This window comes from Bombyx mori, chromosome 22 (genome assembly GCF_030269925.1).
Source record: "Bombyx mori chromosome 22, ASM3026992v2".
In the NCBI taxonomy this organism is placed as follows: domain Eukaryota; kingdom Metazoa; phylum Arthropoda; class Insecta; order Lepidoptera; family Bombycidae; genus Bombyx; species Bombyx mori.
This window is the reverse complement of record NC_085128.1, coordinates 13,753,185-13,996,977: the sequence shown is the minus strand read 5'-3', so window position 1 is coordinate 13,996,977 and position 243,793 is coordinate 13,753,185. Positions and strand designations below refer to the sequence as shown.

General features: G+C 36.5%; 17 protein-coding genes and 1 long non-coding RNA gene across 34 annotated transcripts; 8 read left to right on the top strand and 10 right to left on the bottom strand.

Moving 5' to 3' along the window:
• The first annotated feature begins 315 nt into the window (after nt 1-315).
• LOC110386854 (uncharacterized) lies at nt 316-15,647 on the top strand. The gene is made up of 9 exons (XM_038019070.2): nt 316-449; nt 9,448-9,539; nt 10,520-10,584; nt 11,388-11,500; nt 13,046-13,125; nt 13,840-13,919; nt 14,652-14,814; nt 15,023-15,129; nt 15,501-15,647. Exons 1-9 carry the CDS (start codon nt 435-437, stop codon nt 15,581-15,583), a joined length of 798 nt encoding a protein of 265 aa, XP_037874998.1. The 5' UTR covers nt 316-434; the 3' UTR covers nt 15,584-15,647.
• Nucleotides 15,648-19,506: 3,859 nt separating this feature from the next.
• On the bottom strand, nt 19,507-28,422 carry LOC101739117 (uncharacterized). The gene is made up of 3 exons (XM_004924725.5): nt 27,751-28,422; nt 26,235-26,911; nt 19,507-22,271 (listed from the first exon to the last, which is right to left on the bottom strand). The coding sequence occupies exons 2-3, from the start codon at nt 26,423-26,425 to the stop codon at nt 21,809-21,811; spliced, it is 654 nt and encodes a 217-aa protein (XP_004924782.2). The 5' UTR covers nt 26,426-26,911; nt 27,751-28,422; the 3' UTR covers nt 19,507-21,808.
• Nucleotides 28,423-29,184: 762 nt separating this feature from the next.
• CPR148 (cuticular protein RR-3 motif 148) lies at nt 29,185-50,426 on the bottom strand. Its single transcript, NM_001172820.1, has 7 exons — nt 50,325-50,426; nt 34,055-34,195; nt 33,642-33,749; nt 32,817-32,972; nt 31,877-32,040; nt 30,265-30,616; nt 29,185-29,920 (listed from the first exon to the last, which is right to left on the bottom strand). The coding sequence occupies exons 1-7, from the start codon at nt 50,352-50,354 to the stop codon at nt 29,780-29,782; spliced, it is 1,092 nt and encodes a 363-aa protein (NP_001166291.1). The 5' UTR covers nt 50,355-50,426; the 3' UTR covers nt 29,185-29,779.
• On the top strand, nt 47,773-66,810 carry LOC101735867 (uncharacterized). The gene is made up of 5 exons (XM_004924704.4): nt 47,773-47,970; nt 61,031-61,157; nt 62,833-62,969; nt 64,145-64,302; nt 66,028-66,810. The coding sequence occupies exons 2-5, from the start codon at nt 61,041-61,043 to the stop codon at nt 66,183-66,185; spliced, it is 570 nt and encodes a 189-aa protein (XP_004924761.1). The 5' UTR covers nt 47,773-47,970; nt 61,031-61,040; the 3' UTR covers nt 66,186-66,810.
• On the bottom strand, nt 66,599-71,570 carry LOC101735996 (protein Spindly). Its single transcript, XM_004924705.4, has 5 exons — nt 70,262-71,570; nt 70,051-70,142; nt 69,230-69,344; nt 68,231-68,363; nt 66,599-67,205 (listed from the first exon to the last, which is right to left on the bottom strand). The coding sequence occupies exons 1-5, from the start codon at nt 70,950-70,952 to the stop codon at nt 66,947-66,949; spliced, it is 1,290 nt and encodes a 429-aa protein (XP_004924762.1). The 5' UTR covers nt 70,953-71,570; the 3' UTR covers nt 66,599-66,946.
• A 2,675-nt stretch (nt 71,571-74,245) lies between these two features.
• LOC101739257 (exocyst complex component 4) lies at nt 74,246-89,573 on the top strand. Of its 2 annotated transcripts, XM_062675029.1 has the most exons (18): nt 74,246-74,452; nt 74,654-74,815; nt 74,979-75,148; nt 75,507-75,660; nt 75,839-75,962; nt 76,282-76,439; nt 76,900-77,114; nt 77,637-77,733; nt 78,718-78,883; nt 79,271-79,406; nt 80,871-81,032; nt 82,078-82,169; nt 82,269-82,372; nt 83,859-83,990; nt 85,002-85,148; nt 85,730-85,891; nt 87,131-87,322; nt 88,278-89,573. In XM_062675029.1, the coding sequence occupies exons 1-18, from the start codon at nt 74,396-74,398 to the stop codon at nt 88,440-88,442; spliced, it is 2,595 nt and encodes an 864-aa protein (XP_062531013.1). In that variant the 5' UTR covers nt 74,246-74,395; the 3' UTR covers nt 88,443-89,573. The 2 variants fall into 2 exon arrangements, with proteins under 2 accessions (XP_062531013.1, XP_037874882.1); XM_038018954.2 differs by having other exon boundaries at nt 82,078-82,372.
• Nucleotides 89,574-90,940: 1,367 nt separating this feature from the next.
• Nucleotides 90,941-93,757, top strand: LOC101736131 (E3 SUMO-protein ligase NSE2). Its single transcript, XM_004924706.5, has 5 exons — nt 90,941-91,865; nt 92,194-92,353; nt 92,990-93,045; nt 93,327-93,447; nt 93,607-93,757. The coding sequence occupies exons 1-5, from the start codon at nt 91,674-91,676 to the stop codon at nt 93,711-93,713; spliced, it is 636 nt and encodes a 211-aa protein (XP_004924763.1). The 5' UTR covers nt 90,941-91,673; the 3' UTR covers nt 93,714-93,757.
• Nucleotides 93,758-93,804: 47 nt separating this feature from the next.
• LOC101736263 (GTPase-GDP dissociation stimulator vimar) lies at nt 93,805-100,827 on the bottom strand. The gene is made up of 7 exons (XM_012689163.4): nt 100,600-100,827; nt 99,784-100,530; nt 99,228-99,395; nt 98,463-98,645; nt 97,645-97,911; nt 96,939-97,102; nt 93,805-96,440 (listed from the first exon to the last, which is right to left on the bottom strand). Exons 1-7 carry the CDS (start codon nt 100,604-100,606, stop codon nt 96,012-96,014), a joined length of 1,965 nt encoding a protein of 654 aa, XP_012544617.2. The 5' UTR covers nt 100,607-100,827; the 3' UTR covers nt 93,805-96,011.
• Nucleotides 100,828-101,649: 822 nt separating this feature from the next.
• Nucleotides 101,650-105,219, top strand: LOC101736397 (uncharacterized). The gene is made up of 3 exons (XM_004924708.4): nt 101,650-102,076; nt 103,227-103,428; nt 104,956-105,219. Exons 1-3 carry the CDS (start codon nt 101,961-101,963, stop codon nt 105,115-105,117), a joined length of 480 nt encoding a protein of 159 aa, XP_004924765.1. The 5' UTR covers nt 101,650-101,960; the 3' UTR covers nt 105,118-105,219.
• A 7,658-nt stretch (nt 105,220-112,877) lies between these two features.
• Nucleotides 112,878-156,669, top strand: LOC101742498 (uncharacterized protein ZK1073.1). 12 transcript variants are annotated; one of them, XM_062675027.1, is made up of 9 exons: nt 115,082-115,572; nt 116,311-116,395; nt 147,856-147,906; nt 150,419-150,482; nt 151,942-152,059; nt 152,221-152,503; nt 153,304-153,425; nt 153,860-154,022; nt 155,088-156,669. In XM_062675027.1, exons 1-9 carry the CDS (start codon nt 115,559-115,561, stop codon nt 155,274-155,276), a joined length of 1,089 nt encoding a protein of 362 aa, XP_062531011.1. In that variant the 5' UTR covers nt 115,082-115,558; the 3' UTR covers nt 155,277-156,669. The 12 variants fall into 12 exon arrangements, with proteins under 12 accessions (XP_037874897.1, XP_062531011.1, XP_037874896.1 ...); XM_038018968.2 differs by having other exon boundaries at nt 152,221-152,542; XM_038018967.2 differs by having other exon boundaries at nt 116,311-116,446.
• Nucleotides 134,300-137,051, bottom strand: LOC105841419 (craniofacial development protein 2). The gene is made up of 2 exons (XM_038018961.2): nt 135,441-137,051; nt 134,300-134,686 (listed from the first exon to the last, which is right to left on the bottom strand). The coding sequence occupies exons 1-2, from the start codon at nt 136,819-136,821 to the stop codon at nt 134,682-134,684; spliced, it is 1,386 nt and encodes a 461-aa protein (XP_037874889.1). The 5' UTR covers nt 136,822-137,051; the 3' UTR covers nt 134,300-134,681.
• A 1,890-nt stretch (nt 156,670-158,559) lies between the features above and the next one.
• Tua3 (alpha-tubulin) lies at nt 158,560-166,507 on the bottom strand. Of its 2 annotated transcripts, none has more exons than XM_021348632.2 (9): nt 166,350-166,507; nt 165,851-166,079; nt 165,085-165,257; nt 163,975-164,103; nt 162,953-163,123; nt 162,199-162,339; nt 161,705-161,920; nt 160,973-161,136; nt 158,560-159,364 (listed from the first exon to the last, which is right to left on the bottom strand). In XM_021348632.2, the coding sequence occupies exons 1-9, from the start codon at nt 166,350-166,352 to the stop codon at nt 159,232-159,234; spliced, it is 1,359 nt and encodes a 452-aa protein (XP_021204307.1). In that variant the 5' UTR covers nt 166,353-166,507; the 3' UTR covers nt 158,560-159,231.
• Nucleotides 166,508-183,269: 16,762 nt separating this feature from the next.
• Nucleotides 183,270-187,215, bottom strand: LOC101744123 (basic helix-loop-helix neural transcription factor TAP). Its single transcript, XM_004927113.4, has 2 exons — nt 186,837-187,215; nt 183,270-184,733 (listed from the first exon to the last, which is right to left on the bottom strand). Exon 2 carries the CDS (start codon nt 184,719-184,721, stop codon nt 183,465-183,467), a length of 1,257 nt encoding a protein of 418 aa, XP_004927170.1. The 5' UTR covers nt 184,722-184,733; nt 186,837-187,215; the 3' UTR covers nt 183,270-183,464.
• Nucleotides 187,216-190,029: 2,814 nt separating this feature from the next.
• LOC119630267 (uncharacterized) lies at nt 190,030-192,380 on the bottom strand. Its single transcript, XM_038019073.2, has 2 exons — nt 192,246-192,380; nt 190,030-192,075 (listed from the first exon to the last, which is right to left on the bottom strand). The coding sequence occupies exon 2, from the start codon at nt 192,061-192,063 to the stop codon at nt 190,231-190,233; it is 1,833 nt and encodes a 610-aa protein (XP_037875001.1). The 5' UTR covers nt 192,064-192,075; nt 192,246-192,380; the 3' UTR covers nt 190,030-190,230.
• An 11,230-nt stretch (nt 192,381-203,610) lies between these two features.
• On the top strand, nt 203,611-210,895 carry LOC101742685 (carboxylic ester hydrolase). Its single transcript, XM_004927104.5, has 5 exons — nt 203,611-204,242; nt 205,560-205,628; nt 205,727-205,858; nt 206,514-207,817; nt 210,653-210,895. The coding sequence occupies exons 1-5, from the start codon at nt 204,240-204,242 to the stop codon at nt 210,828-210,830; spliced, it is 1,686 nt and encodes a 561-aa protein (XP_004927161.1). The 5' UTR covers nt 203,611-204,239; the 3' UTR covers nt 210,831-210,895.
• A 1,374-nt stretch (nt 210,896-212,269) lies between these two features.
• Nucleotides 212,270-212,654, bottom strand: LOC134201004 (uncharacterized). Its single transcript, XR_009976148.1, has 2 exons — nt 212,535-212,654; nt 212,270-212,449 (listed from the first exon to the last, which is right to left on the bottom strand). It is a non-coding gene; the product is annotated as an uncharacterized LOC134201004 (long non-coding RNA).
• On the top strand, nt 212,643-219,785 carry LOC101742832 (juvenile hormone esterase). 4 transcript variants are annotated; one of them, XR_002430662.3, is made up of 6 exons: nt 212,643-213,038; nt 213,418-213,486; nt 214,411-214,542; nt 216,144-217,441; nt 218,851-218,976; nt 219,411-219,587. XR_002430662.3 is itself a non-coding variant. In XM_004927105.5 (5 exons), the coding sequence occupies exons 1-5, from the start codon at nt 212,949-212,951 to the stop codon at nt 219,592-219,594; spliced, it is 1,773 nt and encodes a 590-aa protein (XP_004927162.1). In that variant the 5' UTR covers nt 212,643-212,948; the 3' UTR covers nt 219,595-219,785. The 4 variants fall into 4 exon arrangements, 2 of the variants coding, with proteins under 2 accessions (XP_004927162.1, XP_004927163.1); XM_004927105.5 differs by lacking the exon at nt 218,851-218,976 and having other exon boundaries at nt 219,411-219,785; XR_009976147.1 differs by lacking the exon at nt 213,418-213,486 and having other exon boundaries at nt 216,144-218,165; nt 218,826-219,785.
• A 411-nt stretch (nt 219,786-220,196) lies between these two features.
• CYP341B1 (cytochrome P450 4C1-like) lies at nt 220,197-229,455 on the bottom strand (the record flags this gene model as incomplete). The annotated part of the gene is given in 10 exon segments (NM_001279508.1): nt 220,197-220,472; nt 221,828-222,007; nt 222,491-222,642; nt 223,635-223,836; nt 223,925-223,985; nt 224,837-225,033; nt 225,980-226,165; nt 227,627-227,737; nt 228,204-228,293; nt 229,253-229,455. Coding segments are annotated over 10 exon segments (1,530 nt in total). The 3' UTR covers nt 220,197-220,281.
• Between the last annotated feature and the right edge of the window lie 14,338 nt (nt 229,456-243,793).

Genomic DNA, 243,793 nt, shown 5'->3' with positions numbered 1-243,793 from the left:
CTCCAAACTGTACGAACGAATTAAAACAAATGCAATACAAGAATTACATACATTAGCGATTTAAATAGCAATAGATAATTATCACAAAATATAGACGTCAATACAAAGAATTTGTGTTTAACGTACCCACGCGGGGAATTTTAAGGAAAGACGACCATTACAACAGTGTTTCCCATCTACAGGTTTTATTGTCAACGATATATTTTATTTCTTATTGATTAATCCATTTGATGTCCCCAAATGCGTAATATCCATGGTTTTGATTTAATTTTCTAGATATTTTCCATGCGAAATTACCCTTAAAGCCTAACTCTCGATAAATGAACGATGCGATGCGATGATATAAGAGCGAGCGCGTGTCGGCGCATCCATTACCTTGTCGTAGTAGCGAGCGCGCGACGTTTACAGCGTCACTCGTGTGTGTGCAAACAAATATGGCGCGAATTTTCGTAAGTTCTCTTTATAAATTTGTTTTTGTAGCACATCCAATTTCGAATTTACGTATTGACTATTAAATGAAATTTAATTGGGGTATTGAGGACGAATTTACTTACTGACTATTAAATTAAATTTAATTGGTAATTTAATTAAGGACGAATCCCGTTTTTATTTTTCTGTCAATGTGTCAAAAATGATTTTTCATAAACGAAAAGTTAATAAGTTTCTCTATTCACAGACTCAAAGAAAATATTTTCGAAGTTACGATGACTGTAAAGTGCACTAATGTCATTGGATTTGACTTACTCCAGCCATTTTACTAGATATTGTTCAAAATTTCTTAATATTAATATTTATAAAGATTTATTTTAAATTATTGTTCTAGAATTATTCTTAAGTTGAACCAACAAGAAAAACAATAAATAATGATGAATTTGTTTAAAGGCGATTTTTCGAATAAAAGTCTCATTCTTATTCTTCTACTATTGTGTAGCTAAATTCACATGGGTAAATTCTATTACTAAAATGATTACTAAGGATATCATTTTTGGAAGATTACTTTTAGTATTATTTGTCTCGAGAGATAAGAAGTCTACCCTTCACATTTTTCATATCTTCAAACAACTTATAGTCTCAATTGATCTTGTTTTAGCTGCTGGCTAGGTGGACTCCTTTAAGTAGTACTCCACGATTTTTCTCTTATTCATTTTGTTATAACAGTAATATTTTCATAAACAAGCCAGCGGATTAAATAAACCTGTTATGTACCTATCAGTAAAATCAAAACCGTAAATTAATTCCTAAACAATAGTTGCAAACTCTTAGTAGACCTTCTTAGGGTTCACGCTGGGTTTCGTATCGTCAGTACCATATTTATTTCACTATTTCAGGGCTCCCAATAAATATTACACAATGTTTGTAACTCATTTGTGGAAACTACAACTAGAATATTAGAAGAAAAAAAAAAGAATCATTGTTAACGCTTGAGTTCAATGACTAAAATCAAACTCAACATTACTAAGGAAAACTTTATTGTAGGAACAAGGGCGTGTGTCATATTGATTGTCATAGATGCAGTCCGAATAAAGTGACATTAAAACATGCAATCCGGAAATATGCTGGTAGATTTCGCAAGATGTTACCGCAAGTGCCACTTGAGTCGGTGCCCATATAATTACTGGAAACTACAATTTAAGAAGCATTCAGTTTTGTAACGAGTGCACCTGCTCGCATGCGTGTGACACAATTTGTCGTAATAATGTCACAACGTATGGGAGGTTCCGGACAATTTATGGTTATGTTTGGTAAAGCAAAAGTCCAAGTGATAGAACATGTGAAGGCGATATTCTAAGCCTCTGATATAGGAGCTTCTTTTTGACTGAATTCATAAAGAGGAATAGTTTCACTAAGTTTTTTTTTATGTGTGTTACCACAGAACTTTTTTCTAGATGAACCAATTTTGATAATTCTTCTTTATTTGAAAAGATGGATGACACTTTTCTATTGACTTTTGCAGAATCTAATTGACTTCGACTACCTAATCTTATTTTATATGGTTGGAGTAGGTTTTCTTATATTTTATTTGTTTTTAGCAAGTAATAATTTTTATTATTAAAATCTCTTGTCTAGTTACTTTTCTTCTCTTTAACCTATAAATCTAGTACAAGATTGTACTCCGTATCAAAAACGTAGAGGGCTTGCTTTCAAGAGTTCCGGTTTCAAGGGTGGTACAAATACAAAACATTACAATTGAGACTTTGATCTATTGATAGGTTTTTCGGGACCTCAGTAATGCACGCCAATAAAAAGACCCAAAGCTTACATCGATTTTAATAAACTTTTTTTTTAAATACAATATATTGTATTTTTCTGACTTCTCCACGAAAACATTTAAGTTGAGGACAAACGTTATGACTCACAAAACATCAAACAAGATATTTGTCCGTTCACTGGACATTAACAAAACTACTCATAAAAATGTTTGTAACTTCAACAGATTTCACGAAATAGATAGGAGAATCTGTTGAAACAGGTCTTGTATTCCGAATTGTTCTGATGGTATCCTTTTGCTTGAGGAAACTAAATATAAAGCAACTGATTTACATGCAGAGATACGTAAGCGTTTTAACAGCCTTGAAATTGAGTTAGGCCTTACCTAAATCATAAAACAATAAAACAGTGTTTTTTTTTTATTGCTTAGACAAGTGGACGTGCTCACAGCCCACCTGGTGTTAAGTGGTTACTAGAGCCCATAGACATCTACAACGTAAATGCGCCACCCATATTGAGATATAAGTTCTAAGGTCTCAATTATAGTTACAACGGCTGCCCCACCCTTCAAAGCGAAACGCATTACTGCTTCACGGCAGAAATAGGCAGGGTGGTGGCACCTACCCGTGCGGACTCACAAGAGGTCCTACCACCAGTAATTAAGCAAATTATAATTTTGCGGGTTTCATTTTTATTACACGATGTTATTCCTTCACCGTGGAAGTAAATCGTGAACATTTGTTAAGTACGTATTTCATTAGAAAAATTGGTACCCGCCTGCGGGATTCGAACACCGGTGCATCGCTCAACACGAATGTGTGTCTTATCTGTTAGGCCACGATGACTTAAATACGATAAAGGGTATCAATGTCCGACGAATATTATTTTCTTTATTTTAATTTTATATATTTGCAGTTTTGGTGGTCACGGAGCACTCTCAATCGTGCAGACCCAATAATAATAATAATAATAAATTATTTAAATTATGTCGTAGACTCGCGAAAGCTGAAAAAAATACTATCATTATCATCAATCACTTCAGTGACTTTAATGATACGATGATTGTTCTCGATTGACTACCACGGTGAAGGAATAACATCGTGTAATAAAAATCAAACCCGCAAAATTATAATTTGCGTGATTACTGGTGGTAGGACCTCTTGTGAGTCCGCACGGGTAGGTACCACCGCCCCATCTATTTCTGCCGTGAAGCAGTAATGCGTTTCGGCTTGAAGGGTGGGGCAGCCGTTGTAACTATACTGAGACCTTAGAACATATATCTCAAGGTGGGTGGTGCATTTACGTTGTAAATGTCTATGGGCTCCAGTAACCACTTAATATCAGGTGGGCTGTGAGTTCGTCCAGCCATCCAAGCAAAAAAAAAACACTAGTACGCGCCCCCGTCATATCTTTCTTACCTACTGCATTGTTAAATTTGATCCGAAATTAGGGAAATGGATACATTTCGTTACTGGTAGAAAAATATTCATAGTATTTACTTTGGGTAAGACAGAACAGTAAACAACTGTAGAATATATGAGTCGACTATTATCAAAGTCGGCAATGTGACTTTTGGACAATTATTGGTAAATCAGAAAAACGAATTATTGACTTTGTATTCCATTGGCACACACACAACTCTTCTGATCGACATCTTAGATAAATAACAGGTTAAGTATTAACCTTTATTTAATGCAGGTTTTGAACCGTATTCTTTGAAGGAGACGATTATATTCAAATCAATCTGTATTGACATATCAATAAAAAATTTTGTCCAAATGCACAGATTGCCACCTTTGATAATAGACGACTCATATTTTCCTTTACTACAATCTTAAACGACATCTACGACAAAATAATTAGTGACGTCACTGAAAGAAAGCTTCATCTGCTACGAGGTCAACGTTCACTCTATCGGGCTTTGGGACCTTCGGGAACGAAAGGGACAAGAGTAATAACTTATGGGAATTATGATAATTTACACGTATATTTAATAGTTTTTGGGGCAGCCCACTGAGTTTCTCGCCGGATCTTCGGTGGTAAATTCCGCTAAACAGAGAAATAGTTTCTTCGCGTAAATACAAGTCCGCGGTTTCAGTTATAGCTTGAAGTACGTTTTTTTTTTTTAATTCGGGCACACACCTATCCAATTAAAGTTACGTATGAGACAATTGCAAGCGTCATATTATTCCTACGGCCACACATGTAGGTGAAGGTTCAAACGACAGCGACATACTAATAAGCAGGCACCTTCCTTCCGTCAAACGCAATCAAATTGCCATGGGATTTGTGTTAAATTGAGCGAGGCTGAGTATATACGAGTTACGAAATCATCTTTATGTGTAGGAAATAAAAGATAGTTTGAACATATTCCTATCTACTAGAGGTCCCGCAGTAGTCGAAATTCGATTATAATTAATTGGAATTTTTAAGTTTGTACACTATTATGATTGTATTTTATACTTCTATAATCACAAATTTCGCCAAGACTACACTATAAAAATATTAACAAAGACAAACAATATTTAATCTATTCTCAATTTGACCACAGACGTCAAGAACAAAAGTTTGACAATAAATAGTATGCATGCGTGTGTGCGTCAAATACATGGTCTGTAGTGTGAGTAATGTTTTTTTTATTGATTTAATGTATCTTTTATGCCTTATTTAAAAAAAATATTAGCATTGTGCACTTCTTCTCTATATTCTATATAAGTGTGGAAAATTTCATACTCCTCCGTCCGCGCAATTTTCGTAAAAAGGGATACAAAGTTTTTGCTTCACGTATTAATATATAGATACTTCTATACTAATATATAAATCTACAGCGGTTTTTACGGATGTTCCGTTATAACTACTGAACCATGCATCCGATTGAATTGAAACTTAGTATCCATGTAGAAAATACGTGTACTTAATTGATAGGCTAATATTTATATGAGTGTTGGACTCCCTGCACCAGTTGCGGGGGCGTTAATGATGAGAATATTTGTGGGGGTGAGAAATAATAATGCCAATTTTAAATGCGCAGCGAAGCGGACGGGTACAGCTAGTAGATTATAAACTTACTCGGGTGATGCATAAAGTGTGAGATCCTGTGACACACATCGATATTAAAAAATATGTTTTCTTGTCATAATTAGAAAGTTCAATGTCGAATGATAATTTTTTGTTTCGTGTTTTAACGATTGTTTCATTAATTTGATATCTTTTGAGATAATGCACTGAGAAAAGAACAATTATTATCATTGTGGCGACGCTATGCATCTATATAGTCAGGAAATACTCAAATGGGGAATTTTTAAAACTGACTAAAGAACTGCCTGCGAGATTTAAACGCTGATAATATAGAGTCGCTTGGTGTGTAGATTCTTCTAGTGTATCACTCACAAAACTCACCTTTTTTGGGCTTTTTGTTTTCTCGTTTTGTTTTCAACACAAGTTTCAATTCATTGAATATAAATCAGTAATACGTTAATATAAAAACGTTTGTCATTGTATTATGTATTTTAAAACATGATTATGTAAGGCATATTTTAATAAAACCAAACTAATTATACGATTCGAATCGAGACGATTAACTATATAACGTCGTGCATTATCTAAAATCTCAAATGTTACACGAATAGGAATTATTACGAGCTAATTTCGCATTCAGAACTAAACGTTGCAAGTTAGCGACCATTAGAACTATGAACGTAGGAATCTTCTACGAAAAATAGAGTTTATTCAACTTTAACAGTATTTTTATATTGGGGATCAACGCACTTACTTCTGTGACTCTGAAGGAATGTTTTGAAATATACACAATTTTATATTTAGGGTCACGTTTTGTCCAAGTCGTTATGTAGGTACGTAATTGAGTTTGTGAGTGAACGACATTCATGGTGTGATATCTACAACCCCGATAACCAATGATGTTTAGTAGTCGTCGTGGCCTAAAGGATAAGACGTCCGGTGCATTCGTGTGTAGCGATGCAACGGTGTTCGAATCCCGCAGGCGGGTACCAATTTTTCTAATGAAATACGTACTCAACAAATGTTCACGATTGACTTCCACGGTGAAGGAATAACATCGTGTAATAAAAATCAAACCCGCAAAATTATAGTTTGCGTAATCACTGGTGGTAGGACCTCTTGGGAGTCCGCACGGGTAGGTACCACCACCCCGCCTATTTCGGCCGTGAAGCAGTAATGCGTTTCGGTTCGAAGGGTGGGGTAGCCGTTGTAACTATACTGAGACCTTAGAACTTATATCTCGAGATGGGTAGCACATTTACGTTGTAGATGTCTATGGGCTCCAGTAACCACTTAACACCAGGTGGGCTGTGAGCTCATCCACCCATATAAGCAATAAAAAAAGTTTTAATTTACTATAATTAAAAGGTCTGGTTGAATTAAATTACAACAAAACAAAGGTATCCTTGAGTTAAAGCCGCAATTTTTTTAAGCTTTGTCTGACTGTTTGTTTGTTAGAAATATTTACTTATTTGTCAAATGTATTCACGCTAATGTGAATACGACCTTTAAATCTGGTAAATAATTACAGACTAAAAGTAATCCGGAGTAAGTGAAAACCTGGAACACGCTAAACTCTAAACAGTTTTACTGGTGGTTATTACTGGTGGTAGGACCTCTTGTGAGTCCGCGCGGATGGGTACCACCACCCTGCCTATTTCTGCCGTGAAGCAATAATGCGTTTCGGTTTGAAGGGTGGGGCAGCCGTTGTAACTATACTTGAGACCTTAGAACTTATATCTCAAGGTGGGTGGCGCATTTACGTTGTAGATGTCTATGGGCTCCAGTAACCACTTAACACCAGGTGGGCTGTGAGCTCGTCCACCCATCTAAGCAATAAAAAAAGTAAAAAATAAAAAGTTCCTTAATGTCATGATCCTCAATTGTACAGGTCATTGCAAAGTCCAAAGAGGTTTGAACGTTTATGCAATAATATAAGATGACATACACCATGGGCGCCAAACAAACAAAATTACGTATTAATGTGTGTTAATATATGCAAGTAGTATCGACGCGAACAACATACAACAATACGTTATAGTAATGTTTATTATTATATATGATGAGGGAAACTAGGTTTAAGTTAAAGTTCGTTAAGCAACGAATAAAAAAAATGCTGTTTCATCATTTATTTACATAATTTTTTTTTATTGCTTAGATGGGTGGACGAGCTCACAGCCCACCTGGTGTTAAGTGGTTACTGGAGCCCATAGACATCCACAACGTAAATGCGCCATCCACCTTGAGATACAAGTTCTAAGGTCTTAAGTATAGTTACAACGGCTGCCCCACCCTTCAAACCGAAACGCATTACTGCTTCACGGCAGAAATAGGCAAGGTGGTGGTACCTACCCGTGCGGACTCACATAAGGTCCTACCACCAGTAAATTTGATATTTTAAATTATATATTTTAGATTATTTTTTTTTGCTATGCACATTTCCCTTAAACATATTGAAAATGTATTTCCACGAAACTATATTAAAACTATATACTAATTCGATAAGTGTAATGGCATATATATAATAAATAAATATAGCTGTCGACTAATGAACAAATTAAAATTGTACTATTATAAATTTAATTAAAATGACTAGACTAGAAAATGTCGACTATAGATGACATTCATTTTTATAAAAACAAACGTGGTTTTTCTTTCGCCTCTTCTTTTAATGTATTTAATATTAATATTTTCCATATCTATCTTTCTTAATAGATAATGCTTACTGTCAACAAACTATATATTTAGATGTTATTTAAAATACAAATTTTTTTGGGTAAAAATTTAGTGTAAAATAAAGCATAAATATTAAAAACAACATCTAATTTAACCGGCTCATACTACAACTTATAGTTTTATCAAACTCTCGATATTTCTGAGCTGCTAAAAGCACCGTGATCACGGATAGAAAGAATAGTCCTTACCACCTAGATCACCACAAAAGTTAATAACAAGACACAAACAAATCAATAGATTAAATAAATATAGTAATGAATTGGCGAATCTTTCAAATTACTATTTCAGAAAATGAATCTTTCAAATTACCAGGGACTCCTAAATTATTTTGGACAATAGACCCTTTTTCCAAACTTGTGTTAATTAGTGGGGATCGATTTGTAGACTTCGTCGATGAGGTCGCCTATGCAATGCAATGCAATAGGTACACTAAATAGTAAAATACAATTAGTTTTTAGGCATCTGGTTTATAAACATAGTATTTTTTTATCATATAGGGCCCGATGATGTATGCAATATATCAAATACTATAAATCAATCAAAACTCGTTGAAGCTATGTGGTAATACTACATGAGTGAAATACAGATGTCTCCAGAGGACTAGGTCGAAGGTCCTCACCGGCACGCTTTCTAGAATTACAATTAAGATCATCGAAGCTGTATCGATTCGTGAATCGAGATGTGCGAATATCGATTATTCTGTATAATTGTCGTCAATATTGAAATATTTCTAAAATAAGCTTTGCCTATATTTGTTAAGGTTATGCTATGCTTGTAAACAAAATTTTCTAAATAAAATTAAGCTCGAGATCTGATTGCTCGAATACCAGCCAGCATTTAATTTTGAAACCGTCATAGACAGTTACTAGCAACATACCAAGTATAAGTATTATATTTATTTATTATATTTCGTATTTTTCGTATACCTCAATGTGGACAACAGCGTTTATTTCATGATATCATTAAGATACGCAAATTTAATAACAAGACATAAACGTCGGCAAGAAATCGTCGTGGCCTAAACGATAAGTCGTCCGGTGCAATCCTATCTAGCGATGCAACGGTGTTCGAATCCCGCAGGCGGGTACCAATTTTTCAAATGAAATATATGTACTTAACAAATGTTCACGATTGACTTCCACGGTAAAGGAAAAACATCGTGTGATAAAAATCAAACTGCGTAATTACTGGTGGGTACTACCACCCTACCTATTTCTGCCGTGAAGCAGTAATGCGTTTCGGTTTGAAGGGCGGGGCAGCCGTTGTAACTATACTGAGACCTTAGAACTTATATCTCGAGTTGGGTGGCGCATTTACGTCGTAAATGTCTATGGGCTCCAGTAACCACTTAACACCAGGTGGGCTGTGACCGCGTCCATCCATCTAAGCAATAAAAAAAAACAAGAGTCAGTTTGTATATGTAAAAAAGATATGTTTAATGGATAATCTATTTTCCTGAGGTATTGAAATAGCAATGTATTTCAGCTGACATTAGCTGCAGTGTGCATAGCGGTAGGTGCTGCGCCTCCGGGCCACCAGCACGGCTACCCACAGCACGCTCAAGCGCAGATAAACACGTAAGTTTCAGAGGTAACTCCAAACGCAGTCCATTGCATTAACGCTTACAGAATTTATTTTTGGAAGGAAGTTCCTTATGGGACGATGCGGAGTGGTACCCTAACCAGGAACAAACGTCCGTAACGTAAGATTTTTATTAGTAATGCATACAGTGTACGTCTTAACTTTGTAATAACGTACAAAAAATAACATATTTCTTTATATTTATTTACTAGCGGCCCGCTCCGGTTTCGCTCGGGTCTCTAATAAAAATTTCATAATAAAAAATTATAATACACACACATTAACCCTTATAATTGCGTCAGGTTCCTAAGATAGAAAATTGTAAGGATAGTTTGAATATTATCATTTTAATGAACTTTTATTTTCATTTAAATAATATTTGTTCTTTATCTATTTTTTTATTTTTTTTATATTATTATTTTCCTAATTTTCGTGAGTGAGTTTATTGAGTCAGGGCTTCCCTGTAAACAATATTTGACGTTATTTTATTTTTTTAAATAAAAGAACACTTATTGCGGCATAACTATAGTAGTCAGACCTATGCAGACGCGACACTTTTTGTAAATAATAATGTGTTCTACAAAGTCATAGTGCATTATTTTATTCTATCGTCAATAGTTTTCGCGTCGCACGCGATGTAAACAATATTTTAAGTAATTTTTTTACTCCTTGGGTTACATTATTGGAGTTTTAGTAAGCTTCTAAGCAGTGAAAGACTTTTTCAAATCGGTTCACTAGTTTCGGAGCCTATAAACAAACAAATATTTTCTCTTTATAATAGTATTATAGATTAGTATAAATTATTATTTATAACACTGATATGAGATATAGATATAATTCAACGCAAAGTCATGTAGTCCATCTTATTTCCATTCCATTGTACTATCCTATAACGCTTAACGTTAGTAGATACCACTCTGGCTAAGCCCCTAGTACAGTGTAAACAATCTACCAAATTTTAATTTTAATATTTCAGACTCGATTATTATTTGGAGAATCCAGAATCGGCACAGTATTACGAGCAACCACAACAAAAGCGAGGTAAATTTCGAGTTTTAATGGAATAATTTCATTTCAATCCCAAACGAAAACCCAAGCAAAAAGCCACTAAACATATTTTTTTTATTCCTTAAATGGGTGGACAAGCTCACGGCCAACTTGGTATTAAGTGGTTACCGGAGCCCATAGACACTTACGGCATAAATACCGCCACCTATCTCGAGACATAAGTTCTAAGGCCTCAGTTTTACAGTACAGTACAACAGCTGCCCCACCCTTCAAACCGAAACGCATTATTACTTCACGGAAGAAATAGGCATGGTGGTGGTAGCTACCCACGCCGACTCACAAGACGTCCTACCACCAGTAATTACGCAAATTATTATTTTGCGGGTTTGGTTTATATGTTAGAGGAAGTCTGAAAGTGACACCTGTAACAGAGAAGCTGAGAAGTGCGTGTTTGGGATGGTATGGACATGTGATGAGACGAAATGAAAATTAGGTTGGTAAGAGAATGTTAACTATGAATGTGAAAGGACATAGAGCAAGAGGTAGACCTAAGAAGAAATGGATGGATTGCGTGAAAGACGATATAGGTAAGAGGGGAGTGAGCGAAGAAATTGTATGCGATAGAAGAGTATGGAAGGAGAAACCATGTTGCGCCGACCCCAGGTGACTGGGAGAAGGCGATAATCATGTTATTCCTTCACCGTGGAAGTCAATCGTAAACAATTACACCAGGCGCTTTATCCTTTAGGCCACGATGATATCATCAACTTTGACAATTTAACGACGACTGTTCGTATAATAGTTTTTTTTTTTATTCTATTTATTTTTATGTTTAGGAAACGGCAACATTAACCACGAAAATGCACCTTCGCGACTCGAGAGCTTAGAACCGGACAGCGAAGTGGAATTAATACCTGGAGCTCAATTACCCCAGCAACCTCCACAACAGGTTAAGGCCGGAAACTTGATTTAGCTGTAGAGTTAATTAGATAGTTAATTACGTACAATAGTAACAAAGCGATTTAAAGCTAATTAAATAAATGTTTGAATGTTTGCTAGTCGATCCCTTGTAACGTCTGAATGGATTGGAATGAACTTTCGCACAAAGATAGTTTTTATAATCTTCATCATCATCATCAACAGCCCACAGTCGTCCACTGCTGGACATAGGCCTCTCCCAATCCACACACTGATTATAATTTAATTAACATTTAACATAACAGCTCATTTCAAAATTTTCAGTCGTTTTTTAAGCAGGATAAATAAATAGTATGATTACGTCGTACCAAACTCATAGCTACATTTTCCGTGCGATAGAGAACTGGAACGCATTGTTTTAATGGACCATTATTTAAATAACATAAATTAATAAATTCAAGCTGTCTAAGCCGTGGTCTCTCTTTTATTTGTATAGTCCATGAAATATTTTAAAAAAATACTAGAGAATTAAAAACAACAAAAGAACATATTTGATTGTATTACAAATATATAAAATTACTAGCTGTACCCATCCGCTTCGCTGGTCAATTAAAATTAACATTATTATTTCTCATCCCCACGAAGATTCTCATCATTAACGCGTCTCGCAACTGGTGTAGGGAGACAAACACTCATATAAATATTAGCCTATCCATTAAGTACATGTATTTTCTACATGGATACCAAGTTTCAAGTCAATCGGATGCATGGTTCGGTAGTTATAACGGAACATCCGTAAAAAACACTGTAGATTTATATATTTGTAACCTCTTTACGATTAATCTTAAAAGAGGTTAATATGTTATAAAGATGACATAAATCGAATTTCGAATATTGAAACATCAGAAGAAGGAACATTAAAAATATAAAAGCATTTTGAAATATTGAAATATAATAAATATAAAAATAGTGGTGAAGCAATAGCTTTAAATGTTGTCTCTCTTTATAGAGCAACTCAATTTGTGCTATAGTTTTACTAAGCTAAAGTGTATTTCGATGTAAATAAAATAAAACATTATATGAGTCGTCTATTATCAAAGGTGGCAATCTGTGCATTTGGACAAAAAAATGTTATTGATATGGCAATACAGATTGATTTGAATATCAATCAGCAAATGGACATGTATCCGGCTAATTTTATAAAAAAAAAAAAAAAATTAATATCAATCGTCTCCTTCAAAGAATACGGTTCAAAACCTGCATTAAATAAAGTATTAACTTAACCTGTTATTTATCTAAGATGTCGTTCAGAAGAGTTTTGTGACTGCCAATGGAATACAAAGTCAATAATTCGTTTTTCTGATTTACCAATAATTCTCCAAAATTCACATTGTCGGCTTTGATAATAGTCGACTCATATATTTATAAAATTATTGGATGAACAAAATTTGTTACACACAATTTAATTTATTATGTTATGTAAACGTAAGGTGAGGTTTTAAAATTATTGAGCGCGATACGCGTTTTCATTTTATTCACATTAAAGATTTTCGTAACCGAATTTGATTGATTGCAGACGCCAGTAGCTCCTAATATACCTGGTCTTCTGCCCGGACAGAGAGTCTTCATAGTACACATGCCAGTTCCGGGATACAGGTAAAAATCATTTATCTAGAAATACAAAGTAAGTGTAGTACCACATTACTGGTGGTGGGAACTCATGTGAGTCCGCACGGGTAGGTGGGTGGACGAGCTCACAGCCCACCTGGTGTTAAGTGGTTACTGGAGCCCATAGACATCTACAACGTAAATGCGCCACCCACCTTGAGATATGAGCTCTAAGGTCTCAGTACAGTTATAACGGCTGCCCCACCCTTCACATCGAAACGCATTACTGCTTCACAGCAGAAATAGGCTGGGTGGTGGTACCTACCCGTGCGGACTCACATGAGGTCCTACCACCAGTAATTACGCAAATTATAATATTGCGGGTTTGATTTTTATTACACGACTCGCTGACCCGGCAGAGTTCGTAGTGCCATAATCGATAAATAAAAGACCTAAGCTTTTGTATAAAATAAACTTAAAACAAACAAAAGGAATCCATCGGACGGGGGACACATCAAAGGAAAAACTAAATTGTTACTTTTATTTAATTCCGAGCATTTTCATATTTATCTACCTTTTAAACCCTCTCTGGACTTCCACAAATAATTCAAGACGATAATTAGCCAAATCGGTCCAGCCTTTCTCGAGTTTTAGCGAGACTAACGAACAGCAATTAATTTTTATATATATAGATATAGATGTACTAACAAACAGTACTCCAAATCAAAGTTCAATCTAACATGTTTCTCTAAATCGTTTCAGACCCGGTACAATAGGAGGTTACCAACCTGTCTACATCGTGGCAGCGGCTGCACAAGGAAACGCCGGCTTCCCGACTAACGGTAACAAAATAACTTAGACCTTAACGTTCCCGTATTCGTATAAACATGTCCAATTATTGTTTACAACATCGATTTCAGAGTTTGTTAAAGAACTAGACACGGCCTAGGGCTTAATCTATTTATAATACAACAACTGTAGATATGTTCAGGGTAAGCAGCAACTTGGCCATCCATTGTGGTCTATGGGCTACGGTAACCACTCACCATCAGGTGGGCCATATGTTCGTCTGCCTACAAGGGCAATAAAAAAAAATGTATTGTATTAATAAGTAGCCAGTAAGAAGCCTATTGTAATAGCTGCTGTATTTTAGTTACCAATCAAATGGCAATCATCTCATGACTCTGACAAAAACACAATTTTGTTATAACTATGCTGGGATTCAAATCTGGTGACAGACGCCAATTTTAAACAACAATTTGTAATGGTCGAGCTCTGCATAACCGTGTCTAAGACTATAAACAAACAAAACACTAAATAAATTCCATTTCTTTCATTACTGAACGCAGCCAAAGCGGCTAAGCATACCTACCTATACATAATAATATAATATATCTATAAGATGGGAATAAATCGATTCCAAAATCGAAGGAGTAGAAAACTAGTAAAGTGAATGGAAGTCATTATTAATTAGTTAAAAAAAACGTAACTACTTACTAAAGTTTTTTACTAAGTCCATCACTCTGTACAAAACAAAATTATGGTGATCTTAAATTAGAACATAACAATTTCAGGGTATCAAAATGCTGTGTACTTGGATCCGTCCGGTCAAGTCGTATCGCCAACGATATACTCCCGCCCGGTCTCCGGAGCACAGCCCAACCCTGGTCTACAACTGGGCTCCCCTCTGATACCGAACCAATATTTCGGATACCAGCAACCCATCCTTGCTTATCAGTAAGTATACAATTAAATTGTAATATAAGATTGACCGTAAAAAGAAAAAGAAAAGTATTAAATTGAAGAACCCAAGCAAGACAAACATGGTTGATTCCATACACGTACTTCGACATTACACGGTCAAATTATTACTGCAGTAAATCTATTGGCTACTCCGACATTTCTAGATGACTTTATTATAATATCTTGGATATTTGATTCGCAGGACAGCCCCCGTGTTGCAAGGCTCTGACGAGAACAAGGGAATAGTAAGACTTGCCCAAGTCGTCGGCTTTCAAGGACCTCCAGTCAACAAGGATAAAACCACCAGCGGTAATGAATCATTGTGATAAACTCAATACAAAATGGATACCACAAAAATTGTCGGTGATAAATTTTATTGACCTCTGTTCATGTTGAATTTTGAGTATGATGATTTTAAATTGTACAAATCCTCCGAACTTCAAACCTTTTTGTGTTTCATGACAACCTTGTCTCTTAATTATCACCATTATCTTCCAGAAGCTTCTCCTATGTGCTATTCCGCCATCATACCTATCCTACATCATACATATAATGGGCAATCTGTAACTCATCACATATCGATTTTGTTTGAATCCGATGTATTTAGAATAATATTTTCTAGCATAATAGTATTAGTAAACTACTGTTACTAATTGACGATATTTTTAATTTTCTTTCAGCAATGAACGAGCAAAAACTTAGCCAAACTTCAAATGCCAAAGAAACAGAACAACGCAGTCCAGTGCAATCACAGAACGCGTAATTCCATTGTTTTGTTATGAACAGAAACTTGATTACTGGTTTGCGAAATAAAATTGGAAAATTAATATAGATTATTATTTCAAAGAAATTATCTGAAAGTAAAAGAATATAATAACACAGAGGTTTCCCCAACCGAAGGTGTTCTCTCATAGTTATACAAATCTTGGGTAAGTTTAATGAATGAGGAAGTAATTTGCTACTGAAACGATAAAAAACAAAACTAAAACCATTTATGAGATTTGTTAAGATACAGTTGTTGAACTTTTGTTAGTTGTAGAAAATGACTAACGCCGATAGATTAAAATGACCCAAATAAATATTAATGTCAATAGCAGAAGGTCGATTTTCCTTTTGCAAATATCACATTCATACGGGTCATACGTGTGCAATCCTTTTGTAAATAGATCAATCGTTTAACGGATTAATATCTTAAACACGATCACATATACCTACCGTATGTGTTATGAATTTGAATTGAGAAACTGCTGTTCTAAGGCACATTTTCATATATTTACCTTTGCTCGATATTCCCGCAATGAAAAACGTCACGACGAAATTAAATAATTCAATAAAACAGTTTTTAAAATCAGAAGATAGGAATATAGGATAGATAGAATATAGGATAGCTTTCATCAACTATGTACTGATTCTCAATACATGACAGGTGTAATTTTATTTCTTCAGAAATTCCGACAACTTACTGTTCATCTACTATTAAATATTTATCAATAACCTAAGAGGTCCACAGCGTAAAGGATCAAAAAACTTGAGAGGTCCTCGAATTCTCGTGTGTAACAACAGCTGTCGAACCTTCCCAAGCAGGAACGATTGCCTATAACCTTGTATAATTGGTCGTGGTAGGGTTGTGAATTTGCTTGAATAGGTACCAACCTGCTATTTTTGCCGCGGAGCAGCAATACGTTTCATTTTCAAGGATGAGACAGACGTTATCACTTACCATCAGTTGGGCCATATGATCGTTTGCCTGCTCAGGCAATTAAAAATTAAAAAAAAGTTGAGACTTCCACCTTTTTCCATGATTAAAAATGAATAGCGGAATTCGCTTTATAATGTCTATAGGCTCCAGTGACCACTTAACACCAGGTGGGGCGGGAGAATGTTAACTCGTTATACAAAACGAAGCAATATTAATTATCGAAACTGGACTGTAACATTACATACTTTAAGTGAAACTATATCTTAATGGCATACATAGCTCATTACAGTTTTATTTATCTACTTCTATATCGTTCCCTCACTGCTGAGGATCGCGATTACATGTGAGGTTCCTCTACTGTGTTCGATCATGGGTGGCATGGACCGCACGGTACAGACTACCACCAAGTACTTCTCTTACTAGATCTGACCATCTGGCTGGTGTTCTGCCCACGGCGCGCTTGCTCTCTATGCAGCAGAAGAGAGCCTTTTTCGGATGCTTAGCTCCCTTAGAATGGACTCGTTAGTTCTCTTGGCAGTCCACGGTATTCATAGCATCCTCCGCCACACCCACATTTGAAAGGCATCAATATTTTTGCTATCGCAGCTTTTCATGCACCATGTCTCCGCTCCGTAGAGGAATATGAGAAAGACCAGTGCCCGCACCAAGCGCATTTTGTTTTTATAGCGAATGCTACGATTTACAGTTACAGTTTTATGCCTGTCCTTAAAACTCAGAAATAGATCGATAGGGCACATGCTAGTCGAAACAACTTTCTACCTTACATCATCATCATCATCAGCCTGTATCTATCCACTGCTGGATGTAGGCCTCTCCCATAGTCCGCCACAATGAACGATCCTCCGCCTTCCGCATCCAATCTCTCCCAGCATATCGCCGCAAGTCATCGGTCCAACGGACAGGGGGGAATTGGGTTCTACCTTACACTTGAATGTAATTCACATTTTAAACCACAAACTGCAGTCTAAATAGTATTTCACACTTCACTCTTATTCGAATTCCACCCGCTCTTAATAAAGCTGCCAAATATATTTTACTTATTAGGAAAACAACAACAGCAAATTAGATAGATAGTTACTTACGTACGTAATACACGTAGGTCCCTTGAGTACCATAGGTATGATCGGGCGCGATTACTTGTATAAACGATTTTATTAGCTTGGCATGTTTTTCTGTATATATATAATAAATTTTTTTATTGCTTAGATGGGTGGACGAGCTCGCAACCCACCTGATGTTAAGTGTTTACTGGAGCCCATAGGCATCTACCACGTAAATGCGCAACCCACCTTGAGATATAAGTTCTAAGATTTCAGTATAGTTACAACGGCTGCCCCGCCCTTCAAACCGAAACGGATTACTGCTTCACGTCAGAAATTGGCAGAACGGTGGTACCTACCCGCGCGGACTCACAAGAGGTCCTACAACCTCCTACCACCAGTAAAGAGGTCAAAATTAGGACAGTCATCAACGACCTATTAAAATACTTACAATAATATTAGAATTTTTTACTCTATTATCCTGACCAGTATTAATATAATAAAGAAGACAAAATCATTTGTTAGTTCAGTGTCCCATTTAAGCGTACTTTTATAGTATTTAAATTACATATATTATTTCGTTGCTCTGGATAGATAGAACGCGCTAATAGCTCACTTTGTTATTAACACTATAGCGCTCCTTCCACTGAGACGTGAAAGCAGTCTCAATTCAATTGCGTAACGGTTATCCCATCATACTAGAACGTATGACTACTTCAGATACAAGCCTAGACAGAATGGTGGAAACCACTTTTGTGGGCTGACCATTGTCCGGAAATGCCACAATGGACATAAAATGTCGGTAGGCGATCAGAGTACTCTGGTTAAATAACGATACTGCGTAGATAAAGCCTTTTTTTATTTATTGCTTAGATGGGTGGACGAGCTCACAGCCAACCTTGTTGTTAAGTGGTTACTGGAGCCCATAGACATCTACAACGTAAATGCGCCTCCCACTTTGAAATATAAGTTCTAAGGTCTCAAGTATAGTTACAACGGCTGCCCCTTCCTTCAAACCCAAACGCATTACTGCTTCAGGGCAGAAATAGGCGGGGCGGTGGTACCTACCCGCGGGGACTCACAAGAGGTCCTACCACCAGTAAAAAGCTACTGTCATTTCTCCGGTCAATCGTTTCACATTGGAAAACATGATTCTATGCTATTCTAGACCGAGAGCTCGTTACGAAATCTCTCAAAAAAGATTAAATCATAATTTTTCTTTTTACTCACAAAAATCCTCTGGTAAACTTACGAAAGAATTTTTTTTATCGTAAAACCTTATAAAGATCGTTAAAGTATAAATATTTACCGCGACTTCCTCTAAGCAATAAAATAAAAACTAACGGGACATGCCTTAGCCCTTTTGCGCAGCATAAACATACAAAAAACCAAACTAAAGCAACGCTACAAAAGTATCGCACACCTTAAGCTTTGAAGGATAAGATTCGTTTTACAAGTACTTGACGGTATAAAATTGCCATTTTAAGTTTGTAGAATGTAGACTCAGTCTCGTGATTGGCAACGACGACTTCTATATCTCAGAGCAAAATTGCACCTTAATTAGGAATTATTCTCAACAGTAGTAGTGTTTCTTCTTGAAATTACTCAATGGATTACGTTAGCATTACGTTCAGTCAAGATAATGCAAAAAAAATGCATTAATTAAATAATTTGACACTTATTACACTTATTACTTTGCAAACATGCGAATATGAATATCTTGGAACAACTATACACATAAAATACAAAACTATGTCGTAGTCATTGTATCATTTTACACGACAAAATTGTCAATTACATAAATCGAATAGAAGCTGAAAAAAAATTCTCACATCTTTGGAATTGATTTAAATAATTGTATATTTGATTTTTTCCTTAAAGTTTTGTTCACTAAAGGACTAATTCTTACTAAGAATAAAAATGAACTGCATTGAAATAGATATATTTGAAATAAAAATTCTATTTTCTGTATTATTTAAGTCCACATATTATATTAACAAAGTCAAGATCATTGTCACTATGTGAATAAAAATGTACTAAAGATATCTATCAATATTTATTTTAAACTAGCTGACCCGGCAGACTTCGTAGTGCCTCAATCGATAAATAAAAGACCTAAGCTTTTGTATAAAATAAACTTCTTCTCAGTCGTATGCACTCTTGGCAGAGTGGTCGTGGTCATCACTTCGGTTGGTGGTGCGCTTCACCAGACGTCGCCATTCCTCGCGTACCGCGGCCCTTCTTGTGCAAAATAAACTTAAAACAAACAAAAGGAATCCGTCCGACGAAAATTGTTATTTTTATTTACTTGCGAGCATTTTCATATTTATCTACCTTTTAAGCCTTCTCTGGACTTCCACAAATAATTTAAGACCAAAATTAGCCATTCTCGAGTTTTAGCGAGACTAACAAACAGCAATTCATTTTTATGTACATATATAGATTTCATCGACCTGCATTCTTTGACCTTGATACTGCACCATTATTTAGCTATCAATCACCCTCGGAAGAAAATTTACCGTGATTGATGTTATTAACTTTTCAAAAACCAATGTGCAATATAACACAAAACAATAAATGGTGAGCGAGTGTACTGAAATGAACCTTAAAATGATACGCAGAGATTGCAACATGACTGCACTAAAATGCAATTTACGTTGAACTCTTTTCAATAGCTCTCTGTAAACGACTGACGGAAATGGAGCCGTACGTACTCGAAGCACGTACCGAAAACGGGATCTCGTATCTTGGTCTCCGATAGTGATGACTCACGCGAATTAAGACTCAATCACTTTCCAAACGAAAGGTGCTGAGAGATGGGTGCAATTATCCAGCGTTCGCCACAAGAGGAGGCAATTATTGTCTTTTTACTGTAAAACCGTTAGCTTAGCTTAGACGCGCAGCAAAAACGGAGCGGACTCAGTGTAGAAAATCACATCGTCCCGGGCACACGCCGTCACAGTCATGTCTCGCGTCTTGTTAGCATTGGTCGCTATAGCCTGCCTCAACCAGGCAGCGGCCAGGCCCGTCAAGAAAACCCTCAATTTCAACATGTTTGTCCTGCGGCCACGACAGGACGCCGAAGGATTTTTACTCGCCACGGACGGGGTATCCAGATTGGGGCCGGTATTGGAATATTTGGTGCAACGCGTACAAGGAATGATGTCGGTTAAGAAGCCTCAGGAGAAGATTGAGGGATATCATTCTGACTTAATTCAGAATGTGTCTACATCGATCCCGAATGCTGCTGAGAACGAAGTGGACGGTGTCCCAGAGTCCAAGATGCCTGGTGTGATTGTGAGGCCATCGCGTACCAAGCCTGGAACGTATGAAGTTGAAATCGATGTGGTTGTTGACGACGACCAGCCAAACGATAACAAAACACAGGAGTAATTGTTGAGCGAAAGTGATAAACATGTTTTGCATTTATTAATTTTACTCTCTAGCATTTAAGTCTGAGTCGTGCGTTATTTATAACATGTCTATAACATGTCTATTATTATTCTTGCCATAATTTTAAGCAAAATAAATATTTTTTTTCATATTGTTTTTTTTTTTGTTTTTATTTTGAAAGTTCTGATTTTTATTCTTTTAAAAAGTATAAAATTTTTGAATCACTTTACTATTTTCAAATTTAATACTAATTAAAAGTAGTCTATTAGAAGAAATATGTAAATTCTCATGTTTTCAAATTTGGACCAGCGTATACATTATTAAAATGGTTTTAAATTTACTCTTCCGTTTATTATTTACACGAATAATTTCCGAAGTTTCGAAAAGAATTCAGTTCACGTGTTGTATTTAAATAAAATATAGATAGAATATCATATGTATGTCTAAATACGAATTTAATTATTTCTTGTGACCAAGGTACATAGGTATAAATTATAGTATATAATAATTCAAGTAAAAATTATTACAATTCATTGAATACATCCACTGTACGTTTCTTAACTAGTAACCAGATAATTTGTTAAGTAACCAAATTTAGTATTTATACATATTTCAAATAAAAGATTCGCTCAAGAACAGGTTGATTTCAATTGTCATGGAAAGAGAAAATTCAATTTAAACGCAGCTTTTCTTTAAAAAAACAAACCTAAATTTGCCTAAACGGAATAAAGCAACGTAGTTTTTAATAAAAAAAATTTAGATCACAATAACTCCAAAAAGCATATAATAAGAAAACAATGACTTTGTACTTTAACATAGTTGGCTTACTGTATAATCACAATTGCAAAGCTTGTCCCATAGGCATAACAATAATAGGCATAACCTGTCTAATGTGAGGTAAATTAACTCTCAAATCCTGTCCCCCTTGACCCATATCTTCCATTTCATCAGTATTTTGAGGTCGAAATCTTTGACCTATCCCCGATATTATACTAGATATACCATTGTACACCCAAGATATAGAATCGGGAACATTGATTTCTATAGGAAGAAACGGTATACTGGAAATGAAACCACCGATAGAAAATCTAGGGTCGTTAGGAATCAATAATATTGCTTTCTGTCCATTTTCTGTTTGTTGTTCTGCGTCAATGACTATAGAATCTGTGTCTCCGTCTTCGAAGGTTGATTTTTTGACGTGATCTTCTTGTATGTTAACCTTTTCTAGGTTTTTGTAAAGGTTTTCTGTATTCGCGTGCATCTTCGGTAGTAAGATAAGTAGCGGACGAGATTGCGTTCTGAAATAGGAAAAGTATATATAAATATATAACATTAAATGCAGTTATAATAAAACTAGCTTTTGCCCCCGACTCCGCCCGCGTGGAATAATTACTTTGGCATAACGCTAAATTTTACCCCCCACTCCATTTACGTAGAATGTGAGAATATTTTTAAATTATAGAATGCTAAGGAGCTATTCAAACCCCTATTTTGAAACATTATTTATTGGTGCTCCACTTGTATTGGTCTTACCGTGATTTTATAGCCTTGCTTAATAAATAGGCTATCTAACACTGAAAAAATGTTTCGAATCGGACCAGTAGTTCCTGAGATTAGCGCGTTCAAACAAACAAACTCTTCAGATTTATAATATTAGTATAGATATAGGTTTGGCAACGAGATTTCTGTTCTGTTGACAAATTTTTATTTTCCATGAGCGATTGTAACAATTGATCGTCATCAACGGGTCATAGTATTCGTTTATCTGTAATATCCTTACGAACAACCAAAAAGACATTGGGGTTATTTTCATGATGTCACTATGAAAGTGACATCATGAAAATAACCCCAATGTGAACTTAAATTCAAGCTGACCAGATTTTCCATAATGTATGGATCCTTGTCTAAGTGAGTAGCTGGAAAAAACGGACAGGACGTTAGAAGCAATGTGAAAGCGGAAGCCTAAGTGGCCTAATGAACTTTGCCTTGAAGCCTTGTACACTCGTATTGCATGACGTGACGTGATAAATACAAACTACTTCCACAATGAAGGATCAAATTCATGTTATATTTATCACAACTTTTATATATTGAGGCATTTGAAAGATACATATATAATTACTAGGAGCTGTTGTGAAGCCATAGATTCCGGTGCTTTACCTATTTCAATAGCGAACCACTCAAGTTTCTATTTAAATGGTAAGACAAGAGACTCTGGCCTCAGTTTAATATATTCATTCACGTTGTAAAATCTATGGCATACCCGATCCGGTAGACCGAATGGTAAACAGTCGACTTCGTCCTAAACACGTCATTACGGATCCTCCCGATCCATTAGGCACCACAAGCACCGGTCACCGTCCTCGTCGAACCCGTCGCTTGCGACGAAGGGCTCGACGAGCGAACTAACCCATAGACACAACCCACTGAGTTTCTCGCCGGATCGTCTCAGTGGGTCGCGTTTCCGATCCGGTGGTAGATTCTGCGAAGCACTGCGCTTGCTAGGGCCAGTGTTAGGAACAATCCGGTTTGAGCTCCGTGAGCTCACCTACACGTTAGGGTGAAGCTGAAATAGCCTCTGATAGGAAAAGAAAATCTATGGAATTATCTCTTGAGATTAGCTCGATTGTCAGAACATACCTCTTTGTTGTTACATTAACATTGTAATGGTACTTAGAGATTTTTGTCTTATCAATTCATTGTTCACTCCTTTTGGAAGATAAAAATCAAAGAAATAGAATAAATTATTTCAGTATAGTATTCGTGACTGAAGACTTTCTCGTGCGCTCAATCTAAACGAATAAGCTTCTAGAAAAATTTATAGCTGCCTCAATAATTGAATTGTAGTTTTTTTGATATTGAAATATATCGCTGCATTTACGAGGTCCGAATAGCGTGTATATTTATTTATCTTTAAAAAAAATTCAACATGTTATTAGGTCATAGCCGGCTTCGAGATTCACATTGTAAAAATTATTAAGATATAACAGTGTGAATGTAACCACCTTTCTTCATATATGAGGCTGAAGTCCCAATTTCTTAACTATAAAAGCTATTCCTACCTACGAAACATAATATGAGGGCCGCAATATATACTACCTGTCTCTCTGTGGTTAATCGTATACTCGTCCTACCCATCTTTTTTTTCTTCTTGTATGTAGTTTGACTATCCAAAATAAAAAAAAAATATATAGCGGAAACCTTTTGTCAATTTATAAAACTTTCTACAGATAAATTAAGCAAGACAAGCAACGAAAACATCGAACAACTTTGACAAAAAAAAACATTCCGATGAAACTGTAGCTAATTGAAAACAGTCAATTAACTATAATTTCCCCGTTTAGAATAAATTAATACATCTAACATTTTTACTTTCACACTTCATTCGCAGGAAAGCGATCTACTGATTCATACGTCAATTTGATATCTAAATAGATATCTGTTTCATGAGACTTTTTTTGTTCATTATAACGTTGTTGATTACACGCAAATCATGTGAAGTGCGCGCGGAGAATACTTAAATCTAAAATGAAACAATTCGCTTTTAATAAGTTTTCTCCAACAGATATTTGCGAACACCATCTCTTGACTAACTCGGTGGTACAGTAGTTAGACTCTCTGACTGTTGCGTCGAGGGTCGTGCGTTCGATTGCCACATAAGACAAACGTTACCACTCACGGCTGGAGTCTCGCAAAGCTCCGTTCTCTCTCCGCTCCTATTTAGCCTATTTATTAACGACATTCCACGATCGCCGCCGACCCACTTAGCCTTATTCGCTGACACAACCGTATACTACTCGAGTAGAAACAAGTCCCTAACCGCGAGTAAGCTCCAGAGCGCAACATTAGCCCTCGGACAGTGGTTCTGAAAATGGCGCATAGACATTAACCCAGCGAAAATCACAGCAGTGTTATTTCAAAGAGGAAACTCAACGCGTATTTCCTCCCACATTAGAAGGAGAAATATTACAGCCCGACCACCCTCTTCGGCCAATCTATACCCTGGGCCATGAAGGTCAAGTACCTGGGAGTCACCCTGGATGCATTCATGACATTCCACTCGCATATAAAATCAATCCGCGACTGTGCCGCGTTTATTTTCGGCAGACTCTACCCCATGACCTGTAAGCGGAGTAAAATGTCCCTTCGGAACAAGGTGACACTTTACAAAATTTGCATTAGGCCAGCTATGACTTACGCGAGTGTGGTGCTTGCTTACGCGGCCCGCACACACATTGACACCCTCCATACCCTAGAGTCCCGCATTCGCTGGTTAGGTAAGATTAGCAGTTTGTTATCGAAATTGTCATGGCCTAACTAAAGGATAAGACGTCCGGTGCATTCGTGTTGAGCGATACACCGGTGTTCGAATCCCAAACGGGTACCCATTTTTTTAATGAAATACGTACTCAACAAATGTTCACGATTGACTTCTACGATGAAGGAATAACATCGTGTAATAAAAATCAAACGCGCAAAATTATAATTTGCGTATTACTGGTGGTAGGACCTCTTGTGAGTCCGCGCGGATAGGTACCACCACCCTACCTATTTCTGCCGTGAAACAGTAATGCGTTTCGGTTTGAAGGGTGGGGCAGCCGTTGTAACTATACTGAAACCTTAGAACTTATATCTCAAGGTGGGTAGCGCATTTACGTTGTAGATGTCTATGAGCTCCAGTAACCACTTAACACCAGGTGGGATGTGAGCTCATCCACCCACCTAAGCAATAAATAAAAAGTGTGATGAACATACGTTTAGTGTATCAGTTCAGATCTTACTCAGGCTCAGTTTCACTGTTGAATATATTAGGCATTGTAGGTTTTGATCTAATTGTTGTTATGCGTATGTTTGTGACTACTATGTGAGAAAAATTGTTTTCGTGTGTGGATGAACGTTCATTAATCTAATGTTAAAAATAACAAACAAACAATATCTATGCTTATTTATTCCCGAATTTCTATGATTAACAATTAACAAACAATAATCGTTTTTCATAATAGAACTGATAGTACAGTAAGTAGAATTGATAAACGTGGAGGTAAACGAGTTTTGGAGTGGAGACCATGGACCGGTCAGCGTAGTATAAGACGACCAGTAACAAGGTAGAGCACCAACATACGTAGAATAGCGGGCAGTGGATGGAGATGAGATGGAGAGAGCGGAAAAGCCTATTTTCAACGGTTGACTAACATAGGCTATTAATAATGAAAAAAATAATTAATTACAATAATTTTATTAATCAATCGTGCAATACTTACAATTTCGGCGCTTGCAAAGCATTCAATTTCTGGATCAACTGGAGCTGTTGCAAAGCCAGTAACTGCTGTTGCAAAGAGGACTGTGTTTGTAGCAGCGGCTGAATCGATTGCAGTTGCAGCGTGGCCGCATACATCGTCATCATTCGTGATAACAATAAAAAAATAACGTTTCTCGTTTTTTTTACCAACATTATTAGATGTTGTCCGTACACTTTTATTCTTTTAAATACAAAAGAATATAGTTTACTTTATTTGTCCCGTCAACTTGTTTTTTTTTCACTATATCGTTCGCTCAAATCAGTTTTGCTGACACATTCGTTCGTGAAAACGTTTATGATTCAAACAATTCACTTAGCCCACATTCGAAGTCATTAACGGACACAGGGTGTTAATTTTGTGAACTATTCGTTAACAAATTTTAAAGTTTCATTTCTACTATTTCCCTAAATTTTATTTTTGAAAGTTTTTCGATTTTCGAAACTTTCTATTTCGCGGCACTAATAAAGGATCTCTTTAAATACTGTACAGGATGTGCTTCCTGCGACAATACAATTACGTATGACCAGGAGTTGTGCGTGGCTCATGTTGGTTTGGAGTCGTTCAATATTCACAATGGATTCACAGTGGCCTACTGACAGGAGCGCTGACCTTGTCTTCGGACGAGTTTCTTTTTGAACCTAAAAGCATATGTTTGCGATTTTATTCAGTTTTACTTTCGGCTGATACGTTTGGTTTAATTGATAGATTTTATTGTGTATTTTTTAAGACTAGAGGTCCCGCAGTAGTATATTTATACTATAATTAATTGAATTTATAAGTTTCAACATTATTATGGTCCTATTGCTACAGATTTCGCCAAGACTACACTAAAGACAAATGCTTGTAATATTAAAGATAAACAATACTAACCTATTCTCAATTTGACTCACTGAAGTAGTAGGTCTATGATTTGACTACTGACTTTAAGCAATAACAAAATTTTGACAATTAACAAAGAGTATATGTGTTTGTGTGTCAAATACATGGTAGTGTGTGTAATGTTTTCTTTATTGATTTAATGTATCTTTTATGCATTATTTTAATAAAAGATTAGCATTGTGCACTAATTGTGTGTTAATAAAAGATTAGATTAGCATTCTTCTCTATGTTTTCTATAAGTGTGGAAAATTTCATGTTCCTCCGTCCGCGCAATTTTCGTAAAAAGGGATACAAAGTTTTTGCTTCATGTATATAGATACTTAGCAGTTTTATTTAATTAGTTAATAACTTTACATTAGATTGTACAAAACAACGGAAAGAAAGAAATTCTAAATTTTTCAATGAAGCATCATTGCTTCTCGACATCTTATTGTGGAAAGCAAATACGTATAAGTCCAAGGCCAAAGCCGCGAAATCAGATTTTTTCTTGTTGTATGAGTGTCGGAGACATACATGCATAATAGACAATTACAGGCAACCTAATTCTTGAAGCACAAATATCTCGAGAACGACTCAAATTCAAATAAAGAATACTCACTTTCATTGTTTGTGTGGACAGACCAGACCGGTATCATACGAACATGTTACTAAGTACATACAAATATATGAAATTGTGAGCTCGCCCTCTTTATACAAATGTTCTTTGCTTTCTTTACAAGAAATTTACTACATTGTTGTTGACAATAAGATTCATACAATATTACCACTTGTTTTCATTACAAAAGAAACCTACTTTTCACGGTAGAAAGTTTACTTGAAAACGGCCCGATCTCTCGTGCTTGTTATGACCGGTTTAAATGTGACTATTTCACCAGATTATCAGATGCTCTTCGTGACTTCAACATCGTTGAATATACATATGTATATTAGTACCTGTAAAACTTGAATGAGTAATTGTAATGTACTTTTTTCCGTCAGCTAATCCTTAGTAGCGTACTCTCTAATGAGGAGCTCACGAACTCAACCTGTGAGTTTGCTAACCCTGGCCTTTAGGGGAGCAGTGCTTCGTACCACCGGATCGAAAGCGCCGGCCCACTGTGAAGAACCGTCGAGAAACTCAGTGGGTTGTGTCAATAGGTTAGTTCGCACGTCGAACTCTTCGTCGTAATCAAGGATCTCGACGAGGACCGTTACCCGTGCTTAAAAGCCTGAAAGACGCACTGAACAAAATTGGTGGCCTTACTGTGTATGAACATCATCTACCTACTCTAGTAGTATATAGTCGTATCATTGTCGAAGAGGACTAACAGGATAGCTGGCGACCGGGATATACAAATAGAGAGAGCGGAGCCTCCGGGACTCATTGGTGACGGTCTATGAACATTGTTATTGTCATTAAAAAACTGGTAAAAATTAAGGTAGGTCGGGTAAGTGTTAAAACATATTTCAAGTCAAATCGGAAACATGCTAAGGCATTTGGAACAGCCTATAGTTTCAAACGCATTATCTATACCGTGTATGGATAAAGAGATACATAATAATATATTATCGTAACCTGAATGGAGGTATTGTCGTGATTAGTATTGACTTTTTATGCATTGCAGAATTTAGATAATCCTTGTACTCATATTACTTAAGCATTTTGTCTAATATTCCATAGAACGTGTTTTGGATCAATGTTTGAAATGATACTTTTACAGGGTCACTTAAAATATTGACTTTCTTTGAAGAAGAAAATAGACACGAACTGAATGAAAATTACTTACTAATTTATTGCATAAACATTTACGATAAAAAGTGTTATCACGATACATCAAATTAAGTACTGCAATGATAGCAAAACGAAATTTATAACTTTTTTTTTATTGCCTTTGTAGGCAGACGAGCATACGGCCCACCTGATGGTAAGTGATCACCGTCGCTCATGGAAGTCAGCAATGCCAAAGGCAGAGCCAAACCGCTGCCTACCATTAAGTACTCTCCGCAAGCCTCGTTTGAAGAAGGACATATAAATTGAAATAAAACAAAATAATATTCCCTGTATTTTATTATGAAAGTATATATCGCTTTACATTGAATAGATATTAAAAACTAAATTAACCTACATTGCTACGAAAATGGCAACGAATTCAACTTTTACAATGACACGGAACTACAAATCGAATTCTAAATTGGTAATGAGCTGTAACACATACAAATAGCTTACAATTACTACTTTGTAAATGTAATACATAAAATGGTGCGAGTACAAAAAGTCTTGTACCAAAATAATGACTTATACATGGTTTGAGTTAAAAAAAAACATTGTATTTATTAACATTTTACTGTGTTATTCTTTTCAAATTTTTACTTAGTTTTAAAATCATGATGCTAAGTTGTCGACCAAAAAACAAACTAACAAGTATTTAAACTTATTTAATTTATGTTGTGAAGTATTAAATCGTCGACCGGAGTTAAAACTTTAAGCCAATAAAATGTTTTTTTTAGTGCAATTTCAATTTTGATCAAAATAACACTAAAAGGTCACCCAAAATTAAATTTAACCACGCAGCTTTTATTTTAAAAATACTCATTAATTTCAAAATCATTTAAGCCTAGTTAGTGTCATGTCTTCCTCAAACGGTTTCTTAAGAATTGTAGCCACCGACGGAAATGGTGTCTTTGTCGGCTGGATATCTAGTTGGTGCCGATCCTCCTTGCAGATCACTCTTCAGGACGATACTGGAGACTGGGTAGGTGAAACTGTAGAAGAAGCCCCGTGGTGGACCCTGCAAGATATTTTTGTTATGGATTAACAATAATAAATTACCTAAGTAAATATATTGAGGGTTGCAGAAACTATTTAGTTTTGCTAGCTTTCATGAACATATTAGGCATTTCCAATAGCTGTTTGGCATATGTTGTAATACCCATTTTCAAATGCTGGGTAGCAGAAATAGCCAAAACAGTTATGACCTAACATTAGACTGCGACCTACCGAGATTTCAATGACCGTCAATGCTTAGAAAAAACATGGCACAAACTGCCAACTTAATATGACTTCAGGATTAATTTTACTAGTAAGATGCTGAGGTGGATAAGATTGTCAAATTCAGTGTCAAAATAAACGTACGGTTGGTTCGGGCTCTTCGTATTTTTCATTTAGAGGCTTTCCGGTGAATCCTTGACCGGTTTGGTAGCTTCCTTGGTTTGGATTATAGCTGCCATCGTTTTGACCGTAACTGCCTTGATTTGGCCCGTAGCTGCCTAGATTTTGGCCATAATCGCCTTGGCCCTGATTATAGCTGCCTTGGTTTGGAACGTAGCTGCCTTGGCTCTGATAGGCCTTGCCTTCTCTGGGCTGGCTATTAGGTGGGGCCACTACTGATGCTTGTTGTTCGGATGCTTGTGGTTGGTAATAATCACTTGGAAGGGCTTTGTAGGTCTGCTGGTAATAATCCTTAGGAAGAGCTTTGAGAGCGTATCTGTGAAAACATTTTAATATGATTAAAATAATTATATTATATAGTTTAATATGATGTAAAAATCATCAGAAACTAACTCTATCGAAGCTACACGATGTGTGTTAAATTGAATCAAAATGAAACCAATGAATCAACGTAGTTTACATAGGATGTTTTAAATTTATCTTCATACTATCAACCCGCCCTCGCTTCACTTCGGGAACTATAATTTATCATAGATCTTATTGAATATTTTTGTTTTATAAATCTGGTCCTGACAGTAACGAACACAATAAAAAAAAGAACGTAACAAACAAAAAATCTATTCTTTCCTCTTCCTATATTAACGTTTCACTATTTTGGCGATAATGGTTTACAAATAAAAGATAGATAAATGCTGTCACAGGCTTTTTTCTAAGACTATTTGAGATAAACATTAATTATATACGAGTTTTTGCGGCGTACGCAAAAATAGTTCGTAGATGACAGATTTTTGCCATCTTACTTTGGACACATCGTTTTATATTTTGGGTAATTCACGCTATATTTTTATAAATTATAACCTATGTGTTATTCTAATGTATGAGCTGAGTGTCATATTTATTTATATTGGATCCACAGCCTAAAAATAAGTTTCAAACTTTTAGCTCTAAAAATGACGATACTTCCATAAAACTTTTCATCTTCACCTTTCAACCTTTTTTTCGCATTAAGCAGTAGTAGCCTATGTCGTTTCTCAGGCACTAAACTATCTGTGTACCATATTTCATATAAATCGGTTCAGTAGTTTGGGCGTGAAAGCGCGACAGACAGACAGAGTTACTTTCGCATTTCTAATACATATTAGTACCTATGGATTTGGACGGTTGAATGACCCTCTGATGCTTAGTATTTACTGAAGCTCCCAAAACATCTTACCAACAGAAAAGGAGCAGCTATATTTTTGCCACTTGTGGTATGTACGTGTACCGAAATCCTATCCTATCAGTCTTTACCATAATAACTTTTTTTTATTGCTTAGATGTGTGGACGAGCTCACAGCCCACCTGGTGGTAAGTGGTTACTGGAGCCCATAGACATCTACAACGTAAATGCGCCACACACCTTGAAATATAAGTTCTAAGGTCTCAGTATAGTTACAACGGCTGCCCCACCCTTCAAGCCGAAACGCATACTGCTTCACGGCAGAAATAGCGGGCGGACTCACAAGAGGTCCTACCACCAGTCTTGAAATTGCATCTCATGAATAAACAAAAAATGTTATTGGCTCTTTCCACTTACTGAGGGTCGGGCTGTTGTGCAGCAGCGGCAGCAGCTTCTTGCCATGCTTTTTCGTGAGCAATACGTGCAGCCCTCACATCTGGAGCCTCTTCTACTTGTTTCAGCTCGACCTTAGGTAAGTTGTCTTCCTGGTGGAAACCGTCACGGTCTGACCAGTAACGTACCTATCATACATAGAGATCATGTCAGTTTCTTATTTTTTAATATTAATATACTACTAATTATAATGGCTACATATCTTAGTATTTATTGGCAAAAGCTTATTGCAATGTACAGCGGCTTCGTTTAAGACTTCGATAAGGTCATTATCGATATGTGTTTCATTTAGATACCTATACTAGTACATAGAAACAATTATGAGTCGTAAGAATACTTTATTTATAACGCCTTAACTACATCAGTGTATTCTGTCGGTTCGTCGCCCCATATGTACTGTTTGAAAATTTAGCAATAAAGACGTTTTTCCTTATTGTCAATTTGACAGCATCTTCGGAGAAAAACACAACATGATCGCACTGCCGGAGACTCAATAGCGTAAGCAATAACCCTCTCTTCTTCTGTGAAACAAATAAAGTTAAGTTTATGTCGTCGTGGCCTAAAGGGTAAGACGCCCGGTGCATTCGTATTTATCTATCTAGCAAAGCGACCGTGCCGATATTCGAATTAGGCAGGCAGGTACCAATTTTACTGATTAAATACGTACTTAACAAATGACTTCCACGGTGAAGAAACAACGTCGTGTAATAAAAGTCTAACCCGCAAAAATTATAATTTGTATAATTATTGATGGTACGGTGTCTTGTAAGCCCGCAAGGGTAGATACCACCAACCTGCCTGTTTCTGACATAAAGCAGTAATGCGCTCCGGCTTAAAGGGTGGGACAACCTTTTTACTGTAAAAACTGAGACTTAGAACTAATGTCAAAATCTACAAATCTCACCTTGATGAGATCGTTTTTGCCGTCCTTGTAGATATACGAGCCGGTGACGTCTCCGGATCTGACGCGATTTTCGACCTTCGCAGATTCGGGAGTTTGGTATCCGTAGGCATATGCACCTAGACCGTCTTGTCCGTGGTATTGGGACGCATCGTATACCTGAAAACAGAAACATACATGTATAACGTATAATTCATTTTTGACTACAATAACCTTGAAGTTCGCTTAGTTCCCAAATATCTTTAGAAGGGCACAATTTGAGATTTGATATTTTTATATTAGTTTTTGGAACGAAGTTCCTTATGGGACGATGCAGAAAGGTACCCTAAATGGGAAAAAACGTCCGTAACGTAAGATTTTTATTATTTATATTTTGGCTAAGCGCCATCTGTTGATAACAATCCTTTGTTTGGTTGGGATTTTATCACCGCAACACAGTTTCTCTGGTTAGTAATAGGTGGCTCTGTACTATATTTCATGAAACTTTTGGAATTGATTCAAAGAATGGGGGTAGAAAGGGGGTACTATTATTAATAATTATTTTATTTTTATTTTTATCAATAAAAAAATCATAATAAAGAATGTATACCCGAATATTAAGAAAATAATTATTCGGGTATACATTTTTTATTATGATTTTTTTTAATAGAACTTAAAATTTATAATTTTATAATAAGGAAGTTCGTTCCTGTCCGGTGTCCCACGACACCACACGTCATCTTTTTGTTTGTCTTTGGTCCTAAGCCTAGATGGAATTTCTGAATTGAATTCTGAAATGAAACTATTCTGTAAGCATCTATCCAAATTGATTCAACGCGATCAACTCACTTCTTCAACGTAGTCCTCAGTATTCTCGATTTCCTTTCCGTTCTTCCAGTAGTGTCCAAGAGTGGGGCCTGCTTCAACTGTGCGAAACCTCGGGTCGTTGTATTTGATCTGAAAATGAATGCATTTTCGTTTCAATACTAAATTTTAATTAGCCGTGCTCATAAATCATTAGATTCGTGGTCAGTTTCTATCCAAACTTTTAGATTTAATTATAGATCAGGCGTTTTCTTTATGTGATTAACTTTGCTTCGTAATTCCATATTTTGGGCATAGCTGATGATAATCTTTAAAATAATAAGTCCTGTCATTTGCAGTCAATGATTGCTAAGAAAATTGGGTCACGAATATAGTTTGCCTCAACTGAAACCCCAACATAACGGTGCTATAACCAAAAAAAAAAATTGAGACATTACCAATGGTAAGACAGCGGTGCGGCCAGCTAATTGAGGATCTGTGAATGGTGGGCTGTTTAAGTACTTCTGTGCTTCTTCGGGCTCGATGTCAATTTGGAAGACGTCGATGCCGGGTTTCGGCGACGCAGACACAACTGCGACCTGTAGAAAACCAAAATGGATAAAACAAATGTTGCCCGCATCATGCTCTACACGACTCATAGGGAATTTCCCTACTTGTTCGGTAGCATATGTATGAGTAGGTCTATTAGCGCCTTAACCAGACTCACGACTAATTACTAATGAAATATACTTAATGAAAACCGCAAATTCAATCGCGTCAAAAAATTATATTCCCATTATGACTTAACAATACATTGTGTGCTGATTTGGCTAAGAACACATTAATTGCTCTAGTTTGGTAGGCCAAATGGCATGATTGGCACTAAGTGGTCCTTTTTAGGTGCCTCTCCACTACTAGTGGTTAGGTACCGTAACATAACCTCATCCCCATCTGCCGACTAGCGAAAAAACTAGGTTCTACGTTAGCGACCAAGCGATTGAGGATCGTCTGTATAGAACAACATTAATAGGTACCAGATCGTTTTAATATCACAATCTTTTTTTTTAAACTAAGAAGGATTACTGGTGGTCCGGAGGCCTTTCTAATATCACAATTTTTTTTTAAGGTACGAAGAATTACTGGTGGTTCGGAGGCCTTTCCAGTTTTACCATGACAGGTGGGCGAGCACGGGCTCAGCGAAGAGTGGTGGGATTTGGTCCCCCGAAGGAGACCCAACAACAGCTCAAGGGAAGCTGCTTCGCGTACATTTACTACCGGATCGAAATCGCGACCTGCTGAGAAGATTCGGCGAGAAACTAAACGGGCTGATTTATGAATAAGGTTGCATTTGGAAGTCTTTGCCGAATTCGACGTGTACGGTTACCAGTCTCTAAGCCTGCTCCTAGTGTTAGAGCTGAAGCCGTCTAATGCAAGAGTTATTGGAACTGATCGATCCGTAAGGACGTATCTAGGGCATCACACCTGGAAACCACCGCACACCTTGAGACAGAAGCTCAAAATCTTATAACAGTATTTCATAACGGTTATCCCACTATTCAAATCGGAACGAATCGCTTTCGCAAAGGCAGGTACTACTCATGCTGGTTCACATTACTGGTGGTAGGACCTCTTGTAAGTCCGCGCAGGTAGGTACTAACGCCCTGCCTATTTCTGAGGGTCGTGGCCTCCTCTAGCAACTTTCTCCTGGAATATCCTGCGCCATTCCTGCCTATTTTAATTTGCGTAATTCTGCCAAAATTATAATTTGCGTAATTACTGGTGGTAGAATCTCTTGTGAGTCCGCACGGGTAGGTACCACCACCCTGCCTATTTCTGCCGTGAAGCAATAATGCATTTCGGTTTGAAGGGTGGGGCAGCCGTTGTAACTATACTGAGATCTTAGAACTTATATCTCAAGGTGGGTGGCGCATTTACGTTGTAGAAGTCTATGGGATCCAGTAACCACTAACACCAGGTGGGCTGTGAGCTCCTCCACCCACCTAAGCAATAAAAAAAATCACATATTAATTTTACTGATTTGATACAACTCCTTCATCGTGGAAGTCTCTCCCCGACTTCGCTTTACTTAGAAAAATTTGTTCCTGCCTTTGGGATTTTAACAATGGCATGGTCATATCGCCTAATACCTTACACCCGACGTCCGATCCCCTCCGAGGTCAGAACCCAGATGAGGTAGGGGGGCTACACACCTAACTTGAGTACACTGTATTTGTTATCTTTTAGACCACGATGATGGCTTAAATTAACAAAAAAAAAATCGGTTGTCTGTAAAGTCGGCTTACTGACGATAGTTGAACGTGACAACGTCATAAGAAAATACTGATGGAACGGTTTCATTTTTCAAAAGAAAATTGTAATTTCATTTGTTTGATAGATATTTTGTTTGGACAATTGACACCACATTCACTTTTCACTGAACTTCATACTTGACGAAAACATGTAAATGTATTATTGTATAGTAGCTGTCCACGCGGATGCATCGCTCACTCAAGTAGGAGATGTCGAACGCTGCCGAACGCGGAGGCTGATTGTGCCTCTTTGTCGCTCGTTGCGCGCTCTCGCTTGCACTTCAAGCCTTAAATAGAACGCCTCAGAGCGAGGTAACGCCGCATGAGTCATGTTTTTTTCGTGCGTGCAGCCGGCTCCATCGAATTATAAGACGTTGTCACGTCAATAATATCGTATAGATAACTTCTACTTTATTAAATTATAAAATACTCTTCCTGTATATTTGATTAATTACTGAAACATACAAGTTACGTTAAGTATAATTTATCGTTTTAGAAAATGAGGATACGTCTGCGAGTATGCAAACAAAACACTATTAGCAATACGACTTCATTAGTCGCCATCGATTACGGTACGAGGTTTGTATTTGCATATTAATAATAACATGATTTGTTTTCATTGACATGAATTGTTCATTCATACAAGTTATATACTTATTAGTTTAGTTTTAGTAATTAGTTACGAAGTGTTTTGATTTTATTATAACGAGGTGTTCTACGATTAAAACTGCGACCTTATGTCTCAAGTAAGTTAGCCCGCAAACGTGTTATGATGTCCATGGGCTCAATTTTTGCATCTTTAATATTTATTATTCGGTACTTTTTGTTATTGCACAGATTAGTGCACGAGCTCACAGCCCACCTGGTGTTAAGTGGTTACCGGAGTCCATAGACATCTACAACGTAAATGCCGCCACCCATCTTGAGATATGAGTTCTAAGGTCTCAGTATAGTTACAACAGCTGCCTCACCCTTCTAACCGAAACGCATTACTGCTTCACGGCAGCAATAGGCAGGGTGGTGGTACCTACCCGTGCGGACTCACAAGAGATCCTACAGTACACAGTAATTACGCCAATTATAATTTAGGCAGAATTACGCAAATTAAAATAGGAAGGAATGGCGCAGGATAATCCAGGAGAAAGTTTTTAGTGGAGGCCACGACCTTCAACATTGAGGATTATCGACATAAGGACGAGGAGGAAGATTATTTAGACTCAATTCACTTACTTCATATATTATATTACGAGATAAACTGACTTAAAAGGCTTTGATCAGATCTCTGTTCGGCTATAAAATTAATAGATCCATATAAAGTACATAAAATATCCAGATAAAATACTTAATTTATATATAAATACATTTAAAATACATGACATCCATCGACAAGCTATTAATTATTCTCCACCACCCCTCTAATTTAACCGTAGCTCTAATAACAACCCTGGTCCGCCAATTTAAGGCGTAGCGACATTTCACAGATATAATCAACGTCAAACGTACTACAGCCCGTTTGGAAATGTATTTGTATAAAAAGAAAAAGGTATTTCCTTAACACGTCATTATTAAAAATAAACTTGACCTTTAGCTTAGTCAACAACTAGGATGTTCATCAGTCATAAAATATTATTAATCATTATTCTCTCATGAGTTACGCAGGATACGTTATTAGTCTTTGATAGTTGGTAGGCAGCGGCTTGGCTCTGCCCCTGGCATTGCTGACGTCCATGAGCGACGGTGACCACTTACCATCAGGTGGGCCGTATGCTCGTCTGCCTACAAAGACAATAAAAAAAAATTGTGATTTAGTTGATTCTTAAAGTTTTTTTTTATTAATCTGATTGATAATGATTTAGTTGTTTGTACACTTTATTAAAGCAATCTCTTGTAAGCAATATTTTACACATAGGAAAATTCTGAAAAGTAACGGATTCTAGCCGTTGTATTAATGTAGTCTGTAAAGTTATAACTTTATAACACCAGATGGGTAAGGTTTTATGTTACATGTTATTATGTTTATTAATAAAATTTATAAAAACACTGACTTAACGAAATTTGGTTTCCAATGTCATCATCGATCAATAAGATAATAATAATAATAAAATGGTTTGAAACTCCTTGACCTGAAACCGAAGACTTACATACTTTTAAAAAGCTGCTATATTAAACACGTGCAGAATCGTAAGAAAGTTTCTGCAAATAGATTATCAACCACATAATGCAATAGTAGAACACACCTAATTAGACAAGCCCAAGAAACCGTGGCATTTACTTGACCGAGTCCGTAAATGCCACCATAATACTAGCAGCGCAAGCTGAGAAAGTAAAAATATAAAAAAAATTGTAGGTAATAATATTGATAACTAGCGGCCCGCCCCGGCTTCGCTTGGGTAGTAGCGCACGCGATAGAAAAAAAATGAAATTTTTTTACACGTTGGGTTACATTATTGAAGTTTCAGTAAGGAACCCTAATTTTTTTGAAAATGTATTAAATATAGCCTATGTCACCCGGAGATAGCGTAGCTTTCCAACAGTGAAATAATTTTTCAAATCGGTTCAGTAGTTTCGGAGTCTATTCAATACAAACAAACAAACAAATCTTTCCTCTTTATAATATTAGTATAGATAATCAATAAGACTAACGTCTTAGCATTTTACTGCATACACTAGCCGTGAACATTTATATTGTCAACAGAAAACATCCATTGCCTCAGCCATTTTGACGAGACTCCATAACGATGCTGTGACGTGTGGCCAACAAAATAATACTAAACAAGGTCATACAGTTTAATAATGCAATAATTTTTCTGCCCATAATGCGAACAGAAACATGTGTTAATTAATGACAAAACAGTGATCACTCGAATTCCATATGCGCGTATTTGTACAATATATTATCGCGTGCCCAGTTATTTTTGGTTCATATTATCAACATTAATTTGTAATGTCACTTATTGCTTTGCCTTTTAACGCGCTAGCTAAAAATAGTTTTTAGACTGGTGGTAGAACCTCTTGTGAGTCTGCGCGGGTAGGTACCACCACCCTGCCTATTTCTGCCGTAAAGCAGTAATGCGTTTTGGCTTGAAGGGTAGGGGCAGCCGTTGTAACTATACTTGAGACCTTAGAACTTATATCTCAAGGTGGGTGACGCATTTACGTCGTAGATGTCTATGGGCTCCAGTGACCAAGTAACCACTTAATACCAGGTGGGCTGTGAGCTCGTCCACCTATTTAAGCTTTAAAAAAAAGGATTATATTTTATTAGGTTTTGTTGACTACGTTACCTTCGTTTTTCGACCGATCGCGGATTCCGAGATCCGACTACGTGAGTGCGGCCCATCCCATTACATCTTATCTGTTTTTATTATTATTATTATTATAATTACACTGGCTATTTTATTTTCCAGTCCGGAACGCTTTGTGGTATAAAACCTTAGCAAAACGCAAACATCGCATTCCTGCCATCGAATCGTACACAATCTTTTAACAATCTATACATATATAAATAAAATTAGAGTGTCTGTTTGTAATATTGAAATAACCGCTTTTTACTACATGCATATGAATATATATATATATATATATATATATATATATACGGTACATACACCAAAATAACATTTTTTACAATTTTTGTTTGTCTGTCTGTCTGTCTGTTTATTCCGGGTAATTTCTTGAACGGCTGGACCGATTTTGACGAAACTTTCACAGATAGGTAGCTGATGATATAAGGAGTAACTTAGGCTACTTTTTTTAGACTAGCTTCGCTCCGCGGCGTCACCCCCGGTACGACAATAACCGCGTGTAACATCACGGGACTCAGCTATCAATAATAAAATTTAATGTTTCCGAAGCGAAGCGAGGGCGGGTCGCTAGTTTGAAATAAATTTCACGACAACTCATATTATTAAGATGCTTTCAGACTACGCTATAATATAATAGCATATAGTATATAGCTCATAGCACAACAATATCGCGCACCACACATCGTAATGGACACGTTCACACTGTATTGTACTATATATATATTATTGACTAAGTATACGCTGCTATACTATATGGCACTATAGTATAGCGTAGTCTGAAAGCAGCTTTATAATTGATAACATAATAATATAGCATAGTCAAGAAACTGACATCTCGTATGAGAAGTACACACTGTTCACAATCCAGAGCCTAAGAGCGTGTTAAATACGTATTTACTAATATCTAAACGAAAAAATATAAAACAATTATAAATCTGAAATGACATATTTAATGGGTAATGGCTTTAAAGGTGTGTGTGTGTGTGTGTTTTTCTTTGCAAAATACATACCTAAGTTAATTTAAGGGGAGGGATTATGTTATACCAGTCTTACATTATTTTGGGCTTCGTAAATTACGTCTCAAAGATATAACAGTGTCGCTTCGGAATGAGATAAAACACGTGACTTATAATTGGATAAATTTATGCAATAGACAAATTTAAAATAAACAATAATTTATTCCCTCGTAATTATTGTAACAAAATCAAATTCTTGAATGCACTGAATCGATTTTAGGCATATTAATCTGTAACAATAACATAGTCAAATACGTCCCATTGTTGGTTCAGTGAGACACTGTGTAATTGTAACTGTGTCATCGCCGTTCGCAACGAATGCTTACACAACGATGTGTAAATCATTTAAAAAAACAAACCGATGTGATGTGCGAGCCACATATCGAAATATACAATAATCAAATCACGAGCTTACAGAAAAATATCCTGAGAACTTGGAAAAATTAATAGTTGTAGGTCACGTGGAAGGAAAGAGAAGTCGAGGAAGATTGCCAACCAGGTGGACGGACATTATCAAGGAGGCCACAAACACCAGCGTCCCGGGCGCCATTAAGCAGGCCGAATGCAGGCAACATTGGAGGAAGCTGGTGCAAAAACTGGACCAAGGTGGCCACGACCCTCAGTGATGAGGAAACGACAAAGAAGAGAGAAGAGATCGGACACATAAGATAAGATCGATATTACAAAAACGTTTTTGTTATAGATACTAAATATTATTTATATTACTTATTTTGACTCTTAAAAAAGACTCAAACCTTTTTTTATAGCTTAGACCGGTGTACGAGCTCACGACTCACTTAGTGTTAACTGGCCATCACAACGTAAACAACTCGAGGTATATTGTATAGTAATTACGTAAATTATTCATGACTTACTAATGCTATTAGTTCCTGATCATCTGCAATGATAGTTTCGCAGCATATAACATATTAGAAGCACCTAATACGGAATAAGAAGAACCTTTCTTTTTCTAATGAATATATGTAGTACAAGATCTTCTTGGTATTTGGATTTTCCGACCCCATTGAAATTCAATCACTATTAGCAGTACAGCTATCAATACGTAAAATTATATATGCTTCTCACCATAATATTATACCTTTGTATATTTACTAACATATTTAAACATATATGTACCTCTACATTTTTGCATTAACTATTAATATTAAATCTACTTTTAACACGGAACCTTTATGCTGATTTATTAAAACAAAAATCGAAGTCTCTTATATGTGTACTACATAAATTTAGAGCTCAGTTTGTACAGTAAAATCAATGTTTGTTATTCATTACGAAACGGAATATGCTATTTAAAATACTCTAAAATTTATTCACGAATACAAAAAAATTCGCATTTTAATAGAGGCTCAAATACTCACACATATTAATATCGATGACCACGAGAATGAACCGAAGCCGGTGACCACATCATTTAGAAGTTACCATCGATATTGTGAATGAATATATTATCAGTGTTAAACTTTAATGTATTCATGCGATGTCGTGCAGCCCAACCTGTGAGATTATTTAATGGGAAATCTATTTCTGTGCATAGTACACTAAATTTTTCGAAATCAATATTTTAATATTTCCCTAAGTTTTGAGTTTAAGCAACGAGACAGAATGGCTTTCATCTCTTATTCCAAATAACAATGATCTTACTTCATCAGATCAGTAGAATTTTTTAAAGAATTAATGACTGAGAATTAGATGAGACGCATATAAAATTGTGGTTAACATGAAAAAAATAGAGGAAATACGAACGATATTTTCGGGAGATTGAAAAATAGGAAATATAATTGATAGCTTTCCTAAGAATTGTATTTATACAGTTATCGTAAAAGTCGAGTTCACAACATGAACAACGCCTTGAGGTATGAGGTCGAAATTTCAGTTTTATTATATAGCAGTATTATATACGAAAATAATGTAACTTGTTTAAGAAAGACAATAAACAACAAAATATATCAGTGACTTTTCGGATTTGAAAATCAAGCAATTCCGATTTCTGTGTAATTTTTTTTGCACAAACAAGTTTTTTTAAAGGTCAAGGTTTTTTAAGTCGCGATTTAGAGATGTCATTCGACAAGATTGGACCTGAATCTTTTGGTGTAAACCAAAATAACGTACAGGATCTGTGAGAACATCTAGTCAGTCAATTTATCAAACACTTCTTTGAGTATTTATTACTGAGTGAATATAACATTTATTTTCAATAAATTTACCATTGTACAAATACTCATAGCTATTTGCAAAATATTTGTTTTCATACGTTTAATTGTATACCATATAAACTACTATTATATTTTTTATTTATACTATTTACAAAGAAAACAATTTAAAAACTGATTTGCAATTAAATATGATGATTGAGAATACAGGTTATGTTAATATCAGTAATTATTTCATACGTCAAATAACTACGCAACTATATATTTATAGATAAGATATATCAAAATTTTTACGAATTTTATTGAAATTAAGAGCCTCTCGAAGATGCATTCGTTAATCATTGAAGCGTACGGAAGGATCCCAAGGTGGTTATCAATTTAAAAAAAATATGGAAGTAATTTTATTGTGTAGGCTCTTTTTTTTCTTCTTACCTAAGCTGTTGATCTTGAGATACCATTTCAGCGTAGCCATAACTAGTAGGTGTGCTCACGGGGCTCAAACCTGATGTTGTTGCTAACACTAACCCTAGCAAGAGCAGTGCTTCGCAGAATCTACCACCGGATCGGAAACGCGACCCACTGAGAAGGTCCGGCCAGAAAGAGCCATTAAAACGCGCAAAAACAGATACAACAATTTTCTTTGCATTAAAAACGTATGCTAAATATCTTATCATAACCATTATATCTGCCTTGAAGCTATGTAGCATTGCTTTTAGAATAAAATATCATAACACTTTTAATATAAATAAAAAACACACAAAGGCGTAATACGATACGAGTGGTATATGCACAATCGTTTGAAACAACAATAAAAATCCACTGCAAAATGCTCTTTGACGTCCGAATAATCATATAGTTTGAAAAACTAAAAACGTAAAAACCGGTCGGTCACGTTGTAAACGGACAGATGTGTAATTTGTAAATGAAAAAGAAAGAAAAAAAAATCAAAAGTTCCACAAAGACGTAGTTCACAAATTGCTTTGTTTACTGAATTTTAAAGTGATAAATTTATTTAATCTAATAACAAAAACATGAATATCGCCAAACAAATCGAGTCTCAATTGTTCTGATATAATGGGTATATAACTCTTGCAAAAAAAACCCGAGAATTGCTTGGCAGCAAAAGTAGAAGTTGGTTCGTATTTGAACACATTTTAAAGTTTGCCTCTATCTTGAGCATCTATTAAAAGAAATGTTCTAGAAAAAGCGGTAGGCTTGTGACTCGGCGGTTGTTGACACCACCAGGTTTCTCCATTTTTTTTAAGGTTTGAGACAAAATCGTTCGCCTGTTATTCATTCTACGTTTTCCGACGTTGCTTTACGTGTTCACGGTCCCAAAGTTGATTCAAACATGGCTCCGACTACTCATAATTCTCCTGCCCTTCTCCCAGTCATCTGGGGTCGGCGCAACACGTTTTCTCCTTCCATACTCCTCTATCATAATATACCATTTCTTCGGTCACTTCCCTCTTACACATGTCGTCTTTCACGCACTCCATGGCTCCGATTACTGATAACTTAAAATAATAATATTATCTTGTTCCAAATCCTCGTTTAATTCTTTGATTAAAAAATGTATTCTAAAAAATTGTTTTCTTATTAATATATAAAACTTTTCAAGAACAGCATCGAAATATAAGAAAGTAATTTTTCAAGCTACGTCGTTTCCGAATATCATTTTATCTTATATGATTTCGCTAATCACGCATACTAAATTTAAAATGAATAAAATTCGAAAAATAATAATGACCATTAATAAATTTAAATTGAAAACCAGTTCCCGGTAAACAAATATTGTGGTGCTTTTAGTCTGTTTTCGGAACTGATTTGCTTAAATGATATACTGTCTGCAGCGTGAGTTTGAACTCATATGACACTGGTCATAGTGACGATATATTATACAAGTATTTAGAAATTTCTCAAAATCATAAGATGCTTTATCGCTTGGATGGATAGCATCTTGCATATTTCCAGGTGAACATGGGCGTGTCCTTGCACGAGGCACCAAGAAAATACATGGAATACTGTTTAATTTTGATTTTTAATTAGAGCTTTCTATGATCGCATGATTCGCCGTTGCTATGAACGAGATTGAATAGTATAAAGTATTGTTATGATGCCTTCGACGGCTACTTCTCGTGATAATCTAAGAATGCAATTACCGATTTGGCGTCAAAGTAAAATAAGAGATTTGCTTTTTTTTTTGACAAAAATATTAGTAATGAATGATATATTTCATATGGAAATTTGATATTCATAACTCATGATTTCGATTAGCTTCGTTTTATTTACAGTTATAATTGGTAAAAATATAGGTACATATGTCACTTATGCAGACCCATTTAAGTGAAATATTAACAGTGTGTTTTTGAATTCCCATAACTCATATTCTTGTCTCGTTCATATTATGTCTCTATGTTTCAACGACAATAAATAATATGTGAAAACGGGGAATTTAATCAAACAACAACTAATTTGAAGAGTTGAAGGACACTTAGACCGGAATAATAAAATATATACGTTGAATGAAAATGTCAAATAGAAATATTTATTGTCTTTTATGAAATATACAAATAGATGCTTTTAAATTTTTTATGTTTTTTAGCGGGCTTTATGATGCAAAATCTTATTCTAAGACTTCGGTAGAAAATGTAAATTACAAGATTTAATATAGACATGGCTTAAAAAATCTACGGATTAACCGAATGAAAAAACGTTGTAACCGAAAAAGTTTCTAACCTCTCGGTAAATACGTTCTTGCCTAAAAAAAGTCAATATTTTTTACGCGATGATCCCAATGATTACGGAACAATTACATTGTTAGTTCACAAAACGATCTAACGAAGACCACGAAAAAGATTCATGTCCAATTTAATAATAGACTATTTCGATTGATTAATGAGTTTGTAATATGATATTGTTTTTTTTTGTAAATCGATAAGACCCCGGCCGCAGAGAAAAAACACAAAAGATGTTTTTCTTGCTTCTTTGCAAAGTTTTTCAAAACTTGTTTTGCAATTACTAAAATTATTGTTTTGCTTATTTATACGAAGGTTAGACGTGTTTTTTAGGGTTGCTTTACGATAAAAATTTAAAGTGACAGTTCATTATCATTTTAAAACCATAAAGATACAAAAATGTCAGATGTGATCTCATGATATCTTACATTGAAAATTTCGGCTTAGTCACATATGAATAGGATAGTGGTCCCCTTCAAACTTGAAAGTTTGATAGCTTCACTGAATAAATACATAGTAGTACTTACTTATGCGAGCTTATAATGCATCCTGCTACTAGTAATTACGCTAATTATAATTTTGATGGGTTTAATTTTTATTTCATGTTTTTTTTTTCGTATTTTTTTAAATCCTACCTTAGCTGGTGGTAGCCTAGAAAGGCTATGCCAGTGTAACCGATCAGATAGGTGAGGCTCTAACGGAGGACGTTGCTAGCCCTAACAAGAACAGCGCTTCGCAGAATCTACCACCGTATCCTAAACGCGACCAACTGAGAAGATCTGGCGAGAAACTCAGTGGGCGTTCTTAATAGTTGAAGTGTTTTCTTTTTCTTTCGATGAAATTCTGGACTGATTTTTACAGGAGGGATAGTTAAATTCTACCATAATAATCAATAACATGATAAAAAAATGAGAATATAAAATGAGAAACAAAATAAAATTAAAATTAACGTAAATAAATATGAAAAACAAGTAAAAATCGCTTAAAAATTCTACAATCACTAAAAATTCCAGGTTTTTTTATAACAAAATAGAAACTTGTTTTCATTCATCACCGTGACAAACATGAAAACGGGTATGAAAAAAACGCAGTATTGTTATACTTTACAAATTTTAATTGTCCAAATCGGAATGGCTTCATTAAAATGTTCAGTTGCTTTAGCTCGAGATATGTTGATAAAAAAATTGAGTTTGCAATCAGTAAATTTATCAAGATTCCACAGTACGATTCAAGTAGAACGATTTTATTCTCATTAATTAGATATCTTCTATCTTCTATAGATATAAAAATGAATTGCTGTTCGTTAGTCTCGCTAAAACTCTAGAACGGCTGGACCAATTTGTCTAATTTTGGTCTTGAATTATTTGTGGAAGTCCAAAGAAGGTTTAAAAGGTAGATAAATATGAAAATGCTCGGAATTAAATAAAAATAACAATTTTGTCTTTCCTTTGATGTGTCCTCCATCGGACGGATACCTTTTGTTTGTTTTAACTTTATTTTATACCAAAGTTTAGGTCTTTTATTTATCGATTGAGGCACTACGAAGTCTGCCGGGTCAACTAGTATATTATAAAATTCGTAATGCTACAACAGTACATATCTCAAGATTTGGCTATTCCAAGAAAAGAATTAAACTTAGAAAAAATGAATGAATGTAACAAAAAAACAAACAAGTTTTAATAGTTTGGCTCTAGCTAGAGTCTAATTACATAGCTAGACTAACTCGGTGGTGTAATAGTTAGCGCCCTTGACTGTCGCGCCGAGGGTCCTAGGTTCGAGTCCCACATCGGGTAAACATTCGTGTGATGAACAGGTTTGTTTGCTTTTGTTTGTGATCTATATATTTTTATAATTTTTTTTATCGCATAAATAGATGGACGAGCTCACAGCCCACCTGGCGTTAAGTGGTTCCCGGAGCTCATAGACATCTACAACGTAAATGCTGCCACCCACCTTGCAATATGAGCTCTAAGGTCTCAGTATAGTTACAACGGCTGCCCCATCCTGCAAACCGAAACTCATTACTGCTTCACGGCTGAAATAGGCAGGGTGGTGGTACCTAGCCGTGCGGACTCACAAGAGGTCCTACCACCAGTACCATATTTAAACGTTTATAATTATGTATATCAATCACTAATACCTGAAACACAGGAAATAATAATTTGGGTCCTGATGACCGTGCGAGATTTATTCCCAGTTCATTATTATTACATTACATAGGGATTCAAATACCTACATCAATCGCTGTAACATTCATATAAAAATAAGTTACTTCATAGTATTATGTAAATTCTAACGTAAAGGAATCAAAAACGTACGGAGGAAAATTAAATCAACTTTAAAATAAATAAAAACAATTATTAATTTGCAATTTTTTGTACTTTTATAGGGGATAAAACCCTTAAGATTTAAGAAAAAGATTTTTCGGGGAGACCGCGTTATATGAAATTCTTGGTCAGCGGTTGGCGCTTTGTAAGGAGAATCTTGCTACTTTACTTCACGAGACATGACCCTGATACACATTCACACTAGTTATATTGAAGAGATTTAGCTAGCATCTTACCCCCAAGGCTACGAAAGCTTAACTTCATTATATTGAAAAAGAAAAACTTTTGTATGCACTTTACTTTTTAATTTGTTTATGAATTTATTTTCGTGAACGTCAATATGACATCATATTTATTTGTTTACAGTTTTTTTTATTTTACGTCTAAATTAAAGTGAATTTTTAACTGCTTTTGATTTTTTGTTTAATATGCGAAGATAAAGAAATTTAAATATATAAGTGACTACCTATTCAGCTTAATTAAGACACTTTCACAAAATTAGAAAAAGGTTAGTGCTATTAAATTTTCCTTACATACCTACAAATCTCTTCTTTTTTCTTTTTCTCCACCTTATCCCACTAGGTGGGGTCGGCACAGCTAATTTTTCTCTTCCATTCTCTTCTATCAGCCGTCATCTCAACACTCACTCCTCTCTCTCTCATATCGTCATTCACACACTCCATCCATGTATTCTTCGGTCGACCTCTTCCCCCTCTACCTTGCACTACCATTTCCATACATCTCCTTCCTTACATACAAATGTTCTTTGAAATTATGAATTAGTCAGAGCAACGCAAGCAGCCTTAAAAACGATCGGGTTTGATTCTCAGTCGATTCCTTTTTTAATATATTTTATGTTGTTTTTAAGATATTTGTGTTGTTCTTGGCTTGTAACATTTGATATGTAAAATTATATAATAAGTAAACTCAATTCGTCATATTTTTTCATGCATTATTTTGTACGTAGTTCGATTAATATTAAATTAGCAAGAATAATTAATTATTCATATAGTTCAAATTCTTAACAAAATTATACATTTTCGATCTATCGATCAGATCAGACAGTCGCAGGTAACAAAATTCGAATACCTCTGGTCTGTAATTTTCCTTGTTTCTGACAACTAAATTGACCACATCCAACATCGGAATTAGACTTTGACCTAAAAGGCCGTTGATATTTTTGGGGGCACGCAAAATTTGCATTTATTTGGAATTTATTAAGTTGAAAACTTTTTTATCCGAAATTTATTTTACGATTATATAAAGTTGCGTCTTCAGTCGTGGTCGCGAATTCCTTTTTTTTTAAACTACCTATGTATTTAAATGGAAAGGCGTTCTCAATTATAATATATATTTAATGCTTTTGTATGCAGACGGCAATCAGCCCACCTTGTGATAAGTGGTTACCATCTTTTATGGACGTCAGCAATAGCATAACTATGTGACTAGCCACTGCTACTTACAACTAGATTTATCAACTAGACTTGTCACATCATACGCATGTTAAATAAATTTTACAGGTTTTTGTATGTATATGCTAATTAATCTCCACTGTGACCGAACCAGTTCAAATCCATTTGTCTACTGAAACAAGTTGTGTACTATTACTAGTTTCATTGATATCGATTGGCAATATATAATATAATGATAAATTTATATGAAATCCTGATTATACTCTTTATATCTTTTCGAATTTTGATGTGAAAGATCTATAACCGCACGTAAAACCGATTTCTGGCGTGGCGACGCGTCGCCATGCGCAATCGACTGTGCGATTCTCTCCCACTCGATCCGGTGTTAAGCCATCTCTCTCGCTACACTGAGCTCGGATACCTATAGTGTATACTCCGTAGTATATACAGTGTTGTTTACTACAGTACACATAACCTGTGTTTTACTTGTAAACAAATAATTTTTTCGTAATATTTTATTTTATCATTATGAGATACTTAGTTCCTATCACAATCTGTTCTATTCTGCCAGGCGTCCCAAGACGGCTCACATATTTTTTTTAATACAATACTATAATCAATTATAAGCGCATTCAAGTTATTCACAAATGAATTATTGTTTTTAAGTAGGTTTACCCGAATACGAATTATAGGTTTTTATTCTAAAACTCTTTTATTAAATCTTGCTCTTTTGATTGTCGCATAAGGATTATTTTTGTGTGTCTAAAGTGTAGATTTTCGAAGAAAGGTTTTTTTAAGAATTCCGACAGATCTAATCTCGATACGATGACGAAAAACTAAAGTAGTGGCACATTTTTCACAAGCGAATGCATAATGCATACAATTTAAAGTAATAATATCTTATTTCAAGTTCATTCACACTATTTATTTGAAAATGAAACAGTTGAACCTATACTCGAATTGGAAAATTCATGTATTCTTATTGCATTACGTAAATATTAATGATATATAACAGTTAAATAATATTGAACATACAACGAGAGAAGTTTTCACAGGGATATTCATTGTAATCTGTTACGATCCTATTAGCATTTAAAACGCTAAAAATAGTTTGACATTCAAATGTAAAAATAATTAACTTTGCTACATAATATTCTTACGTTTTTGTATTGTATTGTTATTTTAATTGTCCTTTATTGTAATGGCGTCTTTACTAATTCCATTCTTATTTTAGAATATTGCGTAATAAAATTACATAATGGAAAATTAATTAGCGAATTGTACCTTTTTACTTGTAATTTTGAAGTTTACGGTTCGTTTTCTTTTTTCACATGTCGTACTTCAATAAAGAATTATCTAAATTAATCGGATAGATACGTCATTCTAAAAATACGAATATTAAGATCTACAAAGACAAATGAAGTTATCTATTTAAATATAGAATACTCACCACGGCGAGAACAGACACAATACGCAGCATGTTTCTTCTTTTTTTTTTTAATTCGATCGATGTATCACAGTATAGTTCCGACGAAAATTCAAAAACATAAACGTCGGTTGCCTCCGCGCATCTCCTATATACCGACACAGCCTCCGATGACGTCACCGCCTCCCTGCCTCGCTTCCTCACCCCCGGAAACCAGTTCAAAGGCTCATCCTCACAACATTTGACCTGAGCTTCGAATACATCGACGGCGAATTTAGAATCTTCTCGTATGTTCTTTTCGGAATCCGCAATGGATGCTTCAACAACTATTATGGTTTTATCGGTTGTTTGTGATAATTTTAATCAATGTCAAGTCTACGTTAGTTCTACAACACGGTGTGTGGCTTACCGTTTTTGTGCGTAAGTCAGGGATTAAAAGATTTTAATTGTTTTCTGACCTTTTCTATGTCTGTAACTTCCGTATCCTACTTATTCCTGCCAAGTGCATGCGTACAGACTCGCAAGAGAATAACATACTATATTTGAATATGCAATTTCGAAAAGGGCACATCTCTGAAAATGTAAAATGTTCAGGAAATTAAAAAAACTGATTATTTTCTAAAGCAGTGTAAAATTTAAAATATTAACTATTGAGATACAAATATTGTAGTGTTAATTAGCAATTGAAAATTACTGGAATTATTATAAAACGGGTGTAGGTAAGTCTCAAAACTACATGTATATGAAAAAACGTATTTGACAAAATATGCGACATGTGCCCTTTTCGAAATTGCATACCTATTCACTTATTTTAATGCAATAGAGCCTTCTAATTTAAGTTCACGAGACACTTCACTGTCGTACGCTCGTGGCGACAACATTACCTATTTACTTACTTACCCTACTTGTTTCAAACACAAAACAATCATGCATTCTGGAAGGAAGGGATATTACATAAGCTAATGCTATTGATACTTCAATGTTACGTCACGCAATCGCGTTACGACATTTTTGCGTACGAAGAGCTTCGGTAGCCACTTAAAGCCAGATCAACTCCAAGCTCACTACATGCTCTTAAAGCCTAGAGTCGAAATCTTTATTATTTATGACTGCTTCGCCGCAGACACATAATATGCTGAAGGTAAAACGTTGATTCATAAAATTATCATAACACAGTTAAAATTAAGAAACTAAATAATGTATATTAAATATTAAATATATGTATGTGTATAATAAAAATCTTACATTTATTTTCGTTATATGGTACCTGTAACACAAGTTCTTTACGAACTTAGCACGGGACCAGTTAACGTGGCGTGATTGTTAGTAAATATTTACTTATTTATTTTATTTATCGGGAAACTGGACTTTGCTAAAATAAAATTAGAATATGAATTATCAATGTTAACTCAAAAACTACTGGTCAAAATATATTTACATATAAATTAATTATTTAATATAAAATATATATGAAATATAAAATATAAATGGGACCACATGAGAAGCATTAGCTTTCAAATATAAAATAATCATCATCATCGATTCACATAGAAACAAGCTCTGAGGTGCCACACATAAAAGTACAATTGATAACATTCTCCTCCTTTTTTGAAGTCGTTGAAAAGTACCCTTCTCCATGTCTCGCAATAAATATACAGTGAAGTGAATATATACATATCATATGCGTGTCGAATGACTGTCATAGCGCTTATTAATAATTGACTTTTGTTCACTATAGTAATTTATGGTTGTAAAATAAACCTGCCGACGCATTGTTTCGACCCGGATAGCGAACGTGAAAATGAAATGCATTTTAATGAGCCAGTGCTACTCAAACTTAGAGCATATATTTTCAACATTTTCAATATAGTAGATACAGTTTTGTTATTATATATAGTATGAATGGTACAAATTTTGTAAAATAAACCTTAACTACTACATTTTTCGATCGGTTTTAGTGTAACGTTAACGTTTCATCAATTAAAACTATAATACATATTTATAATACGATTTCAAACGATTCGAATCCTTAATATAATTTGCAGTCACTGATAAAATCTGGCACTTTTTTTCTTGTACTATATCCTGACAATTAAAAAATTTCCTTGTCCTAGCAACAGAGTATTTTAGGCATTGGCACTATTTATTTTCCAATGATACATACTTTTATGTTGATTTGATTAAACCCATAGGCGACGATTGTCTGTGTTGTTCGACGATATTCAAATTTCATCCCATACATTGCTACATATTTCAGTAGGCATCGAATTAGTTATTCCCCAGGCACTGCTGACGTCCTTGAGCGAGAGTACCACAACCATCAAATGGGACGTATGCTCGTCAGTCTGTAAGGGCAATAAATTTTTTTAATCGGCAAAATAATGCCGTAATTATTCACAAAATCAGTTCAGTTATCTTTAATCTTTTCTTTATTCACCGCGTATACCTATACATCAGATTGATTTGGGATGACAGGGCCTGGGCGAAGCGCGTGACACATTCATTTCTTACTGTGACAGCAACCCGTCACAGGAGTCCATTTTTTGCGATCGATTATCGAACCTCAACCGAATCGCCAGTGATGAATTACTTAACAAACAAACAAAAAACCTTTCACATTTCTTGTTTGAATCGCGTCAAGGAGTGTGACTCTCGGTCATCGTTCTCGTCGAACACACACAGACAGACACAGACACAGCCCACTGAGTTTCTCGCCGGATCTTCTCAGTGGGTCGCGTTTCCGATACGGTGGTAGATTCTGCGAAGCACGGCTCTTGCTAGGGTTCGTGTTAGCAACATCGTCAGGTTTGAGCCCCGTGAGCTCACCTACTAGTTAAGATTACGCTGATATGGTATCTCTAGACCAGCGGTCGGGGAACCGGGGTAAATTACCCCAAATGGGGTAAAATGAAATTTTAGGGGGTAAAAATGAAACTTTTGTGAGTAAAACGTATATATTGAAGTGAAACTTCTTTAGAATCGTTAAATTTTTTGTTATTGTTTTCTTTTCAAAATTATCATGGAGGCTATAATATGAAAGATACTAAAAAGAAGCGATTTCGTTTTTTTTTGTTCTTCGCCATTCTTTTGTTATCAACTTACACAAAAATATTTTGGGGTAATAATTAAGAAAATTCGCCGACCGCTGCTCTAGACCATTAGCTTAGGTAGGAAAAAGAAATGTGACTGTTCATAAATTTTAATATTTTAAAGAATAATTTTGTTGTCTTCCATTTTGAAAGTTTGAGAACAACCATAAATATGGATCCGATTAATTCCATATAAGCCTACAGTTTTTTCCCGCAGCTCGCACCAGGATATATTACAAGAAGTACTCCAAGAAACAAGAACTTTTAACGAGCGTTCACTTAAAAAAAAATTTACTTTGTTGTAATATGTTAAATGTGATAAAAACAGCAGGCATCAGACCTCTTTCCTGCTTAATTTTAATGTCGGATTCGCTTTGTTATCCCTGTTTTTTAAAATAAGAATCTGTTAGGTATTAAATTATTAGTAGAAAAATCGTCAAAAATGTCGAAATCTCATTTGTATTATTTATAACAGTTCTTACCCCCTTTAAGTCGAAACGCTATTGCGCTATAAATAAACAGGAGAATCATATGTACTTATCCGTGTGTACTCACAATACACTATCAATAATTAAATAACTTTTATTAATTTGGCGCGTTTCGCTGTATTATCGATTTGAACATTGCCTCCTGGAAATCGTTGAAAAGTATTTAAGTTGATTTTCATGAGTACTTCTTTATACTGACAAGCATGCGGACCACTTGACGATAAATGGTCATTGCAACTCACGACTTGATGGAAATAATGTTTCTAAACACATTAATACCCCTAAATATAAGTTGCTGTTCCGCGTGCATTAAAATGTTTAAATGAGAAATAATGTAACTTTTGCAATTTCAAAAAGCTAACGATAATTTAGTATAATTAGTGCAAAACATTCAGGAACAAACGAACACACAGTCATATGCATTTTAACAGATATACTTCGCATTGCCTAGGACATGTTGTTTACCATAATAAAAAGTATACCATGTCTACATATCCGGGTTATATAAACTATCTCGGTACGAAATTACATACTAATCCGCATTTTTGTGTTACTGACAAATATCCAAACATACAAACCTTCATATTTTTTATATAATATCAGTATAGATAAACATGCAAACATTATATTAACGAAACAGAAAAAAATTGGTTTCTTCATGAAAAATATAAAAGTACCAGAGGCTTTGAAGTGAGTAACCCCATTAAAATATCTAGGTATTAGCTTTGTTAGTCACGACCCTCGGACGCATGTAATAAAAATAACTTTACAATTCTTAGCGTTTTCTTCGTATTATTTACTATATTGTATTATTATTTTGCTGGTGGTAAGACCAATTTTGAGTTCGCACGGGCAGGTACCACCACCCTGCCTATTTCTGCCGTGAAGCAGTAATGCGTTTCGGTTTGAAGGCTGGGGCTGCCGTTATACTGTAAAAACTGAGACCTAAGAACTCATATCTCAAGGTAGGTGGCGGCATTTACGTTGTAGATGTCTATGGGCTACGGTAATCACTTAACACCAGGTGGGCCGTGAGCTCGGCCACGCACCTAAGGATTAATAATAAAAAATAAAAAATTGTAAATTTAATATATTTTCATGATAATCCAATTTGAAAAACTAGACAAAAAATTTAAGTACCTAATCATCATGATCTATTTAACATTTAAGATTGAATCTTAACAGGTATTTTTGTTATGGTACCTGCCATAATACCATTTGCAAATAACATTTCAAACCTTATTGCGATACATCATCCACAAATGGATCACAACAATAACATTGTGTTCTCATAGTTTAATTACCATAACAAAATGGGATTGAAACATAATCTCATTTATTCATATTGTACAATATTTGTCACGCACAAAATGGCCACCCGTAAGATGTCATTGTATACAGTAGATACGCTTAAAACCACATACAAATGAATGCAAATATTATTCTTTAGTTCAATCTTTAACGGAGATATCACATTAAATGATAGGTATTATAAATAATTTTTTAGTACATCTGTTGTTGAACTATTAATTAATTAGTTTAAATTTAAGGTAATAAAAAAGGATCAAACCATTTCTATAGAAGCTCAAATCACACTTAAGATAAAGCTTATTATTAACAATAATTTATTATTAACTAGCTGACCCGGCAAACTTCGTAGTGCCTCAATCAATAAATAAAAGACCTAAACTTTTGGGGGACACATTAAGGGAGAAACAAAATTATTATTTTTATTTAATTCCGAGCATTTTCATATTTATCTACCTTTTAAACCTTCTCTGGACTTCCACAAATAATTCAAGACCAAAATCGGTCCAGCCGTTCTCGAGTTTTAGCGAGAATAACGAACAGCAATTCATTTATACATATACAATTTATACATATACATTATACATAGTATTAGTATATTATTAAAAATAATAACTGGGAACAACTCACGCACGGTCATCGGGCCCCAATTTAGGATTCCCTGTGTTATGGGTACGAGAGACTAAGATACATACTTATGTATATTTAAATATATACATAAATAGACAATGAACTTCCAAACAAAGAGCAAACAGACCTGTTCATCACACGAATGTTTGCCCGATGTGGGAATCGAACCCGCGACCCTCCGCGCAACAATCAGGATCGCTAACTACTCCACCTCCGAGTCAGTCAGCAATATTCACATTGTAACTTGTGTAAACGTTAAAGTAATGCTAAATTAATTCTCAAATTGTCTTGGCCAATATCTATAGAACCGCAACCACAGGGAGTTATTCCTCTGACATATTATGTACCTACTTATGAATTGCTTTAAACATTCGCGACTACATACATTTAGAATGTAATTATTTATTGCATTCTTTTACCAAGATTTTTGGTATTGTTGTTTTCGATATTTCGACTCCATTGCAAGGAGTCACTGGTCAGGTTTAGTCAGAATCGTTTTTTTTTTAACGCATAACGCACGCATAAGACTTGAAGAATTTGTTTGCTGCAATGGATAAGACAAATTCGTTATGGCCGCGTTGCTTAAAACCAGGGAATGACTCACATTGACATTGTCCATCAACAAGTACGACCAACTTCCATTACGGTGCCTGAGGGTCTTATCAGTCATCAGAGCTAATAAAAACGTTATTTTACCACAACATAAATGCATCTTTCCCGGTATATCATTTTTGAGGAAAATAAAAAATAACGTACTTAAGTTTGAAAGCTTTGTAATATGAACTGCTCTTTAAATTGCGATTCGCCGGCACTAGAGACGACGCTTTGACGATCGCAGGCCAATACTGGTTCATCTCATCATCAAAGTTCAAGGATAACTCGTGAAAGACGTTTTGAATAATGCTCATTATATATTTTTTTTCCTTCCTTTGCTTTTCTAGACGAACGGAACGAAATTTTGATTTAATGTTGCATAATTTTTCGATTAACTTACAATGTTTCGGTCACTCGTACCTCTATTCCCTGGAAAAACAAAATGCCAATAACTTTCGTTAAATTTTACACTTCCCTTTTTGAATTAAATTGTAGAGCTTGTTCAAACGGATTCAGAGATAAAAGATAAAGCCTAAATTCGGGAGTAGACGTCCAGTAAACGATGTTTTCTGAATAATTTAATGATGATGTAATTTTAATTTATAGCATCTAATGAAGCATTTAATCGTGACTACGGCCATATAACTTGTTCGCAGCGTAGAGGAAAAGATGAAAATATTATGTTTAAAAAACATTATACGCGTCATACTAGACCCTATTGTGAGCGACTAGTGATAACGCAGACACATAGATTGAAAACGAGCTTATAATTAGATAGCTTGAAACAGTTTTAGATAAATAAAAATGCGTATGCGATTTTTAAATTTAACGGCCGTCTGGTGTAGTGATAAGTGACACGGTCACTACAAAAGGGGGTCGCGGGTTCGAATCCCGCCAAGGGAAGATATTTGTATGATAAATATAAAATGTCTTTTCCATGGTTATGGATGTATATTAAATATGTGTATGTGTATAATAAAAATCTTACATTTATTTCCGTTATCTGGTACCTGTAACACAAGTTCTTTACGAACTTACCACGGGACCAGTTAACGTGGCGTGATTGTTAGTAAATATTTATTTATTTATTTATTTAAATACAGAAGTACTAGTTAAGCAGGCTACGAGCGTTGTGAGTTTAGTCTTCGTTTTAAGATGATGATTGATTATAGCCATTATGGCTTTGTCTACCATCGTAAACATTAAAATAAATATAGGAAATGATAAAGGGCAGCTCTTGGACGGACAGTTTGAAGGTTGCTGGTTGAAACTAATTATACTATCGTGAAGTTACCGTTATTGCTATTTTTCAACGCGTTTTTTCTGTTCTGTCATGGCAAACGCTGCAAATTTATAATCACTAGTGGTCCCGCAGTAGTCAAAATTCGACTAATTAATTGAAATTATAAGTTTGTACACTATTATGATTATATTTTCAAATACTTATACTTCTATAGTCACAAATTTCGCCAAGACTTCACTATAAAAAATATTAACAAAGACAAACAATATTTAATATATTCTCAATTTGACCACAGACGTCAAGAACAAAAATTTTACAATAAATAGTATGCATGCGTGTGTGCGTCAAATACATGGTATGTAGTGTGTGTAATGTTTTCTTTATTGATTTAATGTATCTTTTATGCATTATTTAAAAAAAATATTATCATTTTGCATTTCTTTTCTATATTCTCTATAAGTGTGGAAAATTTCATACTCCTCCGTCTGCGCAATTTTCGTAAAAAGGGATACAAAGTTTTTGCTTCGCGTATTAATATATAGATACCGATGACCGTAGGATGTCGACTGCAGATTTTTTTGCCTTCCAATTGGAAAGGGATGCCACTATGAACATTAAATAATTAATCTAGCTGTTGGTGAGGTGAATGTTAAGCCCACACGGTTAGGTAGTCCTGCCTATTTCAGCTGCGAAGAAGTCGTGTGTTTTGATTTGATGGATGGGACACCAGTTAAACGATACATTTGATACTTCAATGTTTCTATCTTAAGTTATTGCGTCTTTTGAGAGACTGACGTCATTAATGCTATGATGTATTGAGTTTCAGTGGTCCGTAAACCAGACTTACTTCTTTTAACACTAGTCAAAATTATTACCTCTTTCTTTTAGCACTACTTGTACTTATTATACTTATTTACTAACCAACCACTGTCAATATTCTACGTTGCTATCTATCTATCTATACTTATATAAGAACTTCGTGCCAAATCTTCTGTGCCAAAACTGTATTCCGAATCGCTTAAATAAGCTTTTTAATTGTAAATATATTTTGATACATGACGAAGCATGTTGCTGATAACTTTATTTCTGTAATCTGACGAAGCATGTTGCGGATAATAACATGTACTTTTAGGTTAGGAATTTGTGTTCTTTTTTTTATAATAAATTAATCTAGTGTTAAATTATTTTGATACTTAAGCACTGAATCAGTGAATTCGTGATGCAGACAGATCTCCTGAGTAGAACAATCAAGGACGGAACGACGCTAAAATAACATCTGCTTCTGTGTCATCTACGACGCAATTACTAAGTAAAATGACTAACGCAAACTATTATATTATATTAAGTTCCTGAATTCGCGGATATCTCGTCTAATACGTTAAATAAACCGGTGCATGAGCGTTTGTGTATTTCTCGGAAAGGTATCACAAGGTGCGTAATATGAGATCAGACAACAAATAAATGTGACCTTTTTTTATATTTAAATTTCATTCATAACCACTTGCGGAAAGCCTAAGGTGCATAAAGGTCTTTCGGAAAAGGATTGATGCGGGTATTCTGACTATGGGTTGGGAGTATATCGGAGTTGAACCGACTAAAAGCCCCTGCTGCTCAAAAACCCGCCATCTAAGATAGGTTGTAGGGAAGGTGACACGATCCGCGCGAATGCATATTTCACCAACCGCCCCCACACCGCGGCCTTCGAGAAACTTCTTAAATTGAACTTTTGCTGGTAATGTAGATTGTCAAATCTCACGCGTTGGGCCAACCGTCCTGCCTATTAATGTTACAAAAATATTTTGTTTCTCTTGTCTACGCAACAGCGACTTATAGCTAAATGTAGGTGTAAACGCAAATATGTTGTATATTAAACCAGTTAACGCTTTACGGGTAGTTCACGGTAATTCACGATTGTGTATTATTATTATTAATATACCTTTAAATTTAAGTACATGTGGACATTGGAATTGCTAATGCTGATACTAGTCCTAAATATTTTTTCCTCTATAAAATATAAAAATCAATATAAATTAACAGTTAAGTGCCATTTGTACTCTATTTGTCAAATGACTTTAAATCTTACGACGGTATTTAGCACGATATGAAGAATCTACAAAATGACAGCGATCGTGTATTCTTTTCGGAGTTTCACTTGAGCGCGTGTTTGGAGAAGCTAGATTGGCAACCACTTGGTGGATGAAAACTGAATATAAAACGCATACCCTATGCTTACCAAATAGATTTTCTTGTTATGTAATAAGTTCTAGTAATGATTTATTTATAAAAATCATCACTTAATAGTGTTGTTGTTTCGAAGGTGAGCCTTCATAATCACCAATGCGTTGGACAGTGTTATGTTCAAACGATCGATCAACTAAATCGATTTTGACAGTGTAATTTTACCTTTCACATCCCTTGAAAGTTACCCTGAGGCAATTTTATTAAAGTGACTAGATCCGAGTAGATTATTGCATCAACCTGTGGTATGATAATGGTACAGCATGAGTATGAGGAAAAATAGTTAAGTGCTTTAAAATTTTTGATTTTATTATGAATGAATAATTTTACCTAAAATATGTTTAGCAAAAATCCGAGTCAGAGTTTTTTATTGATATACATTTTGATTCTAGAAATTCTTAAATTGGTCTAAATATCTAAACTCGTATTAGATTAGAACCAGTGACAATTTGAAATGTTCGATTTGAAAACATCAAAGTTCTAGAAAATCATGCATATTCGACCTTATGCCATTTTTTGTCAAGATTTTTTTTTTCTTACAAGTTCTTATAAAGACGTATTTGTCACAAACATGCAAAAGCTGCTGCAACTAAGTTCCGTATTAATAATCTAGACAGAGAGAACTAACTATCCTACAGATTAATGAAGCTATCAATAAATGATTTAACCAACATTGTGCGTTTCAGGTTTTTATTGGTAGGAAATATTATTTGAGAATTCTTATGTACAATTTCAAATACCTATATGTATTTTGTTTCCTTGTAGTCGTTTGACATTTTAAAATTCACGTATTGTTTTTTCTAGAATTGGAAAATGTACCTAAATTTTTTTCCTGCCTAAGCTGATAGCCTTGAGAGGCTATATCAGCATAATCTTAACTAGTAGGTTCACGGGGCTCAAACCGGAGTGTTGCTAACACTGACCCTAGCAAGAGCAGGGCTTCGCAGAATCTACCACCTGATCGGAAATGCGACCCACTGAGAAGATCCGGCGAGAAACTCAGTGGGCTGTGTCTGTGGGATGTATACTATACTCATACCTACTACTACGATTAAAATCGTTTAAATGTAAAATCTTATACTTGGCATTTAAAAGTGTGATCTTCAAGCTTTTTCCAATGAATCACTGGTATCTTTTTAGAATATATAATATGGGTGGCCAGCAATCAGTACGCGCCACGCATTTTCAACGACCCGAAAAGACTGCTACTGACCCGATGCTGGATGAGTTGCCCGACGATCATCACATAAGTATATCTAACAAAATGGTAAGTGAGCACAATGAGGACAATCCAATCGATTTTGCTGTTAAATAATTTTCTTACAGCAATAGTATTGTGATAGATATTAAAAAGGTTTACAAATAGTAAAAAATAAAGTACGTCTTGATAAGTATTGCATAAATATCAATATTCTGTGTATTTATGCCACGCAACAGTCATGGATTCCGGTTTGAAGGATGAAACATTATGTAACGTAGGTATAATATAATTGAAACTTACACATCGTATTTCGAGGTGAGTAGCGGTAATAACGTCGTCACATTTTAGGATTCCGAAGTACGTTCAACAAATACCAAACACACAGCTGTTGTCTCGTAGAGATCAGCCGGCCAATGACCAGCCTGTAAACAAACCCAGCGTTGTTCACAAGTGCTATTCGTTTGTTAGATTGAAAAGTGAAAAGTCGTAACCTACTTATGACTTCCATTGACTGAGCCCATACGGTTTGTCAAGCATTGACGTAATAACAAAACGGAATTGAATGATCAATGGCACAAGTTAGCACCTTTAGTTAAAGTACACGAACACAGACTGTCTGATAAACCACTACGCTTTTCCTAGAATTTAATTTATATTTTAATATACAATTACATTTACAGATTTTTTTCTATACTGTATACATACATGGTTAGGGCCCCTTTTTCGTCATGATAATCACCTTATCGTTGCCGCCGCTGATTACTCCCCGAATCCTGATCACGCAGGAACCAGTCACCGTCGACGCCCTAGACACGTCGTTACGGATCCATCAGATCCAATAACCCATTAGACAGCATCAAACGCCTTTCGCTCTAACACTAGGAGCAGGGACCCTGGTAACTGTACTCGTCGAACTCGGCAAGGAGTTCGACGTGCAACCTAACCTAAACATCAACCCCTTGAGTTTCTCGCCGGATCTTCTCAGCGGATCGCGATTCCGATCCGATAGTAGATTCATTCGTGAAGCAGCTACTCTTGAGTTGTTAGGTTTCCCTTGAAGGCGCTCGGGTAGCTGTTAGCAAATCCCGCCCCTTCTGGCCAAGCCCTTGCTCGCCCACATGTCCTTGTGAAACTGGAAAGGCTTCCGGGCCACCAGTAAGCCCTCAATCATAAAAAGGACCCTTTTTAAGTCGCTAGTTCCTTTATGAAAAGGGATGCGGAATAGTAATAATTTTTTCTAATAAAAAAAGTACTTTGTATTAGATACACTTATTAAAGCCTTTTTGAGTTCTGAGCGAAAATTATTACGCCACACCGTCAGTGTGAGTACATTAGATGAGAAGTCTTAATAAAAAGTATTGGAATGAATCACTCTAAAACGGATCTAGTTGATAATTATTCATGTCTCGTGCGGACTTCGGCATTTTTAGCTTTTTGCTTGTATTTAACGGGACAAGCCAGTAGCATTCAGTTCTATCAGTTTTGCGTATGTTTTTTATGTATTAAATTATGATTTATTTTCCATTATCGTTAAATCTCATTTTTCGAATCCCATTTTGTATTGAATAATAACACACCGGCAATGAAAACTTAATAGCCCTCATTGGTATTTTTATAATAGTCCCCAATATACTTAGTATTTACAATGAATCTAGTTTTGTTATCAAGAAGAATCACTTAGAGGACAATCAAGTTATTCTTTCGAATCTGTTGATGCCAAATACTTATATAAAATTCTTAGGTTGAACGTTTGGTAGAAGACGCAACGTTGGCAAATACAGCATCAATAAATACAGGATCTTCAAAAGCAGACTACAAAGAAAAGATGTACATGGAAAAACTAAGGTGTATGGATGACAGTCATTCCGAAAGATGTGGGTGGGTAATATTTATTTTACCCTAAGGGCGCGTGGAGACGTTGAAGTCATCACGCCTCTAGGGCTGTGCGCCTTCTCGTTATGATGCCGGCTCACGGACATATCGCAGCCGTGCCGCCAGTAAGTGATGTTTCAGTAATGGAGTTTCGGTTAGACAATGTTGTTTGCTTTATCTTTATCGAAGACATTATCAATTCAACTGTATTTTATATATGTGACCTCAGAACTATTTTCTAGATGAACTGATTTTGGTGTTTTTTTTTGTAATTGTAAGTCAATCTTTGTCATGTGGTCCCATTAAAATTTTATCAAGAACAGACGTGTAGTTTTCGAGTTACCTTTAATAATAGATATTTAGCCGACTTAGACTACATTGATGATATTCTCCTTTTATTACGTTAAAGTCGGCTTTCTTTTTTATTATTATTTTTCATTATTTTTTAATTTCTGTACATAAGTAAATATTTTTAAGGGATTTTATAACCCGGTAACTAAGACCATTAGGTCAGGTCTTATTTTAAATTTATATTCTTATTTTTATGAAAAATGATAACATGGGGTGAAATGAAATGAGATGATGTGATATGGTATGAAATATAATCTCAGGTGGTCATTTAATTTTTCAGTGGACTTTTTGGAGGATCCTTAGAAGTTACGTCCAACGGCTTTGTTTCATTTTCCCACATATTTTTTTTTTTTATTGCTTAGGTGGGTGGACGAGGACACAGCCCACCTGGAGTTAAGTGGTTACTGGAGCCCATAGACATCCACAACATAAATGCGCCACCTACCTTGAGATACAAGTTCTAAGGTCTCAAGTATAGTTACAACGGCTGCCCCACCCTTCAAACCGAAACGCATTACTGCTTAACGGCAGAAATAGGCAGGGTGGTGGTAGCCACCCGCGCGGACTCTCAAGAGGTCCTACCACCAGTAATTACGCAAATTATAATTTTGCGGGTTTGATTTTTATTACACGATGTTATTCCTTTACCGTGGAAGTCAATCGTGAACATTTGTTGAGTACGTATTTCGGATTCGAACACCGGTGCATCGCTTCAACACGAATGCACCGGACGTCTTATCCGTTAGGCCACGACAACTTTTGTGCACTTTCACAGATACTAACCGACCCTTATTACACACTTAAGTAAATAGGAATTTACATCTTTCTAGGTTAACGATGGAAGATCTCAACGCATTAGTCAATCGCATAGAACGCCTTACAGCGAATATTGTGGACTCCGAACCGATATGTGTAGATTGTAAAGCTAAGCTTTTGCAATGCTATAACCCCGGTAATACAGACACAATTAAGTGCTGGGATGCTGTCGGTAAGTTTAATTTAAAAAGACCAAAAATTCTGCAGTTTTTCTAATGTGTTTGTTGCTTGAGTGAAGGAACTCCTAAATAATGTCAAGTCGTTACCGAAGCCAGCGATTCGGATCCTGTGATAACGAAGCACTGCCTTTGCTAGGGCTAGCCTTAGCAAGTTATCCCAGATTGAGCCCCGTGAGCTCACCAAACGCGTGTAGTTAAAATAGCACGTTAGACTAACCATTTATGTAGGAAAAACAATATTGCCCGTAGTTTGTACACGATGTTACGAGGGCTGCACTAAAAGTATCGGGAATGGAATATTTCCACTGTTCCTATCATATTAAAATATTTTTAATTGAAAACTCCTTGGTTTTAAAAATCGAATACCATTTATTTATTTAAAAAAAGATTCTCGGTCTTGTCACGAGGTTTTGTCAAACTTGTTTAGTCGTTGAGAAAATGGAATTGACTCGAGAAAATTCAAGAGCGATGATTTATTATGACTTTCGAAGTGGTTTAACACAAAAACAGTGTGTTGACCGGATGATTTCTGCATTTGGTGATGAAGCCCCATCCAAAACCACAATTTATCGCTGGTTTGCTGAGTTTCAACGTGGACGCGTCAAGCTCAGTGATGATCCCCGTCAAGGTCGTCCAAAAACTGCGGTCACCCAAGAAAACGTTGATGCTGTGCGTAAGCTGATTGAGGAAGATCGACATGTGACATACCGCGAAATTCAGGCAACTTTAGACATTGGCATGAGTCAAATACAAATAATCTTGCATGAACAATTAGGTGTAAAAATGTTGTTTTCCCGATGGATACCGCATTCGCTCTGTGCAGAGCAAAAAGCGGCTCGCGTTACTTGATGCGTCAGAACTCTCGAAAGATTCCACGCTGGATCCTCTAATGCTGTATACAACATTGTATCAAGTGACGAATCCTGGATATACGCATACGAACCCGAAACAAAAAACCAGTCACGAGTTTGGGTGTTCAAAAATGAGTTAAAGCCAACAAAAATTGTTCGTTCACGGAGTGTTGCAAAAAAAATGGTGGCCACGTTTGTCTCCAAAACCGGCCATGTTACGACTATTCCTAATGAGGGACAAAGAACGGTTAATGCAGAATGGTATGCTAGCATTTGTTTGCCACAGGTCGTTTCTGAACTCCGTAAAGAGAACTGCAACCGCCGCATCATCCTCCATCACGACAATGCGAGTTCTCACACCGCGCACAGAACAAAAGGGTTTTTAGAGCAAGAAAACATAGAATTATTAGACCATCCGCCGTACAGCCCCTACCTAAGCCCTAATAATTTCTATACTTTCCCTAAAATAAAGAATAAATTGCGTGGACAGAGATTTTCATCACCTGAAGAAGCTGTGGACGCCTACAAAACGGCCATTTTGGAGACCCCAACTTCCGAATGGAATGGTTGCTTCAATGATTGGTTCCACCGTATGGAAAAATGTGTCAAATTTCGCGGAGAATACTTCGAAAAACAATAAATACATTTTTAAATATTAATGTTGTGTCACTTCGTTAATTCCCGAAATTTTCAGTGCCGCCTATGTATTCCTTCACCTTAGCAGTCGTTCTAGAGGGCGTGTTAGGTAGGTAAGGATTTCTTTACAAAAAAAAATTGGTAATAATTCGTTCGGTATTTGAACCTCGACCAGGGTTGCTAGAATAATAATGAAATTAACAAAGTTCATGTGATAATTTATCGGTTCAGGAGACTTCGCGAAGTGCGTTCATGAAGCAACAGCAATCAAGCTACGCAATCGAAAGCAGAAGGATGAAAAAGAATCAGCTCGGAAATCTCGACATATGGCCCACGCCAGAGAGCACGCTTTGAAAGATCTAGAAACGCATCCAAATTTGACAAAGTAGCCCTCTAGGGAATCGATGAACCAACTATCATTATCCTTCGAAATTGCCCTGCAATATACTCGAGACCAGGGGTGAGCAACCCTTTTAATCAATGGGCCAATTTTCAATTTAATTTTTTTCGCGCGAAACTTTATTTTTAATAATATTAGAATAAAAAAATAAAAAATAAAAAGGTAAAGATGTCATATACAAATTTTAATACAAGATAAAAACAAACAAGAAAAGAACAGAAAAATGAATTGATGGGAGAAAGTCGATAAAATAAATTCAAATTTAGGAATGCTTGTTGCTCATCCTTGCTCAAGACTTAGCTTTTAATATATGTGACGTCATTAAAGGCCTAATTAAGGGATTCTCGTCCCCGTCTTGCGCTGTGAATGTGTGAATGATGTTTAGTTTGACATGAAAAATCATTCAGTTTTTATATATTTAATGTGAATTTTTACATTGATCATTGCTATTTTTATTGGTACTTTTAATAATTTTAGATTTAGATCTGTTGTAACTGTTTAGATTGCTTTGTTGTTCAACGGAAATACTTTGATAACAAATTAATTCATATTATATTATCGTACGAAAGTCTGAAAATATTATAACATGAATAAATATTAAATAAAAAACAAAACTTTTTTTTTTAATTTGCATACTTTTGTCCACCGGAAATTCTTGAAACTTCTTCTGTTTGTGATAAAACCGCCTGCTACGCATTAATGCAGTACATAATTTATTTCGCATTTACCAAATAAAATTTTGAGATTAAACTAATTAAAAGAAACTTTCTTCTTAACATCGTCTGGATTGATTTTGCTTTTGACTTGTACATTGTGTTTTGCTGAGCCGAGAACGTCTTTATTTTCTTTTTCGTTGGGTCTATAATCGAGTTTAGGTGAAGTGATACTTTTATTTGGATTGGCCGATAGATGAGCTATTTTCCTGCGCAGTTCTCTGACTTGAGCAGCACTTGCGAGCTGGGCAGCGCCTCGAGATAGTACTTCGGCTCGCAAACGCTCACATTCAGATCTGAAAATAAATAAACAATAAGAAAACGTTATCCTCTTATCAAATTATACTGGCGGTAGGTCCTCTTGTGAGTCCGCACGGGTAGGTACCACAACCCTGCCTATTTCTACCGTGAAGCAGTAATGCGTTTCGGTTTGAAGGGTGGGGCAGCCGTTGTAACTATACTTGAGACCTTAGAACTTATATCTCAAGGTGGGTGGCGCTTTACGTCGTAGATGTCTATGGGCTCCAGTAACCAATTAACAACAAGTAAGCTGTGAGCTCATCCCCCCATCTAAGCCATAAAAAAATGCGAATGCGAATGCATGCAGCAGAGATGCGAATGTTGCAATGGATGTGTGGAGTAACGAGAATGGATAGAATACGGAATGAATATGTTAGAAGAAGCCTGAAAGTGGCACTTCTGACTGAGAAGCTGAGAAGTGCGCGTTTGGGATGGTATGGATATGTAATGAGACGAAATGAAAATGAGGTTGGTAAGACAATGTTAACTATGAATGTGGAATGATATGGAGGAAGAGGTAGACCTAAGAAGAAATGGATTGATTTGCATGAAAGACGATATGGGTAAGAGGGGAGTGAGCGAAGAAATTGTACATGATAGAGTATGGAAGGAGAAAACATGTTGCGCCGACCCCAGGTGACTGGAAAAAGGGCAGGATAAGATTGGTATGATATTTATATTAAAAATTATTTTTGACAATAGCTGTTGTTAATGAATCCACTAAAACATAACTATTATTATTAATTAATGATGTCACTAAGCATTCATTTGTGATCAATTTTTTTTACACTATATTTACCATAACGTGTCGAATGAACCATTTTGAGCTTTTGCATTGAACATGAATGAATCATGTTATTGCTTTTGCTCATTTGACTTCATGACTTTTTCTGACCAATTAATCTACAGCTATTATATATTTGTTGTATACTATTATCTACCTGGTATGGTAGAAATAGGTACCAGTAAGTGTTTATTATTTATTATGAGTAGTATTAAATCCGTGTGAATAGATACTTACTTCAAATGGTCCATGACACCAGGAAGCCAACTTTGAGAAGTTGGTTCAGATAACTTGCTAAACCAACGGGCAAGTTCACGCCTCTGACGCTCGCACAGCGCTTCCAGCTGGGTAATTCTCTCTTCATAGCTTTCTAAAAAAAATTTTAAACATTTTTAATTATTTATGGTTGTAGATGCAATCTGTGATAAAGACGATTCGTTTTTAAGCTAACATTTATAAAATCTAATATTGGAATCCCAAATATTCACAAAATCACAAATATTGGACATGGTTTAAAAGAGCCTGCTTACAAAGCGTTACCGTTAAACAACTTCCAGATAGTGATATTTATGACTATTATGATAGATGAATTGTAGCAGTGAAAAAATGAACATGACAGCCCTGCTTGGTTCAAAATTTTTGCTAAATGTCCTGACGAAATAGTTTTTCATCCTGTAATAAGGACTAGACAGATAAAATATATTTGTGTTTCTAATGCAAAAATTGAAAACCACTGCATGATGTATATATGATTACCACTTTTTTTTTATTTCCCTAGTAGGCAAACGAGCGTACGGCCCACCTGATGATGAGTGGTTACTCTACTCAACTCTGTGAACTCTGTAAACTCTACTCAGGTGGCGGGCGGTGCGATGGTAAAAACATGATGATAGTATCATCTCAAAAAATTCCTCAAAGCACTCCGCAACTTCTTCATAGTATATTAGTCAAATGGTTGGCCCACGCTTTGAACTAGAACACATTAATATCTCACGGCCGCAATAGATATACTCCATGCAGCCCCACAATGTATTCTACCAGTGATTGTGAAAAAAATAATTGTTACTTAGTTTAATTTTTATTACACAATGATATTACTTCAGTAAGGAAGTCATTCAGAACATATTTAAGTATGTATTTCACAAATATATATTGTGTTATACAAAATATATTTTTCAATACTTTCAATATTTTGCTAAGTATCCTGTTTAAGTAAGAAATGTAATTTTTTCTCACCAATTAGTTCTCTATCAAAATGGGCAGCAGCACCGACCTGTTGCTCCCATATATTTTGCTTCTCATGTAGTAATGCATCCACTTCAGCTTGCTTGTTGGCGAGCTCTCTACGTAGCTGAAAATTTAACACTTGAATAACTTTTCTTAGAATCTTGAATTACAACTGTAACAAATTCTATAATTGTCCTTTAAATTCTGGGAACCCATGCATACTACATGTACAGATCGCCTTGATTTACCTTGATTTTGATCAAGACATTCATTTCCAGTTATGTATAAATTTGGATTAATTAATACTGTTGCTTACACACTATTTCAAGTTAACACATCAAGCCGTATGGCCCACCGGTGGGCCTAGCATACTATAACATTCAGGCCAAGCCAAAATCAGGGAATCAGTAATTTTTATCAACTTGAAATTTTCATTCTAAAATTTATAAAATGCGATAATTCGCACAGAAGACAAAAATTTGCAACTTTTACTTAGTTTTTCATAAATTTTTAAAGGGTAATTTTGATGAAAACGAAATCTTTCAGCATTCAGTTCAGCTAAAGAGCCACATAGCTCACTTCCATATGAGTTACGTTTGATAGCGGCAATCTGTGACTTGTAGGAAGCTTTTACGTTGGAACCCTCATGTGGCTCCCGGGTGACCCTCAGGCCTGAATGATCCAGTATGATAAGGCTCACTGGTAAGCACCGCAGTTTGGATAAACACACTCAATTTTTCATGTGGCATTCAACATGTTAAGCAATAAAAACATTGACAGTTTCAATTTACTTTATATTGTAATCATTTGCATAATTAAATATGACTTACCCTTGTATTTGTATGCTTCATCTGTATGAGGTTTTTTGCCATCTCTTGTCTCTTATCTTCTACTTCAGCAAATATTGAATTTCCTTTTGCAGCTATAAAATTTAAAGTTTAAACTTAATAATAACATGTTTTAGTTAACTGCGTCATACTAAAAAGAAAATAAAGATTATTATATAAATAATATTTATTGTTACATTTTAAGTACACATACCATGGGGCTGTAGGTCCTGCGAATCTGTACACTGATGAAGCATAGCCCTCGCCTCTGCCAGATCCGCTAGAACCACAGCTTCACGTTCATTGGCTGCTTTCATTTCTTCTCTTCGGATTTCCGCTGCAGCGCGCATTTCCGATAACTCCGACACTAATTCTTCTACTTTCATCTTCCACGAGACGACTTCCTGGCGAGCTTCTTCCAGCGCTGTTTTCACTTCGGCAGCATCATTTAAAGCCGAAGTCAGTGCCGTTCGCGCTTCATCCAATTCACTGTTATCGCGCTCAGGACTCTCACGCATTTTCAATTTTTGCTGATCCTTCAAATCTCGAATTTCTTTTTCTAATACTTTGACTTCGAGAGCGTGTCGCTCTTGATGTTCTGAACGTTCCGTTCTTAAAGAACACATTTCTTCTTGAAGGCTACTTATTCGTAAATTCAACTCGGTTCTTCGTTTTGCTTCATCGGCCTGCAAACCTTCTAATTCGGCATTCAAGTGACTCTGTATATCCAAAGCGGTCTGATAGCTACGTCTGGTATCGTATAATTCTTGTTTTGTAGATTCATAATTGGTGGAAAGACCTTCGTATTGTTTTTTGAGTAAATAATAACGTTCAGTCAATTCACCATTTGTAACATCTTCCACTTCGGTGCAGCTCGTCTTATTGCTAATTGTAGAAAAATCCATTATTAAACTATCAAACACATGGAACAGTTTTTTGTTTTGTTCTAATGAGTATGTATGTATGATTGTGGTTTTATAATTTAGATTGTGGTATAGGTTTTTTTTTTATGTATTTGGTCCTTGTTCGTTAATTCAAACCATTTTTTTAAATGCTCTGAAGAGTGTAATATTTTTAGTTTATAGAGATTTTATGACCTGGTAACTAAGACTTTTAGGTCAAGTCTTATTTTAATTTTAATGAAACTTTTTTTATATGTAAAAATGATAATAATATGTATTATGAAATGAAAAGAAGTTGATTAATATTAAAAATGGCACGAAATGGAATGAGATGAGATGGTATGATATGAAATATAATCTCAGTAAAATGGTGATTATTAACTGAGCCTTTTTCAGTGGACTTTTTGGAGGATCTCGAGAAGCTACGTCCAGCGGCTTTGTTTCATTTTCCCACATTTGTGCACTTTCAGAGATACTAAACAGTTAATAAACCACCGTCATTACACATTTAAACCTGAAGAAACACTAGATACTAAATAGACAAAAATAAAATAACAAATCACACACGCACACACAGCTTCACTCCTCGCGTTCCCGTGTTCCCGCCAAAAAGTCAAGAGTGTATTTTTTTTAAAGGATTTTATGACCTGGTAACTAAGACTTTTAAGTCATGTCTTATTAAAATTTATATTCTAATTTTTATGAAAAATAATAATATGGAGTGAAATGAAATGAAGATGATAATTTGAGACATCAATCAACAGGAACGAAATTAAATGAAATGAGATGAGATGATATAGGATGAAATATAAACGTAGTAAAATGATAGTCATTTACTGAGATTTTTTCAGTGGACTTTTTGGAGATCCCGAGATGTTACGTACAGCGGCTTTGTTTCATTTTCCCACATGTGTGCACTTTGACAGATACTAAACATTTAAAAAACCACCGTTATTACACATTTAAACCTGAATAAACACTAAATAGACAAAATAAAACAAATCACACAACTTTACTCCACGCGTTCCCGCCAAAAAGTCTGTACTTTTTTGCTTGATTTGTTACAATGGAAAAGGAGTTTATACCCAGGCACGCAAATGGTTTAAGACAAAGACCGCAGCCATGGCTGTTGTAACAAAGTGAAATGGAAATGATTTCAGAAATTAAAACTTAACTCGGTGTGTTCGTGGTCCGCGTTCAATACGCGGGAGTCGACAGGGAGGTCGAGCGCAGAGCTTCCCTGCCGCCCTCGGACACGTTACCCCCATTACCACTTCCGAGGTTAAGGAGGCGATCGCTAACCTGCAACCACGGAAAGTTCTCGGCTCCGACGGCATCCGCAATCGCGCGCTAAAAATGTTACCAGCCCAACTAATAACAATGTTGACCATCTTAAATGCTGCTATGACGAACTGCATCTTTCCCGCGGCGTGGAAAGAAGCTGACGTTATACACAAGCCGGGCAAACTGAAGAATGAAACCGCGAGTTGCCGCCCCATCAGTCTCCTCCCGGCGATAGGCAAACTATACAAACGACTCCTTCGTAAACGCCTCTGAGACTTCGTCGCGTCCAACAAAATATTGATCGACGAGCAGTTTGGGTTGCGCGCCAAACACGCCTGCGTCCATCAAGTGCACCGCCTCACGGAGCACATCCCGACAGGACTCCCCTTCTTCGATATAGTGAAGGCATTCGACAAAGTCTGGCATAACGGTCTGATATACAAACTGTATAACATGGGAGTGCCAGACAGATTCGTGCTCATCATACGAGACTACTTGTCGAACCGTTCGTTCCGATATCGAGTCGAGGGAACGCGCTCTCGTCCCCGTCACAAAACAGCCGGAGTCCCGCAAGGCTCCGCTCTCTCCCCGTTACTGTTCAGTTTGTATGTCAACGATATACCCCGGTCTCCGGAGACCCCTCTGTGGCTCTTCGCCGATGACACGGCTATCTACTACTCGTGTAGGAAGAAGTCGTTGTTACCTGTTACATCAGTGATGGAGTCACTGATGTGACCGCAGCTACCACCATGGGACAGTGGTTCCGGAAGTGGCGCATCGACATCAACCCCACGAAAATCACAGCGGTACTCTTCAAAAAGGGTCGCCCTCCAAACACCACATTGAGCATCCCATTCCCGACTAGGCGTGTCAACACCTCCGCCTCCGCCATTCGCCCAATCATGATGTACGACCAACCCATACCGTGGGCCCTGAAGGTCAAATACTTAGTCATCACCCTCGACGGAGGGATGACATTCCGCCCTCACATAAAGACGGTACGCGACCATGCCATTTTCATACTAGGACGCCTCTGCCCGATGATATGCAGGCGAAGTAAAATGTCCCTTAGAAATAAGGTGACACTCTACAAAACTTGCTTACGCCCCGTCATGACTTATGCAAGTGTAGTGTTCGCTCACGCGGCCCGCACTAATTTAAAATCATTCCAAGTCATTCAATCCCGTTTTTGTAGGATAGCCGTCGGAGCTCCGTGGTTCGTCAGGAACGTCGACCTCCATTACGACCTGGACTTAAGAGTCCATCAGTAAGTATCTGCAGTCGGCGTCGATGCGCCACTTCGATAAAGCGGCACGACACGAGAACCCTCTCATCGTGGCCGCCGGTAACTACATTCCCGATCCTGCGGACAGAATGGAAAGCAGTCGACGTCGCCCCAAAAACGTCATTTCGGATCCTCCCCATCCACTAACGGTGCTTTTCAGTACCTCAAGCACCGGTCATCGTTCTCGTCGCAACCCTCAGACACAGTCGACTGAGTTTCTCACCGGATCTTCTTAGTGGTTCGCGTTTCCGATCTGTTGATAGATTCTGCGAAGCACGGCTCTTGCTAGGGTTCATGTTAGCAACGTCATCAGGTTTGAGCCCCGTGAGCTCACCTATTAGTTAAGGAGACGCTGATATAGCCTGTCAAGGCTATCAGCTTAGGTACGAATAAAAAAAAGGTCTATGGTCAATATACTCCACCAATATACTAAGAGTATAATCTATGCACACCCCCCATCTTCTTGTCAAATACTTTTCGGGTTCCTCCAAAAAGTCCACTGAAAAAATCTCAGTAAATGACCACCATTTTACTGCGATTATATTTCATCCCATATCATCTCATTTCATTAAATTTCATCCCAGTTGATTAATGTCTCAAATTAATCATCTTCATTTCATTTCATTCCATATTATCATTTTTCATAAAATTAAGAATATAAAGTAAAATAAGACATGACTTAAAGGTCTTAGTTACCAGGTCATAAAATCTCTTAAAACAAATCTTGTCAAATACATCAACTGTCAATCTGTAAAATGTAAAATAAAATTAGTAGGTATGTAGGTATGTATCTATCTACCCACCTATCTTTCTAGTTATTTGTTATAATTAATTCAAAAACAAAACTTTGTTTATAAACACCATTAATAGCGGCACAATGTCCTCTCCTCCACCAACGAAACCACCCCGTGGGGTTAAGCAAGGAAAAGAAACGGTGAGAAATATTTAATTATATTTTATAAACATGGATCCACCTATTATAGCTAGAAATAGGTACTGGAAAACTTCTCAAAACAGCTAAAAAAATCCAAAAGGAATAATTTATTCTTTTATTACGTTTATATTTATCATAGCGCATGTAATTGTAGCGAAAGTTTAATCTTCAAAGAAAAACCTAATTATGTACATACTTCAGAGTGGCCTGCTAATGTCGGTGATCAGAACACTGTCAGCGAGTGAGACCAATGAACAACGTGAAAAGGAACGCGCTAAACTTGAGAAAGAGTACAAGAAGAGCGATGCAAGGCTGGATGAGCTAGTTGCTGTTCATGCACAGGAGATTACGGATGTTATGCAAGTAAGAAAACAAATCTACTTTACGCCATAAAACTGTATTTTATTTGTCTAAAGATTAGACCCTAAAAAAATTTATTGTATGTACTCTAGTGAAACTTATTGAGAATTTTATATTGAATTGAAATAGGACAGTATTAAACAAATTGTAAATGTGACTGGTTTAGAAATTCACAGCTGTGGGTACAGCCTTATCAGTATGGGGACAGCATTGTGAGGCAGCAGTGGCTCGTCTGGGCGCATGCCGAGGTTTGTTACGATTAAGACGTGATGACCTAAGAAGATTGTGGGCGGATGCAAGAACCCATCACTATGCACTACAGATGTTAACTGATATGTGAGTGGACGTTATATGATAGTTATCATCCATGCTTTCAGAAATTTTATTTATTTTGTACTTAAATACCAAGAGACCTGTATATTTTGAAAAGTTTAAGGTTTAATTAACCATTTTCATCATTAACCAGTAATATATTATATATTACCCTTAATAAAATATAATAGGTATTGTGAGTCTGGAGATTGATCCTGAAACAAAATCTTAATACAACATACAATATAATTTCAGCAAGGTCATATTTTTAAACTAGAAATGCATCATCCATTAGTCAGACACAAAACTTAACTTACTATACATTACTGAATTTTCCTATTCCTTTTGAACAATAAAAATAAAAACTTATTTGTCTTGCTAGAGAACGTGTAGTAGTTTCGGAACGTGAAACTCGCGAATCGTTATCAGCTGGTCGTGTACTAGCTGCAGCTTATACATTGAAAGCTGCCCTAGATACAGCAGACACTACACTGTCCCATGTTGATGCATTAAACACCACAAGGCAGCATTTGCAGGTATATTTTCATTTATTCTGATTAAAATACTTCTTCTTAACTCTTACTTTATTTTAGTAACAAAAAACTAGTTAGTAGCTTCTACTTCAAGCTATGAACTATGAATAAGTATGATGCAATCCAAACAGTCTTAAGGGCACTGTAAGAAGAAAATAAATATTGATGTTACGGTTTTTAGGCAAAAAAACGTGAACTGGTAGATGTCATTGTTCGTCGAGTGAATGATGCTGTCTATCGTGGCGAAACAGCACCAATGACGAGAAGACTATCTGCTAGAAGGCGTACAGCAATCCTGTTGGCCGGTTTGTTAAATTTTTTGGAATTTTGTACATGACATTCAAATGCTAATAAGCACTAAGCCCTAGCACTATGACAGGTCCTTCTTCGAAGATTATGGAGAGTCTTCAGTGATGAATAAGTACAGGACTATAAGTTTCCTTGCCATAGAATCTTGTTAACTTAGTTCTGTAACAAACATTCATAAATTTCAATAATTTCTAACAAACAAATGAACAAAATTAATCTAAAAAAGGTAGATGTACAGACTCCGAAAACAAATAATTTTTGTTCCATTCCCAAATTTACAAAAAGTATTAAATTGAATTCCTTTGTAATTTGCAGAACTGACAAAGAATGAAGAAGTGACTGATGCTTATCTACAAGATATCACCCCTGAGTACGAAGCGTCACTTTCTGAAGATGACAAAACATTCGAGAGTACTGTTATGATATCACTAGAAGCCTTAGGAGTATTGGAACAACTGAAGGAAGCTACTGAGGTATACACAATATATGTACTAACGCATTTTGGAACAAATAATTGTAGAAGGGTATTAAAAATTGAAAGGTATCCCATCTAATAACACTATGAAACAATTATCCGAGATCTTATTAAATAATTGTCTTCATGTTTTAATGTACTGTTCGTATTAATTAGTCTAAAAGCTTCTTAGAATTCTTGTCAAAAAATCACTTAATTTTAACTTTAACTTAACAACACTCGTCAATGGTAAAAAAATATAAATATTTGAAATGATTTATGAATAACTTATATTAAAAACTAATCATATCACTTGGTAGACAAAACTAAAATAGAGCTTCATTAAAAAGGCCCTCTATGCTTGTTGATTAATATCAATTTGCTATTCAAAATTTGTGCAGAACACAATATAAACATATTGTGAAATACTTTTAAATAAATCTCCATAAAATATTCAATTAGTTTCGGTTAACCCACAGAAATTCAAGGTGCAAATTCAAAATGAATTATTAGAGGTCATCGATTCGGTCTCTCGCCGAATCATCGATGAAGGCGATGTAGAAATTGACCAGGAGTGTGACGAGGATGGCGAGACACAAGAAGCCGAGGGAGTGACAGAGGCCGGGAGACCACTCGCCAGACTGGTCGCTAGTCTGGGAGAAGAGCTTAGGGCGTGCGCTGCAAGAAATAAGAGGTTTCATTCTTACTTAAAAACTACTTTTAGTCATAATTGACTGAACTTGTGTCAAAATTCCGTCACTTTAAAAAAAAAGACTTGCTGTGGGACTTATTGTTCAGACAACTCTCGACAGCCTGCAATGGATTTGTTTTGTAAGCGCATGAGCAATCGGTACGATTTGTCATAGTCAATTGGTTCTGTGAGGACCTTGCTACATGCATTAAATGAGAAACTATAAAATTATTAGCAAGAATAAAAATGAATAATCTGATTTTAAGCAGTTACTGGAGCCCATAAGCCACATGAAGTGAATATCAGTGTTCGTACCGACACGTTAAGCCAGTTTGAATTTCTAGAGAAACAGTTTGTTTTAATCTGTATCAGACTGGCCCTCACACTCACAGAAGATTAGATGATGAGCGGTTGGATTTAATGGAAACACTATTCTGTTCCGTGTTAAAAATTGGCCTTATAAATATAACCCAAATAAAGCTGTATAGCGAAAATATTGATAACTCCCCAAAAAAACATTAATAGGCTTTTGCAGTTATGGCGAGGTGCCTTACAGAAACATCGACTGTCTGATGCAACTCTGCACACAGAACAACACTACTGGAGTGCCGTACAACAAGTTGTAAGTAAGAACTGTAAACAGTGAAAGCTTTTATATATTGTCTGGGGTTGAATGATTTAAAAAGTTGATGATCAAGGCAAATTCTTTTGTGTTCAACGTTGACATTCATAAGAAAAAAAAACGAATATAAATATTCATTATTGTTATTCACTCAAGCACTCACGCAAGACATTTACACAAGCGAGATCAATGACTCTATGAGAAACGGGGAGTGGATGAAATTGCAATAAGTTGTTGCTTTCCATAAGCCTATTTCTGCTGTTGTAGTGTAAAAACTCAGACCTTAGAGCTCATGTATCAAGGTGGTTTTTTTTCTTATTGCCCTTGTAGGCAGACGAGCATACGACCCGTCTGATGGGGAATGGTTACCGTCGCCCATGGACTTTAGCAATGTCAGGGGCAAAGCCAAGCCACTGCGCCATTTACGTTGTTGATATCAATGGGGTCCGGCACCCACTTAACACCAGGTGGGCCGTGACCTCGTCCACTCATCTAAGTAATAAAAATAAAATAAAGAGGCACAAGAAAAATGAACATGTACCGTGCAACATTCGGTTGCTCTCGGGCGTCATCGGTCGCGAACGGAGTTCCCGTACGCGCAGGTGTCCCGTGACGTCATGCAACGAGATTGGCGCGCGTCGATTTAAGTTGATATTAAAACGTAATTTTAGTTTTAATTTGTATCTTGTAGTGCCTAGCGTTATTTACTTACTCTTTTAGTTTATATTATAACATTGTACACATTATAGGTATTGTGGAAATGGTGTGTTTGACTTTTATATGTTCAGAGTAAAATATTTCGCGAATACGAACAACAAAAAACAAACCACATGCCAAAATGGAAGTTTATTTTTTTAGCTTTACCAATGTATGTCTAACAGTGAACTTAATAAGCTGTTACTGTATGAATTTATGATGCATAACATTAAGTCTAAACCGCCCTTAAAGAGCTTGAAGAAATTATAACATGTATTCTCTTGGCAGCTTCAACTTCTGCTGACTGAATACTTGGAGATAGAGAGCGTGAACTTAGCAGCTCAGCGCTCTGGCACTACCACAGTAGAAGCGGCCGGTTCCCAACTACGTCTGACCGACTACTTCTCCAAGAAACGACCTCAGAGGCAACACACCAAACTCTTCAGATTTACAGGTCAGCGTCATGTTAAAATTGTTATGTTTTTCTTTAAATCTATACTGTATTATCTATCTATCTATCTTCTATCTATATATACATAAAAATGAATTGCTGTTCGTTAGTCTCGCTAAAACTCGAGAACGGCTGGACCGATTTGGCTAATCTTGGTCTTGAATTATTTGTGGAAGTCCAGAGAAGGTTTAAAGGTAGATAGATAAATATGAAAATGCTCGGAATTAAATAAAAATAACAATTTTGTTTTTCCTTTGATGTGTCTACGGTAACCACTCACCATCAGGTGGGCCGTATGCTCGTCTGCCTATATGGGCAATAAAAAAAAATCATAGGTCAGTTGTTTTTCTCAGCACGAGATAGGTAACGTCGGATCCATTGTTTGTACAGGCCCTACCGCAGTGACGCCCAGTCTGCAGGCTCGCCGGCACGGGTACCCGCTGGTGTGCCGCGCCGACCCGGCTCATCTGCACGCGGTGTTGCCAGCTCTGCACGCCTTGTGTGCCGACATCGAACCTCTTACAGGGTGAGATTATCATTCACAATACTTGTTTAATTCTTAAAGGCTTTCGTAATGTTCTTCTTCTTCTAAGTCGGTCTGTTCATTGCTGAAGGTCGTGTCTGATTTGAAATGTTGACCACTCGATACACTATGCTTTCCCACATCATCCTATCCTCGGCGGTACTTGTAATACATAATATAATAATAGTCATAATGTTACAATACTAAAACCTTGTGCAATTTCATTGCAATATTATTTGATCATGTAACTTCGTTTTTTATTTTGAATTGAATATTTAACTATAGATCACGAAATTTTGCTTTTGTACGCGTATTATAATTACGCACTAGTAGTTCCTATTATTGTTCGTTCATTTTTAAAGAAAAAGAAAGAAAATGCTTCTCAAGTCCCATTTCGGATGCACATAGTGATGTCTAATTTTTCTCTTCCATTCTTTTCTATCAGCCTTCATCTCAACACTCACTCCTCTCTCTCCCTCATATCGTCATTCACACACTCCATTCATGTCTTCTTCGGTCGACCTCTTCCCCCTCTACCTTGCGCTACCATTTCCATACATCTCCTAGTCCAGCGGTCGGGGAACCGGGGTAAATTATCCCAAATGAGGTAAAATGAAATTTTGGAGGGTAAAAATGAAACTTTTGTGAGTAAAAAGTATATATTCAATTGAAACTTCTTTAAAATCGTTGTGATTTCAAACTCGATGAAACGTAATGAAACGAAACGAAAAAAAAATTTTTTTTTTTCAAAGTTATCATGATGCCTATAATATGAATGCTAAAAAGAAGCGATTTCGTATTTTTTTGTTCTTCGCCATGGGGTAATATCAACTTGAACAAAAATATTTTGGGGTAATAATTAAAAAAGTTCCCCGACCGCTGTCCTAGTCACATGCATCTTCTCTCTACGCATCACATGTCCATAGCATATTATCATAACTAATGGCCCCACAGTAGTCGAGATCCGACTATAATTAATTGAAATTATAAGTTTAAACATTATTATGATTCTATTGTCAAACACTATTATATTTCGATAATATAATCACAGTATTCGCCAAAACTGCACTATAGATCAATAATATTAAAGACAAACAATATTAATCTATTTTCAATTCGACCACAGACTTTAAACAATAACAAAAGTTTCCCAATTGACAGTAAACAAAGAGTATATTTTTATGTATGTGTTGTGTCAAATGCATGGTAGTGTGTGTAATGTTTTCTTTATTGATATAAGTATCTTTTATGCATTATTTTTAAAAAATATTGGCATTGTGCACTCCTTCTCTATATTCTCTATAAGTGTGAGAAATTTTGTACTCCTCCGTCCGCGCAATTTGCGTAAAAAGGGGTACAAAGTTTTTGCTGCACGTATTAATATATAGATTATAATTAAATTATTCATCTTAATAAAACCTATATTAATAATTAAAAATTGTTGAAATTCTACGTCTTGTTTCGTAGTGGCGGCGAATGTTCGTTACGTGCGTTTATAACGGACTACGTGCGCACAGGCGAAAGCGAGAGACTGGCTAGTATCGCGCGCGCCGCTATTGACGAGGCCATGAGATCTCCGTCCGCTTGGAGAGAAAGAGTTCCACCACCCGCTACCAACGCTAAATCTGGGTGAGTTGAATGATAAATGATAAAAAAACAAAAACATTATCAAGTCAAAGTGTACTGTAGTTATGTACTGGTGGTGGGACCTCTAATGAGTCCGCGTGAGTAGGTACCACCACCTTGCCTATTTCTGCCGTGAAGCAGTAATGCGTTTCGGCTTGAAGGATGGGGCAGCCGTTGTAACTATACTTGAGACCTTAGAACTTATATCTCAAGGTGGGTAGCGCATTTACGTCGTAGATGTCTATGGGCTCCAGTAACCACTTAACACCAGGTGGGCTGTGAGCTTGTCCACCCATCTAAGCAATAAAAAAAGAAAGAATACTACATTACATACGATAATCTACCTGCTCTTCTAGAAACTTTGCGTGAATCAGTACCAACGTAAATCTAATTAATCTTCTTCATCTTAGTCGTACACTCTTGACCTGGTCGTGGTGATACATCAATCGAAATCCTTCGATACCGATGCTCTCGCAATTCGACGCCATGTGGCACTATGTTTTGCAGAGTGAGAGCAATCGTTTACGTTTAATCGTACATAAGACGTGAGCGTACTTGCTAAATTTAAAAGTGTATATAAAAACACTTGTTAAGTACTTTGTAAATTAATTGTATTAATATAACCTAACTTAATAATCTATAAGCTATCTATACTAATATAAATAAATCTACAGTGGTTTTTACGGATGTTCCGTTATAACTACTGAACCATGCATCCGATTGACTTGAAACTTGATATACATGTAGAAAATACATGTACTTAATGGATAGGCTAATATTTATATGAGTGTTGGACTCCCTAAACCAGTTGCGGGGTCGTTAATGTTGAGAATCTTTGTGGGGGTGAGAATTAATAATGTTAATTTTAAATGCCCAGCGAAGTGGACGGGTACAGCTAGTGTTTATATAGAGCGAGTTACCTGCAGTCAAACTGCGTAAGCAGTTTTGCGAGGCATGGTTTAAATGAAAATGTAACTTTTTATTATTAAATATACATGTTGGATCTAATCAATCAGAAGTTACAATTAATAAAACGTGTTTCATCCAGGGAGCGTCACCGCGTCGTGTTCGCGTGCTGCGCGTACAGCTGGCAGGCGGTGCACGGCGCGATGCGGCACGCGCGTCGCTGCGGCGCGAGCGGCGGCACGGAGGCGGCGCGCGCGGTGGCGGGTACATTGACCCCGCTGGCGACACAGTGCCGCGCGTGCCCGCACGCCGCGCCGCCCGCCGCCGCGCGCGCCGCCCGCTGGCTCGCCGACGACGACATCGTGCGGTTCCTGCAGTCGCTGCACAACTGGAAGGCGATGACCGGCGACGTGCCCGAAACCAAACAGAGCGCTCAGGTGCTCCAACCGTTCTGTACTCAAAATAATATAATCATCTTCATATGAAGGCATGAGTCCAGCGGCGGATTAAAGGTCCAAAGCGCCCTAGGCAATCGCTTTATCGGCGCCCCTGTACCGGCCATTAATAAATGGCCATCATAATACTATAAATTTTAACTAGTTGTTTTTGCAATTACGATGACGTTGTATCATCAATCCCTAGATTTTAGTAGACCAGGATATTTAGTTCAGACATTTACTTCTTAATCGTCGATATGTTATTTTCTTTATTTATTTAAAAATTCTGAGCTCGCGCGCCCCTTGTAACCACACGCCCCTAGACACGTGCCTAGTTTGCCTTACGGATAATCCGCCTCTGCATGAGTCCTACCACGAGTATGTAAGTCACAAAACTTCCTAGTCAGAAGACTATGCCTAAAAATAAGGTTGGCGTGATAATATAGTATTATTATAATAGTTTCCAAACTTTTATATCTGATTAAATGATTCAAATAATCATTGATATTTTAAAAGCAAGTAACTCATTGGAAAGTTGCAGAAACGAACCTGTGCTTAATGGTACATTTTAAATCTGTAATTGTAAAATCTCGATGATTCTTCGTTAAATTTATCGATATGGTTTCGTTACTAGTGGTAGGACCTCTCGTGAGCCCGCACGGGTAGGTACCACCATCTCGCCTATTTCTGCCGTGAAGCAGTAATGCCGTTTCGGTTTGAAGGGTGGGGCAGCCGTTGTACTGTTACATGTGAGGCCTTAGAACTCATGTCTCAAGGTGGGTGGCGCATTTACATTGTAGATTGTAGAAAAATTATAATTTACCTTGAAGATGTCTATGGGCTCCAGTAAACACTCAATGCCAGGTGGGCCGTGAGGTCGTCCAACCAACTAAGCAATAAAAAAAGTGCATAGTGGGTTAAGTACCATTTTTAAGATTTTTGAGTATTTGTACATTGAATGAAGGAGTTATATATATATCAACCATATTAGACCTTAAAGCTCCGGGCTTAAAGGCTATTTTTAGAAATTGCACGTGATAAAGTAGTTATGTACGAAGAAAAAGTACAAGTAACAAAAGTTTGTTGCCCATTTTCTTCCAAATTAACAAATTATATCATATCCCCTTCATCCACTCATGTCTTCATATACATATTGTTTGGATCCAGTACTTAATGACTAGAAGTTAGTCCTGTGATGCATAATTCAAGACATGTCTTTACTAGTAAATTTTTCCGATTTACTATTAATTTGTCCAATTTACTTTTAAAACAATGTGCACATTCAGAAGTGTGAATTCAATATTGTACTCATTTTTTTTACTTAAGTTGAATATTAATGTATGTAGATTCTATTTAGTTCTGTGACCATAGTAAAAAAAATGCATTTCTTATTCTATTTTTTTTTAAGTGTTTCGCATATTTGTAAAATGAACGAGGTTGAATCCTAATGTTCCTCTATTCCCAAACGAATTATTAAATGTTGCAGGAACTGAAACAGGCCTACGAACGGGAAGCCGAGATCTTGGGTTCGAGTTTGGGCGACGGCGCCGTTACACGCAAAGAAATCATATCGGACATGAATACGCTCGCCGACATAGCCGTCCTGTGCGAGACAATGGTATAAAACTCACTGAGCACAATTTAAACGTATTGAATTCAAAGTTTAATGAGGCTTATTCCTAGATCGGAAACAGTACTTCTATTTGAGAGCTGCTTTATGAAAATCTTTTTTTTTATTGCTTAGATTGCTGGACGATCTCACGGCCCACTTGGTGTTAAGTGGTTACTGGAGCCCATAGACATCCACGACGTATATGCGCCACCCACCTTGAGATATAAGTTCTAAGGTCTAAAGTATAGTTACAACGGCTGCCCCACCCTTCAAACCGAAACGCATTACTGCTTTACGGCAGAAATAAGCGGAGTGGTGGTACCTACCCGTGCGGACTCACAGGAGGTCCTACCACCAGTAATTACGCAAATTATAATTTTGCGGGTTTCATTTTTATTACACGATGTTATTCCTTCACCGTGGAAGCCAATCGTGATCATTTGTTGAGTATTTCATTAGTAAAATTGGTACCCGCCTGAGATTCGAACACCGGTGCATCGCTCAACACGTCTTATCCGTTAGGCCACGACGACTCCTAGCTTTAGATATGGCTATAGAGGCCTCTATCAACAAATGGAATAATCCTAGAGCGAGTGATCGACTTGTCTCAAACGAGCATTGCTGACATCCATGAGCGACAGTAACCATCACCAGGTGGGCCCTATGATCGAATGCCTTCACGGGAAATAACAAAAAAAAAGAAGTGAAAACAATTTTATGGGTACGTCTGACTATGCAACCAAGTGTGCTGGAATCCATCGACTTTGTCAGGTGGTATACTTCGTAGGCTTATATGATGAATCATTAAATCAAAGTCAATGGATGGTCTTCACACTAGAAACCACGATTGGAGAAAGACAGGATCCTGGTCTATATATGTATTAATTTAGCGAAACTATGGCAAATACCACTAGCTCCTACCCACTTTCCTTCAGAAAAGCTGTAATCCAACAATAATGAGCCGTAAAACCTAGAAAATAAAGTTCAGTATATACGGTCTCTTACTTCACGTTACAGGATTGGCTAAGTGCAAATATAAGAAGCATTCCCTCAATGTTATCCGGTGCAATAAAGCTCTCCGAGAAATTCCTGAACGACATATCTGCTGCAGCGTCTGTATTCGATGAGATAACACATAAATGCTTGCTTTTCTTGCATTTGGAGGTGAGTTCGAACAATTAATTTAACGCACCTTAATTTGTCAGGAATATCATTTTTTTAATCATCATCTATACATAGGCCTCTCCAATTACTTGACACTGAGGATGATTCTCGGCTTTTCTCATCCAGCTCCTGCCAGCCGCTCTGCACAAGTCATCACTCCACGGAGCCTGAGTTGCTTACATATTGAGTATTGATCGAATAGACCTATAGTGTGTAATGTAGTTAGTAGGACTTGTAGCTCCACTTTCAATCCATATTCAATTAAACAGACCACTGCACTATACTACACTCAAGAGAGTATCATCGAATTTTACTGGTGGTAGGACCTCTTGTGAGTCCGCGCGGGTAGTTACCACCGCCCTGCCTATTTCCGCGAAGCAGTAATGCGTTTCGGTCTGAAGGGTAGGGCAGCCGTTGTAACTATACTGAAATATTAGAACTTATATCTCAAGGTGGGTAGCGCATTTACGTTGTAGATGTCTATAGGCTCTAGTAACCACTTAACACCAGGTGGGCTATGAGCTCGTCCACCCCCATCAAAGCAATAAAAAAAAATGTAAATTTTATTGAACTTATTTCAGATGCGCATAGAGTGCTTTCATTATTTGGGTCAAGAGGATCGCGAAGGTGAAAACGGCTCCGAAGCGGACAGCCAACAGTCCGGAGGAGCAGCGCAGCTGGCCCACGCGCTGCTGGCCTTCCACGAACACGCGTCGGCTGTACTGGCGCCCTCTAGGCTCGCTGTCAGTAAACCAATTGTATAATGTATCTGTTACGGTAAAAGTAGATATTGCGGTAAATGTACACATACATGTAGAATAGGGATCGCAGCGCATAAAATAAAACTTTCACTGTTCCAAAATTCAGTTATAATAATAATTAATAATTAACAGTTTTATTACGTCTTGCTCATTTTTCAACCGTCTTCGCCATCTTTCTATTCTCTGTCATTCTTTTCTCCCTTTCTTTCCGTTTTCTCTCACTCACATCTTAACGTTCCGTTTCACACTCTATTCATACGTTCCGTTCTTACCAATCCTACATACATTATATTCAGTTCACATATACCTAACTGTTTGGCAAATGTGCACATTTACCGGTAAAAGTGTACATTTCCCAAGAGTGTACATTTACCGTAACATATTGACTGAAATCTGAAACTGATCAAGTCTGAGGAACTCACGTGGTAGTGGAACATAGTGAAATATTATACAGCAGACAAAGCTTACAATCCACTTGCAAGAGTGATCATAGTCACTCAAAGACATCCGCTATGCCACAACTTGCGTACTCTTACGCAAAGTACTCTTTGAACCACGTTTGTTGAAGTAACTATAAATCTTCAATATCTCTGAAGATAAAACTATACTCACATTGAGGTATTTTTTACAAATCTAAACAAAAAATAAAATAAGTAAATAAAAGTTTGTTCATGTGAAGAAAAAAAATAATCCTTTTCGGAAACCATCATTTTTAATGAAAAGCAAGTTATTGGAAACAAACACTGGTAACACTGCAACAATCGACTGTGCTGATATTTCATATTACTTCTTTAATTTTTGGCTCCGGCACGGCTTGTGCCAGCCAGCCAGCGTCAAATATTAAGATTTTTATAATTCGCCGTTTTAATTATTTACAGTTTATGAATGATAAAAAACGAAGGAAACTTAATCAATTGGCATGAAATTAAATGGTTTGTAAATGAGATGAGATGAGAAAGGATGAAATATAATCGCAGTAAAATGGTGGTCATTTACTGAGCCTTTTTCGATGGACTTTTTGGAGGACCCCGAGAAGTTACGTTCAGCGGCTTTGTTTCATTTTCTCACATATAACTAAACAGTTAATAAACCACCGTTATTACAAATTTTAACCTGAAGAAACACTAAATAGACAAAAAAGAAATTACACAACTTCACTCCTCGCGTTCCCGCCAAAAAGTTTCATATTTCATTTTTATATACATGTGTTGTTTGTTACAGTATATATTCAACGGTATAGGCGAGATGATGTCGGCCGCGGTAGTGTGGAGGTGGCAGGGGGAGCGCGGGGCGGAGGGCGGGGCGGCGGCTCGACTCGCGACACTGCGCCACTGTCTCGCTGCGCTACATCTACCTCACGATGGCTTACATAGAGCGCACGCGTACTTACATCTGTTAGCGTGTACTCCGCAGGTATGACGTCACATGTTTGCGAAACGGCCTCCGAGTTTTTTTTTTTACTGCCTTTCCCCGTTCATAGGCTCAACGGGATCTTATTGGTCTGTATTTTTTCATTCATACCAGTTCTCGCATTTATGCCTCTCGCACTTTCACACTTCATACTACACGTTCATCCATCACCTTTCTTTCTTATCTGGTAAATTACTCCCGCTACTTTATACTACTTGTACCTATAAATTAATATAAATTTTTTCAGTGTTGTTATCTTTATTTCAATAAACGGTTTTTTTTACACTATAGCATTTTTGGGGTATCTTTACATTACTAATTACTTTGTACAATGTTCTCTTACATTCTAAAATTTTATATTTTTTTATTCTATGCTTATGATCTATTTACATTTATATTCTTATTTCTATACATTATCATACTTTGTTATTTGTATTTTTGTTCCTATGTCTATATGTTTATCTGTGGACACCGTTTCCCAGTGGTTATTGGTGCATTTTGCTGTAATGGCTTGTAACCCAATTGCACATATTTTCCTACTCACTTATTATCTTCATTACTTATTTATTAGCTACTTAAGGCCTCGAGGTTGGGAACCGCTGGCTTAGCGAGAGTGGCATTCAGTCTTCAGGTTTATGAACGACGGACATGCTATTATCAACCTGCCTATTTCTGCTGCTTGTGCGTTTCGGCTAGAAGGATTGGACAGCCATTACACAATACATTTGGGACCGATTTTATGTCTGTTTGTGATGTCCATAAGCTCCGGTGACCACCTGACACCAGGTTGTGCCGTTAAACCGATAGCGTTATAAAATCAACTAATATTAATAGTGCCTTTGGACATAATTTTCCTATTATTACTCTGTACTGTGTCTTGTTTTCTGTGTGTACATAAACAAATAAATAAATAAATAAAAATAAATAATATTAAAGTACTATACTTATCGAACTACAGGAAATAATAACGTCAGTACGCGAAAAGGGTGCTCAATTCACGGAGTTGGAGTATTTGAACGCTTTCAAGGTTATCGGCGTTCGGCGTAACGTGTCCTCGGGCGACATGAAAATACATCTAAAACAACTATCGACCGCTCTGGGTCACGTCGGTGTTACCGTGTGATAACAGTTTAGTGTTGCAATTCTTGTGAGGCTATATATTGTGTCGACGAGCATCTTGTGAGGCTATATGTGTTGGTTGCTTTATTTATACTGTGGGTGGCGGCTACGGTGGGTGCTGCCAGGTAATTTGAAAGAAAAAAGGTAATTTGAAGGAAAACACAAAGAAAATACCTTTTGAATATAAAAAAAAAACACTTATACTTTACTTACTTACACTTTTTTTTTGTATTGCTTAGAGAGGTGGACAAGCTTGTAAGCTTGTCCACGGCTGTAGCTCACCTGTGTGTTAAGTAGTTATTGGAACCCATAGACATCTACAACGTAACTGCGGCCACTTACCTTGAAATATGAGTTCTAAGGTCTGAGTATAGTTACAACGGCTGCCCCACCCTACAAACCGAACTCGTTCTCTCTCTTTCTCATTATGTGTCATTATTCACCCGTGTCATTATGAGACTTTATTATCAGTCTATTTAAAATACCACAAACATATTGATTTACTAATATTTAATATGTCGACATAGCAGCACTGAGAAGTCATTCTTAAGCATAATTTATGAACTAATGAAATAAAGATTTAGAACGAAAAATATTGATGTATTATAACTTACATATTTTATGAAAATGTGGCTTAGAAATAGTAATGGTAGTTCATCAGTTAAAAATATTATAGACATCATTAAAGATGTATAACTTATACATGTTTATAAATGGTCACTGATGGTCCTAGGCATCTGCTATGATAGAGGTTCAAGCTGAGCTGCTGGCCATCATTTAGACTATGATATGGTGTTTCAATTTGCCTGATGTACATTTAACAGTGTAGAAAATCAGATGAACTTACGGCTCACTTGGTGTGAAATAGTGACCAAAATACACAAACATGATAACAAATACTAAACTCGTTATCAAATATAAAATTTTAATCCCATTCCAAAAGCTCAATTTAATTACACTCAATTGATTCGTATGGATGTTTTTTTAAGTTAAGATATTATTTACATATTAAAAGTATATTTATCTAAATATTTGAATAGCTAAATAATATTTATTGCAGTCTGTATGAATCTGCAAATGCCTTATAGATTGAATGTAAGTATGTAATTATTTTAACAATAAACTTTAAAAGAGACGATGTTTTTTTTTTTTATAAGCCCTCAATGTACTGCGTTCACCGTGTATCAATACAATCGCGTTTTAAAAAAAACTTCCAATCTTACCTTTTATACGGCACTTAACATATAATAGTTGAGTAGGAAATAAATACCTTTATGGAGACTTATTTACAACGATCATATTTGAGAAATCAGTAAAATGTTTTAAAGTGATGCGTATATTTATGTATCTTATTATCCAAGCAAATATACAATTTGGTTAAACTTTCTTTTATGGTCCGTCGATTTTTGGGTCGGGGTGGGAGGGGGGTAAGGGTTTACCCCTGCACCATTCCCACCCCGCGGAACCCCATGGTTATGAAGATATTCACGGTTAATGTTTTGAGGTTAGAATAGCACTATTTAGTCAAAATAGGGTTAAAATTTAGATGAGGGTCCATTAATTTTTGAGTCGGGAGGGAGGGAAGTAAGGCCTAACCCCTGCACCATCCCCACTCCGCGGAACTCCATGGTTATGAAGATATCCACGGTTAATGTTTTGAGGTTAAAAATAGCACTATTTAGTCAACATAGAGTTAAAATTTCAATTATGGTCCATTATTTTTGATTCGAGGAAGGAGGGGTGTAGAGCTTACTACTGCGCCGTCACCAAGCCGCAGATCCCCATGGTTAATTTTTTTGATAAAAATTGCATTATTTAGTCAAACTCGAAGGGAGCTTAAGTTTGAATCCGTCTTATCTCGGGCGCTGCGGGAAGAGCAATCCTTCCGCCCTTGCGTGCCGAAGCACGGTCACTCGTGCTCTGCTCCGCACTGTTTCCGTGCTCCGTCACAGCAGGCGAGGACTGCTCTCCCTCCGCGCCTCCGGTATTTTTAAAAACACTCTAGGGGTAGGGCAGACAAGACCAAGTGGAAAGTCGGGTGCTCTGATTCGGTTTTCGATATTTTTCGAATATTTATGCAATTTTATTACCAAAACACGAGCAATTTTACTATTTTTTATTTAATAGTAATAAATAAAAAATTGTAAAAAAAAATATTTAATAAAAATAATAAAAAAATTATTTAATTATAATATGTATTTAAAAATATATTTTATTACAGACAGATAAAAAGACGCTATAAAAAAATGCGTCATTTCACGTTCCGTTCCACAGTGTAAACAAAATTTTGTTACTTTTTGTGTAAAAACGTCAATATAATTGCTTCTTACAGCAACAATTGCTGTGCACACTAATTATAAACAAATTTACTATGTGAATATATTAAAATAATAAAATAAAAATAAGATAATAATATATTTCGGTAAAAACATGACATCAAATTTTATAAAATACACGTTTACCGTGAACGGAACGTAAAACGTCAACTATGACTTGACGATTTTTCTAATTTATATGGAAACTTTAAAAATTGTTAACTCGTAAACCGTACTTCTACCGTCTTCGCAACTTAAAATTTTGCAAAAAGTTTTTTATTTAGGAGCACTATATACAAAAAAATTGTGAACTTCGAAATCGACGGACCACAAAGGAAAGCTTAGCCTAAATTAATTACAATCTGAGGTAGGCAAAGAATCTGTACTACCTGTTGGTGGGATATTGCCTCCGGACCCGGCAGACTCCGAACATGTTCAGTGTATATAATCTCTGCTCCGAACTACTGGGGTATCTCGATACACTAGCGGCACCGCCTCGGCGGCCTTATTGGCAACCGTACTCAGGTGATTAGTGTTTCAGAACCTTTATTTCGCCTCGAAGACTCCGTTGGACGGGAGTCCTTGGGGTAAGGTGCGTCTGGTTGCAGTGTTAACGCGGTAACCTCATGACCTGGCCCTGGTTCTGACCTCGAAGGGGATAAGACGCTTGGAAGAAAGTGTTGGGGAGTCGCTTAGTGGGTAGGGCCCTAAATACCATCATTGGGCCCGAGCCCACTCACACAAACAAGCCTCTTTCAATTTCCGAACGATAATATGGCTAACAAAAAAAATCATGAATTTGAAATTAGAATACAAATAGTGTATGTGCTATGCTTCCTTTGCCTAGGCAATCCCTAATAAAGAAAAAAGCGTATTCTTTCATAAAATTTTATTGTTATGACATTTGAAAATTTGAAATTATGGCTGATATAGACATTCGAGATCTGAGAAAGCAGTGTATTCAAAGCTTAATCTCGACTGCGGAAAATGTCGCTAAATATTTGCAAGAGGACAAGGAAGACAATTATGAAAAACTTAAGATGTACATGGAAAACTACTGCTTATTGGAAATAGAACAAGAAGTTGCTGAGCAGGTTTTAGAGGCAGCAAAGGTTTGTTGAAAAAGTACGATTTTATCGTTTTCAATTTAAGTAAATTCTATGTAACAACAAAGCTAATAATAAAAAAAAAAACTAGTTGTGTGTAATATATACATAATATTTCAAAATATTCAACACGTTTGCAACATTTTTTCTGAAACAGAACATAGTATAACATAGAACAGCATAGCGCAATTAATTCGTTTGTACATATAAATAACGATAATGTTTTTAGCGAATCATTATTACTTCATTAGCGGAAAAACATAGGGCAATCTTTTACATTTTTTATAAAATACTAAGAAATTAAGAATCTAAAAATTCTTCGTTTAAATTCTAGGCAGATACTAACATATCAAACATAAATACACTCCAAGAAAGATTCGAGGATGGCCTGAAAACTCTTTCACAGAACAGAATTAATCCTAACAGCCATAGATACATGCAAGAATTAAAGACTAGATATGAAAGTGGATTACAAAGTGTATCTTCATCAGGACGTGAGTATTGGATCTAAATATAGTTTAATATGATATTACTGGGTAACCAACTATTCAGTATTATGAGTAGTGAAACTCCATTCAACTTTCAAACAATACCAAAATATGAAAATAAACTACCAATCAGTATTGACATGAATTGAATTCTGTTTTTCTTAAATGGAAGTTCATCTTTATAATAGAATGAGTAGGTAATTAATTTCCATTTTTTATTTGTAACTAGGGAATTGTTACTACTATAAGATTATTTATAAATATATTGTAATTCAGGATAGGCTTAAAACAACTATTTCCTTAACACAAACAAATAATTGTTTTTTTATCTCGCCATTGTAGGCATATGGGCCATGGTTACCATCACTCATGATCGTAAGCAATACCAGGGGCACAGCCAAGATACTGCCAAGCTGCAACTGCTGAATACTCTATGCACACATCATTTGAGAGGGATATGACATAAGCACTCAGGAATGCTGAAGAATGCTGCGAAATCGGGGACTTGCTGCATTGACTGACTTTAATGTTAATATTATTTTTTATTTCTTTCTTTTGATAATCAGCTCTGCTAACTTTCTGAATATATTCAGGAAAAAATTGCACCTTGCCAATGTGTAAAATTAATATAAAACACTTTAGTTACAGAAAACCTGAATGAATCTGATATAGCTATTGTCCAAACAAATGAGCAGTTTGTAAGTATTATTCCAATATAATTGTATTATTTTAATAGGTATAATTTGATGATATTGATTTGTAAAGAAATAAATAACCTGTATATACACTCACCTATATAACAACCATAAAGCTTGTACAGTAATTACTCAAAGTTCATTCAGATGTGAAAAATATCTCAGAAAATGAGATTCTCGAACCTCTATAAAAGCTTCTTTTAGTCTATCTGAAACTTCAGTTTTATTTTTAATATGTAAAAGTTTCCACTAGATTTTAAAATTTTAAAATTTTCGATTTTCAGCTAGATCCAATTACCAAAAAACATATATCAGATCCAGTGAAGAATACAATGTGTGGCCATGTGTATGAAAGAGAGACTATTTTGAATCTCATAAGAAGGAAGCATAGAATCAGATGTCCAGGTAATTCTTCATTTGTTATAATTATCTCATCAGTCTAGTGATCGGTGATTCGAAATATTGTATTCTACAGTTCAGGTTCAGTCGTTGATTAGGTGATTGAAAATAAACTTACTTTTGCTTACAACCACCACTATTTAATTTTACAATTTTACTTTGCAGTTGCGGGATGTGCCAATCCAGAAAGCATTCAAGAAAACCATCTATTGGAAGATGAAGAATTGAGATTTAGATTATCATTGTCGCAACACTCGACCATGATACATTAAGTTCATTTAATAATATAATAAATGTGAATTGACAAAAAAGGGTATTTGTTTATTTTATTTGGTTGTTTATTATCAGGAAATTAAAATGAAATACATTTAAGATAAATTTATTTCACGAAAACATACAGAGGAATTGGGTTTGTGATTAATCATATTGCATTGTTCAATGTTCTGAGTGCAAGAATTGGGTGACATTAAAATGCGTTAAATTTTTTTTTATACAACAAGTACATACGTATTTCTGTTTGGATATATTATATACATAAAATGTATTTGATATTAAATGTTTTCCCATAAAACAGTCAAAATCAATAACTGCGATCACACATTCAGAGCATGGCATTTATTATACAAAATATAAACAAGTAAAATGCTACAAATAAAAATAAATATCTAAGTATTTAATTGAGACACCATTTATAAAGAATTAAAAATAAGTTACACATACAAATTTTCAACAATAACTTTAGCCGTGCCCTAGTTATAATATCTAATTTGGTCGCTTTTTATTTTACACAAATTGAAGAATGAATTGCACCTACTATTTATATGTACTGATACTGATTAAACCATTATCCGTCAAGCCTTTAGGCTAGAGTGAAAATGCGCACGCAGACCACTTGTCAATGGTATTGTTATCTCTTTTTCAGATAGAGAGAGAGAGTGAACAGGATAGTTGTATAACTGAGATCAGTCCACCTTTAATATTTCTCAGCTTAGAACTACACAAGTTGTGTTTGTTTTTTAAACACGTTTACTATCTTAGAAGCGTATTACTACGTATATAAGTGCACAATAGGGTCTTAAAACATCGTGAGAATAATATAAATCTTAAAGATATTTTTTAATTGCACAATTCTTACATGTTCTGAAATTTCTTGCACCAAGGTAAGCAATAAACGTGTAAAGATATTTGAAAACCCCTTTAGTAATAATAAGAGTAATAATAATGATTTATCTAATAGCAAATATGTAGTAACTTTGGCACCAAACACAACAAAATATTTAGAAATAACTGATGTTCCTATGCAAATTATTATAAGTGGCAACTTAAAAACGAAGCCAACATACACAAGTACGTAGTACAATAATCTATATTAAATTACTTAAGCTATGCCACAATAATTCGCCAACAAATATAATAAAAACATTAATCTACATTGTACATTGAGTATTAAGTATAACTATTTCTTTGTATACATAGCAGAACTAATAGTTATGTGTCTCTTTATATGAATTTTACATTTTTTAGAGTAGGTAGGCAGCGGCTTGTCTCTACCCCTGGCATCGCTGAGGTCCATGAGCGACGATAACCACTTACCATTAGGTGGGCCATATACTCGTCTGTCTGCTCGCGCAATAAAAAAAAAGGTGGAAATCATATAGTCGAAGATAATCATCAAGATACGTATAGTACAATTGCTTGTGTCGCGTGGATATTTTGCGGTAACACGTTGTCTAAAAACAGCGTATTTGGCGCAAAATTGTTCAACACAAGTACGAGTTTGTGCAAAAGGATTCGGGACGAACTCGCTCACAATTGAGCGAGTTTTTTAAAGTCTTGCCCAATTTTTAGAGCAAGACTTTAAAACAGACCAGTTGACTCTGTATAACATTTTGTTATAGTACTTAATGGTCCCCCTACAAAGGTCAATATTAATTCATCTAATTACTCAAATAATATATTCAAATTGAAATTATAATTTTTTGCTATCAGCGGTAAACCCTCTTTGGTGTATTGGAGTGCGCATGTAATAGAAAATGGTACTTCAATCAGTTGACAAAAGCTTCCACGATTCAAATTCCTACCCTAGGACACAAACAGATTTAACTCAAAGCTAATAAAACTATTACCGAAACTATAATTTGTACCACTTCACTGAATACAAATTCTGGAATGTATTATTTCATGAATACACGTAAAATATTTAAAGGTAGCAATATTTAGACGCAAATAGATTTTGCAATACATTTAATAAAACACTTTTTTTTTAACTATGACTAGATAACATTAAAAGCATATTAAAGAATTACATCTATAGTAGTTTTTTTTTAATGACAGTAAATACCTACATGAAATTATTTTCATGATTTGAATAGGGGTCACTGGGTAATATATTCGAGAAACTTTTTTTTTTAATATTACCTCCAAATCATCTACTTGGAAGTGAGTTACATCAAGATAATACTCAAAAATTGAATTGCTTCAACTAAACCATAGAATCTATTATGAAAATAGTAAATGCGAATATAAATTCGAAAGTCATCATCCGAAATGAATGTTGGAATCGATTTTTTTTAATCTTTCCCATTGTCTGAGATAGCTGCGATTACACCAGTGATACAATTTTTGAGATCCTCGCTTAGATCCTGTCTGGATTCAGCGAACTTCTTCAAGGACTCTGTCACTTTAGCCTCCTTATAATCGAGAGCTAATTTATTCTTCTTCGAAGTGATGTCTAGGAAGGCGAGAAGGTTCTCCGCAACCTCGACGGGCATTTTAGCGCAGTTCGTATCGACTAGTATGGAAACGTGCTTACCGATTTCCGACTTAATCAACTGAGAGATAAAGCTTTTTTCGTAATCGAATTCTGGATGTTCACTCGAGGGAGAAATATTTTTTAATGTTTCAATAGCTAATAGCGTCAGAGCGAGAATGGCTTCGTTCTGCATTAGCGAGTGACTGGCCACCAGCATATTGACTAAACTGGATATACAGCCGTCCACCTGAAAATATATTTTCATAATGAGGCCGTCAACGCAAAAGTGGCTTAAGCTTTGAATTTGAATTTGAATCATTGTTAGTAAGATGAGGTTTGGATTTACCTTTACAATACGTGCAAAAATAATATTTCCAAAACCATCTGTTATCTATGGGTGAAACTAGGGATAGGCCGGTTTTGCATTATCACAAATCCATCTATCGTACGCCTATAGCCAGAGTATGTGTAAAATGGTGTATTCTTATTCAATGATGCGAAAATGCGGAGTTTCAAATTGGCGATGCAGTGAGCCCTGAGTACTACCATCCTGCCCATTACTGCTGCGAATTTTTTGCGTTTTGAAGAGCGCACGCACATTTAATTGAAATTTTGACCTCGTGTGTCACTCACTCCCTTAACCATTTGCTATTTACTTCGTTTGTAATTCCAAAAACGTTGCCTATTCCTGACGCATATCAATTCCATGTTCAATATAAAATATAGAAGTGACACGAATAGATACCTCGACGATATTGTGCCAGTAGGGTCCGCGCGTGAGAAGCTTGACGGCCCAGGCGAGCAGGCGGGGCGCCTCCCCCGCCGCGCCCGCGTACTCCCCCGCGTGCCCCCAGCGCGCCACGCAACGCAACGCTGACTTGTGACGGCCCAACAGACGGGCAACACTCTCTGTTACAAATGATAACAGTAGTACATCAATATTTTGCGACAACAAATATTACTACTTTTTTACTGGTGGTAGGACCTCTTGTGAGTCCGCACGGGTAGGTACCACCACCCTGCATATTTCAGCCGTGAAGCAGTAATGCGATTCGATTTGAAGGGTGGGGCAGCCGTTGTAACTATACTTGAGACCTTAGAACTTATATCTGGAGGTGGGTGGCGCATTTACGTTGTAGATGTCTATGGGCTCCAGTAACCGCTTAACACCAGGTGGGCTGTGAGCTCGCCCACCCATCTATGCAATAAAAAAAAAATAACCTAAGGTAAATGACAACGGCTGTCTTAAAAGAGGACTAAAGCGCTTTCAGAGATTTCGAGCTCATATAATGAGCTCGAAATCTCTGCGGATGGCAGCATTCACATTGTGAAACCTATACGTTTCGGTAGCCACTTTAGCCTAGATGGGCCGCGAGCTTGTCTACCTGTGCCATAATAAACAAGTATTATTTTTAAAATGAAAAATAGTTATTCACGGACAGTTTTATTACCTTGACCATCAACAAGCATCCTGATGGCAGCCAGAAGTTTGTAAGCTACATGATGATCTTCTACCGAAAGCAATGCCCCCAGCAACGTAGGCGCAGCCCTTCCCTGAGCCGCTATTATCCTTTTATTCGCCACAGGCACCGTGAGGTTCCGGAGAGCGGACAATATAGCATGCTGGATCTTTGTGATGGTTCCAGGTTCTATCGGATGTAACACACTATGTTCCTTTTGCATTTGAACTCCGAAACTTACATATACATCAAAGAGATCTGCAAATTGAACACACATAAAAAATATATCAACAAACATAAAGTGTGCTTGGAAAACATTGCATTATGAGACATATATTAAGCTTCGCATAGGTAGGTATCCTGTATATTCCGGTGGTGAAATAATCATACATTACAGGTTGGAGCGTGGGATGGGCATTATACAATTGCAACTGTGACCTCAATGTCTCATATTGGGTGACACCATTTACTTTATGATGCCTTAAGACTTCAGTAATCAGTTATAAAATTAGGTGTGGGTTTGACTAGAATACTTATTTATCCATAGCCATTGGTCACTCTGGTCACTTAGCATATCAGGCTATTTAGTGCCCTTTCACGATTCTCCAGTGCTGCTTGTAAATTTTTTGTTTGTTCCGTATATAGCCAAACTACTAATTATGTCTATGTATATGTTGACTCTACCTTGGCCAACATGTTACAGGTAGCCAGTACACCTACAGTACACTACAGCAAAGTAATGGTGGAAATGGAGATATGCTGTATTTTTAGTTAAATTTATTATTCTAATTAAAAATTTGTTCACATACCCAACAATTTATCATATATCTTATCGTCCATCATCTGTGCACAATAGTCATCTTGTCTGGCAAAGTTTCCAATAGCAAGGACACCTGTAGTTATTAGGTGGTAGTTAGTGTGCTCCAGCCATTTTACCATTGAGATGTAAACTTCACCGAGACCTTTGTTGTATAGTATGTGCATTGCTTCATCTGCATAAGTAATAGAGTATTCACTTAAATATTTTATTTATTTTCTACTAGTTTACGCCAATAGCGTCACTTCACTAAATTTTAAGTTAGGCTAACTGGAATCTATACTCAAAAGTGGAATAAAAGTAGTCTACATTCGTTTCTCAGGGCTCAAGCTATATCCATACTGATTTTTTGTAAAATTGTTTTTTTGTAAAAATCAGTAAATAAGTTCTACAAATGCTATTATAGCATATCATATAGCTATTTATGTAAGCATTACATTTGCCTGACAAAATCCTAAGAATATCCTTAAGATTTAATAATCTTTAAAAAAAATTGATTGTGCTGAAAACTAAGCAAATTTGTATTGCACTTATTTTAATCAATAATAGCTAATGCTAAGCAACAATAATAGGATTGACAAACAGTACCTAACTATATTTCGTTTGTTAATGACATCTTGTCATAATAAGATATTTTAATAAAAAGTTAAAATGACATAAGTTAGCAAACAGACACTCTAAATCACCATTTGCCCGTTTGCAATAAGTCATTCATTCATGCCCATTTATTTAAAATATCTCAATCATTTAGGTATACCTCCAGTCAAAACAATGACTATTAAATCACAAGCTTGCTTCAGGATGGCCTCAACATCAGATTGATCTGCATCAAGTTCTCCGTGATCAAACTTTTGCATTAGCTGTTCAATACGAGAACAAACTACTTGGATACCACCATGTTTTGCTATTAAGGTCTTTACAGAATCTGAAAGGTAATATGTGATCTACTGTACTTAACAATCTTTGTCACTTAAGCTATTTGAGAAGGATAATACAAGATCGCTAGTGGAAGCTGGGGTATACAAAGGCTCACATAAGTTTGAAATACAATTTCATATTAAAATGTATTATAAAGTATGAAGGGGTGAGAGTTTGTTTTTCTTATACCTATTGGACTTTATTATGACATCATTTATATTTCAACATTTTTCAATTATCTATAATGCTTTAATGTATATATCTATCTTTTATGTGTAATCATTTTCTTTGAAATATGTTATGTCATAATGTTATTTTTTTGTTGAGATTTCAGTTCAGTTATCATAATAATAAATGTAAATATCTCAGTTATTATAATAATAATGATGATTTACCATGCTCAGCTTGGGCATGAAGTATATCGAGGCATAACTCCGAAACATCAATATCAGCAGTATTAGTTAGGACTTTCAAAACCCCTGCATTAATTTCATCACTGTACAATATTTCTGTATCATTTTCGTTGATAAGAGATAATAAGGAAAGCAAAGCACAAACAGCCTCTTCATCAATTTCCTCTTTCTCTAGCTCCTGAATGACAACCATTTGAAGCATTTCAACTACTCCACCATCAACCATTGCATTTGTGAATTCTTGACCACCGATCGCAAAATTTAATAAAGTTTTAAATGCATACATGCTTAATTGACTGTGGGCACTGAAATATTTTTTCATTAGATTTATTATGTTGGGAACACCTCCACATTCCAAGATTATCTTTCTTGACGAGTCACAGTCACAGCACAAGTTACCGAGAGCTCGAAAGCACTGTTTTATTAACGCAGCATTTTCGGTAGTTATTTCTTTTTGCAGAATATCTAGAATGGGGCTGATTATCTCTTTCTGAGAATAAGTTCGACGTTTCTCGTCGCATTTAACGAGCTCTGATATGGCTTCGACAGTCAGGAATACTATCTCTTGGTCGTTGCTCTTTATTAAAGTCTTGACGCACGAAGAAACATCAAATTCATAGTCTTTTCCTTTTTTAATTATTTCACTTAATTTCGACTTTAGTTCTTTCACATTACTTATATTTTGAATAACCAACGTTTCTAAGGAAGTAGATTTCGTTGCTGAACATTCTAAAAGTACAGATCGATATTTAATTGCGATTAACTACAGGTTAAAAGATTTGTATTAAAAAAGCTTACCATCCATATTGCTGAGGATTATAATACTACTTTATACACCCAAACACAACTTAAGGGTTATTTTATGTCAATACGGTTAAATGCATAGTTTATATTAGTATGAAACGTATGGGGATAGCTTTTAATTAAATATTTTTTCTTAAATTTAAATTGATCAATTCAAAAATTTTAAAATGTTTTCGGATTCTGTCAGTCAATTAATATTGAAGTTAATCGATGTCTCATGTCAATAAATAAGCGACACTGAAAGTCTTTGTTACGTCAAAAATGTGATGGATAAAGCAAAAGAATCTAGATCAATAAACATCTTTTGTTTGTTGTGTTTACAAAACCAAATTTAAAAATAAAGATTTATATTCATAAAGAATAAAAAAAAAAATTAGAAATATTTTGTAAGCACCATATGAATGAATTTTTTGTAAGACTTAAACTTCATTTGGTGTTATACTTTTCATATTGCACGAAAAGGAATAGCTTGATGACGTGTGATTGAAATACCATCCATATAAATACGAGATATTTTTACTAGTTCATTAGTTAGTCAGTGAAAACTATAGCTCTCGCTGACTAACTACCCAACGGCTTAATCAGAATGTTTGCTAATTCAATGAGTAATAATAACATTGTTTGGCTAACAGTCTATTAAATTATGAGGTTAGACAAGTATTTACCGCCATTTTTTCCCCGCCATATTCACTGATAGCCTTAAAGCGGGAGCACACTATGCGTTGCACGATGCACTGCAAAAATTTCAACGTATCGGCGGGCACATGACAGCATGGCCGCTATTCCAGGCTATTCCAGCTTCACACGGGGGGTTACCGCCATATCTTTAGTACAAAGCATTCAAGCTACCCGCTGGAAGAGTATGTAGATTTAAATACAATTTTTTAAACCTTAATTCGAAGTATGCTACGATATTCATTTTTTGCTATTTATGGGTTCCGAATAATACTGTTAATCATCCAACACCAAACTGGTTTTAAACTTGTCTGCAAACGAAGCTTCAAACCTTTTACCTCTCGAATGACATGCACTAAGACATTACAAAGGCCACGACACGCGTAGCCAATGAACGAAACGACTAGATTATGAATTCTGATTTTTACGAACCATGTTAAGTTTATAATTATTTTTGAAGTGATTGTTTCCTTCGACCTTCAATTTCAATTTTACAACTACCATATGGTTAGATGATCGTAGGCGTACGGTTATAAAACACGTAAATCAAAATGCAGGGTATAGTGGCAGCATAAAATACCACAGACGCGTAATATTTTACAATAGAATTCATGTTTTTCGCCATAAATAAAAATTGTTGATCTTTTTTTTCACACTTCGATGCGTAGAATAGTAACAACATGAAAAATTATTTACTATTGTTTATTGCTTTTTGTTCTATGTTACGGGAGTTTGGTTCAAATCAAACTTTTTTTTATGAGAGGATGCATAATTTTGGATTAGGTCAGCGCATCATGTAAGTACAAATTAACTGAGTTAAAGCATAAAATACAATTTCACTGTTTTTTTATAAATTGACTTTAGATATCTTTCTAGGTCAGAAGATCTTACCTTAAAATAGTAGTAGAAACAGGAATACGAATAGTGCTATTTCAAACAACAAACGTCCAACATTATTGGGTAGTATTTTCTCCCTATATTCCCCTAAATTCCATTCTTGGGCGGTGTTAAATAGGTGTGTTGTTAGTTAGCCTGGGTTGCTTATACCTATTATTCCTGATGCGAAGCTGTATGCGTTCCAGTTTGAATAGTGAGTTAACCTAGCTGGTATTTCAAAGTACATTGAACTCTTGTCTCAAGTTAGAGTCTATGGTTAATCGTTTGTTTTAGGCGGGGAGACGAAGTCATAATTTCACGAACACATGACTAAAAATTATAATAACTATGCTATTTTTTTATTGTTTAGTCGTCATAACCTAAAGTTTAGGCTATCTACTTTTATACCTACCAGTATAACAAAATTTTAAGGTTAGGCAGCGGCTTGGCTCTGCCCCTGGCATTGCCGACGTCCATGAGCGACGGTAACCACTCACCATCAGCTGAAGCGAGCGCCTGCCTACATGGACAATAAATAAAAATAAAAAGTCAGACAGTATACCTCGTAGGTTTTTTCATTGCATAGGTTAGTGGACGCCCACCTGGTGAATAGTTGTTACCGGAGCCCATAAACAGCTACAACGTAAATGCCGACACCCATTTTGAGATATGAGTTCTGAAGTCTCAGTTTTTACAGCACAACGGCTGTCCCGCGGCTACCCTACCCTTTAAACCGAAACACATTACTGCTTCACGGCATATAGCATATAGGCAGGGTGATGGTACCTACCCGTGCGGACTCACAAGACGTCCTACCACCAGTAATTACGCAAATTATAATTTTGCGGGTTTGATTTTTATTACACGAAGTTATTTCTTCACCGTGGAAATCTATCGTGAGCATTTTTTGTGTTTCATTGCAATAATTGGAAAAATCACGATTTCTTAGAAACAAATGAAAGACACAGAAGAATAAGAAAAGATCTAGAGTAGGCAGCAGTCTTTTCATATAACCTACAACTTAGATTTAATTTTATTTAGGTTTTATTTAAATATTTATAAAATTTCAGCCCGACTTTCGATAGTCGTTACGCTTTTCCGGAGCCGATACCAATTAAAAAATCAGTAATAGAGAATTTGAATGCCGCCTATCAAAATATGTATCAAGGTTTAAGACAAACAAATGACACGAGAGTTTACAAAAAAAGGTTTGATTACTCGCCTAAAGAAGTAGGACAGCATGTCTTCTTTGAAGAGATATTTGATTGCATAGTAAGTTTTTATAAAATATTTATAATTATTGAAGAACATAATATTGAATGAAACTTGGTCGTTGTCGATAGGCTGCTTTGGTAGGCTACGCCCTGCCTATTTCTACCGTGAAGCAGTGATGCGTTTCGGTTTAAAGGGTGGGGCAGTCGTTGTAACTATACTTGAGATCTTAGAACTTATATCTCAAGGTGGGTGGCGCATTTATGTTGTAGATGTCTATGGGCTGCTGTAACCACATAATACCAGGTGGGCTGTGAGCTCGTCCACTCTTCTAAGCTTTTTTTTATTGCTTAGATGGGTGGACGAGCTTACAGCCCACCTGGTGTTAAGTGGTTACTGGGTCCCATAGACATCTACGACGTAAATGCGCCACCCACCTTGAGATATAAGTTCTAAGGTCTCAGTATGGTTACGACGGCTGCCCCACCCTTCAAACCGAAACGCATTACTGCTTCACGGCAGAAATAGGCAAGGTGGTGGTACCTACCCGTGCGGACTCACAAGAGGTCCTACCACCAGTAATTACGCAAATTATAATTATGCGGGTTTGATTTTTATTACACGATGTTATTCCTTCACCGTGGAAGTTATTCGTGAACATTTGTTGAGTACGTATTTCATTAGAAAAATTGGTACCCGCCTGCGGGGTTCGAACACCGTCGCATCGTTAGATACGAATGCACCGGACGTCTTATCTTTTAGGCCACGACGACTTCAATAAAAAAAAGAAGCAATAAAAAAAGGCTCTGCTAACGTTAATTGCTATGAACATATAATATGTAGATATCTGCTTCAATAGGTACAAGGTTCAACTTATTTCTATCAAAATCATGCGTTAAATTTTCAGAAAACATCCTGTATTGGTTTCACTGTACATAATTTATTTCTGTCACTGATCTTATTCACAAGATGAGGGCAGATCACGATGTCTATATGATTCAGTTAAGATACCAGCACTAAAAAAGTATTAACAATGAACTTTATTTGTGTTGTTCGTTCTATAGCATCAATAATTAAACATAAAAGTCAACGTTTATGTATGGGCTCCTTTTTTTTCTCCTACCTAATCGTTTGTAGCCTAAGGGACTATTCTAACTTCACACGGACCGGTAGGTGAGCTCACGGGCTTAGCTTGAGAGAATTGCTAACACTAGCCCTAGAAAAAGTGGTGCTTCGTTGAATCTACTACCGGATCGGAATCGCGATCCACTGAAACGATCAGACGAGAAACTCAGTGGGTGTATGTACCCTATAGACTCCGTAACGAAACGACTCCGAAACGGCTGGACCGATTTCGTTGAAGTTTTTAGGAAATCTTTAAATTAGCCTAACTGGTGATACTGTGAAGATTGATAGCGTTCGGACCATAGTTAAGTCAAATACCGGGTTCGACTAATAATAAATAAAATGAAGGGCAACTGATATAATAGATTTAAAAACAAAAGAAGTTCTTGGGACCCCTGAATATAATCACTTAGAATTCGGATGTTGCTATGTTATATTTATAAGGAGTTTTTTTTTTGTCAGATCACGCATTTGGCAATTGAAACAATGGAAGGTATACCAATAGTGGTGCGCGGAGGTGTCGGTTACCGGTACTTCGTGGTTGTTATCAAAGCAAAGCCTTGGAAACGGCTTAATGGAAGCGTCAGAGCGTATTGTAAAAAAAAATACGACTTTTCACAATGAAATAAAAAGTAACTGGATAAAAAAGCCAATTCGCGGCTCATTTAAAAACACAATGTTACCGTTGAGACATGTTATAAGGTGATTAATAAAATGAATTCCAAATTTGAATTTTCTTTGCCCTATCTACCAACAATAAATAAATTGACAGGCAAAACCTAATTTGAACGAGTTAATCGCATGAATTTAGATATACCTACAGACAATCAATCATCTGCAGTACTCAAGATGATACTACATCTAACGTTAATTCATTGAAATATTAAGTCGATTGAACCCATTAACCATACTCTCTTATTCTTTGAATCGGAATCCATGACTACGCAGTAGAAATACCAAGGATGCCAGTACAGAATTAGTCAAACTCATCGAAGGTCACTACTGAATTGGTAATTACTGTTCACGTTCTTATTCGTTAAGAAATTCGAATAAGCATTTTACAATGAATTACCTATACTAAATATTGCATAAGTTTAGTAAAGTAATCATTATATCATCGTAAATTATAATTTGCCATTATAACACGACTTTACGTCTCCACCAAAAGTCCTAGTCATCATCTCTATATATAAAAATCAATTGCTGTTCGTTAGTCTCGCTAAAACTCGAGAACGGCTCAACCGATTCGGCTAATTTTGGTCTTGAATTATTTGTGGAAGTCCAGAGAAGGTTTAAAAGGTAGATAAATATGAAAATGCTCGGAATTAAATAAAAATAACAATTTGGTTTTTCCATTGATGTGTCCCCCGTCGGACGGATTTCTTTTGTTTGTTTTAAGTTTATTTTACAAAAAAGTTTAGGTCTTTTATTTATCGAATGAGGCACTACGAAGTCTGCCGGGTCAGCCAGTAGATAATAAATACATGTGTCCATCCACCCATACTCAGCCGCATCGACACCTGATTTGCGATATGAATATCACAACAAGTCACAAAAATGGTACTCATTGCACAAAGAAATAATAAAAACATATTTATTATTGGGAAAAATATAAAGAATAAACCTTTATTGTGTAATTAAATTTGATATTCGCGTCAAGGTGTCGAATAGGAATAAAATGATTTTTAGTACCTTTATACTTTATTGTATTTAGGAATCCATTTGATTTTGAATAAATTTTGTATTTAAAAAAAGACAAAAACAGGATTGTGTGTAGTATTTGCAGAAACAATTCGAATGAAGATATTCGAATAATAGTAGTAATAGTAGTATAATAGTAAGCCATAATGAGACTAGCTTTTTTTTTTTTTTTTTTCTCCCATCACCCTCCCCCTCGGGACGCCGGACTGGCGGTCGTCGGCGCCAGCCACGACCACCAGTCCTCTCGGTCGGCAGGCTATCCGAAGCCCGCCTAGATGGCGCCGGTTAGAATGGTCTACCCTCGGAATACCCCGCTGGGTCAGAACCAGCGTGGGTTGAGGATAGCCGGCCTTCCATCACCCGGACGCTCTTGCATAAAACGCGTGCAGAGCAGCTTGCACGTCGTCTTCTTAGGTCCCCTTCGCCGGTCCCCAGGCCGACATGTGAGAGAGACCCGAAACACTTAGAAGGCAAGGGCTTGGGCGAAATCCGCCTCCCTGGCCCCCGCTCGACGGCGGCGGGCCTGCGCGTCTCGCACGCGCCCCGCCGCCTCCTTCTGCGAGATGGTGCACTCGCAGAAGTCGAGCATCGCCTTCCACGACTCGTCGTCACCGAGCATCGATGCCACAACATCCGGCAACGACTAGTCGTTTCCTATTTTTGCGACAAGGACACGGCGCCACCCCTCCCATGCGGGGCAGGCGACGAGCGTGTGCTCCGCCGTGTCCAAGTCGCAACCACAATGGTGGCACTCTGCCGTCAGCTCGGCTCCGATCCGGTGCAGGAACTCACCGAAGCAACCATGCCCAGTGAGCACCTGCGTGAGCCGGAAAGTGAGGCGTCCTCTGTCACGATTCACCCAATTCACAAGAACCGGGCGAATCGCCTCGACGGTCCTACGACCAGCCGAAGGATCGGCCAGCCGTCTGGACCATGACTCCAGCACGGTTCATGAGACTAGCTGGGTGATAGATTAATAAGGTAAAGTTAGCATACTTCATATAGCAATGGTGCGCTTCATGCCGGTGAACTTCACAAGGGCCCTGAAACTGCGATACTCTAAGACAAATATTTTTTTGTATGGAAACTAGCGACATCTTATAGCGGGTGCCCCTAAACTTATATGTTGTTAATGATATGGCATTTAATTATTGTATAACTAAACACACAAAATAAAAAGAAAACTAATAAATCCAACAAGTCTTTATTGCTTATAGACAAGTCGATAAAATTTTATCAATTTGTGGTTTCAGAAAATTTACAAAATCCTTCATTAGAAATAAGTTAAAGGATAGATAATATGTTACTGCTATCAACAGGAGCAATGAGAAACTAATCGAAGAGAGGCCATCTAGTGACCGACGTCTTTGAAAATTTTTGTTGAGTGCTTGAGTTGCTTATCTATAATTAATTTATGTGTATTATATTCTATGAGCTTCACATCGTGGATCTGATACAACAATTAGAATTGTGAGGAAATTAAACTTATTTATTTACATTAAGACTTATAGATCGAGAAAATCTTTATGAGAGAAGGTAGGTATGTGTCAATATATTTTGTGTTAATTTTGAGGATAATATGATTTTTTAACTCAGAGATATCCTGAAGAATAACATACAAAACACAAGAATGCGCGTGGTGGTGTAATAAAAAGGAGATCCTAAGTGTAGATGAATTAAGACAGTTCTAATTTCTACGATTTTCGTTAATATTGTCCATAAATATCTGCCCATGGCCATGGCAAGTTTGATTAAACAAAAATTAAAGTGGAAATTCTATTCGCTTACAAACTTGTAACGCCAAATAAATGTGTTATTGATTTAACTTGTTTAACGGAAAATGAAAATCGTTCTAGTTCTAAAAATAGCAACGTATAAACAACATTATGCCGTTTTTTTAATCACAAACGACCTATTTCAGCTGATCAAACAAATGGTTTACGTCTGATTTATATTGGTATTGGCTATTTTCATTTTCTAGTTCATTACTATTGTGAGTGTTAATGGTTGCGTTTAGATGTTGGAACACAGCATGTAACGGCTAAGTGTTTTTTTTTGCATTTTAACGTGTTCCGTAGTATTTTTTTAATTATATGGGCAAACGGATCTATGATCTATCAGTTTGAATGTTGCCACTCACCTAGAGACATGGGGTCGAAGCCTGAAATATAATGTATGAAGTTTACCTCACCCTGTTGTACACCTTTGAGTTACAGATTTGAAAACTCCTCTGCTTTAAAATAGTTTAATAATCTGGGGGATCGCGTTAATAGCTCCAGTGATGAAAAAACCTAATTGACCTAAACCTCTTTGAATATTTTCGTGGTATTAAAGTATTATTGTGCATACCAATTCATAGTTTATCTAGTAATCGACTGAAGCCATATAATAACCTTCACCTGTTGTCTATTCAAAAAAAAAAACTAAGAAGCGTTTTCGAGATCAAAAAGTTTAGTACGGTACTTCTCAATTTCAATGCATATGGAGCGATTTTGGTGCGATCATATCTTTATTGTATACAGAACACTTTTTTTTTTTTTTATCGAGCCGGGGCCGTACCTCCTACGAGGTCCCCGCGCCTCAGGGGCGCGCGGAGTATGTGAGACTCAACGATCTGCATGGTGTTGTGAGCAGACCGCGGGCCCAAGGAATTTTAGGGCCCACCCACTAAACGATTCCCCTGCACTCTTACACCCGACGTCCGATCCCCTCCGAGGCCAGAACCCGGATGAGGTAGGGGGGTTACCGCGGTCAACACTACAACCAGACGGCGCGGTTCACCCCAAGGACGCCCAGCCGACGGAGCCTTCGAGGCGAATCGAATCGTGTGTATACAGAACCCTACATGTATAGCTTTAACGCGTGCACTTGGCCTTAAATAAGTAGACGTAATGAGTGAATGGCAACAGGTGAAATGTTTTATGAGTTGAATGTGGGTGGATACTGTGTCTAAAGACTCCGCGGAATCGTACATCACTACAGATTTGCGTACCTATATTATTTATTTTTCGATAATCGATAGAATCGTAACTAAGGCGATTACATATTTTTTTTGTGAATTAAATTGATTTGATAGAATCAATAAAGCACATATCAGGTATAAAGTACTACGAAGTAATATTGAAGTTGTATTTATTTATCAATTTTATTAGCGTACTTATAATTTAATCTTTACAATATAATAATACATTAAAATTTTAATAATACTTTATCAACAGATAAGAAAAGAGCCATATATTCAGCGCTGGAATTTTAAAATTGTTCTATCCATTTATTTTGTTTGGTTTCAAGTGCATTTTATATTATATTAGTCTTATACAAATACTATGTATAAGTATAAAATTGGTGGGTAAAGTTTAAATGCTTCTAATAAGAACTGTTACAGACGAACACATGACACCAAGAATACGTAATCCAAATTATAGTTTAATCTTGCGATTTTTATTTGCAATATTTCGAGTCCTGAACGGTCGGAGGACCATTTGAACGGTCGGTTAGTTCTTTTGTCGTCTATTTTATACACATAATATGAGAACGGTCAATTCGTTCCTTGTCGTCTGGTTCGTGTCCGTCTTTTAGGAAGTCAAAAAAAGTACTGCCTGCCGCTAGTCACGTACGCCCTCGTTCCATTTCTCTCTTTATTTTTGAATTCTTGTCAAGTGTCTGTCTTAGTCTGTGCCTAGTCGTTGTAGGTCTTATGTCCTGTCAAAGAGGTTGCACGCCACGACAAGTAAATTACAGTGCTTGTGGTCACGGTCGATGGACAACCAGTCAATGCGAGATTGAACCGTAAAATTAGTTTTAGTTATGTCCACTAGGTGCGAATACCTAACAAAATATAATACTGCATATAATGCCGGCCACTTACATGGGCCCAAATATTCGTACATTGTACGAAGGTTTGCGCGCATGTGAAGGGCCTCAGACATTCATTCGCAAACTTAGAAGCTGTGCAAATGGGTTCGCATATTCAATTTGCGAACCCGTTTGCGCTTCCTCCTACACTTGTTTACGAATGTCTCACGAATTTCTCCTCCTTTTTAATTCGTCAATAGAACATTGAAGAGAAAAAGAGTTTTGAATTCTTTCCCAGACATCATTAACATCCATGCTGTTTTTATGGGATTTCTTTTGATGAAGATACGCTACACAGTAGACGTCACGAGCTATGAAAATGGCGATACGTCCGTTACCTTCGCAATCGTCGGCGCAACTGGGCAAACGAATGTGTGGGAGCCTAAGCGAAGGTTCGCGGTTCGCGCGCTTTGATGTCTGTTAAAAAACCGACACAGCTTGGAAAACCACGAATGCAGCGAAAACTTTGCATAATCATTTGCAAATGTCGTCCTACACTTGCGGGTTTGCGTATTCGTGCGCATGTGAGTGACCGGTATAACGCGAATGCGGCCGACCGCAAAGTGAGACGTTGGATTACAATAAAAGCTATCCTAGTTTTCAAATTGGGACCGACGATTGCTTCGCGATCGATATAACAAGACGGTGTTGCAGTTTATAAAGAACTAGCCCTAAGACGTAACAGTAATTTTCAGCCTTATCCATGAAGTCTTCACATATATTGATTCTCAAATTTATGTATGACTGGTATTCAATAAAAAAATGTTAAAGCCTTTAAAATGTTTTTACTGGTGGTAGGACCTATGGTGTGTCCGCGCGGGTAGGTACCACCGCCCTGCCTATTTCTGCCGTGAAGCAGTAATGCGTTTCGGTTTGAAGGGTGGGGCAGCCGTTGTAACTATACTGAGACCTTACAACTTATATCTCAAGGTGGGTGACGCATTCACGTTGTAGATGTCTATGGGCTCTAGTAACCACTTAACACCAGGTGGGCTGTGAGCTCGTCCACCCAACTAAGCCATAAAATAATAATAATGTGTGTCTTGAAAATAATGAATTTCATATCTTATTCAATTTATTGTCATTGATTGACGAAGACGTCGTGTAAATTTTCATCGAGACAAAAGTGTTTCATTCAGTTCCAGCAGGATTGAGCCGGTTTTAGCTAATTCCTAGTAGGTAGCTTTTTATAATATAGTATGGATCAAATTGATTTTACGACATTAATATTAATACTCGAAAAGTTTTAATATTAGCTATGAGATGACAATAATGATGAAAATTACTATGGAAAGTATTGAATTGAGCGAGATTTCGTAATTCTATTTATTTAATAACATTTCCATATGCTAATTTCAAACAAATACCTAGTAGTTTTTTTTTCTTTATTTTAATAATTATTAATTTAAATGATTAATTTACATTCTGTAAAATGAAAGTACTACATATTTGTGTAGTACTTTCATTTTACAGAATTTAATTGGTTCCTTCAATAATACCATCTTACCTACACTAATATCTGGTAAGGTATCGCGCCATTTCGGTCTCTAAAATATATTAAATTTTATATTGTATTAACCTTCTAAAATATGTGTTATTGTTTTAAATATAATTAAATATTTGTTATATTTTCTTATTTGAAAAAGTTCTTAAAAAAGAACTTGACCTTAAAAAATGCTTTTAATGTATTTTATATTTTATTTATAAGGTCACAGAACATACGAATGTAGCTATATATGTCTAGGTATAAAGATTCCTCAATGTACCTATTCTTAATATGATATACTGATTAGAATCTATCTTTGCATTTCTCATTTTGTGTCTAAAGTTAATTCTTAAATGTTAAATTTTATCATAGATGATTATAAAGATTGTCTTTATCCCATAAAGAAATGGTGAGTGTAAGTTATTACATTAATTTAGTATTGTATAACTTTCTTGAAAATATATCATTTCTGAGGCCGCAGCATGTTGGAAACCCAACAAAATGGTATAAAACCTTTTTTATTGTTGTCGTTGTAGTTTTTGACATTACATTTGAATTTTACATTTTGGAATGTCTTAGTTTTGTCAATTCTCTTTCATCCGTGCTATTGTACGCGATTTATAAAATTTTTAAAATATAAAAATTTTATACGTGCAATCCTCGCGAGTTTATTTAACAAGTTCCTTGCCCATCCTAATAATACAGTCCACTACAATTGCTATCAAGTGTAGTTGATAGTGTCTTGGGACAAAAATTCACTTCGATAAAGCGGCACGACACGAGAACCCTCTCATTGTGGCCGCCGGTAACTAGGTACATTCCCGATCCTGCGGAACGAATGGAAAGCAGTCGACGTCGCCCAAAACACGTCATTTCGGATCCTCCCGATCCATTAACGGTGCTTTTAGGTACTTCAAGCACCGGTCACCGTTCTCGTCGAACCCGTCGCTTGCGACGAAGGGCTCGACGAGTAAATTAACCCTCAGACACAGCCCACTGAGTTTCTCGCCGGATCTTCTCAGTGGGTCGCGTTCCCGATCCGGTGGTAGATTCTGCGAAGCACGGTCCTTGCTAGGGTTCGTATTAGCAACGTCGTCAGCTTTGAGCCCCGAGCTCACCTACTAGTTAAGGTTACGCTGGAATAGCCTCTTAAGGCTACCGGCTTAGGTAGGAAAAAAAAAGAAACAAAAAGAGCTTTATCGTTAAATTAATTCTACCTCATAGGTCGACACAATTGAAACATCAACTTTATATACAAACGCGCGTTTTGGGATCTTAAATTTAATTTCGAAAATACACTCTGTATCGTGTCAACGTGATTAAAGTGCGAAACAGATTTATTCAGTTCATCGCAACGCCACAAAAGGTCGAACACAACGCTAACATACAGCGTAAAAGTTAGCTTAAGCGGTTATTTGAAATCCGACCTAAACTTTAAAGTGAAAATATTACCGGTCGTTCATAATGGTATATAACTTATTTCGGATATGTATTTGTGTGGTGTGAGAGATTTCTTTAAGCGAAGGAGACCGTTTGTTGAGAGGGTAAGCGTATATTTTTATGCAACTCGTACAATCACAACGTCTTAGCGTAAAATTTATGGTTAGAGAATCTATATATTATTACGTGAAGCAAAAACTTTGTATCCCTTTTTACGAAAATTGCGCGGACGGAGGAGTATGAAATTTTCCACACTTATACAGAATATAGAGAAGAAGTGCACAATGCTAATATTTTTTTAAAATAATACATAAAAGATACATTAAATCGATAAAGAAAACGTTACACACACTACGTACCATGTATTTGACGCACACACGCATGCATACTATTTATTGTCAAGCTTTTGTTCTTGACGTCTAATTGAGAATAGTTTAAATATGATTTGTCTTTGTTAATATTTTTTATAGTGTAGTCTTGGTAAAATTTGTGATTATAGAAGTATAAAATACAATCATAACAGTGTACAAACTTACAATTCCAATTAATTATAGTCGAATTTCGACTACTACGGGACCTCTAGTTTCTAATAAAGTTACTTTGTTCGGCTTTTATTGAGACTGATGTACGGAGCCTTCTCGAGTACTACCTAATCATCCGTCGGTAGTATAGTTTTTTTTTTATAGCTTAGATGGGTAGACGAGCTCACAGCCCACCTGATGTTAAGTGGTTACTGGAGCCCATGGACATCTACAATGTAAATGCGCCACCCACCTTGAGATATAAGTTCTAAGATCTCAGTATAGTTACAACGGTTGCCCCACCCTTCAAACCGAAACGCATCACTGCTTCACGGCAGAGATAGGCAGGGCGGTGGTACCTACCCGCGCGGACTCACAAGCGGTCCTACCACCAATAAATACGTTTATAACCCTAGATAAATACTTCCCTAATTTCGAAGACCCTTGTTTCTATTGACGCAAACGCTCGTAGGTTGGTGCCAACTTTCTGCTTTATTTCTGTCGCAAAACAATAATTCTCTTTGGTTTGAAGGGTGGGCAGGCATTGTACCAATGAGGTGATTTGGTAAACTCACACCGTGGTGTCATTGAACTCTGGTCGCTTAGGCATTCCAAGCACCGGTAACCTTTCGCGTCAAACCTGTCAATTGCGAAGGATTCGACATGCAACTTAACCCACCGACAGAGCCCACTCAGTTTCTTGCCGATTGCTCTTATTGGTAAGCGAAATCGGTTTGATGGTAGATTCAGCGAAGCACTGTCCTTCTTGGGGCTAGTTTTTGTAATTCCTTTCAGTTCAAGAGCCCCGTGAGCTCACTTGTCAATCCGACCGTAATTTCTATAGCCACTTAGGCTACCAACGACAAAAACCAAAAAAAATCCCAAGAACACTAGATGGTCATGACCTGTCGAAGAAGGAAAAGACGCCATTTCTTTGGTCGTGTTAGCTTATAAAATGCTCATGACAAACTTGAGAGGTAGCCGAGTATTTTCGGACTAGCTAAGTTTATTATTATCTCTAGTTTTTTTAAAAGAAAAATAATACATATGCCTAAAAATAAGGTTGGTGTGATAATATTATAATAGTTTCCAAACCTTTATATCTGATTAAATGATTCGAATAATCATTGGTATTTAAAAATAGCTCATTGGAAAGGTGTAGAAACGAATCTGTGCCAAATCTTACATTTTAAATCTGCAATTGTAAAATCTCGATAATTCTTCGTTAAATTAATCGTCATGGTTTCGAATGACTACTGAATATTAAAGAGATATAAGAAAATTGTTTTTACAGTTTCTGACTTTATTTTGAAGATATTTATGGAGTATTACATTTATGTAGTTTTTTAAATGTTGCTAATATAATCAATGCAATATCATCATCAATTCAAACGACACCAGTTTCAATAATATTATAGAAAAGTTTCGAATAAAAATGCTGTTTAGAGTATCTATTGGCGATAACAAACCGAATATTTTGTCGTAAAAATCATAATATTATTTTTGTCATATTTTTGGTTGTAACCATGTGATAGATAAAATGTAGGTTAGAAAAAACACGGATCATTAAATTTTTATGTTTTTAAAAATGGAACAAGAATGAAAGAAACACATAAATAACTTCTTTTTTTATTTGTGTACGTTCTAGCCAAACTATTTGCAACATAAATACTTTGGGACTAATCTAAATTCGATTAGATTCTTTTAGAAAGTGATTGTACAGAATCAGTAAGCATTTATCATGAAAAAGGGCTGTAATAAAATTCGAGATCAATAAGATCTTGAACTACAAGAGACGTTTGATCCAATTTTAAATGTCAGATAGATAATTGTGCAACTTTCTGGCGACTGATCAACACTGTTTCAGTTTCAGCAGACCTGTCTCGGTCTGTAATATTCAGTTATCGCACGGCCTGAGAAGGAAACGCAGACAAACGCGCGTAAAATTATACAAAAAAAAAAAACAAAACGTTTTTCGCAACTGAAATAGATCGGCGTGTGACAGTGACATTATGTTTTTAAAATAACCTTTTTTTATTTGTGTTTTTGAAGTAGTAATACCATGGAACGGCAAAGGTGATTAGTGTTGTTTATATTGGCTTTTTGGTGCTTTGTTGAAAGTGCATCTGTTCTTATATTTCAATGTTTTTTAAGATTTATTTAAATCACGCTTTTGATAACAGATAATTCTATTTTAAATACAAATTATATAAAAAAGGTGCTCTCGGTGTCATCGTTTATTAAATTCAATATTGTTACTCGAAATTATGCAAAGTTGTATTAAAAGATCGATAATAATTTCTTACAAGAACATTCAAAAACTCAACAAATGTTGCTGTAATCATTTATGATAATCACAATTCTTGAACATTTTCTAACAATACAGATGGTTCGAAAGCAAAACAATTTTAATTGTGTCAATCGTTAGCATAAATTCAACAGGTTTGAATGTACTAAATCTTGTAATGCGCCAAAATCAATTAACAAACGTCTTTCGATAATTAAATTTTAGAAGAATTTTAAATTTTAATGTTTTTTGATAGTGATGTACCTAATATAAAAAATTGCAATGCTTCGATAACTGAATAATAAACTAGTAAATTAACAATATCATATCGATAAAAAACAATATCAGTACGTATGTAGTTCATGAAATATTATATCGAAAAAATTTAAAACTAAAAAGCTAAGAGGAATAATTTTTTGTTCTACAAAAAGTTCAACCGGTGAACAATTGATAAAAATGTTTCGTCCCACCCTGTTCCGTGGTTTGAGTGTAGACTCAGCTGATCTGTCCGGGTATGAACTCGATAGGAGCCGTCGCGCGTCATTATCTGCCGAACAGCGGAGGAAGCTGAGCTTACTCCGCACGTCCAGCATACCCTCGCGCCTCAAGCCGGTGAGCCACATTTACCACTTGGTACCCTGCCCAAGGAAGTGCTGCAATCAGGTACAGGAAGCTCCTTCGCTTAAACTTTGCTAACATGTAACATTGTGTGACCAATTCGCATTGTTAATAATAAACTTTGTTTTTTCTTGTTGTAAATAAATATTTAATTATTTTTAAGCGAAGTGCTTTACTTGGGCTTACGGCGTACCCGCTTTAACAAATTTGTAATCGTTTTAACGTTTTCCGTAACAAATCTTGCCATGGCAGCAATTACCTGAGCATTGCTTAGTTACCTATTTAAATTTGAAACATTTGAAACCCGACTCTTTTGGCGGGAACGTGAAAAGTGATTCACGTAAATTGTTTTTGAATTTTTTTATTGTCAATCGATTATTTCTCGTGATTTTAACTTGTAATAATAATGGTTTATTAATCGTTGTATTTTAAATTAAACGAAATACAGAAATGGCTTCTCGGGTTCTTTAAAAAGGACTTTATTACGGACTCTGTAAATGCGCACTGTTCAGTGTTCACAGAGAGAATTTTGATAAGGTAGAATGGTAGAAGAGTAATTGAAAACTACAAGAAATATGTGTGAATACAAACAAATAGCTAAGGCTGGGGCAGCCGTTGTACTATACTGAGACCATAGAACTCATATCTCAAGGTGGGTGGCGGCATTTTTCCGGTAACCACTTAACAACAGGTGAAAAGTTGATGATTTATTTATTTATTGAAAGCTATTGTTTCTCATTTGGTCCAATTTTATCAAGATCTCACATGTTTTAGAGTTTCCTTAACAACGCATATTTAAGTGACTTCGACTACATTGATGATAAACTCTTTTATTTCGTAGGTATAACTGCGTATTATTTTTTGTTAAAATGTTGTACTATTAAAGCAAGCTTCGAAAAACAGCCACTAGGAGACTTCATACCTTGAGGTATGAGGTCTGAGTCTCAATCGTATATTTCTTCATGAAGGAACGGAACGCATTTCTGCTTCGCGGCAGAAGATTGCAAGAAACTCTACCACCAGTTAAGATGCCAATTATTATTATTTTGTTACATGGGATCGTGTGATTACAATTTACCTACACACAATTCAATGTAGGTATTAGATGTGACTATATTCAAGACTGCTAGTTTGTAAGAAGAGTTTACTAAATAAAAATAAAATAAAAAATCCGATAGAGAGTATATTAAAGACAGTGATGGTCGGTTATAAAACCTCTTTATTGTCTACTATCAACAACGAAAACGGATAAAGTAGGAAATACAAAGTTTTGTTGCTGAAAAATTGCCGTTTTTAACTAAAGGTCTCGCGCATATTACGTCATTTACGAGGATTTCAAAAATAAAACGTGAGTAATGATAGGCATCCTGTCAAATCCCCTTAATTGATGAGTGTTTATGCTGTATTAGAGATCATAGACTAAACATTTTACTGTGCGATACTTGACATGCTATTATGCATTTCACATGTTTTTCCTTTTTTCTTGCAATTTTTATATGTTTTTAAGATGCTTTTATTCGATGGACTTATTGACATTTATTGACTAGCTATTAATAGAAAGTATAGTCTGAGCTATTTTATAATACATATTGCACTAAATAGATTTCTAAACACACAAAAATCTAACCGACACAGATTTTTCAATCTAATATAACTTTATAAATCAAACACCGATGTAGGCGTACAGCGTTTTTTAAATAAAATATGGTGTAATTAAAAATGGCATCCACGTGGCGACCGCGACCGCTAACTACACATAATAAACATGTTACATTTATGTAATCATATTAAACTCGTAATTATATTATAAAATAATCCAAGTTTTTTTAATTTAAATATCTAACGGCGATATCAGATCTATATGTATGTATATATTTGTGTATGGCGGATTGTAAGCTCCGTATACATAGTTCTGCACACTTCAACCGTCACTCAATTTTATAGTCTGTGGCCAATACAGAAAGCCCGCCAAAACTGAAACTTAAAAATTTCACTCTTAATCTATTCATTGTAAAACATTCTACGTAATAATTTCTACTACACTCTTAATACAATATACATACATAATATTTGTTTAATTAAGCATCGACATGAACTATATTCAATATATTGCGTAACCAGCAGACATAAAGACGATAGAGTGGTGATGCGTGTATGTCTGTCATCGACACGCCCCCGTGCCAAGTGCTAAAAACGCGAACTTCGAATTTGTCCGGTGATATTTATTTTGTCTCGACTAAATTAAGAATGAAGTATAATAGCTTTGTTTATTTCTATTTTGTAGAAGTGTTTAGTGAATTATTTTAATCTGTAAATTAGTGACTTATAAAATATGTCCTTTAAAACATTTTTATGTTTATCACATGTCATTTAACCAAATAATATTTTACGGGATGTTAAATTGTAATTGCACCATATATTTTTTTGCAACACGTTCTAGACACAACACGCTCCAAATGAAATTTATTCAGATGAAAATCAATACAGTACACTTCGTGATCGCGATTCGATTCAGTCAAATAATGTAATAGTATAAATAACAGTAAGCAGGCTTCATTTTATCCCAATATTATTCAAAACAACATAATACCTATAATGTTTATCAAAATCATGATTTGTGTATCGATACGCAACTATTTGGATGAAGTAAAATCATTTGAAATATAACAATTTTCCTGTTTTCAAATCATAAACATTTTATTTGTCGTTAACCTCGAAATTACCTTTTGTCCTATCGTACGTTCATTCAAGTAGTGTTTGTTGATAATAAATCTACGACGAAGATCTATTTGTTTGTCCCGTTTTCGGCGGTAGTAAAGTTCTCTGTCGTGATCTTGATGTGTTTTCATTGACAATACAAAGTTCTGAACTGCGCTTAATGTTCGCAAATGTTATTAAATAATAAAACGAACTAAAATAACGTATGTAGTCTTTCTAAATATATTAAAAGTTTTATTACGATTGAAAAGCGTTATGAAAATGAAGTCAAGTGTGCGTCAAAGAAAAACGCGTGAATTGTTTTTAGTGTTCGTAGTAAGCCAGGAAATAAATAATTCTGATATTATTAATTTTACAATTATTTTCTTCATTAACATCTACATTTATATCTCAACGATTAGTGATAAATGAGATAAGGTAATGTTAAAAAAAAAACTGGTGTTCATGAAAAACAAATACTAACTTTATGCTGGAAATTTATTGACTGAACTGCTGAGCCGATATTATTTTTTTATAAAACGAACCTTTCATTATAAAGGTAAATATCCTGTATTAAACGAAATGTTGCTTAAACTAAATAGCCTTTCAACCCTCGATATGCATTTGTTATGATGACGAGCACTGGGAGACATTATTAAAAAGTCACATCAATTCATTACCAGAACAATTAAAATACTGTGAGATTCTCCTTCAGAGATGCATTTAAATTATTTTCGAACTGATCGCGGGTGAATCTGCTCTACGTAATTTAGACAGTAATTATTCATCAAAACATACAATCATGAGTTTCAAATATTTCATTTAAATACACACAGATGTGCAACATCGCAATTGAATTTTAATAATACAAAGTTAATAATACAAAGATGCATTTCCGACGGCGAATGCGGTTTTCATTGTTTTAAAAATCCGGCACACAATTTTAAAAAACTTCTTTTGTTTCTATAACGATTTATGGTTATATTTAAAAAAAACGATTCTTCCCGCTTCAAAGCGCTGTTAATGTTGTGAAAAATATTTTACTCGGGTGAAAATTCAAACAGTATTTTATTGGTGAAGACAGGTGAGATGAATGCGTACGATGGTCGCTTTTTCACAAAGGTCATATTGTTTACTAATTTATTTTTCTGTTAGTAACGTCCTCAAGAACGAGCTTAAGGAATTTTAAACAAATGTTTCCTGCAGCAAAAAAAAAAATGGGTTTACGTAATATGTATTACGTTTTTAAATACCGTCATGCAACCGCTGTAATGTTTTAAATACATGAGACAAACGTTAAAATCACCTAACACTCATTGTTATTTATTATTCTAGATGGATGAACGCGCTCATGGCTCACCTGGTGTTAAATAGTCACTGGAGCCGACAGACAACAATGTGGATGCAGCCATTTACCATTAAATACGAGGATGTATTTTCTATTGTACTGTGTGATGGTGAAATCAGATAACTTGACCGTTCACACTTTATTAATCGTTTTTCGGAGCTTTTTACTGGTGGTAGGACCTCTTGTGAGTCCGCACGGGTAGGTACCACCACCCTGCCTATTTCTGCCGTGAAGCAGTGATGCGTTTCGGTTTGAAGGGTGGGGTAGCCATTGTAACTATACTGAGACCTTAGAACTTATATCCAAGGTGGGTGCCACATTTACGTTGTAGATGTCTATGGCCTCCGGCAACCATTTAACACCAGGTGGGCTGTGACCTCGTCCACCCATCTAAGCAATGAAAAAAAGCCCGTGTCCACCACAAAGTCTAAGCTGTCGTCTACTTCACTACATAGTATAAAACAAAGTCGCTTTTTCTGTCCCTATATCTGTCTGTCCCTATGTATGCTTAAATCTTTAAAACTACGCAACGGATTTTGATGTGGTTTTAATAGATATAGTGATTGAAGAGGAAGGTTTATATGTAAAATAACATCCATTAAATAGTGCAAAAATCAATAATAAATTACAGTTTCTGAAGCGAAGCGAGGGCGGGTCGCTAGTAAGATATAAAGGGGATAAGAGTAGGAATTAAGTAAAACAGATGACCACATTCAAGTCATAGATCGCGAACATCTAGTCTAGAATTGTTTGCAATAAAACAACTATTTGTTTAAGTACTTTACACATTGATCTCGAATAGATCGTTTAGTTGGCTTCGTGTCGCGACACAATAGCAACTGTGTGACGTACATCGGTACTAAATCCGTCTCACTGTATATTTTTTCAACAGCTATTCGGTTCAGCTATAGTCTGCTGATCATCGTGTGCGGGCCACTCAGATTTAAAACAGTAATTGTCATTGAAATGCTTCGTTTAGAACGCTTATAGTGTTCACGAAAGTCTAAAATGCGATGGATTGATTATTCATTATTCAATTAAGGCCGCCTAAAAATGTCTCGTCATCATGTATAGAAATAAAAAGATTACAAAAAACAATAGTTTGAATTGAAGACCCGTAGATACCTTACTTATTCTAGCTAATATCAAGTGAGACAGATATAATGTTGTTGTATTATTCTCGTTTTCAAATGTACATAAATCCATAAATTATTTAGATTTCCGAATGTATTTAAAATATGTCCTATTAATTCATAAATGCGAATAAGAAGAAGTAAGTTAATCCTATAGCCGTTTATTGATGAAAGTAAAATAAATAGGTTTGTGGAACTTTTTTTTGTATTTGTTTTAACCTCAAAAACAAATTTCATTCGCTACCTACTAACTTATGAAGATATTTAAAAAAATCGAAACATTCATATCTGGTAACGTTGCGTTACAAACAATGCTTTTAGTTTTGTTTGAAGAACGTATCAATCGTACGGTCTGCTTGTTCCATAAATCTTGGTTTTTGTTTGTGTTTTGTGTGTGTGTGTCAGATAAATATTTAGTATTCACCTCTGTTTACGTGCCCCAATGATGAAAAGTTCGTAGTAATTTTTATTGATTTATAAATACGCTAGGACACGGGCTAGCGAACTTGAACGCAAACGCCAAAACTCATTAACGATTTTACGTGATGTATGTGTGTATGCTGCCAAGCTTGAGTACTTTGATTGCAACTTTTTTTTTATTGCCCTTGTAGGCAGACGAGCGCACGGCCCACCTGATGGTGAGTGGTTACCGTCGCCCATGGACTTCAGCAATGCCAGGGATAGAGCCAAGCCGCTGCCTACCGCTTAATACTCTCCACAAGCCTCGTTTGAAGAAGGACATGTCATAGCGCTCGGGGAACATCGTGGAGGGGAGCTCATTCCATAGCCGGATGGTACGTGTCAAAAAAGACCTCTGGAAATGCACTGTGGATGACCGCAGTGGCTCCAGGTACTATGGATGAACTCTACTGCGGTGGCGGGCGGTGCGATGGTAAAAACGAGATGACGGTATCATCTCGAACAATCCGTCAGAGCACTCCCCATGGAACATACGGTACAAAATACAGAGGGAACCGAAGTCCCTGCGCAGACCCAGAGGTTCCAAACAATCCGTTACATTTCTTTTTTTCGGTTATATTTCTGTAGTAGAACTTCACCCTTGTGTAACGGATCATCTGCATTGTATACCTAAAATTTCTATCATTCCCATAGACTTCTGCGAAATTATCTTAAAATACATCAATGTAAAAAGATTAAGAATTAAATTATTTTCGAAAGTCCTCTAGTAGATTAACAACAAAAACAACTATAAACAAATAAAGAGGCAATTAAAAGCCGTGACACATTGTTTAGGGTACCGGGCAAACTGCCACATTCCGACCTTAAGCAAGTCGATATTGTTGTTTTAATTATCGACTACAATAGTGCGTAGGAGCACTGCAAAATTAATATTAAACGTAATGAAATTGTCAACACATTTTTGTTTGGACAGACAATATTCGTGCAATAGCTAATACCCCCAATACGACAATTTAACTAAAATTTTAGTCTAGTTTTATGCATATTTTTTTATTTAATTTATAGTTTAATGAAATCGCTTACGCATCACCGGTAATTAAGTGGTCACCAATAATTATAATTGCTATAAAAATCAAATGTAACCTCCCACTAGTGATTACGCAAATTATAATTATTGTGGTTTTGGTTTTTGGAACGAAGTTCCTTACGGCAGGCTTGGAGGAGATTGAGATCTTGCTGCGCGACCAAACTGAAAAAATGTGATAGTAAAAACCGTAAGAAAAAGTCCGTGGAATAAGGCCTAGTTTCCCGCACAGCGATATTTCACCGCGCGATTTTTTTCTCGTAATCCATTTTTTTTTACTTCATCCGGTGTCCCACGACACCACACATCTTTTTAATATATAAAATTATTACTTCATCGTGATAGTAATTTTGACATCAGCGCAGACAAGTAGGTACTAAGCACTATTTAATTCTCTTTACTAATAAATAAAGTCTTTATATAAATTATTATGAGCTAGGGTTAATACTTGTACGCGTATATTGCGCATATGAAATCTCAGGCACAGCTCTAGTTATAAAGTAATGGATTTAAGAGTGCCAATTATTTCGGTCGCATTAAAGAGATGCCAAAGAATACAAGGAGACGTTATTGTAAATTACTAGATCGAATAACACGGCACTGACTTGTAGCATATTGTTTTTGTTAATCGAAATTAACATGCACAAGTATTTTTATATACATACATAATGTTTACATATGTACATAAATTTCTTGAAACCTTTTGCGCGTCACCTGTTGTACGCTAGTTGTATAATTGTTGTGTAGTTGTGTAATTGTTATAATAAAATGTTTTATATTATAAAAAGATTATGTTATTATTTGTATAATAAAACTATATTATAATATATTAAACCATATTTGCTACTCTTATGTAGCCTCTTTGCTATGCGCTACCTCAAAATCCGTCCAGAAACCTCTACCTTGAAGTAATTTTGCTACATCTACTTATTAGTACGTACGAGTATTACGTGATTCAAATATTCTCCCGTTCGTATATTACCCAAATTGTGAGGAAACTGTGTTTTAAATCGAATGGATTAGCATCACCTCCTTGACCACTTGAAGCAATTATGCGGTCCGACCCAACGGGTTTTTTTTTCAATTTAGCTCAAATTTCCACACCTAATATTTGAAGATGGGCTAAGGAATTTATGGTGTGTTTTTTAAGGACCTCGGTTATCATTCACCATAGGTCGTTAAGTCACCCACATTACATCATAAAAAAGAGCGCTTTATTACCTTTTTTATTGTCTCACGAGTTAATAATAACTATTTCTATTTTGTTAACATAAACAATATATTTAATTTATAAGAATGATCATAAGTTGATTTTTTTCAAAATTACTACAAATCGTGGCAAATTGATGTTGCTTGTATTGAAGGAGAACATTATTAAGATCGCGTTCCAGACACTCCGTCAGCTAGAAATAAAATAGAGATTACGTGAATAAAATACCATTTATAAGTTTCTAAATCTTTTCTACGACCGAATCGAAGTGAGCCGTTGGAATTTATTTATAGTCTGAATCGTTTTTTGTTTGGTTTACATGTACGTTTTCCTGTTTACGTATTTAGTTTTCTCTTTTTCCAAATGTGACATATGTGCAATGGCAGAACAAGCTTTAGAGTTGCTCTAGACCCGTCCACGATTAATTTGTTTTGTTTTTACTTAGTTGGGTAGATAAGTTCGCGGACGTCCTGGTTTTAAGTGCTGTTTAAGCCACTTAGACATTAACAACGTTAATGCCGCTACCCACCTTGAGACATGAATACTAAGTTTCAATATTGGAGTACAGCTGCTTCACCCTTCAAACCGCAATGAATTACTGCTTTACGGCAGAAATAAGTAAGGTGTAGCATATACCGTCTCGGAGTGATGATACGTCTTACTACCAGTCTACGTCTCTCGCCCAAAGGATAGCGGTGTATTAATAGTCGATTGTCATTCGGAAGGCTATTAGCGTCAAATCTAATTACAGCTGGCTGTTTTCGTACTAAAGATACTATTCGCAAACTTATCATTGAAATCTTCACCCTAATTTTTAATTTAATTTTAGATGAGATCGCGGTTAATTGTTTTGGATGTTGTTACTGAAACCTATCGAAGTTACAACGTAAATGTCGCCGCTGACCTTGACACCTGAAGTCGAAGATTTATTATTAATTTGATTAAAATTCTTTTTTACGCTCACGTCCAACAGTAATGCTAGGGGCTACAAGGGGGCCAAGGGGGGCCAAAGGGGGGCAATCCGTCGCCTACTGAAAAGGTAGCTTACATCATTTACGATACAACATGTAATACTCCCCGAACCGAGATTCGACTTGTATACGTACATACATACGCATGAAATAGAATAATTGGAGACGACAGCCGCCGTTTACGTGTTGTTTTTTTATACGTATTTACCACCTACCGCTTGTAAAACGAAATAAATCCTAATTGTTTGTTTGTCAGCCGTCTGTCTCTCTATGAAGTGTTATAGAAATAAAGTTTAAATTGCATTGCAAAGAGGACTTTTTCCATACACGAGACTTGATGTTGTTGCGTATTTGTTATTATACACCTACTGCTACTGTGCTATATTTGAAGGATTGGGTACAAATGTTATTTTGTTTGTAACAAAATGCGAATTTGATGCCAACGCCATTCCTATATACTTACATACTATTATCTCAAACTATAAATTGTCTTCGTCTTTTGCAGAGAAATGTGTCCTATAGTATTAATTACTTACCAAATCCAATAGGCATCAAAACTTAAATGTCACCACCTACTTTGTATTATAGTCCTCCTCATCAATAGTATCAATCGTACCCCGCTTCGTAAAGTCGTTTTACAGATTAAAGTTACCATCGGTACCTACACAAAGTGCCGTATCAGCCGAGATTATGTTTTATAAAGTTTTCGGATTTGATACTTCTACCCGATATTATTCCTTCATAGTGGAATTCATTTGATAGTCAGGTACGAGTAATTCCTAACAATTACTTTATGACAAGATGAATGGTGGGCCGGACTCTCATCTGTCGCTATTTATAGCGCGACACATTCACAATTGCAGTCTTCCAATATTGCCATCGTGAGTACATAAGTGCTACAAATTAGTACAAATGATAATTTAACCATCGCTTGTCGCGTTTGTATGAGAAGAGAATCTAGAAGTTTGACAAAAACAGTAATTAATGTCGTGTCTAATTAATTATTTGATTAATTATCAACTATTGTGTGCTTATCTCGTGTGATGGAGGCAATCGTTTCCCGGTATTTTCATTTAATTGTTATTTTCTTAAATTACCTCTACTCTGTTCTCTGTTTGCGCTCTGGTAATTGAAATTCCAATCTTGAGATGTTTGGTAAAAACAACAAGCTTGCTGAGTTTGTGAGTCGGTTCTTTTTAGTTCTGTGGCTCTTTTTGGAATTGAATGTTAAGGCTACTTAATGTTTCAACGACATGTTATGATGTATTTGTTGCACGAAGTCTTCGTCAGATTAGTGATTTTGAACTTTTGATTTTGAATAGAAAGTTTTATTTATTTATTGCTTAGGTGGGTGGACGAGCTCACAGCTCTGGAGTTAAGTGGTAACTTGAGCCCACCTATAACATAAATGCCGCCACCTACCTTGCGATATGAGTATGCGAAAAGAATAGCGCCTGTCATTTAGGGATACACTTCAGGGTGTACTAATATTACATTTATGTCAGTTCATTAATATGTGATATATATCTATATCTATACTAATATTATAAAGAAGAAAGATTTGTTTGTTTGTTTGTATTGAATAGGCTCCGAAACTACGGAACGGATTTGAAAAATTCTTTCACTGTTTGGAAGCTACAGGGGGGGGGTCATGGGGTCATGACCCCCCCCCTGAGCTGGTTCCAGGACTTAGGTGAACCACTAATTGAACATAGTATTTTATTTATATATTTTCTTACTATACAGATTTTATGTAACTACATACCTTCAATATTTAATTAATTTAATATAATATAATAACTTTGTATGATGGCAAGAGTTTGGGAACGAGCGCATCGAAAATTTGACTATGTGACCCCCCCCTGGCGCCAAAGCTGGATCCGCCCTTGGAAGCTACACTATTTCCGAGTGACATAGGCTATAATAAGCTTATTTGAAAAAAATTAGGGATCCTTACTAAAACTCCAATAATGTAACCCAAGGTGTAAAAAAAATACCTAAAATATTTTTTACATCGCGTGCCCTGCTAAAACTATTGATGATAGAATAAAATAATGTACTACGACTTTGTAGAACAAATTATTATTTACAAAAAGTGTCGCGACAGCATATGTCTAACTATTATAGTTATGCTGCAATAGGTGTTCTTTTGTTTTAAAAAAATTTTTGTTTTAAAATAAAACAACGTCAAATATTGTTGAAATTTTAATTTAAGTCTCGAGCGGAGCCGGAACGAGCCGCTAGTCTTTTATATTTACAATTGTAAAAGGTGTGCCGCTGCTATTTTTCGTAGTCGAGCTTACGGAGAGTAAGTAAGACATAGTCATGACATCTGAACTATCGATTGCAACGCCGCTCGTTGTTCAGTTTCGGAACTATTTGGAAAATTTGTTTCAGTTTTTCAATTTACTTCACTGAAACTGATGACGCTTTTGTGTTTTCTCAACTGATGTGTAGATGGCGTTGCTTCTATTTTAATATTCGACGTTTTTGTCATAGAGTAGGTATGCATAGAACGTTTGCTGAAGAAAAAATATGCGAGACTCGTTCACAGAGAACAATCAACAAGGAAACCATTTGATTTCATACTACCCAAGCCAAAATATTCTTAACGGTTGGGCTTCTGAAACCGAATTGAAAGAAGTTGTTGTTGCAAATTGGATGTTATTATAAACCTACATATTTCTAGTTAAAGTTAGGTTTTTTTTTTCTTTTTGCTTAAACATCTTAATTTGTAAGCCAACGTGATAAGCCAGTTTGATAGCCAATTGTTCTATAGGTAAAAAATAGGGATTCGAAATCTAAACAGCTTATTGCGTTGCTGTGATTATACCATGATCTGGCCTTTGGAGAAATAACATTTATTTTTCTTAACAATCAATAGTTTATTTAATGTTTATTCACGAACGTCTTCTACAATAAAGGAATGACATCGTTTAAAGATATAAAATATTCGTACTGATCATGTCCGGTATGTTGTGAGTGCACAAGGGTCGACTACCGTGTCGTCCGTTTTATATTTGTCCGAGTTTGGATTAAAAATAACTTCTCGGGGAATATTGTAACGAAAATTTTACGTTTGACCTAAGATTTTTTTTTTATTGCTTAGATGGGTTGGACGAGCTCACAGCTCACCTGGTGTTAAGTGGTTACTGGAGCCCATAGACATCTACAACGTAAATGCGCCACCCACCTTGAGATATAAGTTCTAAGGTCTCAGTACAGTTACAACGGTTGCCCTGCCCTTCGAACCCTTTATTTTGTTGAGTGCTTCTTAAGCTGGAAATTTTCCGAATAAATGGCACCAGTTTCCAATATTGCCAGCAAAAAATCCAATCTCCACAAATCGAAGTATTTCTTACACGAGCGCTAGAAGAACTGATTTGTGGGATTAATGCAATTACCCAACAAGCCAATTACTCGAAACTCGCAGAGGTACATTTTTAATCATGTTTTCAAAGCACATTTTGTGGTCATTTAATTCGCTTTGATTTAGATTTATAAGATGGGCTTTTGTATTCCCTAGCATATATGTATATATATGTAATTAAATGTCCGAAACATATTCTTTTTTTATTACAAACTAGCTGACCCGGCAGACTTCGTAGTGCCTCAATCGATAAATAAAAAGCCTAAACTTTTGTATAAAATAAACTTATAACAAACAAAAGAACTCCGTCTGACAGGGGAGACATCAAAGAAAAAACAAAATTATTTAATTCCAAGCATTTTCATATTTATCTACCTTTTAAACCTTCTCTGGACTTCCACAACTAATTCAAGACCAAAATTAGCCAAATAGGTCCACCCGTTCTCGAGTTTTAGCGAGATAATAATTCGAACCTGTACATTTGTATCTAAGTTATCTTTGCGAGTTAAGCATCAGAAATAGAATGCATCTAATTCTAATATAAATATGTTTTTAAAGTACGCCGTTGTACTCTGTATTTATGTTTATTTTTAAATTGAAAAATGCCTATAATGTTTTGAAAATAAACAAAGGTTATTCTTTAAAAAAGTTTCACAATCTCAATTATGCTTTTATTCATTTTAATTTTTTAACTTCAATAAACATACAATTTTGGGATAACTTAGCATCAGTTTGCTTTGACGCAGATTATAATCTTTTATTTATATATATTTAAATTAAGCTTATTTTTATTTACACCAAAGGACATAAGCCTGTATATCAAAATATTAATTGCATTTTGAATTAATGCGTATACTCGCATTCTTCGTAATGGCGTAAGGCGATAGGAAGTATAGCAATTACCAATCGACCCAATTACCCGCAACTCAATTGAGCGATAGACCGCTGGGAGATGCCATGCCGGACTATATTATTGAAACGATCAAAAAATTGCCTTAGCCATTTACTGTTTTTCTAGTTCACGAAAATTGACCTAAATTGGTTTTATTTTTGTCGGATTTATGTATTATACTAATTCTAAAGACATTATACTAAATCGCGTCAATATACTAAAGAGTTTGTTATGTAGTTTTTAACATAACAGTTTTTACCAATTAAGTGGGTGATTTCTTTTTTTAAGCAACCTTAAGAAATCTTGGGAAATTGTCAGAATTTTTCTTTAACAAACTTACCGTTTTCACAATTAATTGAATGCGTTAGGAACGTTTTGATTTCGTTTATAATCGCGAAAATTACAGTTATAACTAATCACAACTAAGTTTTTATTTCAATATTTTTTTGTGAAAATGAGTCACCTAGCTAACCACCCGTCTGGTGTAAAGTGGTTACTGGAGCCAATAGACATCGCAATCTATCAAATTATTTATTTATGATATTTTAAGTTATTTAGTTTAGTTGTTTAGTTAAATATTTGCTAAATGCGGGTAGAACGTTATACAATTTACGAAACGTCTGTAGTGTTTTTAGTTTTTTTGACGTGTACGGAAGATCTCTCGGTTTGACTCTGTGCGCTTTGTAAGTCAATTCTATTTTGTGTCGTTGCGTGATTTGATCCTTGCGTTCAACTTTAATTGTTAAAATATTGTACTTACAACATAGAATCTGAGTGTAAATAAATCTCAGTATTCATGATTGTATACCTAATATCCTAGTGGGGGGTGCCTTTTTTTTAATATTTTATGTCTGATCTTGCAATGCTATTACGCATTACTCAGTAGTTTAAACTTTCGCGGTGTCAGACCTAGTTCTATTTCCGAATCGTTTTTATTACTGCTTTGGTTATGTGTTGTTTTATAAACGTGTTGGCCGTGAACAGATAGGCTTCTTCCTGGACAACGAAAAAAAAAAACATTCTTCAATAATTAATCGTACTAAAAATTTAAATAAACTTTTTAAGCTTGAGGAACCAAGCCGGCTCAAGATTTTAGACAAAATTAATAATTCAATGGTTCATGATCATTGGCCCTTGATATATGTGAAATTTTCGAGTTCATCGAATGTATTTAACTTCAGATATTTTATTTTTTTGTATAGACGTATAGGCGGTTCTTTTAAGATCGAAGGTCCGAGGGCCTTACCAGAGCATGTGGACGAGCACAGGCTCTGCCGGGAGCGGCGGAATTTGCTAACATCTGCCCGAGCGCCTCAGAAGGAGACCTAATAGCTCAAAGGCATCAACTACGGGATCGGAATCGCGATTCGCTGAGAAAATCCTGTGAGAAATGCAGTCGACTGATGTTATGGGTTAGGTTTCATGTCAGACTCTTTGACAAGTTCAACGAGTACGGTTACCAGGGTCCTTATGCCTGCTCCTAGAGCTAGCTAGCTATTACTGGTGGTAGAACCTCTTGTGAGTCCGCACGGGTAGGTACCACCACCCCGCCTATTTCTGCCGTGAAGCAGTAATGCGTTTCGGTTTGAAGGGTGGAGCAGCCGTTGTAACTATACTGAGACCTTAGAACTTATATCTCAAGGTGGGTGGCGCATTTATGTTGTAGACGTCTATGGGCTCCAGTAGCCACTTAACACCAGGTGGGCTGTGAGCTCGTCCACTCATCTAAGCAATAAAATAAAATAATAAAATAACAGCTCAAAGGCATCTACTACCGGATCGGAATCGCGATTCGCTGAGAAAATCCTGTGAGAAATTTAGCCGACTGATGTTATGGGTTAGGTTTCATGTCAGACTCTTTGACAAGTTCGACGTGTACGGCTACCAGGGGTCTTATGCCTGCTCCTAGAGCTAGCTAGCTAGAGCTGCAAGCGTCTAATACTTGTATTAATGGATGGATATAAGCCCAGTGGATAATAATATAGACGGGTGAACGAGCTGACCCGGCGTTAGGTGGTAACCGGAGCCTACAGACATGAGCAACATACATAGCTTCACCCCCCTTAGGTGTAGGGTAGGCAGCGACTTGGCTCTGTTCCAGGTATTGCTGACGTCAATGAGTGACGGTGACCACTTACCATCAGGTGGGCCGTATGTTCCTCTGCCTACGAAGGCAATAAAAAAAACCTTAAGACACGAGTTCGACGCAAATTCTCAGTTATAGTACTACCTATAGTACAACGGTACAATTACGTCGGAAGATTCCATTAGACTGAAGTGTGTTTTAAAAATAAATCTGTCTTAAAAAGTGTAGAAGGCAATTTATAATTTGATGCTGTCTTTGTAAGCGCGAACGGCGTTATGGTGTCTATGGACCGTTAAGTCCTAGGTGCTAGATCGTCTGTCCATTTACGGCCAAGAAATCTCAAAACAAACAAAACTATACCGAAATATCGTAAAAACAAAAATATAAATCGTTGTACCTAAAATTTATTATGTTTATTGCTAAAAAATAACAGAAGCTAACTGGGCGATAATTATTTTAACATGTTTTCGGACGTACGTAGATTATGTGTTATGTTTGTATACCTTTTATTGGGCATGAGAAGGTACAGCGTATATGAGATCACAAAAACGCGCTGCGTTTTTTTGTTCACAGAATGACGTTAGCACAACGTCAAACAACAGTAAATTGTTTTTATTTAATAATAATTATAATCTACTTCTCTTATAGTTTAGACCTACAGTGCTGAACTTAAGTTTATTTGATAATAATGATGATAAAACTGCCCAACGTTACTGCCCTTACATCTTGCCATCACTTAACTTGAGTCATGAGGTCTCCGGTGTATTCATAAGGATATTTTCACCGTGGTAGAAATATCCATGACTCGTGTAGGTTCGCAATACTCCTAACATCAATAATTACGCGATCTCATATTTTCATCGCAGAAGCCGTTCGTCAATGTATTTCCTTAGAAATATTGCTATCTGCTAGATTTAAGCCCGGGTATGAAGATGTAAAACCCCTACGACCCTAGAAATGTTTCATCTCTTTAATATTTTATACCTTAAGCATGGCTGACATCCATAAGCGACGGTAGCCCTTTACAATCAGCAATATGCTCGTCTGCCTACAAGGGCAATAAAAAAAATCATGTGCACTTCTTGGCTTTCCTTTTTGTTACTATTTTTTATTATACTAATCGGCACGTATACTTAACTTCAAACTACATAGATACAAACAGATCTGGGTCGACAGCGAGAAACATCACCACAGTTTTCCGTGATAAAACTTCACATCCGTGATAAAAATAATACGTATATGTTATTACTAAATCAATAACAAGGGCTTTTGATGATGATGATGATGACTTTCCTCAAATTGACAATTGAATCAACTATGTAAGAATTCGTTTCGCGAAATTCTTCGGAGACACTTACGCGTTACACACATTACATAGTTTCGTAAAACTGTAGCGTTTTTATCGGCGCTTTTCCGTTCCATGTGGGCGTTGATCTTTACATGTACGGCTTCCCTCGGCCACAGAGCTATTCCTCATTGCATTCCCGATCTTCTCATCCAGTAGTCGCGTTCCATTGCTTCATTTCCTCGAATAAAACCACCAATTTCCGAAGATCATGTCCGAGACGGAGGAAAAGGGAGTGCAGGTAAGAACTGCTCTTATTTCGCGTTTTTATTTATTTTGACGGACTTCTACGTAAATCAAATAATAAAATTTGGTACAGCTTTTTAAAAAATAAACTAGATTATTTTATTTTGGTTCGCTATCTATATTTGCAAAATATATATCTTAGTAAATATTTAATAATTAACATATGCCATAGAATGCAACAATTAATTAATTAAATATACTGTAACAACACAACGGAGAACGCGGCTGAATTATATGCTTAGTGATCATTGTCAGTGACCATAGTGTCAGTGATCTTAGTATTTACCCAATAAATGTGGATTCGCTGCTAGCTTACTCCGTTCACTCTGCCAATCATAATTACTTTGGTCTCGGCTGCATTATTAATGCCATTAATAATTTTGTCGTCCGATTAAGAACTGCATGTACACTTTTAGACTCGGTCAAGTAACTAGGTATTGATTTTTTTCTTGTTTAAATATAGTTTATTACCAATGCGATTAGATTTATCGAGTTAAAAAAAAAGGTTTTCAACACTAAAGTTGACTGTTAATTATCCCCCTTTTTTAGTCTTAGACATAAGAACTTAAAACAATTTTTAGTATTTCAATTCTCATTTATAGTTTTAATTTGCATACCAGGCTTACAAGGTAAACTTATGTTTCCTTAACTCCACTGTATTTTCTTTCAATTGTCACGTCTGGTAGACGTAAATAAACCTACTTTGGCGCTTATAAAAGAAGTTTTTAAAATTTTTAATATTTTTGTTAATTACGGAAAAAGTTAAGTGTTTTTCGTTGACATTTTAATATTTGTGTACTAATTTAATTTAAAAATAATTATTAATTGACTTATACGTTCCTCTCCACACAAAGAACCAACTGTTTTGGTGGGCTGAGATTTCTTTCTTGATAACCGGATCCCAAATATTGATAGCTGATCAGCTATTAAACGATATCTCATAATGTCGATCTGTAAAATGTGTAAATTTTGGAACGAAGTTCCTTATGGGACGATGCGGAGGAGTACCCTGACCAGGAAAAAACGTCCGTAACGTAAGATTTTTATTATAATAGTAATGCACACAGTGTATTACTTAATTTTGTAATAACGTACAAAAAATATCATATTTTTTTATCATTCATTGACCACGATCTCAGAGCGTTCGTTTGCGCAATACACTAACTCTTATGCAAACAACCGTGAATGAAGTGTACCACAATAAGTTCGCACGTTACCGAATGACCGTGGGTTGTTGCGAAACCACCAGTTTTATTTTCTATATACCCCGAATAGAACTTAAAATTAATATTTTTATAATAAGGAACTTCGTTCCCTATCCGGTGTCCCACGATAACACATATTTTTTTTTAAAACTTCATGCCTTCTAGTTACTGTGCACGTCTACGTCTGTTTTATGTGTTTTTGTGTTACGGTTCACGCGTTTTGTTTGATGTCGTCGCTGCTCCGGCATTTATTTCGATTTTGTCGGAAATAATTCAGCCTGAAAATACATTTGCAGGAATGAAACATGTTCTGAACGAAAGTTTTAGGATTCTGTTTTGCGATATATCATTATTTAATATATAAAAAGAAATAAATTACTTTTGCGTTGTATAAAATAAAAAAGGAAATTTATGTTATTTTAAATAAATAACACGAAGATTTATTTTATTTTATTTTCTTTTCGTATTTAATTCTGTTATTTCGTTTTGTAAGATCGTACAGGTATTTGAGTCGTCTATTATCAAAGGTGGCAATCTGTGAATTTGAACAAAAAAATGTTATTGATATGTCAATACAGATTGATTTGAATATAATCGTCTCCTTCAAAGAATACGGTTCAAAACCTGCATTAAATAAAGGTTAATACTTAACCTGTTATTTATCTAAGATGTCGTTCAGAAGAGTTTTGTGACTGCCAATGGAATACAAAGTCACTAATTCGTTTTTCTGATTTACCAATAATTGTCCAAAAGTCACATTGCCGGCTTTGATAATAGTCGACTCATTTATAAATGTACGTAGGTATTACCGACTATCTGTTCTTGCCGAAAATCGGTCATGCGTTCCAATTTAAAGGGTAGAATAGCCATTTGTAGTACAAGACAGTTTAGACTTTGATCTCAGGATTCCGATAACTAGGTAAGTTCGTTCATCCACCTAATAAAAAAAAGGTTTGAATATTCAAATGTGAAAGTCCCTGAAATGCTCCCTTAATTGAGACTTATATACATGATATAAGTATGTATAATTACCTCCACCTTGCGTCGTATTCCTCATTGCTGAGGGTCGTGCCCACCCTTTTGTATCACCTTCGCACGCACGATTTTTCTCAACAAAGTGGTTCTTGTCAAGGCGACAACTGACCCGAATAGCTCTGCTAAGTTCGGAGTATTTAACCTTTGCACCATTTTGCAAACCGCTAGTTTTTAAGTCTTTCCTGCGTTGAATAAGCTCCCACGAATGATCGGAGATCCAGCATTTTTTCTTCGGTTCTGGCTTTTTCTTTTTAGCGATCTGGTCCAGCGCATCGTTGATGTGACCTTTCAAGTGTTTCCACTGTGTATCAGCGTTAGCGTGAATGTGCGTTGGAGAATCCTTCAAGATCGCCTCTAATGCCTCTCGGAAGATCGGTTGTTCGGAAGGATCCAAACTATTGGGTTTTGGTGGTTGACGTCTGGGCGCCTTTAAACGCAGCGAGAAGTTAGCTACGAGCAGGTTATGGTCGGAGCCGCACTCTGCGCCGGGAAAGGTCTTCACGTTAGATACTGAGGATCTCCAGCGGCCATCTAGAATGATGTAGTCGATTTGATTTCTGTACCTGTCACCTGGAGATCTCCACGTGTATAAGCGTCTTGGATGATGTTGGAAGTAAGTGTTCATAATACTGAGATTTCTTTCAATGCAGAACTCGATCAGTTTTTCACCCCGTTCATTCCTAATGCCAAGTCCAAATTTTCCAACTGTGCTCCTGATATGATTATCATCCAGTGTACTGCCAACTTTGGCATTCCAATCACCAAGAATTATCTTAATTTCCCGACTAGGTATAGAATTCAGTATTTCCTCCAGTTTTCCATAGAAGTCCACAATTAACTCATCCTGAGCTTGTGCCGTCGGTGCGTATATCTGTATAACATTCAGCACACATGGATTGGTATTCAGTTTCATTGTCAGGATTCTATCAGACACCGGATTATAACCGAGGACATATTTGTTTAAGTGTGGCGGCAATATGATTCCGACTCCACTCAAACTTGAATCTTCACAGCCTGAGAAGTACATGGTGTTCCCTGTCGCAGTGGTGAAGTGGCCATTACCACGCATGTGAGTTTCACTGATGCCTAGTATGGAGATGTCATGAGATTCCATTTCCTTTTCCACGATTGTCAGCTTACCCGCCTCCAGCAGACCTCGGACGTTCCAAGCGCCAATACGATGACTCGATCGTATAGAGGTCTTCTCGCTTTTAGAAGCTGCAGTACCGACAGTAGTATCTCCTCCTTCTGAGGCCTGTCGATTTACCTCAGGGGAAGCTTCGGTTGCCAATTTCACACCATCCAGCCCGGATACTGGGTGGCGCCGATGGTTAGTCGGGTTGCCCAACAAATTCACTCTCGTTGTTACTGATTCCATAAGGGGGTTTTCTTGGGAAGGTAATCGCGGTGGGTTCCCACGTCCTTCCGCGTCAGACTTTTAGAGGGTATTTAGGTCCTCACGGTTACTGATTACCGCCCCGGGACGCTAGGGCCGCTCAGGGATGTCGGGTTATTTACCGCCGCCCGATATTCGGCGTTGACTGTTTTGCGGCATGGGTAGGTTTCGTCCACACCAACCCTCCTCCTTTCTCATTCGGGCTTGGGACCGACAACGGCGGAGTTAACTGTATAATTACACTTACCACAAATTATAATTAGTTCATTATGAAAGTCGTTCAAGCGTATTTCTATGTTTTAGATGATGCACTTGAATGCATACTTGAATCAAAAATAAATATATATATTTTTGAGGGCTGTGAATTTCTGTTGGTTGGTATGAGGAAGAGGTTCTCCCGAGAAAGATAGTATCGAAAGGTAAACTAGTATTATAATGAATTAAAATGTAAAACTGTGGCAGATATATAATGAGTGAGCAATAATTAACTTCTTCCATTCTAATAAAACCCATGTCCGCAAAATTTATAATTTGCGTAATTATTGGTGGCAGGACGTGTTGTGAACTCGTACGGATAGGTGTCACCACCCTGCCTGTTTCTGCTGTGAAGCAGTAATGCATTTCGGTTTGAAGGATGGAGCAGCCGTTTTACTGTAAAATTGAGATTTAGAACTCAAGGTGGGTGGTGGCATTTACGTTGTTGATGTCCATGAGCTCCGGTAACCACTTAACACCTGGTAGGCCGTGAGCTCGTCCACCATTTACTGCCCTTGTAGGTAGACGAGCATACAGCCCACCTGATGGTGAGTGGTTACCGTTGCCCATGGCCTTCAGCAATGCCAGGGGCAGAGTCAAGCCGGTGCCTACCGTAAAGTACTCTCCACAAGCCTCGTTTGAAGAACTATATGTCATAGCGCTCGGGAAACAATAAGCAATAAATACTATAAATTAAAAACTAGATTTTATGTTTTACAAAATTGCTGCTTCAACGTTCAAATTGTAACTTGGAATATTCTCGCCGAAGAGTATTGTTATAGCGTTTACTGTTGTAGTAAAAAAAATAAACAGAATTTTATTAAATCATTGTTTCTTTCAGGCACCAAAAAGTGTAAACTTAGCGGCGCTTCGACGCAAAAAAATACGTTGTTAAATATCAAACACACGGCCCACGCGGGTCGTCGTTCCGAGATCTTGTTTACAAACAAACTGTTCTTCGAGCGATCGATCGGTTTAGTATCCGAAAAATTAAAATGAACACAACGAAAAACAAAAATTTAATTAACGCGTTATTTCTCACTTCATTGTACCTTAGTAACGCGCCAAAAGTTACATTGAAAATCAGTTGAATTTTATTACTCGTGAATCACTGATAAGAAATTGAAGATTTTTTTTTTATTGCCCTTGTAGGCAGACGAGCATACGGCCCCTGATGATGAGTGGTTACCGTCGCCCATGGACTTCAGCAATGCCAGGAGCAGAGCCAAGCCGCTGCCTACCGAAGATGATTAAGAATATCGATGAAATATTATTTCGTCACAAACTATGTAGTGTATATTTAATCCGAGCAATGTTTTTGAGCGCTTCTCTATAGCAGAAATGTTCCCGTCTAATATAGACAAGGACATTTCTATTCCAAATGAATTTAACTGTGTTGCCGTCGCCCATGGACTTGAGCAATGCCAGGAGCAGAGCCAAGCAGCTGTCTGCCAAAATACAAAGAAACGATATGAAGACGAAGCAGGTATTTAAAATGAAGTCTGGAAATATCGATCCTTCATATATAATGTTTACGCTATATTGAGTCGACGACAGCAGACAAAAGCTGTGAGGGACTCGGTACCAATGTGCAAATCAAATAATGCGAGAAGGGACCGGGAATGTGCGTTGGAATGAAAATGTGGGTCACTTGGGTATTCAGATCTTTTTAGGATCAATCCGTAAATAATTACTTGAGTGCGTCATTAATATTTCACGTGGTTTTCGTGTCGTAAACGTGATGAAACATGTTGTTGTTTCGTAAAATATTTTAGTTTATTGCAAAGAAAACTGTTGTATTGTTTATTACCTGAAAAATCAAATAAAAAAAAAACATGACAGACATTCAGTTCAGTGTGCCCAAATTTAAAAAAAATTAAATTGTTAGTTTGCTAATGAAATAGTGAAGTCAGACATTTTTTTTATTGCTTAGATGGGTGGACGAGCTCACAGCCCACCCGGTGTTAAGTGGTTACTGGAGCCCATAGACATCCACAACTTAAAGCGCTACCCACCTTGAGATATAAGTTCTAAGGTCTCAAGTATAGTTACAACGGCTGCCCCACCTTTCAAACCGAAACGCATTACTGCTTCACGGCAGAAAGGTGGTACCCACCCGCGCGGACTCTCAAGAGGTCCCACCACCAATAATTACGCAAATTATAATTTTGCGGGTTTCATTTTTATTACACGATGTTAATCTATCAACGTGGAAATCAATCGTGAACATTTCTTGAGTACGTATTTCATTAGAAAAATTGGTTGCCGCCTGAGATTCGAACACCGGTGCATCGCTCAACACGAATGCACTGCACGTCTTATCCGTTAGGCCACGACGACTCTTCTTCTAAGTCGGTCTCTTTATTGCTGAAGGTCGTACATAGCTCGAAGTGTTGATTACACAATGCACTATGCTTCTTCACGCCTTCTTATCTTCGGTGTCAATAGCCTCGGTTATTGGAAGTTTTATTAAAACTAGACAATATCGACCGCTAATACAATTAGGCCGGCGTCGGCGTACCAGTAATCCTGCCGATTAAGCCAAACCGACAGTGGTGTAGTAAATTGATTCAATTAGTATTTTGTACTCCGTTAACACTATGAACACTTTTAACATCCACAATTCAATATTCATATGATTATTTACTTCAATTAGGGCCGTAGGAAACGACAGTCGCCGTTGTTTTGGAAAATTAATTTTGTTACTAATAAACTTATAGTTTGAGGTTATAATTGAGTAGCTAAGGTTTTAAGATTACCCGGGTAAAATAAAGTTTACTTCGCAAAAACTTCCACACAACTAGATGCATTCGAATTTTCTTTGCCAATCTATTTTATAAAAGGCGAAAAAACTCAAGTCCTTCCTAATGTTCAATGGTAATTAGAGCCCATAGACAACATAGACTGAATACCACTACTTATCTTGAGACATGAAGTCTAAGCCTTAATTGTACAATAATTATGTCGGCAATCGAACAAGAACAGAACTTATAATTGTTTCACATATAACATGCATTTTAAATCGTAATTATAGGCTAATCAATTCCAAAAACTTTAAGCATACTTGTAATGACGACCGACAAAAGAACGTTTATTTGAAGTGAAACGTTTGATATTTTTACTGGTGGTAGGACCTCTTGTGAGTCCGCACAGGTAGGTACCACCGCCCTGCCTATTTCTGCCGTGAAGCAGTATTGCGTTTCGGTTTGAAGGGTGGGGCAGCCGTTGTAACTATACTTGAGACTTTAGAACTTATATCTCAAGGTGAGTGGCGCATTTACGTTGTAGATGTCTATGGGCTCCAGTAGCCACAACCAATAAAAAAGACCGACCTCAAAATTTCATCAACTCAATGCACGGACATGTTAAAATTCTGTAATTCGAATACTAAATGTAATCAAAAAATTCCTGGGACAAGGTTACTAATATTTTGTTTGAAAATCCTAGAGATGTTTCGTTTCGTTTTTCTCATAGTGTTCTTGCATTGTTTCAACGGACTTCTCACTCGGCGCCGATCTCCTCCGGCCGCTACGAGTACGCGATGTTTGTAAATAAGCTATTTTCGTACACCGCAACGCTACGAAGTTATAAATCATATAATATGTGAACGCTGAAAACTTAATTGAACGTGTTCTTAAAACGCGTTGGCGAAGAAATGTGAGAGAAGAAATGTATTAGTATTTTTCCATTTAAACACGATGTAAATATTATCGGAGCGAATGGTGCGAGTGCGAATAGTTTTCGTGCTTACTAATCGTGATGATGGAACACGAAAATTCTAGTCAAAGGGTCAAAGATGAATTTATGTTTTTTTTTGCATAATTATCAGTTAGAATCTCCAATTTCTTCGAATTAACTTGTAGATTCCTGAATCTAAAGAAATCCAGATTGCATTAATACCTACATTCGTATTTTAAGCAGTATTCAAGGTTATTGGATAGATGCTTTTATAGTGTGTTAATTATGTATGAGCTGAGTATGTGGTGAATATTTAAGAACATGCTGTATTTAAAACACATTTGTCCAAATGTTATAAAAGTCACTGCTTAATTATCAATCGCGGCTGTTGATTTCTAAGCGACATAATAGGTATACCAACAAACTTTATGTTTTTTGAAGTGTATCTATAATTAAATAAATAAAAAATCGAACAGTATTCCCGAGTACAGTTAACTATCAGCAATGTGTAATAGATAATGAACAATTTAAAACAATAAAATTCTAAAATACGTAAGATTATTATCTTGAGGAATACCTTGAAATGATAACTCTTAGCTGCTTCGTGGTAGAAATAGACAATAGTAGCACCAGCTCGATACGCCCTATTACAAGTTTTAACTCCATTACATTCGTTCGATGGACATTGACAAAAAAAAATGACCCTAGGAATTGACCATGGTGTAGTCACACAGCTACGAATACAGGGAGATTTTAATTTTCTACTTCGCGGACGGTTCGAATTTTAAAACTTTTTAAATTTTAAAACACTTTAGAGAAATGTATACATATTCAAACAAGTTACACTAAACGTGTAAGAACTCATATTACGAAATTAATGTGAGCTGCACTTGAATTTATTTTACTAGCAGCATAATATTATATTTGGAGCGTTTAGTATTTCCACCGATCTATTCCTGTAACGTCTGCAATACATACTAAACTAGTTTTAAAGGCCAATAAAAGTTTCAACGCGTTCGTACTTTAGTGTTGTTCATTATAACCAGAAAAACAGTCACAGTTTAATTGCGATTGAATATACTCAACGTGGACTAGTTTTGTTTGTTTGAATCGCAATGCATTGTTTTATATAAATTAACTAGCTGACCCGGCAGACTTCGTAGTGCCTCAATCGATAAATAAAAGACCTAAACTTTTGTATAAAATAAACTCAAAACAAACAAAAGGAATCCGTCCGACGGGGGACACATCAAAGGAAAAACAAAATTGTTATTTTTATTTAATTCCGAGCATTTTCATATTTATCTACATTTTAAACCTTTTCTGGACTTACACAAATAATTCAAGACCAAAATTAGCCAAATCGGTCCAGCCGTTCTCGAGTTTTAGCGAGACTAACGAACGGCAATTCATTTATATATATATGACGGAGGAGAAACGCTGAAGGAACGTTTTTAAAAAGTATGACGTCAGCATCGTTGACGTCACGGTCTTTAAGTTCTCGATGATGACTCATGTTTGGGCTTCCAAAACAAAACTTCACGAGAACTGCGTATATTGCACGAGAAGCATAACAACGTTACAGAGAGATCCGTACTGTACTACGGCTCGGACACGAATGAATAAGCGCTAGATAGCACGGCCGTATTTATAGGACTTCGTACACGTCAGCGTGTTTACAAGTATTAAACACGTGAGCGTGTTTACAAGATTTTAAAGTATTGAAATTACAATAAAAGGGACTGTTTAACATCAATTTCTTATCACAGAGTAATTAGTTGATGATCAGTAGGTAAATAGTCATATTTGCGCCGACACGGCCATACTGACAGGCGGTGCGTGCTCTGCACCGGCCTCGTTGATTCTCGTAGGTTTTTCTTTGATTCTCATTGACCTGTAGGAATAAAAAGTTTCTCTGAGTAGCGCATCTGTTATACTTGCGTTACTTGTAACTATGTAGGTTTGAGACTTATTAATGCGATTTGATTGTAGGGTTCTCGGAGGGTATCGTAGGGTTCTCGGAGGGTATCGTAGGGTTCTCGGAGGGTATCGTAGGGTTCTCGGAGGGTATCGTAGGGTTCTCGGAGGGTATCGTAGGGTTCTCGGAGGGTATCGTAGGGTTCTCGGAGGGTATCGTAGGGTTTTCGGAGGGTATAGTAGGGTTCTCGTAGAGGTCTCGGCGGTTCTCGTAGAGTTCTCGGCGGTTCTCGTAGAGTTCTCGGCGGTTCTCGTAGAGTTCTCGGCGGTTCTCGTAGAGTTCTCGGCGGTTCTCGTAGAGTTCTCGGCGGTTCTCGTAGAGTTCTCGGCGGTTCTCGTAGATTTATTTAAGGTGTTCGGATAAGGATGTTGTGTAGTGTGATGTTGTGGCGTACACTGTGGTACTTATGTAGTGGGCGTACACTGTGGTACTTATGTAGTGGGCGTACACTGTGGTACTTATGTAGTGGGCGTACACTGTGGTACTTATGTAGTGGGCGTACACTGTGGTACTTATGTAGTGGGCGTACACTGTGGTACTTATGTGGTGGAATTTTAGTAATCAAAAATAAAGACTTATCTTTGAGTGTTGATTTTGTTGCTCGACCATGCTGATTTGTGAAGTAGATGTATAGGCTCATCGGCTGTTGCTGGGGGGTAGTCTTCTTCCGCCGATATGGTTAAATGGTCTCCAGGTTGTTGCTGAGCGGAGGCGGCATGTGATCCCACTTCTGATGACGGAGGAGAAACGCTGAAGGAACGTTTTTAAAAAGTGTGACGTCAGCATCGTTGACGTCACGGTCATTAAGTTCTCGATGATGACTCATATTTGGGCTTCCAAAACAAAACTTCACGAGAACTGCGTATATTGCACGAGAAGCATAACAACGTTACAGAGAGATCCGTACTGTACTACGGCTCGGACACGAATGAATAAGCGCTAGATAGCACGGCCGTATTTATAGGACTTCGTACACGTCAGCGTGTTTACAAGTATTAAACACGTGAGCGTGTTTACAAGATTTTAAAGTATTGAAATTACAATAAAAGGGACTGTTTAACATCAATTTCTTATCACAGAGTAATTAGTTGATGATCAGTAGGTAAATAGTCATATTTGCGCCGACATATATATATATATATATATATAGATAGATAGATAGATAGATAGATAGATAGAAGATAACGCTAATGATACCGAAAAATAGTCTCCTGTTTGTACTTACAATACACCACTTGCATTACCGCATTTTATTGGTGGTAGAACCTCTTGTGAGTCCGTACGGGTAGGTACCACCACCCTACCTATTTCGCCGTGAAGCAGTAATGCGTTTCGGTTTGAAGGGTGGGGTAGTCGTTGTAACTATACTTGAGAGCTTAGAACTTATATCTCAAGGTGGGTGGCGCATTTACGTTGTAGATTTCTATGGGCTCCAGTAACCACTTAACACCAGGTGGGCTGTGAGCACGTCCAACCAACTAAGCAATAAGAAAAAAAAATCAAACTTTAGTTTAGTCTTAGTTTTATATAAATAACATCATGCTATTTATTAACTTTATAAGCATATAAATTATAGGTCGCAGACAAAAAAAAAACCCCAAAAAACAAAAACAAAAAAAGCATCTACTTTAGATTTGTAATATTGAAATCCTCTGTACATTTAGAAAATATTAGCTTAAAGAGACCTTAAGACGAGAATCTTGAAAATATATCTTAAGACGACCTGTTTAAGGCGTTTTTACTTAAAATCAAAAAGTCAATTTGAAATTGTCAGTCACCCGCCCGTCATTAACTGCTGCACGGCATTACTTACTACCTTAAAAATATATATTCAAAGCCGAATTTTTTTTAAATCTGAATGCACTACTGCTTTGCGGCAGAAATTGGCAGGGTGGTGGTAGATATCTGTGTGGACTCCACCACCACTATTTTACTAGTATTGTCTCATAATGTTTATTTGCTTTAAAACTGATTTCTAATTTAATATAACACTGCAAAATGTACTGAATTGTTTGCGCCTATTTACGCTCTCCATTTTCTAGAGAATTCTTTTGTTTTCAATAAGACCGATTTTAAAGTGAACTCTTGTTTTGGGTTAGTTCTTTTTTCTTATGAGTTTGTTTTAGTGAGAGTACAGCTTATGTGTGCGTCTTTCAATAGAGTGGTCTTAGTTGGTACGTTATTTTACATTAATATTTGGTCTCCATATATTATTTATGTTATAAAAATATCGATGTTATTATTCCATTACGAAGGCCGTTCGATAAAACGTTCGATAGGATCGAAGTCACTCAAAAAATATTGGTATCTGGTAGACGTTATGAAAGCCAATGTAGCCACGGTCTTACGAAACCGTAGGCACATTGAAAATTTGAAAATAGTTTTTTATTGCTGTCAGACGAGCAGATAGCTTAACATCTACCAACCATCCGGAACTAGCAATACCTTCCAGTGTGAACGTCAATTTTCATATATAAAAATACAACGAATGTTTATTACAATTAAATCGCACATAATTTATCTAATTGCCTTGAAAATACAGTTGTTGAAACATTAGAAAAGGTTCATAGCTTTTAGGTTAGGTCATAGTACCTTAGACACATGACAGATGACGCGATTCACTTCGATAAACTATTGAATTACGTACAATTAGCGGTACTTAACGCAGAGCGTCCACAATTAACTAGTTTTTTTATTATTATTATACACAAAAAAATTATGATTTACCCAGTTAATCGAATATAAGCTTATTAGTTTTTGTGTTGTTGTCAAACATTGCTTTGGCTAATGCATTATATCATACCCGATTCTGTGGACCGAATGGTAAACAGTCGACGTCGCCCTAAACATGTTATCACGGTTCTTCCCGATCCATTAACGGTGCTTTTAGGTACCCTCAAGCACCGGTCGCCGTCCTCGCCGAACCCGTCACTTGCGACGAAGGGTTCGACGAGGAAATTAACCCATAGACACAGCCCACCGAGTTTCTCTCCGGATCTTCTCAACGGGTCGCGTTTCGGATCCGGTGGTAGATTCTGCGAAGCACTGTTCTTGCTAGGGCCAGTGTTAGCAACACTCCCGGTTTGAGCTCCGTGAGCTCACCTACTAGTTCGGTGAATGTAGAATAACCCTTCGAGGTTACTAGAATAGGCAGAAAAAAAAACATTGTAGTATTCAGATACGCTGCTCGATACACGTACGCATGTGTGCGCATACGTTTTCTTAGTTCTATTTCTGGTGCGCGGTGGTAAACACAATTGTGTACTATAACGATGTTTGTATATCAGCCAACTGCATCGGATAGCCTTGAGAGTACTTGTATTGCGTTTTAATTGGTCCGGATTGTGATTCAATTGTTTTGTGCTAAAATCTAATCTAGAATAAATAAAAAAGTGCGTTTCAAGTCGAGATGTATATTTCAGAGCGAACTCTTTTGAGGAACCAGAGGAGAAAGTTAGACAAGTAATGAAGGTCAATTAAAGTTATTTAAACTAAATTATAAAATATATTATGTAGGATAGGTAATGAAAAGAGTGTGGAACGGAGCGTTAAGATGTGAATGAGAGAAAAGGAAAAAAAGGGAAAAGAGAATGACAGACGGAGAATGACAGAGAAAAGGAAGACGACGAAGATGGTTATGGCGAGAAAAAGGTGTTAGATATTTTTTTATTACAATAAGAGCAGGTTTTGGAACGGTGGAAGTTTTATTTTATGCGGTGCGATCGTAACGCTGTACAAAACTTTTTCCAATATGTGATCGTAATTTGGAATCACATTTAAATGAATAAAAAATATATTTGTGAATGTCGAAATAGTCCAAGCATATAAAACACAGACAGTCATTTATCAGAGAGTCGGATCGAGCGATCGTCAACAAGCATATATTTGTTCCTACTATTTTCGCACTATATAAATGAGTAATTACAGACAGACACTGTGGATATCGTTTATATTTTTAACAATCCATTTAAAAAAGTGACGGTATACTAAATTTTGTATTTCTTTAGCTGCATTTTGTATAAATATACTTCAGTTTCGACATCGTCTACATTGCTCCACAAAAAAATGCAATATAATGATCTCATATTGTAGTATGAAGTATTATTATAGTGAAGTGTTATTATAGTAAGCTTGTTTTTATCCATTTAGGTAGTCCATTTAGCTATTGTAACCAATTTAATAATGAGATGAAAATGGAGATGGAACAATAATTTAAACATACTTGTTCACAATGCCAATGATAATAGCTGAATTAGAAATGAAAATGAAAATAGCGGCGAACTTCATCAACGTAATGCGCATTAATTGTTCATTTTCATAATATAAGTCGATACTGTACAAAAACAGAAATTAATGTATGAAAAAAGGTAATATTGAGATCATTTAGTATGCGTCTCTTTCTTCTTCAATATGTTGATTCCTGCTCCTTTCCTACTGCTACCGACCAAGCGGTGTAATTTACATTTCCTTCAAACTGTTTTCTTAATATTACCATTCCAATAATTTACATTTCCTTTGAATTATTTTCTTAATATTACCATTTAAATTTCAAAAGCATCACATAATGTTTACTTACATATGAAATTATTTTTCCAATTTTAAGCTACAATGAATCTTACTTTTTGCCGTTTGATGTTTTTTCATTAAGTTTTTTGAATTGTCGATCAATTTGTTCGTTTTGGATTTCATTGTTAACAATAATAAAAAAATGTAAACAAACATTTACCACCATCTCGAAAGATATTCCAGAGATTTGTAGATCGCATCTAAAAGTACCAGCAATGTAAATATTTAAAGGTTCATTATTTTCAACAAATATAATATTCTAATTGTAGACGAATGAGATTGAAGGATGCATTGATTTCTTAAAAAAATGTGAACTGTCAGTAGTAGATCTTTAAAGAATTATAGTGATATTTTTGAGATTTGATATTTAAATTATGAAAATAAAATAACAAATTTAGTAAGAAACAATTTAATAATTATGAGGAATAAATAATGGGAATTGGGTACGTGAAGTTCTTACTCGAAATATCTTAGAATTTCTTCATGCTATATGTCACAGATTTTTTATTAATCTTAATAAGTTTCTTTGTTTGTTACAGAAATATGTGGTCAGCACCGACCGGAGTGGAGACATACATGTTCATGTACAAGTGAGTACATATCAAATTAAACTACATCCGTTTTATTTTCGTAAAATAAATTGATCTCATTTTTAGGATCTCATTTATTCAATTTTATGAACTACATTTTCTAAGAAAGTTCCTCGGCTGGATTCCGAAACACCTTAAACCGTTCAAGTATTAAATATCTCTTTGGTTGTCTTGATAAATTTAAACTTAGCTAACATATTATCAATTTGGACTCAAATTAATCAATAGAATATTAAGTAAAATTTATTTGCTTGATCTGGTTTCAGTTCGCCTCCAAAATTAGTAGTAGTTAGATTTCGCAAACAACTTCGTTATTTTTATCAAATATAATTATCATTTTTTACTTACAATATAATTTAAGAAAGCTATTACTAATCTTATTACATTCTTCTTATCGAAAAATTGCATTATAAAAAGCCGTAGCTAATCAATTCTGAAAAGAAAAAACCACAACGGCTTCCGACCCTTCTTTTTATTTTCTGTGCTTTCAAACGTAATAACATCCTTTGATCTTTGACATCCAATTCCTTCGTTCAGTTGTATTGACACCTGATATTTATGCTCTATACTAGTATAAGGTGATTTGTTATCAATATCAAGTTCAAAGGTGACAATTTTCTGAAAATGGCACGACTAACAATATGGTATGGTATTTTATCAGTAATATTTTTGAAAAAAAAAACGCTTTTATAATTGTATTGGAATCAAAATATTATAAATTAAGAAGAAAGTCAGTTGTTTAACTTTTTAAATAATTTTCATAACATGAAGAAAAAAAAACAATTTTTTTAATCGCCACTTCATGCCATTTTACCATGATAAAATAAGGCATCTAAGGTTATCTCCCAAGGTATAAGAAAATTATTATTGAAAGTAATCTACCAACTTGACATTTCATTTCGCGCCGTTAAATGCTGTGGGAAAGTGGTAATGGATGCCAATCTGGAAATGTCACCTCCATTGCTCTTTCGATTTACCTAAACAAACGTGGGTCGAAATGAGTCCATTATTTTTATTTTTTTGCTAGTAAACCCAAGCACGAATATTTTTACTACGAATATTTTATTATTTTTATACTTAGTTTATTCCAGTTTTATTTTTGTATGAAAATAGTTTTCTCGGTACAATCTAGTATAAGCATTGAATTTATTTATGACAAGCGGCCTGCTCCGGCTCCGCTCGGGTCTTTAACGAAAATTTCAACGATATTTGACGATGTTTTATTTTTTTTAATAAAAGAAAACTTATTGCGGCATAACTATAATAGTTAGACATATACTTGTAATTAATAATGTGTTTTACGAAGATGTAGTACATTATTCTATGTTGCACGGGAATAGTTTAGCTTCCAAACAGTGAAAGAATTATTCAAATCGGTTCAGTAGTTTCGGAGCCTATTCAATACAAACAAACAAACAAATCTTTCCTCTTTATAATATTAGTATAGACAATTTTTAAAAAACTTGCTTATATTATAATGTATAAATTGTAATCATTTTGCTGCCCAGGGAATGTCCAAGGTATGTCAACTCTTTTAATTATGATAAATTACGTTATTTCTAATTAAATTTAACATGAGTAGTCTTTCTTTTACTTCGAATTGAAGTGTTATAGTAGTAGTGTATAACTTATTTAATGTTGTTGATTCGCGGAGCAGTTTATTTTATACTCAAGATAGTCGAAAAAGTTAATATTTAAATACACGCATGTTTTCTTGTAATTTTATACCAATTGTAGGCTCTTAATAGATTCTGTTGGTAGTTTTAGGCACCTTGCTTTCAATTTGAATTTTACTTTGTTATGACTAAAATGCCAAACGCCGTCAATCTTTTTGTTTATTTTCCTTAAAATCTGTCTGGAAGTCTCTCTCGGAGGAGTTTAGCATTCAGGATTTTTTTTGGGATGCTTATTTGCGTAGACCGATAAATGAAATCACAGCACACCTGACGTTACTTAGTCAGCGTAGTCTGGTAGATATTACAATGTCTATGCCGCTACCCACCTCGGCTTAAGCTTCAATTTTAAGGATAACGGTTGTGGACCCTTCAACCTGGACGCACGACTGCTTCGCCGCAGAAACAGGCTGGGTGGTGATACCATCAGCAAAAATAATATAGTTTTGTTTGCTACTATCTGCAATTCACCGTTTGTCGAAACGATTTCTTTTTTCTTTATATTGGTTTTAAAATGAATCTTTTTATTTGACTATTCGACACTTATAAGCAGCACCTACCTATTTTTAACTGGCACATTTGGGCAAATAGGTTAACGTTCTAGGATCTCAGAGTCGTGAATGTCACAGATAGAAAAGGTAGTAAGTACATTGAGACCCGAAGTCAATTTCCTGAAATGAAATAACGGGTAAAAAATACAAAGCGGCCAGGTTACTCTTCAAACTAGAAGATTGATTATTTAAATCAGTAATTACATCGGTTGTGCTCACAGACTTCATAGTCACAACATGTCGTCATATAAGACAAAACAATTGGATGATAGATATGTTTGTTATCAGGGGGATCTGACTCAGCAGGATAAAAGATGTGTCTTCCTGACCGTTCACGACTTAGGCACCAACCGTAAGTAATTATACATTTTTTTTAGATATAATTAAGGAATAATGCAAGTAATGCTATAAATTAATGAATTTTACTGATGTCCTCTGGAAGCACGCATTGTAACACAATCGTGATATCCATGCGTCCGCTAACTGCGTGCGGTTTTCATTGCGTTGTAGCATCATCAATCCACTTTTCATACTTCTTCTGAACCCAGCAAATCAATGGATTGTTATCCTTTTTTGTCTATAAAAGACTAACGGATAGATTTTTATCATTTTTGTCTATAAAAGACAAATGGAAAATTTACAGAGTATATTTAAGAGGCGACTCAATATTTTTCTTCTAAATTCGTTTTTCACTAAAAAATCTCTTTACCGATATTGTATTGGAATAGCATAGCTCTTTTTCTTTTTTTTAATTTGTAGTTAACAAAAGTTTCATACTTGTTACGAAATTGAACAACAAATATACAACCCCTTAGATATTTAATTATTAACCAATGTTCCGAAATTGTACGATTGTTAATAGCAATGACATTAAAGTACAAATGCAAAATATCTGATTAGAATGCTAAAAGTAGCGCCACTTTATGTGTACACCAACACCACTAGATTTGATATGGTGTGATTCGTTATACAATGCAATCATTTACGTGGTTTCAATAGAGTGGGTCGTGTGTGCTACGAAGTCATCACCAAAAGTATAAGACCACCGGTGTATTTAAACTCACTATTCTGCACTCTAACGATGCAACTATGCTGGTATTCAAATCTCGCGACAAATATATTTTCTAACTAGCATAACTGGCCACACGTTGCTGTGGCTAAGGTTTTTGTTTCTAAATAACACGCGGCCGGCTATGCTAATACCAAAAATTGACAAAGTAAGAACAATTGGATTTCACTGTATTGCGTTTACTACGAAATAAATTTCACTTATACTTTAGCCTCAGCAACACGTGGTGTTTATGCCATTAAATTGTAGCTTATGTGACACGTTGGTATTTTTAACACAGCGCCATCTATGAGATATTAATGTCAGACAGTACTACAAATGTCTGTAAAAACTGATCTAAGGCGCCATCTGTTTTAGACTTATGAAACTTACAATTAATAACAAAAATCAACATAAGAAATCATTTTATTGTTAATTAATAAATATTGCGACCATTAATCGAAATAAAAACCATCCTATCTTTCAAGTTGGATCAAACTGCACAAGGTGTGCAAATTTAATTTAAAATCGGTTAAGTAGTTTAGGAGTCCATCGCGGACAAACAACGTGACACGTGATTTATATAATTATATTAAGATAAAATACGTAAACATGTGTTACACATCTGCAGATATTAGTGAAGAGACACCGTGTATGTTCAGACATATTTCAAGAGAAACGTGTTTTCGAAATCAAAATTCACTCTATTTAACTATCGGATTTGTAAAGCATTGCTAGAAAATTTACATCAAATTTTTTGTAGATTCATCAATGGTGGACTTCGTGAACAGTCCAGCTATGTCAGAGATCAAGGAGAGGTCCTGCTTCATCCACATCGATGTGCCAGGCCACGAAGAAAACTCTCCGGATTTACCTGATTCGTAAGTTATATACACACATATTCAATAGGCACAGCCCTATTTGAGTATACTCTGAATAATATCTTTATACCCTGAATATACCCTGAATAATACTCGTCTAATAGGCGAAGGATAGAAACTGAATGTGCCATAATAGTCGAGCTTACCAATTTTGTTAACAGGTATCAATTCCCTTCACTCCAGACTCTGGGTGAGGACTTGGTAACGGTACTGGATTTCCTCCACATCCGCTATGCAGTAGGTATAGGAGAGGGTGCCGGTGCCAATATTCTGGCTAGATGTGGGCTTGCCCATCCTCGCCGTCTTCTCGGATTGGTCCTCGTCAACTGTACCGCATCCACTTCTTCTGTAGCTGATGCCTTCAGAAGCAGGTTCTCAAGATGGAGGGGAGCAGATATCTCTCAGTCCGAAGAGGACTTCCTGATTTACCATAAGTTTGGACATGTGAGTTTTGTGCCAGGACATCTTGATTATCGCTATCAGGTATTCAAATGTGGTTTTTTTTTCTATTGACAATTTACTAAAATTGGTGGCGGTGATCAAGGTGATATCGGAAATCTACTAACACTATAACAACCGTCGTACCTGAATCTAGCATAAGGTAGGCTGCTCATATTATATGAAACCTTCATCTCATACTTTAAGGTGGGTGACGGCAGATGAATTGCTGTCAGCAATATTTATACATATTGGTTGTATAAGTAAGTAATGATATTTTCAACCAATTTTTTTAAGATTTTTTTTTTATTGCTTAAATGGGTGGACGAGCTCACAGCCCATGTGGTGTTAAGTGGTTACTGGAGCCCATAGACATCTACGACGTAAATGCGCCACCCACCTTGAGATATAAGTTCTAAGGTCTCAAGTATAGTTACAACGGCTGCCCAACCCTTCAAACGGAAACGCATTACTGCTTCACGGCAGAAATAGGCAGGGCGTTGATACCTACCCGCGCGGACTCCCCAGAGGTCCTACCACCAGTAATTACGAAAATTATAATTTTTATTACACGATGTTATTGGAAGTGGAAGTTAGTGGAAGTTACGTGTGGAAGTACATCGAGAGCATTCGTTAAGTACTTATTTCATTAGAAAAATTGGTACCCGCTTGGGATTCGAGCACCGGTGCATCGCTGGATACGAATGCATCGGATGTTTTATCCTTTAGGCCACGACGACTTTAGAGCCCAACTCAGGCCTTTTTTCCGATAGTTACTACTATATATGCTCTAAATTTATTTACAGCAAATCTCTAGCGATTCGTGCGAACCGAATGAAAAAGATCGCATGCTGGCGGAATACCGGTCCCGGCTTCGCGGCAATCTCAACCCGCACAACATCAAGCTCTTTGTTAGAGCTTTTATCAAGTAAGTTGAAATGTAAAGGTTCATAATAGAAATAAATAGTGATATTATAGGTTCGTGGTTTCAAGCATTTTAACAGCCTTTAAAAGACGGAGGATTAGACTGGATTTTTTAATGTGAACCTCAGAACTTTTTTGAATCAAACAAATTTTAATAAAACTTTTTTTATATATTTGAAATCGTTTACTTTTCACATTGTTCTCTTTCATTAAGATCTGACCAATGGTAATTGAGTTCCCTCATAAAGACATGTTTGTTTGACTTCGACTAGGCACGTTGATGATATTTTCAGTTTAATTCCGTTAATGACAATTTTCTTTTCTTCTTAAAATTGTGCTCTTTCAAACATATTGTTTTCGAAAAATGCTTTCGTATTTTTAAAATTTTCATAAAAATGTCATGTGCGCTTAAAAACTTTTTCTGTTGTACATTTGCAGCCGGAAAGACCTTCTCCTGAAAGGTTGCCGACCTGATATCTTGCTCATCACGGGAACGCTGAGTCCCTATAGCAGCGTCATCGAGAAACTCTACAAGGAGCTCGATCGGGACAGAGTCACTATACTGAAAGTCGAGAAAGTCGGTGACGTATTGGCCGAAGCGGTACGTAATCTGGAACCCATACAACATCGACCGATAACGAACTGGTTTTGAAAATCGAATAAAAATAATGAACGTTGATCAAATAATCAGAAGACTAATTTTAATAATTCAACTTCAAGTCGTCGTGGCCTCAAAAATAAGACACCTGGTGCATTCGCGTCGAGCGATGCGAGACTACCAGTGTTCGAATCCCCCATAGACAGAAATAAAAATTTTCTAATTAAATACGCACTTAACAAAAATTTACGAACGACTTCCACGATGAAGGAAATAGCATCGTGTAATATAAAAAATATAGTATCGTAATTATTAGTGGGGTTTGGATATCTTATGAGCCCACACTACCCGTACCAACCATCCTTCCTATTTCTACCGTGAAGCAGTTCAAGCAGTAATTCGTTTCGGTTTGAAGAGGGGGGAGCGGTTGTACTGTAAAACTTTCTGATACTTTAGAACTCATATCTCAGGGTAGGTGGTGGTGGTATTTTTAGGTTTTTGATGTCTCCGGTAACCAATTAACACCATATGGGCTGTGTGTAATGTGTAAGCTCGTCGACTAATCTAAGCAACAAAAAATAAATACACATATTAGAGGTGTGCCGAAAATTTACGAGCGAATGACAGTGTTGTTATTGACAAGGAAATAAAACACATTGCGTTTTCGGCCTAAAGAGGTGGTTTAAGCAGCCCTCTAGTCTACATATTACTAGTGCTATTATAGCAAAAAGTGACCGTGTTCATTTATGTAACTCTTAAGGGTTGCTATTATGTACATGTTACGATAGGTGAAAAGTCTCTTTTTTTGGATAGGACCTGTAAAAGAAATAATTCTTAGCAAACACCTAAAAGAAAAGGAGCTAAAAGAAATGCTATAACTTTAAAGTCTATTGGACGGATAGTCTCTGAGATATCGTGACGACATAACGGTTTTTCGTTTGTATCATGGACATTGCATAATAACATGAAAAGTAGGGTACTTTTGAATTTACCGCATTATACAAATTTAAGAAAATAAATTCTCTCAGTCTCGAGGGATATTAAAATCTTATCTGCTGTAACTTCCAGCCCGCCAAAGTGGCGCAGTCACTCCTCTTGTTCTGCCAAGGACAAGGTCAGCTGACGTCCCTCCCGCCGCCCGGCGTTGAGAGGCGCATGTCCCGCGCCATGTCCATGGAGGAGTACGACAAGCCCAACATCAGGCGGCTCTCCCTCACGCCGAGCGTGGCCGATTCTCCGCCGCACACAAAGCTCTAGGGAATCGAGTCTTTGCTTGAAGAGTTCGAAGCTTAGACTCACGCTAAAGGTTTGTCCTAGTGTCACCATGAAAGTTAATTTACTTTAGATATTGATGAAATCAGATTAATTACTTTCACAAAGACATTCAGTCAACTTTATTGTAATTGTAGACTTAATTTGTTGCCATAGAATTTAGATTATAGCGAACTCGAACTCTTTGAGCATAAATATAAAAATCATTGCTTAAATTTATAAAGAAAAAAAAAGTCAACCTGTATCTGTAGTAGTAAATGTAAAGCTAGCTAATTGAAAGTAAGAATATGAAATTTATTACAAAAGATTTTTTAAAACAAATTTTATTTCAAATATTATGTAATATTTGTAAAAATCAATTAACATTTAAACTTTTTGAATTAGTTAAGGCTTCATAGTTTTGTTTTTCTTCTTTAAATTAGTTGTAAAATTAGATATAGGTTATAATGATATCGTATACTTTATTTACGTAGTTAATATATTCAAATAGTATATAGTTGCGTAATCCAATGTACATATTAATAGCTATATTATGGGAATATTGTATAATTTTAAACACACAATGTTGCCCAAATATTTCGGGTTAAAGATATTCTTTATTCTCAAAAGAATTACATAAATTCACTTAAATGAGAACATTAAATAGTTATAATTATTTCGTATTATTTCGTAATTTGATCAAATATTTACTACAATAATAAATAGTAATAAAGGTTTAATGGGAAAAAGAACGATGAAAATATTGTGACGCAAACATTAAATTCGGTATTTATATAAATTTTTTGGTTTGCTAGTTTTTATTTGGTTTTTTTAATATTAATTATCCGAGCATGGGTATTGTATATGAATCAAAATATCGACGATTATAGAATGATTAAAAAAAACAAGAAAAAAATCGTAAAACTATCATTCGCAACTTGTACAGGTTCGATCTCGTAACAACGTATCGGATATCCGCGGCTTCAATTTGAACAATTTTAATTATATGAGCTTTTAATATCATATCTATGCGCCTGATATATATGCAACTGTTTTATGGTAGGATTTATTTAAATAAACGCTGTACAACGTGATCTAAATACGAAATCCTACAATAGGCGATTTTCGAAAAAAAGTATCTTATTTTTATATCCATTGTATCTCTTTATATCCATTATCGTTTTATTTTTGCGGGATTTCTTAAAACTTTAGTGACAACTATTAGTTTGTAATCGTATTAGTTTTAAGTGATTTTTTGTAAGTAAATCGAATGTAGGGTTTTTAGTTAAATAATATATAACACTTATCTTTAATGTATCTAGCTTCATAGTTGAAATGTATGTACAAAATTACGAATAAACCTGAGACATTCTAGAAAATATAAAATTAAACGACAAAACTGCATTTGTTTCATTTGAAATCTCCTATGCAATGATATTTTATATGTAAAAAAGAAGCAGAAATGTTTCAAGCGCACGTCAAGTGTAGACTCGAAAACAGGCCAATTGGGACGTTTTGTTTTTAGTCGCGTCTAAACAAATGCAATAATAATATAACAAGTGCAATCGTTCCAATTATAGCTATCTTTTTTACTCACACGCTTATCCCATCTTTTGTACTTTTCATTAATGCTACTTGTCAACATATTGTGTGTGCACTATATCGGTAGGTATGTAGATATATATGGCGCGATCTGATTTGAAGAGTCAGTTACTATGAAGATAACATATCTGTGGTATAAAAAATCATTGCTTCTATGAGCCGATCTTTCAATAACCAAGTTATGAAAGCTAATAAAGTGAACCGTTTCTTTTAGAAAACTCCAGAATTAATATTATGTAGCCATTAATGAATAAAAAATGTATTTGTTCGCGTGTACTTTATAGGAATAAGTACGGAACTTTGCTCGTTAGTATCCCACAAAATATATAACGTGCGATAAATCGCGGTAGTTTCGAAAACATGGCGCTTGTGTAAAAAGTTACATGTAAACACGAAGTTTTTATGGGATTCAGTGAATCTTTATCCATAAAAATACGCAATGAGTGATTATATTTGTTAAGAGAAAAAAAAACTAATGAAATGTAATACGTACATAATGTTGGAAATTGACTTCCACGGTGTCAGGAATAACATCGTGTAATAAAAATCAAGCCCGCAAAATTATAATTTGCGTAATTACTGGTGGTAGGACCTCATGCGAGTCCGCACGGTTACGTACCACCACCCTGCCTATTTCTACCGTGAAGCAGTAAGGCGTTTCGGTTTGAAGGGTTGGGCAGCCGTTGTAACCATACTGAGACCTTAGAACTTACATCTCAAGGTGGGTGGCGCATTTGCGTTGTAGATGTCTATGGGTTCCAGTAACCACTTAACATCAGGTGTGCTGTGAGCTCGTCCACCCACTTAAGCAATAAAAAAAATTCATCGTCCTAGCCATTTCTGATGGAAAACTGTTTAGTTTTAAATACAAATGCAGAAACCCGTTATTTATAAACAATTGAAAGGTGAATATTACCTACGTTCGGGCAGCGACATTGCTGTCGGTAGCTGTTTTACCATCAGGATAACATGCCACTTATCCGAGGTTGAGGTTAATATTATTAGAAATCATGGCCTAAAGTATGTCTGCTCTACTTGTATCAAGCGATACTGTGCCAGTCATTCAAGTCTGGTTAGCATGTATCAAATACTTATGGTACCTACTTAATGTTCACTAATTATTTCCAAGTAAAAGGAATATCTTGTGACAAAAACCTGCTTAAATTATTTGCTCTAATTGAGATAGGTACATAGACTTCGACAACGCACTTGGTAGCCGTATTCAGTGATGTATATTGGCTCTGGTAACCACTTGACACCAGATGAGCCGTGAGTTCGTTCACCCATCTACGGAAAAAATACATGAAACCTTATTTCAAATAGCAAGAACTACAAGCTTCATCACAATCGCATAAGTAGTTTAGAAACGCACAGAAGATAAAGAAAATTTTACACAGAAAAATATGTTGGGACTTCCTTTTCCTTATTGCTTCCTCAATTCCCTATCCACGCCATCTGTTGACACTACAATAAAAATACGCGTGTGAAAACCGCGCGAAGCGTGCAAAAAAACCAAAACACGGTGCCGGCGCAAAAACGATAAAATTGTGATTTGTTGATCAATCAGCACATATAACTCTCGCCAGTGAGAAAATAGAAAAGTGCATCAACGAACTACGGACTGAGTCCTTAAACTTATCCTTTTCTCAGTCCCAAACATAATTAAATTCAAAACAAAATAAACAAGTTTTTAAAATCGTAGCTTTAATAAACAAAACATCAGACGGTACACTCATATAAACTTTTTACTTATTTTGACGCAACACTAAACATATACTAGACATTACTTTTACATAAACTCTCTTTGCACTACATGCTCTTATAATATTGTCACCGACATTAACGCACACTTCTCCGTCCAATATTTGCTTTTCAATTTAGAATTGGGCCAAAACAGAGAAATATATCGCAAGATTACGTGACGAAGAAGTAAAAAATGCGTGTGAGGGAGGCATTGACCACAAATCCAGTTACTAAATTTAAAAAATTCCTAATAAAGACAATTTCGTCAGGCTTAAGAAGTGTGTGTAGGGGAAAAACCAACCAAGCATCATTCGACCTCAGCGGACATTTTCAAACCTTTAATTAATTTTCCTAGACTGCTATACGTAACATTATAAACAACGCGGCCGCGATTTTGTGGCGTCCGCTTCAGTGAAAACGCTTTTCGTACAAAGGCAGACGGCTAATGCGGTCCAGGGCTAACACCTAAATGTTTTGCTGACAAAGGCGTTACAAACAAACCTAAGTACAGGATAAATAATTTTAAAAGCAAGGCTCATTCGTCTTCTTCAGACTTTGTGACAAGAGACAAATATACAATAGCAAAAGTGCAAATCGAGCTCAGCTACAAAAACGATCATAACTCATCATCGGCGCCGGGCTGCATGTCTGACGTCTCAATAGCCACTTCATCGTAATCTCGTTCCAGAGCTGCCAAATCTTCTCTCGCTTCAGAGAATTCGCCTTCCTCCATCCCTTCGCCTACATACCTGGTTAGTAACAAATCAAGTACTCAGTATCTGTCCAAAGATATTTTAAATTTTCATTGTCCTTGCGACAGACTAATATATCCAAGTGATTATATAGGTATACTAGTAGACCCGGCCACACGTTGCTGTGGCTAAGGTTTTTGTTTCTAAATAACACGCGGCCGGCTATGCTAATACCAAAAATTGACAAAGTAAGAACAGTTGGATTTTACTGTATTGCGTTTACTACGAAATAAATTTCTCTTATACTTTAGCCTCAGCAACACGCGGTGTTTATGCCATTAAATTGTAGCGTATATGAAACGTTGGTATTTTTAACACCATTTAACCATCTATGAGATATTAATGTCAGACAGTATTACAATTGTCTGTAAAAACTGATTTAAGGCGCCATCTGTTTTAGACTTATGAAACTTACGATTAATAACAAAAATCAACATAAGAAATCATTTTATTGCTAACTAATAAATATTGCGACCATTAATCGATATAAAAACCCTCATATCTTTCAAGTTGGATCAAACTGCACACGGTGTGCAAATTTAATTTAAAATCGGTTAAGTAGTTTAGGAGTCCATCGCGGACAAACAACGTGACACGTGATTTATATATATTAAGATATGGTTGCAAACGCCACTATTGGCAATAATTAACATAAAATATATAGTTTAGTTTATTCTACGTTATTATTTATTTATTATTATCCAGATGAAACTGTTTTTTTACCATATTTAACTGTTTTGATATGAAAATGTTCAGAATGTGTTTAATGTTTATATTATTGTTTATAAACACAAATGACTGTATAAATAATTAAATATTTATAAAGCATAAATATTAATAATAATTTATAAATTTAATTAAGTATTGTAATTGTTATACAAAAGATGGTGCCATTTATTATCAGACTGGATAATAACAATGTTAGTTTATATAAGTTAAAATTTATGTAAAATAAATTTATGTCAGTCATGTAAAAATCACTAAAATATGTATTGTGAATATTAAGCTATATTTTGTGAATTGTTTCGCAGTAATTACATTTGTTTGTTTAAAATAAGTTGCAGGTGCTATAACCAACACAAAATGGCTAATTGTGTAAAAACTAAGAAATAGCTTTTTTGTTAATGTTTTATATAAATGTATTGTATTTTCATTGTAACAGATCTTATGTGTGAAAACCCTGGCGTGACGCCGACATATACGTTTAATAAGGCTTTAAGAATATTTGCAGTGCTATTCGATGTTAACGATAAATATCCATAAATTGATAGAATAATCACTTGAGAATTCCTCAACCAATATTTGAATGAAGTATAAGCATTAACGAAGTGTCGCGAAATGGCAATCTGTTGGCAACGTCGAAGCAGTTGTGATCACAGAGTTGAGGTATTTTCTTTATCGTAGGCAGGCAGAGAAAATTTTAAGTCGGCACGGGTAAGGTAATTGCCATCCTGCTTATTTTTGCCACGAAGGGTAGGACAGTTAATGTCTCGAAAGGGGTGGCTGTAATCATTATACACCAGCCAGACCGTGCGTTCGTCACACATTCAATAGTGCTACAAGAATTCACTAATTCCATGTGTTTGATAAAAAAAACCCACGTACCAATGCACAAAAGCTCGCTTGGAATACATGAGGTCGAACTTGTGGTCAAGCTTGCCCCAGGCCTCCGCTATAGCGGTGGTGTTACTGAGCATAGAGGCGGCCCGCTTCACTTGGGCCAGATCCCCGCCCGTCACCACAGACGGCGGCTGATAGTTTATACCAACCTGAGACAATTTTAAATATAATTATAATTTGCGTAATTACTGGTCGTAGGACCTCTTCTGAGTCCGCGCGGGTAGGTACCACCGCCCTGCCCATTTCTGCCGTGAAGCCGTAATGCGTTTCGGTCTGAAGTGTAGGGCAGCCGTTGTATCTATACTCGAGACCATAGAGCTTATATCTCAAGGTGGGTGACGCATTTACGTTGAAGATGTCTATGGGCTCCAGTAACCACTTAACACCAGGTGGGCTGTGAGCTCGCCCACCATTGGTAATAGACCAAAAAAAAAAACCAGTCGAATTGAAAACCAGTTTCTGCAACCAACTAGCGACCCGCCCTCGCTTCGGTTCGGAAACTGTAATTTATTATTGATTTCTCCACTATTTAATGGATGTTATTATACATATAAACCTTCCTCTTCTATCACTATCTATTAAAAAAAACCACATGAAAATCCGTTGCGTATTTTTAAAGATTTAAGCATACATCGGGACAGACAGATATAGGGACAGAGAAAGAGACTTTGTTTTATACTATGTAGTGTTAAAAATAGATACTCGTATGCAACTCACTTTAAAACCGGTAGGACACCAATCCACAAACCGTATTCCGGCCCTGCCCTTCATGGCCGCTATAGCCGCGTTCACGTCCTTCGGGACCACGTCTCCCCTGTACAGCAGGCAGCACGCCATGTACTTTCCGTCTCGAGGATCGCACTTCACCATCTGGTTCTGGGGCTCGAACAGTTCCGCAGTGATCTCCGACACAGACATACCTTCGTGGTACGCCTACAAACAAAGCTCCAAAAACTAAGTGTTGCTGATGCCTTTTTTTTATTGGTTAGATGGGAGGACGAGCTCAAAGCCCACCTGGTGTTAAGTGGTCACTGGAGCCCATAGACATCTACATCTTGAGATATAAGTCCTAAGGTCTCAAGTATAGTTACAACGGCTACCCCACCCTTCAAACCGAAACGCATTACTGCTTCACGGCAGAAATAGGCAGTAGCAGAAATAAAAATAAAGTTGAAAAATAAATAAATGTTGCTACCAAATTCTAAAATTACCTTATCAGCAGAAACAACGGGTGCGTACGCGGCTAGTGGAAAATGTATCCTTGGGTAGGGAACGAGATTCGTTTGGAATTCCGTCAAATCCACATTTAGGGCGCCATCGAATCGTAGTGAAGCCGTTATAGACGAAACTACCTATGGACATCAAAGAAATAATTTAATTTACACTTGATACAAATTCCGAAAGTAATTTCTAAATTGAATAATACTAAACTAAGAAAACAGTATCATTGTTTCTTTACTTTAAAACGGACCAAATAAGAAATCTAATCAGACATTCCAAAGTTAAGGGCTATATACACTGCGCATTTCAAATATTGGTTGAGCTCACTTTCTCATTGAAGCTATGTAACAAATACATACAATAGCACGCAATGAGAAGTTAATCACACATTTTTATTTCGGCGTTATAATAAACTTGAGCATGACCTCTTAATGGTTTCTCAAAAAAACTGCCTTAACCTAAGATATAATTAAAAAGAAATTTATTTTTGTTTATATAAATAATGTCTATTAATTATCTATTTATCTATCTCTAATTATCTATCTATTCATATAAATATACTCTATTTACGTAAATAAACATAAGTTAAGGTATAATAAAGTTTTATTGTTAATAATATATTATTTCTGACGTTTCAAATACTTTAGCTTGAGTGCTCACGAATGACCATAATTTTAATATTATTTACGGCTCGCGAAAACCAACAAAGATATTAAATCTAAAATATATAAGAATGTTGCATACTTGTGAGATAAGCCTATTCAAATTTGCATAAGAAGGTCTCTCTATAGACAGCCTTCGCCTGCAAATGTCGTAGATAGCTTCATTGTCCACCATGAAGGCGCAATCCGAATGACTGATGGTCGCGTGCGTAGTTAGCACCGCGTTGTATGGCTCCACTACCGCAGTTGACACCTGGGAGATGAAGATGGGCACTTATAACTATGGTAGCTTGGGGGTAACGACAAACAGAAGGTCTTCTTCCACCGAGCGAGTCAAATTGCTCGCTAGACCGTAAGATCCGAATGCAATTTTTTTTAAACAAATTACTACCGATAAAAATTAAGTTTAAATATTTAACATAATCTGGATTGCAACTCAAAGCAGGTGCATACAGAAAAACAAAATTTAACAACTGAACAGATGCCTAAATACGCACTGTGTGTATATAACATACACACATACGCTCTCACACACACACACACACACACGTATGTAAGTTACTATCTAATTTAATTAATCCTAATGTATCATCAACTGGACAATAATTATTATTTGAGAATATGTTTAACTAATTTAATTTAATATTGTTCAAATCTTTCAAGATTTGATGCATAAAGAACGTGAAATTGTCTGGTTATCGCACACGGAGTAAGAGCATACAGTCCACCTGATGTTAAGTGGCTACCGTTGCTCATGGACGTCAGCAATACCAGGGGCATATATTCCATTATGCTACAACAATATCACGCCCGTCCGTAGTACTAAGCGCTTAGGTCTTAGCTTAGCTGGTTGGTAAAGAAGTTACCGAATTTGGAATGTGAATACGCTCACTATTAAAAGCCTGTTGGCAATCGTAGTACCGTTGCATTGAAATGATCTTAGGAAATGACCTTTCCCTGGCCTATTTAATTTTTCGAATTAATATACTTCACTATATAATTAATAAAAAGGATTAAGGATTGTTTATATTCATTATACTCTGATAAATTAGGAGGGATCTCTGCTGCGGAATAGAAAAATATACAAAACTCATCAAAACCTACTTGTGGCGCAGGATATATGGCAAATTCCAGTTTACTCTTCTTTCCAAACTCGTCAGATAGCTTCTCCATCAGTAGCGATGTGAATCCAGATCCTGTGCCACCTCCAAACGAATGAAACACGAAGAAACCCTAACGAAAACCAAAAAAGAATCCATCAGTTTATGTATGACAAGTTAAAATGTTTTTATTTGAACCTTGTTTAAAATATTTTCAATGAGATTTGCTCTTGATTTTTGGATTTTTTTGGTCGGTAACCAAAGTTTTGGCCCAATTTATAAATGGATAATCGCTCATGGATATAATAAGTAAGGTGTTATGTTTATGATTAGGTTATAAATTAATTCGATACAGATATGTCCAACGTTTTAAATGATGATGATGCTTTAAGCATGTAGGCAAGCAATAAATTCGCAAAGTACGGCTTAGGGCCTTTTCACCACATCCTTATTGTCCCGAAAGAATTCCCCTCAAAGCCTCGTGGCATGTAGTGATCCGGAAACGTACTATTCATGCAGCTATTCCAAGTAAAGGCCGGTAAAATCCCGGCTCTTATGACAAGCGGTGCCATAAATATATTTTTTATTTATTTTTATTGCTTAGATGGGTGGACGAGCTCACAGCCCACCTGGTGCTAAGTGGTTACTGGAGCCCATAAACATCTACAACGTAAACGCGCTACCCACCTTGAGATATAAGTTCTAAGGTCTCAGTATAGTTACAACGGCTGCCCCACCCTTCAAACCGAAACGCATTACTGCTTCACGGCAGAAATAGACAGGGTACCTACCCGCGCGGCCTCACAAGAGGTCCTATCCCCAGTAATTACACAAATTATAATTTTGCGGGTTTCATTTTTATTACTCGATGTTATTCCTTCACCGTGGAAGTCAATCGTGAACATTTGTTGAGTACGCATTTCATTAAAAAAATTGGTACCCGCCTGAGATTCGAACACCGTTGCATCGCTCAACACGAATGCACCGGACGTCTTATCCTTTAGGCCACGACGATTGGAAATTACCAGCACCATCCCAAATCAGAGTTCATTCCATTCTATTCGGTACAAGACATAATCTCTCTGATCAGTATATTACGATCAATTCATTCTACCTGTAGTCCGGTACATTGATCGGCAAGTTTCCTAATTCGCTCCATAACCGGACTGAGAACCTCGCGTCCGGTCGAATAGTGCCCTCTCGCGTAGTTATTCGCCGCGTCTTCTTTACCAGTTATCAACTGTTCAGGGTGATACAGTTGGCGGTATTCACCGGAACGAACTTCGTCTGAAACAAAAAAGAGCTGTTTATGGGGAGACGGAACTGCTAGTTAAATCAAATATTTTCCGTATTCCACAGAAATCACAATATTAAAAGCTCAATTGCATTTTAATTAAGCGTACGTCTAAGACTCTAAACCCAAACGAATAACTCTGAAATCTATTGATCTCTACTCAATACACCACACCATTAAAATTAAGCAATTTGATAATGCCATTTGAATCGCAGCATTGTTTAATTTAATTAGAAGCTAGCTAGCGTATTAATCATACAACCCTGGCTATCGAATTTCGAACCACTCTACGTCTCCCATCTTCCCTTCGTTGTCATAGTATTTTCAAACGAAGTTTCTGATTTAACTCATCCAATTATTCCAACATGGTCAAGATCTCCGAGCTCGTCACACTTTTTTTAATTTGATATTGATAATTTACTGGTGGCTCGAAGGCCTTCCCAGTTTTACGAGGGCATCACTTCACAGGCACAGGGTCACACTTTTATGAACCCCACAAAACTATCTTTTAACGTCAAAAATTCATCATTCGATTGTATATTGCATTTAACCTAGGCTTAAAATGAATAACTCAACATTTACCCACCTATAACAGTAGCCTCTAAATCAACCATCACGACCCTCGGCACCATCTTCCCTCGATCAGCCTCAGAAAAAAACGTATTGAAGCAGGAATCCGCTGTATTAGGATCAGTTTCACAAGCGGGCAGGGTTCCGTCAGGTCGGATCCCGTGCTCCAAGCAGTATAGCTGCCAGCACGCGACGCCCATCTGGACCCCGGCTTGGCCCACGTGTACGGATATGCACTCCCTCTGCTCGAAGATAAATTGTATTGTTTAGTCTGCGAGTGTGCGGCGCGACACATGGGCAAGTCATTTCTAGAACTATTAGAAATTTTTGACCGAAACTAAAAGAACCATTGTCAACTAATTTAAAAAAAATATTTCTTAGGATAAACATTTCCATTTTTATTTGCAACTTAAACACCAGACATAAACTACAACGGGCACTGACCTGATATATCTGTATGAGTGGAGTAAACAATATTTACTAATATTTCATAAATCTACATATAAAACACTTACCATATTTAAAACTGGAAATTTTGGTAAATCCGATAAACGAAAATAGTAAAAAAAATATAAAATTAAAATAAAATAATTACAAAAATTTTGTTGATTACAAAAATTTTGAAAAAAAAAGAGAATCAGTGCCCGTCCGATGGGCTGAACAGATCGATTGTTCAATACAGTTCCATGTTTGAATTTGATTGCTTGCGTTTTGAAATTTATTTTGAAATATTATCAAAAAGGTTTTATTAGGAACATATTAAAAAGGTTATATTCAATTAAGAACGTTTAAAAAGTTCATTTATCTTTTTCTTTTTAATAATATTATTGAATGTTGGTATGTATGTATGTTTGTCTTCTTACGTTCCAAAACCTTTCATCCGATTGTGATGAAACTCAGTACAGTTATTGTTTACACTTCAAGGAAGGTTTCTACTATAGTCCCAATAATGTACGATAGATAGGGCTCGAGAAGATTCAAGAAATCGATTTTTTGCAGACATTTAGCAAAAGCCATAGCAGAGAGCGACAAGTTTGATATTATTATGTATTTTTAATAGCCACTTCTCGCGGTTAAAATCGTCGATGTGGAATACATTTTGAAAATAACAATTGTCTGTTTGTAATTGTTCTAAACATGGTGATATGTGGTTTGAGCCCACGCGGGTAGGTACTCTACCTATATCTGCTGCGAAATAGTCATGTGTCCCAGTTTCAAATGTGTGATAGCTGTTTTGTCATACAATTGAGAAATGTACTTCATATCTCAAAATGAACGGCGGTATTCACCACATTGTTATGTCTACGGACTCCGACAACCACAACCACGACAACTAACCAGAGAAGCCGTGGCTCGTTCACTGACAAATGCGATTTAAAAAATGTATCAAAATACAAAAACTATTTTTCATAAGAAAAAATAAAATTATTAAATATAGCGGCCCGTTCCGACTGCGCTCGGGTCTTTAACAAAAATTTCAACGATAATTGACATTGTTTTATTTTTTTAAATAAAAGAACGCTTATTGCGGCATAACTATAATAGTTAGACATTTACTGTCGCGACACTTTTTGTATAATGTATAATAATGATGGGTTCTACAAAGTCGTAGTACATTATTTTATTCTATTATGAATAGTTACCGCAGGGCACGCGATGTAAAAAAATTTTAGGTAATTTTTACATCTTGGGTTACATTATAGGAGTTTTAGTAAGGATCCCTAATTTTTTCAAAAAATATGTGTCTCGGGAATGGTGTGTTTTCCAAACAGTGAAAGAATTTTTCAAATCGGTTCAGTAGTTTCGGAGCCTATTCAATACAAACAAACAAACAAATCTTTCCTCTATAATATTAAGTATAGAAGTATAGACAAACGAAAGAAAAGATACAAAGGTGACACTTAAAGATTATTATTATTAAAAAACAAAAAAAAAAAAACATTTCATCTATTGTCTTCTAAAGTAATTTACGTGTCTTGTACTCTATCGAACATAGTCCACTCGTTGCAGAAACTTTTGAAAGTATCTGAGGGTCGCGATATAAGTAGGGCACCGCATGGGGAGGGCACCGTAAAGTCGGAACTATTACAGGACAATAGCGATCGATGGGCCCCATAGCTGAGCGTTGAGTTCGATGTTGCACCCTCGTATGTGCTGGTTCATTTGCATTTGTCGACTGACTCGTTAGGAATGTTGGAACTGTTCGAAGCTATTATTCGATTTATTAACTTTTTGGAATTGCGTGCACGTGTCGGTACCGCTGTCATGTTTATAAGCGCAGCAAGATGCGCTTAGATTTGACAGGTAGGACAGCCGTTTCTTCATTGCAGTGATAGCTTCAAGGTCGTATTTCAAGATCGGTAACGGCATTCTGTGATATTCATTGAACCAAAAATTGATTCTTGTATAAAATCGTAATGTAAGTTTTATAATTTTTATCAGTTTACAGCTGAAGCAATATCGTCATCACGAAAAATTAAACTATACTTACATTTATTTTCGATGGTTTTTGTCATGTATAATGAATAATAATTGATGATGGATTTAGTTAATAGTAGGCTGAGGATCTATAGGTTCGATTTCTCCGTGCTTTGTGGACCCTCTTCTTAGTCGCATACTTACTTCATTGCTGAAGGTCGTGTCCCTGAAAAGCCTTCGTGGCTCTTTGTACCATCAGCTTCCATTTCGTTTGGTTTTCGGCTTCGAAAACTAAAAATATTACGTACATGTATATTTTTAGTTTGAAAAAGTGAACCCGTGATCGTTCCGTCGTAAAGTTTAATTCAGGTATTTCGCTTTTGAAGTTAGCTTTTGTTATTATTATATAATTATTGCATATTACGCTAAAATCTTTAAACATACGTTCGTCGCAAAAAAATTATGATAATTCTTATGAATTATGATCGTCACAATATAAATGAAAACGTCACGGCAAACCGCAACAACTGTTAATCTTTAGCAACACATTCAGATTCAAATATGTATACATAAAACAACCCTTTATTTTCGAGTGAACTAGTAGTGGTTTTATTTTGAATATTTAATTGCGTGTCATTGTCACTGTGGTGTGAGCAGACCAAATCAAACACGGGGCAGAACGGAATCATCGATTTGTTACGCTTTTTTTCTGTTTTGGAATTAACGAACACAGAATGCGCCCAAGTCGAATTACTAATATCGAGTGACGTAACTATGACGGAATCCAAATGCGCTATTAGGTACCCGTTTTTCTAATTAATTACGAGTCTAATAAAAGTTTTCGAAGGAACGACGTATGTGGCGGGTCATCACAGACATCATACAACACAAAATATTTGACATATGCCTGAATCTTCCGACAATTTCAAAATGAGACTGCATATATACAAGTTCCGAACAACCGGGCCGTCGGTCTACCGAGCTATGAAACCCTCTCGGTGGAAGATCTTCCCTCCATCGTTAAACCTCCAAACGTTGTGGAACTAAAACGAAAGATGCAAAAAAAATATTGTTTTTTGACCTTGTAGGCATTCGAGCGTACGGCTCGCCTGATGGTGAGTGGTTACCGTCGCTCATGGACTCCGGCAATGCCAGGGGCAGAGCCAAGCCGCTGCCTACCGTTAAGTACCCTCCACAAGCCTCGTTTGAAGAAGGACATGTCATAGCGCTCGGGAAACACCGTGGAGGCGAGCTCGTTCCAAAGCCGGATGACTAACTAACAACAATTACCAACTTTACGTAACTACTGGTGGTGTTTTACTCGTACCAGCGACACTGCTCCAGTAATCACTTTAAGTGGACTGTGAGATTATCTGTTCATCTAGAGTTCCTAATAAAAAACATCGTAATACAGGAATGTTTCCATGTTTTGACTATTTACATTTTAGATGTTTATATTTTATTATGTATGCTCGAAGTTTCTTGCTCGAATGCTTATGCTCGAACGTTATAGTGAGCCAACCTTAACGTATAGACATAATATGCTGTCGCGGAGTTTTTTCGATCTTTTAAAGGGAAATAATTCTGTCATACATTATTTTAGCAAAACTTTAACCGTTTCTGCAGCGCACGCGGCGGAAGCTCTCAAAAGAGGGAAAAAAACCCGATGTTGAAACATTCTTTATTGGTGCTCCGCTTGTATTGATATTAGCGTGAAGTTATTATATAGCCTATAACCTTTCTCGATAAATGGGCTATCTAACACTGAAAGAATTATTCAAATCGGACCAGTAGTACCTGAGATTAGCGCGTTCAAACAAACAAGCTCTTCAGCTTTATAATATTAGTATAGATTACACTGAATAATAAAGATCTAAATACAAATAAATTTATATGGTTTTATTAACATCAAAAATGAAATATTGTATTAGGAGTATTTCTATTGAGAAAACCTTTTTATTGATTTGCGATATCGCTTAAATTCGCGAGATTAGTAATCTATAATAATCCATTTTTTAAGTTTATTTTTTAATATGTATATGTACGGCATATTCATTTATTATGAATGTATTAGTATCTAGTATTTTAGGAGGTTACAAGGATACCGCCAAAACTAAAGCTTTTATCTTGATTTACGTTTTGACAAGTAACTGTCACCCGGTTACTGTATACCAGTGGACAAAGGGTTAGATCGTATACTGCCATTGTGGCAAACGAAACCTCGTACGATTATCACTAATGTGTTTAGATAAAATCTATCGAGGGAAACGAGCTTAAATATCAGCTGGAATATTTATTAACAAAAAGGTATCAGTAGTGTTTTTTTTTTTATTGCTTGGATGGATGGACGAGCTCACAGCCCACCTGGTGTTAAGTGGTTACTGGAGCCCATAGACATCTACAACGTAAATGTTTTTATGTATTATTGCCATACATTGGTAGAGTCAATGGAAATGCTACTACAAATTCTGACGTGAGGTTGAAGTCTCAAACCTATTACCAAAACAGCTGTCCCACCTTTCAAACTGGGGCGCACGACTGCTTGGAGGCAAATGTAGGCAGAGTGGTGGTACATAGCCGTGCGATCTTTCAATACCGCCAATACCAATACCAAAAATGCCAATTCGCAAAGGTAGTGTCCCACCATCAGGTGGGTTGTGTGCTCGAAGACGTCAGAGAGGAACATGTTATGATATACTTTCAAATTATTTTTGAATTAATTGTTAATTTTAATCATTAAAATTATCAGCAAATATACCTAAGAAATTAAACCTGTACGTTTTATATCTAACATCTCTCTAATAAAGAGCTAATTTCACAAAAATACATAAAACTGCTAGCCACAAGCGTGTATGGTCGCAGCAAAATCTACACAGACGACATTCTAGATAAAAAACGTATAATAATGCATTCCAAAAAATCGTACATATTTTTCAGGCCAGTGACAATCCGTTTTTACAATGGCCCGAGGTGTGGACCAAATAAAAAATCCAATTCGACCCACAGAGGCGGAATAATGACTGCTTTTTACCGGATTAATCCGGATCAGATAGGCACGGAACCCCTAATGTGATGTGAGTTTGATATTCATGATCATTCCCTGCGGATTGGTAAGGGATTTTAAGGATCAAAAGGAGATAAGGTTACCGTTTTGCCCTATATACTTTTAAATGTTCTTTTTGATGGTAAAAGTTTGAAATTTTTACTTATCAAAACAGTCTCTCAGGAACTAATGAATTAACAACATTTCGAATGTATTATTCGAATATAATATGTTCAAATTAATAATGAGGTTCCAGTTAAGTTTAGGGCTTATCATCACTTTATCATAAGTGCATTACTCAAACCTAATTGTCAACCAATAAGTGATGTGTGAGATAGAGAGCGACGTATGTTTTCAATTTCAATTTAATTAAAAGCTAAATTGAATCACCTCACTACGATTTTAATACTGAATACTAGGTAATCGTTTCTTTTAAAATTCTAACTTAGAATTACCGTTATCATTTCGATCCAGCCAAGTAATTCGCATCAATAAATAATGCTTTAATTTAGAACAAATTTGGTTAGCATAAAAAACGTTATAGTTAGCCAACCTAGAGATAGTAGGTACCTTAATTATCAGAATAGTTTAAAATTACTAAATAAACTATATACTTATACCAAACTAAAAATAAAACTAGATAATGTAAAAAATTCGCATCTAGTATCTTAAAACCTGTAAGTTAAAATTGTGTTCGAGAAATCGGTTATTGACATCAATCACATCTACATTACTTAATTACTATTAATTTAAGTAAACAGTAGTAATAGTGCAAGTACATGGCCGTACGTAGCAGTAATTAAATCTTGAGGGATCGTGGAGAGGGTGCGCAATGAGAGGCCAGGTGCCGGCAATGTACAATCGCTTACAAAAGCACCCGTTGACTTTTGTATGCGATTCAGTACTATACAGAATGCTGTCGTAAAAATAACTATGTATGTAACGTGCGCGATGGGATAACGCAATTTAAGTTTTGCTGTCAAAATTTCATTTACTTATACAACTTATGAATTCTACGTTTTTCGTGAATATAACATTCACATCAAGTTATAGTTTTATGAATGCTTTATAAAATACATTTTAATTTAACATATGAGATGCTCGAATGGAATCACGAATATAATAAATTACCAAAAACCTATACATGTTTCTGTCGCAGTCATGAGTTCCGGTTGGATTGGTAGCATAGCCGTAATTAAAATTATACGAGTCTTCGATCTGCTATTTAAAGTGGGCAAAATATTACACATGTTTTTTTGGGTCTTCACAGGGAAACCGATTTAAGGAAATCGAATAATGAAACTATACGCTATTCATTTCTTTACAACAAACCAAAAGTTTTTTATACGCACCAGTCCAAAACTTAAAATCAACAGGGCACACGCAACTTTCCCCGCGAACAGTGTTTTTTGACCCGAAATCCATTTTTTTCCGATAAAAATTCGTATGAATGCATTTCATTGTTCTCAGTGCAACGATGCAGCAGCGACAGATGGGAGTCGCGGCGGTGCGTGGTGTCGGATATAAACGATAAGGGTAAACGGTTTGACATCTAGCCAATCGGTCAAACGGCCGAAATACTCACTGTTATTGGTTTGCGTTCGATTCGGTATTTAATACGATCAAATAACCTAACTAAATTAGTATTGTCATAATTAAGAAGTTTTCTCATTGAGCAATAATTTAAATTTATAAATCAGGAATGGATAATAACTAAAATTTAAACATGTTTGTGGGGTAGTAGTGTACACACATTGTACTTTGTGTCAAAACGGTGGTTAAAGTAAAAAGAATGTGTCCAAACCAGATAATTGTTTATTGAAAACTAGCGACCCGCCCTCGCTTCGCTTCGGAAACTGTAATTTATTATTGATTTCTCCACTATTTAATGGATGTTATTATACATATAAACCTTCCTCTTCAATCACTCTATCTATTAAAAAAAACGCATCAAAATCCGTTGCGTAGTTTTAAAGATTTAAGCATACATAGGGACAGACAGATATAGGGACAGAGAAAGCGACTTTGTTTTATACTATGTAGTGATGCGTAGAAGAGCTCACGAACCACATCGCAACGTGGATACCATCGCGGCATCGGTTGAAGTCGGTTCTAAACACCAATAGACATACATAAGTTTGCATCGCGACTGAACTAGAAACTTCTTACTATGACCTTTTGTTTTACACAGTTAATTTATATTTTCACTAGTAACTATAACGCCGTTTTCTTTGCTGAGCTTTACTATTAGATACAAATAAAGGGAATATGGATCAATATCTAATTGGATTTGTTCTAAATTATTTGAGTCGTTTTATTGATAGTAGACAAGTTTTGTTTTTAGTTGATGCCAGAGTCCAAACTGGCCACAGCGCTTAAAAACATAATCGAAGTATTATCTGCATAGTAATCACAGGTTTTTGATTACATAGACCGGTCACGATCGATCTGGTTATCCGTAGCTGTGATAGCCGACAGCGACACCCACCTTAATACATGAGCTAGAAGTCACAATCTTAATTTATCAATCAATCTTAATTTCACGAACAGTTCGGTAAAATGCATCTGTTATTGTATTTTTTTTCTTTAAGCACGTTATAGCTAAATAATAACCATATTATAGCGTGGTATTGGGTAATTCGATACGGCGAGGACTCCTACGCCGTACTCAATAATTCGATGTTTATTTATTAGTTTCATTTCATGGTTGTCGAGAGCATATTACGAAATCGTTAAGGATAATAAGGGCTTATGAATGAGAAACTTAACGTATGGATTCGAGTAACGTTTTGTTGAGAAACTTGCAACTTAGAAAATCTAAAAGGCTTCGATATTTTTAGTTCCTCTTTTAAATTCTATCATTAGATTTAATTCAAATTGAGATATTCTGCAAAAGGATCTGTTACAGAAAATACAAAAACCAAGTCCGTGTAAAAATTTAGGAGCCGGTGATCTTCGCAATTCGTGTATTATAATAACTTAGTGTATAAAAGACTGTGCAAAGTAGCTCTGAGATGGTAATTAAGCTATAATTAGGAAAATTTTGTCGTGAATTTTTTTTTAGCAAACTTTTTAATGATTGAGCCATCGAAAATAAATAAGAATTTACACCATCGCCTATATTCATTATCGTCTTCTTTTTAGTATTGATGAGATTGTATTCCTTCAAAGGGAAACGTTAGATGATGAAGATTGCTTACTACGTTTCCCGTAGCTTATATGGCGTATCTATTAATATAGTTCAATGTGGAGTGGCTTCTGGACTTGAATCTACAACTAACACCGAATATTGAGTGTGAGATAGTATTAATGTTGTTATATTACATAGGGTGAAAATACTTAACTAAACAGTTTTACAAGTGGCGTTGCAAGCTCACAATACAGCCTATATTGTAAACTTGCAACGCAGGTACCGTGTGTAGTCTGGGGTATTGTAGAGTGTTGTCTATTTCTGCAGCCAGATAGAGTTGTTGGATGATTTCAATTGAGAGTGCGGCCTCACATATCATAGCTTTAACGCATTCATGTTGATACATCTACGACTTTCATGACTCATTAATAAGATCATTCAATTCGTCAGTCCATTTGCAACAGTGAAATCAGTGAATGCGACCGAGATATTCAAATCTAGAAAGTCTGCGGGGTCGTTTTAATTCATTGACATACAGATGTACTCTTGTAACCAATCTACCGCATTACACTGTAGTGTTACGACCAATCTGTCAACAATAAACAAGCAATGATACCGTTCACGTGTCGGGCACGCTCCTGTACTACAAGACACATGCCGCGGAGCGTGTCCGCCGTGTGGCGCTCATTACACGGCGTTTAAACGCAACACGTCTTTAATAGATAATGTCATCAGCAGTGATTATATGCTGATAAGTCTATTAAATAATATTCAAAATGTCTATGAAGAGAGGAAAACTATAATAGTTTACTTTCGTAGAATGATGTTTTGTGTGCTTATTTTTTATTTATTTTTAATTGCTTAGATGGGTGGAAGAGCTCGTAAATACAACGTAAATGCCACCACTTGCCTTGAGGTATGAGTTTTAAAGTCTCAAATTTTACAGTACAATGGCTGCCTCACCCTTCAAAGCGAAACGCATTACTGCTTCACGGCAGAAATAGGCATGGTGGTGGTGCGGACTGCGGACTGACAAGACGTTCTACTTTGATTTTTATTTCACGATGTTATTGCTTCACCGTCAATCGTGAACATTTGTTAAGTACGTATTTCAATAGAAAAATCGGTATTTACCTGCGGGATTCGAACACCAATGCACCGGACGTCCTTTAAGCCACAGCGACTTGAATTCGTTGATGAAAAACGAATAGTTGTAGAAACTTCTCGGGTGTCACATATTTCGGGTGGATGGAACTATGACAAAAACTTTTTATAAAATGCCAAAAGCAAATATACAACCACCAGCACAAATGAATAAGTTTTATTCAAATCGAAGCAAATATACTTCTAGATGAATTATTGCCGATTTTTGAAATTTCAGTTTTCCATGACCGCTTTTTGCTTATTAATTTATTTCGAATAAATCGAGAATTCAATGGCAAACTCCATATTGTGAAACGGCAGACAAGCCGTGACTTCGTATAATTCAGCTAATGCAAACATAAAATTTAATAATATATTATTATTTTTTCCTTTTTCCAAATTCGATATATTTACCAGATATCTATATATTAATACGTGAAGCAAAAACTTTTTATCCCTTTTTACGAAAATTGCGTGGACAGAGGAGTATGAAATTTTCCACACTTATACAGAATATAGAGAAGAAGTGCACAATGCTAATATTTTTTTAAAAGAATGCATAAAAGATACATTAAATCAATAAAGAAAATATTACACACACTACACGCTACATACCATGTATTTGACGCACACACGCATGCATACTATTTATTGTCAAACTTTTGTTCTTGACGTCTGTGGTCAAATTGAGAATAGATTAAATATTGTTTGTCTTTATTAATATTTTTTTTATAGTGTAGTCTTGGCGAAATTTGTGATTATAGAAGTATAAAATACAATCATAATAGTGTACAAACTTACAATTCCAATTAATTATAGTCGAATTTCGACTACTGCGGGACCTCTAGTTCAGATTTAACATATCGATTACACTCACGTGTGTTGATAAAAATAGTCATGAGAAAATTTCGTCGTGACCCATCAAAGCTAACCTAGCTGTGTGTACCTTCGGCCTAAATCCACACTCCACGATTTTTTTCCCAAAGCACTGTATTTTATGCCACTCAAATGACACGCACGAACTCAAGTGGGATAATACGAGCTACTTAAACATATTATTATATTATAATACAACGCTTAAAAAGCTATTAAAAATATGACAAGGGTTAATTTTTGCTGGTACCGTGTGAATGTTGTTTTATCAGAATTCTTTTGTGGGAAGAATGTATGACATTTTAGGCGCTGATAGCCTTAATTGCTTTCCCAGCGACACCCTTATCTTGTTTCCCATTTCTATAATTCTCATTGACCAGAAATTACTCTCCACTAATATCTGTTCCAATGAAGCACGCTTATCATTTCCAAGTAAAGTCATTATGGGAAACTATTGTAAAAGAAGCGGCTGTGTTTCAGAAAATACACTAGAAGCTGTATATATCTTGCTTCTTTTTGTTTATTACTTAGATGGGTGGACAAGCTCACAGCCCACCTGGTGTTAAGTGGTTACCGAAGCTCATAGACATCTACAACGTAAATGCGCCACCCACCTTGAGATATAAGTTCTAAGGTCTCAGTAGAGTTACAGCAGCTGCCCTACCCTTCAAGCCGAAACGCATTACTGCTTCACCGCAGAAATAGGCAGGGTGGTGGTACCTAGCCGTGCGGATTCACAAGAGGTCCTACCACTAGTAAAATTTTACACTATTACCAACAGAAAACAAAAAGCTAATTTTGCAAACAATCTGTTCTTGATATTATTAACCTTCGTAAGCTTTTCCGAGAGCTGTAAAGGGACAGACAATAATAAATTTGTTTTAAGTTCCAAAATTCAAATATCTTGGCGGGGGTACGTGTTAAGTGCATCATACATCGTATCACACAGAAATATATGTGTTACCTGTCTATGCTGATTACACTTGTCGGAATAAGGACAAGCGAAGGACTTGTAGGCAACAGGTCACATGGCATTAAGCCTACAGATGTACACTTGAGTACATAAGCGTTATGCTTATTATCATTACAAACAAACACACAAAGATACAGTTAGTTTTCAATCAACCTCAAGTGGCACCATCGGCTTGAGTACAACAAATGTTTGAAAAATCAAAAGTACTCATTCGAAACAACTTTATTTCAAGCCAATAAAGTCCATTATCGTGATCATAAAGAATTTCTCAGTTCGTGATTAGTTTTGACTCCTGTCGTTAACGAGATAAGGCTGAATTTGGATTACGCGTCAGTTTTAGTAATATGACCCACGTGTGATTACAACAAACAATAATTCAAAATAAATTTGGGACGCAATTTGAGTTGCTTTTATAAAAAATAAAAAAAAATCAGTCAAAACTTATAAAAAAATTCTTTACAATAGCAGTAGAACCGAATTTCATTTAACACTTTCGTTAAAGAACTCAGATTTATATTACATATTAATTAATTCAAATATAGTTAGACTAATAATAATACGAACCGGAAATTGAGAGTATAAAGGAAAAATAAAAAACACGGTTTATTAGAAATTATGAAATTGAGGCTTCGCAGCGGTCGATTTTGTCAATGAATGCAGATTAAGCTTCTTGAGGGTAAATTTAATTTGTTGTTGAATTGTTTTTAATGATTAAAATAGAATCGCATATAATATAAATTCTCATCACATTCCCACCAAGCTTCACAACAAATCTACGGTAGTAACATCGATATGGTAATATATCGATGGGTAGTAATATAAAAATCAATAATATCCTTGGTAATAATAAGTACGAAGAATTATAACACGAGATAGCTAGCTAGAGATAGCTCTCTCCCATTTGAACACTGTCGATATAAAATCTTAATTAGTTTTTGCTTTGTATTATATTTGTTGCCAAATAAAGAACATCAACAGTATTAAATATATTATTATAAAAATCTGGCTAATAAAGAATTATATTTCCAATACTTATCACATCAATTAATTTGTGTATTGATTTATGTGAATAATAATTTGTAATATAATCTATAAAATATTATAGAATACAGATTAAAAAATAAATTTAAAGACAATCAGAAAAAAACTACGTCAAACATAATATTGAAACAATGAAATAATTTAAATTAAAAACCAAATTTATTTATTTATCTTTTCGGGGTACATTTTAAGAAAACACTGTAGAATAGATATATTTATTATAAATAATAAATAATTTATAATGTTTGCTAGACGTCAAATGCTTCGTGACACACCACTAATCCGAGGCTCCCTGCATGCTGTTGACCACTTAATGACGACCCGGCCTAATCAAATAACACATCCCTAGCACGTACGTCTCGTGGAACTTAAAAGGGATGTTAGAGCTCTGTTATAAATTGCCGTTTTTCTTTCTTATTATCATTGTAAAATGGTATTTAAGGCCGGTGCATTAGAGTGATATTTTGATTTTTAGTTGGACAAGTAAATATAATGTCATTCGGTGAAGGCAATTTGTGGTGGATACCAATTCATCTCTCGGCATTAAATGTGGATAGTGACAGAATCGATTCCTGTGCGTATTGATTTTAGTGTGATTCTGTTAGAGCTACTGGATGCTTTAAATAACGGTACCTATTTTTTTTTTGGAGTTTATGGCCTGGTACCTATCTCTTTGGAGTTTATCTGGCCTTTAGGCCAAAGCACTAACAGTACCTAATATCTAGGTATGCATTGCCAACTTTCACACTCACCTTTATAAAAGTTTTCAGATTTAGTTATTTTGGATGCTAGATGTAAGTAACGTAAAGTATGTTTGGAAGAATTAGTTAAAGTTAATGTATTTACGTCTTTAATTAGAAGCAATTACCGTTGTAAAAATACGTATTATTTCTAAACTTACGAAGCCCGATGTTTCACTGTGACTATCGCTAACAGTATGAATAATATATAATATGCAAGTACTATCCGTTGTACTTTGATTGTATTATAACGAAAACCTTTGCTGGAGCGCCAACAACCACTGACCAAGTTTCATTACTATCAGATTGATGGCTTAGCACGGCCAACCATGTTAAACTTAATGTGAACCATCATCAATTATCATCAGCCCACAGATGACCACTGTTGTACATAGGCCAAGGCTCGTCACGATGACTGGTCCTGCGTAGCCCGCATCCATTCAAATCACCTTTATTTAGCGAATAATACAGGAACAAATTCAATTTACTACTCTGCCGCACTTAATCAAATAAAAATATGAGCCGTATAAAATAAAAAGACCCCCAATACTTAAAAAGTGGATAGAAATTCAATATTAACTTAGAGGATTGTTCAAATATAGCCACTGCCCCCGGGTCGGCTTGCCCGTTGATGAATATTAAACAGAATTAAACAAACATAAAGACAACGTACCAATTAGCCCGAGGATGTGTTGCACATGTGGCTTTTATTTGATTAGGTGGAATATTTTTACTGTTTTCAAGTAAATATTCGAATACATGTGGTACCTACTCTATTATTGTTGATTTTAAACGACTTAAACCGCTTTTGAAAACAATCGCAGTCTTGTTTGGAATATGTATTTTTTTTTATAAAATTGAATTTATCGTAATAAAAATACGTAGTACTTCCTAAATACCACACTCTAATTATAATTATTTAACTTGTCAGGAATCACAAGCATTGTAAGCTGGCTTCGTGAACGAGTCAGTATCCTTTGTATTTAGTCTTTTCGAGGCTAAATAGCCTACCAGTTAAACATCAAATACATACGTAAAAGACAACAGTGCTAATTATATAATATTGAGCTAGTGCATTGTACTTTGTTTGATAAAATATGGAATTTTCCTATCCCATATCATCATGTGTCTATACGGTGCTTAGGTAGCTCTGAAATTAAAAACCACCTATTTTACTAGGATTCTCACTACCTACCCCACACTGGTAAAAAAACCCACTATATTTAATGTGGTAATTTAATAAAATTCATGATGACATACTATTACATTGAAATTAGGTACATAACCCCTTCAATACAATTTACTATTTTGGATATACCTTATATATAGTTAGTATAATATCGTTGTGGAAACGGTGCCTAACATCCAATATGCATGGTAAACTCGTTTAAAAAGAAAACCAAAAATATATAGCATTTATTATTATTAACCATAGAGTAATCTAAATATATCGTAGGGTGCGAAATTCACCGAAATGTGTGGGATTAGCGCCCCGACTGGTCCGCGATAAAAGGGAGACTGCAGATTTGTTGGGAGATAACTACTAACTATAGCTTTTAAGTATTCAACTATTAATTTACTTGATTTTATTGGTGATAAAATATTCTTAATGCTTTTTATCCACGTGTATATCTTAATGTGTTTTTCCATTGAAAAATAGCATGTATTGTTTAATTTCAATACATATTCCGTGTGCGTGTGTGTTCAACAATAGAGAAACACATTAAGATATCAATATATATAATAAAACAGTGAAATCTGGTGTATTCAAGAAAAGTAATTTAAATAAAACGGCCGTAATTAAAGAAGTGTACTAGAACATAAAATTGTGTTTTTTTTTCCTGTTCGTTCGTTTACTAATAATACTGAAAGTTGGGTTGAGAGAAAAATTGACCAATCTAAGCAACAAAATAAACTGTCAAAAATGTAATTATGAGTGATTTTTCATTAATTGTAATTTACTATGTTCATTTCCTGTATACGCAGTGGTACAAATCAGTGCCCGTCCAATCAATAGTGCGTGACGAATTCCGTTCGTTCCATTATTATAAACGGTTTTGTGGATTTGTGACTTTTTTAAAGTCAATTTTTTTTAAGTTCAGATTATAAATCATATTGTATTTGACTTTACAAAAATAAGAAAAATCTTCTTAATTCGATGCGTAGGAATGGCTTTTCCTAAGCAATTGGTCATGATAGACTAAGGCTTTTGTTGTGTCAGAAAAAAATTGCCGGTCTTCAGCTGAGCGTTCAAGTCGGTAGGCGGGGCAAGTCGTAGTTGAACCTACTAGAACTCCCTGTCGCTCGTCCTCTGACAAAATAGAAGTCGACCGAGATAAGCTCCGGTAAGGTGACTCTTTTCGAGTAATGTCCGTGTTTCTCCGATCCGATCTTGTTGTCGTCATCGGTACCAACAGGGCTCTGGGTCGGTGGGCTATTCGAAATCCGACGAGATGGCTCCGTCAACTAATACCCATCCACTAGCCGGGTCGGCCAGCCAGAACGGTGCCTCCAAGATGGAAATATAATAAAAAAAGCTTCTTAGCCACTCGGCCTCGAACGCAACGTATGTGGGTATATGACTTTTGTATTTATTTAAACAAATATGTAATTTTACAGAACACACTTTATCTTAGAATTAATTTAAATCGTATATGGGGAGGAGAGAAAGCTGTCAAGTCTGGGTAACTAGACACGTTGCTGTTGAACTAGTTACTATAATTATATATAAAACCAGAGTACCTATATTTCTGTAACGGTAAAAATAAGAGCATAGAATCCTGAAACCATCTGTCTAATACTGTTATTGCTTTCCAATCCTCTGTAATGGTAACGTGAGCGTCGGGTGTAAGAGTCCAGGGGAGTCGTTTAGTGCTGTAGGGTCCTAAAACTCCTTGCGCCCGCGGTCTGCTCTGCAGATGGTCAAGTTCCACAAAACCCCGCGCGCCCCCAATGCGCGGAGACCTCGGCGGAAGACGTTCGGCCCCCGGCCAGAAAAAAAAGGAGTTTGTGTGTTGTGTTGTTTGTTATAGAGTTCGTATCTGTTATTGGCAGCCTTGCTTAAACGGCAAGTTGCTATGAATTAAATATCAAACAGGGTTGACCCTGTAATCTAATTAAAACTAAAGTCTAAAAGAAAAAACAAGACAAATATTCGTAATTTCATTTTATGAAAGTTCTTTATCACAAGTGCATCGTGTCATGTCGCGTAAAATTCATAATAATTGGAGCAAATACAGACGTCCATAACAATACGACTCGTAACGAATTTCCAAAGTAAACATAACGTTTTCGTAACTGGATCCCAAACGGGTGCCCCCATATAACAACACCAACAATGACAAGAACATAAAAACAAACATTATGCAATTGCAATAAGGACTATTATCCCAAAAGCAGTCACACAGCAGTTGGTGAGTTTTCAAAGGAACCTGAACAATGCTTTGGCTCAGGGGTGCGTAAAAGCATTTACAACTTTTCGCTCTTTAGTGGCCATTGTTCCAATTTGATTTATATTCATGCGTGCTTGTATTATTACACGGTAAATCATACGTGAATTTCTCTTATTCAATTTAATTGGTGTTAAAGATCAACTATTGTTTTTTCTTAATATCTAATATAAAATTATCCGAAATATCTAGTTATCACAGAAAATAATACACAAAGAGTATTTTAGTCCAACTAATGCTCACTATATTTTTTAGTGGCTTAGGAATTTCAATGAAGACTTCAAATATGATGAACAAGAGATTAAAGAAAAAGCTATTATGCAGTAGGATTAAAGAGGACGATGTGCCTTTTTTAATCGGAAAGACCGGGCATTTAAGGGAAATGGACGATAGGAAATAGCTCAAAGAAATATTATAATTACACAGAATACGTTACAATAAAATATATGTTGAAATAAAACACATTAAGGAGTGTATAGTAGCTAACTACGCCAGACTTAATTGTGTTGGTGGAATTACTGAGACAGTGGTCACCGTTAGTCAATTGGGTAGACCATAATGACCCGTTTATGTCTAGGATAGCAATGGAAGTTAACTAAGGCGGTTGCGAAGTAGAAGTAAATAATTATATTCAAAATGTAAAAATATATTTATTTTACAAATACAATGACTAGATTTAGACTGTTTACAATTCAACTTAAATTACTTTATTACGTATATAAAAAATAAAATCTTATTGTCTCTTTGGTCCGTTTAAGTTACAACCTCTTATTCAGTATTTGCTTAAAGCGCTGTTGTTATAAAATGACTAGAATAATTTTTATATTTGAGCATTAACAACAGGCATGTTAGTTCGATTATAAAAATTTCTATAACATCTCTGATCGTTATAATAATATGTGTTTTGTAAATAATCATTATTATCGCTATTATAACAGTTAATGTCGTTATATCCGTAGACAGATGTTGCATGTTTCTCGTGATTGGATCCATAATCCTCTATTTTTATTCGTTTTTGGTTTTTCGCAGTGTCAAATGCGTTCTTGAACGTTTCGTAATTCTTATGGTTAAAGTACTCTTCTTGATTGTTCGGTGGATGGTAAAAATGTTCGTTATATCCGTTATTTTGGCTATAATTTCTTTGGTGGTAGAAGTTCTGTTGGGTAAGGTCGTCACCGAAGCTAGCTGGGTGCGTGAAGAATCCACTGCCCGTTGTTGAAGTTATACAATTACCACCCTTATTATTTACCGACACCGTAACGTTGCCAACGTTAATCAGAACACCTTCTGGAGTTTGCATGAAATTAGAACCATTTGGAAAAGGTTTGCTGTATCCTTGAAAATTTCGATAGCTTCCATCACCAACACCTTCCGATTTATTAGGAACTAAAAATATTTCTCTAAACGCATCTTTAGTAACTTTGTCTCCGTTAAATTGATAACTTTGTAGTTTATCACAGTTCAATGCTGGATTTGCTACTTGTGTTTGATCGGAGTTGATATTGTTCAGTGATTCTAATGTTTGACTTAGAGCAAATATGTAATTGTGAGCAAATCTGAGTGTCTCTATTTTAGTAAGTTTCGTGTCCTCGGGAAATGTCGGCAGCACACATCTCAGTCTATCTAAAGCCTCATTGAGCATGTGCATTCTGTTTCTTTCTCTGTCGTTCGCTTTCATCCGCCTATTCCTTTTTATTCTTAAAATTTGTGTTGGACTCTTGCATCTTGTCACTCTGTTCTTTCCGTTTGCGTATTTCCTTTTGGGCTTGTTTGGATCTTTCAATTTTCTCTCTTTCTTTGGTGTGGATGTTACAGATGATTTGATGTTTTCCTCAAAGGCACCTAAGTCGTCGATTGGACTCGTGAAGTCGAAGTCATTGAACAGTTTTCGTCTTACATTTGTTTCTTTGACTGGTGTAAGTGAAACACCTAAGTCGGATATGTCAAGTTTTGTGTGTGTACTGTTGTTGGAAACTGGAGTAGTTGTAGAGTCATTGTAAGATCTATCGAAGCCGGAATCGTTGCTGCAGATACTATCGTTGAAATCACAATAGTTTTCGAATTCTGTACCGAACATATTTTTCGAGATCTGTAACAAAAAGGAAAACGTCGTTATTGATTTATCTTTTTCATACCTACTGAAAATTCCTCCTAAAGAATAATTAAACAGTTCACAAAGTGAGAGCATTTACGAAATAGTTTTTTTTCCAAAGCAATTTTTATGTCTAAATCTGGACAGGTGAGTCCACCCTAAGCATAACGGTTCGCGTGAGCAATGTGTTACGGAAAGTCAGTTGAACTTTATCACTTCCGATTTCCGGCAAGTGATTTCCGTTTTTAGGGGTGGCCGATTGTGTTGATTGACCACTTGATTGTAGACCGTTAAATTGATTTAGTATTCAAAGACATAACCAAAAATGTTCCTGATCTGTATCTTGTCATTTCAAAGAATAAAATCATTTAAGTTAATTTCCCTTTAAATACAAAAATTAACTACAGAAAATAAGGACTATTAACTAGGAATTTGTGAAAATTTAATTGCTTTAGAGGAAGGAGACGCACTGCATAAAATGGACACGTGTCGTAAATAATAATATATATTTTCATATAGCCCATATATTTTGAATACCATATTCTAATTCTAATAGCGAAGTAAAATATACAATATTACTTAGATGTATATTTTAATACTTGGCCGTGAGCCTCCTGTCTAATACACAGGTGGCTCATGGCCCATCTGGTATTAAATGGCTACCGGAACTTATGGACATCAACAATATGAATGCCGTCAGCTACCTTGAGACATGACTTCTAAGTCTCGGTTTTAACAGATAAACGGCTGCTACCCGGCGGCTACTGTTTAAGCCGAAACCTATATTGCTTCACGATAGAAATAGGCATATTGGTGGTACCTAACCGTGCGGGCTCACAAGAGGTCCTACCACCAGTAAGCAATAAAATGATGCTGTCATCTTAGAACCACCATCTACGTGACATTTCAACCCACTCGTCCATCCCAATACAATGAACCGTGTAGAGCGAGTCGGGATAGCTAGCTGTTGTGATGGGTTCGGTCCGCACTCTGCGAAGCAAAGACCAGAGATTTGCCAATAGTATCTTAGAAGCTACCAACACGGCTCGCGCATACCTATATACAGAAAAAAGCACCCTTATAAATAGCTGAAAGTCTTTGTTTTGTTGTGTCCCAATAGCGTTAAAGGAACTTCGTCACGAAAAGTAATTTATATCCTATTAGTGTTTATATCTGCACTAGAAATATTACGAGTGCGTGGTATACTTGTGAGTTCGACCACCTGCATTATGGCACGCGACGTCCACGCGTCATACACGCGACATTTGTTTGTAATATGGTTCCAGTAACCGCCGAAGCGTGGCCAGATTGTCGAGTCGTAAAGTTAATTGTTCGAATGTTACTATTCTCTTAATGATCACGTAATTTTGTACTAGACTTTAATTGGTGTCGTAGTTCTTACATGGTTTTTTAAATTGATGTTAATCTCTCGACATTTTGATTCTTTTTTGTAATGTACTTACTATATATTTATATACATATTATATCGTTTTGGTGTCTATACGGACATTTTAAATATAAAATATCTCTGTATAATTAACGTTCTGAAACGCAATAATTGCCTTTTTTATTAAAGAAGCAAAGCTCCTTTCAGAGACATCATTTCACAATCATAGATGGTATAATCTGATTTGCGCCGCGCTTAATAAGAAATGTTTCAGTACCCGTCATCATTAACAATGCTAGATCACTGCTTAAATAGAAAAGTACTATTACAAGACTGTTTCGAAGAATGATAGGTCTTATATAATCTTTTGCTGTAGTGCGGGCTGCAATTCGGCAAGGGCAAAAATCTTCATGCTTAAAGGAAACAACAAAAGCTAGATTTTTCAACGAACTCGTGGTTTTTTCTTGGTAAATTGGTCTGAATTTTGCCGTTCGAAACTTGTATGTATGCAAAATTTCTCAAAAATGTCATTGTGCAATTCAGGTTTTTATCGAATTTCATATATTCGATAATTAGCCTTCACAACACTGTTTAATTCTGTGCTGTGAACCAGTTACGCGTTTTAGTCTCATATGCAGCCCTGTCAGTGTAGCTATGCAAATAAGGAAATTTTCGTGATAATAAAAATAAGAAACAAATTAAAAAAATCTTACTTATAAACAGTTCTTCAGTTCTATCCGAGAATTTTTTCGTCTTCAACTATTCTTCGTTTGTTTCCTCCAAGAGAATTTTATAATGCTTTTGATCACGACACGAACGAAACGAAAACAAAACGAAGTCAAAACCCACAAAAAAAATAAAGTTAATCAATTACAGTTCAGTCGACAAGTATAATTTATATCAGGACACGATTTAGTCAATTCTGGATTAAATTATTCGAATCGATTTTTGTAAAACTATGACTAGAAAAATATATGTATATTTAGGTAGTTAGTGATGTGTGCTTTTCACATGACTATATGGTATGGGCACATTTGACGAGCCTGCGTCGGCGACCTAGTGTGACTGTGGGTCGTTAGCTTATGCCGCCCTATTTTATGTTCCCATGCCCAATCATAGGCGCTAGGCCACGCCTACTACTCGAATAAGTATTTGATTATTAAAAAAAACATTTTTGAGTTGCTTTGGATTAATAATACGAGATAAATATATAAAATATATAACATGAGATATCATGATATGATGATAAATTGTACATAAAATATAGTTTTTTTTATGATTACCGTTGGCCCGGTAGTCTTTCCAGTTTCACCAGGACAGGTGGGCGAGCAAAGGCTCTGCCAGAAGGAGTGGGATTAGCTAACAGATAAAATATAGTATGAAATAAAAGTACAGAAGAATTACATATAAATTATCTGTAATTATAATATGATTATTATATAAACAATCATAGAATATAAAGATCATAAAAACTTTAAAAATAAAGTTTTTTGTATTTATCAATGAATTCTTAGAATGTCTACCTATAAGTACAATACTTGGAGTATTACAGGTAGGTATCTAAGTCGATAAAAAAATTTGCCGTATTCTATTTTTACTGTAAGAATAATCAGAAGAATATAGCAACTTAGTTTTAGGTTAGTTATTACGGATATTAATAAAAAAAGTGTTTTAAAAGAGCAAATATCTCATTAGAATCGCTAGGAAATAAATAAATAAAATAAAATTCATTTAATTCAGACCCTCTTAAGTCCATATGTTGTAAGTAGAATAATACTTAGAACTATGTTAGTAAAATTAAAATTAAAATTAAATAAGTACACATTTGACATTTTGAAATAACCTAACAACTGTATACATATTTGCACAAGGTAATAAAATCCATTGAGCCACGTTTGATTTGTAAAAAAAACTATTGAACTTCTACCATACTACACGCTTTAATTTATTTAATAGTTTAATAGCGCGTGCAATGTATTTCGCTTTTTTATTGGCAACCCTTTCATGTTATTGACATGCCATAAATTATATCAATATTTGATCAGACACGCATCTCCGCGGAATCATGCCTCTAAATGGTAACATTTTTTTTTTACTTCGTGTTCATTTTGTATTTGGTATTATTTAATAAATACGTTTACTAAATTTAGAATCAATGATTTGAGACATCATTTGTTTTTATTTTAATTATTGCCTTTGTAGACTCTGTACTTAATGGTTAGCGTCGCTTATGGACGTCAGTAGGTAATGGAAGGGTCATAGCCAAACCGCTACTTACCACTGAAAATTATCCTTAAACCTCGTTTGAAGAAGAAGATTCTCAAAGAGCTCAGGAAACATTGTGAAGGAAAGTTCATATCAAAGCCGAATGGTGCTTTTTTTATAAAATATCTCTGGAAACGCACCGTGTATCTCTATATATGTAGGGGTTCTAAGTAGTGTTGATTGATTCTGGCTCTATTTTAATTTGGCAATCACATTGTTAATTTATTTTTTAGCACCCTCTTACCCTGATAGTACTATCACCACGAATGTTTCGTACAAAGCACAGAAATTGTAAAATAAAAAATCTATCTAGTAGAAATTATTTAAATAATAATAATTATTATTATTATTTATTTATTTCTCTCTTAAAGGTATAGTACAAATACAAATGGAAATTAACCTTATAATTTATTTTGTAAGCCTTTGAAAGAGCTGAATTCTGTACTAGGTTCAAAGACCTGTATTACTGATCTCCAGGATGGGGAAATGTTCAACTGTGAAAACATTTTTACATACTATAGATTTAACTATGTAGGTATAGGGTCTGCGTTTTCGATCAGTTGATAAACACAATTGAACACACAGCGACGTTTTCACGCCACATGTGACCGACACGGCCCAACGACGATTTCTTGTAGAACGTTGATAAATTGCGTCACGCAGACAACATTTAAAGGGTTATGCTTGGAAATAATACAAAAGAAAATCACACATTTTTTCATTGCCTAGAAATTCGAAGCATTAGAAATTGCTTTGAAATCACTACTGAAATGTATAGGTTTGTGAACGATAATAGAGGGTATACGGTACCCAATGTACCGTACCACAGTATGCCCATATTCGATATAGCAATTATAGATAGAATTAAGCAAGTAGACACTTTAATGGTGGTAGGACCTCTTGTGAGTCCGCGCGGGTAGGTACCACCGGCCTGCCTGTTTCTGCCGTGAAGCAGTAATGCGTTTCGGTTTGAAGGGTGGGGCAGCCGTTGTAACTATACTGAGACCTTACAACTTATATCTCAAGGTGGGTGGCGCATTTACGTTGTAGATGTCTATGGGCTCCAGCAACCACTTAACAACAGGTGGGCTGTGAGCTCATCCAACCATCTAGGCAATAAAAAATAAAAAAAAGACAAATACGTACCCTACATGTTATCACTAAGGACTTTATAATGCAGGAAAGAAATATACAAGAAATTATAATTCACGTAATTTTAGATGATATTTGTATTTTTTACCTATTGCAGAAATGGGCGAACCAGCTCCCGAGATATTTAGTGTTAAGCGGTTATCAAAGTCCATCCGTCCAGCAGTCAACTACCTAGAAATATGAAGTTGAGACCATAATTATTAGAACTAAAACTACTTTTTCGGTTTGATTTCGCGTTTTTATTGACATTCTTTTCGTATTTTCGAATACATAACAGTTTTTGTGATTGACGAACGGTAATTCGAATATTGTGCTACCTACCTTAACCCGGCGAGCATGAGGTGAAAAAAAGTTACATCAAGAATGTGGCAGGGTATGACATACCCATATTTTGTTGTACTATAATATTGTTCTTATTATTATTTACTCAATTATGTTGATCTTATTTTGTAAAATAATGGTTTATTTAATGGCATTCAATGAAAGAAGTTTTTAATTATGAAATTATTATTATTTATTAATCTTTTTCTTAAACACAGTAATTTTAGCAACAAACATTTAGAGGTTTACAAAAATCAACAATTTAACAAAAATATTATTCTTTGGAATATAAATCAACCTAATACTGAAAGATAATGAGATTCTTTTCATTATAAAACATATAATTATTTTTTTAAACTAAAAATATGATCAAAGACTACTGTCGAGTTCAGCACAATTTTCGCAAAGAAATTTTGCGTGCTCCATACATATGGGCTTGGCACAAGCATTGCAGGAATGCTTGGTTTTTCTATCCTTCTTGTATGGACAATCCTGGCATCTGACATATCGCCCAGGTACATTCACATGTCTTGGTGATGGTTCACCTAGCTGTTTCTCGATTCGCTGGCGGAGGTAGGTGGGAATATTTTTCTTTTTATTTCTTGAATGCAGATGTTCGTAAATCATTGATAAGCCCAAACTACGAATGAATTCTGTTCTCTTGATCGTAACGTTTTTATTTGCTCGATAAATAATGCAAGCATTTATAGCTGCCATGTTCAAGACACCATAGAATAAAGTCATAGGCCATCGTTTACTGTTGCGAGAAACGTTGTAATTGGCACACAACTCATCAACCACATCAACGCCAGCTTTGGTCGAATTATAGAATGTTATCATTTCAGGTTTTTGTTTCTCTCCTGTAGATTCATCTATTGAGTTATCATGATGCATGGTGGACATAACAACAACCACCTTGTTCTTCTTTGGCGCATAGGAAACGAGTGTAATATCTTTTTGAAACCCAAAGACTGAACTGTTAGGTTGTCTGTCAGTTCTAATGAAAGATTCGGGAATCTGTCTCTTGTTTTTTCGTACAGTTCCAACCGACGTGAGTCGATACTCATTTAGTAGATGCAGCATTAGCTCATATCCGGTGAACCAATTATCGAATGTCACGTTGCGATGTGATCGTGCAACTGGTTGAATGAGTCTCTCCACTACTTCAAAGGGTCTATTACTAACTGCATATGGTCCCGACGGTTGTTTTCCTGCGTACACTTCCAAATTCACGACATAAAAGTTTTTTGCATCGACTAGAGCCAAAATTTTTATACCGTACTTGGCTGGTTTATTTGGAATGTAGACACGAAACAGGCATCGACCTCTAAATGATAGTAGCATCTCATCGATAGTCAGAAACTCACTTGGGGAGTACGCATTCTGACAGCATTGAACAAACTGGTCAAAAATGCTTCTGAAGGCAGCCATATTATCAGTTTGTTTACGCTCATCTCTCGTAGATTTGTCATCAAAACGAATATTATTTTGCAGAAACTGAAATCTCTGGAGTGACATTGTGGTGCGAAATATATCAACGCCAGTTCCATCGGTTCGCCAAAGATCTTTCAAACTCTGTCGATTAGATTTGATAAGGCCAGCTAAGTACAATAATGCAATTAATGCTTTCAATTCACATAATGTGGTTTCTTGCATGTAGAAAGAAGTTTCAGCACTCGAATTTTCAGCAGCAGTTTTGGTTTGTCTATGGCGAATTGACGAATTAGTGTGGGTCAAAATTTCTTGTAGCATATCTGAAGTGACAAAAATATTCCAGCATTCATACTCTGTAGAAGCATCCCTTGCAATATTTTTTACTTGAGCTTGCTCTGTTACGATGTTTTCGGAACGAAGCCTTACGTTTGGACGTTGACAATTTTTATACCACTTGGTACCGTCTTTTGACGTATAAAAAGGGCCACTCACTTGTCGAGAAGCTGAAGCTCTCTGCCTGACGAGAGACAATGGTAAATCGTCATCGGGGTCACTATCTGATTCGTTTGCTATTATTGCATTTGCTTCTTCCTGCCTGGAGTTGGATGGAACATCAACTGAATCTATCCGCTCTTCTTCTGTGTCATAATTCACTTCGTGCTCACTACAGTGATCGGTTTCATCTTCTGAACTGGATTCATCAGAATAATCACTTAGCTCCTCCTCTAACATGGCACGGATTCGCTCTTCTTGTCTTTCAATATCCATTTTGATCAAAAACTGAAAATAATAAAAAAAAACTCAACTAAAGGAACGAAAGACAACCGATACAGTAAATCATAAAAAAAGAACAATGGATAACATAAAAATACCAATAAAACAGTTGAAATTAATAATCGGAAAAATTACATAAAAAAAATACGTCAACAATGAGGCAGGGTATAACATACCCGAAACAGGTTTGCACACGAATATCTCGCCGGTGTCCCGTGCCACACTGCGATCACGCCACTATCCCCTCCCGCACGCTCCTGCCTCCAGCTACTGAGCGCGCTAGTGTTGTCAGACGAAAATTTTATAAAATACACAACTTTAAAATTTTACCAGGGTATGAGATACCCTGCCTCATGCTCGCCGGGTTAAAATTGATTACTATTAGATCTTATTACATACCGGCTATACGACCTTTCAAGCGAAAATTGTGCAATCGAATCTAATCCTAGTGGATTAGATTGCACAATTTTTTTTTACGGCGGTACTAACCTCCATCGCTAAAAAGTTTTTTGACATGTTTTTAATACAATTAAAACAACTTTGATGGTTCAATATCGTATTTATTTTTTTCATTGTCTTGTTTCCGACGCTTGGAATACTTTCCAGTTTTCGTGGTCACGGACGTTTAGCGCGTTCTTTATCGACATTCGAATATTGCGTTAACCACCATCTACCTATCTGTTTTACTATCGTACCATAATATTTTTTTTATTGCCTACGACTCGCGATGACCAAAAAGAAAAACTTTTTTTTTATTGCCTTTGTAGGCAGACGAGCATACGGCCCACCTGATGGTAAGTGGTCACCGTCGCTCATGGACGTCAGCAATGCCAGGGGCAGAGCCATGCCGCTGCCTACCATAAAAATTATTATCTGTATATCTACATATCTTTCATAAGCTTAATATAATTTTCTTACGGAATTCAAAACACCCGATTAGCGGCAGACTTAATGACAATATAATATAACAATATAATATAACTTATTACGTAGTACAGGTAATTACATGATAATCCTGGCCAGGATCAGGATATTTTAATATAGCTTTCTACTTATGCATGCTTTTTTTTTAACACTATATTTAGCATTAGCCTGTTAGCAATATAGTATTATGATCATAGTCACGATCGTAATTTTTAAGATGCCTACTACTCTGCTGAAGTAAATTAAACCAAAAAAAGGGAAATTATCGTGCAACTAACTTAAGGCAGGCAACTAACTTAATATTCTAGTGATGTTGTAACTCATCAAGCAATATAGATAGATTTTTCATTATGTAGGTATAGATTTTTTATTTAACAGGTACTTTATAAAACTCGACGGCTTGCCATATTATACCCCAGCGAGTAAATCTCAAAATTATAGCCATGCTCGTTTAAAATAATAAATAAAATGTAGGGTAGAGCCGAAGGGCTGTTTAGTTACTTTGCAGTCACCACGCTTGAGAGACCATGAATGCGTTATGATGTGTGCACGCGTGTTCTATACGGTTGTGCTGTCAATAAAAAAAAATATCGATAATTTTAACTCGAATATTTATAAATCATAACTTTTTCACAAATTACATCATACTACTTTTATTTGTATCTATATTATGGAAGTAAAATTTCAATATGTAAGTGTCCATAGTTCAAGTGGTTTCATTAATGGATGCGTGTACTTTTGCGCATCAATTTTATGCCAATGCATATAATGTACACATTCCGGTCTCTATTCAGGTCAATTATACTAAAGATATAATATATCATTTTACTATAAATTCTTGTTGTAATTGTTGTTGTAAAGAATTTTTACCAATATATGGCATTGAACATGGCAGATATAGGTTTTCTGTGTAAGATTTATACAAAAATGCTTTTATTATATACCTAATAACAATGATCATGACAAACTATTCTAAAATTTGCACATTTTTTTAAACAACCTTATGTAACTAATTCTATTTCTATCGATAGATCTGTATGTCGCGTCACTACTATCTGTAACCCTTTAAGAGCTATGAGCGCGCCCCAAACTGGTCCAAAACATCCCGCTCGCCACCGAGCATAATTCTGCGGACTTAACCCGTAGCTCGTGTTCAAATAATTATTTGCTTATTTCGGGATTATCTGTACTGATTTTTAAACTATTAATTATTGTTTTCGATGTTTCAATTATCGATATAAACAAATAATAAATATAAATACAGTACTCTATACTATTTCAAATAATTTAGGGATTTGGGTATTAAGATGCTATCGGAATTTATTGATAAGATAGGCACATCAGGTTCTACGAATAAGTTGATCTATTGGATAAATGAGATGGAAATAACTTAATATCTCAGCCAACCCACTTATATAAAGGCGATTTGTAACAAAATATTGTTAAAAACCTTATAATTTAAAAGAAATTTTATTTAAATTCAGTTTGACATGACCATAATCAAACATTTGCATGAAAGTGTGAATCGAATTAATTTTACCTCAAATAAATAATTAATATTTGTTTTGAATTTATTGTCACTTTTAAACCAAAAAAATATTTACTTACACTTCAAAGCAATAACATGACGCTAATCTTTTAAATATTAAAACATTTACACAGCCAAGTTTCGATCTAATCCTCGTTTGGTGAAAAAAATTCAATACATCATCCATTGTGGGACTGCGTTTTAAAATGTTAAAAAGCTTTGTTGTCAAGGGCTTATCCGGAAGGGTTGTAAATAATGACGGAGCAACTCTTTATAGAGAACTAAACGGTCGCCATTGTGACTATTGGCTTTCGCTGCCGATAAATTCTGTAAAGTTCAGTTTTAATTTTAAAATATTTACGTGGCCGTGTTCAATAAACAGTTCAGTGCTTCAGTTTAGTTCACAAGTCATTACTCATATTGTTTTTTCGTATTTCAAGTCTTTCAATCAGTTCAATTCAATCAATTGCTTCACTATACATATTTTACTGTTGTTTATAAACTGCAACAATATTATGATATTATAGCTCATAAGCGACTATACATGCCATTTATGTTACATACATTTTATTTAAAAAAACATCGATTAAGAATTCTTATACAAACATATCCATAAAGACACCCATCGTGTGCACATCCTAGCTATTGACCAAAAGGAGAAATTTGTCTTTGGAATCAAATAATTCTAATCGGTCCTAGATCGTAACAAAGTATTTTAAGTGATTGTAAATTTTCACTATAGAGTACGTCATGTTTAAAGAACGCTTTTTCTTGTGAGAATATTATCCACTTCATAAATTATTTCCAGTTAACTCGAAGTTTCTTCAAATTTATTTAGCAACTAGATGTGTTCTAAGTTTAGATTTCCGGAATAAAATATCTTCCTTCTTGCTTTTAAATCGTTTTCTTGCTTTTAAATCGACAATTATTCTTTTTTTTCCTACCTATGCTGATAGCCTTGAGAGGCTATTTCAGCTTCACCCTAACGTGTGTAGGTGAGCTCACGGGGCTCAAACCGGAGTATTGCTAACACTGGCCATAGCAAGAGCAGTGCTTCGCAGAATCTACTACCGGATCGGAAACGTGACCCACTGAGAAGATCTGGCAAGAAACTCAGTGGGCTGTGTCTATGGGTTAATTCGCTCGTCGAGCCCTTCGTCGCAAGCGACGGGTTCGATGAAGACAGTGACCGGTGCTTGTGGTGCCTAAAAGCACCGTTAATGGATCGGGAGGATCCGTAATGACGTGCTTTGGGCGACGTCGACGGTTTACCATTCGGTCTACAGGATCGGGTATGTAGTTTCCAGCGGCCACGACAAGAGGATTCTCATGTCGTGCCGCCTTCTCGAAGTGGCGCAACGACGCCGACTGTAGATACTTACTGAAAGAGTCGAGCTCCAGGTCATCGTGGAGATCCACGCTCCTCAGGAACCATGGTGCTCCGACGGCTATCCTGCAGTATCGGGATTGCAATTATTCAAGACACGCAAGAACAAATATTGTAACATGAACGGAGTACTGGTTTCCCAAAACAAAAATACTAATAAAACACATGGCACTTCAATTTATCTATAAGCCACATTGACTGGTTATACGAAAATATATTTTATTACGGTTTTAATATAGAAATAGCGTTTAATATAAAAACGAAATGTAAACAAAATCACGCCAAAGAATGGATTAATATAAAATATTTTTGGTGTAAGTATGGCGGGTGCAATAATTACAATAAATACAAATATTTATATATCGATAAAACCGTGTGAATATTTATGTAGGAACAGATGCGTTGCTCCGATATCGTTTTCATATTATGAATATATTTGCAACATTGTCATTTCAACGAACTAATTGCTTTTAAGACGACTCGGGAGACAGATTTAGTTTTAGGCACATAATATCATTGTTAACGATTTTATTTATTTATTAATAATAGCGAACCAGTTCAGCCATAGTAAGTTTGCTACGAAATAGCTTATGTACAATTTTGATTAATTTTCTTTGTTTATTTTAAAAGAAACACTTGTATTATGCAAATGTATTTCTGTTACGAAGTTTCTAGCTAACTTACTGTTGACTCGATTTAGTTATATTATATGGTACATTTCATGAATAATGAAATAATGTGCCCAAGCATTGTTCACATGAGAAGTCACAATTCCATAATTTTCCAATCATACGAAGTTGTTTTGAATTTTGTCATTTTATTCCCTGTAATGAACATTCATTTATTTTACCGAACTTAACAATCTACTTACTTACTATTGAGTAAATTAAAACAAGTTTCCCATTTTTTATAAATAAATTTCGTAGGTTGTGACTGTGTTTTTAAAATAGAATAATAATTGACATCCCTATATCAGCGTGGTTTAAGGAAGGCACATCTATCTCGGGCACATCTATCTCGTTCCCTAGAAAATCGGAATGATTGTCCTAGTCTACGCATATGCTTAGAATGATTCGATTCATTTTGAACAAAGTCTCATTGTTGGTTCTCGTAATTCCCATTTGACCGTTTTTTATTATACTTTATACGATTTTACACCAAATTCAATATAAGCCCTTCAGATGGAATTTTTTGGAGCAATAAACAAAATAGCGATTGGCAACGACTAATTAAAACACAAACAAATCCTTAGATCCGAGCAGGCGATAACGTCAAATAGAATGCTATTTCCAATTTTAACAGAAGCCAAGACTATTTATTTAGAGTCTGATTGCTTACTGACAGTATAAAAATCTTTAGTTTGATGCGTGTGTACATAATAAGTGAGCAGTTTAAGGAGACAGCTAAAGATGGAGAAGATGAAAGTATGAACTCAATATAGGTATGCTACATGTATGTCTGCCTTGGCCCTCTAAGTATTTCGGGTCCACCTCACATGTCGGTCTGGGGACCGGCGAGGGGGGCCTAAGAAGACGACGTACGAGCTGCTCTGTACGCGTTTTACGCAAGAGCATCCGGGTGATGGAAGGCTGGCTATCCTCGACCCACGCTGGTTCTAACCCAGCGGGGTATTTCGTAGGATAACTCACTCTAACCGGCGCCATCTAGGCGGGTTTCGAATAGCCTGCCGACCGAGAGGGGGAGGGTGATGGGAGAGATGTGCTCCGCAATAAACGCTTCACTTTCCCCTCTTTGCCTTTTCATGAGTTCTGTCTCATGCGAGGTTTGAACGTTAGTTGTTGAGCGACAGGAGGTTTTAGTCGGTTCGACTCCGACATGTTCCGCCCGCCATCCCCAGTGGAAGGCGCAAGTCCGGCGATTGCCTCCTGACCAAAAAAAAGAAACATGTATGTTCACCACTTTATATTTCATTTACGCTTCATATCTTTTCCGAATTAATTAGAACTTTCTAAACATTTTACACATATTACTGGGTACTTTATTGTCGGTATATTCTTAAAATGTGTAGTCGTATACTTATTTTCAATGTGCGAACCTCTTTTCTGTTCTATTTACATTGAAATATTCATGCAGCCATTGGAAGAATTGACTTTAATAAAGATACAATAGCCATTAAAACTAAATGAATATATTTAGGTATAAAACTCATCTGCTTATGCGTGAGGTCACTGAACTGAACACACAAGCAATGGAACACGGTAATTATGGTTATTTGTATAAAGTTATTCTTGGTGAAGCAATAAAAATCTCAATCAGCTGCGGAGAAGTTGTGAATTGATGATTAAAGACGGACTTTTTTTTATTATATATAAAATTTCTTTAAACTCTTATTGTTGATCGAAGTCTTCAGTTAGCAGGAGCTAATAAAATTTAAATTCACAATTAAACTATTTTACTACTGTAAAATGTCTTACTCATTCGAAATATGTAACATTATATTTAAAAAACGGAATTTGTAAATTTCATGCGTGCACAGACATAGACTATATAGGTGATATAGGTATAATATAATATTTGTAAAGGAGAGGCCTAGCAGACGACTTTTTGGCGGGAACACGAGGAGCGAAGTTGTGTGAGTTCTTTTATTTTGTCAATTGAGTGTTTCACCACCATTTTACTCAGCCTTTAGTTCACCTCCTTTCTTTTGTTTCATCGTAATTATGATATCTTTTAGTATTCAATATTTGTAGATTTTCTTAAGCTTGATTGACATTAGCAACAATGACGTCGCAATAAGGCAATTGCCATACTTAAAAAAATAATTATAAAAAAAATATCATTAAATATAAAGAATCATAAGTTTTACGCTAAACCAGCAAAGTTTTTGATGCCTATCGAAGCTAGAAGAATGTTAGTTGACGTACTGGTTGATTACTAGCACACATACGCTGACAGCTACGATCCGTTAAATATCTAATTAAATATCAATTTACTTTAAAAATATTGTAATGTAATTTAACTAGTTACAACGTGTGCTCGCATATTAATATGCTTATTTAATGAATACGTAATGAACCAAGATAAAACAGTTATTCAGAACTATGAAAATGAATTTTGAATTACTTAAATTATTTTTGATTAATATATACGTACTAACTGGAAAGTATTAAACGAAAAACAACATGGCGTGCATTATAAATCTAATTTACGTCATTTATAGCTTTTATTTAAAGGATGACTTTCTGAAAAATATTTAATTGAACAAATGTTCAATAATATTATAAATTGATCAATAATATTCATAATTATATTATTTATTTTACGGTTCAGTGGCACTAAAATAAATAATAATTATTAATAGGTATGTATGTGGTAACATGGTTGTTATCGCTTGGTTATATCGCGTAGCACTTGGCTACGTTTTCGTGCGCCTACGCAACAAATAACATGCGGGCGTTTTGTTGCGCGAAAACCGCACGTGCAAAAAATTTAAACGAAAAATAAACACATAAAATAAACGAATAAAACAAATAATCAAACAGAAAAAAATCGCGTAATATTTGCACAATTGTTCCACTTTCACGCTATCAACCGTAATGGACATTCTAAAAATAATTCCTGCCTGTAATAAAATTGATAATCAGGCTAATCCTTATTTGCACTAAAGGTGAGTGAAGTGGGTGTCCTGATAAGCACACAGGTAGACAAAATAAACCATTTCCATTGGTGAATTTCTGATTTCGTATCTCGACCCGAAATCGTCCCTGGATTTTTGCTGTAAAACTCGCAATAGGGTATTTTGTTGATTCTAAAATAATAAGAATAGTTTCGAGAATTATAAATTCAATAAACCAAATATAAAGGTCGTATAAAATTCGAATAGAATCAGCGCAGTTTGTTACGTTATGATCAAACTCTTTATTGTACAGCTAGCGCTATCTAGTGGCGATTGAACAAATGTAACGTCAATAGAAGAGAATCTATTTCGAAGGAAATGGATTGTAAAACATAGTGTATTTTTTTATAAATTTAGATATTTATTTTAGTATTGCATAATTCAAAACTGTATAAAGTATATGTTTTATGACACAAAAAAAGGAATCCTTACCTTAAATCCTGTTGTAGAGTCTACAACAGGATTCAAGGTCTACAATGTAGACACTACTCATACTACTACTATTTCATTAACTGTGGCGCGGGTATTATATAGTTAGAACAATATTCTAATTAAGGGAGGTAGGAAGTACCAAAGTTTTGACTGATCAAACCTTTTTGTAATCATAGCTGGCTGAGGTTGTGTTCCGCTGTCTTAATGATAGTAGGACGAGTTGTGAGCCCACAAACATAGACACGAATCCCATCTGGTGCGAGTTAATAGAGCAGTTATGCTTTACAGTTTGAAGGGTTTGATGGCTCCAATTTTCATGATTGACTTCTACGCAATAAAAAAAAAAACATTTCCTAATCTAGTAGTGAGGCGTCTTATGAGCCCTTACAGCTACGTAACAATACCCTATCTTTATCTACAACGAAGCAGTAGGTAATGCGTTTTAGTTTGAAGGTTAAAAGGTCATAAAACTGAGAATTAGACCTAATATCTTAAGATGGGTGACGGTATTAAAGTTGTGGTTATTGTGGGTTCCGGTAACCGCATAACAGCTAGCGGGGTGTGAGCTCGACCACCCGTCTAAGCAAAAAAAAAAATAGATATTAGTTGCATAGTGCCAAAAAAACTTAGTACCTAATTCCTTGAGCTGTTAGTCGAATATATTGAATCTAAAGAGAAAACGGCACCATTTTGAGGTTAGAAAAAGTGTCTCTTAATTTGTCGCATGAGAATAATAATTGTCAACCAAACAACAAAAACAAATTTTCGAGCTTTTAACACACTAACTCACGAGAAAGATAAAAACTTACTCTGAGACAAAGTATGAGGTATTCATTCGAGTAAGGCTTGCTCTAAATGCCATGATAATTTGGAGTCCCTAAAACAATCCGTACGATTGGCAGTAAAAATTTTCCCATGGAAAGAGTGCGTGCTACTTTTTTTTATTGCTTAGATGGGTGGACGAGCTGACAGCCCACCTGGTGTTAGTGGTTACTGGAGCCCATAGACATCCACAGCGTAAATGCGCCACCCACCTTGAGATATAAGTTCTAAGGTCTCAAGTAAGTTACAACGGCTGCCCCACCCTTCAAACCGAAACGCATTATTGCTTCACGGCAGAAAATAGGCAGGGTGGTGGTACCCAACCGCGCGAGCTCACAAGAGGTCCTACCACCAGTAATTACGCAAATTATAATTTTGCGGGTTTGATTTTTATTACACGATGTTATTCCTTCACCGTGGAAATCAATCGTGAACATTTGTTTAGTACGTATTTCATTAGAAAAAATAGTACCCGCCTGAGATTCGAACACCGGTGCATCGCTCAACACGAACGCACCGCACGTCTTATCTGTTAGGCCACGACGACTTCAAATTCTATTGATAACTGGCCTCAACGTTTAAAGGACTGTGTTTCAGCCAACGGAGACCACTTCGAATAAGCTTTTTATACTTTTAATTGTTTTATACTTATGTATTAAACTAACACACTGTAAAAGTAATACCTAAATGTTATTTGCAATTTAATTTTTTTTCCTTTGTCTCGGTATTTATGGCAAGACTAGGTATATACCTATAGATAGATGTATTATGCTTTACATTCCATTATCAAGTTTTGTATGAACAGAATCAAGAAATATTAGAAATTCTTTACTGCTATTGAAACTATTGGATCTACAACAATAGAACAGCGCAATAATTTGAATTATGTAATTTCCATAACGTACAATTTTCCTTGACAACGTTTATTGACACACAAATGTACCTATATCAAGTTTTTTCCCTACCTAATAGCAGGTAGCCTACTCTACAAAACTTGCATACGCCCCGTCATGACCTATGCAAGTGTAGTGTTCGCTCACGCGGCCCGCATACACTTAAAATCCCTCCAAATAATTCAATCCCGTTTTTGCAGGATAGCCGTCGGAGCCCCGTGGTTCGTCAGGAACGTCGACCTCCATGACGACCTGGACTTAGAGTCCATCAGTAAGTATCTGCAGTCGGCGTCCATGCGCCACTTCGATAAAGCGGCACGACACGAGAACCCTCTCATCGTGGCCGCCGGTAACTACATTCCCGATCCTGCGGACAGAATGGAAAGCAGTCGACGTCGCCCAAAACACGTCATCTCGGATCCTCCCGATCCACTAACGGTGCTTTTAGGTACTTCAAGCACCGGTCACCGTTCTCGTCGAACCCGACGCTTGCGTCGAAGGGCTCGACGAGTAAATTAACTCTCAGACACAGCCCACTGAGTTTCTCGCCGGATCTTCTCAGTGGGTCGCGTTTCCGATCCGGTGGTAGATTCTGCGAAGCACGACTCTTGCTAGGGTTCGTGTTAGCAACATCGTCAGGTTTGAGCCCCGTGAGCTCACCTACTAAAGTTAGGGTTACGCTGACATAGCCTCTCAAGGCTATCAGCTTAGGTAGGAAAAAAAAAAAAAAAAAAAAAGTTAGCCTAAGGAGGGTATTACAGCTCACAAACATTAATTCAAATACAGTGTTTTCAATAGGTTCGTATAAAATAATACTGCACTTACCTAATTTTCCTACCTAAGCTGATAGATTAGCCTTGAGAGGCTACGTGAGCGTAATCTAACAAGTAGGTGAGCTCACGAGCTTAAGCCTGACGACGTTGCTAACACTAACCCTAACAAGAACAGTGCTTCGCAGAATCTCCCACCGGATCGGAAACGTGACCCACTGAGGAGATCCGGCGAAAAACTCAGTGGGCTGTCTGTGGGTTAATCAATATCGCATTTAAAATTATACGTTTTATCTTCCTAAAATTCTATTTTTTTTAGTGGACAAAATATGATTGTCAAGGAGCAGAAACATTCAACATGTTTCAAGTATTTTTTTACAACTGATACATTACGTAGGGTACTTACTAGGTATTTCTGTCGTGAAGTCGTTTTAAGAAACTGGGATATAGAACTCATGTTTTAAGATAGGTGACGTTATTAATGTTTACAAGCTCCGGTAACCACTTAACACCAGGTGGGCCGTGATCTCGTTCAGCCAGCAGTGCCAGACATTAAAAAAATCCTTAATAAATTCCGCGACATTTGTCGAAATATTTGAAATAAACGCAAACTACAATGCTTACGAGGTTGTAGACTACCCATAGTGAATGAAAAATTAAACAGAACGATATAAATGTAAAACCATGTTATTTGGAAATATCAACTACATCTATATTTAACATAGACCTTTAAAGTAACCTCAGGGATATTTAATCAATAAGCGATTTTATGACCTGGTAACTGAGACCTTTAAGTCATATCTTATTTTAATTTATATTCTTATTTTTATGAAAACTGATAATATGAAGTAAAATGAAATGAAATGAAGATGATTAATTTAAGATGTTAATCAACTGGGATGAAATCAAATGAAATGAGATGATATGGGATAAAATATAATCTCAGTAAAATGGTGGTCATTTACTGAGATTTTTTTAGTGGACTTTTTGGAGGATCCCGAGAAATTACGTCCAGTGGCTTTGTTTCATTTTCCCACATTTGTGCACTTTCACAGATACTAAAAAGTTGATAAACCACCGTTATTAGGCATTTAAACCTGAAGAAACACTTTAGACAAAATAAAACAAATCATGCAACTTCACTTCTCGCGTTCCCGCCAAAAAGTCGTTTACGTGGGAACGCGAGGACTGAAGTTGTGTGATTTGTTTTTTTTTGTCTATTTAGTGTTTCTTCAGGCTTAAATGTGTAATACCGGTGGTTTATTAATTGTTTAATATCTGTGAAAGTGAACAAATGTGGGAAAATGAAACAAAGCCGCTGGACGTAATTTCTCGGGATCCTCCAAAAAGTCCACTGAAAAAATTTCAGTAAATGACCACCATTTTACTGAGATTTTATTTTATCCCTTAACATCTCATTTCATTTGATTTCATCCCAGTTGATTAATATCTTAAATTAATCATCTTCATTTCATTTTATTTTACTCCATATTATCATTTTTAATAAAAATAAGAATATAAATTAAAATAAGATATGACAAAGGTCTCAGTTACCAGGTCATAAAATCGCTTAAAAAAAAAAGAAAACGTAAATAACAAACACAAAACACCGCTTCCGCAGTCTTCTACGAATCTGACCAGGAAAATTGGCAAATATATTGTGACTACAACTCTATAAAATGTTTTCTCCGCTAGTAAAAATTCCATTACAACTTCTGCTTCCATTGAAGCATCGCTATCTACCATATGTACCATTTACTTATTCAAATAAGCGAAAATGGTAAGTGAATACGTTGATGTTTTGTATTTTTAAAAAAATTTTTGAAATTCCCGTTGTAATATAAGTTCTAATAAAATTTAAAGAATGTGTAATTCATCTAAAAATTTCTGACATTATAATAAGAAACAGTAGCTAAAAGTTATTCTCAGAAATGTTCAATTAATAAAAAATAATGAACAAATTAATATTAGAATAATTAAGTAATAAACAAATATTTTTTATTTATTGTATTAAAATGTAACGAATCTAATATCAGTGTTTCAGCTTAAAGTTTTTTATCTTGAAAAATTTATATTAGTTATTTTTATCACCTTTTTTCTGTTGTAATTTAATATTATTTGTGATTAATTCTTCAGCAATATTAATGATGTCTTCTTCATTTGCTGTATTTAGGAACTCATCATTCTCAAGTTAAGATATTCACTGTTATCATTCAGAGCCTGTTTGTACATTCAAATATAATTATCGAAATTTATCACATTAACGTTTATATTTAATCAAAATGATCTATGAAATAATCATTCTTTAATATAATTATTGTAATATTATTTATTATTCAGTTGCCAAAAACGATGAGTTATATTTTATATTTATGTAAACTTTTATTATTTCGTAAAGTTTTTGTAACTATACACATTCATGACCATACTAAGTGTTTTTACACTTATATTTAGGGTTTATCAAAAAATGGACTACTTCTATTTGTGTTGATCTGAATGGCTCATTTAAATATTACTTTATGATAATATAAACATCTCCGATTAAGTTACCCATTTAATGAAATCCTGCAGTCATAAAATTTTGTTGATGTAATTGGACACTCAAAATTAAATCTTCAACTTCAAAAAATACAGGCATCCACTACTAATAAGAATTTGTATGCTCCTCACTTGACTTAGGCAGAGTCTAAGTTAATAAAACAAGCAGAAATTATAATACTCACTAAATATTTCAAACCACTTAAACTAATCATCATAATATTGATTAAGTTTCATAAACCATGCTTGAATTTAAATGTCAGAATGAACAAATACCAATTTTGAGGTAATCTAGGCCTTAAATTTCTAGCTTGATGCACGATTCAAATTGAAAATTTTTATTGGTGTATTTTTGAGAAAAAGTATTATTAGTCAGATTTAGTCTAGATTTTAAATAGTTTTGTAGAATAGTCATTACTCCATTACACTCGAAATTTCTCATGGATAATGAGATGCATTGAAATTCCAGATGATGGGTTAAAAAACATAAGTTCCTGATTAGAAAGAGCTAATGCATAATAATTCATTTTTATCTAAATTGACTTTGTTTTTCACACAGTTCTTGAAATTGGTGTTTTATCTGACAGTTATTTTATTAGAAGCCTCCTGCTGCAGATCTATGATTAAGGTAATAAAATCATTATAATATAAATTATTTAACTCACATTAAAGTTTCTCTGTGTAACTGATTAATGTCGTTGAACTTTTCTTTGTCTTTTATTTCAGAAAGATCCAATAATAACAGTAAGTCAAGGACAGTTGAAGGGCACAATAAAAAATCTACCTGATGGTACTCCATATTATAGTTTCAAAGGAATTCCATATGCCCAACCACCTATTGGAAAGTTGAGGTTCAAGGTAAAAAAAACTGTCATAATTAAAATTTCAGATTTAGTTTATGTTTATTCAAGTAGGATTTTAATATAGAATTAGGCTGAATGATTTTGTATAAGATACTTTTATAGCATGTATGTAAACAATCACTAGTTGTCATCACTAAAAAAAAAGGAAAATGTGATGGTGGTTTTTGTTCTGATACTCTTCATCTATTTAGGAATTATGAGTCGTGTATTATCAAAGGTGGCAATCTGTGCATTTGGACAAAAAAAAATTATTGATATGTCAATACAGATTGATTTGAATATAATCGTCTCCTTCAAAGAATACGGTTCAAAACCAGCATTAAATAAGGGTTCATAGTCAACCTGTTATTTATCTAAGATGTCGTTCCGAAGAGTTTTGTGACTGCCAATGGAATACAAAGTCAATAATTCGTTTTTCTGATTTACCAATCATTGTCCAAAAGTCAGATTGCCGGCTTTGATAATAGTCGACTCTTATATAGTGATTTATTAAATTTACACGGTAAATTTGATTATTATTTTTTACTATTACAACAAAAATCGTGAATCGTTTATGTTACTGTAATATTTGGATTTTACTGTTATGGAAAATTACAGATATTAGCTATCTAATTTGTAAAAGTACTACAAAAACTTAAATTGTTTTATAGGCACCTTTACCTCCATTGCCTTGGGATGGAATACGTGACGCTAGTGAGCACGGACCCGTGTGCCCTCAGTACGATTTGTCGGTTTCCAAATTGGTTGAAGGAAGTGAAGACTGCTTATTTTTGAATATCTACTCAAAGTCAATACAACAGAATGCCAAAATACCAGTGATGGTCAACATTCATGGCGGAAGTTTTATGTATGGTTCGGGAAACACTGATTTTGCTTTCGGCCCAGAATTCCTCATACAGCATGACGTCATTCTAGTTACACTGAATTACAGACTAGAAGTATTAGGGTTCCTTAGTCTCGACATACCAGAAGTCCCCGGGAATGCCGGTATTAAAGATCAAGTTGCCGCACTGCGATGGATTAAAGATAACATAGCGAAATTCGGAGGTGATCCTAATAAGATTACCATACTCGGCGAGAGTTCTGGTTCTGGCGCTGTCACACACCACTTACTGTCCCCCATGTCGAAAGATTTGTTCCATGGGGCAATAGCTCAAAGTGGTGTGTGCTTACAAGAATGGGCAATTGCTGATGGTGCGAAAGAGAGAGCATTCCGAGTAGGGAAAGTTTTAGGAAAAGATACAAAGGATACAAATGAGTTGCTTGAATTTTTGAGAAGTGTGCCAGCTATTTCATTAGCAAACATGACTTTCATGACACAAACATCTGATGAAAAGATACGGGGGCTTCCGGTTTATTTCGTTCCAGTTATAGAAAAGAAATTCCAAAATGTTGAAGCATTTTTAACAAAAAATCCATTGGACATTTTAATATCTGGTAAAGTGAATAAGGTGCCCTTGATGATTGGTCATATGTCTGCCGAAGGTCTTTTGTTGATAAAAGATATGTTAGATAAAAAAGAAATAATGAACCCACAACCTTCCTATCTCGTACCCAGAGAAATAGCTAAAGTAGTATCACAGCGAAAACTCGAAGAATTTGGTGCGAGAATTAAAAAATACTACTTCGGTAACAAAGAAATCTCAAATGAAACAGCAGAGGCTATTGTTAATTTGCAAACGGACCTTCATTTCGCGTACAACATTCACAGATTTGCGCATCTCTATAGTTCCACTGGTGCTCCTATTTACATGTATAGATTTGAGTATGATACTGAGCTGAATGCTGTTAAAATTGATTTAGGACTACAGAGTATGAAAGGAGCTGCCCATGCCGATGACCTCTTCTATATTTACTACAACGGCTTTAACAAAGATCTGTACACAACAAATCAGAATTCAAAACGTGCTATTGATCATGTAACGAAACTTTTGACTGACTTCGTTAAAACCAGGTGAGTGAACAGGCGACTTTCTTTACAGTACTATGTAAATCCAGTTATCTTCGGAGATGATTTTGCTTCAATTACTCATAATGGTTAGGGTACATTGGTCGTAGAACAGATGTCCCCTGGGGCCGAAAAGCTCCCGATTGTCAATCGCCTATCGGAAGACGTAGCGTGTGTAAGCCTCTTACAAGGTTTATCGCCCTGTTGAAGGTCGCAGGAAGCCACTGGTTGCAGCCTTGGCAGGACTGGTTATTGTGGCGAGGTTTGAGGGAGGCCCAAATCTGTAAGCTAAAAGATAGATAGTCATAATGGATTAAACTTAGATTTTTTTTTCTCACCTAATTACTAGTCGCTTTAAAAGGCTATTACCGGACGGAGAAACTAGACATTTCCGTATACCAAAACTATTAGTTACATTTACGTCTTCTGATTTTTTCGCACGATCGCGTTTTGTACAAGTGAGCAAAGCTGTGTTTTACTTCAAAATGGAGGTATTAATTAGACTTGCTCCTCGTCTAATTGCCATATCGCTAAGCTCTGTCTCGCTTGCATTTAGTAGTCTACATTGGTTCTATGAACAGCGCTAGAATAGCTAAGTACATAATTGCGTAGCTTGATTAACTAGCAAATACTATACTAGCGTAGCTTGGTACCACCGTGCTGCACATTTTCTTGCGCAAAGTGCCCGGGGTTTGATAGATGGGACAGTCGTTATACATTTGAGACATCAATCTCGTATCTTGAAATTGAATTTTGTGAGATTTGTCCTTGAAATTACGAAAAGAAACCCAAGTCATCCAGATCCCGAAAATCCAATACCTTTCACAAAAACATTTCCTCAAAATTAAGTACTCTTTAGTTAATTTCGCATCTACCACTCACGAAAAACGTAAAATTTCAATAGTAAAGTTTATCTATTCACCAAGCAACAAATGTAAATATGAAATTATTAGTTTTTCGTTCGTTTAGAAAAAGCATTACTGTTTGCCCACATGACCATTATACTCAATAATCATCATTTTATTATCACAGTAGAATATGACACATGAATTATAAAGCTAGAATTATTTCCCAGTCTGATTCACTACGGCTCGCAATAACTAAAGATAAATAGGTAATATGAGTTATTTTCCTTAAGGAAAAACGCAGCGGCGAATGTCCCAATAGTTAAGAGGCCTTTATTTACTAAAGCGTTTGCATAATGAAGTGGTTTTTCCCTCACCAGTTAATTTTATTCATTCATTGTTTTAAGGTGGAGTAAATTGTTTGTAGGGTTTTTCATATGGTTTTAAGTTATGTTTTGTTATAAGAACAGCGATTTCAGCTTTGGAGAAAAGACGATAGATGAAAAAAAAAATTTTTTTTTCTTTCTTCAAAATGTGTAGAGTCCAGTCTTATTTTACTATATTGAGTATTGAAATCGGACGTGTTTCGGTTTCAAGATCAACATTATTCCGTTGATTTTGAGAGTTTGTTGTTTTATCTAGCACTTAACTTAATACGACTTAATACGGATAAGACGTTCGGTGCATTCGTGCTGAGCGATGCAACGGTGTTCGAATCTCAGGCGGGTACCAATTTTTTCTAATGAAATACGTACTCAACAAATGTTCACGATTTACTTCCACGGTGAAGGAATAATAACATCGTGTAATAAAAATGAAATCCGCAAAACTATAATTTGCGTAATTACTGGTGGTAGGACCTCTTGTGAGTCCGCGCGGGTGGTACCACCACTCTGCCTATTTCTGCCGTGAAGCAGTAATGCGTTTCGGTTTGAAGGGTGGGGCAGCTGTTGTAACTATACCTAGTCAGGTCATAAATTCTGTCACATGTTTAATGTAAAATAATTGAAACAAGTTTATTCATTATGTAACCATTCATATACCAAAATGAACTTAACAAAACATAGATTCTTATGACACTAAAGTTTATTCAAAATGACCTCCGTGATTTTGTATAAGGCCTTCAATCTGCGCGGCCAGTCGTTATCGCAGCACGAACGAGGTCCATGTCAATATCGGCGGCTGCCTTAATCAAGGATGTCTTGAGTGACTCCAAATTGGGATGAGGCTAAAAATTTTTTCATCCGAAAAAAGAATTTCCCGATATTTTTTTCCCGCGTACCGCTTCAACAAAGCGCGGCATCTCTTCAGTCTCAGGTCCATTAGACGAGCATTCAAACGATGTCCTGTTTTTCTTCGATATGCCCGAAGCCCTAAGTCTTCATTTAACACCCTTTTCACCGTGGTTCTGCTTAACCCCCCATCTGAAGGGCCAACAGTTTCTGCTTACGTTTGGGATTTCTTTGAATTCGCGCCTTCACAGCTTTTATCACTGCTGGAGTTCTAACAGACCGAGGGCGACCACTTCTTGACCTGTCATCTACACTAGAGTCTTCATTGTATCGTTTGATGGTACGATAAACGAATCTTTTGGTTATATTCAAATTTTTCAGTATGATAAAAATTTGAATTGGCGCGTAACCGCAACGATGCAACGCAATAACCGCAACACGGTCTTCTTTAAGCGTCCACTCCATATTTGAAAATGAGTAAAATTCTAAAAGTATACATTTTTATTTTCATGAACAATTCGAAATTCGAATTCAATAACCTTTTTTGTGGCCAGCATTCTAAAAGAAAAGTTTTTACTGTGTGACAATACTTATGACCTGACTAGTTACTTGAGACCTTAGAGCTTATATCTCAAGGTGGGTGGCGCATTTACGTTGTGGATGTCTATGGGCTCCAGTGACCACTTAACACCAGGTGGGCTGTGAGCTCTTCCACCCATCTAAGCAATAAAAAAAAACTTAGAAATAAATATTTTTTATTTAAGGAATCCAACACCAGATAGCTCCAGTGTGAAATGGAAGCGCTATAATACAAATACAAAGGACTTCATGATCTTAGACGAGGAAATGCGAGTTGAACAATATTCTGAACGCGCTCGTATCGAGTTTTGGGATAAAATTTACTGCGATGGCGGAAGGCCGTGCATGGAGAAAATAAATTAATTTATATTACATATTTAAAATAAGGTTTATAATTTGTAAATATAAATAAATTAAGATAGAACCGCTATACTCTTTGTTTTGTAGCAATTACCTTGCTCATTGTGTCAACAAACTGCGAATCCGCATGTGCCATTATGGCTTGGATATATATATACATTACGGAATTTATAGTACATTGTGCACCAAGGGAGAAAAGTAGGACATTTCCTCCCGCTTGTAAAATTGCCTTGGCAAACACGCGGGATGAGATGTCCTACTTTTTCCCATGTTGCAAATACTATTTTTACTCCTACCGGGCCGAAAGTTCGTGGAGTACCGAGCCGGTATTCATTTTAATTAGTATAAAATATTCGTTTTGAAAGTGAATTCGTATGGATACGAGACCTCGATCGAGTATTTTCATTCAGGTCACGCAGCTCACCGGTGAACCTTATCTTAAAATATAGACATATACTGTCGCAGACTTTTTATAGAACTTTTAAATGGGAACAATTCTCTCATGCATTATTTCAGCGAAACTAACCGTTTCCGCAGTGCACGCAGGAGAAGCTCTCAAAAGGAAAAAAACCCGATTTTGAAACATTGTTTATTAGTGCTCCGCTCGTATAGGTCTTAGCGTGATGTTAGATAGACTTCCTCAATAAATGGGCTATCTAATACTGAAATCATTTTTCAAATCGGACCAGTAGTTCTTGAGATTAGCGCGTTCAACCAAACAAACAAACAAACAAACTCTTCAGCCGTATAATATTAGTATAGATATAGATTTACATAAACTATAATAATACCTATATGGATTTTAAACAAATCTAAAATTTTGCTTCTGTTAGATCAAGGTAATTGGCATCGGCGGAGTTAGAGTCTGAACAATGAGAGACAGTGCGACTATTGTCTTAAATGTCATATTGTCAGTTAGAAATAGCAATTTCGTGGACTTCGTGGTAACCATTTCACTTAAAGATAATACACTTAAATTCACTTATTATTTGATTTCACCGTAAGCCTTTGTACAGAGTAGATCTAATAATGTTTCTTTCATGGTAAAATCGCTCTTTCGTCGCGGACGTAAAATGTAATTATGTCAGTGGCATAGAAAATACAATTCATATGGTTGGATATAAATAATAATAAATCGCATTTTGTTATTTTTATTAAACATGACTATCAGTTTGTTGTTTAAAAATAACCTAAACAGACTAAATGGGCGACTAGTCATTGACCATAAATAAAAAATCTTCATACTCAAAGGAATAATGGTAAAAAGATTAGGAACTTTTGGCGGGAAAACGAAGTGTAAAGTTCTGTAAATCGTTTTATTTTTTCATTTTAGTTTCTTTTATCTATTGTGCCTACATCTGTACTTCGAAGGCTTAATTTTAACTGTTTAAGTGTTTATCATCTGTAAAAGTCCACAAGTTTGGGAAAATAAAACAAAATCGTTAGACCTGCCCTTTCGGGTTTCATTCATTGAACAGAATTTTTTTATTCTGACCATCATAATGAGATGTTTTTCAATTTCAGTTTCGGCACATATAAATAATACATATTTCATTTCATTCCATAGTCAATTATTTCCTTCTATTTCAGTTTTTATACGATAAACTTGACTATGCCTGAATCTATAAAATATAATAATTAGGGACGAATCAAACAAATATTCAATAAATGTAGGTAAAGATTCAAAAAAAAGTCAAAATAACGTACCTATATAAAGTCAAATCACAGTCAAATGAACAAAGCGTCAGCCGTCAATACATCAAACGTCTACTAGACTAAAAATTAACCATAATAATATTAAGCTGTAGTTTGTCTGTCTGTTATCGAACTAATCCCTGTATATATATTTTGTATGTATATTGTATGTATATTGTTTTAGGTAAAACAACAGAGATCCTGTTATCAAACATTCTTAGCTACTCACTTAATTCTTAGTGAATATCTGTGACCTTGCTCGTTCACGAAGCCCGCTATAGAAAGCAGAGTATTAAATTCACTTGACATTGGCGAAATCTAAAAGGAAACGCCATAAACCTAAGAGATAGATAGATAGATAGACTAAAAATTAATCAAAACATGATTAAGTCCAAAGTTCAGCAAACTACAAAAATTTCAGTATAAATGTTCTTATTTAAAAGAACACACAAATTGCTGCTTCGAACGAAACACTTCAAGGAGTTTTTTACCTCAACAAAAATAATAAATAATATGGTAAACAACAATAGAACAATTTTAAATTAGGCGAAAATGTACTTCTATAAAAAAATAAAGTTGAACTACATAGGTACCGTACATACTTTTAAAGTTTTAATGAATTTCCTTTAGTGTATGTGCTTATTTAAATAAAAGGCCATATTACTCATAACGTGGTTGAGTAAAAACTTGTGACATGCTTTAAACTATAACATTTGTTTTAAACAAGAAAAATAGCTATAAATCCAATATTAATGTATAAAAATACAGGTTTTAATTAAAATATATTCGTAAAATACAATTTATGATTTGTTGATGCAGTTTATTTTATATTATATGTTTTACACTAAGATTATATTATGTATTTTTCTTTCAACTACTATTATGACTTATTCAGAGATGTGGAGTTAGACAGCATATTAAAATCATCTCATTCGCTGTGTCCAACCTCGTAAACCCTGCCAAGGTAAAAAAAGGTTTTATGAAATACTTTCCCATACTATTTATACATACCCTTTTAGATTTTATTTCATTAATTGTTTTTATGATTTAGAACCAAATAACATTGTTTTCTAGTGTTTGATTTTTACTAACACTTATTTTTGTAAGCAAGGCAATATAACTCACATCGTGTCAAATGGTTGTTAGAGCCTGAGATCTATCATAAGAACCAAATTCTTCAAATATTTTAAGACAGAAAGTAGCAATAGAATTGTACCAACCCATGTTAACATCAACCAATCTTTGTAATCATTCTGGCCTAAAGGATAAGACGCCCAGTGCATTCGTATCAAGTGATGCGACTGTGCTGGTGCTCAAATCCCACAGCCAGGTACCGATTTTTGTAATGAAATATCTTACTTTACAAATGATTGACTTCTATGGTAAAGGAACAATATTGTGTAACAAAAATAAAACTCGTAAAATTATAATTTGCATAATCACTGGTGGTAAGATGTCCTGTACGATGGCACAGGCTGGTACCATCACCTTGCCTATTTCTGCCATCAAGCAGTAATGCGTTTCGATTTGAAGGGTGCAGCAGGGCGGAAGGGTAGAATGAGAAGCTTTGCACTGATATAGACTGATAGAAAAACACAAGTAAATACCAAGAATTGTAGAGAAATTGTATTGTGAAAACAATCTGGCCTCTTAGATAATATATTTTATTTCATTGTTACCACATCGTGATTCATGAATGTCAATGAAATGTAACACTTGTGTAAACAGATAGAACATAGGTTTTATAAAATATTACAATTGCATAATACTTAATTGATATGTATTGTTTTAATAGGTAATTTTTACATGATAAACATTTGCTATTACATAAATTTACCACTGTTGATTGTGTGAGTTTTAATGCACGATTGTTTGTGCACCTTCTCAGGATAATCCACTGGTGACAGTTGAACAAGGAACTCTAAGAGGCTCTAAGAAAACCCTACTCGATGGATCCCCATACTACAGTTTTAAGGGAATTCCTTATGCAGAACCACCTATTGGAGAGCTCAGATTTCAGGTAAATAAATATTTAATATGATATTCTATTTTAGTACGTATTTACACTCCAGTAAATATGTTGAACTAAATATAGTGAATTATATAACAATGTGATGATTATTCCGGTTTGCGCTGTCATTTAAGAAAGGGCTTGTGGTTAATATTAGACTGGGTTCTACTGGGCTCTCTCAGTGTTGGATAGAGACTGATTCGCATCTGTGGCCTAGTAGTGACAATTCAAAAAGCCCTCAGGGGTTACTGAAGACTGCTATTATGGATGAAGTTATTATGAGTATTTAACACTGAAGGATATGACCAAAGGAATTTATTGGTCTTGTGACTGTTCACGAGAATACTAAACATATTTTATAGGTCTGTTCTCGTTTTATTAATGGTGAGTGCTAGCATTATATTGCTGATATCAATTTCAACCGGTCACCGTTCGCGCCGTACCCGTCGCTTGCGACGAAGGGCTCGACGAGTAAATTAACCTATAGACACAGCCCACTGAGTTTCTCGCCGGATCTTCTCAGTGGGTCGCATTTCCGATGCGGTGGTAGATAATGCGAAGCACTGCTCTTGCTAGGGCCAGTGTTAGCAACACTTCCGGTTTGAGCCCCGTGAGCTCACCTATACGTGAGCATAGGTAGGAAAAAATTAAAAAAGCAGACAGGGCTATTGTCACCATGCCAGTACGCTCAACCAGCCATTACTGCCTGCCATTTCTCATGACTATAAAGGCCGAAAAGGCTAAATTTTTTATATTATTTAAATAATATAAAAAATTCCCCGAGACTACGCCATGCCACATGTCGATTCACTTATGACTGCTCTGTTAATTGTGTCAGTGCACTTTTTGATAATGAAAAGCTTCGATTAGTTTCCTAAGAAGCTCTCGCTATCCAGCAGAGTTAAGGGCTGGTGCAGAAAGCAATCCCCCTTAACTCGGTGTACATCATCAGGTTTCTGATTCTGGAGCCCGCCACTAATTTAAGACAAGCTATTTTTGTAGTGTTTCTTAAAACGTGTTTTATGTTTGTTTTATTATTTTGAGCCAGTTTCGCTGAGCCCGTGAGCTTATCTTATCTAGCATTAACCCCTTATGCTACCAGAGACCAAGTAGGGAAAAAAACAACAGTTATTAAGAGTTCCCAGTAATTGCATGGGTCAATTGACAATTCATAAGAATTGATGATAACATCGTGGACGGAGTTGGTTGACTGTGCAGTCTTACTCGGAATTATGCGAATTTTTTTAATTTCTCGACTGAACTCATGGGCTACCTAGTGTTACAGTCGCAACGTGAATACAACCACTCATCTTGAGACAATGGGACCTAATTGGTGAACACATGCAATATATGTATGCGTTTGGTCCGAAAAATGGTCTCCGCCTTTGGGATTTGTATACCGGCAGAGTCATCTCGCTCAATATTAATACACCGGGCGTTTTATCCTTTTTTTAGCCATGATCTTCTTAGACATTCACTAAAGTTATTTATTTATTTATAATAATTTTAAAAATCAATCGCGAATACGTTATGAGAATATGTAATTAGTGTATAGTTTTAAAAAAAAAAGAAACAATGAGCGTTTTACAAATTAAATTTCAATATTGCAGGCGCCAAAACCTCGTAAGCCGTGGAATGGGGTCCTTGATGCTGTCGAGCACGGACCCGTGTGTCCTCAATATGACATTAGTACTTCTTCAACGATTGAAGGAAACGAAGATTGTTTGTATTTAAACGTTTATACCAGATCTTTACAGTCGGATAGTAAAATACCAGTCATGGTATACATTCACGGCGGAGGCTACTCGTCTGGTTCGGGCAATTCGGGAATGTACGGCCCGGAGTTCATTATTCAGCACAACGTTGTTCTGGTCACGATAAACTATAGACTCGAACTTTTGGGTTTTCTTAGTTTAGACACGGCCGAAGTTCCAGGCAACGCCGGGATGAAGGATCAGGTTGCCGCGTTGCGATGGGTCAAAGGTAACATCGTAAGGTTTGGCGGTGATCCTGATAATGTAACAATTTTCGGGGAAAGTGCGGGGGCCGCGTCCGTCACGTATCACATGCTTTCACCAATGTCGAAAGGTCTGTTCCATAAGGTAATCGCTCAAAGCGGTGTTTGTATTAACGACTGGGCGATAGGCAACAAAACCTTGGAAAGAGTATACAGAGTTGCGAATTTATTAGGTAAAGAGTGTAGTGATGTACAAGATTTGTTGGAGTTTTTGAGGAGCGTTGATCCTCTCAAGCTAACCTGCGTGACTTACAGAACAAGGACGCAAGATGAAAAGTACAGAGGACTGCCAATGTACTTTGTTCCGATTGTAGAGAAGAAATTCGATGGTGTCGAAGCATTTTTGAGCGAGGAACCAATCGAGACGCTTATGTCTGGTAATATTAACAACGTACCGATACTGTTGGGCTACAATAAATCTGAAGGAGTGTTGATGGTGGCGGATGTATTAAAAAAAAAAGAAATTATGAACGAAAAGCCTTCGTTTATTGTACCTAGGGAAATAGCGCAAACCGTTTCCGAAGAGAAAATAAAGGAATTTGGTGAGAGGATCAAGAGATTTTACTTTGGTGACGAGGGAATATCAGCGGACAACACAGCAACAATTGTCGATTTTCAAACAGATCTCTATTTTGCATACAACGTCCATAGATTTGCATATTTATACAGCGTTTACAATTATCCAATTTATTTATACAGATTCGATTATGAAACTGAATTGAATTTCATTAAAAACGCGTTAGGCCAGGGCGGAATAAAAGGTGCAGCCCACGCCGACGACCTGTTCTATTTCTTTTACAATCCCATAAACAAACATTTGATTGGAGATGAGCGATTGAAGATAATAATTTACGAAGTAACGAAACTTTGGACTGATTTTAGTAAAACGGGGTAAGTAATTTTTTAAAGACGAATTTATAAATTTCACTTAGAGTTAAAAAATAGGCCTTACTATCGCATCTTTCGTATCATATCGTTTTATTATTCTACATTCATAATTCGAAAATTTAATACATATTTATTAATTCAGTCATAACTTCACAGTATATTTCAATACATTGCCCACGCTCAATAGTTTTATAAACGACCTATTGAATTTTCTAGATGCGTCTCATTCTTTATTTCGTAAACAGATTTGAACGACTCATCGACTTTTAAAAATCAATTATACGTAGATTATAGATGATCATATAGATGATTCATCAAAATAAATATTCATTGTTTATATTAACATAAAAAAAATATACTAAGATATATTCGAGTTATCATTAAAACAGGGAAAATAAAACTATAATTCAAAAGGTATATATTGTAGCCGCATCCACATTAGCCGTGTAGATGAATAAAAAAACATCATATGCACATTCGTTCCTAACCACGCACTTAGCTATTCCAAGGAATTAAAAGTAAATAATCACATCTATTCTTCTTTGCCAATTGGATGAAATTCAAGTATTCGCGATACTTACTTATATTAAAAGATGCGAAGTATGTTCAGATCACCAAATTTCTATGCGCATTATGCGCTCTGATGAGTAATGACGAGGACTTTTTTACGGAAACGCGAGGTTGAGGAAATGCGAAGTTGTGTGAACTATTTTGTATTACTAGTTAGGCCGGTTACAGTGCTCCACCGACCGTCTGTGCGTACGTTCCGTCCTGACGGTACGCAATAACCGATCGTCAGTTTGCTTCATTCAGTGCTCTCCTGACCAACAATCTGACCGGATTGGTATAGTCAGTACGCAAAAGGGAAGCGTTTGCAAATAGTTTAATTACTGCTTATTATTTTCGAAAACGCTTAAGGAACGTTCAAGTTTTTTTAATTATTTCAGAATGACGATCAAGTTTTGATGAATTATCAGCATATACTTCTTGCCAGGCCTTTAACTTGGCATCATGATCTTTATATAACACGTGTCCTTTGTCCCAGAGCGGTTCACGAAGACGAACTTCGGTGATTAGGCGCTCGGTGTCGATATATTTGGCCACGTTCAATACGAAATCGCTTTTTTTGATGATGATACACACATCCGTACGGTCGGTCCACTCATCGGTGCAGCACAAAACGCGTTCATTTGTTTCCATAGCGCGTCGGTCGACCGACGGCACGCATGCGGACGCGCTAGACCGACGGTCCTCGTACGCAGTGCGTAGCAATATACGCGTGCGTACGGTCAGTCCAGCACTGTAATGATTTATGAATTTTCATATAAACGACAAGCGCGACTGACGTACGCACCGACGGTCGGTGGAGCACTGTAACCGGCCTTAGGTTTAAATGTGTAATAACGGTTTAGTATCTGTGAAAGTGCACAAACGTGGGAAAATGAATAAAAGCCGCTGGACGTAATTCTCGAGTTCTTTCAAAAGGCTAAAGATTTTCAAGAGTTTTGCAGTGTACGTGATTGTCCAATGTGCTTAGTGTGAGTTTTTTTACATTCTCGATAGCGTAAAAGTTAACTCAAATTATGCAATGAGAACAGCGTCCCTAGCGGCAAACTTAGGCAAACGTTCCAATTCCATACAAATATTCGTTAACTGGTGGTAGGACCTCTCGAGTCCACGCGGGTAGGTACCACCACCCTGCCTATTTCTGCCGCGAAGCAGTAATGCGTTTCAGCTTGAAGGGTGGGGCAGCCGTTGTAACTATACCTGAGACCTTAGAACTTATATCTCAAGGTGGGGGTGGTGCATTTATGTTGTAGATGTCTATGGGCTCCAGTAACCACTTAACACCAGGTAGGCTCGTCCATCCATCTAAGCAATAAAAAAATTTAAAAAAAAACTTACGGGAACGTTACAAAACTCGCATTAAGCACACAGTTTAATAATAAAATCCTTGTTTGATATATTTCAGAAATCCAACACCGGACAACGCTTTGGGTGTCAAATGGTATCCGTACAGCGTGAACGGGAACAAAATTATGTTTTTGGATGAGCCTTTGAGATTCGAACAATGCTTTGAAATTGATAGGGTCGATTTTTGGAACAAACTGTACTCGGAAGCAGGCAGGCCGTGTATTAAAAAAAGCAATTTATGACGAACTATAATAATTAAATATAATTTAAAAAAATGGTCCAGGTGGTAAAGACTAATAGTAAGGTTAAAGTGTTGAAAAATATGTGCTCATAAATTACTATAAATTCGTTAAAATCAATAGAATTCGTCTGTGATATGTGAAGTTAAAATGGCTTCGTGAAAATAAAGTATTCTTTTTTTTTTCATAAAAAAGTTTTATTTTTAATGTAAATAAATATCCTTATATGATGATTGTCGGTATTATTTAGCAGATGGGCCGAATGTCGGCGTTACGATTGGTCTAGAGATCTAAGAGGCCGCACGGTAACTAGAGTAGCACCAAATCGTACCTCCTGATTGTTATAAGAGTACTAAGGGATTCATTGGAAAACTTTAGCGAATTGCGATTGCCAATCTGCATTTATTAAGGGCTTATAGTGAACTCGCATGTGTGGTACCGCGATTCTGTTTGTCGCAAACCAAACTTGCTTCGCTTTCATTCCCTGCCACGGCACAGTCGTGTGGTGTAAAAAAAAAGGAAAATGTAATCTCTTCATTAGGAGTCACGGAATATAAATCACCCGTACTCTAAAAAATAAACGAGATAGTCAATAAGCATATAAATATTTTCGACCAAAACGAATTCAGTTTTAATAGAATCGCCTACAAGAATTTATGCATAGGTTTATGTATTACTAATTTATAAAATCTATTTGTATCTAGGTTCTAATTGCACTGTAAAATTGTCCATATCTTTCATCATGACATCGAATTTGACGCGAAGTGGCTTGTTTTTTTCGTGTTTATATGTTGGATCCGTCGGCTCGGCTGGGCGGAGACGGAAATGACGTAGGAGATTGGCTGTTGCCGTCTTCATTGACATCGTCGCGTATTGATAACCTGAAAAAAGTGAGTTCCATTGGACGTTATTAAGCGAGATGTATTCAACCGACAATGTAATTATTATCATTATTGTTTTTAAGGTAATCCTGCTGAATTTCTCATAATAATATGTTATTATTGTCTATAATCTCGGTTACCACATTTCGTCTTCTCGCATTAAAACTGTATAATCTCAAAACTTACTAATTTTACAGGAGAGTGTTTTAAAGGTTTAACGTGTAATATTTTTAATATTAATCATCTTTGCCACATTTATTTTTTACCAATTACATTATCTGTCTTTTAAAGTAAGATAAAATTATGTATTAATTTTGTTATTAGTCGTCAAAACATAGGTAAACTAAGAAAAACAAACTAAAACTAAAGTAATGTAAAAATTTGTAGGCAGCGGCTTGGCTCTGCCCCTGGCATTGCTGAAGTCCATGGGCGACGGTAACCACTCACCATCAGGTGGGCCGTATGTTCGTCTGCCTACAAGGGCAATAAAAAAAATGCTCTTTTGACAGTATTTATGAGAAAAATACTGGTGATACCAAATGATTCCGCATATTAACTCAATTTCGAATATTTTTGGAAATTGTGCACTTTTAATGCGGATAGACGATTTTATGCTTCTGAGACAAAATATGAAATATGTTTGCTTAGGCAATTTGATGGAATCATCTGCTTATTTCATTTAAATTTACATAATTGAACCAGACGACGAGGTAACGCAAAGCCGTCATCATCCTAAACATGTCTTATCGGATCCTCTCGGTTCACTTTCGGTGCTTTTCACTTCAGCATTAATGTCGAATTCATCAAAAATTTGAAGAGTTCGACGTGCAACCTAGGATAGGCGTCGTATATTAAGACACAACCCACTAAATTTCTCACCGGATCTTCTCAGTGGGTCGCGATTTCGATTCGGTTGTAATAAATTTAGCGAAGCACTACTGTTGCTAGTGTTAGCAAATTATCTGACGTTGAGCATGTGAGCTCACCTACCCGTTTGCGAAATGTTAGAATAATCCCTTAGGCTACCAGAGGTTAGGTAGAGCCTCGTGTGTCGTTTCTTTTCCTCGTTCTGTTCCGGTGACCCATAGTTCATTCTTATCATGTCCCAAGTATAAATATTATCTATTAGCGACGGTGACCAATAACCATCTCGTGTATGCCCCGGGTCTTTCTTCGAAGACAATAACAGCTTTTCAAGCTAAGCCAACAAATAAATTTGGAGGATTAAGCAGTTTCATCTAAGGAATTCGTTACGCTTTCATTGCGGTAAAAAAGGTTCAGCACAGTAGAACGGTGTGGTCAAAGAACGTAAATTGAACCTTGGATATATAATGGATAAGTCCAAATATGCTCACCAATACACGCTCTAGGGCCATGACTGAAGGCCATGAACGCAGCGGGGTGCTTTATGGGCGTGTCAATAAAACGTTCCGGTCTAAATATATCGGCATCATCACCCCAGTAGAGCGGGTTCCTGTGCACAGCCCAGATGTTGATCACTATACCGCAGTTTTTGACCAGAGTTAATCCTGTTGCTGTAAAGAAAGTTTGGTATTAATGTTAATGAAGTATATTCGAAGGTTGCACTGTATGATTTATGTAGTTTTCAGTCTGGCATCATCTGGTTTAGATACATAAGTGTTTTGGGGAACAGTGAAAAAAAGCAACTGACTGGGTTTGAGATAATATCACTGTAAAGTCGTAGGGTTCAGACCTGAAACTAAATTTTATGTAAATAATCCCGGTAATTCTGTTAATTCGGGCATCGTACTTTGTTTTGAAGTAAATTTATCCGAATCAGAAAAAAAACAGGTTTTAAAAATAGTCTCCTTAATTAACGTATAATAAATGGGATTTAAAAAAGCGTGTAGGATTTTTACACACTCATAATAATTATCGTCGTGGACTACGCATGAGACATGAAACACCTGATTCACGCGGTATGATAGAACATTAATTAGTAAAGTTATTATAAACATAAACAGAGTTGATAATGATTTCACCAACAAGCAACTTACGCAGCGTTACATCCTTATCGACCTTCCTGACGATGAGAGGCACTGGGGGATACAATCTCATTGTTTCTTTTATCACTGCCTCCAAATATTTCAATTTGGGCAGATCATCTGCAACTATAGGTCTATCGGAATCACCAAAGACTTCTTTCAATCTGGTACCGGAAAATTAAAATATGAGTCTTTAAATCATCTTTAAATGATGTCTTCGAACGAAGGTCGGTTTCTAGTTAAGTCTATTTTAATAGAGAAGCAGTTTCAGGAACAGTAATGCATTTCGGTTTAAAGGTTGTGACAGCCGCTATGTACCTAATACAATTGATATATGGACTTCATAACTCAATATGTCTCACGGATCGTTTGGAACCTCTGGGTCTGCGGAGGGACTTCAGTTCCCTCTGTATTTTGTACCGTATGTTCCATGGGGAGTGCTCTGAGGAATTGTTCGAGATGATACCGTCATCTCGTTTTTACCATCGCACCGCCCGCCACCGGAGTAGAGTTCATCCATACTACTTGGAGCCACTGCGGTCATCCACAGTGCGTTTCCAAACGAGGCTTGTGGAGAGTATTAAACGGTAGGCAGCGGCTTGACTCTGCCCCTGGCATTGCTGAAGTCCATGGGCGACGGTAACCACTCACCATCAGGTGGGCCATATGCTCGTCGTCGTAAAAAAAATGTCTATGGGCTCCGCTGGCGACTTTGTACCAAGTACATAAGTCACTTGTGAACCAGATGTGCATGCTTAAAGACACTTCTCTACAACCCTTCTTTTCGCTTGACTAGACTTTAGCATTTACCACCTTCTTAAGTATAGCAGTTATGAGTTCCCATGAGATGGGCTGCTGTTTTTTAATGCCATGGGAACTAATCTCATGTCTAAAGATCGGAGTTGTGACGTGCTTAGTGCGCAGAAACCACTTTAAAAACAGGTGGATCGTTAATTCCCGTTAATCCCGAGAGTTTAACAATCTTATTGACACCTATTGGGAACCGATATAGGGCGACCGTATCGTGACCGTATAATAATAGGTTGGGGAAAAAGTCTTTTCGCATTATAGTACGTATGAACTTGTAATAAAATCTCTTTGGCTATACTATTTGTATCTGGCTGTTTTATTGACTATTATTTGAATGAGTACTTACTCTTCGTAAACCTTCTCCTGCACGTCCTGATGCCTGGAAAGCATGACAGATGTAAAAGCTACTCCAACCGCTGATGTGTCAGTACCAGCCAGAACAAGCACTAGAGTTTCCTCCTGAAGTTCCAAATCAGTGTAGCCTTTATTCCCTCCTGACGACTCGATTAACAATTCCAGAAATGATTTCAGGCCGTTTCTATGTGCATCTGTAGATAGGCAATATCTTTAAAATAATGAGTTTGGCGCTTTATCATTTTATTGTTTTAAATTTGATGGAAATAATCTAAAACTCACTTTGATCTGCTTCTGTGCTATCCTTTTGTTCCTCCAAACTATTTCGTTTTGATTTTATCACCTGCTTAATGAAAATATTTGCTTATATTTAAATTATCGTTATGTTAAAATCAATGTTCTATTATAGTACTACTAATTTTTTGTCATCAAAGGCTAGTGAATATGCGGCTATTAAATTTCTGTAGGCAGATTCCAATTCTTATAAGTAAATACGAACATTTTGCAGTAAATAACACCATTCTGACTTTCCGCCGCGAAGAAGCCATCGTTCCAGTTTGAAGCATGAAACGGAAGCTCGCCTTCGTTCGACGCATTCATATTGTGATTTATTTATATATTAGGTTTTTACAACTGGACAAACAATGAATACAGTATTGGATGCATCCTTTTGGATGTGAACACAACTTGCATAAAGTCGGTTGTGTTAAAAGTCGACCGGGCTGACTTTTATTTATTAAATAATTAAGTGACAATATTAGGTATTACATATAAAAAAAAAGAAAATATAAACATAAACTGCAAATAAAAACGAACAAAAAAATTTACCAAATACCTATAGCTAGCGATTACATAAATAAGTTCATAATGCGTTTTTTATTGCTACCTATTCTAAAATGGTAAGACGCCATCTTGTAGCATATTGGTGCTATACAGCTACTACAGCCAACAGACAGCGTTAGTATCATGTCATTTTGTCAGCTTTCCGTTGAATTTTGCAGTCCACAGCTACGAATAAATATTTATTCGTAGGTCCACAGTACAAAATTCATGTAATTGGTGTTTAGATGTGAATCACTTTTACAGTTAACATCATCCAACAAAACATTAAGTTTTATTAAACACACAAAGGAAAAAAGGGGATTCCCCATAGAAATTTTGGTATCTTTACTATACAGGTAAGTATTTACGTGCCTGGTCAATGAAATTACAAAGAAAATCTTTGGAATCCTTATGCTGCTGGTACTGTGGCATCATTTTGTACACTGTGTCGTTATGAAGCCACGGCTGACAGAAACGAGATGAGTCCAAACGACAAATTATTTCGAAGGCCCTCAGGAAAGGTTGCTCGGAGTTACCTTGAGCATTCACCTTCACTCCTAATGTCGTTTCTGAAATCAATACATTTCAATGAATGATCGTAAGACGATATTTTGAGTATGTAATTAGGACTAGTACATATTTATATGTAATGATTAGGATTAGTGCGTAACTAAGATAATTGCAAACATCTTAAATGTCTGAATGAAGGGTATTTTGTCCTTTGTTCATTTAATGGTTTTAAACAGAATTTCTCTACTAACTATAGACACAAATACAGTGGCTATCCTCTATAAAGAGGTTTTGTGTCATTTTCTGATTCAATAACATCTAGTCGATATGTAGATTCGTTGGGGACTAAAGTCATGAAGCCAACGAATAACCTGTTGTATTTTATGAAAGTTTGCATACGCTAGACCGCGGCGATGTGTTGCACCAAAGGCAAATTTTTTCATCCAAAAAGTCGAAATTAATATTTTGAAAGAGGTCCAAGTACAAATAAACTAGTATTCCGAGTATTTGTCAATAGGTAGGTACAATCGTTGATAGATACACAGAACAGAGCACTACATATTCCGATGAGATTCAAATTATTTTGTGCTTTCATATAAACTCATAGAGAAATCGGGAGTACCTACCAGTTTTGCTGATGCGAAATATAGATGCTCCTGATTTTGCTATGAAACGAGACTGACCTTCCATTTAAATTCACACTGCATTTTTTAATAAAACGTACCTATCTTTTATGTCATAACGGATAAGATAGGTACTCGGCTTCTAATACCGAGTGAGGCAACTAAGCCGGTGTTCAAATTACGCTGCCCGTGTTTTAAGCACCATTTTTCGCAATATTTTTAGCATTTCTTCCATCAAACGTGATTTGAAAAGAACCCTGAGCGGTGGGCACTAAGCTTGAGTGTGCCCTCGCGGTTTTAGTGTCCATGAGCTACAGTGAACACTCGCTACCAGTTGGGCTATCTGAGAAAATAAAGTAATAATAATTATTTGAAATCTTACCACATATCGAATCCATAGAATATGTATTTATGTATTTCCATATTGAAAAATTCCCTGTCTTTGCAGCTTTCCCAAGATATTTGACCATATAAGAACTTTGTTTTGAGAAGATGTCCACAAAGTGTGTTAGGTTCTTAGGACTGAAGGTCGGAGCTAAGATTTTACGACGAGGACGCCATATTGAAACTGTAAAAACAAAAACCGACATTAAAAGGACCATCAACGAATGAATATGTCGTTTCCTGTATTATCCAACGGTTTCGAGAATTCTAGAACTTGCCCTAACGAATCTTTCAACTATCAAACTAAGCCATTGTTAATGAAAAAATCCATTCACGAGAAACTGAAATAGCCCCTCGGGCTACCAGCGAATAAGTATGAAAAAAAATGAAAATACAATTAAGTTTAAGAAGTTGTAATCTTTTTAATAACTAAGCCGATCAAAATCGTAAAAAAAATCATTGTTCTGTTTATCTTGATCGCCCCGTTTCTTGGGTATTGTAGTTTGGTTTTGTTTTTCAGGGGAGTAGGTAAGTATTGGTGGTGGAGGATTTTTTTCACGAAATGGGAGATTTGATTATCACACTTTGTAGGGTATGAGCATGAAGTATGAGCATGATAGTTGTCGTGGACTAACGGATAAGACGTCCGGTGCATTCGTGTTGAAGCGATGCACCGGTGTTCGAGTCCCACAGGCGGGTACCAATTTTTCTAATGAAATACGTACTCAACAAATGTTCACGATTGACTTCCACGGTGAAGGAGTAACATCGTGTAATAAAAATGAAACCCGCAAAATTATAATTTGCGTTATTACTGGTGGTAGGACCTCTTGAGTCCGCGCGGGTGGGTACCACCACCCTGCCTATTTCTGCCGTGAAGTAGTAATGCGTTTCGGTTTGAAGGGTGGGGCAGCCGTTGTAACTATACTTGAGATTTAGAACTTGTATCTTAAGGTGGGTGGCGCATTTACGTTGTGGATGTCTATGGGCTCCAGTAACCACTTAATACCAGGTGGGCTGTGAGCTCGTCCTCCCATCTAAGCAATAAAAAAAAAATGAAAGATTCGCGGTAAATACGTAGGGTAACTGCGCCTATCTCACGCGGACTTATAATTTACAATGCGCTCTACAGTATTTATGCCGATCCAAAGAGTTTTTCGAGCTTTAAGTTTAAGTAAAGGATGCAATTTCTTCATCAGGGAAGTCAATTGTAAACACAAACGAACTACGTCCTTCGACGACAAGTTTTCTCTGTAATTGTAATTAACTGTTAAGACTCATGATTGACTTCACTAAATCCTTTTATTATAATATAGGTACTAGCGACCCGCCCTCGCTTCGCTTCGGAAACTGTAATTTATTATTGATTTCTCCACTATTTAATGGATGTTATTATACGTACAAACCTTCCTCTTCAATCACTCTATCTATTAAAAAAAACCGCAACAAAATCCGTTACGTAGTTTTAAAGATTTAAGCATACATAGGGATATAGGGACAGAGAAAGCGGCTTTGTTTTATACTATGTGTAGTGATGACTAATTATGCGTGTATAATCACAAACCAAATATATACCAAACTTAGAAATAATTTAATTTATGAATTATCTTTTAACAATTTTTGTATTGTAATTAATTATTATTACCTGGAGCGAACACGCTTCCGTTTCCGACGAGGAACCGGGAACATTTCAAGATATCGTCTTTTTCTAAACAAGTTTTGAGGACGTACTCCGCCATAACAGGTTCTGATATCACTGAAATTAGAAAAAGTTTTTATTGTTTTAAATCAGCTGACAATCACACGAGCATCTCGTAGGAGATTTGACTTTGACCCAAAAACTGTATTTAAAACATGGAGACCAAAATATCTTTACGTATAGATATTTAGGTATATGTAAAGGTAAGTGAATTAAAAGAACCAAATGTGGTTTAGAATTTTCAACTTGAAATGTTGCAATTACAGACAGGTGCCCGAGCTGATGTGTCTGTGTCTAAAGCCGAATTTACATTACGAAATTAGTGGCGTGAAATTAATTTCGTGACATTAGTTTTACCAACAGTTTCACGTGTAATTTAATACTTTCGTAATGCATGCATTGATTTCATGCATGCAAATTAGTTTCGTGCCCTGCGCGATTTTTTGGTGAAATTAGTGTCATGCAACTAATTTCATAGTGTAGACGCGACGTAAAGTTGGTATAATTCATGGCAAATACTTACTGACGTAAAGTCGGCTACCCTGCCAGAGAGCCAATAAGCCTCCGCGCTCCGTAGACTCTTTGCCGAGACGTTGAAACGTTTTCATTCGTTCTATAACAATCCCGGATTTTTAATTAGTTTTTTCTAATCACTACATAGTATAAAACAAAGTCGCTTTCTCTGTCCCTGTATCCCTATCTATGCTTAAATCTTTAAAACTACGCAACGGATTTTGATGCCGTTTTTTTTAATAGATAGAGTGATTGAATAGGAAAGTTTATATGTATAAAAACATCCATTAAATAGTGGAGAAATACTGTTATCAATAATAAATTATAGTTCCATAAGCGAAGCGAGGGCGGGTCGCTACTTACTACTAATACGGAGATATATTAACTCTCACCCGTACATCTTAAATTTTATTAAACAGAAGCTTATCAATAACAAAGATAGTTTCAAAATTGGATCGATGGTTACAGAACATATAAACATATATACAGACATGTTTTCCCTCGTTTAAATGTTTTAGTTATAGGCCTTTATGCTTAAAGATTAAAAACGCACAAGTCAAGACGGGACGATTTTCAAATCGGCCTTTCGTCGTTCCTTCAAAAGCTCCTTTTAGCGGTAGGCAGCGGCTTGGCTCTGCCCCTGACATTGCTGAAGTCCATGGGCGACGGTAACCACTCACCATCAGGTGGGCCGTATGCTCGTGTGCCTACAAGGGCAATAAAAAACAAAAAAGAAAAAAAACACGCTGGTGAACTATTAAACTGATTATGATAAAATCTTTGACCTATATAGGTATATTACATTTTGTATGTAAAACGGTAATTTTATCCCAATTTTTTTGATTGAACTACGTGTCTTAAAAAGTTATTTCTAAGTCTTAAACTGTTCTTAAAAAAAATTAAGAATATTCGATTTTATATCCTCTTTTAATAGTGAATGCAAAATTAATGTTGTTCCTCCAGTCCTCTCAAAGATGATTTGTTTTAGTCAGAGGTGTATAGGTAGATAATTTAGAGATAATGTCGGGAGTCTTCAAGTTTTAAAACTATTATGCCTACCTTCCTGAGATCCAAAGAACATATAAGCGTGCCCTATGAGTGGCAAAGCTGTGTAATCGTTCTTCAACTGTTCCCATACTTTCATCATCTCCTTCTTCTTGTATCGCTGCGATAACAGCCATAACGCCACAAAAATACACAGTATTAATTGCACTAACATTCTATTTTTATGTTGATAATTCGCGTAGTCACGAGAAACGTATGAGTACCATCATCGCTGTGCTTAGATTATATGGACTGCATAATGTAAATATGGCTTTAGAGTTCCCCATACAAGATTTTTGGAGACTCTTATGGTTCTGCACATATTTATAACACCAATTCTACTGTTAGATAAGCCTGCTCGGTGCCCACACTATTGTTATTCGCCGTCTTGCCCATCTCTACCGCAAAATAATGATTCGTTATACTTTAAATATGTTATTTTTTAATGCGTTTCGGTTTGAAGGGTGGGGCAGCCGTTGTGACTATACTGAGACCTTAGAACTTATATCTCAAGGTGTGTGGCGCATTTACGTTGTAGATGTCTATGGGCTCCAGTAACCACTTAACACCAGGTGGGCTGTGAGCTCGTCCACACATCAAAGCAAAAAAAAAAATTGTAGGTTAAGCTTTATTAAAAAAAATCGACTCGGAAACCTCATACCTCAAGATGAGTCGTAGCACTCGCGTCACGAAAAGGCAATAATATTCTAAAAAGGTGGGTAATTTCCCTTTTAATTAGCCGAGCGAGTAATGTTTGTGCTCAGTCATTCTCAAACGAACATCGATCAAATATTGATTCGTCTTCAACAATAATTATTATCTTTTATTGCCTAAGCTTCGGTGAAATAATGTCGAAGTATATTAGCTGTAGTTTTGTTTGAAATAGTCCTCTGCATTGTAAAAATTCAACAAATTTTATTCAAAATAAATTGTAAAAATGTATTTTTAATTTCATATTTCTGTGATACGATTTGTGTTGGATATTTGTGTAGGTAATTGTGTTTACACGTTCCTTATTGCATCATTTAATTGACGACAAGGCATGTTTTAGATGCCGCATCATCCCAATGTTCATGTAACGTGTAACGTTCTGTGTAATGTGAAGCAAAGGCGCGTGTAAGTTTGAACAGCAAGATCAAGTGAACCTTCAACGTCGTTTCAAAGTAGAACATTCTTAGGGATCATCATTTCGTGGGGCAATCTATACTAATATATAAATCTAAAGTGGTTTTTACGGATGTTCCGTTATAACTACTGAACCATGTATCCGATTGACTGGAAACTTGGTATCCATGTAGAAAATACATGTACTTAATGGACCAGTTACCGTCCAGTAATACCAGTTGCGAGGACGTTAATGATGAGAATGTTTGTGGGGGTGAGAAAAAATAATGTTAATTTTAAATGCCCAGCGAAGCGGATGGGTACAGCTAGTACCTAATATATAAGAATGACAAAAACGTGGAAATTGAAAAAAAGGAAATTTCGATTTTCCAAAATAATTAAAGTTAATCGTCCTCCGTGATGACCACAAAAACTTAAGATTCAAAGCATCGGCAATAATAAGTGCTAAATTAAACCGTATAAAAAGTTTTAACAACGCGGTTTTAAAAGCGGAGAGGCGGATTGTAGGCATTGGAGGGCGTCTATGTGTGCCGCTGTGTACTGCTAAGGACCCTCCACATACCATGTTTGAAGAAGAACATGTTCTAGAACTCGGATTGCAAAAATGATTTCTGTAAATGCACTGTGGATGAACACATACGATTCCATACACATACGAAAAACAACGGCTTCAAATAGTAACTTGTGGGATCCTCGTGATCCGTGATTTTTTTATTGCTTATGTGGGCGGACGGTTCACGGCCCACCTGGTGTTAAGCGGTTACTGAAGCCCATAGACATCTACAACGTAAATACCGCCACCTACCTTGAGATATAAGTTCTGAGTTCTCAGTATAGTTACAACGGCTGGCCCACCCTTCAAACCGAAACGCATTACTGCTTCACGGCAGAAATAGGCAGGGTGGTGGTACCTACCCGCGCGGACTCACTAGAGGTCCTACCACCAGTAAAAACCTATGTCAAAACGTCATCCAAATGAACATATATGCGTGGTTTTAACAGAATTGATTTGCTTCTAAACCTTTATTGACTATCCAGACTAGAATAATAATCCACTCGAATGAAGCGTGTGGAAAAACACGAGAGCTTATTGACAGGAAAGCTTTTAACCTATGTCCATGACGTCATAGAAAAAAAGAATACAAAATAGTTATTTAAGAAGAATATGGTCGAAAGCTAGTCAAACATTGTTATGTTGATGAAGCGAGTGTAGTGTTTGTATAAGTTTCGAGTCAAACTGACCTTCACACGTAATTTTTTATGTTTGTGAAGGTGACGTGACATAATGGTACTTAATACTTAACGCACTGGTTAATTTGCTTTGTATCTTACAAGATAATGTTGCTTGGAGTCGTTCAATGATCTATTCGGTTGAAATATTTAAGCATTTGAAGATTTCTCGTTTGACTTCAAATTTATTTCGGGATTTAAACGTATCATTGTAAATTATCGTATTATACGTAAATTGTCACTGGATGGACACTGGATGGACACTTGCTCTACTGGTGGTAGAACCCCTAGTGAGTCCGCGCGTGTAGGTACCACCACCCCGCCTATTTCTGAGGTGAAGCAGTAATGCGTTTCGGTTTGAAGGATGGAGCAGCCGTTGTAACTATACTTGAGACCTTAGAACTTATATCTCAAGGTGGGTGGCGCATTTACGTCGTAGATGTCTATGGGCTCCAGTAACTATTTAACACCAGGTGGGCTGTGAGCTCGTCCATCCGTCTAAGCAATAAAAAAAAAAACTTTTGTCAAAGCATTAAAGTACGCGCATCCGTAGTTATAATTATAGTTTATAGAATAATAATTTAATTTTTAGGTCACTCTTTTTAAAATGTCAACGCGTCAATCTACTTGGTACTGTTGGTAAAGTAGAGACGGTTTTCATCGAGAAGGTTCTTTAGACCCTGTTTTCCTATTTAAATAAAGAACTATTTTGGAACTTCAAATTTTGATTCGTTTCATCGTTCTATTCTTAAATACACAAATAAAAGTTATTATCTAAAAATGTATTCCAAACTAAGCTCTAAGATTCATAATTATAATATAAAATCGAATGTACCTATACGTACTTTAAAGAAATTACTATACCGAATATTGTCGCCCCAGTTATTTTTTACAATCAAAAAATTTAATCCGTATTAATGTACTTACGTGTTTTCCCAAACATTTTCCTCTTGATGTGACGTTTCAATCGACTTGCAATACTCTCACATCTACACTTTTTGAAGTAACTATAACATTTTCATCATATGAAACCAAAAGAAATTGAACCCAGCACTTGGTAATTCACACAAATAAATACATGAATAGCCTTAGTACTGAGGTGTAGTCCATGTTTATGAAGAGTCGGAACAGTTCCCGGAGCTTACAGTACCTACTCGCATTGTCCAAGCCCACATGATGAGCAAACATTATTTTTTGCATATGCGATTTTGTTGGATTGTGTCCCGGAATATGATCATGACTACTGTTCTCCTAATCATATTGGGTCGGTCGCTCCTCGTTGAAACACGAATCTTCGCTAATTTTCAAAAAAATTATTAACTACAAAACCTCTAAGTTTTCTTTTTGCAAATTACTCGGTTAATGATAATATGTAAAATTTCTTAACTGGCGCGTAATCGCAGGCTTGCAGCATAAATGTGGCAACCCTGATTTATTTGCACCCCTTTTTTAAATGGAACAAAATTATTATCATTCTTATTTTTAAATTTCAAATTAAAACAAAATAGAATGAATTCGAATGTTGTAGTGTCAGTGAATCGATGTTTGATTTCCATAACTGAGCGAACGCTCATCATTAGGTATATACCTAAACTAGTTTTGAATAATTATTACGACAAATATAAAATTACCGAAACTAGATTTAAAAAAATCTCTGACAGGGCCATTCTGTTCTGCTATCAAATATCATACCTATATCTAGAAATAGATCTGAGTAGGGAGGCTTGAATTGACCTTACTTAGGAAACTATTTATAAGCATACGTTTATCGTCTGAACAGATCGGAAAATGGTATATCTTACTAAAATAAAAAATAGATAATAGAAAAATAGAGAATCATGATCACGCAGGAGCCAGTCACCGTCGACGCCCTAGACACGTCCTTACGGATCCATCAGATCCAATAACCTTTGCTTTAAACTCCTTCAGCTCTAACACTAGGAGCAGGCTTAGGGACCCCGGTAACCGTACTCGTCGAACTCGACAAAGAGTTCGACATGCAACCTAACCCATGCCACAGCTCGCTGAGTTTCTCGCCGGATCTTCTCAGCGGGTCGTGATTCCGATCCGGTAGTAGATTCATTCGCGAAGCAGCTGCAAGAGCAGCAAGAGCTCGGGCAGTTGGTGGCATATCCCACCCCTCTTGGCTGAGCCTTTGCTCGCCCACCTGTCCTGTTGAAACTGCAAAGGCCTCCAGGCCACCAGTAACCCTTCAATCATAAAAAAAATAGTTTAAGTATCACATTGATATCGTTTAACAAAGCGCCATCTAGTGATGATCGTTGGAATTAGTTTGTCATTTAGTAGGTTCTTTTAGTGTTGTTTACTACAAATAGATGGCGTAGGTAAGGTCGTTGATTGGAATTAGCGTTCAAATAGGTTTTCGCGTTCTAACACTCTACCCGATGATATGTAGGCGAAGTAAAATGTCCCTTAGAAATAAGGTGACACTCTACAAAACTTGCATACGCCCCGTCATTACCTATGCAAGTGTAGTGTTCGCTCACGCAGCCCGCACTCACTTAAAATCATTCCAAATTATTCAGTCCCGTTTTTGCAGGATAGCCGTCGGAGCCCCGTGGTTCGTCAGGAACGTCGACCTCCATGACGACCTGGACTTAGAGTCCATCAGTAAGTATCTACAGTCGGCGTCGATGCGCCACTTCGATAAAGCGGCACGACACGAGAACCCTCTCATCGTGGCCGCCGGTAACTACATTCCCGATCCTGCGGACAGAATGGAAAGCAGTCGACGTCGCCCAAAACACGTCATCTCGGATCCTCCCCATCCACTAACGGTGCTTTTAGGTACTTCAAGCACCGGTCACCGTTCTCGTCGAACCCGTCGCTTGCGACGAAGGGCTCGACGAGTAAATTAACTCTCAGATACAGCCCACTGAGTTTCTCGCCGGATCTTCTCAGTGGGTCGCGTTTCCGATCCGGTGGTAGATTCTGCGAAACACGGCTCTTGCTAGGGTTCGTGTTAGCAACGTCATCAGGTTTGAGCCCCGTGAGCTCACCTACTAAAGTTAGGGTTACGCTGAAATAGCCTCTCAAGGCTCTCAGCTTAGGTAAGAAAAAAAAAAAAGCGTTCTAACGCCCTCTAGGGTTTTTACATTTTTGGGAAACTTTTGAAAAGTTTTTTTCTACGGCAGCTCTGGCTTCGTTTCTTTTCGGAACCTCAGCAAGAATGTAGCCATGCTCGATATGTGACACTGGGCCGGGAAGAATTGGTCACCGTCCACGTCGAACTCGCAGATTACGGCGAAGAGTTCGACGAGCGAACTAACCCATAGACAGCCCACTGAGTTTCGCGCCGGATCTTCTCAGTGGGTCGCGATTCCGATCCGGTGGTAAATTCTGATTCAAGTCAAGTGTTAGCATTCTCTCAGGTTGAGCCCGTAAGCTCACCTACCCGTCCGGATGTAGCTGGAATAACCTCCTAGCCTACTAGCGAATAGGTAGAGGGAAAAAAAGAACAAACGACAAGCGACGTCTGAGACTACCGAAAGGTAATGGTAGCATTCCGATGTAGGCGACCGCAACCGACGACCGCGACAGGCGACCGCGACAGGCGACCGCGACCAGGTCGCGCGACTTACTGCTTAGTATGAATTTATATGGGACCCTAAACAACGCAAGCGACCCGGTCGCGCGACCTGTAGGCGTGGCTAGCAAGCGACCGTGGTCGCGCGACGCTACTGCTACTGGAGCAGTGCCGCCGCGCGACCCGCCACGTTGTAGGTCAAAATGGCGTCATTTTCCACACATAGATGTAGTGTCTAAAAACCACCTATATATACGATTCGACACTCCGCTCATATCGAGATAATGTTATTCAAGACAATATTTGGGAAGAAATTGGCAAAACTCTTGTTTCCGAAAGCGAGGCAAACAAAATGTGTGTAGGTATATCATCTGAATAGCTTTTCTCTTCCTAGTTGCGGACGAATTGTCTGACATAATTGTACTGAGCACTAGAACATAACTGTACAATAAAAACTGCGGGCAGACTGGCCGTCGGTCGCGGTCGCTGACATCGGAATGTCACTGGTCGTCAGGCGACAGGCGACCAGGGTCGCGGTCGCTAGTCGCCCTGGTCGCCAACATCGGAATACTATTTTAACACAGCCAAAGTTTTTTATTGCACCTTGATAGGAGTAAGAGCTCACGACCAATCTGGTGCTAAGTGGTACCGGGGTCCATAAACATCACATCGTGATTGCCGCTGCTCCCCTGGAGACATATTATTCCGGCGATTTTATTAATCATATGTCTTTCGAACTAAACAAGCATATTTATCGCTTTAATTACGAAGGGTCTAAAAGTCGTAACACGTCACCCTGGTTACGTCACACAATTAGGTTGAATGCACCAAGTTGTCCTTGGCTTAAGCCTTAGGTTAATGTTTTTTTTTATTGCTTAGATGGGTGGACGAGCTCACAGCCCACCTGGTGTTATGTTGTTACTGAAGCCCATATACATCTACAACCGTAAATGCACCACCCACCTTGAGATATAAGTTCTAAGGTCTCAGTATAGTTACAACGGCTGCCCCACCTTTCAAACCGAAACGCATTACTGCTTCACGGCAGAAATAGGCAGGGCGATGGTACCTAGCCGCGCGGACTCACAAGAGGTCCTACCACCAGTAATTACGCAAATTATAAATTTGTGGGTTTGATTTTGATTACACGATGTTATTCCTTCACCGTGGAAGTCAATCGTGAACATTTGTTTACAGATCCATCAGATCCAATAACCTTTGCATTAGACGCCTTCAGCTCTAGGAGCAGGCTTAGGGACCTCGGTAACCGTACTCGTCGAACTCGACAAAGAGTTCGCCGTGCAACCTAACCCATGAATCAGCTCGCTGAGTTTCTCGCCGGATCTTCTCAGCGGGTCGCGATTCCGATCCGGTAGTAGATTCATTCGCGAAGCAATTGCTCTTGAGTTGTTAGGTCTCCTTCGGAGGCGCTCGGGCAGTTGTTAGCTAATCCCGCCCCTCTTGGCTGAGCCTTTGCTCGCCCACCTGTCCTGGTGAAACTGGAAAGGCCTTCGGGCCACCAGCAAAGTATGAATCATAAAAAAAAAAAAGATTCGAATACCGGTACATCGCTCAACACGAATGCACCGGACGTCTTATCCTTTAGGCCACGACGACTTTATGTAAACTAAGGTAAGTTTTAAATGAACTTTCTTAAAAAATCGATGAATAAAACCTACATTAAATAAGAAGTTTGATTAAAAAAACGAATATTCTGAATTACTACTCAATATTTATAACCAACAGTTGTGTATATTTTAGAATTTTATTGTGTATATTATTATAGAAGACATGAATGGAGAGTCTTAATGACAATATGAAAGAAAGAGGAGTTAGTGTTGAGATGACGGCTGATAGAGGAGAATGGAATAGAAAAATTCGCTGTGCCGAGCCTGCCTAGCCGGATAACTTGTAACTTGTAACTATACTTGAGACCTTAGAACTTGTATCTCAGGGTGGGTGGCGCATTTACGTTGTGGATGTCTATGGGCTCCAGTAACCACTTAACACCAGGTGGGCTGTGAGATCGTCCACCCATCTAAGCAATAATAAAAAAAAAAAAATAAAAAATAAGGTGGAGACAAAGAAGAAAAATTGTGTATATTTCATGCTTTTACTATAAAAGGCGACACGAGAGCCAAAAAAACTGTTTTCTTGTTACAGTCGTGTGTTTGTTTACTTACACGCTATCGTTTGCAAGCTCAATTTCGATGAGTGCTCGAGACACGGGAATGTTAATAAAATTGCGTGCTCCAAAGAAGTTTGTATCCATTTCAGAAAAGCCTGAGAATAATCACGTTGGGTGTGAGTAGGCACAACGCGTTTCATTATAATTTCCATGGAATCTGATTTTATTATCCAACGAAATCATAGCTTGTATTTATATGACATTAATGATAGTTCGAAAATAAATTTAGAATTTCCATAAGTCGAATAATCATCATTTTAAAATTATCTTTTCTTTTTAAAAAGTGCAAATCCCAGACGACTTCTTCAATAATGAATTTGTACGTGAGTATCATATTAAAAATTCACTATCATCGTCATTATTACTTCAAATACGTCCACTACTTTATAAATATTTTTTCTGAAGCTCGCGACATCCCCCTAAAACTTCTTTTTATTACCGACACTATTAAGAGTTGAATTTTAAGAAATAATAAATCTACAACTATTCGTTTTATTGCCACATGAGTATTAATAAGTTACAATACTTTTCCATTGACGAAGAAAGATATTGATTTAACATTTAAATTCACATGTAGTATATGTAAAATTGAAATACCACTTACAAAAGTTTCACGAGAAATATATTCATATGAGAAAACAAAAAACAAGTATAGTCTTGAGTCATTAATTTTTATCGCAACACTTTTGAAGATTACAAAAAACGTGTATATGTATCCGTCATGTTTGTATGATAAATTATACATGAGACAATCCCTAACCTCCTTGAGGGATCGAAAAAATGCTACTATATCTCGTAGTTCAGATTTAAATCATATTTACGGTTTCATTACGTATTTATTGAGGTTTTTAATATGCTTTTTATTAGCTTCAGACGTATGTATGTAACGGAATCTTTGAACATGATTTTGACCCCCTTCAAAACGTCGGATTAACTTGAAATTTGGTATACTTATTAAGGACCGACGACATTTCAATATTAAAAAAAATTTTGAAAAAATTGAAATTTAACTAAAAAATGAAAAAGAAATGAGTTTCAAAAAAAAACTAACAAAATACGCTTTTATAGAAAATCCAACTAAAAAATGGAAAATAAATCTTAATAATTTTGAATTAAAAATAGTGTATAAAAAAAAAGATCTTACTGTAAAAAAAGCGTGGGGTGCATGGTATCAGTAGTTATAAATACTTTATGAACAGATATGAGTAGAACGGTTATTTTTTCATTAACGATTTACGTAAACTTTAGACAAGAAGCTAAGTTCTTCAATATGTAGTTCGTTTAGAATGAGTAGGTACGTCCATCTTATCTAATTCTGCTCCAAAGCAGTCATTCTGGTTTGAAGGGTGAGACAATCGCTATGCAATAATATTGAGACTTTCATCAAATGTCTCAAACCGAGAAACCACATTTAAGTTGTGATGTCTATGAGCTCCAATAACTACTTAGCACCAGGTAAGCAACTTCGTTCAATTGTCTAAGTGATTTACAGTTTTAATGTTACTATAACTCCATACGAGCAGTCGGGCATCTTACCAATGAGTTTATGGATGCTTCCTTTTTGAAAAATATTACTCTACTGTAATTGATAGTCACCCATGTTGCATTATCGCCTTGACTTTATTTACGGTGTTTTTTTTTTTTTTTTTTTTTTTTTTTTTCCTACCTATGCTGATAGCCTTGAGAGGCTATTTCAGCTTCGCCCTAACGTTAGTAGGTGAGCTCACGGGGCTCAACCGGAGAGTTGCTAACACTGACCCTAGCAAGAGCAGTGCTTCGCAGAATCTACCACCGGATCGGAAACGCGACCCACTGAGAAGATCCGGCGAGAAACTCAGTGGGCTGTGTCTATGGGTTAGTTCGCTCGTCGAGCCCTTCGTCGCAAGCGACGGGTTCGACGAGGACGGTGACCGGTGCTTGTGGTGCCTAAAAGCACCGTTAATGGATCAGGAGGATCCGTAATGACGTGCTTTGGGCGACGTCGACGGTTTACCATTCGGTCTACTGGGTCGGGTATGTAATTTCCAGCGGCTACGATGAGAGGGTTCTCATGTCGTGCCGCCTTCTCAAAATGGCGCAGCGATGCCGACTGTAGATACTTACTAAGAGAGTCGAGCTCCAGGTCATCGTGGAGATCCACATTCCTAAGAAACCATGGCGCTCCGACGGCTATCCTGCAGAATCGTGATTGAATAACCTGAAGGGATTTCAAGTGGGTGCGGGCTGAGTGAGCGAACACTACGCTTGCATACGTCATGACGGGGCGTATACAAGTTTTGTAGAGAGTTACCTTATTGCGGAGGGACAGTTTGCTTCGACTACAAAGCATTGGATAGAGTCGTCCTAGAATAAACGCGGCGCGGTCGCGTACCGTTTTTATATGGGGACGGAATGTCATCCCTCTGTCGAGGGTGACGCCTAGATATTTGACCTCCGAGACCCACGGTATGGGCTGGCCAAAGAGAGTGATGGGACTAACGGCGGAGGTGTTTGCGCGCCTACTACGGAGTGGGATGCTCGAAGTGATGTTCGGAGGGCGACCCCTTTTGAAGAGCACCGCTGCGCTTTTCGTGGGGTTGATGTCTATTCGCCACTTCCGGAACCACTGTCCCATGGTGGCTACTGCGATCTGGAGTCGCCGATGAAGCAGCGACATCTTCCTACACGAGTAGTAGATAGCCGTGTCATCGGCGAAGAGCGCTAGATGGGTCTCCGGAGACCGGGGTATATCATTGATATACAAACTAAATAATAACGGGGAGAGCGCGGAGCCTTGCGGGACTCCGGCAGTCAGTTGACGGGGACGAGAACGAGTTCCCTCTACTCGATATCGAAACGAACGGTTCGACAAGAAGTCTCGTATGATGAGCACGAGTCTGTCTGGCACTCCCATGTTGTACAGTTTGTAAATTAAACCGTTGTGCCAAACTTTGTCGAACGCCTTCGCGATGTCGAAGAAGAGGGCGCCGGTCGGGATTTGTTTACGCCTATTTAGTCCTATCAGAATGTGCTCCGTGAGGCGGTGCACTTGTTGTACGCACGAGTGTTTTGAGCGGAATCCGAACTGTTCGTCTATGAGAATTTTGTTCGCGGTAACAAAATCCCAGAGGCGTTTCCTAAGGAGACGTTCGTAAATTTTTCCTATCGTCGAGAGGAGACTAATCGGACGGTAACTAGAAGTTTCGTTTCTCGGTTTGCCCGGCTTATGTATACCGATAACGTCCGCTTCTTTCCACACCGCGGGAAAGATGCAGTGCGTCATAGCGGCATTTAAAATTGTAGCCAACATTGCTATCAGTTGGACTGGCAAAAATTTTAGCGCGCGGTTGTGGATGCCGTCGGAGCCTGGTGCCTTCCTAGGTTGGAGGTTGTGGATCGCGTCTCTAACTTCGTCAGTGGTAATGGGGGGTAACGCGTCCGAGGGCGGTAGGGAAGCTCTGCGCTCGACCTCCCTGTCTACTAACTCGGTGTGTTCGGGATCCGCGTGTTGAGTGCTGGTGGTGCACTGCTCTTGCAGTGCATCGGCCAGCAGCTCAGCCTTGTCATCGTCATCGAATGCCGGTGGTTGGCCTGAAGGGCGTAAGAGGGGAGGCATAGTAGCGGTAGTTTCGGATTTGAGAGTCCTAGCTAGTCGCCAGTATGCTTGGTGGGAGGGCGCGAGTTGTTCTAAATAACTATGCCAATTATCGTTACGCGCGTCGCTTAAGCGGGAGTGGACTTCGCGTTGTAGACGACGCATCCGAATCCGGTTTGAATGCGTGGGAAGACGATCGTAGGCCCGGATTGCCGCGTTCCTAACTCTTAAGAGATTCCTAAGATCGGGGGACAGTCTGATGCGGTGGAAGCTGTCCTCCACATCGACTTCTTTAGAAGATCTAATGATCGCGGAAGAGATGTGATCGGTAATGATGTTTATGGATTCGACGGTGTCCTCGGGGGATGGATTCGAATCCGGGCCGTAAGGGAGGATTGGCGGAGCGGCGTCGGCTAGGCACGTGCCCAGCTTATTCCAATCCACCATGGTCCTCGTAACAGTGACTGGGTTGTGAGGGCGACCGAGCTGCATAACGACAGGTCGGTGGTCTGAGTCGAGCTCTGACATTGCTTCGATGGAACGCAAGCGCAGAGTTACGTTCCTAAGCAATGCCAGGTCTATAGTGCTCGGACGGAGCGCGATGTTATACGGATAACATGTTGGAGTTGGGGGACCGACTATTTCAAAGGTGAGGTCGTCTATAAACGCGTCGAGACGCCTACCGTTGACGTTTGTACGATGGCAGTTCCACCTAGTGTGGTGGCAATTTAGATCGCCTGCCAGGATGACAGAGTCTCCCATGCCGAACAGTGACTCGATGTCACTGCTCAGAAGGGGCTTGTCCGGGGGGAGATAAACGGATGCGATGACGATCGGCTGGTGTCCCGTCAGCGAGATACGGCACACTGACGCCTCGATATGTAAGAGCGAGGGAGTATCGAGAGGGACAACGTGCAGGGCCCGTCTATAGTAAATGGCAGTCCCGCCTTTGGAGGCGGTGAGTCTGTCATTCCTAACCATGACGTAGTTCGCGACTTTCGGGTCGCGACGCGAGGGCTTCAGACAGGTTTCCTGCACTAATAGAATATCTACAAGATTATCGCGGAGGAATTCAAAAATTTGATCGCGTTGCCGCGCGAGTCCGTTAGCATTATAGAATGCTAACGTAAGGGAATACGGTTTTTCTCTACCTTTTTGGGCCATTGATTATCGGTAAAGATTTTATAACGTACGCGACACGGACTCGTAGACGTCCATGTGATCGAAAGCGGCCGCGAGCCGCTGTTCGGGGGTTACCGACCTACGTATCGCGTCTGCGAACGATCGCAGACGGTCGAAGTTGACTGCGGTGACGAAGTCACGCACGAGCGCGAAGTCGTTGACGGCAGAGGGTTGAGGGGGACGGAACGCGGGCGCGTGGTGAGGTGCGAGCAGGGGCTGGGGCGCGGGGCGTGTCACGAGCGGGGGCGGGGGTGCGGTTTCCGTTCCCGCCTTCGTATACGGCAGCGGTTTTTTCCACGCCGACACCGTGGGAACTGCAGCCGGCACGAAGGCGGGTTTCGGCACTGAAGGCGCCGAAGTCTTTGGGCCGACGGTTCGGGGGGCTGGGTGGGTCGGACGTTTTCGCGGAGCCCTAGGACATCCACGGTAGTTCGCGGGGTGCCCTTGCTTAAGGCATAGGACACAGCTTGGAGGTTCGGTCGCGGTTTCCCTAACACGCGAGCAATCTAGTGTGGCGTGGTCGCCGAGGCACTTTACGCAGCGGGGGCGCGCGTGGCAATTACGAGCCGAGTGGCCGTAAAGCTGACATCTGTAGCACTGCCCGGGAGTGCCACGTTTATGGGGGGCTTCGATGGAGACCCCGGATAGGCCGCAGACTGTCGAGAGGCATGAGATCTTTTTCTTGGCCTCCGGGGTTGGTTCCAACGCGACGAGTATCATGTTGTAGGGCTGCTTGCCCCGCCCGCTGTGCATCCGATGCACACTAACTATAGGGAGTGCCTGAGCGATCAGGTCCTCCTTAACGTAGTCTATGTCTAGCTCTTTCGGTACTCCGCGTATTACTACACGGAGCTCGCGGTCCTCCTGAAGAGCATAGGTGTGGAAACCTATGTTCTCCTTTCGGAGGTATGCTGAGAGGGCCCTATGGTCGCCCGGCGTTGCGACCTTGATCTGAATCCCATGCGCGACGTTACGCGCATGGGTGTAGTTGATTTTATTTGCCTGAAGGGCCTGGGAAACGCGGTTCCACGCAGTTTTTTCCTGGAGAATCAGCGGGGGCGGGGCAGCTGCTTTAGGAGCGGGCGCGGGCTTGGGACGCGGCGGCGGGGTTACGCGGCGAGCGGAGTCCGACTCCGGTGTCACGACTACCTGCGGGCGGGAGGCGGTCGCGGATTTTGTTTGCTTCGTCGTGGAGCTCCGGGACTCCACGGCGCGAGTACGCTTTTTACCGCGCGTTACGGTTTGGAACCCATCCGAAGTTCCAGGCTGAGGGCTTGACGCGGATTCGAAATCCATCTCCGATTCGGTATCGGAGCCTGAACTCGAAACGATCGAGGTCGCGACGGACGAGACGCGCGATGACGTAGTCGACGCGGGCGCGGGGGTGGGGGTAGCGCTAGGCGCTTCGTGAGTCGCATCGTCGGAACGTGCGCTCGAACTTAACGCGGCGGCGGGGGGCGCGCGGCGTGCCTCCGAGGCACGTTTGAGATACGCGGCGACGGACGCGGGGGGGGAGGGATTGCCACGGGCGGCCCTAAACTCTAGGTACTCGGCCCTAATTGACGGGTACCTATCCCGGAGGAACCCGACAATATCACTAACGTCTTCTTGCTCCATTCTTCGGTCTTCTTGCCCGGGGGGGGCGGCCCCGGGACTTTTGTTGAACTCGCCGAAAGGCGAGGCCCCGGATAGGATTTGTAACCCCCCTGT

What these genes read in the sequence shown, in the direction of transcription:
- LOC110386854 (XM_038019070.2), top strand. An exon ending in GCTCAAGCGCAGATAAACAC is followed by an intron (nt 9,540 to 10,519) that starts GTAAGTTTCAGA and finishes TTAATATTTCAG; the next exon opens with ACTCGATTATTATTTGGAGA. An exon ending in ATGCCAGTTCCGGGATACAG is followed by an intron (nt 13,126 to 13,839) that starts GTAAAAATCATT and finishes AAATCGTTTCAG; the next exon opens with ACCCGGTACAATAGGAGGTT.
- LOC101739117 (XM_004924725.5), bottom strand. Translation starts at nt 26,425, where the DNA reads ATGTTGGTAAAAAAAACGAGAAACGTTATTTTTTTATTGTTATCACGA. An exon ending in GCTTTGCAAGCGCCGAAATT is followed by an intron (nt 22,272 to 26,234) that starts GTAAGTATTGCA and finishes TTCCTATTTCAG; the next exon opens with AACGCAATCTCGTCCGCTAC.
- CPR148 (NM_001172820.1), bottom strand. Translation starts at nt 50,354, where the DNA reads ATGCTGCGTATTGTGTCTGTTCTCGCCGTG. An exon ending in GCACCGCTGTCTTACCATTG is followed by an intron (nt 33,750 to 34,054) that starts GTAATGTCTCAA and finishes ATTCATTTTCAG; the next exon opens with ATCAAATACAACGACCCGAG. An exon ending in CTGAGGACTACGTTGAAGAA is followed by an intron (nt 32,973 to 33,641) that starts GTGAGTTGATCG and finishes TTCTGTTTTCAG; the next exon opens with GTATACGATGCGTCCCAATA.
- LOC101735867 (XM_004924704.4), top strand. Translation starts at nt 61,041, where the DNA reads ATGGGTGGCCAGCAATCAGTACGCGCCACGCATTTTCAACGACCCGAA. An exon ending in TAAGTATATCTAACAAAATG is followed by an intron (nt 61,158 to 62,832) that starts GTAAGTGAGCAC and finishes TAAAATTCTTAG; the next exon opens with GTTGAACGTTTGGTAGAAGA. An exon ending in TAAGTGCTGGGATGCTGTCG is followed by an intron (nt 64,303 to 66,027) that starts GTAAGTTTAATT and finishes TTATCGGTTCAG; the next exon opens with GAGACTTCGCGAAGTGCGTT.
- LOC101735996 (XM_004924705.4), bottom strand. Translation starts at nt 70,952, where the DNA reads ATGGATTTTTCTACAATTAGCAATAAGACGAGCTGCACCGAAGTGGAA. An exon ending in GCAGGACCTACAGCCCCATG is followed by an intron (nt 70,143 to 70,261) that starts GTATGTGTACTT and finishes TAAATTTTATAG; the next exon opens with CTGCAAAAGGAAATTCAATA. An exon ending in TGAAGCATACAAATACAAGG is followed by an intron (nt 69,345 to 70,050) that starts GTAAGTCATATT and finishes TTAAATTTTCAG; the next exon opens with CTACGTAGAGAGCTCGCCAA.
- LOC101739257 (XM_038018954.2), top strand. Translation starts at nt 74,396, where the DNA reads ATGTCCTCTCCTCCACCAACGAAACCACCCCGTGGGGTTAAGCAAGGA. An exon ending in AACTGAAGGAAGCTACTGAG is followed by an intron (nt 76,440 to 76,899) that starts GTATACACAATA and finishes GTTAACCCACAG; the next exon opens with AAATTCAAGGTGCAAATTCA. An exon ending in CCGTCCTGTGCGAGACAATG is followed by an intron (nt 83,991 to 85,001) that starts GTATAAAACTCA and finishes TTCACGTTACAG; the next exon opens with GATTGGCTAAGTGCAAATAT.
- LOC101736131 (XM_004924706.5), top strand. Translation starts at nt 91,674, where the DNA reads ATGGCTGATATAGACATTCGAGATCTGAGAAAGCAGTGTATTCAAAGC. An exon ending in AGGTTTTAGAGGCAGCAAAG is followed by an intron (nt 91,866 to 92,193) that starts GTTTGTTGAAAA and finishes TTTAAATTCTAG; the next exon opens with GCAGATACTAACATATCAAA. An exon ending in TCCAAACAAATGAGCAGTTT is followed by an intron (nt 93,046 to 93,326) that starts GTAAGTATTATT and finishes TTCGATTTTCAG; the next exon opens with CTAGATCCAATTACCAAAAA.
- LOC101736263 (XM_012689163.4), bottom strand. An exon ending in TCATGCCCAAGCTGAGCATG is followed by an intron (nt 99,396 to 99,783) that starts GTAAATCATCAT and finishes ATTACCTTTCAG; the next exon opens with ATTCTGTAAAGACCTTAATA. An exon ending in ACTGGCACAATATCGTCGAG is followed by an intron (nt 96,441 to 96,938) that starts GTATCTATTCGT and finishes ATATATTTTCAG; the next exon opens with GTGGACGGCTGTATATCCAG.
- LOC101736397 (XM_004924708.4), top strand. Translation starts at nt 101,961, where the DNA reads ATGAAAAATTATTTACTATTGTTTATTGCTTTTTGTTCTATGTTACGG. An exon ending in GGATTAGGTCAGCGCATCAT is followed by an intron (nt 102,077 to 103,226) that starts GTAAGTACAAAT and finishes ATAAAATTTCAG; the next exon opens with CCCGACTTTCGATAGTCGTT. An exon ending in AAGAGATATTTGATTGCATA is followed by an intron (nt 103,429 to 104,955) that starts GTAAGTTTTTAT and finishes TTTTTTTGTCAG; the next exon opens with ATCACGCATTTGGCAATTGA.
- LOC101742498 (XM_038018962.2), top strand. Translation starts at nt 116,240, where the DNA reads ATGTTTCGTCCCACCCTGTTCCGTGGTTTGAGTGTAGACTCAGCTGAT. An exon ending in CAAGGAAGTGCTGCAATCAG is followed by an intron (nt 116,447 to 147,855) that starts GTACAGGAAGCT and finishes TGTTTGTTACAG; the next exon opens with AAATATGTGGTCAGCACCGA. An exon ending in GTGACGTATTGGCCGAAGCG is followed by an intron (nt 154,023 to 155,087) that starts GTACGTAATCTG and finishes TGTAACTTCCAG; the next exon opens with CCCGCCAAAGTGGCGCAGTC.
- LOC105841419 (XM_038018961.2), bottom strand. Translation starts at nt 136,821, where the DNA reads ATGGAATCAGTAACAACGAGAGTGAATTTGTTGGGCAACCCGACTAAC.
- Tua3 (XM_021348632.2), bottom strand. An exon ending in CCATATATCCTGCGCCACAA is followed by an intron (nt 163,124 to 163,974) that starts GTAGGTTTTGAT and finishes TTCATCTCCCAG; the next exon opens with GTGTCAACTGCGGTAGTGGA. An exon ending in CCGTTGTTTCTGCTGATAAG is followed by an intron (nt 161,921 to 162,198) that starts GTAATTTTAGAA and finishes CTTTGTTTGTAG; the next exon opens with GCGTACCACGAAGGTATGTC.
- LOC101744123 (XM_004927113.4), bottom strand. Translation starts at nt 184,721, where the DNA reads ATGTTCGGTACAGAATTCGAAAACTATTGTGATTTCAACGATAGTATC.
- LOC119630267 (XM_038019073.2), bottom strand. Translation starts at nt 192,063, where the DNA reads ATGGATATTGAAAGACAAGAAGAGCGAATCCGTGCCATGTTAGAGGAG.
- LOC101742685 (XM_004927104.5), top strand. An exon ending in GCTGCAGATCTATGATTAAG is followed by an intron (nt 205,629 to 205,726) that starts GTAATAAAATCA and finishes CTTTTATTTCAG; the next exon opens with AAAGATCCAATAATAACAGT. An exon ending in TTGGAAAGTTGAGGTTCAAG is followed by an intron (nt 205,859 to 206,513) that starts GTAAAAAAAACT and finishes ATTGTTTTATAG; the next exon opens with GCACCTTTACCTCCATTGCC.
- LOC101742832 (XM_004927105.5), top strand. Translation starts at nt 212,949, where the DNA reads ATGTTCTTATTTAAAAGAACACACAAATTGCTGCTTCGAACGAAACAC. An exon ending in ACCTCGTAAACCCTGCCAAG is followed by an intron (nt 213,487 to 214,410) that starts GTAAAAAAAGGT and finishes GCACCTTCTCAG; the next exon opens with GATAATCCACTGGTGACAGT. An exon ending in ACTGATTTTAGTAAAACGGG is followed by an intron (nt 217,442 to 219,410) that starts GTAAGTAATTTT and finishes GATATATTTCAG; the next exon opens with AAATCCAACACCGGACAACG.